Source organism: Eublepharis macularius, chromosome 1 (assembly GCF_028583425.1).
Source record: "Eublepharis macularius isolate TG4126 chromosome 1, MPM_Emac_v1.0, whole genome shotgun sequence".
NCBI classification, from domain to species: Eukaryota; Metazoa; Chordata; class Lepidosauria; order Squamata; family Eublepharidae; genus Eublepharis; species Eublepharis macularius.
The window spans coordinates 228,791,476-229,015,490 of record NC_072790.1 but is presented as its reverse complement, the minus strand read 5'-3'; the positions used below and the strand labels follow the sequence as shown (position 1 = coordinate 229,015,490).

The 224,015-nt window shown below is 45.7% G+C and overlaps 3 protein-coding genes across 8 annotated transcripts; 1 reads left to right on the top strand and 2 right to left on the bottom strand.

Moving 5' to 3' along the window:
• Window positions 1-10,461: 10,461 nt before the first annotated feature.
• Window positions 10,462-15,815, top strand: RXFP4 (relaxin family peptide/INSL5 receptor 4). 2 transcript variants are annotated; one of them, XM_055000898.1, is made up of 2 exons: window positions 10,462-11,613; window positions 14,480-15,815. In XM_055000898.1, exons 1-2 carry the CDS (start codon window positions 10,855-10,857, stop codon window positions 14,522-14,524), a joined length of 804 nt encoding a protein of 267 aa, XP_054856873.1. In that variant the 5' UTR covers window positions 10,462-10,854; the 3' UTR covers window positions 14,525-15,815. The 2 variants fall into 2 exon arrangements, with proteins under 2 accessions (XP_054856873.1, XP_054856863.1); XM_055000888.1 differs by lacking the exon at window positions 14,480-15,815 and having other exon boundaries at window positions 10,462-12,149.
• A 12,826-nt stretch (window positions 15,816-28,641) lies between these two features.
• Window positions 28,642-44,149, bottom strand: LOC129325319 (tyrosine-protein kinase Fer-like). The gene is made up of 10 exons (XM_054972992.1): window positions 44,135-44,149; window positions 41,086-41,298; window positions 37,979-38,107; window positions 36,938-36,991; window positions 36,383-36,501; window positions 35,165-35,259; window positions 33,393-33,516; window positions 30,442-30,599; window positions 29,960-30,082; window positions 28,642-28,784 (listed from the first exon to the last, which is right to left on the bottom strand). The coding sequence occupies exons 1-10, from the start codon at window positions 44,147-44,149 to the stop codon at window positions 28,642-28,644; spliced, it is 1,173 nt and encodes a 390-aa protein (XP_054828967.1).
• Window positions 44,150-48,575: 4,426 nt separating this feature from the next.
• Window positions 48,576-211,777, bottom strand: ARHGEF2 (Rho/Rac guanine nucleotide exchange factor 2). 5 transcript variants are annotated; one of them, XM_054991393.1, is made up of 26 exons: window positions 211,462-211,777; window positions 196,896-197,070; window positions 194,976-195,078; window positions 192,311-192,350; window positions 187,726-187,858; window positions 101,336-101,483; window positions 75,657-75,724; window positions 71,228-71,291; window positions 69,317-69,446; window positions 68,193-68,302; window positions 67,562-67,708; window positions 66,752-67,002; window positions 64,520-64,645; window positions 64,125-64,242; window positions 63,665-63,916; window positions 61,751-61,827; window positions 59,861-60,030; window positions 58,924-58,991; window positions 58,643-58,837; window positions 57,437-57,541; window positions 57,041-57,108; window positions 56,121-56,162; window positions 55,937-55,987; window positions 53,200-53,622; window positions 52,531-52,723; window positions 48,576-51,063 (listed from the first exon to the last, which is right to left on the bottom strand). In XM_054991393.1, exons 1-26 carry the CDS (start codon window positions 211,743-211,745, stop codon window positions 50,978-50,980), a joined length of 3,627 nt encoding a protein of 1,208 aa, XP_054847368.1. In that variant the 5' UTR covers window positions 211,746-211,777; the 3' UTR covers window positions 48,576-50,977. The 5 variants fall into 5 exon arrangements, with proteins under 5 accessions (XP_054847368.1, XP_054847395.1, XP_054847403.1 ...); XM_054991420.1 differs by lacking the exons at window positions 187,726-187,858; window positions 192,311-192,350; window positions 194,976-195,078; window positions 196,896-197,070; window positions 211,462-211,777 and adding exons at window positions 135,919-136,012; window positions 137,607-137,830; XM_054991428.1 differs by lacking the exons at window positions 187,726-187,858; window positions 192,311-192,350; window positions 194,976-195,078; window positions 196,896-197,070; window positions 211,462-211,777 and adding an exon at window positions 137,607-137,830.
• Window positions 211,778-224,015: the final 12,238 nt, after the last annotated feature.

Below are 224,015 nucleotides of genomic sequence, written 5' to 3'. Positions count from 1 at the left end.
GGGAAAACTACCTTGTCCTCTTGATAGGATCAAAATAAGATTCTGCAGAGGGGGCGAAAGGGCAGGCTGCCTACTGCGTGGTACCTTAGCGTCCATGAGCAGGTATTGGCTTGCTGGAACACTAAAGAGATGTAATTTCCAGAGACCCTGGGGAGGGGGCTGAACAATGAAGAGTAATAACACTAGCAGCTCATGTTAGGAATTTTGCACAAATCAAGTTTTAACAAGGAATTCACCCCCAAAGGCAAAAACTGGAGACAGTGATTTAGCAGGGGCAGAGGCCAGAAATTAGGAATTTTCCCAGTTAAATAAGAGCATGTGCGATATTCTATTCATATGTCATCATTACCCACACCTTCTTTGTCCTTGCACCCAGTCCTATTTTAAGCTTATTCCTCGCATGCAGCAGGATGACCTGCAATGATAGAATAGACTGTACCTGTTTGAGGGAAATCATATTTTGTGAATGCTCCCATGTGGAAAATTCTCCTAGAAGTTGAAAACTAGCACCCCAAGGAGGAGACTAGAACCTTTCTCCCTATTTTCCTAGGTTTCTATTTGCAGATGTTTTTCGTACATTGGAGCATTTTAAAATGCCTTTCCATCTGTAGCGGTGCAGTCTACTCTACCACCTCAAAATTCTGCTACCTCATTTGGCTGCATGGGTAGACCAGGCCTTTGTGATACGCTGGCTTTGTAAAAAGAGAGGCACTTGTTAAGGTTGTTTGGAAGTCATGCCCTTTCAAGAAAACCCATCCCCTTAATCCCAACTGTGTGTGCTCTGCATATGCTCAGAGGCACTGTCTCCTTGCCTTCATATGTTTCAGGGCCAAATTCAATCATGAAAAACTGGTTCCAGGGTTGGATTCGGATAAGTAGGGTTGGCAGTTTGTTTTTGTTGTGTATGGCAGTTCTCTAGTACTTTAAAAATCTGCCCGAGCTGGTTTTCCCTGGCGTGCAAAGATGGAGGAATGAACATGTGAAGCTGTCTTCTTTGAGTCAGACCTTTGGTTTGTCAGCTCAGAGCAGAACCACAAGTGACAAAAGGCACAGATTGGACACTTGTCAGCTTCCCTCAAGGTTTGATGGGAAATGTAGGCATCCTGGTCTCGCAGCTTGGCTCTCTGACTGCTGTCCAATGGACTTTTCAACTGTCACTTGTCCAACATTCCGCCAAGCTGCCTACATTTCCCGCCAAAACTTGAGGGAAGCTGACAAGCGTCCAATCTGTGCCTTTTGTCACTTGTGGTTCTGCTCTCAGTATTGTCTACTCTAGCGGGCAGCAGTTCTCACTGAAGCTGCCTCGTACTGAATCCATCAAAGTCAATACGGTCTGCTCAGACCGGCAGCAGCTCTCCAGGGTCTCAGGAACAGGTCTTTCACATCACCTACTGCTTGGTCTTTTTAACTGGAGATGCATCTGCAGCAGGGATTGAACCTGGGACCTTCTGCGTGCAAAGCATGTGCTCTGCCACTAAGCCATGGGCCCTTCCCACATTCTTTACCTGCCAAATTTCTGTCTGACAGATTGTTGTTAAAGGACAACAGTGGGCAGGACACATTGCCTCTGTAGCAGCTGTCAGACAGGCACAAGTTCAACAGGCACAACCACCCCACCGCTGAATCTCTGTGCAAGAAAAAGCCTTGTCTGCTGAATTTCTGCCTAACACATAGCTGTTAAAGTCAAGGAGCCACTGCTAGGGGGAAAGAGCCGGCCTTCATATAAGATGATCGGTGCAGAGTTTGTGGGAAATCTATTGGCTGTCTCTGCTGTTAGGAAAGATCTAGAGGGGAGAGTCTCCAATAAAGCACTCATTATAGGAAGTATCAGCAGGGCCTTCAGAGGGGCTGTGTTTGTCACCCAGAGCTGGCTGAAGAGGTCAGCATTTGCACTCAGGACTCACTGCCCATGGAGCTCCCAAGAAGGGTAATGTGAGACAATCCCCAGTTTTCATAGTCTGTATCTTCTGAATTAAGGGGGAGATCATCGGAGAGCCTTACCCAAGGATCCCTCCAAAATCCTGTAACCTGCACTGCTGCTACACATCAGGCACGGAGAGGTTGAAAGCAGCAGGCAGAGTGTATATTTTGTGCAAAGATAAGACAGCGAGCAGGGAAAGCCAGACTCATTACAGGACATAATGTACAGTCTGAGGCACTTGTACATATACAAGCAGAGTGTGAACGAAGGAAAAGAATCATTCCTATAAGGCAGGAGATCTACTACCTTACATTAGATCTCCAGAGAGAGAGAGAGATCCTGCACCTCAGGGTTGCCAGAAAGACAAAAAGAACCATGTTCCTTTAATAGAACTTAATGGGATGTTATTTTAATTTACCTCCATGCCCGGAAACACTTATGCAGCCCATTTTCACATACTAAGACTTTTTAAAAAGGGACAAAATATTTTCTCCAAGGCTGTTGGCAGCTGAAGCGAAAGCAGAGGATTCTCAGGCATCTGAATTAATGCAGCTCACACTATTTAAAATTCTTTTGCTTTTCCAGAGAAATCGCAACACCCACTGGAGACAAGTTCCGACTCCTGGCCAGAAAGTACCGGAGGTGGCTGGGAAGAGAACTCTGCATCTGTAGCATCTCAGCCAGCAGGCAAATCTTTCAGCAGTTTGCCTTGTGCATGAAAAGGCATCAGTCTATTCCCTGCTGCCAGCAGCCTTTGGAAGGGGGATTTATTCAGGGGTCATCTTGTAGAAAAAGAGCTGGAGGAACTCATTAGCATAACTCATTAGCATATGCCATGCCCCTTGCCATCACTGGAAGTGTGCCATTAGCATAATTCCCCCTGACATCACCTATCCTGGCTGTTTTGGACCTAATCCTGGCCATTCAGGGCCGAAATTGGACCCAAAATGGCAAAAAGGGACTGAAAATGGCCGAAAAGGGGCCCAAAATGGTCAGGATCGGGCTGCTGCTGAGCGGGAGAGTGATCCACCACCCGTCAGAGGCCCGATCCTGGCCATTTCAGCCCCAATCCAGGCCAAAATGGGCCCAAAATGGCTGAGTCAGATGGGTGGGGCTACCTGTCATGTGACCTCTTGGGGGAACTGCTGGAACTGCGTTCCTGCGCATTCCCCCTCAATATGAGCCCTGGATGTATTCATCCCCTTGCTTGTTGCTCTGCCTGTGACCAACCCATCAGCTGCTTTTCAACCCACAGGGAACTGTGAGGTTTAAGACCACACGTGCCTAGATAGAAGCTCCTGCTGTGCATGTTGTTGGATGTTGAAACTGGTTGTTTTTTTTAAGACCATCCTCCCAAGCAGGCAAAAGACCATCAGGGCTTACCTTCCCAGCCGCCTCGCCTCCATTTTTTCCTCACAATAACCCTGTGAGGTAGTTTTAGGCTAAGAGAGAGTGACTAGCCACAGGTCACCCAGTGGACTTCCCTTCTGGAGTAGGGAATCAAACTCACGCCACGCTGGTCGATGCAAAGCAGATGCAGAGGCTGGGAGCCTCTATCAGATGTGTAGGGAGAAAAGCTGCACCACCCAGGCTTCCCACTTCCACATAACTGTTAAAGGGATGGACATCAAAGCTGCCTTATTCCAAATCAAATTCCATTGGGAGTATCCCAATGGCAAAAACAAGACCAGTCCTCCTAAGGTATTTTACAGACTGAAGATCTCTAATCCTGCATCCCGTTTTCCACAGTGGCCAGACACAGGCCCCCAGGCAGCCTTCAAGCAGGGCACCCTCCCCGCTCTTTCTTTATTTGCTCATTTTATTTAAAACGTTTATTAGCTACTTTTCTACTTTACAGAAACAAGATGGCTTACAATGTAAATAACTCCATAAACATAAAAAATACATAAAACGACAATTTTAAAACCACAATTTAAACGACCTATAAGTAAAAACTGATTAATTGAATGCTGTCCTGAATAAAACTGTCTTCTGCTGCCTCCTAAGAGTGAGGGGGTCGGGCACACCTCCCTGGGGAGGGCATTCCATAATCTTGGGGTGCTACAAAAAAGGCCCTTTCTCATATAACAATCAGACAAGCTCCTTTGGTCAATGGGGCATTCAGGAGGGCCTCTCCCTGTGATCTTAATTCCTGGCCAGGAACATATGAGAGAAGACAATCCTTTAGATATCCTGGTCCCAAGCCATATAGGGCAGTAAAGGACAAAGCCTACACCTTGGCAGTGTATTTGCAGTAGTATCAGGGTCACATGCTCCCAGTAGCTGATCCTGACCAATAGCCTAGTTGCAACTAGGGTTGACAGATCTTGATACCCTCCCACAGAGAGGGTGAGGGACCTGGCATTTACCTCATGCTGGCAGCCTGGATGTCTTTCGCAGGTGCTCTCCAGCGCCTATGCAATGAAGTCACTCCTGGAAGTGATGTCATTGTGCTGGCCACAGGAGCACTCCTGCACACCATGCGGGGCCGATTCTGCCCATTTAGGGCCCCAATCGGCCCCAAATGAAGTGTGGGAGCCCTCCCACAGCCGGTGCAACAATGTCAATTCCAGGAGTGATGTTGTCGTGCCTGCTGGGAGGGCCCACACAGCATGCGTTCCTGGGGTGCCTGCCAGTGGCAAACCCCTGGGAGATTTTCCTGCCACCAGCAGGCACCTGGGAACTCTAGTTGAAGCACACTCTTCAAGGATAGCTCCGAGTAGAGCATATTGCAATATTCCAGTCTAGATACAACTAAGGCATGGATCACCGTGGCTGCTTGAGCCAGGAATCCATATACCTGATGCACCACCCAACACATCAAAAGCACTCTCAACCACCACAGACACCTGGCTTTCTAAGGTGACTGCTCTATCGAGCAGCATGCCTAGGCTATGAACCTGACTTTTCAAGGGAAGTATGACCCCATCCAAGACAGGAAAAATCACAAGATCAAGCCCACCCCTGGCCAAACTGGCATTCATGCATGCTGCTTTAGGCCAAGTGCGGCTGTTATGAGATGAGAATAATTAGGATGAAGCTCTGAGGCAACTGTACTCTAGGGTCAAGGTTTAGGATTATATTGGACTGAAACACCTCAGGGTCCTCTATAGTTGCCTGGAACCTTTCTAAACCAGCCCCTCCCTCACATTAACCTCACTTTATCTTTGAATCACCAACAGCCCACATTCATGAGGAGAGGTGACATAAGTTTATGACAAAGCGTTTGTAGTATACAAACTGCATGTCACCCTAGGTCTCTTCTGTAGGCACTTATATAACAATATTGGATGTCCTAATGAGGTAAATTTAGTACCCCTTTTTCTATATATTCGAATAGACAGATAACACAGGTGAAGGCAAACAACACTTTAACAGAAAACAACAAAGTATTCAGCAGTATTAGGCGCGGACTATTTCAGTTTATAACAGTAAAGCAATTGTCCACTGCGACGCGGCAATTACGCCTTTCACCCATGAAACTGAATACTTTGTAGCTGAGTCCAATTAAAGTAAATAAACACAGAGGAGAAATTCTTGCTTCCTTTCCTCAGAAAGTTAACCTCAGTTTAGGAGGTTTTACTGAACCTGATTACAAAAACCCAAATGTAGGTTTCCCCTTGCACCTCAGTGCCTGGCTCTCACAAACTGCCCAGGTAGATTTGGTGCTTCTAGATTTTACCAGGGTACTTATTATCACCTAAAAATAAGCTTTCTCCTCTAAGCCCACTCACCCTACTCAATTGATGATGATGATAACCAGGGCTTTCTTTGTGGAAAAAGAGGTGGTGGAACTCAGTGGGTTGCCCTCGGCGAAAATGGTCACATGGCTGGTGGCCCCGCCCCCTGATCTCCAGACAGAGGGGAGTTGAGATTGCCCTCTGTGCCGCTCGGCCATGTGACCATTTTCAAGAGGTTCCGGAACTCCATTCCCCCGTGTTCCAGCTGAAAAAAAGCCCTGACGATGACGATGCCCTGATCTGGATAGCCCAGGTGAGCCTGATCTTGTCAGATCTCAGAAGGTAAGCAGGATCAGCCTTGGTTAATAATTGGATGGGAGACCTCCAACGAAGACCAGGGTTGCAGAGGCAGGCAATGGCAAGCCATCTCTGTTAGTCACTTGCCATGAAAACGCTGCCAGGGGTTGCCATGTCAGCTATGACTTGAGGGTATTTTCCACCACCACCACCAATATAATAATAATCCTGGCTAATCTAACGCTCTTAATCAGAGACTCCAAGTCCGTATCTGAGGAAAAAGGTTTATTCTTGTCCTGTACAGTCCTGTAATGAAGGCTTCCACCAAACAGCGATCATTTTACAAAATGTGCAAACAAATGTTCAGGGCAGCATTTTTATAAAAGGGGTCAGAAAGAACTGCAGGATAACAGAATAGCCTCAGGAGGATGCTTTAATAATGAAATAGGCTTGTAGTCTGTTGCAATGTTTATAGTGCAGTCCTAAAACCACTGATTTCAGTTGGCTTAGACTGGAGTAACTCTGTTTAGGATTGCACTGTGTGTGTGTATCACCTTGCTTTTACTGCAACGTCTTCTATACTTTTGTAACCTCCATTCTTCATAATGGTATGTCATGACTCTGCTGCCTTAGTTTTGTGTTTGCATTGTTTCCTAATTTTCTGTAATCTGTTGCATTGTTACTGGATGACTGGTGCCATCTGATCCCCCCCGCCCCCCCCCCCCGTATTTTGTAATCCACTTTGAGTCTTTGTGAGAAAGGCCAGCTCTATATGACATAAACAAATAACCACGCCAACATTCTAGCTTTCCAAAATGTCACTTAGAGAAGAATCTACCCCCTTTGAAGGCTCTCCTATGTTCCCTTTTCATGGCAAGGACGTAATTAATAGTACCTAGTAAATAACATCCTATTAAGTCTCTGTTAAAGTTGTAGGACTTTTTCCCCCCTCCAGGCAGTTGGCCCCTAGCTGGAAGAAAGGAAGAAGAGGGGTTGACACTTGAGATCAAGGGTGGCCCTAAATGTTAATAAACTCGGGGCACAACACAGACAGAAGTTCTCCTGTACTATCCTCATTGAGCATTTATGCCTATTTTTCATTCGTTTCACTGAGGTTTATGCAGAAGAACGTGCCCCATCCCACCAGGATCAGGCCTCTTGGGTCAGATCTGTCTGTCTCCCAACATTAACAGCATTCAGACTCTGCCATCTGAAGCATTTCCTTCAAATTTCTCCCAGTAGTTCCTTCTCTGGCTAAAAGTCCAAAAAGAACTTGACCAGTAGACCCTATTGTTTACTAATACCACCACTTGCCACTAGAGGGCAGCTGCTGCTCATACCAAAGTCCTAATGTGGCCGGAGTTTTTTTAAAAAGTACTTTTAAGATTTTGGGAATATTAAATTGCAATCATGGAGAGATTCGTTTAATTGTGCATTGTTTGTAGAAAATGGAAATTAAATTATATTGTTTGTTAGGCACTGTGGGTAGTAAGGATTATTTTCTATTGTCTGTGTTTGTATATGTATTTTGGTTTTATATATATAACTGTGTTTATATACCGTTTTTCTAGACAGATTAGAGCTCCACTCAGAGTGGAGAACAAAGTCATTGTTATTATTATTCCCACAATACAGTGGGGAAGCTGGGGCTGGGAGGAGAAGCTTAGCCAAGGCAGCCTGCTGAGCTCATGGCAGTCGTGGGATTTGAACTATATGTGATATTTAAATGGATTTGTATATTATGATTTAAAATATAATTGAAATCTATTAAAATAACTTGGTAAAAAATAGCCATTTTTGTTATTGTCAGTTCTCAGCTGCCTCTTTTCACCATGTCTGCTTCGTTCATCTGAACAGGGTCTTCCGCAGGTACCACCTTGCAAATAGGCAAAATTAACAACTGTCTGCACATGGGCTTCTCTGTTGTGGCCCCCACTTTGTGGAATGGCCTACCTGATAAGGTTGGAAGGGCTCCCACTCTCCTGGCTTTCCACAAACTATGCGCAACTGAATTATTCAGGGGGGCTTTCTACACAGGTAGGAGAGCTGTATTGTATCAAAATGGTTCAGAGAGATCCTTTGGAAAAGGGGTTGGGACTGCAGACTATACTACTGTGTACTGACTGTTGCTGTAACCCATTGCATTGTTTATGGGATATTCCAACTTTAGTTCACATTGACTTACACTATGTAAACTGGTTGAATCTCATTGACAAAGGAAGACTATAAATAACATAAATAAGAATAAAATAAATAATAGAAAAATTCCCACCAGAAAGAATAAGCAGCCTAGAGCAGAGGGACCAATTAATCAAACCTGCATTATGCCGCACTATATGCATGCAGATTGGGCTACCAGCCAATGTTATAAACCTGATAAATAAATTGTATGTTAGCCACAGAAACCTAATTAAAGGATTCCGTGTTTGGGTTAGAAGTGTTTATCGTTTAGCAGTGGAAGCGTGATTACAGGTAATTGTGAGCTGGTTCTGCTGGCTGGTGTGTGTGTGCAGGAGAGAAAATAACAAAGCATACACTTGCTTATATTTAGAAAGGAAACAAGAGTTCTTTACTGTAGGAAAGGAGGAGAGACAGATCCTAGCTACCTAACTACTATCAAAGGATACCTACATATCAAAGGATAGTCAGAACAGTAAACAGAGTGCCCTGACTTTTCTGTCTTTCTGACTCTTTCATTGTCCCTCTCTGAAAGCTGAAGAAAGGGACAGTGCAGAATCCTCCTCTTTCAACAACCAGGAAGCAGGCTTGCTACCTGCTTGTCCTTGGCACAAAACCTGGGAAAAATCAAACTAGACAGCACTGAGAGAAAGAGACCAAGTGGGGTTAAACCGCCCCCTCCCTCCAATACACACATACCAAGCTTCTGATCCCATGCCAACCTGAAGTACTGGGATGATTATGGACCCTGGCTTTGTCCCCGTGACCACTGCTCTGCAGGGTTTGTGCATGAGTGTAAAAGTGGGAAAGGGCCATTTTTGCATTTTCAAGTGGAAGCAGGCAAAAAAAAAGCCCTGTCCCTTTATTAGAGGTCTAAAGTGCAGAAATAGCTGAAACTATTTATTTATTTATTTATTTATTTATTTATTTTCGATTTTTATTCTGCCCTCCCTGCACAAGGAGGTCCAGGGTGAATTACATCAAATAAAAACATTGATAATAATTTACACCTTAAAAACAGTTAAAATCAACAAACAGCACAAAAATACAAAAGTACCTCATGGAACTGAGGTCAATAACACCCCATGAAGCCTCTTGTTCCAGGGAGAAGACATTTTTTCTCCAGGCAGTTGGCCTGGGAGAGCCACAGAAGGGCAAAGCGAGAGCTGAAGCGTTCTTGAGGGGCGGCTGCTCTCTTCAGGGGAGCTGATGTAGGATCAGAATTGAGCTGCCTGTTTCTAGGAGTTCCCGCTGGCTTCCGGTAGGCTCTGCTTGCACATTTGTAAGTAAACCAAAACTCACACGTCCAGTGTGTCAGTGCTCTTCCACCCAAACCCCACTGCTGCTGTCTAGGGTTGCCAACCTCCAGGAGGTGTTTGGAGATCTGCCCTGAAGAAAAGAGTTGCACTGGAGGGTGACCTGTGTGGCATTATCCTCTGCCGAGGTCCCTCCCCTCTGTAAACCCCACCTTCTCCAGGCTTCACCCTTCAGATCTCCAGGAATTTCCCATCCTGGAGCTGGCAACCCTACTACGGCCCCCAAATGCTCCCCACTTGGCAAAGCTGGAAAACATAATGCCAGCATGGAGATACATATTGGGACACATTCCGACGATCAAATTTCTGATTTTCCAGCAGCCGCAGAAAAGCCATGGCAACAGAATACAATCGGACCAGGGTGTGAATGCTAAATTGACCAATTGATACCCATGAAAAGCCGTGGGTACCCTGTTTTTCTGTGCTTAAGTATGTAGAAACAGCAACAGGATTAAATCTTTTTAAAGAGATTGGTGCTAGGGTTTAAACCTGCCTGAAAATATCAACCTCTCTTCTTTAGAGGTCTCTTCTCTAAATCCCAACTCGTGCATTGGCAACAGAAAGGCACTCTGCACAGACTCAGAGTCATTATCTCAGGATGCTTATTTCACACATTCTAGGCATGAATTTGGTCATCAAAGCAAGACTGAGGGATACTCCCGGTTGCAATTTAAGCCTTGAGAAGCAACATCTCCTAAAGCCAGCCACACACGCAGACCCTCTTCAGGAACAAGAGCGTCTTCCCAAAATGCAACAGCAGAGTCCAAAGTCTGGCCATCTTGTGCCAGTGTCAAATTCAAAGTTCTCTCTGTCTCTGCTTTGCTTGAAAAAGAAACCTCAGCGCTGCAATCAAAGATAAGAATGACAGCACAAGAGTTCAAACAGCCACGCAGAGAGGGAGCAGGAGTTTATACACAACACACACACCCTCCACACACACATGCACACAAGAAACTCAACCCTGCCCCACTATAATTGCTATGGGTTGTCCTTGATCTTCCAACTGGGAGTGGTTAGAATGTTGGGTCTGCAAAAGGAAGCCTCTTCTTTTTATCAAAGGCAGAAAGGAGCGAGCACCAGCCGGGACATAGAGGCTGTTGCTGAAGACAGATGGAGACGCAGAGTGGCCAAAGAATTCACCAGATCCTGGGGGAAAGACTGAAGGATCAGGCCAGTCAACAGCTTGTGGTCTTCATCTGCCAAGACCGGATGGGACGAAATGGTCCTAAGAGGCTGAACTTGGATTTTGCAAAGCAAACATTTGTATGCTTTTTACCGGAGCAAACTGTTCTTAGCTGATTGGAATTGGACTGCATGTTGTTTTCAACTTGGGCTGCGCTGCAGTGGCTTGGAGTATTGTTGGGCAGCATCATCCGGAGTTATAACCCTCATCATCTCCTCCATCTGAGCTGCACCATCGTCAAGCCTGCACCTTTCAACGGATCCCTTTGCTTTGTCAAAGATGGGGAGTGGATTTCAAGGGCACGAGGGGACCAACATTTCCGTGCAGCATAACGAGTTCTTATGGGGAGGTTCTGACGAAGCTGTCTTTATATCATCGGATGCGTCATTTGGGATGAGAGTATTCATCACTTTTGTCTACTCGGTGGTCTGCCTGCTGGGACTGCTGGGGAACGGTCTTGTAATGTACTTGATTAGGGCCCAGAAGGGCAGGTCCACTCCCATCATTAATATTTTTATCTTTGGCTTAGCGGTGGCTGACTTCCAGTTCTCGTTGATGCTTCCCTTCTGGGCTGTGGAGACCGCCCTGGATTTCATTTGGCCCTTTGGCAAAGTGATGTGCAAGATCATCCCTTCTCTCACCATAATCAGCATCTACGCCAATGTCTCATTGCTCACGGCCTTGAGCGTGACCCGCTACTGGACTTTGGCGTCTGCTCTGAAGGCTGGTTCTGCGATGACCCCTCGCCAGGCTAAATGGATCACTGTGGCTCTCTGGGCCTTGGCATTGGGGGCTACTGTGCCCACTGTAATGTTCATAACCGTGCAGGATATCGCTGGAGTAAAAGTTTGCCTTTTCAAGTTCCCCACGGAATATGGTTTGGGCATCTACCGTCTCCATCGGGTGGTGTTCACCTTTGTGATACCTTTGGGAATCATCTCAGCCTCCTACCTCCTTCTCCTAAGACTCCTCAAGACCTACCAAGGCAACGGCAGCTATTCCAAACGGCAGAAGCAAGTCACCACCACCATCCGGCTGGTAGTGAGCTCTTTCTTTATCTGTTGGTTTCCTAATCATGTGGCCACCATCTGGGGGGTTCTGGTCAAATTTCATTTACTGCCCATCGACGAGGCCTTTTACTTTCTCCACAACTACATCTTTCCACTCACAACCTGCTTGGCCCACGCAAGCAGCTGCCTCAACCCTGTCCTTTACTGCCTGATGCGGAATGAGTTCCGGAAAGCCATGAAGGAAACTTTTTGGAAGTTCTCCAAAGTAGTGTCTTCTTACTGGAATTCCTCCACTCATAAGATAGAGGAGGAGGCCGTGTCAGTTGTTATGCCTTTGAACCTTTCTAAAAATCCCTCCAGAAAACCAAGTGGGGACAAGGAGAACTGTACTTTCTCCACCTTCTTGGATCTAAAAGTCAAGGAACCAAAACTGTGCACCAAGGCACAACTGATGCCCAGAGCAGAATTGCCCCATGACCCTGAAATTCAGGGAGCTTCATGAGAGGCCGCCACAGCCAAAGTTTCTGTACCCTGAGGAAAAGTTGTTTGGTATTAGACCCAGGGCTTTTTTTTCAGCAGGAACGCGCTGGAACAGAGTTCCGGAACCTCTTGAAAATGGTCACATGGCTGGTGGCCCCACCCCTGATCTCCAGACAGAGGGGGGTTTAGATTGCCCTCTGCGCCACGACACAGAGGGCAATGTAAACTCCCCTCTGTCTGGAGATCAGGGGGCGGGGCCACCAGCCATGTGACCATTTTCTCCGAGGGCAAACCACTGAGTTCCACCACCTCTTTTCCCAGAAAAAAAGCCCTGATTAGACCTCTTCCAGCCCTAAGGCCTACTGCTGTAGAACCAGCTGGGCCCGAGGGCTGCCAGGGTCGAATGTCTTTTTGATGTTTTGTCATATATCAGGTAATAACAAGAATCCCTGAACATAGGCAATGGGGGGGGGTGCCCCCTTTGGCCACCTCTACAAGACTTAGCCAGTATTAATGTGAAGGTATTCAGACCCGTAGATGTGATTGTTAGACAGGCCTACAACTCTATTCTAAGTCTGTTTAGAATTATATTCTTGAACTGGATGTCTAGATTTTATTATTTGTTGCATGTATTTTTTTCCCATTGAAGAAATCAAAGCAGAGTAGATGGAAGGGGGCAGGGGGGGGGGCTGTCCTAGGAGGTCTCCCACTAGACCCAGAAATGCTTAGATTTAGCAAGGTATTGTGTACCTGTAGATTGCCAGGCTGCCAAGGTATCCTCATCAGCAGCCAGATTAATGATTATATCAATGCCTTATTCTTTAATATGCAATGCTAGAGAGTCCTTGATTGACTGATATAACTTTTTTTGCTCACACAATGCATCTAACAGTGCGATCATATGCCCAGTTACTTCAGTCTATTCCCATTGAATTAATGGGTTTGACTGGAGTAACCCTGTATAGAATTGCCAAGTGAATCTTTCTATTATTAATCAACTGGGCCTTGAGGGTGATTCTTCCTTCACCCAACCCTCTTTTCAAACAGAGGCAGAAAAATACCCATTTAGTGCAATGTCACCCCCAAATGACCTGAGCTGGAGCAAGTATAACATCAGCTTCTCCTGAGAACTATAACTTGATTTCATGGAAGTAAGGTTCCATTCTCTTCAGTAAAGAATACCCCTAAATAAAATTATGCACAGGTTTGCAGAGGTTTTGTAGTTTTTGGACTGGTGGTGGGTGGGTAGGTTCAAATCTCCGCTTAGTCACGAAACTCAGCAGATGGCCCTAAGCCAGTTGCTCCCTTTTAGCATCACAATGTTTTTGTGCAGAAGGATGAGACATCCAGAGTTCTTTCTCTGGAGGAAGTAGAAGTGCTATAGATAGCTCTACATTGTTGTTTAGATATTTATATTCCAATTTTCTCCTCAGTAGGGATCTAAAGCAACTTACAAAATCATTTTCCCTCCTCCATTTTGTTCTTACAACAACAACCCTGTGAGGTAGTTTAGGCTGAGGGAGGGAGTGGCCCAAAGTTATCCATCAAACTTCCATTACATAGTGGAGAATTCAAACCTGGGCCTTCCAGATCCTAGTTTGACACTCTAACTACTATACCCTGTTGGCTCTGTGCATGTTCCTTTCCGATTTCCCTTAAGATACGTGCTTTCCAAAGCCTTGATGCCTTCTTATCACTGTAAATCATTAATGTAGTTATGATTTCCTTCTTCAGAAAGTAAAAACACAGTAGAGAACCCTACATGTGTTTCTTTCCAATTTCCCTCAAGAGCCCTGCTCTCCAAAGCCTTAATTTTCTGTATTGATTTTGAATCCTGACTGAATAACCTATCACAACAATCCTGCAGTGTAGGCATAAACAATCCTATAATGGAGGGACAGAAATTGCAATCATCCAAGCACACACAGTCACACCCTGAGGCTGAACGGAGGTCCAACTTTAACTTAAGAAACTACCAGGCTGAGTCATTCGATTGGTTTATCTTTGGTTCAGACTGTCTCTTCTTACTGATGGTGGTTCTCGGTTCTCAGAGCCGAGCTACAAGAGACGAATTACATGAGGACATGCACATGAAGGGAGTCTCAGTGTTAGCCAGGAAGCTGAGTTTTAAAAGAGATCAGAAGGCTTTGTCAATTTCCCCTCCCTACAGAGCCAGGTAGATCCCTCCTCAGAGGGTTTGCTAATTTCCTCTTTGCCTTGGGAAGGCTCTGTCAGTTTCACCTCCCCTTCTAGGAGGCTAAGAGGAAATTAACAAACCCTCTGAGCAGAGATCTCCCTGGCTCTGTAGAGAGGGGAAATTGACAAAGCCTTCTGATCTCTTTTAAAACTCAGCTTCCCGGCTAACATTGCGACTCCCTTAACATGCATGTCCTTGTGTGATTTGTCTCTTGCAGTTTAGCTCTCAGAGAAAGCCCTTTCCAAGGCCTGCATGGCCATGATCCCTGAACTACACAGCAGAACACCTCTGTCCTGTGATACAAATCTTATGGACCCCTCCAGATTGCTTTTCTTGATAAAAATATGAGACTCGGTGGACCAGTGGTTTCAGTGATGCAGGTTTCAGAGTCTGGGGGAGAGGAGAGGAGACGACCACAGACTCCATCGCTATTGTTTCTTCATTTGGAAGATGAAGACCAACACAGTGACTACAACAGGCTGCCAGTATTTAACTCCAGTTCCCCCTGAAAATCACGGGCTCCTTAATGTGTGGGTCTGTGCTCATCTGTACTCTGAAGACTGCAAAACTTTGAACTGTAGCCTAGTGGAAGGAAAGTGGATGTGGTGGGAACTTCTGCTAATCACAGCAGCAAAAACCTGCCTGACCTTCAAAGTTTATGGCCTGTTTTGAACTATGTTTTATTGGCCTGCACAGAGTATCATAATAATCTCTGGCAAAGGGTCATTTAGTATCTTTGAGGGGTGTGTGATAATCATAACTCTGAATATCAAGACAGAATGTACCATAGATATGGATTATGCACTCACGATTAAATTTATGGGACTCGATGAGAATCCAAGAGACCTAGTTCACTATTACGGCCCGTATCCTATGTTAGCCCAGAGGGTCAACTTACTGGGTAACTAGAGTTCATTATGTTCATCCTTAAGACTGAACCTCTTATGTTTCAAATAGATGTTAGAAATGTGAACAACAGGATGGGACATTTTATCATTTGTGGCAGACTTGTAACAAAGCGAAAAAGTTTTGGAAACAAATACATCTAATTATTCAGAAGAGCTTAAAGATTAATGTTTAAATGAAGCTGGAGGCCTTTTTTGTTGGGTTTGATAGATAAATAGCTGGAAGCTATATGTAGCATACATTTTTGTATATGATAACAGCAGCAAGATTATTATATGCCCCCAAAATGGAAAGCTACAACATTACCTACAGTAGAAGAGTGGCTGGAGAAAATGATGGACGATGCCAAGATGACTGACGTTTCTGATCAGGGAAAAGACAGTAAATAAATATTTGATTATCTGGAAGCCCCTTATAGACTTTTTGCAAGAAACAGAAAGAGATGAACTAAATGATCTGAGCGTTTGAAGATTAGGGAGAGGGGAAAATGCATAGATGGAATGGAAAAGTAGCTACTTATGGTTATTTTATCTATTGTTATCTATTCCTATTTATATATGTATATTCTTATCTCCTCTCTTTCATTTTTCTTTTTGTATGTTTTACAATTCATTCTAAAATTTCAATAAAACTCTATTTGAAAAAAAGACTGAACCTCTTTGGGGAGAGTGAAGAACAGGTAGCCAAGGGCCCCATCGTTTTTTGGTCCACATTCCTACAGCCCCCACTCGTGGATGGATGTGGAAGAGGCCTCTCCACACCTTGAAAGTGCATATCAACAGGTCAAAAGTTGTCTGTCAAGTTGTTCAGCTTAGGTGTTGGCAGATTCTCCTCCTCAAGGTATGAGGAGGCTGGTGATCACACAGTGTCCTTGAGGGGCGGTCATTGAGTTGTTGGAAGGGTGAATTTGTCCTTCTCCTGGCAGGATATTTCTCTCTTTCCCATCGTGATATCCATACTAAAGACCACCCAATGAAATAGGTGGGCAGGGCCCTCGATTCAGGGCAGGCAAAGGACATCATAAAATTATGGACTTTGATGCCTCAAGATACCACAATGAAGTTAGATTTAAAAAAAAAAAGAACTGGAGAAATTCATACAGGAGGAAGCCCTATCAACTGTTCTTAGCTATGACACTATATGGAACTTCCAGTCCAAGGCAGGACACCTCTAAAATCCAGATGATATGGGCAGACAACAAAGGAAGGTTACCGCCTTCCTTCATGTCCAACTTGTGAGTCTCCTGGAGGCACCTGGGTGGGCCCTGTAGGGTTGCCAGCCACCGCTTGAGAAATCCCTGGAGATTTGGGGGTGGTGCCTGGGAAGTAGGGATCCCAGACCCCCGGTGGGAGTGGGGGATTCCCCGTCCCTGCTCACCCCCACCCCACCCCCACTTACCTAACCAGCAGGGCGGCACGCACCTTCCCTGCGGGCTCCCCCACGGTGCTGATAGCTCCCATGCACAGGAGCCACTGGGATCGGGCCCGTTTTGGCCCAGATCGGGGTCGCTGCAGAGCACAGGAGTGCTCCTGCAATCCGCAGTGCCTGAAAACTGGCCCGATCTGTGGCAAAACGGGCTCGTTTTTGGGCGCTGTTGAGTGCAGGAGAGCTCCTGCGCTCCGCAGCGCCCGAAAACAGGCCCATTCTGCCACGGATTGGGCCCGTTTTGAAGCACTGCAGAGCGCAGGAGCACTCCTGCACTCCTCAGCACCTCAAAAATGGGCCCGTTTCAGCACAGATTGGGCCTGTTTTGAGCCCCTGCAGAGCCTGGATGTGCTCCCAGGGGCTGCGCGATGACATCACTTCTGAAGTGATGTCATTGCGACTGTGGGGGCGCGCGCGCACCCCCTCTCTCCCAAGGTAAGTGCCAGGCCCCTATCCCCAGCCCAGAGGTTGAGGGGGCCTGGCAACCCTACTGGAGAGGATCAAATTTGGGGAGGGGAAGGGAACTCAGTGGGGCTGTAATGTCAGTCTAGGTCTTCCATTTCTTCTTTAATTCTATGCTGTATCAGAGTCTGCCTTCCAATGAGGCCACTTCCTCTAGGGGCAACTGATCTCTGTTGGCTGGCGATCAGCAGTAATTCAGGGAAAACTTCAGGTCTCACCTGGATGTTGATAACTCTAGGCCGCTGTCAAAAACAGGATGTTGGGCCAGATAAACCATGAATCTGATCTAGCAGGGCTCTTCTTACAAGATGGTGGCTGGTCTTTGTTACAATGAGGGGTTGCAATTTGGGGGACTTTCATGGTGGAAAATTCTGGCAAGTTGCAGTCAACTTATGGTGACCCCATAGGGTTTTCAATGTAAAACGTTCAGAGGTGGTTTGCCATTGCCTGCCTAATGTCTTGGTTGTCTCTCTTCCGAGTTCTAATCAGGGCCACCCCTGTTAGTTTCCGTGATATGACAAGATTGGGAGAGCTAGGGCAATCCAGGTCAGATGAGGACTTTCATAGGGCCCTGTAATGACCCTGGTCTGATCAGTTTTACTATTCAAAGAACAGGGCGTGCAGAAAAGCAATAAGAGGGGTCAGCCAAGAGATTCCCTCGTAATTAATTGGTAATCTGCTTCGGGGACTGGGCAGTTAAGAGAGGTCCCGAAGGAGGCAACCATGAATAAGATCCATCACAGGAGAAATTATGCTCATAAGCCCTGAACAAACGCAATAAATTTAGCTCCATGTTTCCTGTTTAGAGAAATGAAATCATTATGGGAGTCAAATGAGGGGCACAGATGTTTTGGAAGAAAGCTACAGGGTCATTTTTCCACAGGCTATATTCTCCTTCTGATAAGTTCCACTTCTCCTTGCCCAGCGAGGCTTATTTGAAACACAACACTGTCTGAGGAAAAAGCATTTTTCTGTGGGACTTTGACTTCACGCAATGTATCAATTAAACGGCGTTGCTCCCCGTGCACATAGCTATGCAGCGTGTAGCTGCTTCACACAGATAGCCACCCAGTTTAAACGAGATGCCATGTGAGGGCAAAGTCCCACAGGAAAATGTTTTTGCTAGGCAAGCTAAGCAAGGCACAGTTTAGGATTTCAGACTTTGAGAAGACTCTCTATAAAAATTATAATTTTGGGGCCTTTTGACATCATTTAATGCCTCAGTGTATCTTAATCTGGCCCTGGCTTTTGCCACAGCCAGAATCACGTTTAAATCAGGCCCAAGACAGCAAATGTGGAACCTTTTATAATTAAAGAGCCAAACAATGTCAAAATTCACCGCAAGAAATCAACAAAGAACCAGTATAAGAAAGCTCATTTGCATAAATGGAAATATACAGCTTAACATTACTGATAATTGACATGTTGATTAATAATCCACACAGTTTCCACTTTCCAAATACTGGTTGTTGTGAGTCTTTCATTAGGAAATGACATATGAGAAGTGTCACAGTAAGTAATACAATCACATAGATGCACCCTGCACAATTGTTTTAGTGCACTGGTATAAATCTACACATGGTTTGGACTTGGATTACTAGCAATTGTTCACCTCTATCGTTTCCTTTTCTATCTTGAAGAAGCCCATAAAAACCTTTGCCAGCCACTCCCTTCACATATTGGTTATTCTAGCATTCCAGAGATCCCTCCAATGTATCTTAATATAAAGGTTTTTGAAGGGCCATATTTGATTCCATACTGGGCCACATTTGGCTCTGGAGCTATAGGCTACAACCCCCCCAACTCCACACCTTCTGGTTCCTAGCCAGTAAATACAAGTAAAAGAACAAGACCAGGGGCTGTGTGTTGATCACTTGTGTAACTCATCTGTCCAGATTGAGTCCACCTTAATCTCCCCTTCAAAGAGCTATTATATACATCTGATCTTCTATAGGACAATGGACAAACTATGTAAGATACAACAGACTTTTCAAAAAGTGTACTTAGTTCAGAAGGAAGTTGCTCGTTGGAGCATGCCCCAGAGAATATATCTCCCCATTTTTAAAATAGTTTAACTGCCTGCTGGTTTATTTCTGTGCACAGTTTGATGTTCTTGTCAGGCAGGCAAGCCAGCCTGCCTGCCATACCTGTAAATGTATTTCTACTGGGGAGATGGGTAGTGGGGTAGCTGTCCCCCTTCTCTGTATCTTGCTTTGCTTGGGCCAAGTGGTGTATCAGTGCAGCTGGAGTGGCGTGGGAACAGACCTTGGGAATTTCAGCATCTCTTTCAGGACTTTCACGCCAACTTGAACTGGCTCTTGTTTGGACTGGGGGGAGGGGACTGGAGGTATGACCTCTCGGGGAAGACTTGGCTTTGGCATTCCAGGCAATGACTCTGTACTCGTGCACTACTAGGGGGCATTATCTAATCAAGATCTTTAATTCATACAACCATGGCTGATGAAGTGGAGAGTCTGAGAGAATCCTCCAGCCAGGCCTGACAGTGCTGGCCTTTCGCTTTAAAGACCTCTGTGGCCTGAGACCAGAACATCGACTCACTCTGTTAATAGCTTGGTGATATCTTCTGCAGAGCTCCTGTTTTGTGTTTCTCCACCAACCAAGGTAATGCTGCTGGCAACTACAGACAGGCCTTCTCTATGGCAGTCAGGGCCGGCGTGCCCCTTGAGGCTGGGCCAGCAGCCACCTTGAGCGCTAAGGCACTGAGGAGGCGCTGGAGGGGGCGCCGGTGGTGGGGGTGCGCACCACGGAGCTCAATTGCCCCATGCTGCCACTGTTACCGCTGGCACACAGCAGAGGGCCAGGTCCATGGAAGGTGGCCGGGGCGGTGCACAGAGCAACTGAGCCAGAGGGAGGATGCACGCGCGCCGCCCCAGCTGCCTGCCCCACCTGGCCGGCGGCTGCTGCACTCAGCCAGGAGCACATGCTGGCGGCGGCAGCGTGGGGCAGCTGACCAGGCAGCATCGCAGCCCTCCCACTCAGTTGCTCTGTGCTGCCACCACTGCCGCTGCTGCCAGCACTCAGCTGCGGGCCAGGCACAGCAGGCAGCCAGGGCGGCATGGGGCAACTGAACAGGAGGGCTGGGAGGCCACCCGTGCACTGCCCTGTCCCGCAAGATGACATCACATGCAGTGATGTCATCATGCAGTCCAGGTGACACCCCTGAAGCTGCCTCAGGCACCAGAAATGCTGGTGCCGGCCCTGATGGTAGTACTGCTAATTTGGCAATCCCTGACCACAGTAAGAGTTGCCAACTGCCTTTAGAAAAAACCATTCTGTTTCTTTACTAGGCCTCTTGCGATGTTATTTAATAGAGGATGTAATTTGCTTCCATGCCATGAAACACTTCAGTAGCCCACTTATTAAAGGGACATTTTATTTCTTGGCCTGTTCGCAACTCTACCTACAGTTAGGTTTAAAGCAACTGTTCTGTTTTAAATTTTGTCCATCTCCTTTCTGAATAATATACATGTGTTGGTCTCTAATCGCTTAAATGTTTATGCTGAGCAGTTCATTTCTTTGTATTTTAATGGACATAATTTTTCATATTATGAGCTGTGAAAGAGCAGATTAAAATGCTTTTAAATTAAATAACGGCATCTCTGTTGTGCTGTGCCTTTGAGACGCTGGGCATTTTGTGATTATTGCACCAGTGATGCCAAACGTCTTAATAAACAGTCACCAATGGATTTTATTAAAATGTTATTTAGGAAATAAACAGCCTAGATAACTGAGGCAAGTTCAAATTGCCCCAAGGAGACCACGCAAGAGAAAAATAGGTGTTAAGTAGTTACCTGAATAAGAGAGAAAAGATGAAAAGGTCAAAAATGTTAATGTCTGGAGAGACCCCAGGAAAAGTGGGCCAGTGGTTAAGAACTTCTCCACTATCTTGGTACCATAAGGAACTCTGTACATCCTCTGAAGAACCTGCTACAACATAGTGTAGTGGTTAGAGTGTTGGACCCGGATCTTGGGGCCAAGCTACACATGACGAATGACACTTGAACGGCAAGTGTATTTCTCCCTGTTCACTTGCCCTCCACTCAATCCACTTGCCGTTCAAGTGTCATTCGTCATGTGTAGCTTGGCCCTTGGAGACCCAGATTCGAATCCCCGTTCGTTAAGGGAAGCTCACTGGGTGACCTTGGGCCAGCCACAAATTCTCATCCTATCCTACCTCACAGGGTGGTTATGAGGATAAAGTGGAGAAGATGAGAATTAAGTTCCCATTGGGAAATAAACGTGGGGTATAAATAAAGTTAATAGAAATGGCCCTTTCCCCCTTTCAGAAAAACATAAGCATGCAACAGGACCGAGGCTTCATTCAGCTTGTTTAATTTACACCGAATCACAACACTAATGAGGAAAGCAAACATCATTTGGTATCCTTTGCGAGACGGGGTAACCAGAACATTACTCAATATTCCTAATAACGCGCATCTGTTTTGACCCGGCAGCACCTAATCCAATTAAGTCTGCAACAGCCTGTATTCCATTTTAAGATGCTATAAACTTACAGGCTTTCTCTCTTCCCTTTCCCTTTAATGTGTATATTGAACTTGTGCTCTGTTTTCATTGATCCTAATAAAAACTGTTTTTTATTTTGAATATATCTGTGGACCAACATATTGTCTACTATGGAGAGGCAGTACATCTGGATGGTGTATTTCCCTCTGCGTCTCCTGGGCGATGACGAGTTCTACAGTCCCCCCTACAGAGTCACTGACTGGAGAGGGAGCTCCCTGTAGGTTTACAAAGAGTTCAGATCTAAGCAGTTATACCTCTTAAAGTCCACTGGAGTCCATGTGAAAGTTATGTAAGACCTAAATTGTCCACACTCAACTGCCAACCAGCCTAACCCAATTAGCACCAAATTGCTCCCTGCAATGGAAAGTAACTTGGCTATTCTAATTGCCTGTTTTCCCCTTCTCTTTTTAATTATTTGATGTTGAGTTTAATTTCCTCTTTTCCTCCCTCTGACGGACGTGGAAAATGATGCCCTTATCTTTGCCATCTCCAGGGATCGCTCTTCTCAATTCCACTCTGTGTGTCTGTGTAGTTTTTCTCTTCAGTACAAACACACTCCAGCCATCTTCTCTCCAACTTCTTTAAAAAAACATCAGTTTATGACCAGAATTATGATGTTCCTCCCATCTCTTTGGCAGAAACCTGAGCTCAAGTCTCTTGGCTTAGAGCCAAACTAGATTATCCGTCGGACAGTTAAGTCAGTCAGACTGCAGTTCAGACTGGAAGCAAATTTCCGAAGCACTGCAGGGGACGCATGAGCAGCCCCTCCTCCCCCATGGGCCAAATAATCACCGGGTGTTTCCATCCCTCTCTATCCAAACTGGGCTCCTGCTGTACTTGGGGAATTAGCTCCTGGCCTGAGTTCCAGTCTGACTAATTTGAATGAGAGATGGATCAGGGGAAACTTGGGGGGGTGGGGGGCATTCACATCTAGAATGGCTCCTAGAGGGCTATAAAATAACAACAACATTTGATTTATATACTGCCCTTCAGGACAACTTAGCGCTGATTCAGAGTGGTTTACAAAGTGTGTTATTATTCTCCTCACGACAATCACCCTGTGAGGTGGGTGGGGATGAGAGAGCTCTGAGAGAGCTGTGGCTGACCTAAGGTCACCCAGCTGGCTTCAAGCGGAGGAGTGGGGAATCAAACCCAGCTTTCCAGATTAGAGTCCTGCCACCACTACACCAAAGTGACTCAAAACTTGTTTGGACCAGTTCACAGATCAGCACCTTAATGGCTGTTAGACATGATGGCTAAATAAAGCCTCCATGTTTGAAGGCAGAATTCTTCAGAGTGGCAATAGATGGGGGATGGGTGGGAGCAGCAGTGGAAGGCTCTTTGCTTCCAGCAGCCTTCTCAGGAGCATCTGTAGGAAGAAACAGGATGTTGGCCAACCTTAGCAGGGCTCATTTCAAGGGGGAATGCGCAGGAACGCAGTTCCGGCAGTTCCCCAAAGAGGTCATATGTCAGGTGGCCCCACCCACCTGACTCTTGGCCATTTTGGGCCTGTTTTGGCCTGGATTGGGGCCGAAACAGCCCGGATCGGGCCTCTGACAGGTGGTGGATCACTCTCCCACTCAGCAGCAGCCTGATCCTGGCCCCTTTTCGGCCATTTTCAGGCCCTTTTTGCCATTTTGGGCCCAATTTCGGCCCTGAATGGCCAGGATTGGGTCCAAAACAGCCAGGATAGGTGATGTCAGGGGGTGTGGCATATGCAATCCAGTTATGCTAATGACACACTTCTGGTGACAGCAAGGGGCGTGGCATATGCAAATGAGTTATGTTAATACGTTACGCTAATGAATTCCTCCAGCTTTTTTCTACGAAATGACTCCTGAAACTTAGGGTTAGGGTTCTTATGCAGTGTCGTCAGAGAAAGATCTGTCCCCAAACAAGAGATGCTTTAACAGGAGATGCCTGAAATCTTCTGTGTGCTAAATAAATGCTCTCCCGCTGAACTATGCTGTCCTTTTCCTGTGGTAGGACAGCCATTGTATGTTTGCGTCCCTTGTCCTGCCTCTCTTGCCACTATTAATTTGTCTTAATTTGGTTGTTTCATCATCTGATTGCAAATACAGGTACCCTTCACAGCTTGCACTAGCAGAGACCTTTATTCAACTTCAATTTTATTTTCCCTTGAACATTGGGCTCAGCACTATATAAGAGGGGCACGTGGCAGACCCTGGCACATAGTAGGCACATGCCCATAAGAGTGTGCAGCACATTGCTTTCATTACACATTGCCGAAGGCCTATAGCTCTTGCTTGTCCTGCAGGGTTATAAAAGCCAAGAAAGTATTTGTTCCTTATGTTTATGATACCCTAGAAATATGGATGCGTCCCACAATCTGTTAGCAATGCATGTCAGCAGCTGCAGAGTGTGGAATAGTAAGCTGCGCACTGCGTGACACGTCAGTGCTCATTAGCCTGCATCGCTGTGCATGTGTACTGCAAAGGAGAACCATTCCCCGCTGAGAGATTTAGCGTGTAGACTTTAGGGAGCCAGCTAAATCCTGAAGAACGACAACTTTAGCAACACCTCCTAATAACACTTTCCTCCAAAGTCAAAAATAGGGATAAGGAATTGCCAGGAGAATGGGCTTATCCTAAGTAAATAGTTGCAGCACAAAGCTCAGCTGGGCATAGGTATTCGGATGTCATGTTAAGCTAACATTAAGTGCATGTTGAGATGGAACCAGGGGCAAATCCACACTACCTATTTGATTCTGCGATTTTTTTGCAAGCAGTGCGCTATTTGCGCAGATACTCACACACTTTCCCATTCCACGTGTGCCCCGCCATCACCGCGCCACTATTGCGCCTTCCCTCCAAACCACGTGATATTCACGGAAATCTGTTTTCTTCCCTTTTTTTTAACAGTGCATAATGGTCAGTATACCGGTAAACCAACCCTAGTGAGCAGCGGTTTGCGCGGGAAAAGAAACGGTCACCAGAGCATGCGCATGTCGCATGGGGACCGTTTCCCTATTGAGTTCCCCAATTTTCAAGAGTGTGAGGTGCTAAGCTGAGCAATCCTGTATTTCCAACAACGGTCGTCTCCAGTGAACGGCAGGTGCGGGAAACAAATTCAAGATATCGGTATATCGGATAATTGACCCCTTTTTTTTAAAAAAAGGGAAGTGACGTGCACCGTCAATTCTGACGGCAGAGGATGGAACCGCCCATGGTAACGCTGTACTTGGTGGCGTGTGGAGAACTGATTGCGCCATGAAGACGCACCGGAAGGGTGGATGTGAGGATGCAGAGCCTGGTAGTGGAATAAAGGCGATTGCCACGACAGCGCAAGATAAGCGGAAGATGAGTGAGTGTGGATTTGCCCCGGGATTGTTCTCATTCTTGTCCCCTCTCTCCTCCCTTCTCATGCAGAGTGCAATTAACAAATCTTGATTTAAAACAAACTCTGGACATCTCCAGTATGTGAATGCAGTAGAATGGCTTAGTCAGAGTTAGTTCTCACTCCCAGCTGGAATTCTAAACCATGATTTAATCCAGGCATAGACTCTCAGTTTGTGCGGGGGGCGGGAGGAACCTAAACCCAGTTAACTTGGCTTGTCTTCATACTGGAAATGAGCAGAGTTTGCTTTAAAGACAGGCTGCGTCTACAATAGGCCTCCCCCTTGGAAGGAACAGACTATGTCGCACTGTTTAGGGGAACATCTGCATGATGTTGATCTCCTTCCAATCATGAAGGAAACTATACAAGATGCCTGGGCGCGTGTCGGGTCCTGCAAGGTTCCCTGGGTAGTGTAGTCTTACAAAGAACTGCCAATCGATGCGATTATCTGCCAAGAAGAAGGGCAGTGGGAGGGATTCTCTCTCTGTCTCTCGCAAAAAGCCTCCGTTTGGGGTTTTCCTCTAGGAGCTCAGGGGCCACTATGTGATTCTTCACCAAGGAGAAGAGTGGTGGTGGTGGGAGGGATTCTCTCTCTCTTGCAAAAATCCACCTTAGATTTCCTGCCTCCTGTTGTCAGGTTAGCCTTTTCCCATAAGGATATATCCCCCCAAAATTTAGAATTGCCCATTTCTTCATTACAACAATTGATGTTAACAGGGAGAAACTGGGACTCAATTATTGTTTTAATTTCTTCCATACAGTTAAACGAACAGTCACATAATCAAAATCACACTTCCATCTACATTGTTGAAACCAGAGAAGATACTTTTTTTACCAATGCCTGTTTCAATAGCTTTCAAATTCTTATCAGGCAAAGATCATTTTATCATATCATTTAACTTGCTTGCCTGATAATAGTATTTTATATTGGAAACACTCAACCCTCAATTCTGTATCCTTTGATACAAAATGTTTACTGCAACCCTTGGGGTTTTATCTTTCTAAATAAAAAGAAGAACCATCTTCTGCCAGGCTTTTATTATCTCAGACTTTACTGTCATTTTTAAAAATTCTGGGTAGCACAGACATTTTTATAGTTGCAGTTTTGCCTTATCAAGAAAGAGGATGTTTCCTCCAGAACTTCAAACGTGTCTCCATTTCTGAAACACATTTTTATGATTAAATTCTCTTCTTTTAGACATAACTTCCTGTACCCAAATGCCCAGATATCTAATAGACTGAAAACTCCAAAATATACCAGAGATCCAGGCCTTTTCGGCCCCAATCCAGGACGAAATGGGCCCAAAATGGCCGAGTCAGGTGGGCGGGGCCACCTGACATGTGACCTCTTTGGGGAACTGCCGGAACTGCGTTCCTGCGCGTTCCCCCTCAAAATGAGCCCTGTTTCCGCCCATTCCTATGCAGCTTGCTGCTGCTTCAACAGCAGCCCAGAATTCATTTATCGCACTCTACTTGAGAAAGGATGGTGAAGGAGGAAGCCCATGTGTGACTGCAGCAGGTCCATGCACAACATTGGCGTAACGTGGCATCTGAATGAAGTCTGAGTGAAGTTTTTTTTAAAAACAGACTGCTGTGCTACTATGGAAAAGAACAGCTCAATGAGGAAGGAAGAAAGCCGTACAGTGTGCAAACAAGAGATGTTGCCAAAGTTCATGGATGGCTCATTCCATGGTCGAAATGCAAATTGTTCCAGCTTAAATAATGCCCAGCTGTGCTGCAAATCAAGCCCCATTTCCCCAGGAACGTCTTCTACTCATGATGGTAAATGAGGAATGCTCTACGCTTTGCAAAGTGCATGTGTCACCCATGTGGATGCTCAATGAGACAGAGAGGCCCTGTATGCATACAAGCAGACACACACACGTTTCCTTCCCCATTATCAGAAACTCTTGCATGTTCAGGGTTCTTGATTGTGCAGAAAGGTGCCTCCATGCATACAATTCTGTTTGTGTAGGACCAATGCATTCCTTCCAAAGAACGAGCAATGGTTGGGGACAGAGCTTCTTGCTGCAGTCCTGCACTCCCATGCTTATTTATTCTCTCCCACCAGAATGACATCTGATAGCCCATTATGTGACCTGCCCATTATGCTGCAGCCTGGATTGAACTATAACTTTGGAATGAGCACATTCTTTAATGTTAACCCCTTATTCTCAATGAAACTTATTAAGAAAACTGCATGATCAAACAACCTTTTATTTTTTTACAATGAGTATAGCACACTGTAGATGTTATGTTCACACAAACTGGGGACATTGACCGCCAATTACATGTTTCAGGATCACATGGTCCCTATGATGCAATCATTATGTGAGGTCCACATGTTGTATGAATTGTGCAATGCATGTGTTTTTTTAATGCATGCACAGCTTCTATACATACAAACGAAGAGATCTGGTTTGGAACTTGAACATGCACAAGAAATACACACATTTGCCCAATTTACTTGACCTGGGGACCTCACATAGTGAGTGCATTGAAGGGATTGCATACTCCCAATATGCAAGGTTGGCAGACCTCCAGTTTGTGTGGACACAGAAGTCTTGTTTTCTCTGTTTTGGTCAATTCTCTTCTTTGTTTCTGGCACACATTTTATGTGACAATTATCCTTCAACTAAAACTGCCTCTTGTTCCTTAGTATGTGGAGTAGTGATAGTGGAGCTGAATTTGCAAATAGCTGGTGCTGTGGAATGAGTGAAAACAAGCTCCAGTTCCCACAGGACAATACAATAATGTGCACATACACAACACCACTGGCACACACAAACCAACAGCTGTGGAAGAAAATTCTCATTAAACAGACAAATCTTTTCTGAATGCTTGTTGAGAAAGCGTGTATACCAAGTAGATTCTGAATTGAGCCAAGTAGGAGTCGCCCAGCTTTATGTCGGGAGATGCAATGTTAGCCAGGAAGGGTAGTTTAAAAAGAAAGAGCTGGCGGCAGGGCAAAGGCTTTGCTATTCACTGGAGCTGTGTGAAGGGGCTGTGAAATGCCAAAAGGGAAACTTCAGCCCATTATAACCTCTTCAGGTCCAAGCCCAGCTCTGGAAGGCAGGCAGTTCCAGCCCATTTCCATTCCTCACTGCCCTCTGGTTGCGATCCCCCAGCTTTAGACTGGAGAGATGAAATGGACAGAACCTTGCAGGTGGCAAAGATGAAATTAACAAACCCTCTGAGGAGCCATCTCCACCGGCTGTCTTTTTAAATTATGCTTCCTGGCTAACATTGTGTCTCCCTACACTTGATGAACATGCTCTGAAGCATCTCAGCTATACTGGGATGCTGGAAAGAGACTTCAATTTGACTTGAAAGCCACATGGGGACAAGGATCCCATACTTTTTCTTGAGGCAGCAATGCATTGGGGGGAAGGTGGTGCCAATGAATAGGCCATGCAATATTCCAGGGTATGTTAGGCAGTGGCACACCTTTCTGGGCACATGCAGTTGTGTATGTTCTGACAGTTGCAACATTTCAAGGAATTCTGAAGCATTTGCTGAACACACTGGGAAAAACTTGAATAACAAAGGTAGTAACAGAAGGCCACCCTAACCCAGAGAAAAACAACCACTCAGGGTTGCACCATAGAAAGGAAAGCAACAGATGGCTTCAGAGAGATTTATTGGGAGGGCATATGTTATCATAGGTACATCTTGAGTTAAACATCATTCAGAATCCCAGTGAAGCTGCAACATCTCCTTGTAGATGGCAGAGAATGTAGGGCGCCCGTGGGGGTCACGATCCCAGCACCGCTGCATCAGATCATAGACATCTGTAGGACAACGCTTTGGGGCTCGCATCCGAAAGCCTGCCAGGGGAAAGAGGTAGAAACGGGTGAGACAAGTCAAAGGACAGACATCTTGAGTGTCAAGGCATGGTGTCCTGTAGAACTTAAGACTCCGAGATACTTTAAGTCCCTAGAGAGCTACTCTTGGGTTCCCAACCTCCTGGTGGGGTCTGGAGTTCTCACAGAATTATAGAGATCAGTCCCCCTGGAGGAAATCACAGCTTCAAAGGGTGGAGTCTATGGCAGCTCATCTCTGTTGAGCTCCCTTCCCAAACTCTACGCTCTTTAGGGACCGTCCCCAAATCTCCAGGAATTCATGGAGGAGAATTTTGGAAATTCATTTTGATCCCTGTAATTCATTTTGTTACCAGTTCACAGCCAGAAAGCCTTATTTCTCTTATTTTATTCACTGAAATAGTTCTGTGGCAATCACCCCCAAACATCCTGCCGCTCCTCCAGGGCTCTGAATGAATTCTTATGATTTTTGCCTCAAGCAAATCCAAGTGATGGTCAGTCAGTCAGAGTCCATGGAGCTCCACTGGATGGGAAGGGGATGAGTCGGCCTCAGTTAAGAAGGAGGAAGAGAAAGGTAAGTTTTTCCTGCCTTCCTAAGGACTGCTAGAGAAGGTGCCAGTTGTGCCTTATGGGGATTGGGAGGTGACATCATCTCCTCCAAACCCCACCCAGAAGCGGCATCACATTCTCCAAGATGCTCTAGGAATTTCCACAGTCTCTATAGTCTTTACCATAGAGATTGGGGGAAATCCTACAGCACCACAGAGGTTGTGACATCATATCCCCTGAAACTCCACCTTCTCCAAGGCGTCACCTCCCCAAATCTCCTGGCATTTGCCAGTACAGGGCTGGCAATCCTGTCTGATTCTGTGTAAGGCAGCCTCATGCCAGTTCTGAGAAAGCGTATCATGGTAGTGGACTGTGTTGTGTTGCCGACAGGAAGTTTCAATTCAGTTCCTGAATCTCAGGTATTAAAGAACATTATTTGCAGAGACCCTGGAGAGATGCTGCCAGTTAGAGCAGGCAGTTTGGGGCTAGATTGATTGATGGCCTCAGTGTAAGTTTTTTTTTATAAGACTGCAAGATTTAGGGGAGGGGGGATGTGAAATGGTGGTGATGAAGGGATTAGTTATAACGTTATCAATCACTTTCCACACAAACCCATCTCTTCTTCTCTTTACCTCTTTCCACCTGGCTGATCACTTGCTGATTAGACATTCCGGGATAAGGGGTGCTTCCTAAACTGAAGATCTCCCACAAGAGAATGCCATAACTCCAGACATCACTCTCTGTGGAATACCGGCCTGCAGAAGTAAATCAAATCAAGGATGGAGGGAGAGAATTGTGTAACACAAGGCTGATGTAGTAATCCACACAGGAATTTATTTACATTTAAAGATATACACAAATACAGGCATGCTGACCTGTCAGCAGTATGTATTTCCTATGGCTCCAGGCCAGGTCAGTCTTAAGCTAAGCAGCTGTTAGCTCCCTCTTATATAGTGGGCTAAAAAAAGATGCAATTCCCCCTCCAGTCTCCAGAGGGCAGCACATTTAGAGATGGCTGTTTAGGTGTTCCAAACCAACCAAGTTTCCATCACTGCCCGTACCATGGCCACCCTTTCTTGACAAGCTTAGAAGTAACAGCCTGAGATGCCCTGACCGTATTTCAAAGCCTCTGGTGCTGTCCATTTGATCGGGATGTGCTTGAGGCCTTCCTTGGATGAGTAGACGCCATTCTCCTCCTGCCGGGACATACCAAAGTCACTGATCTTGAGGATGCTGCCTTCCCCCACAAGGCAGTTCCGAGCAGCCAGATCTCTGTCAAAGGGTTAGAAAGCAGATCTGGTGTAAGAACAAATTGCCATCAAGCCTTCAGTCCTTAAGTTTTTCTCAGCTAGAGTTGCCAGGTCCCTTGAGTCCCCCGGCGGGGGACTGGGAACCTGGCACTCACCCTCTGCAGTCTTTGGTGTCTCTTGTCTCCACATGCGCGTGCGCCAGTGTGCATGATGACATCACATCCCGGAACTGACGTTATCATGCGGGTCAAAGGGCAGCCCGGCGTATGCTCCTGTGATCGCCAAAGGGCTGAATCATCCCCCTGTGGGCCCAATTTGACCCGAACGGGCCCATTGTGTGGTGTAGGGGGTGTGCCTGGGGGCACGCCCCAGCGGGGGATTGGCAGCCCTACAAATTAGCCATCTTCTCCAGGGGAACTGATGTCTGTTGGCTGGAGATCAGTTGTAATTCCGGGAGATCTCCAGCCACCACCTGGAGGCTGGCAACCCTATTCTCATTTCTCAACTCTGGTTTAGGCTGTAGGTCTTTTGCAGGCCCAGTTCTGGCCTGCTTTGGGAAAGAATGTGCTGGCTGTTCTCAAGAAGATCCCTTCAGTTCACCACTCCTAATCAGGCGGCAGGCCTCCGTAAGTTTCTCATACTAGCAATGCCAATGAGCAAACTGAGCCCTGATTGGCTCCTAGTTGATGGGCTAACCGCACCAGGCCTGAAAAGATGGCTTCCTGGTACACTGAACACCTGTCTGTTCACTAATATTCACCGATATGTGAGAGAGGACTCTTTTTGTGTGCCTCCTAGCAGCACAATGCCCGGAGTGGAGTGGCATGAGATTTGGTTCTTTTCCTCAGCCTTCTGGTGCGAACTTTGCAAACCAAGAAGCCATGTCAGAGAAGCAAGATAGCCAGCTTAAAGTATTTTAGACAGATAGCCAGCAATAGAAAGTGTTTGTTTTCTTGCTTGCCTATTGCCTGATTTAAAGAATGATTACAGCATTGCAAACACTCTCTGTAACCTGTACTTAATAAACCCATCTACATTTTATTTGCCTGTGTCAAGAGTTACTGGCTGCACGTAAGCTCTCCCTCAGAATGAACCTGGAGGCTGAAAAACCTTAAACAAAAGAGAACAGGACCCTGTCCAGCTCCTAGAGGTCTTGGAGTGGCTGTGATCAGCGCCCAGGAACGGGAGGTGAGGGTCTCTGGTCTTCTTGACACCTGGGTATGAAGAAGCAGGTTGAAGAAATGGGGGCCCAGGAGTCTAGGCAGTGGGGGCCGTGGGGGGGGGGTTGTCACTAGGCTAAAGAAATCTGGATATCACCTGCATGCCTACTGCAGAGTAAGTTCAATTGAATTCAGTGGATCTTACTACAGAGTAAAGGTGCACAGGATTGGACTATAATTGTGATAGCTTGGCAGAGTGTTCCATCCTAAGCATAGTTACGCATTTGTAAGTGGGCTTAGAAGGGTGTAACCGTGTTTAGGATTGCATTGCTATTTACTTAATTAAATGTACAACCATTTGCATATTAGAAAAAAAGCAAGAATTCTTTAAAAAATCTCCTTGAATTTGACTAAAGAAAAAAAAATCCTTTTTTGATGCATTACACCCGGCAACAACTTAGAAGAGGCATTCCCACCTACTTCTTATACAGAGAGGAATGTCTTTTCTAAGATGCTTCCTCCTGTGATACATGTGGATATTCTCTAAGAAGAGGAATTCACCTTTCAGTCTCTCACTCAGAAGGGAATGCTCTTGTAAGATGCTACCTGTTGTGATGTGTGAGAATATGGTTTAAAAAGAGGCGCTCACTTTGGTCCCTCTCACACAGGAAGGAATGCCTCTTGTAAGGTGCCACCTGCTGTAATTTGTGTATTGTCTAAGAAAAGGTATTTCTCCCTGTTCTCATTAATAGAGGAAATGCCTTTTCTAATATGATACTTGCCACCTAGATAACCATCTTGGGGTGGGGGGTGGTATTTTAAATGCTCTTTTTTTGGCAAGGCAGCCTGAAACTTGTTCCAGGAGAAAGGGTGGAAGTGGGGGGTATTTTGAAGATTTCACTGCTCCCTAATATTGAGATGTGTTGGGGAGAAGCCTGCCTACGGAATCTTCCTATGTCAGGATTAGGAGGAAAGCTAGAGTCAATTATCCTCTGTCAATTATCCAACTCAAGCTCCACCTCTTGCTCTGGCTGTTAAGTTGAAAAGGGGGGTGGAAATTGAGTGCTGGTTTCTTTTTTCATGGGAAATTTGAATAAGAGGGAGGGAAGGAGGCTGTGAAGGGGGAGGATGGGGGGGACATTGCTTCGGAACACCTGACAGTGTTGGGAATGTTGGTTGGGAAACACTGCCCTACAGCATTCTCAGTGATGGATAACTGTTGGCTGAAAACGGCATGAGTAGGTTTGCCAGATCCCTCGTAGTAATTAGTGGGGGGGGGGTTGGTTATGTGTGGGTGGTGGGCACTCACCTATTGCATGTGCATGCACCAGCCCTGTACTGATGTCACTTCCAGTTCAACCCAGTACAACCCTGAAGCAACACCAAGGCTAATTCCTAAAGAATTGGCCTCAGTGCGTCGCCATCACTTCCAGGTTGTGCTGAAAGTGACATTGGCCAGGGACGCAGGCACGTTCACACACATTTCCCCAGCCTCGTCAGGTTCCTGCCAATGCTGGACAATCTCTGGGCAGCCTGCCTTCTCCCGCTGATTGCCAGTGATCAGCGGGCAGAGGTGACAATTGGCAGGAACCTAGTAAGCTTACGTATGAGAAATGCTGTGAGTTAAGAATGTTTGTATCTTGCCAGCTCTGTACCTGTGGATGCAGTAATGGCTTTCCAGATAGGCCATGCCTGCTGCAGCTTGAATTGCAAAGCGGATGAGATCTTGCACCCAGAGCCGGCTCCCCTCCTGATGCAGGAAGGACAAGAAATCCCCACCTGGAGAAGGGGAGGAGAGAGAAAACATAAAACACAGGTGATTCAATACATTCAAACTTCCTCCTCCCAATGATTACCATTATTACCTTGGAGAATTTTTCTCCATTCTGAACATATTAACTTGCTTAAGACAGGGTCAGACTACTGGCCCATCTAGTGCGGTCTTCTCTGACTGGCAGTTGCTCTGTCTCACTACTGAGGATATCAGGAAGAGTCTGGCAGGGAAAAAGTTCTTTGCCATCCTCTGTGAAGATGGCTACTGGCTGATAAAACTGGATAAACAATCAGCAGAAGTGTGCACCTGTTTGGGGGGACTGCTAGAGCATCCCAGCAATGTGTGACATCACTTCCGATTATGTGACCAGAAGTGACATCATGGCACCATATCACCTTGTCCCCAGAAGCTACTCAGTGAAAATTCCCACTGAACAGGAATTTGAATACATATGTCCTGAAAAATGTCCATAGACAGATTTGCCAGGACCCGGGATTCCAAAACCTGAGGCTCATGAGACATCCCCGGTGATGTTATATTGAATAGCACAAATAATGGTACTCCTTCCACACACGGCTAGGAATTGCACCACATGGCATCTATTACTGGCCAAAATCATGTGGCTTTGAATAGGGGGATTATTTACCCACACATATACAAAAAAACTATGGAAAGTAACTGTGCTAAATGTACAATGTAGTTCAGCTGTACAAGGAAAACAAAAAGGAACACCCTCAAGGAATGCAAAAACAAAGAACAAAAGGACAAGAAGGTAAATCAAAAATAGTGTTTTGTAAACTACGAATGGTAAACATTATCTGAACTGATGAGATGAGAACAATCTGTAACAAGCATACAATTATAAACAAATATGTTCAATAGACCAATAACAAATGTATAAATACACAGGAAAGAAGTAGAAACCAATTGACAATGTAAATGTATATTGTATACCAAGAAGTGTACCAAAAGATGTAATGTGTTTTAACTCTTTTTGTATGCTTTTTTAATGCACTCTACATTTATACTGTCAATTGGTTTCTGCTTTATTCATGTGTATTTATATATTTGTGATTGGTATATTGAACATTGTTTAATAATTGTAAGCTTGTTAACACATTATTCTCATCGGCCGTTTTCACACGCCTGTAAACCCACTGGAAAAGCATGTAAAACTCACAGAAAGATGGCGTTCATAGTGTAATTTCCCATCATGATCCCATTTAATGTTGCTATGACATTAGAAATCACGCCATTATACAACATCATGATGGGAACTTGTGCTATGATGATGCCGTCGTGCTGTGAATTTTGTGAGATTTTCCGGAGTTACAGGCATGTGAAAATGGCCGTCTTGTGGGATCAGGTGGTGTTTGCAATTTCTAATGTACAATAAACTTCTGCTAATCTGCTAATGCCAGATTATTGCTTCCCATTTCGTTGTACATGTGCTGTAGTTACCACAAGCAGGCCTGCATGGAAGTTTTAGAAGAAGCCGTTGGGTGTGTGGCCTTGAGATATCAACCTGTTGCCTGAAGAATGTGTCTGAAAGTCCAAAGCCTGAGACCCTCAGCAACAATACCCTTGCATTACACAGGCCCATAACGTCTGGGCTGACCACACCTGCCACTCTTGTGTGGACCTGCCTCTTACCAGACACCAGCTCCATGATTATGAGGATGGGCTGTTTCCGTGCACAGATGCCAATGATGCGGACAATATTTGGGTGGTGGTATTGCCTCAGAATCCTAGAAGAATAGATCAGAAGGTTGAGTGTGTTGGCAGGCTATTGAGTATCACACCAGGTCTGTGGGGGCCACCTTTGAAATCCAAACCTTTTGAGTTTCAGCAGGGGTCATTTCGTAGAAAAAGAGCTGGAGGAACTCATTAGCATAACTCATTAGCATATGCCACACCCCTTGCCATCACCAGAAGTATGTCATTAGCATAACTGATTTGCATATACCACACCCCTTGACATCACCTATCCTGGCTCTTTTGGACCCAATCCTGGCCATTCAGGGCCAAAATTCGGCCCAAAATGGCAAAAAGGGGGTTGAAAATGGCCCAAAAGGGCCCAAAATGGTCAGGATCAGTCCGCTGCTGAGTGGGAGAGTGATCCACAACCCGTCAGAGGCCCAATCTGGGCCGTTTCGGCCCCAATCCAGGCTGAAACGGGCCCAAAGTGGCCAAGGGTCAGGTGGGTGGGGCCACCTGACATGTGACCTCTTTGGGGAACTGCCAGAACTGCATTCCGGTGCGTTCCCCCTCAAAATGAGCCCTGAGTTTCAGGATCCTCCCCTGTCTCTGTTGTTGACCGCAGTATAAAAGAAAAGCCGCCAATGAGGCGTTGGTTTAGAAGCTGACAGCTGTACATGCGCTGCAGACTTGTAGCTTTGTATTATGTTCCTGTACCATCACACGTAAGAAATAATGTTTGATTTTGTGAAACATGGAAATCTGCCAAAAAAGATTTGGGTCATATTTTACGTCGTGTGTACACATGCAATTTATTTATTTAAAATATTTACATCCTGCCTTTTCTGCCCATGGTTGCTTACAAACTTGACCACAAGGCCAAGAAACAGACGTACAAACAGGATACAAAAATACATTATAAAATCCACAGGCTCCAACAGAGCAACGCACAACACAGTGATCCCCTGCAGGAGAAAATTCCTGTTCAGCATAAAACAAAGAACCGCTCTAAATTTAACAAGGCATCCTCCAACACGTGCACACACACAGAGAGGACAAAATAGAGCCAGGGATTTGCCGTGGTAGAGACCAGAAAAATACTGTCCTTGCTAAATAGGGACACCAGGTGTGTGTGTGTGTGTGTGTGATTTTGCTGTCCATCTGTCTTCTGACCTGGCTTCCATGAGAAACTTCTCCTTTGTCTCTGGAGCAAGGTGTTCCCTGCAGGTCTTCACAGCCACTGGGGTGTTATCATAGGACAGGCGGCCACTGTATACTTCCCCGAAATTTCCCTAGGGGTAGGGATAAAAGAACGAATAAATCAGAAATACGGTTGACATCTAAGGGTTGGTAAATTCCTGGAGATTTGGGGGTGGAGCTTGGGGAGGGCTAGTTTTGGGGAGGGAAGGGACCTCAGTGGGGTATATGGCCCCACTGTAGTCCATCCTCCAAAGCAGCTGTTTTCTCCAGGGGAACTGATTTCTGTTCTTTGGACATCAGTTATAATTTTGGGAGATCTCCAGCCTCCACCTGAATTTAATTTCTGGAGATTCAAGAAACTTTAACTTCTGGAGATACCCTATTGAATGACCACGTTGGTGAATAACGTTTTAATGAGAGATCCTCAAAGAGCAAGAAACAGGGCCAAAGAGGGATGGCAGAAGGGGGCTGATAGAGAGGCTGTCTTGGAAAGCAGAGGAGGAGCACTTGGAACTTGCTGCCACTTACACTGCCCAGTAATTCACCCAAAATCACATCATCGTGGCTAAGGTCCCACTTTGCCTACGGAAAGAAAAGAAAAGTGTCTGTGATCTTAAGAGGAGTCAAATTGCCCATCTGTTCTGGTGTCTAGGGTTGCCAACTTCAGCCTGGGAAATTCCTGGCAATTGGGGGGCAATGCCTTGGTAGGATGAGGTTTCAGGAAGAGAGACACCTCATAATGCCTTAAAGGGCACTTTCCAAAGCTTCTATTTTCTCCGGGGAAACTGATCTCTGGGGTCTAGAGATCAGTTCCAGGAGAACTCCACATCTCACCTGGAAATTGGCAACCCTACCAGTGTCCCTTTTCCCACAGTGGCTGACCAGATGTCCAGAAGGAGCTCTGAGGCTTATCTATATATTTGTATCATTATATATGATGGGTCTGTTGGGGAAACCCATGCGTCTCCCAAGGAATCCACAGGTTTCCCCAAATAGTGCCCTGGGACTAACTGGTAGGATCACCATTCTTCTGTGGGTGGGTCCCAGTATTCTCCTAGAATACTGAGAAACAGAGAAACAGAAAAGAGGGACAAAAATATTTTCAGTAAATCAAGTAAATAAAATAAGGCAACTGTTCTAAAAGATGACTAGGATCGCCAGCATTTGGCAATCCCAGGAGTCTGGCAGGAGTGGGGCTTGCTGTAATGGTGATCTTCTAATGTTGCAACATCGCTTTCAGCAACATAGCTAGAACTGATTTCCCTGCATTGCAGGATGCTGTAGGATTCACCCAAAACTTTATGGTAAAACCACAGAGTTTTGAGTGAATCCTAGAATGTCCCGCAATGTGGTGCCATCATGTCTGGCTACTTAGCCACAAGTGCTGTCACGGCATCAGAAGATTGCTGTTTTGCCTCTTCATTTCCCCCCTGCTGTCCCATTGAGTACTATTGAGACGGGTGGGGCAGTACCGGTAGGGATTCCCCCACTAGCAGAGGGAAAATGGCAACTCTAACACACACAGATACTCAGTATTTAGCATTATGAGAGTCGAGCCTTCTGACTTACCCGTACAACAGGATTGCCCAAGAGTACAGGGGATCTTGCTGTGAGCCCCTGGTGTGATTTTAAGTGGTGGTGAATCAGCTGAGAGATGCTGGAGAAACTGGGGCCAGTTGGCTCAAAGTGGTATCTGCCCTGCAGAGAAGAATGCCCCAAATTAGTAACAGAGAGTAAAGAGACTAGGATAATTCTTATGGGAGGTGCTTCAAGAGCTGGACCCAAACCAGAGTGGAACCATCTGGCACTGCTATAAAAAAGCAAACAAGATGAACCAGGAATATAGAAGAGAAAGAAGCAAAGGTGAATTAGGAGTCAACTTTGGAGAAATTAACAGTCTCTTGATGGAAGATATAAACTGATAATGGTACCATGGAGATGTTTATGCTATCAAGAGAGGCAGAGAGCAGCAAAAGATGTTGCCACACTCCCAGGGCAGCACGTGTAAGCACCGGGAAACCTACCCTCCCAGCAGGAGGGGAGGGGGACCTGGCAACCCTACAGAGGGTGGGAGTGGGGGATCCCCGAACCTTCTGGAGGAACAGCAACCATGCGGGGTGGTGAGGCTAAATTAACAAAATTTCAAGGGTCTGGGTCAGCTGGGCCTTCTCATGGATTCAGGCAGATTATGAGATTTGCTTTCATATGATGTTTGGATTGGATCTGGGTGGTAAGAGGAGACGCTTATTAGACTTTCTGTTGGTAAGCTAATTATTTCTTAAAAAACAGAAATGTCCTTGATGTCACTTCTTCCCTTTTGGGTAAAACCGTCTGGCAATTCCTAGCGCTACCATAGCTACGTCTCTTCTGGGTACCCGAAAGGGATTGAAATCACATCAAGGACACTGCTGTTTTTAAAGAAAGAATTAGCTTACCAACAGAATGTCTAACAAGCCTATCCTCTTACCACCCAGATCCAATCCATAGTGAGAAATCAATACCTTAGTGGCAGCGCCGGATCTAGGGTTGCCTGCGCCCGGGGCAACCCTAGGCTGACCATCTCACGCGTATGCGCGCACTCCCCGCGCTGCGTGATGATGTCACTTCGGTGACATCATCGCACAGGGCGGAACGGCGGAGGCAGCGTGAGGGGCTGGGAAGCCGCCCGCGCCGTTCGCCGCCTCGCAGGCGAATGGGGTGGGCGGCCTCGCAGCTCCCTGTGCTGCTTTCGCCTGCCCCGCAGGACAGGGGGCGGCCGGCTTGCCACGCACCCCCTGCCCTGCAGGTCAGGCAAAAGGCAGCGTGGCCACCCACGCCATTCGCCTGCCCCACAGGACAGGGGGCGGCCAGCCGCCCCCTGCGGGGCAGGCGAATGGCACGGCCGCCCCCTGTCCTGCGGGGCAGGCGAAAGGCAGCGTGGGGGGCTGCAAGGCTGCCAGCACTGCTGCTTGTGCTCTCTGGCTGCTGGTACCCTGGTGGCACTGGGGGCAGACTACCCCCCTGCCCCCCCTATATCCGGCCCTGCTTAGTGGTGGAAGAATGAAAGTACCCCCTTCAGTTTGTGGGTCTACTATAAACACAGGATGCTTTGGATGAAACTAGACGTGCAGGTTTTTAAATAGCTGGGGCTGTGAGAATTCTGTGCATGTGGAGCATTAAAAAAAGGGGGACCCCCTCTCTTGCTCTTTTAACCCAGAAAATGGCTTGAGGGGAAAGGGAGGAGCTCCCCCTTGCCTAGGGTTGCCAGTCTCCAGGTGGTGGCTGGAGATCTCCCAGAATTACAACTGATTTCCAGGCCACAGAGATCAGTTCCCCTGGAGAAATTGGTTGCTTTGGAGCTTGGACTCTATGGCGTTATATCCTGTGGAGGTCCTCCCCTTCCCAAACCCCACCCTCTCTAGGCTCCACCCCCCCAAATCTCCAGGAATTTGCCAACCATGAGCTGGCAACCCTACCGCCTTGGAGGCATTCTGAGGCTATTTGGGCTCTCCTTTGTTTTTTAACATTAGTTCCCCAAACCTGTTCTGTGGCTGCAGGGAACTCAGACCCAAACCTTTAAAAACCTGCATGTCTAGCTTGACCCTCTGTTAGGCCTGTTTAAATTACTGTCAGCTAGCCCCCTTGAACTAGGGTTCCCAGCACAGCCTAGAGACAAGGTTGCCAGATCCCTATACCCTTCCGCCGGGGAGGGGGAGGGGGACTTGGCACTTACCTTGTGCCAGTGGCGAGGTCTCCTTTGCGTTTGCACTCATTCTGGCGCCTGAGTGATGACATCACTTCCGGAAGTGATGTCATCACACTGGCCACGGGAGCGCTTTCTGCGTTCCGTGTGGGGCCAATTCAGGCCCATTTGGGGCCCAAATCAGCCCCCCAAAGAAGCGTGGGGATGCTCCCATGGCTGGCACGATGACATCACTTCCAGAAGTGATGTCGCCATGCCTGTTAGGAGTGCGCATGCGCAGCACATATTATGAGGTGCCTGCTGGTGGCAGGAAACCTCCAGGAAATTGCCACTCCTGCCAACCACTGGTGGGTTGACGGGCAAGGTGGCAAACTTCCAGGAGTTTGCCCATCATTGGCGGGCACCTGGGAACCCTACCTAGAGAGATGCTTGGAGATGGTGCTTGCTGGATGGTGGAGTCTGAGGATGACATGATGACAATTCTTGGTGACACTTTAGGAATCTCCCCTAATCTCAATGACCACAGAGCCTGGGTCATAAGGATCAATATGGTGGTCATTTTTAGTTCCACTCCTCTATTTCTCGAGCGTTGGAGATTGAAGCTGGGGGCAGAGAAGTCCCTTCCAGACTTGGGGAATTTGGAAGCTGAACTTGATTAGAAAGGTTTGATGGAGACTATTGCCACATTTGTAACGGGCTCATCAGCCAATAAACTGATATTAGCAGGAGGGTTTTTTTAAAATTATGGAGTTTTAAGCCCTCTGTAGTAAACTATATTCTTCCCTCTTTAGAAAAAATAGTGAGTGGAAGAAGGTTGAGACCCTCCCAAAAGGAACAGGCTTGGCTTAATTCTTCCAGTCAACCTGTTGAGAAGACACACATTCTACACTGAATGCCTTCTCCTCATCCCAGACGAACCGGTCTTATTTTTGTTATTACCAGACACTTGGTGCCATCTTGAACATCAGAAACTCAAGTCCAAAGCATTCCTTACCTTCAAACACTGGATGATAAAATGCTTGCATTGTCCTCCACTCATCACTGACAGGACGTATCCTCCAGGCTGGCCTTGGCTCCCCCTCACCAAGAAGTCTCCTTCTCTGGACAGCAGGGCCTGCGTTTCTTGCCTGGTGAGGGAACCATGGAACCAGTCCTGCTGGGAAAGGGGTCTTTGTGCCACTGGGATCAAGGGCATTGGAGGAGGCAGCTGGCAAGAGGAGACAGGAGCCGCCGTGAAGCTTTCCTGCCAGCTGCACCTTGGGCCATTTGTTTCCTCAAAACATTTTTGAGGGGAAAGAACTTTGCAAAAATGGGTTCTTTCTGGTTCTTCTTTTAAGCCACAACGGTAGGTAAGGGGGGGTTGCCAACTCCTGGTTGGGAAATTTCTGGAGATTTGGGGGTGGAGCACAGGGAGGTTGGGATTTGGAGAGGGAAAAGACCTCAGCAGAGTATAAAGCCATAGATGCCACCCTTTGAAGCGGCCATTTCCCCCCAGGGAAACTGATCTCTGTAGTCTGGAGATCAGCTATAATTCTGGGAGATCTCCAGGCCCTACCTGGAGGTTGGCAACCCCTGGGTAAAGGCAAGCTACTTGGTTGGTGTGTGTGTGTGGGGGGGAATATGGGTTACTGCAAAATTGCCTTTATTTGTTGAGAGTGGAATAGCAAACAGCCCCTCCCAATGGACAGTGCCACCCTGTACTTTGTATACAAGGCAGCTACCCAGTTCCCCAGCCTTGCCAAGCCAAGCTGAAAAAACGTCTCAGTTTTGTTTCTCCTTTGCGCAAATCAATATTTCTGTGCCATTTTCTGTTTCCCCTTTAAAACTAATGGTTTTTTTTCAGAATTATTTTTGTGATATTTTGATACATGAATGTCATATAAACAGTGCAAATATGGCACAAAAGACAGAAACGAATCAGAAACAGCAGCAATGAAAATGGGCAGCGATGACATATGAAGTGACAGCGCAGGAAACCAAAAATAAATGGAATGATGCATCGATACATTCGCTCTGTAAAGCAGATCTCCTGGCATGTTTTCATACTCTTGCTTTGCCTTCTCCTGAGCAGCCTCCTTGGAAGGGAATTCCCAGGCATGGTTGATCCAAGAGGGAGAATAGAATTTACTCACTATTTGAGGAGGTTGCCTATTGTGTTTCTGCACGAGTCATTGCCCCGGGATGGCTTCCTTCGAATCAAGAAGCATGTTCAGATTATGTAGAAAGCCCAGGGCATGGTCTCAACCGGAGGCTATTAATCCTTCCTTACATGAGACTGGCTGCTCGGGTACAAACCCGCCCCACTGCTTTTGGGCAGAGGCCTGATCTACGTGCCCCGTTTTCAGGCGTGGCTTTAGATGCCTGCAACGGACAGGGCCTTTGCTGTGACAATGCACCTCTGTAATTCTCTCTGTCCATTTTCATGGAGCCCACTCTTCTGAGCTTTTGTTTTCCCAAGTGTCAGGCAAATGATGCCACCGTGCAAGAATTACTGAGAAAATGTATGCAAGAGCTTAGGACGCTCTGGAAATGTTAGACGGTATTTTAAACTAAGATTTGTAAGGTTTTAGTGCCACTTTTCCTCCAAGGAATTCAAGGACTTCTCCCCCCTTTATCTTCATCTGGCCCCCCATATGAGTTACAGTTGAATTAAAAGGTCTGCTTTCCCTCTTTTTTTCGCCACCCTTAATGTATTGTTGGCAGGGGTGGCTGTAAGTTCACTATCTAGGGGTGGTGTAATGTATTATGTTTTATTGTTGTGACCCGCCCTGAGCCTGCTTGCAGGCAGGGCGGGATAGAAGTCTAACTAATAAATAAATAAATTCACAACAATCCTGTCAGGTAAGTCAGGCTAATATCCCTTCCCAGGGCTTTTTTTCTGGGAAAAGAGGTGGTGGAACTCAGTGGCGGAACTCAGGACCGCACAATGTCATCACGTTTAAATTGCCCTCGGAGAAAATGGTCACATGGTTGGCGGCCCTGCCCCCTGATCTCCAGACAGAGGGGAGTTTAGATTGCCCTCCGCACGGGGGCGGGGCCACCAGCCATGTGACCATTTTCAAGAGGTTCCGGAACTCTGTTCCACCATGTTCCAGCTGAAAAAAAGCCCTGTCCCTTCCTGAATGTTCCTTCCGTTCTTCAGCTCAGACCATCACCCTATTTTCTACGTAACTGTTGGAGAGCTGAGTTTACAAACAGGCCTGCTTCCATCTGAGAATGGAACTGCACAGGAGGCAGCTACAGAGAGAGAGAGACTGGAGCGGGGAATGGCCGTTTCCCTCTTTCCCCTTGTTTTCTTTCATCTTATTTTCTTGCCAAAAATTGCCACCCCCAAGCTGTTTTCTCCTTTATGGAACTCTTGCTTTAACAAAGACCTTACATAAAAATAAATAAATTCACAGTCATTTGGGAAAAAGTTGTCTGAACTGAATCCGTCTCAAACCATTCTTCCCCCTCAAAATACAGCAGTGCCACCGGGTGGCAGCTCTTATTGAGTCCATCCCACATGCTAAATAGCACTGCAAACGATAAACTATTTTTGGTGGGGGGAGTTATCCAAATAGCTGTGGATTTATTAATTTATTAAGGAGCTTTGACAGTTCCCAGGATTCTTGGTTGGAAGCCATCACGGTGAAACTGGCTTAAAACCCATGCAAAGGCTTCATGTGTAGATACACTCCTAAAGAAAATAACATTGCCTTTGAATCATATATTTGCACTATACCCGGATTGGCCTGATGGGACGTATCCTGTCAAGGTTCTCACTCCAAGCATGTTCCTGACGGGTGTGCAGACACTCCATCTATAATTTAAAAAAAAAAATCTGCTGCCAGAGATGAAAGCCCAGTTGGGACAGTACAGATGGTAGACAATGAATTATTATGACCTCAGAGATATTTGACATCACTGGGTCACATGATGCACTGCTTCATTTAAAGGAACATGATGTCAGTAGAGAATTAATTCCCATTTAACTCCTCTCCCCTACAAAGTGTGGCTGTTGTCACACGCCCATAACCTCCGGAAAACCATACAAAACTCACAGCACGAAGCGTCATCCTACCTCGATTTCACATCATGATCCCGTTTAATGGCACGATATCTGATGTCATCGCGCCATTAAATGGGATTGTGACGGGAAATCGGGCTAGGAAGACACTTCGTGCTGTGAATTTTGCGTGATTTTCTGGAAGGTTACAGGGACATGTGAAAACGGCCTGTTTCTCTCTAAAACTCTTGCCATTAGAACCAGTGCAAGGCATAGTGGCCTGATTTGTTTGGTGGCGCCTGGATTTTTATGCTGTTTGTATTCATATGTATTAATATTGGATTTTATGCTACTTGAAATAATGTTTTATTCTATTTTAACAATATCTTCTGTTGGAAGCTGCCCTGATACCACTTGCGGGAAGGGCAGGGCATGATTCGAATTAATTAATTAAATAAATAAATAAAATTTTTGGTTTTGTTCGTTTGATGCATGGTTACCCAATGTCCTCCAAGGAGCACTATGTGGTGTACATCATTCGCCCCTCTTTTATTTTATCCTCACAACACCCCTTGTGAGGGAGGCTAGCATTTATAGAGCACATCCTTTACATAACTAACCTTGCTGTGATCCTCACAACAGCCTATATAAATAAAAATTTTCCCCAAGTCTTCGAACTGCTTCAATAGACATGATCTTACAACATCCCTGTGAGGCAGACAGGTGTATTTTTATTCCCATTCTGCAGCTCTGTGGGTGGGGGGTGGGGGAAGAGACTTGCCTAAGGCCATATAATGAGTTCGTAGCAAAGGCAAAATATGATCCAGGAACACCCCAAGTCACAGCCTTGTCTCATAGTTACTAAGTCATACCAGCTTGGTAGACAGACTCATTTTTGCATGCTTCTCCTTTGCACTTTGTTAACTGGGCTTTGTTTTCACCATAGCCTGTAAAGTAGAAACAGATTAGGTTTTTTTTTTTAAAGTGTTACTATCTCAAACATCTTGTAGTAATGAGTTCCAAAGGTTAGTGATATGTTGTGTGAACAAGTCTTTCCTTTATTTATATCAGCTACCAACTCAATGACTCTGAATTATTGAACATCGACAGAGAATAGTTCTCTATTTGCTCTTTGGATACCTTCCATGCCCTTCTTACAAACTCCCATCATATCATTTCCCAACAATCCCTCCTCAGCTTAACCCCCCCCAACTATTTATGCCTTTTTTTGCAAAAATTATTCCCCCATCCCATAATTTGTCTTGCCCTGGGTATATTTGCAAGGTTGTTTTGAGGGGAGGTGAAGGGACAAAGTACATTTCGTGCTGTAAGAGAGTTCCAGACAGGTTTATTGTAATAATAATCACACATTTTAGAATTAAGGAAAATTTAATTCAGTGTTTCCCAATCTTTTCTCCATGGAGGAACCCATAAATTAATTGTTCAAATCCCAAGGAACCTCTACCTATAAAAATATTTACAGGTCAGAAAAACTTGATGGCAAGCACAGCTCAATTCTATTACTGCCAAATTATTGTCAAGAACATTTATTTGTACAGAGCTGTTTATTTGTATAAAGAACATTTATTTGTGTGCGTGGGTGTATAATGGTGTATCAGCTTATATATAAGGTTTGGAACTTTTCAAGCTATTTCATATTATTTATGATATCCTGAGGAACCCCAGGGTTGGGAAACGCTGGTCTAATTACATTCTCTGTGGACTTTGGCAGAGTAGCATCCTACAGAGGACTTGCCTGTTCTTTAGGAGTTTCTAGAATCTACCCACCATATAATTTAGTGCAATGTACAAAATGTCCACATATGATTTATCCTGACACTTTGAATCAGGGGTCATTTCGTAGAAAAAGAGCTGGAGGAACTCATTAGCATAGGCAACGCCCCTTGACATCACTAGAAATGTATCATTAGCATAACTGATTTGCATATGCCACACCCCCTGACATCACCTATCCTGGCTGTTTTGGACCCAATCCTGGCCATTCAGGGCCGAAATTGGGCCCAAAATGGCAAAAAGTTACTGAAAATGTCCAAAAAGGGGACCAAAATGGTCAGGATCGGGCCGCTGCTGAGCAGGAGAGTGATCCACCACCCATCAGAGGCTTGATCTGGGCCGTTTCGGCCCCAATCCAGGCCAAAAAGGGCTAAAATGGCAGAGAGTCAGGTGAGTGGGGCCACCTGACATGTGACCCCTTTGGGGAACTACTGGAACTGCGTTCCTGCGCGTCCCCCCTCGAAATAAGCCCTGCTTTGAATTATGAGTCTTGCAACTTCTGACTTACCTGTACAACAGGATTGTACAAGCGCTTATCTTGACCTGGCTTATAGAGATCTGGACTACTGAAAAAGTATTATTGATACCAACGTATCTTTGGTAGTCCTTCCTGTTCTATTTGATTGAGGAAGTGGGACCTACTCACTCCATGAGTATCTATAGCCAAATTTGTGTTTATTCAGTGCTAGGTCAGGCATTTTATTATTTATAACATATAGGTATGTATAAAACAAAGACAGACCGCCGAGGAAGGCTTCACAGCTAAAACATCTTTGGTTACATGTGTAATGATGTGTGTAACAGTACATGGCCATTTTTAAAGTTGTCTCTTAATGTATACACCTCTGTGTACAGGTGCAATTGTTCAATAATTTCTACACTTGATTATTGTGTTAATCATACAGTTTTAATTCTTGGAATTTTATTAAGGGCATTGGTGTTGGCACTTGTATGTAAAAGGGTTTTTTTTTGGTTTTTTCTTCAGCCTTTTTGGTTATGCAGTTCTCTTCGGGTTGAAGTTTTTCCTTCCCCTTTCTTTTTTATTTGCTGAACATTCATTGCTAATAGGTGGTGTGTTTTGCATTTGACAGTCAGCACAGCTTAGTTGTTTTGTGTGGTTTAAGGGCGTAATCAATATTAAAAATAAACACTGACAGCTGGCTATTGTTGCTATTTCATATTTGTTGCTTACTGGGAGATGGCAGCTATTTCAAAGCCGCGGCATTTCACCTTTTATGGTTCAAAAAATTCAAAAGGAATGTTTTAATTCAAAAACTTTTCCTTTATAAACAAACAGCATCACTGAATATGTTATTAATTTATATTTATTAAGAACATTTTTTACCCCTACATTTCCCGTAAGAGAGTCAAGACAGCAACAGAAAAAAAATCTTTCTGAAATGCTTTAGACGTCTCTGTACTACTACAGACTGTGGAGAAATGGACTGTTCCACCTTGAACTGAAGGGAAGAGATAACAAGACCAGCTACATTAATAATTCCCTGTAAGCAGAAAACTAGAATGTGAATAGCTAGTCTAGAACTTTTCTACATTTTTTTGCAGATAGTTTTAATACAGGGAAATATTAACAAAAATGGATCAACTCTTTATCACCGCCACAACCTGCCACTTCACTAACACCTCATTCCGCTGTGTATTTCTAAAATTTCTTTATACCCCACCTTTCTCTACGAGACCCAAAGCGACTTGAGACCATCCCGCCTCTCCTCCGTTTTATCCTCACAACCACCTTGTGTCCTCCTCTATATTCTGTAGGCCGGTCACATGTGATTTGGGGGGATTCCCACCCCACTCTAGGTGTTTTATGCCCAGATTGACTGCAGGGAGATGTTCTATGAGGCCTGCCTTGTTTCCTTTCTGGGACTTAAAGCAGTAACATGGGAGGCATCTTTCATCAAGGTAATTGCATGTGAGGGGGAGAAATTACACCATGCCTTCCTCAGCAGTGTGGCCCCAAATCCACACTGTCCCCTCTATTACATATCTGGGGATCTAAACACAGAGCCCAGGGCCCAACACCACATATTTATTTAATTTGACTTGTATCCTGCCCTCCCCAGGAATGGGGTCAAGTTTCATGGGTACCTCACAAGAGAAATCAGCAGCTCCTCTGTTGTGCTCTGTCATCCAAGAGGGATAGTTTGCCGGCTCTACACCATGAGACGAGAATCGGGGCAGCCTCTGAAATCCTCATGTTCGCATCCACTTCTTTCAAGCTAGAATAAACAGCCTCCTCTTTCCCCATGTTCAAAAAGACTCATAGGTATTAAATCTCTTAATCTCAGTGTTAATAGGTAATTGTGGTGTAGCTCAATTTAATGTCACTTTCCGACTTCGATGTCCCATCCTTCCCATTTATGCTGTCAAGATTCTGAGATGGGTTCACATTTTATGAGCAGTGGAGCTGCATCTGGGATTCCCTCATATTGAATAGGTGCAGCCTGGACTGCAATCGGAAATCCCAGCACATCTTTACTTCCTCCCTTGGGTTGGTGGCCTTCCCACATACGAATGGGGTGGGCTGGGAGTCAATGCTGCACAGGCTGAATTACTAGCCTTAGCAAATACACCCCTTTATTGTGGCAAAATCGTTTCCATTCTTCTGTCCTGTTTGTCATAATCCTCCAGTTTTTTCTTGCCTTCCAAAGCCAAGTGGACACACTCTTGCTTTTGATTTTTTTAATTAACTTTTTTCTTTCCATTTACAGTTAAATCAACAAAAAACAATAAACCATTTTCCTCTTCATTATATATATATATATATAATATATATATAAAAATCAGTGTTGATCATTAATTTAAAAAAGAGTTCTTTGTAGCTCTCTTTCTCTTCTTTAACATTTTCTGTTAAGAGATGTTATTCATCAGCACAGCAGGATCTCTTCTTAAATTACACTTTTAATAAAAAAAATGTCCCTCTCTTTAGGGAGGCGTGGCTCTTAAAATAAACAACAGCAACAACAAATACCCAATTTCCCACCCCCCCAGATGAATATCTATTTCCATCAGAAAAATATTATTTGAGGTGGGAGCAGCATTTTTATATATCAAAACATCCGTTGTCCAAAATGGGCTTTTCCCACACATTTATACACATCTCATTCCGAATTGTGAGGAAACATGCAATGAGACATGCTGAAGAGGGCTTGTTTGTTTCTTTATTGGTATAAAACGGGAAGATCTTTCAAATTAGACTCACACTTGGTAAAACATTTGCCCAACATGAATGGCCTCTGGAGCTAACCTGCAATTGGTCCGTCACAAATGGACCAAGGGGACCTTCTCAGGTGCAAGGCCCACTGAACGTGATGAGCTGTCCCCCACGCCGCATTTCAACAAGGCACATGCAGGACATGTCCCGAGTGAGCATGGCAGTTGTTGTCCACGTTTCAAAAAATCCGAAATCCCAGTCTAACGTTCTTTTAAAATCAACAATACAGAACCAAGAAAAACTCTGAACGGCCGTTTGCCTGCCATGGCCCAGATACTCCAGTTCTCATCTTTAAGCTTGGCTTAAAATAGTCAATTTTCACAAAGGAGGTCCAGATGGAGCCTTCCAGTCACCATTTTACATTTTATTTGGCTGTTCTGTCAGCCATGGAAAAGAGGCTCACCGGTTGCTCTTTCCACCAACTGATGGTCCTGCAGGTACTTCCACCACCCCCTTCTCCTGGCCAGTTTCTTGTCATTCTAGCAACTTGATGTCAAAGCTCTGGGAAGCTGTCATTGCAGCAACGACCCACTAGGGGGAAGCATTTGCCATGCATTTCACTAATCCCAAGAGCACATGGCGGTTGAAATGCCAACTAAAAGTTGCAATCCCACAATGCAAAGCAGATGCTTGGCATTGCCTTGCAGTAACACACCACTCTCCTCGAGTTTAAAGTTTCATTCCTGGACCTTCCCAAATTTTGTCTCCATCGGATGCATTTTGATTTTGGGTTATAAAGGCAATTCAGAGTTCTCGCTATATTGCTAAAGGAACTTTCAGGGTCAGGTGGGTGTGAATGATGGTCTCTGGAATCCAGACTTAAACCTGTTTTAACTGTGGAGAGTTCACTCTTGAAACATAACCAGTCTTGTGACCTCAACTTTCCTTGAAAGGGGAAAAACCGGCATTAAACTGTTACGGAACCAACTGAAAAATCTGTAAAGTAGGCATGATCTTAAAGAGAGGTTAAAATTGGGAGGTTTGTGATTGCTCTCCTTCTGTTACACGGGGAACAAAGTTCCTCCCCAGAGGAGTGAATTGCTTTCCAAGTAGCAAATTTTTCTCTCACTGCAAAGGTGTATCAGAATGTCTTATGCAGACCATCGAAAGGAATACAAAATTTCAAAGCTGGACCAGACCCCTCAGTTAAACTATTCAGACCAGCAGTGGAACAGCTTACAGGGTTTGACCCCTCCCTCAAACACGCTGGGCTCTGCCTCTGCTCCATAGTGTTGGCACAAGTATAGTGTAAGAATTCTATAACCCGAAGTCACATGGCTCACCTTGGCTCACAGATTTCCACCTTAATCTGTTTAAGTGGGAGGGGTTTATCAGGAAAATTAAGACGTTCTTTTCTGCCCTGTGTATTCCCAGGGTCCCAAAGGAAAAGCAAAGAATAATCATAATAATTTAAATGCATCCTTCACAAGGAGGGGGCAGCTTCCTCCTGTCTCCCCCCTCCCCCCAATAAATAAATTAAACTGCTTGGAAGTGGGGCAGGGAGGTGGGTGGATTATAAGAGGCAACAATAGGCATCTGTGATCCCAGTCTGAATTGGGAAGAAAACCTGCAGGGTAACAACAAGAAAAACAACAACAACAGATCCCCAAATCCATCGTCCATCAATGAGGCATTATAAAGTGGTCTGGGGGGGGGGTGCTGTGGCTCAGTTCCCTGTCCCTTCCCCCACTCTCAGGACGTGGTTTTCCACTAACCCACTCCCACCCACCCAAAGTTAGTCTGGTGTGGTCTTTCCAGGTCCCTGAAGCTCCACGGAGTCATTTTGATTGGCGACAAGATGGTCTTTGGCGGGGGTGATCCCTGCCCGATGGCTTTAGGAAGATACGCGGATGATCCCCTCTAACCCCAAATCTAACTATACGAGGGGCCGCTATCTCCAACATTCAGCTCCTGGCTGCTCTCAACTTCTTCTGGAATGTCCTGCATCTTCAGGAAATCTGAAAATTAAACATTGTTGATTTGGATTCAGGTTCTTTTCCTGCATAGAGAAATGCTGCCAACAACACACGAGAAAAAAAAAATTATGATGGAATGCAAAACATAAGGGGGAACAAAACATAAATCTCCTAGCAGAAGCCATCAAGAAGCCTGCTTGAAGATCTTTCCCGCATAGCCTAGCAGTATTTCTTACATTCTGGATGTTCACACCAGAATGACAATTCAGGTGTATCTGAACATTTGGTTGAATGTTCAGTCTTCAAAAATAAAGTTTCGTATTTTAATATTGTTAAATAGACAAACTATATGCCTTACATTTAGGCCAAACCCAACAGTGGCCGTTTCCAGATGGCTTACCTGCACCTGGTACGTCATGCCACGTTGCGGGGAAAACGTGAAATATCGCGTTTTCTCGTGCGAGTTTTGCGCACGAGATATTTCACGTTTTCCCCGCAACGTGGCACGACGTATCGGGTGCAGGAAAGCCATCTGGAAACAGCCAGTATCTCTGAACTGGACTAACACTGGGGAAAGAAACTGAAACATGGGGAAAACAGGAATTTAGATTTTTGCAAGAAAATATTGGGAGATTGTGCTTGAAATATTTCATTTCAACTCTCTCTGATACAATGTTTTACATTTACATTTTCCAAATGAGAGCTGTGTAAAACCTCTCTATAAAGCAATGCTCAAGACTTGAAGAATGCAGTCAGATTTAAACACATCAGGCCCCTCTGCTTGTTTTCAGGAGAAATTCAGGGCTCTGCTAAAGAGAAAAAGTACAGTCATGTCCGGGATGCTAGACAAACCTTGGCTGAGTGCTTTCTTAACCCCAGCTTTATTGTGGGGTTAATAATAACAACATTGAGTTTGATCACCGCTCTGAGTGGGGCACTAGAAGAAGTGTATATAAGCACAGTTCTTCTTATTGTTATTATTAGTCTTAAAAAGTTTTTTTCATTTAAAAGTTTTTTCATTGTGCGCTCAAAATTTTGACAAGGGAGATGGGGGCAGTGCTTAAATTCTAAAGGGAGGGGGCAGAGGCTGTGCTTGAGAAGGAGCCCTCTCATTTGCCCCAGAAGGCACCTCTGTGCTCTTTAATTCTAAGTATGCAGGGACAGGTTGCAGCTGCTCAATGCGTGGCACTCAGCAAATGCTCAAAGCGACTATATATTACTTTCTGTCTGTAGAAGGGGTGTGGCCAAAGTTGGAAAGCTGGAGACAACGTGGCTCAATGGGCTGGGCTGCAAATCCAAGAGCAAAAAGTACTGCAAGAGATTTTATCTCCTTTCACCCCTGGCTGGATGCTGCTCACCCCAGCACAAACTTAGGCTTGACTGCCGTAAAATAAGAAGCAAGTCCCTGTTTCCTGTGGTAGTGAGTTAAATTCGATCTAAGGATCCTGAAAGAGTTCCCTTAGGGTTGCTTGCGTAAGATGGCTTTGGCAGCCTCCAAAGAAAACCCACCTCGCGGGCTGGAAGGAGGAGGAGTCTGTTGGATGTCTACACCTTCCTCCTCCGACAGCACCTCCAAGTCTTGGTCAGTGTCCTGGAGCCTACTGGATATGCCGTGATAGCCAATCTCGTCCCGCTGGCAATTGACAAAGGTCCGCTGGAACGAGAGGCAGCTGGGGGAGAGGGGGTCACCTCCTCGGCTCTGCTGTTGGGGAGAAGATGAGGGAGAATGAAGGCGAGAGTCTAGGTTTAGTTTTGGAACAATGGATTTGTGTCAAGAAGGCACTGTCTCTGCACAAAAAAGGTGGGTTTTCCATACATGTGTCTCTCAGGAGGAGCAGGATACCCTTGCCTTACCCACAAAGAACAGGTTGCTGGCAAAAGCCAAGAGAACAAAGTGGAAACTAGCAGGCTTCTGGCAGAGTTCCTGTAATGCTCAAGCACATCCCAGGTAAACTGCCAGCACCAACCTTCAGCTTCATAAAGGCATGATGATCCCCTGGTTGCAGGACAGTGCCGAAGAAACGCTAACTGCCCTATAGGAAGCTGAAGAAACTGGACCCAGCTGGAGGAGTTGGCCATCCCCCACCGCCTGGGGCGGCTAACCTTTCCCAGACCCTTGTAGCATGGCTCCTAAAACATCAGCTGGATTTTCCTCCCAGCCCAAAGTGAGGGCCTTACCTGAGGTGGAGTGAAGCTTTGGTACAGAGCATCGCCCGCGGGTAAGCTGCGTCTCCGGGGCTCTGCCCCCTTCCTCGCCCATACGGCTTCCACAACTGCCCCGGGCTGCCGCATGGTCACTGCCTGCTTGCGGGTCTCCTCCACCTCCCGCTCCAGCCGAGCTCTCTCCTGCTCGCTCTCCCGCAGCCGCAGCTCCAGAGCCGTGGCCTCCTGAGCCTTCTCCTGGCAGAGTTGCCGGCAGCGGCTCAGCTCCTCTTGCAACAGGGCATGTTGCTTCTGCAGCAATGAGAAGTCAGTGGCCTGCTTGTCTGCTGTGGAGGTAGGGGCTTCCTTGCGTGAATTGGTGCGGATCAGCCTCTCCCGCCGTTCGCCTGCCTCCTGCAACTGGAGCTCCAGAAGGGTATCCTGATGTGCCACAGCTGCCTGAAGGACAGGAAAGACGACCCATTAGGGTGAAGTTGCACAATCAGTATTTATCAGTTCTATTTCTTGACTAGGCTGTTCAGAGAGACCCTTCCAGATCCTTGCAAGCTAGCTTGCTGTTGCAAGTCAATTTCCTGTTACTCCATTAACTCATTTCTGATTGCTGCTCTCCATCTTAGGATACTTTATGAACTGGATTCAATTTTATAATATCTGTGTGATACTTCAGGGGCTGCTACCATTGTAGAGAATGCTATGGGGAAGTTTTAGGCAAAACCCCCAATTATTTGTCAAACAAGCTCAACACAGTATACATCCAACTGGTGCACATGTGTATTATGTGCTGTCAAGTCGCTTCCAATTTATGGCAATCCTATGAATGAAAGACCCTAAGATGAAACATTCAACTGGTTAAAAAAAGCATAAAACATCTCAGAAGAAAACTGCACAAAAACCAGAACCAAAGAGCTATTGCCAATGCAACTTAACCCTAATAGTCATAGCTCTAGCAAAAATATTTTCACCAGCCACTGAAAATGCAGTAAGGTCAGGATCACAGAGGTCTCTTCAGCGGAGAAGGTTTCATAACGGAGGCATGGCAACCAAGAATGTTCTATTCCCGTCTGTCTTTCTGTAGTAGGACTTCTAGGGATTAGCATGTGGCTTAAACATGCAGCTCCTTGGATTTGCACACGTCAGTATCTCCACTCCATTCTCTCCCAGTCTGGTTGGTGTTCTGATGTTCGTTTCTAAGGCTCAGGTTGTGTCACTAGAGGCTGCCACGCTGCTGTCTGCTTCAGTATTAGGTTTTGGCATAAATGAAGAGAGAAGAGAGAGACACTCTCTCTCCAGCAGCAGGTGAAGATTTTTCTGCTGTGGGATAATCTCCGCTTCTCTGTGCCCTCACACATGTACCTGTTCCCAATATGGAATTATCCCAGGAACATGTTAGGATTTTAAAAGCACCCCCCCTCCCCGGACACCTGACTTGTTTATTGATTTAAATGCTCGTTCTGTACTTCACTTTAAAAAGAAAACTTGGACCGTTGCTTTGAGTGAAAGGCAAGGGGAAGAGTAGCTTGGTAAGGCCAAGCTACTGCGCTGCTGGTTTCTGCTGGAAACTGGTTCTCCTGGGCTTGCTTCAGCTTGGAACTGAGTTTGCCTTTTCACAAAGGGGTGAGTACGGATCCACAGCTAGCTCGCTGTGTAGGTCTATCTTCCCTCAAAGAGAAGGGTTTTGTATCAGAGTCCAATGTTGTCAACAGAATCTATACAGCCTCATTTAGGGACAGCATCAGAATTAGGGGTGTGCATACACACACCCACAAAATCCAAGTGATCTGAATCTGAGTTTCAGGGGTACCCAAAAAATGTGGTATCCTCGAAATCCGTGCCAGATCCTCTAATGTGGTTAGAGAATCCCAAATTTATCCAGCCATTATTCCCTATAGGGAATCAAGCAAACTCCACCAAATTCGCAGGGAACCTACTCCTTCGTGTCCCCTAAAGATCCCCCTCCCCAAGATTCAGGATGATTGGACCCCAAGGTCCAGTTCTGTGGGCCCCTGAGCAAGCTGCCCCTAGCCACTCTTCATTTGTTTCCTGTGGGGGAAACATTTCCATGGCTTTCTAGGCAAAGGGAAATCTTAAGCAAAGGCAGCCCCTGGCCAAAAGCCAATCCCAAATACAAGCCTCATTCCCATGCAAGCGGAACCCACAAATCCCAATAAAACTGAAGTGAAGGAGGGGAATCAACATCCAACCTGAGAATCCCAATGCACAACCAGAGAATCCCAATTCAACCGAGCTGAAGTGGGGGGGGGGGGGCGGGGGTTGAGGCTCGCCAGAGCCACAGCATTTTAAAGGCAGCCAGCAGTGGCTTGAAGGGCTCTTTTGGAGCGTGGGTGGAGGTGGAGGGGAGGAATGGGGATCTGCCTGCTGCCTCCTGCCCCCTGCCAGCCTTGTGCCACTCCCCTGCTGCAGGGCGGAGCTTTGCCTCCACGTTGCTGCTCTCTCACCCTCTGATGTTCTGCCTCTGCTCTGGCTGCCTGCAACTGAGTTATCTGGCCCAGCAGAGTGCAGTTCCCTGGATCTCATCTGGGATTCTCTCATGTGGTCTGGCATAGCCAGATTATACCATAAATCCAGCTGTGAAGCCAAATCACGAATCCTGGCATAAATATGGCTATAAAGCCGTATCACCCCATATCACCCCTTCCCACTTATATGTGCGCACAGAGACTTGTCAGATATAGATCTGAACTTAGGATCCTTCACATCGGATCATGGGAACCATGGTTGAAACCACACTCACCTGCAAGCCGTGCAGCAGAGAATACAGAGACCTGAGCCGTTGCAACACCTCCTGGTGGGGTGGAAGGAAAGTGCAATCAGTCCAACAGGATCATACAATTCCTCAGCTGCCACCAGGGCTCTTCCTCTCATGGAACGCCTGCTTTTTTCCATTCCAGGTCTCATCCTGCAACCCCACCACTTACCTCCTGTGGTACTTTATGTTGTAGCTGGTTTCCATTCCCATCCTACAGGAACACAATGCAATTGCATTAGATGTGCTACTTACAGAAAAACAGACTGAAACATCACAGAGACCAGGCTGACCCTCAAGTCTACATGCGATAGTGAACAAATCATCTCCTAAGGAACTATGTAGGAGTCCAGGCAATCAGGATCAGTAACTACTTCTCTGTTCTGAAGGTGAAAGGTGTCACTGAGAGATTTGTCCAGAGCTGACCAGTGGTGCCCCAGAACAGCGGAAGAGCCATGGGTCAGTTGCAAAGCATCTGCTGTCCATGTACAAGGTTCCAGGTTCAATCCCGGCATCTTTACCCTTTGAAATGGAGTAGCAGATGAGCAGCAGATGGCGTAGCAGTCTCTCTGTTCGAGACCCTGGACCAGCTGCTGTCAGGCAGAGTAAACAACACTGACCGTGAGAAAAAGGGGTCTGGTGCAGTGTAAGGCAGTTTCATGCATTCAACTGCTAATAGGCCAGGACAGAGATGGCTAAGAAACAATGGACTATCCATTTAGTATCCTAGAATCTGTCTCTTTAAGAAGCTGACATTTTCTGCAAGCCATGATAGCTCAATGGAACTTCCATGTCCAGAGGGAGTGTACCTCTGAACATCTGATGCTGGGTTGTTGATGGTAGTATTCCCAACTGATGCTGGGAACCTGCAGTTGCTGACACAACGTGTCCTGCTAGACCACCTCCCAAGCCCTTCGTCTTCCAGGGGCCTCTGTCCATGTGCAAGAGCTTCTTGCTCTCCACTGGAGCTCAAGTCAGCGTCTTCCTTACCAGTCCAGTACTCAAACTTCAACAACTAGGCTTCTGCATGGAAATGGAAAAAGAGGGTGAAGATCAAATGCCTTCACCCCACCTCCCCTGCTAAAGACTTACACGTTGGTTTGATTCGGATTCAACCCTGTTGAATTCAAGGGAGCCATTAATGCTTCCAGTCTCCCCATCTGTAAGAGAGAGAGAGAGAGAGAGAGAAGCTGAAAGACAGAATCCTTTTCCAAACTACTTTGTTCCCACCCTGATTTCTGTCTGCTAACACCTCCCCATAAAGACTACTTCACTTTATTCAGCAAAGAAATAATATATTGCAACAGAGCCAGAGATAATTCACTTATTAAGCAACTTATCTGGTGCAAAAAGAATTCCTTGGTATAGTTCAGCAGGCAGCTGCCAGCTCAGAAAGAGCTTAGGGGAGAGGTGGGGGGGTTGTCTTGCAAAGGAGACTCTCTGCACATAGGGGAAGAAGGTTACTTCATTCTGGGAGCATATACATACTTATGGTGTTGTTGGAGTTTGGGCTGGAACAGCCATTTGGATCATGAGTGTGGTTTTGGTCTCGATCCCAGCTGGGTCCCATGAACAAATCCTTCAGAAACTCCACTGGGAATGCATTTGTCAGTGATGAAAGAAGAGGAGGGAGGAGAGAGATGCACATTTATCATTAGAGCTTTGTTTAAAGAAATCTTAAGTTGATTCATTGTATGAGTTTTCATTGATGCAACAGTTACACCTGCATGAAGTTATACCTGAGTAACGTCATACTTTACAAGAAAATAATGTTTCTAGATGAAGAGTGTATGCGTTACAGAAGGTGCCCTCAGAGAAGAGGTATTCCCTCCTGGGTGGGAGGAGGAGGGGAGACTTGTAAGCCCAAGTTCATTGGAGGAAGGACAGGGTAAAAATGTAGTGGAAGAGACATCTTGCTATAGATATGTAACCACTTGAACAAGCAATAAGTAATTTAAACTGCTGTTTAATTAAAAAAAAAGTTTTTTCAGCGGCTAAGTATTACAACCCTATGCAAATATATATATACATATACCCATATATTTGTCCTAGTAGAATCTTATTACATGAATTGTCAGTTCCCAATACAGATATGAGAGAGAGCAAAAGAGTAAGATGAGAAACACACACACACACAACACACAGCTTTCTCCAAGGAGGCCCCCCTGCTTTTATATTCACAACCCTGTGAGGTAGGCCAGTCGTCCTCTTTCAGCGCCCAGAGATCCAAGGCTCCATCCTACTCTCTAAACTGTTCACATTCTAGTGTGAGGAACAGAGCTCAAGAGGACTGTGAATGCAGGAGGAGGTTTACGAAGCCCTGGGTCATTGGAAGAAGGGCCAGCTGCCTCTCAGCAGTGGCCCTTTACTGTGTACCACAGGGAAACATCCAAATGTTACACTGTGCACCTCCTTAAGGCCACGGCAGAGGCCAACCTTAAACCCCAATTGCTGCGCAGCAAGCACATGGCGTCAGAGTCATGATCCTACAGTCCTTGCCTTGACACTGGTGAGGTCCTAACTCCGGCTCTCTCCTCTTTCTGTCACATGCTATAATGAATATATTCCTCTTCTAATCGGCACACACACACACACACACGCACCCCGGGCCACTCCTCCTTCCTTCCTTCCTTCTGAAGGGGCAAGGTATTTGGGGAGGGAGCCTGTCAAAGCTGATTACTGTCGACTTAGTACCTTCTTTGATGGCCTCCTGGATCAGCTTCTCACCATGGGGGGTATCTGATGACTCGGTGCGGAAAAGAGTGCGGGAGTTCACGCAGGGTAGGGGGCCATCCACACCACCACTCTGAAGGGTCAGGATGTCGGCGAAGAGACCCACTTTTTCCTCGAGGAGTTCTGCAATTGCATGGTCCTGCTTCTGAATCTTATCTGTGTGGAGGAGAGCAAAATTGCTAGAGGGATGTTGATCAGATGTGCCTCTTTCCTGGTGTGCTTGTGACCAAGTTTTGTCCTACCTTTCAGCTTCCTCAGAGAGGCTTCGTTCTCCGTCTCAATGAGTGGAAAATCGGCCCGGTCAGGGCACCTGAAAGGAGCAGACAAAGAAAAAAAATCTGGTTAAGAATAAAAGAACGGCCCTGTTGGGTGAGACCATAGATCCATCTAGTCCAGCATTTTGCTTCCAACAGCAGTGGAACAGCTGAAAGCCCACAGGCCAGGCACAAAAGCAACAGCCCTCCCACGCTGCTGCCCACCCACAACTGATGCATTTAAAAATGCCACAAGAGTCCAATGCTGATCAGGCCCACAGCATGGCCCCCCCATTCCTTTTCTAAGTGCCGAAACAGCCAGTGGGGGGTGCACTTTAACACTTGATAAGGTGCACAGGGGGAATAAGAACACCTCAGAACATTGCACTGCAGGCCCCATCAGGATCGGGCCCTTGTGGCATTTTTAAATGACTTTAAAATGGCAGCAGCATCCTCATGGTGGCTGCAAAGACGCCGTCACATCTAGCTTGGCCCAAACTTAAAGGCAGCAGACCTGGGAAAGATCACAAGACAGGACAAACCAACAATCTGACTGCAGTATAAGGGACCATTACAAGTTCATATTCCCTATCGCTGAATTTGTTTCTTACAGATGCTGTGCCGATCACATCTAACATATTGCAGTCTCTTTTCTTGATAATCACAGACAGTTTAGATCCCAGTAGGGCTCAGAGTTTGGAGAGGTCTCCAAGGTTCTGATCCACACACGCTTTTTTTTTTTTTTTAAATGATGTTTTGAAAGCACTTCTGGCTTGAGGCATCTAAAACGCAGGGAGACAATCCAGGGAGAAGCAATGCTAACCCTTTACAAGCGATATTTCCTGGATCTGTGCCCTGCCGGTGACAGACTGAGACCGCAGGAGTGGCAGCTGCACAACCTGCTCCAAGCAGCCACAATACTCACAGCTTGACGGTCTGCTGGATGAGCTTCATCCAGGTGTTGCGGTCATCACGAGAGGCGGTGTGCACCTCATACATTTCTGGTGGGGCAGCACTGATGAGGAACATGCCTTTCTCCTGGTTGGCGATATCTCGGACAATCAGGTTTTGGAGTGAGATCACAGCGGGCTTGTCCTGAGCCAGGGAAACAAATTTAGATGAAAATCTCCTTTGCCACCCTCTGACCCTCATGGGGGCTGGGTTGGCAGTCTAAAGACAAGAGGGCAAGGTCTTGTTCTCTGCTGCTCCGGAGAGCAACGCCAGGGCCACTTTCCCCCTCCACTTCCCTGTCTCTGCTGGGATCTTTCCCAAACCAGCTTTGCCATGATGTCTTTGGAAGGACTGCAGCAAAGTTGGGGGGGGGGCACCCCGGATAGGAAATTCTGGACCAGTCCCACCCATAATGCTGCCATTTTCCCTGCCTCCACAGCAGCCATTTCCTCCCACAGCCAACAGAGGGGTTTGGGTGTTTTTTTTTTAAAGTCAGCAATAGACAATTGTTGGAGAATTATGACGTTAAAACCATCTATCTGCCAGGTTCTCTGTTTTTTTGTGTTTTTTTTACACGTAAGTCTCTAGCCCTTTTCGCTGCAGAGATAGGCCTTCCCACATTACCTCCACAAAGAAAGGTACTAAATATTTCCTTAAAAAAAAAAATGAAAATTGGCAATTCGGAGAACCTGACAGATTGTTACAATGTTATAATGCTATAACAATAGGTCAATTACCAATTTATAGAAAACCTGAACCCACCCACTCCCCAGTCAGCATTGCCCTAGTCTAGATGTCCTGCCCTCGACAAGGGGTTGGACCAGGTGGACTATAAGGCCCCCTCCAACTCGATGAGGTAGTGACCTGGGAAGCAGTCAGACCATCAGGTAGATGAGTGGCTGTGGCTTGGACTGAGGAACTAGGTCAGAAAATTAGAATATTTAGAAATGGGAGACTCGCAAAGACTTGATTTATTTATTTGATTTATTCTCCACAATGGTGCTCCAAAGCAGCTTATATCGTTCTCCTTGCCAACATATCCTCACAACAACCCTGAACGGTAGGTTAGGTTGAGAGTGTATGACTGGATCAAAGTCACCCAGTGAGCTTCCACCCCAGAGTGATTTTACCCTGGGTCTCCCCTGCTTTGAAACTCTGACAACTATACTACACAAGCTTTTAGGGGCTGGGTGCTGCTGCTGAATAGTAGCAAGCAGTCGGGCCTGGGTGACGCATGCAAGTCATGTGATATCAATCAAGTCACCATGGGGTTGCTTCTAGGCCTGGCCCCAATGAGTCTTCCCTCAAAGGCCAAAGAAGTCCTGCAAAGTACCCTGCCCCCTCTCCCTGCCTTTTACTGATAGAAATCAAGGCTGGACTACTGTTTGAACTGTTATGGTTGCCTAGCAATAGCTATTGAGGGAATCTGCTTAAAAGTATGTACTCCTTTTATTATTTTAAGTTTTTAACCCCTCATTTTTTTTTTAAGATTTCAGATTTTTCTGCAAACCTGGGCATTTTTTAGGTGTGTAGGAAGATCTGTGTTGTCCATTCATGGCTCCAGTCTCCAGGTTTAAGTATCCAAATCCACTTGGCTATTAGTACATAAGATGGGACCAGGTAGAACCTTATTGCCTTGTGTCATTTGATCTCTGCTAAGCTGATGGGTATAATAACACCTTCTGACTGTTCACAATGACAGAGCTCAAATATAATATATTAGCAGGCCAATGGGTCCCTCTTCTTGCTATTTCGATGGCAGTGGATAGAGCCAGGTGCCTCATTGCCACTGCAAGAGCAATTGGCTTTATGTCCCTGCTACATGACATCAGCTCAGAGTCACAGCAAGCCAAAAGCCACTCACCAGAGTGGGGAAGGTGTATTTCTGATCCTTCTCCTGCAGGAAGATGAGAACATCAGTCATCAGGAGAACCAGGACATCTGAAAGGGAAAGGGTGTCATGTCTGAGCCCCATCCATGCCAATTTTGATTCTGTTCTGCTGAACACAATGTATCTTGCTATAGCTCAATATCACTTTGCTAGTGTCATAACTATTCCTTTCTCAGGCTTTCACAGGTGTTTATCTGTTGGACTGTAACAGCTTCCAGTATTTATGACCTTGTGCTCATTCCCAGACAGTGCTGTGTCTTGCTTCCTAGTAACTCAACGTGATATCACAAACATGGGAAACGTTCTCACACCAAGAGAGCGCCAAAGTATTATTTACGGTTGGGAGGGGGGAGAAAGGAGTAAACTAGAATGTTAAAAGAGAAGTTTCTCTCACATGATGTTATTCCTATCAACTTCTACTCATACTGCTTAGATGGCTACCTTGCTTCTAAGTAGTCCTATGGACCTGTATATGGAAATGATCTGATTTCTGAATAAAAGCCATTTGACCCAGCACTTGTGTCTTGCTGCAATGGTCCAGAGACCTCTCTGCTGTATCCTGTCATCCACAGCCTGACAGAGGGGAGACAGGGTGCCAATGAAAGGTAAGGAATGGTGATTTTTGAAAGGCAGTTACTCTCAGGCATTTAAGAAGTGAGATAAAATGAACCAGGAGGCCTCAAAAGAAGGGGCATTGTTAGTTCAGTCTGGTTCCAGAATTTGTTCACTGTCAGAATTTGGCATTCTGGAGATCTCAAGCTTTCACTTTTCTTTAACAGCATGTTTCTAGACCTCACTCCTCAGGGTTGCAAAGACAGACTGTGAAATCCCAGTAAGTACATAGGGTTTCAGTGCCTTTCAAAACTCTGCGTCTCTACAACTGAACTGAAAGCAGCTCAGCAGCTGTGCACTTGGGGGATTAGAGAAATCTCCCAATGTTGCTGCCTGCCTGGGACTATAAAAACAGGAAGAGCGTATGCATCCAGCACCCACAATATGTGGACTTGTGAACTGGCTGTGTGTAGCTGGGCAAGTCATAAATGTTGGTTGGGCAGGCTGGGCTACTAAAAGCAGAGTCGTAGAGTCTGCTGTGCTAATATACTTGTTCTGGGAGAATCTCAAGTAGCAAAGCTGGGAAGGGCTCTCAGGAACCAATTCCTGTTTGGAGCAGTCTGTACAGGGGTAGGCAGACTAGTGGTTTGATCCATCATAAGGCAATGTTATATGTTCATAATGCACTAAAGAGGGGCTGTGGGTGCTAGGGCATAAGCTCTGCATGGAGAAGGCTCTAGGTTCAATATACAGTTAGAAGGATCTTAGCAGTGCTGGAAAAGGGCTGTCAAGCCCTGGATAACTGCTGTCAGTCAGCGTTGAGGGGTTCCAGACTTCACCCTTTGGTCTGCCCAGCCCATAGTGGCTTGTGGGGGGCCATGGGCTTCAGAATTAAGAGGGGAGAAGATTCAGGGGCATCTTCTTGCTCCTCTCTCTGGCCTTCTCTTTTGCTTACAGAGTTGAGAAACAGATCCTCTCCTCCTCCTTAGCCTGCTTCCCAGTCCCATTTGAGGGCAGCTTGGCAAGCCACGCATGATCCTTGCTGCCCATGACATCTCAAGAGAGGTCAGGAGTGGCTTCACCATGGCCACATACTGCCTTTTCTGCCCTCCCTGCCCTCCCAGCCACCCCAGGATGCTGCAGCTGAGCAGTTCAAGTGGTTGTAGCTTTTAAAGGGAAGTGGTTTCATGTCCTGCAGGTCCCTCCCCCAAATAAGCCCAGGGATTCTCCCACTCCCAGACAATTGTATGATCAGAACCAGAGTCACCCTTTTGTATACAATTTTGCCATCAGAGGGCTGCAAAGCACTGTGCTGACACATTGGGCTACACCTACCTTTGAATCGCCCAGCGGCAGTTTTCCAGAGCATGGAGCCATCGTGTACCAGCTTGCGTCGCTGCAGCTCCTCGCTGCAGAAAGAGCCCCGCTCCCAGGGCAGGACGGCCTTGGCACGCCCATCCACTCGCAAGTAGATCTCCTGCAGCCGAGCATTCTTCTCATAATCATGCACCTCTTGGTCGATCGTGGAAAGTAATTCTTTGACCTGTGCCAAGGCTGTGCTCAGATCCCGCTGATCCACTTCGTTACCTGCGGAGGTCGGAAGCCCAAGTCCACAAACTTGGATCCACCAGAACAGGCATGTTTCCTCCTGATGGATCTACCATCTTCAATCCCATTTATCCACCCTACTGAGGAGACTTGGCTCCTAGATCCAGAAGTTAACCAACAAGAGGCCCCAACTGCTTTCCATGCACCATGCTTCTCTTTGTTGAAAGCCTACCCCAGTCATTCATACCTTTAGAGTTTTGCAGGATTCGGTCAATAAGTCCAGGGTATTTTGTGATGCGCTGGGTGACCAGAAGGATGCACTCTTGCACACCATGACGCCGTAACACCGACAACCGTGTCAGCCTCTGGGGAGACAGGCAAAAGGTTTAGGCTCTAGAACAGGCTGGCTACATGTCAGTTTTCCGCCCGATGGTTTCCAAAGACAGGGCTTCAACTACTCCTTTGGCACAACATAGTAGGAGCCCAGGACCCATACCCGCACTGTTGGACAGCTGTAGTCACCAGCCTGGGGACTCCTGCCACGCTCCATTTTTTCTTTTGATTTCCACAGCTCAATGATCCATGGAGGCTGATGAGTTTTAATGGCACGGAATTGGGGAATGGAGGGAAGAAACTCCTTACTCGAATGAACTGCTGGAATCTCTTGTCCCGGGTGAAGAGCTCTTTGTAAGCCTTCACTGCCTTGCTGTGGCGGCTGCAGAACTCTGAGTACGCTTTCTTCATCTGCTCAGCACTGGGGCCTGAAAACTGAAAAGCAGGAGGTACGGGTGTGAGGTCATACCTTGCTGCCGGGGGTGAGGAGCTATGCAAATTCACACCCTAATACCCAAGACCTGCTGCCCTCCCCTCACCTACTTGTCCATCCTTGCCCCTCCATGCCGACCTATGACTAGAGATTCTAGTGGTGATTTGAAACTGGCAGGCCAGACTAAACCTGATGTGGGCAGCCACGTCTCTATGTGGCTGCCCTGTTCACGTACAAAAGCAAACATGTGCCTCGCTCTCTCTCTCTCCTGCTTTCTGTGTATAGAGTGTGTGGGAGATGGGAGTTAAAGGCTCACCCCTCCCCTGCTATACCTCATTGTGCTCTGTTGCTTCAAGCACTTTTCCCTCTAGCCCACTTCACTTCAGGGCACGGAAGAAAAATACTTCCAACAATAAAACACAGTGAAGTGGCAGTACAGGGGGGAGGCTTTTACTCCCTTTGCAAACACACACACACACACGCAAGCATTGGTGAAGTCACATGAGCGAGCATGAAGGGATTTGCTGGTGCCAGGCTCTCATGGCCCTTTCTTTTAGGCCCAGAGGGTAATGCCGACTGCCAGTTTGGGGTCAGGGTGAGGATCCTGGAGGGTTTTTTGCCTTCCTCTGGACATAGAGCAAGGGTCACTGGGGGAGGGCAGAAGTAGCTGTGAATTTCCTGCACTGTGCAGTGGGATTGACTAGATGACCCTTACGATCCCCCTTCTAGCTCTACGTTTCTATGATGAAATATACAGAGTTGTGAAGTTTGGCCCACTTGGCTCACCATGTTAAGCTTGGCCCTCAGTTCTCTTTACTTGTCTCTCTTCTCTTAAACGACAGCCTTTGGCTTCCCCGCTCGGTCCTCACACCCTGCTAAATTGATGCCTAACTACATGCACAAGCATTTCCTCACATTCACTCCCTTCATACCTGTGTCTCAATCCCATCCTCTACTCTCTTTCTATTGCCAAGCTGCAAACTGAGTGCTTCTTGAAGCACAGAAAGGGCTTGTTTGACTTCTGAACCTAAGAAGCTGCCTAATGCCAAAGCACAGCATTAGTCCAATTAGCTCAGTACTGCCTACTCAGAATGGCAGGGCCTCTGGAAGAAAAGTCTTTCCTAAAACCTGAATGCCTATAGCTGAGCATGCCAGGAACCTTCTGCTTTCCCCCCTCTCAGGCCTCTGGCTGGCAAGTGTAGCTCCTACGATGTAGTGACCCTGCTTGGGGGTTCAGACTGCCTGAGTGCCCACTTGCTTGCCACCCATTCAACCTCTACATTTTCAAGTTGTTCCATTACACAAGCCTCCAATATTCTCTGTCCAGACTACTGGACCACCTAGCTTAGTAAGCGTCTTCTCTGATAGGCAGCAGAGGGGTCTTTCCCAACACCTGTTACTTGAGATCCTATGAGATATCAGGAACTGAACCTGGGTGCAAAAGATGAGCTGTGGAATTCCCTAAGTAATGATATGAAACTGCCTTATACCAAGTGAGACTATTAACTTGTTAAGACTTCCTGAGTCTCAACCTTCCTTCCGGTTCTTCCCCGGCTCCCATCTAGGCCTTGTTTCTGCCTGGACTTAACATTCTTTCATATGCCTGGTTGGACAGCACTATAGGCCTACGGTGTCTGAAGGACCACCTGCTCCCATCTGAACCTCCCCATTCTCTGAGATCATCTTCAGAGGGTCTGTTCTGTGTGCTTCTGCTTCCTGAAGTTAGGCGAGTAGTAATGTCGGAAAAGGCACTTCCGGCAGTGGGAATCCCAATTGTGGCTTCCCATTAGACAATCTCCTGCTGCCAATCTGATTGGTATCCAGGCGACAAGTTAAAAGTTCTTTCATTATTTCCAGTTTTTAATGCCTGTCTCTGTTATTCACTATCCAACTACTGCTGTTTTAATTGTACAGATGTTAATGGCAGTCACTGATTTTCTCGCTATTTGATCAGTTTGACCAGAGTGATTTTTATGCTTCATTTGTCATTACCTACCATGAAAGTTTAAAAGTAAGGCTGGACTCAAATATTTTAACTGAGTAAATAATGAACAAGTAACCGAGCCCTTGGCTTGGCTAGACAAATGGTGGTGGCAATGGTGGTTCACCTGCTGCACAAGGATGTCTCCTAGTCGGTTGATAACAAAGTTCTTGTTGCTGTTGGTGGCCAACGACTCCTTGCGGCGCTCTAGGAGCTGCATGAGGAAGCGGTCATGGATCTCGCTGAGTTCATCCACACAGGGAAACATGTTCTGCACCGTGGTTGGGTCTATCTGGAGGTCTTCCAACATACCCTTCCGGAAGAGGTTGGTCATGATCCTCAGCGTCTGCACGTGGTGAAGCTCTGTCTGAATTAACTCTGAAGGAGGAAGGAGTGGAAAGAAGAAGGAAACTGAGATTTACCTCCTACAGAACCTGCTTGGAATTGAGGAAACTGAGGCCACTTCAAAAGGGAGAAAGGGAAACTATTGGGACTGTTCTACATTTGATGTTGGCTGTTCACTGTGCTTGGTTATGTATGCATTAGTTTCATTGTATGATATATATGATTTGTCCCAAAGATCCACTTTATAAGGTTTTAAACCCAAAATGCATGCTGTGGAGGGGGTAAAGAACATGTGGGCACCTCCAACCTGTATCACTCTGGTAACATGTAGCTCAAAAAATATGTGCCCAAGCTGCACTAACACTTCTGTGCTCCCCTCTGCATGCAATCAGCAGCCAATGAAGTGGAGCAGAAGTGAGTGGGGAAATACTATTGCAATGCTTTCAAATCATGTGGTTTTTCAACTTCATGTTGCCAGGGAGACTCACGTTGCCATTGCCCTATAATTTGTGATTTGGCCTTAGTTCATTGTGAGAGTTCAATAGTTTTGGGGAGGTAGGTGGGAGAGGGGGTCTTGAACACAATTGCTCACCATAGATGACATCTTGCCGTTTCATAACCTCCTTCTTGTGCTGCTGCAAGAAGTTATTGTCCACTGCCAGGCTCCAGGAATCGGCCTCAAAGTCCTTCTCGCCTGTCTCAAATTCACTCATCAGCTGGTTGTAGATGACTTCGGCTCCTGGATCAAGAGGGAGAAAAATTAAGGTGGTGAAGAAGAGCACAGAAGGACAAAAGCCAAACAAAACTTGTTTGTGTGTGTGGAAAACTGATCTACATCAGTCCCTATGGCAAAGGTGCATTAGGAGCCATCAATATACAACACAATCACAAACAATCACTGGAGTCTTGATCTCTCAGACCTCCATATCTTAGGCTAAATCCATGACATATTGTCTCTGGCTTCCATTCCCTTCCTTTTAGTCCAGGAACCCAGCAAACCTTGATTAGTTAACAGTAATCTGCACACACGGCTGGTCCAACCAAAAAAACCAATCAGGCAAAACAGTCCACCTCCCCATCTAGTTTTTGCCATGCAATATTCGAGCAGCCTACTTTTGCTTTTAATGGGAAACATATAATGGGGTGTGCGCGCACATACATGCGCAAGAAGAATTACTGGCATGAGATTTCATTTAAGCCACAACCTCCCTTCCCTATCTCACCTTCATCAATGAGTGATTCTACTGAGAGTGTTCGATTGCGCATGTTAAGGGAATCAGTGGACTGGGACAGGATTCTCCTGATGCCCAAAGGAGACTCATCGTTGAAAGTCCTGGGTGAGAAGAAAAATTGACCATATGAATCTATGAAAGTGACCTTCTGCTGACCAGACCGTTAAGTCTATCTGACTCATTTATCACTAGCAGATGGTCTCAGGCATCTCAGGTTGAGAGAGGACCTTCTTAACAGCAGCTGCCTGAGATGCTTTAACAAAAAAGGCCAAGGACTGCACACGGGATCCTAGGAGCAATATCATCATCATCATCAATCAGACTGGTATTGCATCTTTCTGCTATGGAGAGTTATACAGAAATCGTTTTCCCCCATACAACCACCCTGTGAGGTAGGTCAGTCTGTGAAAGTTTGTGCCTGGTGAGCTTTATGGGCATGCAAAGATCTGAATCCAGATCTCCTTACATTACACAGTGAAACCAGAGCTATGCTCGTAACGTGTATATGCTCAGACAACAACAGATATTGACTGAGTACACCCATTACATGTTATTGAAATTCTACTCTCCTTATATTTTTAACTCTGCAATAGCTTTCCCTTGTAGTGGAAAAAACTAAGAGGTGTACCCTCTTTATGGGTTCATTAGAAAAATAGAACTGTCCTTCCGTCTGTCCTCAGCAGTTCAAAGTGAGCCTCACCACTGTGTGGAACAGCAGGCTGTGCACTGATCAGAGCTTTAGTATTCATGAGCACGCACTGACATGCTGTGCTCTAGAAGAGAGATGCATCTAACCATCCACTTAACTTCCAGAACTGAGGGGAAGGAGCTGAATCCTGAAAGATGATAATGCAAACAAATAATGCTAACAAAATTTGAATACGGCTTCTCCAAAAGTCAAAAATAAACACTGCAATTTGCCAGGGACAAGTTCCAGAAAACAGAGCCTGCTGGAGTATGTATCCTGGGGTAAATAGGGCCAGCTGGAATATGCATCTCTGTTCCAAGTCTGACACTACACCATGGCTCTCGTTTACAAAAGAGAGTCCATGTTTTGAGAGAGTCCCAAACAAGGCTGTTCTTCCTCCCATCTCTTTATCATTCTGTTAACTTACCCTGCAATATTGGTGGTGGAGACGCTTTTGGAAAGGGACAAAGTGGGGCGGCCTCGGCGGGATCCCAGCAGGGTCTGACGGAAGCTTTCTGAGGGGTAAATGGCAGAACTGGGGCGCTCCCTAATGGTTGCTGAAGATTTAAAAACAATGAGACCACAAGAGCTGCAATAAGGATGGCAAAACAGACTTTCATCCTTCTGCGCAATATTTGTGAACCCCAAGCAGTAAAAAAAAATCTGGTTTTTAACCAAGAGAAAAGCTGGAGTTCAAGACTCTCTGGAAGCCACATAAGAACCTTGCTAGATGAAGTCATAAATCCATCTAATCTAGCATCCTGTTTCTTGCACTGGCAAACCAAACACTTACCAGCAAGCAATGCATACAAATGAAAGCCCCCGCCCCCTAAGTTCGCCCCAGTACGTGGAATTCAGAGATACACTGCCTTTGAACATAGAGGCTCTGAACAGTGGCTAATAGCTACTGGTAGACTCATCTGCTTTTAGGAATTTCTCTTGTCATCTAAGTCAATAGCTGTAAGCACAGCTTGTGGTAGCAAATTCCATCAATTATGAGTAAAGTACTTTCACATCCCCTCTCCAAACATAAAAACCTTCCCCCAAGCCTCAGAAACATGATTAGGGAAGAGAGGCAATCTGCATACACTCAGAAGATCCTGTTACTGCACACATTTCCAGATCTCAAGAAAACAGTGTCTGGGGCTGAGCTTTAGCATGGGGCGACTCAGACTGACAGGGAAACTACACAAGGCACCTGGGCACATGTTCTTCACGTGTCAGGTCCCAGAAGGTGTAGTATGACAAAGAACACTCAGTGTGATTCTCTGCTTGGGAGAAGAGCCATGGGAAGGATTCTCTCTCTTTCAAAAAGCCACACAAGCTCAGGTTTTCCTCTGGGAGCTTGGTGGGCGGTGGGGGGGGGGGGAGATAACAAGAGACAGGAAATCCAAGGTGGCTTTTTGGAAGAGAGAGAGAGAATCCACAATGCGATTCTCCACCAGGGAGAAGAGACATGGGAGGGATTTGTTGCTTTTGGAGGAGGGGGAGAAAGAGGTAGGGGGGGGGGAATATCTCTCTGCTTGTTCCAAAATAGTAGAGTCCAGTAGCACCTTTAAGACTAATCCACTTGAAAGCTTATGCTACAATAAAGTTGGTTAGTCTTAAAGGTGCTACTGGACTCTTTACTATTTTGCAACTACAGTCGAACACAGCTAACTCCTCTGGATCTGCTTGCTCCAAGGCAACCTGGCCCGCTGCTGCTGCTCCCAGGGCAGAGGAAAGAGTCTTGCTGGCTTGGGGTTTAAAAGGAAGCAGAAAGGGAGGGGAGGGGAGGGGAGTGAAAAACCAAGTAAACAAGGCCCAGAGACAGTGAAGCAGAGAATCAGCCACTTCCCGGGGGAAGCAGGGGAGGGAAAAGGGACTGGCAATGGGCAATGGAGACTCCTCCCCTGGCTAGCTGTGGATGCTCCTTCTCCTTCTCCTCCTCTTGGGTGCAAAGGAGACACGGTGCATCAGGGAGAGGAGCTGGCTCTGCGGGCCGCATCCTGTGCACACTTGAGGGAATCCCTCCACCGCTCTTCTCCCCAGCAAAGAATCGCATCGAGCTGCTGTCCTTTGTAATACTACACTTTCCAGGTACACTTGCATGCCCCGACATGTTAGAGAACACGTGCCCAGCGTCTTGTGTAGTTTGGCCCTGAGTTTTGTCCTCGTAGCCAGGAAGTGGATCTAAAACTATCATCTCCACGTGCTTCTTGTTGCCTTTGCCTCAACACCGCTGCCTCTGTTAACGAAGTCGATTGCATTCACAGAGGAAAACGGTTCCCTGCAGCTGGCTCCTGCTGCCCTTCTCTCTGGAATCACTTTAACCCACACGGGATACCGCTCCACTCACTTTTGTTCCTCAGGGACACCGACTGCAGTGCTGTATTGTTCTTGAGCAAAGCTGCCTTTTGCTGCTGCAAGGCAAGGGGCGGGGGAGACAAAAGCAATCAGCTGGGTTATTTCCAGTAAGCTCAACACAGGCGGGGAAAGGGTTTGACGGCTCGGAAGCATCTTCAGGCTGCTTTCCAACTGGTTCCTTTAGAACAAGGATGGCAGTACCAGGGAAAGAGGAGGGCCACGGCCACAGTGGGACTTCCACTTGACCAAGAGCTGTGGAATGCCCACATCTCACCCACACTGTGAATCCACAGGCTATGCACGCTCTCTCCCCATCTTGTCCATCAGCGGAAGAGCACCTTCTTTGCATGCAGAAGGCCCCAGGCTCAACCTTGGCATTTTCGTTCTAATAAGATTTGTTTGTTGGTTGGTTGGTTTAAAATTTCTATTCCGCCCTCCCCGCGAGTGGGCTCAGGGCGGATAACAACTTATTAAAATACAATAAAAATTCATCTGCATTAAAACATCATTAAAACAGCAGTGTATTAATACACACATAATACACATTGAAGGTGGAAAGCCTTCACAGGGAGGGTTAAGATTTTATACACCCCTTTTTTCAGGCCAGCAGAGGCCCAGCCTCAGCCATATGCCTGGCAGAACGACTCTGTTTTGCAGGCCTGGTGGAAGGATAGTAAGTCCTGCCGGGCCCTGATCTCAGCAGACAGAGTGTTCCACCAGGTGGGAGCCAGGACCGAAAAGGCCCTGGCTCTAGTCAAGGCTCGGCGGGCCTCCTTGGGGCCAGGGACCACCAACAGTTGTTTGTCCCCTGATTGGAGTGTCCTCCAGGGAATATATGGGGAAAGACAGTCCCGTAGATATGCTTGTCCCAGTCCGCACAGGGCCTTATAAGTCAATACCAGAACCTTGAATCTGATCCAGTACTCCGATGGCAAACAATGCAGCTCACGTAAGATCGGTGTTATACGTGCCTTATTTCGCACTCTCATAATAACACGCGCCACTGTATTTTGTACTAGCTGTAATCTCCGAGTCAGGCTTAAGGGCAGCCCCGCATAGAGCGAGTTACAGTAATCTAGCCTAGAGATGACAGTTGTTTGGATCACTGTAGTTAAGATCAGAAGTAACTGGAGTTGGGAAAGCCCTATCTCTGGATGAGGGCTGTCCTCAGTCTGAGTGGATAATAATGACCAAGATGGTTGTCTGGCTCAGTATCCAGAATATGGAATTGGTATTCCATTCCTGACACATCAGTTAAAAGGGTCTGGGAAAGATCCTTCTCTGTACGCGCCACTGGCAGTCTGGATCAGTAATACTGAGCTGAAGAGGAGGCTGTGCCTCAGTGTTAAAGCCCTTGTTTGCAGGCAGAAGGTCCCAGATTCAAACCCTGGCATCTTCCATTGAAAGTCTGGAGGGGAGGGAGAATGTATGTAACAAAGATCAGCTTGTATAAACTGAGTACAGGCACAGCTGCAGTTCAGATTGGGGCCACATGGAAAGGAAAGCAGGGGATTAACCCTTCAAACCATGGTTTGTTGCACTAATAGAAACTGGGCTACCCAGACTGTTATTAGTAGTTTTAAGGAATGCTAATTACAGCGTGGGAAGCCCAGTATCAGTTACTGAAAATGAGTGGGGCTTGATGGGTTAAACCCAATCTTCCTTTTCCACATGGCTTCAGTGCAAATTGGAGGCCAAACTGTGGCACAGAGAACTTTTTACTGACAAGAGTACGCTATATCTGTTTTAGCCCTTGGGTAACTGATATCGGGGAAAGATTTCTTTGTTTGTTTATGAAGTAACTTGATACAAGGTGGCTTCATACATCCAATGTCCACTGTATACTCTCTGAGGCAGGGACTGTCTGTCCTAAGCTTTGCTAAGCACCTGACATTAGAGAGACAAGGATTGTACATACTTTTCTGCTAGCCACATTCAGATGTTGCACCAAAGAGAGCCAGATCCTGTCATCTGAACATATTTTGCAAAAGCAGCAAAGTATCTTTTACAGGGGCATTCCTTTTGCAGAATTCATGCTGCTGCTTCAAATACACATGGGATTAGGATACATATTTGATTGTGTTTGTTACAGTAACTGTGAGAGTGGAACCACAAGTGACAAAAGGCACAGGTTGGACACTTGTCAGCTTCTCTCAAGTTTTGATGGGAAATGTAGGCATCCTGATCTTGCACCTTGGCTCTCTGACTGCTGTCCAATGGACTTTTTAACTGTCACTTGTCCAACATTCCGCCAAGCTGCCTACATTTCCCATCAAAACTTGAGGGAAGCTGACAAGTGTCTAACCTGTGTCAGGCGTCACTTGTGGTTCCGCTCTGACTCTTTGAAAAAGAAACACATTGAAACCAGGATACCTTGGATCCAGACGACCTGTGAACAAAGGATCAATCACAGCCGCTTATAGGACTTTCCATTTAAATCTTTATGAAATTATCAGTGGACTGTCTGGTACAACAAGGATAGAGTGTATATGGATCTTTGAAAATTATCATTCTATATGTATGATGGATTAAATAGCAACTTGATTCATGGATTAGTGCAATATGGATGCTTTGAATGTGTTATGAATATACCAGCACTTTGTTAAATAGTTATATGTGCAATATGTTGGAAACAAACCGTACAATTTGTATCGTGATCAGCATTTAAGCACTAGCGCTTTATTACTTGTAAAATACATAATCAATTTGATACTATACAAATACAAACGGTTTACTTAGCATATGGCTCTTTAAGAAGTTTATTCCTTGTTAGTACAAAGATGAAATACTGAATTATACTCGATCATTCAGAAGTCTTTGTTCATGATATATGAATATGCTACTGCATAATATTGACTATACATTATATTAAATACCAAATACTTGTTATAGAAATTGCATTTACTTTTGGTGTTGACTGTTACACTTAGTAGGATTTCGCACATTCTTTTTGCATTGTCAAACCACACGTGGCACTGAAGCTTCAGCCCCTAATGCAGGAATTCTCAGCCAGGCCCTTTAGATTTCTATCCCTACACATGTGGTTTTATTATTTTTAGATTATTGTATCCAGTTTTTCTCCCCAACAAGAATCCAAAGTGTACACTGTTCTCCCCTTCTCCATTTTATCTCTAAAACAAAACCCCTGTGAGGTGGCTTAGGCTGAGATAGGAAGACTGGCCCAAAGTCCCCCAGCATGCTTCTATGATTGAGAGCCAAACTACAAGAGACGTCCAACATGTGTTCTTCATGTGTCGGGTCCCACAAGGTTCCCTGGGAGAGGTAGTGTTACAAAGAACAGCAACTCAATAAAATTCTCTGCTAATGAATCTCTCTCTCTCTCTCTCTCTCTCTCTCAAAAAGCCACTCAGCTCGGGTTTTCCTCCAGGAGCTGGCAGGGGGGAATGTAACAGGAGACAGGAAAAAAGACGAGGCTTCTTTTGTGTGTGTGTGTGTGTGTGTGTGTGTGTGTGTGTGTGTGTGTGTGTGAGAGAGAGAGAGAGAGAGAGAGAGAGAGAGAGAGAGAGAGAGAGAGAGAGAAAATCCCTCCCACTGAGATTCTCACTTCATTGTGATTGTCTATCCTTCCTTCTCTCCTTCTCTCCTCCTTTCCATCTCCTCTCCCATTCCCTTTTCCTCTCGTGTTTTTTAATGTTAAGTTCATCACAGGACCAATGAATCGCTGGTTTGAAAGCAACAAGGGGAAGTTTATTCTTTTTGCAGAGACCCCATGCAAGTGAAATGGACTGACCTTCATCAATTTCACCTCCTAGCTAATAGGAGGCTGGTCAATTTCACCCCAGCTAGGAGGTGAAATGGACACAGGTCAGTCAATTTCACTTGCACAAGGCTCTCTGCAAAAAGAATAAAAAGGGACATTCCCCTTGATGCTTTCAAACCAGTGATTCATTGAGTGGCTGATCCTGCAAGACTACACTTCCCAGGGAACCTTGCAGGACCCAACATGCACCTGCACGTATCGTGTAGTTTTCCTTTGAGTGGACATTCAAACCTGGGTCTCCCAGTTCCTAGCCCAGCAACCAAACCTCTACATCATACTGTCTCTTGAGCTGTGGCCTTTTATTTAAAAGAATGAAAGTGGAGATCTTCAGCACACCATCTTCTACGACCAAATCCACCCATTCCATTTAAAGTGCTTTTCAGCCCTTCTCTTGCTGTTGCTACTGACACGTGTGAAAATGTACTTGAATTAGGTCTCTGAATTGATCTACAGCCATGCAAAAATGGATTTACAATCCCATTGCCACTCTGCTATGCTTTCCAAGGGATGTGTGATTTCATTCTAGCACACTGGCACAGTTGATGCTAACCAGTGTGGTGCTGACAGCTCTCACCCTCTTCTCTCCCCACATGTCTCCTCTTGCTTTTGCCAAGGAGAATTCCCATCACCCCCTACTCACCTTCTGCTTGACTTTGGTACAATTTGGTAAGGTATCCTTGCAGCGGTTGTGGATGGTGACATTGCAGTCTGAAAAAGGAAAAGCAGAGGCAATGTGAGAAGAGAATCAAGTAATTCAGACCCCCAAATGTGTTTACTCGTTAGAATCGGACACCCTGTGTCCTACAGTCTCTTCAAACCTGAGCCAGGTTTATGACCTTGGACTTGTCTTCAGTCCTACATGAGGCCCAGACAGTGGCCTGCATGAACAGAGAAATCATCCTAGTAGACCTGTTTGTCTATTTAAAACACTCACCTTTTAAAAAATGTATATGCTATCTTTCTGCCCCAATGGGACATTCAAGGTAGAGTGTAATATGTAAAAAACAGAAGAGCACAAAACCACAAAATTATATTAAATAACCGAACAATTAAAGAGATGCCATAAAAACCACCTGCAAAACCGATATTAATGAAATACATTTTAAAACATAAATTACAAGAATTATATCCCATCTTCCTGTCCCTCAAGGATACTTCCCAGGGTGGCTCACAAGGATATCAACAAGATAACAAATAACAAGGTAAAACTATGAGTCATCAATAAGAAAGATAATTATCAGAGGTTAAAAGGAGTACTTCAAACTGGGCTCAGACACAAACAGAAGTGCCAACATATTGGAAGACGGGAGCACAGGGCAATCACAGTCTAGTACAGGAAGAGCAGACTTGGCTGTTGATGGGCCCACATCTAATATCAAGCAGTGTGGTGATACCAAGTGGGCCTCCAACAAAAAATGAAAGTGCAGAGTCAGCAAACTGCCTTTATCAAGAAAGCCCTCTCTGGTATCACCACCCACCGTATCTCAGACAGTTAGAAGGTGGGGAAGGGAAAGAAAATGGGACCTCAGATGACAACACCAGTGAGCCTGGGGGGAGGGCATACGGAAAGAGGTGTTCTTTAAGATATCGCAGCTCTGATCATCATATGGCTTCCAGGGTCAACTCTACTACTGGGCTGAGACACATACTCAAGATGACACAGTACTGGAGAATCATATGTGAGGTCTTAGTTAGCATTCTAGCCGCTGAGTTTTGAGCTACCAGAAGTTTCTAAACATGCTTCAAAGGCCACCCCATACAGAGCACATCAAAGCCTATCCTGGAATCTTTTGCCTATACCACAGGCCAGGTGCTGTGTTTACTGAAGGAGGACATATGTTGCCTGAGAAAAGCCCCAGTTCCAACAATCCTTGGTATCTCTATTTAGAGAATCTCAAATAGCAAGTGCCTGGGGAAAGCCCCTTCGCTGCCTGAGACCTGCAATAGCTGCTGCTTGTCATAGTATACAATAGTGGGCTAAACAGAACAATTGTCTGAGACAGTAGAAGGTTATTTCATATGAATTTAACATTATGGAAGGGACTATTACTCAAATATGCACATGCTTTGCATACAAAATGCCCTAAAGACAATCTTCAACATCTGCAGTTGAGGATATGAGGCACTGGGGAAGCCCTCTCTCTACCTGAGCCCTTGCAAAGCCACTGTGAGTTAGAATGGCAATGCTGTGCTAGATGGAGTGATGGTTTCATTTGGCATATAAATGAATAATGTTGGGAGGAGATGCAGCACTGGGATAGAACACCTGGTTTTCACACAGAAGATCCCAGGATCAACATCTCTATCATTTATATCTCTGGTAACAGTCATTGGGAAAGATTTTTGCCTGAAACTTTGAATAACGACTGCAAGTACTGAGTTAGACTGGCCAATAGTATAAAGGCACCTTCATACATTTCCATGGCAGCCATGCAATGGCTTTTCGCCAGCTGTGGAAAGAACTCCCCCAAGGAACCAAGTTTGCAAGCCATTGTTGCCAGGCACAGTATGCATTGATGGCACAGTAGAAATAAACAACAGGCAGGTTGGCTGCTTAAGACACAATGCGCTGCCTTCTGGCTCCTTTGATCTCTGTAAATCTCTGTGAATCAAAGATGCCTGCCTCTCTCAACCAGGCACCCATCATCACCACCCGAGATGAATGAAGGTCACATCCTGGCCATTTGGCTGCCACAGCCGGCAACTCGCCCACTGCCTGGCAGAGCTGGTATGCCAAGCTTCTGGCCAAAAGGAATTTCTCAGGAAGCACACAGTGATCAGTCCTGCATACTACAATCTGTTCTTTTGCTAATCTGCCCGGATGGAGAGGGAAATTGGGGGGGAAGGGGGTGTTAGCTGTAGGTATAACTGGATATGACAAATATTAAAGGATGTCACTTTTTCTTCCACGATGTTTACAGGATCACAAAAATGAGTGGAACCAAAAGCCCACGGGCAGAAGCATGGCACTGAGCCACCCCCACTCTCTCTAGCTCGCTCACACACACACACAGAGGTGCAAGTATAATCCAGACGAGTGTGCCGCAAGCACAGAAGCAACACCACTATGATAAAGATCCCTGCAGAATAAACCTTTCCAAACTATCCACACAAGGTTTAACTGATTGTGTGTGAAAACTCTTGGATAAAGGCCGTTTCCACACTACTCACCTACACCCAGAACGGGACGCAATGTCACGAAAAAAACGCGGAAGATACTGTCTTCTCGAGAGAGTTTTGCGTGACATTGCACAAAACTTGCGCAAGAAGACGCTATCTTCCGCATTTTTTTCGCGATGGTGCACCCTGTTCCGAATGAAGGTGAGTAGTGTGGAAATGGCCAAAGATTAACTCCATGTAGGAAAGCCTTAGTGAGTTAAGCTATTTCTTTAGCGTTTTCAAGTAGGGGGAGGCAACAAGAGGTACAGGAGCTCAATCTGATCTCATTCTAACACAGACCAAAATCCAAGGGAATCCCCCACACATACACATGCATCTCATCTACTTCATCCTACACAAGAGACAGAGACAAAGGATTCATTAACCATGTTCTCCGATGCACAAGCAGCTATGGAGAACTTTGGTCATTCTCTTATTGTGCACTTTAAGGGTCAACTACTCCCAACATGAGATAACCCTGATTGGATGCCCCATTCTCTTTAATCTTCCTTAAAAGCAGCTTCAAGAGCATTGAGGTAAGAATGTGGATCATGTTTATGTTATCCCTGGGCGGACGTGGATCAGCGTCCCTCCCCCGTGCCATTTCCTGGATAGAATTTGCACCCTTCCCGAGCAGCCATTAGCACCATAATGAGACCATAAGGCAAAAAAGAAAGGTTGCTGGACTCCTTTCAGTTGCGCAGGAGCCCTGATTTCTGTGTTAAGCACCACCACCACCCCATCCTTCAGCAGCTTGCATCCAAACCAGGCCTCTTTCATCACTGCTTTGATGAGAATGAAAGACATTTGGTGATCTGTGACGCAGATCTCCGGTGTCTTGTCTAGCTGAGCCCACAGCAACCAGTTCAGAGACTGAAACAGCAAAAGAGCTCTTCCTGGCCAACATGAAGAACAACAGAGGTTTGGCACATGAAGGCAACAGCCCTTCTCTCGTTTGCCTCCAGCTCTGATGTTCGCAAGTCGAATCAATGACACTTCTAGTCCAAGGATCTCAGGTAGTAGGTGTAGAGAAAGACTTTTCTCTGGCCGCAGCCCTGAAAAGCAGATGCCAGTAGACAATCTTGTGCTAGATGGACCAAGGGTCATGTGTTCAAAGCCACTGAAGCCAGCAGACATTGTCCTCCCACCTTCTCTCATAGTAGTTGTTGGCCACTGCCTGGGACAGGACTCAATGGACCTCTGGTTTGATACAGCAAGGCACCTCTTACGTTCTTATGCCTCCCCCTCCAATTTCTCCTCTATAGGCTTCATGGCTTGTTAAAAAACAGAAGGATGAGGAAAAAGAGATTTGATCTGGGTAGGATTCCCTGCAGGAAACTGAAGATTTTCCAGGTAGGCAGAGTTATCCATTCAAGTGTCCACAAGTCCCTGGCCAACCTGCCAGTGTTGGTGACAAAGCTGTGCTGCCTGCCAAATGGTCAGCATAACCCAACAAGGCACATGGCACAGCTCCTGAACAGCATGCCATGTCCAAGAGCTCTGCCTCCATGTACCATCTGGAGAATACTAGGCAGCTTTTCAAAAGATTGATCAAAACCTCTGGTGTCAGCTGCTGGGGCTGTGATGCTCTGTCTCCATCAGTTCATTTGCTCATGGCATACAGGCAACAGAAAATAATTATTTTGAATTTGAATGTCAGCATTGACATACTCGCTCAGACCACGGGTTCTATCATTCTGTCTCCAATCGTAGTCAACCAACTTTCTGCAAAAATTCCTTGGCAACTATAGCTTTGTTGAGAAAGATGATAGTTCTTTAAAGAAATCCTTACTGTACACAGTTGTCAAGGTCCCTTACATAAGGATCAGAAAGTTAGTGATGAAATCGAACCAAGTTTGAAGAGCTGGACGATAACAAGCATGCATTCTAAATGTGGCAGAACTGGTTCTGCATTAGGGGTGATTCCTGACCAAATTTGCCCCTGAATTTTGGAGTTCTGAATTACCTGATCTTATTTCCAAAGGGGAATCAATGCACTGGAAATGCTCTGTTGCTCCATTATATTTCCAAATTTTAAGACAAAATATTGGGCTTACAAGATTTACCCCAACTTTTAGTGCCTTCAGTTTATTTGTGGGGACACCAAGAGGTCCTGATCACCCATGGAACCAGGCAAGTCATGTGATTTGTTTCCTTGTAATGTTTGGGCTGGGTCTGGTAGAGTATGTGCATGGGGGGGGGGATATCTTTGCCTGGGGCCAGCCTTGGTTCTTGATGGCCCTGTCCGTTTATGGCTTATCACCTCCTCCATATTACAGATGTGCATATGTACATTAAGAAAATGATTTGCAACAAAGCAAATCGTGATCATATGGGCTCCTTAAGTCCCTCGTTGTGCAGTGTTTTATCAACATACAAGAGCACATGTACACATCACTTGAACACTGCACAGAAAATCGTATGTATTAATCTTATGCACTCTCACACCAAGATTGTTTATCAGTGTGCGTCCTGTGTATACTTTGGTAATGGGGTGGCAGGAGATCATGCAAATGAACTGTAAAAACAGTAAGATGTCTCAACATGCACAAATTCCAGGAAATTTTAGAAATCTTAATTAAAGCTGAGTTAAAGGAGAGTGGAACACAGCACAGAGTGAAATTCCAGAACAACAAAGAAATGGAAAACAGGAAAACTGTCCTTCCGCAATACTAAGGTACTTTATTTTCAGGGCACAGAACAGTGTGTTCAAACCAAATCACTTCTCCCACACTTAAGAGTATATGTCATACTAACTTATGATGCTGCCTTCTAGCTATTGTTCCATGTAGCTCAGTATTGTCTACTTTGACTGGCCGTAGCTCTCCAAGGCAGGGTTGCCATCTCTGGGTTGAAAAATTCCTGGAGCTTTTGGGGGTGGAGCCTGGAGAAGCTGGGATTTAGGGGAGGAGAGGGACCTCAGCAGGGTATAATACCATAGAGTCCACATTTCAAAGCAGCCATTTTCTCCAGAGGACCTGATCTGTGTCCTGGAGTTGTAATTCTGGGAGATCTCCAGCTACCACCTAGAGATTGGCAACTCAACTCCAAGGTGACTGAAGCTCGTTTTAATTGGATATGGAGAGTGAATCTTCTGCAAAGCACAAGCACTGAGCTATGGTGCATTCTACAGGCAAATCTGCTGCTCCTATTTAAAGAAGCTTGAAGCTCATTTAAACAGCCATGGTTCCCAGCAGGGAATTCTGGGAATGGTAGTTCTACAGAGAGGAGTGAGGGATCACTAACAGAATTCTTAGGTTGGCACTAGCTGACTTACAGTGAAATCCTAAACAGAGTTACTCCAGTTTAAGCCCACTGAAATTAATGGACTTAGACTGGAGTAACTGACAAAGAATAAGTAACAGCCACCAACAATAGGAACCTGGCATCTCATTCCTCAATAAATGGTGGTCAAATGTGATGTTATTATATTGCAAATTATCCCATCCCTGAAAGTGGCAATCAATAAAATGAAGCAGAGTTGGGGCCAGCCCAGGAAATCCCAGCCTAAGAATCTTCTGCTCCTTAACCCCTTCATCAAACTACAATTCCCAGGACTCCTTGGGCAAAGACATGACACATTTCAGATCACTTCCGAACTGACTGAAGTTTTTAGTTAAAGACGAGAAAGCAACTAACATAAAGGGAGCCAAGCCAAGCTGTTCCCTCTGGATCAGAAGATCAAGATCCTCTGTGATCTATGCCAGAGGGGCTGGAAATCCAAAGGCTCTTTTTAAAAAATTCATACTTTTCCCCCCTATGTGTGTCAGTGAGAAAGAGACTCATAAATTACTTTTTCATACTCCTTCATTTGCTGTGTCTGGCTATATTAAAGGAACTATATCAAGTCTGCAAGTCTGACTCACACAGAACATCCAAGAACGCATGGGTGGGAGGAGGCGATGTGAACAGGAAGTGAATTTAACTGGCAGGGACAGTCATTTCAATGTTATGTCTGTACTTGGCAGGGGGTGGGGAACACAGTATTTTAATGTGTGGGATTTTTAAGGAAAAAGAATCAGTCTGTATTCACACCTGGAGGTCAGGTGCATTCAAGGTGGGTGTAAAGCTATAGGACCCTGCTAATCGCTGGGGGCCAACATATCACCAGGTGGGGAGATTTGTACGTCAAAAGTACAAATGGAAAATCAATGATCTTCTCATAACCAGCAGGAACTTCTGTAACCCTACAGCTGAGTCAAAATGCCCATGTGCATTTTAGTAGTTCTTAATTGTTAAGCATCAGAAACATGTAATTTGAATAAGAACTGTTATTTTAAAGTCCGGAATCTTTTATTCCCTTATAATGAACACCCATCTTAAATAAATAACAACTGTATTTAGACATGCTTTACCCGTTTTAAGATCCCTGCCATGCTTACAGTCCTAGTAACTAAAAGGAGAACTTTTTCAGAATCGTTTAAAAATATAGGCGTGAGCTTTAAAAAAATCTTCATGGGGAATATTGGGTGGGTGGAAGTGGGTAGGCCTGGTGGGTGTGTATTAGAGCAGCAGCTGCCTCCAATTTATAGACGTTTTCTTGTTCTAAAAGGAAGCTCTAACCCTTCAAACAAAAACGCTACAAATTAAAAAGGCTGTCCTTTGAAAAAATCTTACGGAGGAAGCAGCAATGCTCTGGGTGAGGGAGTGTACCCACTACCGATGGGTCTGAAATAGGAGCAGCTAGGGATCCTTGCAAAGACACTCCTGATTAAAAATTTTATTTATTTTGAAAATTTACAGCTTGCTTTTCAAGCAATTTGTACACTTGCGATATGCATAAAAATTGTATCCGCATGACCAATTAACAGAAAAATAAAATCAGTCAGCAGATGAACCTGGTGCCCCTCCCCCCACCGGTTATTGAGGATTTAGAGGGGAAATGTCTCTTTAAAACACTCTTAAAGGAACCAACGTTTTTGCTCTGGTAGGCCACGGCCAGAAGCTGGTTCTATAGTCAAGGGGGACTATCCTTCATCTTACAACAAGATGCGGAATCCCCAAAGATCATCAGAGACAGAGTGAAAGAACTCCTTCCCAGGAGGAGGCATAAAGCACAAGACTGTTTTTTAATCTCCAGGCACCAAAGCCCTCCATCCCTTCCAGGAACTCCTGCCTTCCAGGTTGAGGAAGTCAGTATGGTCCCAAGAGTGGAGGTTCGGCAAGAGTTCAAAGAGGTTGTCAATATACACAGCAATGTCTTTGATGCCAGATTATAGAGGGATTTCTAGACAATAGTAGCCAGAGACACACAAGGCCTTGTTAATACACAGTGGGGAGCAAAAAGGTCTCACATCTCACTCCCAGTCTGGACTCTTCTCACAGCTTTTTAAGCAAGCCTTGGGGTTTCCAGCAACTATTTTTCCTGGCTGGGTTCCTGTGCTTTTAAACAAACAAGACATTCTACTGATACCTCCTAATTTCTTCATCTGCATAGCAGGCAGAGATTCAACACAAAAGGGATTGAAATTATAAGAAATGGTGAATTTCTGCCTGTACAGCTGTTAAAGAGGAGGTGTTTTTGCCAAGGAAGAAAGGGGAAAGCCCTTGCTATGATCCTGTGCCCCCTTTAAAGGATGCTTATTCTAAAGATCTACCCTCCTTCACCAAATCCACAAAAGAGCAACAAAGCGCAACAACTAATTCAGACATATCAGCTAGGAGCCACAGACAAGGAGGTGAAGTCATACTTCAACTGTGAAAGAGGAAAAATGTTGTTTTATGAGATTGCTGAGACCAATTCTAGGTTCTCATGCACTGCTCCAAGCAGCAGAAGGGACGTGAGAAACCCGTGGATTTGTTCTCACTTAAGAGGGCCAAAGCATGGAAAAAATCTCTCACAATTCCATAGCCTAATCAACCTTCATGCAATTGCTTCATTTCTGGAGTGAGATCAGGGTGCTTAAGAAACTAAATTATGAATCAGGGTCGTCCCTACTTCAAATCGCACCCAACCACAAACCCACTTGCTGCTAGTCTTGCAGCCTCAACTCCCTCATTAATAACCTGGAGACGACAGCCTGGGCCAGCCTGGGGTTTTCTTGGGGTGGAAGTTTCTGAACAAATGAAGAATACTGCAGTGGGCTCCCCCATTCCCACCACTGACTAAGGAGAAAGTGAATCCCGTATTCAACATTTCACACATTTAAAAAGGTGCAACACCCCAGTTCTCAAGCCAAGAATTAGTGCCTGAGTCACTTACTTTCCAGTTACACATTGCCGAAGAGCTTGATATGTTGCATTCATTTACTTTGCCACAGTTCAACCTACACTAGGGTTGCTAGTCCCCTGCTGAGGGCGGGGGATCCCCTGCTCACACCCTCCACCCTCCACCCCCCGCCCCTGCATACCTGGCTGGCGGGGGAGGCACAGGAATCCCGGAGGCGCCCTCCCAGGCAGTGCAGTGTGCTCCCGCAGGCCCGATTCACCCCAATCTTGCCTGAATTGGGCCAATTCGGGCCTGAATTGGGCTAAATCAGGCTGCTGTGGAGCAGGGGAGCACTCCTGCACTTTGTGGCAGCCCAATCCAGCTCCGAATCATCCCAGATCGGGCCTGAATCAGCCTGGATTGGGCCCAATCAAGGCCTGAATCGGGCCCAATTTGGGCCCCCCAGCGGAGTCCCAGGGCAGCCACAGCCCATGCAATGACATTACTTCCTGGAAGTGACATGAGCATGCATGCGCGAGGAACAACAGACCAGGTAGGTGTCGGGTCCCCCACCTCCCACCGGAAGAGCAGGGGGACCTGGCAACCATATCCTATACTGATTTAACACACACACCAGGACATTTCAGGTCAGGGGAAAAGGAAAGGGGCAGGAAAGGCTGAAGATCCTCCTCTCCCCGTGCCATGGTTCCAATCTGAATTGGGCCCCTGTAGCTCTTGGGCCATTTGTTCCCTGGAGCTGCCATCTAGGTGCAGGGAATGCAATTTGGATTGGGGGGACTCAGACCTGACTCATTAAAAAATCGTATGTATAGTTTAGCCCTTGAAGATTTTAAATTTCCAGAGACACTGGGGTAAGAATCTTGAAGAATGTTAATGCTAGTAATTTGCACTAACACGGTGTTAACAAGGCATCCCACAAAAGAACGAACAGGGACAGAGTGTTTTATCAGAAACAGGTTTCAGAAATAGAACTGTCCCTAGTAAAAAGGAGCAGCGTTGCATGCAGAGTTTCATAATTTTCAACCGTCCTTAATAAACATGAAATTCTGCACCCTTCCAAAACAACAAGAATATATTGCTTTGTATATTGCTCTTACATAGTTATTTATTTATTTATTTATTTAATCACATTTCTAGACCACCCTCCCTGTCAGACGGGCTCAGGGCGGTTTAACAACAGCTTAAAACAGTAAAAACATTATAAAAACATTAAAACATCATATCAAAACAATTAAAATTGGCGGGTATAAAATATTAAAATACAGCATTGTCCTGCATGGGTGGTGGAAGGTCTTCAGTGGTATGGCTGGCGAGAGGACAGCCTAGCCCCCACCAAATGCCCAGCAGAAAGATAACAAATCCTGCCGGGCCCTAGTTTCCTCAGACAGAGAGTTCCACCAGGTCAGAGCCAGAACTGAGAAGGCCCTGGCTCTGGTAGAGGCCAGGCGGACCTCCCTGGGGCCAGGGACCATCAGCAAGTTCTTAGTGGCTGATCGAAGCGACCTCCGGGGAACATATGGGGAGAGGCGGTCCTGGAGGTATGCTGGGCCCAGTCCGTATAGGGCTTTATAGGTCAACACCAAAACCTTGAACCGGACCCGGTACTCAACCAGTAACCAGTGCAGCTGACAGAGGATAGGTGTTATATGAGCTATGATTGGTGCTCTGGCAACCACCCGTGCAGCTGCATTCTGAACCAGCTGCAGTTTCTGGATCAAGCCCAAGGGAAGCCCTGCATAGAGTGAGTTGCAGTAGTCTAATCTGGAGGTGACCATTGCCTGGATCATCGTTGTAAGGTCATGGGTCGATAGGTAGGGGACAAGTTGTTGAGCCTATCTTAGATAGAAGAAAGCTCAAGAGTGCCTGAAAGCGGTATGTCCTTTGATCTGCCAATTGCTCTTAGGTATGATGGCATAAACCAGGTGCATGCCACCACATTTTATGAGTTTAACTCCGATGACTATACAGTCAGAGGCTGACCCCCAACTTTGGAAGAGCTCTTAAGCAAAAGGAAAATCCAGGAAAATGGGTCAGCACAAGATAAGAGTGCAGAATGCAGTTCAGCAGTTGAATCAAACAATGTCCTGAGAGCCTGCAGTGCTGTCCATTTCCACAAATACAAGCAGCGCCTATCCACCTCCAGCTCAAGATGAAAGCAGGGGAACCTGGCAGAGTTCCAAATCTGACTACCGTCCAAAAATAACAGATAGCCCAGGGAAGGGATGCAGAGAGTAGGATACTAAAAGTTTTGCCTATACAAGTCCCAGGTTCAAAACAAAGATGTAAGTGGAAATAAATTCTCAAGCCCCCAACTCCTCCCCTTCTCTCCAGGCTGATTCAGCATTGCGCTTTTAATTTCTTCAAAGAAACAAAGCAGATGCAACATGGTTGCTTTTATGTTTTCATATCCATATTTTAGCTTTTGTTTTAATGGGTTTTGTTCGGTTTTAATGGTTTTTAAGATGTGTTTTTCATCTGTTAGCCGCCTTGATGGCCCAGATGAGGGTGGAAAGGTATAATTTGTGGGGCAAAATTTTTGTAAATAAGTAATTTTGTAAATAAATAATTAATTACAAAGTACTTCTGAGCACATGCAGAGTATCTTTCTCTCAACAAGGAGCAACTGCAGCCTAATGCCATGCAGAATGTTCATATTAATTTATTTATTTGCAGTTACATTCTGCCTTTTGTCCACAGGTAGATAGGGTTCCCAAGAGGACTCCCTCCCAGGCGCTGACCAGAGTCTTCCAAATGCCTGTCATTTAAAACAAAAAACCAGCAAGGCCTGCCTCGACAAAATTCTGAGAATGCAGACCAAAAAAGACTTGACATTTTTAAGGCTTATACATCAACAGTGCTGTTCGAGCAACACCATTAAAGTATGCTGGTAGCCTATACTTACGGACATTCAGAGCTGGTTTATGACCACCTTCCAGTTAAAGGACCTCAAAGAGCAAAAGGCTGGCAAAGGGCTGTGGCTCAGACAGTTGCCAGTTCAAGCAGAGGACTAGATGGCGACAGAAGGATGCTCCTTACCAAAGAAGACTGCCTCAGTGCCAAATGATGGAGCAACCATGTCTCTCCCTCACAGGTACAGAGAGATGAGCAGGTAGGTCTAATTTCAGTGCCAGAAAGGGGATCGGTCAAGGGAGCTAAACGCTCAGGCCTCTCCTTGTTCACTGACCCATACTCCATCACTTGCAAGTGCTTTTCTTTCACCCAGCTTCCAATATTATGATTGCTGGGGCGCAAAGAGCTTCAAGTGACGGACAGCAAGGAGGTAAGAATGCAAATGAGGAAGTTCGGCTTATCTTGCTCACTTCTGGAAGAGACAATTACTCTCTCTCACACACACACACACGCCCCACTTCATACACAAATGGGGAAGACCGGTGACAAGCGACCAAGCATGGCAGCCCGATCACATCTAGTTTTGCACGCAGCAGAAATGTTTTAATTTGAATGACTGAATGCTGTGAGGGAAGGAGAGACAGGGCTGAATATGATGCATGGATTCAACGGCCCACCAATTTTAATTTCCAGCCCTCTAGGTTTTTCTCTCCCCTCTCCATCTGTCTTCTCACTGTCACATTTCTAACGCTGTTGGGCACAGTTGAGGGAAAAATGTCCATTTTTCATTAGCTAATTTTAAAATAGATATATTTACAAGGTATTTTCATGCTGCTAATCGGTAACAGGGAAGGACTTCCGTGAGATCTCTCACACCCTGCAAATTCCAGGCCTGCCTCCAACTCTCAGGGAGGAGGCCAGGAAGAAAAACACCAAATGGCCGCTTGTTCACACGACCATCTGCTCGGCCAGAACCCCTTGCCAAGTGCTCAGCCCACATGGAACGGGCAGTCTCTGCAGGAAGCAGGAGAAAGAGATTGGAGAGGGGCTTTTCGTGGCACCTGCATGGAAAGAGGCCTAAACCCAGTTGTGTGAAGAATAGCTGCGCTAGCTCCTTGGTGACAAAGCAGCACTCTCCTTCCTTGTTGTTGCTTCTCCTTTTTTGCAAGGTTGAGTGCAGGTGTTGGCCCTGCACGCTCCTCAAAAGATCCTGTTTGTTTAGTACAATTAAACTGGTCCAATTTCAGCACTGCCTCAGGCAAGTGTGGAATTACATATGAATGAATAACTGGTGGCACATTAGCCTCATCCGGATGCCACCTAAATGTTCCTGGCTTCTGCCAAATCCTTCCCTTGTGCCAGGCAGCATCATTGTTAAGGCAGCAAATCATGACGGAAATGTGAATCTGGCTGAGGCAAAAGCACTTTCTTAGGGGCCTTTGCACTTGGGCCTCATTGAAACTGGGCAAAGCAGCCAGTGGGCACGTGTGGCTGGGGAAAAGCCCAGCTTAAACGTGAGGCAGTGTGAATGCCAAGTTCAATGGATGAACGCTTTTTCCTCATCCATTTAAAATCAGGACTCATTTCCCAGGAGAATGCCTCCCAGTGTGACATAACAAGGGGTGGCATGGGAGGAAATGCTGCTTCTTACCTTTCTGGGACATGATGGCTTGATTGATGGGACACTGGCTTGCAAACGAGCAAGCAGCATGCAATTCTTTCCTGCCCCCTCCTCCAACTGCTCTTTATCATAGCAGAAGGGGAAAGCATGACACAGCACTGCTTCTTAATTTGCAGGCATTACTATGTCAACTTTTTGAGCACTGGTGTGTGACTTTTCTGTAGTCAAACTTCTACAGGAAGAGAGGCAGTGACATAATGGCCAAGAGAGACACAGCCACCAAGAAACTTGGCCAGGAAAAGTCCAGCCATCCAGACTCAGGCAGCTGACCATCTCTGATACCACACACACATGACCATAGGATGTTTGCTTGTTTGTAAGAGAGCTGCTTTTGGAAGACCAGCACCACAATCAGGTCCCTGGTGCTGCAAGCTGCCAGGCAGATGCAACTGGCTTGCTCTTGGAAACCAGATCAAAGGCAGCTGCCCTATGCGGTTTGGGGCCAAGATTGCAGGCCAGAGGCTGCTGGGATTGGGCCGGGGGGGGGGGGAAGCAAGCAACAAGAAAATTGAGGCACTTCCAGATCACCAAGGGAGGACATGAAAACAATGCCAGCCCCCACTGCTCACAGTTTTGTCCTTAATCCCAACATCTGTCCTTGCAGATGGAAAGTCCAGACCATGAGCTGGACCAGGATCATTCTAAGACTGCAGCTGCTCTGAAGCTTTGCTTTGCTGGGAGAGGAGGCTGGTGCAAAAACAGGAGAGGGCTCAGAAATAGATTGGGAGCAATGAGTCAGAAGGACATCCAGGTCCACCCCCTTGACTACCTACACACAAAGCTTCCACGGAACAAACCTATGCAATGCAAGCAATAATGTAAGAATTGTTCAGAGAGGTGGAGGTGGCATTAAGAGGGAATCATCACCTGGGGGTGCAGGCTCATCCCACTTGTTTCAGGTTGCACAAGTTTCTGTACTGCTTCAAATACTTGCAAAGCCCATTTGGCCAAAGGCAAAGGGAAACAAGAAACAAAACTGGATACTTTTTCCAATTTGTACAAGAGAAGGTGGGGAAGAGAGGATGCCACCTCCTCCCAGAATAACTGAATTGACCAGAGTGGTTGTGATCCAGCCCAGCCTGCACAGTAAGTGGCTGGAGGGGACTTTGGTGCCAAGGTATGGTTGCAGAATATTTGAAAATAAGCAAACACCTGAACAAAGAGATGAAACTTTTCTAAAACAAAGCATAACTAATTAACACGACATCTTTAACAATTTGGAAAGTACCTAGTAGGAGCATAAGCAGATGATACCCAGTAGCATAGTCTATAGTCCTTGTCCCTTGCTATTTATGGTACAGCCCTATTACCTGAATAGAAAACCCTCATGAATAGTTCAGTTTTGTATAGTTTGTGGAAAGCCAGAGAGCTTTCTTGACATCCTCAGGCAGGCCATTCTATAAGATGGGGGTGACCACAGAGAAAGTGTGTGTGCGGGCAGCAGTTGATTTCGCTCAACTGCAGCACAGTATCCGCAGATGTTCAGATGAGCGAAGCTCCTATAGCAGAACGTAGGGAGAAAGGCAGTTGCACAGATGAGGAGTCAAGGCCATGAAAGGCTTTGTATGTGAGAGTGAAAACCTTGAACTGAGCCTGGTAACTGATGAGTAGCCAATGGAGTGACTGCAGAATTGAAGTAATATGCATGCTCCATCTAACTCCTAAAAGTAAATGAACTGCAGCACTTTGCACCATCTGGAGTCTCCAAGTTAACTTTGAAGAGAGACCTATTTAGAGTGTCTCATGTCTGAAGAAGGGAGCTCTGACTCTCAAAAGCTTACAGTCAAAAAAAATCTTGGTCTCTAAGGTGTCATTGGACTCGAATCCTGCTGTTTTACTACAGGCCAACATGACTACTCATCTAAACTATGTAGAGTGCATTACAGTAGTCTAATCTCAATGTTACCACGACATGAATCCAAGTGTCCAGATTGGACATGTCAAAACAGGGTCATCATCCAGGCTAGTCTGAGTTTGGAGAAGGTCTTGTTTGCAGTTGTAGTTATTTGCTTCTAGCAGCAGTGCTGGATCCAGTATAACTCCTCAGTTCTTAACTGAGTCACCCAGGGTCAACTGAACCCCATCAAACCCTGAAAGCACAATGTCCTTCAAGATCTCCGCCTTTCCAACCAGTATCCATTTTGCCTGGGTTCAATTTCAATTTGTTTGCTTTCAGCCATTTGACCAGGCATTGCTGTTACTCCCTACCTGCACTTACTTTCCTTCCAGGGTGCCTGCATAAATACATACCAGGACCCCCCACAGCCCAGAAACCCTGTTTTTCCTCTTCCTTCTCCCCCTTTTGTAAGGAACAGTACAGCACAGTTTGGGAATGGTGCACGACAGTAAGCAACTGCAGGGAATAGCTTTTAAAAAATAAAGGAGAAGGATGGTGGACTATACTACTGTGAAATATATGTTGCAGTAAGTATGATCCTATTGCCATGTTTAACTGCTTATGCTTTGTTTTAGCTCTGTACCAGTTTTCTGCTTGTTTTCCAGTTTCTGCAGTCCATACCCTACCTACTGCATTGCTTATTGAATGTCCCAGCCGACTGACTTTAAGTAATCCGCCTGGTGTCTCAGTGAGAAAGGCAGACTACAAATAACGTAAATAAATTCCCTGCAGCTTCTGTGTAGCTGCAGGAATCCTGGACTAAATGCGTTAAAAACTTAAATATGTAGCTGTAGACTGGCCTATGGCATGGATAACTGTGGCAAGGTCATGTTTTTGCAGAAGGGCCTGTAATCAGTGGACTGACAAGCGCAGGCTATTTCCCCTGGCACATGCCAGCAGCTAGTCATCCCCAATGGGGCAACCTCTCCCTCTGTATAGTGTGTTTCCTGGTCAGAAATAAAATGGTTGATGACTGCAGGGAAGGGGGAGATGGACTGCCATGACCTCATTAAAGTGAGATTTTTAGGTAGCCTCTTCTTGATACTTTATTCTCCGTTGCTCTGAAATTATCGTGTTGCTGTTAGTTTATCTGATGGTGATATTAGAAATTTATGCCGCTGTCTGCACTATTATATTGCTCCCAGCCAAAGAAACTCTGGATGACATGTTGGATCAAACATTTTGGCTGTTAAATGCCAGTTTGGTGACCAGAAAAGTAACTATAATGTAGGACCTGATTTTAGATGAATAGGTCCAACCTGGTATGCATTACTGAGTCCTGGCTTGATGAGGGGGTTAGGCTATCACAACTTTGTCTATCACATCTCTCAGTTCAGCAACAGGCTAGGCTCAGAGGAGGGGTGCTGCCTTAATCTATCCATTCTTCTTCTGCCCTGTTAGACAGTCTTTGACCTTTTGGGGCCTGTATCTGCTTTTGGGAAGTTGAGACAGATTGGAGATTCTATTGATGTACACATCCACCTCGCTGCCTGATACTCTTCCTTTCTAAGCAAACTGATTTCAGCATCGGTGTGGGAGATTCCCAGACTGATCATTCTGGAGGATTCCATCATCCACACCGAGGTATTGGTTGTCAGGTGCAGCTCAGGATTTCATGGTCACCATGACAACCATGGGGTGCCTCAGGTAACATGTGTTCCCACGCATATAGCTGGTAATACTCTCACCTTAGTATTCTGTGTGCAGGGCATGAGTCATTTCGTCTGGGGGTGGAGAAGATTAATATATCTCCAGCTGCAGAACTGGTGGGCCTCTGAAACTGGGAGGTCATATATGATACTGACACAGTTGCTTTTAAGTATCGTCTCCCTCCTACACAGTCTGGCCTGATTTGAGAGCATATTCTGTGTCAGTAAGAGCAGCAAAGAATACTTCTCTGCCACCACTGTATCCACACAATATTTGGTGCCAACTAACAATAGTTCCTTCCTGCAGAGAGTGTGGACTCAACAACTCCAAATTCTTGAATTAGATCAAGTATCTAAATACTTTCCACTCTGGATTCATACCAGGACATTGTACAGAAAGTGCCTTGGTCCAATCACTTTCTTAATTTCTCACCCTACAGAGAGCTGCTGTAGCACAGTGGTTAAGTGGTTCGGCTGTGAACCAGCACTCTATTGGTTCGAATCCCACTACTGCCATGAGCTCAGTAGGTGGCCTTGGGTCAGCCACTCCTCTCAGCCCCTGCTCCCCAGCTGTATTGTGGGGATAATAATAACACTAACTTGTTCACCGCTCTGGGTGAGGCACTAATCTGTCTAGAAGAGTGGTATTTAAGTGCAGTTGTTGTTGTTATTAATGGTCTATGCCAGTCAACTGACAAGGGCAGTGTGTCCCTGCTGCTTTTCCTGGACCTCTTTGTGACCTTCAATATTATTGTCTTTGGTATCCTCCTAGACCACCTTGCCTGGAAGATCATTGCTGCACTGGCTTCTCTCCTTCCTCAAAAGCAAGCATCAGAAGATGGTACTGAGAGCCTTTTGCTTGGCTTTTTGGCCATTGGCCTTCAAGGTATTGCAAAGATCTGTTTGGTTCCCCCATGCTTTTTAACTTCTATGTGAAGCCAGAGACAGACCATCTGGAGACTGGGAATGTCATGTTATTACTATGTTGATGATATAGAGCACTATACTTAAACAAATGCCTAAAGACAGTGAATGACTGGATGAGGTTTAATAAATTGAATTTTAATCCTGACAAGATGGAAGTACTGTCTGCAGGGAATCAATATGGCAACAGGTGCTTCACCTGTTGTAGATGGTTTTACATTCTTCCAGAATGGTCAGGCTTGCAGCTTGGGGTGCTTTCGGTCACTGCACTGCCATTGGGCCAGACAGGTGTTGGTAGTTGCTCAGAGGGCCTTTTACCAGTTAAAGCTAGTTTATCAGCTGCTGCTGTTCCTGCAGAAAGCTGATCTGGCTACAACCACTAAAATCTGGATTAGATTACTGTAACATACTCTGAGTGGGGAGGTCCTTGAAGACTACGCAGAAAATTCGGTCAATGCAAAATATGGCTGCAAGGGTCCTTACTAAGGTGTACTGAAATGACCATACAAAGCCAGTGCTTCCAATATGTTTCCCAGCTCAATTTACAAACAGGTTTTGAACTTTGAAACCCCAAGTGGCTTGGGATCTGGAGTATCTTGAGTCTGAGGAGTCTGGTTTGATCAGGGGAGATAAGATAGAAAGGTGTGAAGTACATCATAAAAATAAGTATCTGAAGGACCTCCTCCACCTATATCAACCTGCCTGGGCTCAAAGATCCTTGTATGGTACCTTGGTCTCCTGGGGAGACCTTTTGGCAACTGCTTTCAATTGCTGAACTCCCTCTCCCTAGAAGTTAGGTTGGTGCTGGCCATGCAGGTCTTCCAACTCAAAGTGAAGACCTTTATTTACCAAAAGATTTTTGAATCAGGTTGATAATGGGATGATGTTTGCTAAGGATTATTCCTCTGTACTTTTCAGAAGTTTTTATGGTATTTGATGTCAGTTGTATAATGAAATCATTAGTGTTTATTTGTCATGGACCAACTTGAGAAGCTTTGGGAGGAAATGCAGTCAGGGCACTGCTGGGAGGAGAGGGAAAGGAAGTGAGAAAACAATTCGTAATAACCCGAATCCTGAAGTGGCAAGCCGCTTCGGGATTAGGGTGTATAGATCACTTCAGTATACTCTGTAAAGATTCGGAGCACACTGAAGCTTTAAACTTGCCGCCTCGCCGCCCTGTAGGTCCCCCCACCCCCAATGGTTGAAGAAAGCTTGCAAGAGAGTTAACTTTCAAACCCCACACCACTTGCATCAGCTGACAGGGTGAGAGGCTCCCCCCTCAGCTGAAGCAAGCAGCATGGGGCTTGAAAGTGCCCATTTTCGTGACCAGAAGCTTTCTGAAGCGATCTAAATAGCTTCGGAAAGCTTTGATTTGGTATTTCTGATTCAGGCCAGCAATGCTGGGCCCGATTCGGGAATCCCAAATCTTTCCAAATGCGGCCTGAGTTGGAGGGGGGGGGGGGTCCGAATTGGAATCCCGAATCACACAGCCCTAATTATAACTCCTTCCCCTTCCTCAGTCCAGCCCCTTGAGTATTCCTTCACACAGAGTACCACAACCTCAGGAATCATTTTTCTAAGGTTAAGAAAGGGCTGCAGGAATAGAGAGGGATGCTAGAAAATCAGTGTTCCATGCTTGGACGGTTGGATAACTGGCCACTTTGACCAATATAACCATGATTCAACATGGATGCCTTATACTGCTTTATTCCTTAGCAGCAAAACAGACACGATGGAGCTTTCGGATCTCCAGTAATCTGAAAACAGTGAATTGTATGCACAGTCATGATTGAAATTGGCAGTATGCAGAAAGGGAAGAGGGGATTTAATCATTCAAGATCCATTTGGTTTCACTAACTGAAGGTGAATTTCCTGCACGTTATTAGCATTTTAAAGGAAGAGGGAAAGACAGTTTTTAAAAGGGACTTCTACTTTCTCCTTCAACATTTTCAACAGCAGCACAAAAATGGCTCTGCATTAGATCATTCCGGGTAGTAAAACCAAGCCAGGGCTGAAAGGTTAAATCCCCCTCTTCCTTCCCACTCAGCTCCAGTTTACTTTTTACTATGTGACAGAAGTCATGTGCAGGAGTGAACACATGGTAGACAGTTTGGTGTGCAATCAAATCTCATTTCAAGCAGGGTGAGACGATTCTTGACTATAGCAAGTTGATAACATTGATACTAGAGCCTTGGAAAAACATTTGCATGAGACTGATTTTGCAATGTTGCAGAAAAAAGGACTGATGTAGGAAGGGCAAAGCTGACTGGTGTTCCCCCACCCCAGCACAATTAAGCAAATGTTTCTCTCCTATCTCTAATGCTTCCAGGGGAGAGGGGGAAGGCAGCACACAAAATGCAATGATATCTCATCTAATCGTATTAGTTATCTTATATTATTTCCACCAGCTGGGGCGTTTAAAACTTCCTGCTACTGATATGCTAAAATGTCCATAAGATAGTGAGTTATATAATGATAATGGGTTTGTCCTCTTACAGCAGTGGGACTAGATGCATCTTCAGCTCCCTGAAGACGCTGCAAATCAAGTATTCAAACATGGGCCCATTTCCACACTACTCACCTTCATCCAGAACGGGGCACAATGTCACGAAAAAAATAGGAAAGATAGCATCTTCTCGTGTGAGTTTGGCGCGACATCGCACAAAACTCACACAAGAAGATGCTATCTTCTGCGTTTTTTCCTGCGACGTTGCGCCCCGTTCCGGATGAAGGTGAGTAGTGTGGAAACAGCCGTGGGAAGGTTTCTTCTGTCTAGTTTGAAGCGAGGTGCTTAAGATCTTAGGGGAATAGAAGAGCAGAGTACTAGATTCACTGCCCCCTCCCTTTAGGGTATTTTGGATCTAAGGCTTTCTGGAACCATTTACAGTCAGAGTAGTCAGTGCTGAGCAGACAAATGGTTTTATTTTGGAAAAGAAAACTTCACATATGCATTCTTACAGCAGCTGGATGGTCCTTTTCAGCAAATATGGTTGCTTGCTAATAGAAAGGAATGATCAGTTGATGTTTCCTCAAGAGGAATTGTTCTCCTGCATTTATCTGCTCTTTAAAGCAACAGGTCTGTAGTTTGGGGTACTCTTGGACACAGACCTACTGCTGGATAAGCAAGTGGAAACTGTGACTAGGAGTGCTTTTACCAGCTTCAACTGGTGAGCCATAATATACAAAGGGTATTGATAGGTAGATGGCTACTCCTGTATCTAGTCAGAACCAACACATAAGTAGAGATATACTCACAGGAGTATATAAATTAGTTTATAGACCTAACAGTTCCATGTGCTCATGCTACACATTACTTATACTGGACGACCCGTTATTTACAAAACAAAGTACAATAATTCCACAAGATCAAAAGTTCAACGTTCTTGCAACTTAAAGCAACAGTGTCCCAAAGTATATTCACTTCCTCCTCTTCTCCGGAGGTATTCCTCAGCGTAGTGTTTGAATGCGGTATTATCCAAATGATTATTATTGCCCAATCTGGCTGCCGGCTGTGAACGCTCAGATTTCGTTCACTTGCTTCCTCGGGGGCACTACATACCAGCGAAATACATACATATACATATGCATATCACCCAAAAGTTAAATTACACAAAAAAATCAAGTATTTACTTGATCATACCGACCTGCTGCATTCCTGTATTTTCTAAAGTAAGAAGAAGGACACTAGTGGCTGCATGTATTTTCGCGCAGTTGTTAAAAGGCACCACTTTTGGGTGATATGCATATGTATATGTATGTATTTCAGCGGTATGTAGTGCCCCCGAGGAAGCAAGTGAACGAAATCTGAGCGTTCACAGCTGGCAGCCAGATTGGGCAATAACAATCATTTGGATAATACCGCATTCAAACACTACGCTGAGGAATACCTCCGGAGAAGAGGAGGAAGTGAATATACTTTGGGACACTGTTGCTTTAAGTTGCAAGAACGTTGAACTTTTGATCTTGTGGAATTATTGTACTTTGTTTTGTAAATAACGGGTCGTCCAGTATAAGTAATGTGTAGCATGAGCACATGGAACTGTTAGGTCTATAAACTAATTGATATACTCCTGTGAGTGTATCTCTACTTATGTGTTGGTTCAACTGGTGAGCCACCTGTTGCCTTTCCTCGACAGAAAATGTCTGGACACTGTGGTGTATGCCCTGGTTACATCTAGATTAGATTACTACAATGCGCTCTGTGTAGGACTGCCTTTGTAAAGCGTTTGGAAACTTCAACTGTAGTGGAGAGAGTCAGTGTGGGATCTGGGGGACCCTGGTTTGAATCCCTACTGTGCCATGGAAGCACACTGGGTGACTTTAGGCCCATCACGAACTCTCAGCCTATCCTACTTCACAGGGCTTGTTGTGAGGGGAAAAAACGTGAAAAGGAGAATGAAGTAAACCACTTTGAAGGAGAAAGTAAAGTAAAATAAAATAAACTGGAGCAGGATTTTGTTTGGAATGAGTGGTAAGGACTATATCATTCCTGCCTTGGCCCATTTACATGGGCTCCCAATCTGTTTCCCAGCACAATTCAAGGTGTTCAGGTTGACCTTTAAAGGCTTATAGGGCTTGAGACCATCATACCTGGAGGACCACCTAATCCCTTACAAACCTACTTAGCCACTGCAGTCACCTCCCAAGGCTCTTCTCTGGGTGCTCCTGCCTTCTGAGATTAGGCAGGTAGAAACCTGAGGGAGGGCCTTCTCTGTAATGGCTCCAAAATTCTGGAACTATCTCCCCAGGGACACTTGTCTGTCCCCTTCTGTTGCCATTTTCTGCCAGCAGGTAAAGACTTTTTTGTTCCATTTGGCATTCACGCAGTGATCCCTCCTTACTGCCCTATGTTTTCATTACTTCCATTGGTTTCATATGAGTGTTTTAACTCTGGCTTTAATTGTTTTAAATGATGCGTTTTTGTTGGTTTTAATGGTTTTTAAGATGTGGTTTTATTATGTATGTTTTTAATCTGTTAGCCGTCTTGGTGGCCAAATGAGGGAAGAAATATAAATCTTGTAAATAATAAATAAATACACCTACTAGGGTGAGTTCTGAAACTAGAGCTCTGCATACCTGATGTGTTTGGGAAGGATTGGAGCTGCAGTTTTGAATATGGCAGAAAGAGAGAAAGAGTTTTTGAGTTGTGAGTGCAGCTGGATGGGAAGTAGCTTGTGGGAGATCCGCTTCACTGCTTTGGAAACTGACGCAAGATCAATGGTTTTACAGCCTGCTGTAGGAGATTATTTGCTTCTATTATGCATGGTATATCTATATATTTGTAAATAAAGCAAATATTATAATGGTGCCTTAAGTCTCCAGTGCTCTCTCGCTGAAAGGAAACTCAGCGCTGTAAGCATTACCTCTGAATTTCTCATTCCTCATAAAAGAGGGGAGTTGATGAGAATATGCCCTATGAACTCTAGCTTCTTTATTGAAGAAGACGGCTAAGAATTGCATTCATAAAGGTCTGGCTTATGGAACTATCAGACTCCAGAATCTGCTGGGAGACTTACAGTAAATTCTAAACAGAGCTGCGCCCTTCTAAACCCACTGACTTCCAATAGGTTCTGTGCTTAGAATTGCACACTTGGTGAGGCCAGGCAGACTGGCAAAACACACCACAGGAGCAGCATCCCCAAAAAGAAGGATCCCACCCCCCAGGGTATAACAAGTGCAAGGGACAACTTCTTTCTTCAAAGGTGTACAACCCGCTGTGTTTCAAATAATTCGCTTGAAACAGGGGAATGCAAAATAATCTTGTCAAATAGATCTAAAAGGAGGTACAGCTATTTCACTCTTACAATAATCACTGTGACTGAAAATACAACTAGATCAGATGTCACAGTCAAATCAGGAGCCCCTACCCTTGGACTACTCACTGAATTCAGTTCCATTCCAAGGGACTTGAAAAGAGCAGTATGACCAAGTTAGACAGATACTTGATCTTAGCAGTAAGAGATGGTCCTGTAAGTGCCAGATTCCCTTTCTGAACCCAAAAGCTGTGTGCATTTCTGATCTCTCAGATGTGATCCAGGCAGTTACAGAACCCTCCCTAAGGAACAGGAACTGTATTATTTTCCCACAGTCCCTGCAGACAATAGGTAGAAAATGGATAAAAGCTGGATAACTGGGCATAGCCAGAGCATATGCTTAAGAGGCACATCCTGTAAACTACATCATCAGCAATTAGACACTGTACTTAGTCCTTTTCTGTAAAGGCACTGTGGTGTCCAACATACCCTAAACATAATTTTTTGCTGAATAAGTCGCAGTTTAAGATCCACAGAAGTATATTATTAAGGCCTTATCCCATTGCTTTGGCAAACTGGGCTAACTCCTTATTCCATTCATTTCTAAGATTCTGCATATCGTATTTATTAATCAACATCAAATGTTATAAACAAATATTGTAGGTTTTGTTTTTTGCATAGATTCAATGAGAGTTTTCAAAAGTGGGGGAGACTCTGAGACACTCAAAGCTGCAGGGTGATACTTGGACAGCAACAAATGTCATTGTTGTAAATGTTGCTACTCAGCAATATTAACACTCATACTGATTTTGTATTAAAATCAATCTTTGAGGATGTTTATGTACTTTTAAATTACCTTCCTGTATCCTAGAACCTAACTGATGGTCAGCGAAAGTGGACCCTCTCTTACTGTAGCTAAATGACGTGTATTACAACACTGGAGAGGCAAATGTCCATTTCCCATAATTCAATGGAAAGAAGACCTTACAACTTTCATCTATATTTGAACTTATGGCATACAGACGGCAACTACAGATGTACCTCCTTTTAGATATTTGCAAACTTTTTATGAATGCTAATGGGTAGATTTCTCACCATTGTCATATGTTTATTTCTATTATGTATGAGGCTTATTCTTATCTTTTTTTAAAAAAATAAAAAATTTAAATTCTATGGAATTTAAATTCTATGGAAGATCTTCAAAATTCTATGGAAAATCTTCAGATCAAGTCACCAGGACTGAGGAAGCAGTGAACCCTAAAAGGAATAGAACGCTAGGAATCCACTCAGCCCTATAATCACTATCAGTGGCTATTGCAGGGCTTAAGGATCCATCAGTGGATTGCAGCCAATCAGCTTCTCCATTTGTGGAAAAGAGAGGAAGGAGTCCCTTTGATTAGTAAAAAAAACTGCTGAGAATCGTTAAGACCTTCCTGGAGAAAAGCCGTTTGGGATGCAAGAAGGAGAACTGGGAAACGTTGGGTGAAAAAGCTGGCTGGATCCAATCCAGTGATTACTACAAGAATGTACTGGCAGCAGCTCTTTGTATATAGAAGTTAACACAGTTATTTTGCATTCCCTTGATGAAGACCAAATTGCTTGAAATGCATGGGGTTCTATACGCTGGAATAATGACTGTCTCCTTCATCTGTTATATCTGTTTTTCTTTTAGGCAGAGCGGTTGTCCTTGTAGTGTTTCATTGGTCCTGCGTGCCCACAGTAAAGGAAAGAACCTTTCTCCACAATATTATTGGTGGAAAGGAGCAAACAAACAAAACCACCTTAGAAAATGCTAGTTGACAATGCAGTGTTTCAAAAGAAATTTTTAAAATCTCGAAAGATCTACACTACCAAACCAGCCCCAGATGCAGAAGTTGCTGGCTATGGTACTGGAACCCATAAGTAAAAAGCATGCTGCCCTGCAGAATGATGCCCAGAAAGCAAATGGCTTGGATGGCTCATGCAAGTGAGCCAAGGTGCATGCTGATAAAGTGCCCCCCCTTCTCCAGGGTCACTGTCAATTTGGCCTGGGAGAAATTCTTACCCAACCCTCAAATGCGGCAAATGTCTCTTAACATAAGAAAAACGTTAAATTATGAGAGAAATCTAAGTGGGTATTCTTTATGTATCCTTTCCCAGGAAGTGGCAGCTTATAATATCCCTGACTTGAGTGCTGGTGGAGGGGAAGCATCCCTGCCCCACACCCCTCTCAAGTTCAAACACAACTTGATACTCACTGGGACAACTCAAAGCCTCTTTGGCTGTGATGCTCTTGTTACACGCGAAACACATGGTCATGCCCGAAACTGTGATGGATGTGAAGAGGTGCCCATTGGTGTAGCGGGCATCTTTTTCTTTCTCCTTCATCCTTTCTTTCTCTTTGTTCTGCATGGAAAGAAAGGGACAGAGAAAGAGAGATCAGTCAATATCATTGCCAGAAAGTCCCTCTCTAGAAATGATCCTCCATACTCAGGCCAGGTCTAAGGAGAAAGAGCTTGCACTGAAGAAGATTCTCCTGCTCTTTTCATTCACCCACCTCCCCCAGAAGATCTGTAATTAGAATATGCCCCACAGTTGCTCTTCTGTAAGCCTTTGCATATCCAAAGGGTGGAGGACCACATAGACAAATGCATGTTAGAATGGTAACAAACGGCTTGTCGCTCAGGGATGGAGCAGATGTTGTGTGTGCCAAAGCTCCAAGGTTCAATTCCTGGAACCTCCAGTTAAAGAATTTCAGGGAGCAGGTTTGAGGGAAAACTTCCTTTGCCTGCACCTCTGAAAACTGGAGATTTAATTTGGTGAGAAGTTTTACAAAATAATTCCCCAAATCACAAATCCTATTGATAATGTAAGGCGACTGTGTTAAACATCAACATGCTAAGATGCTTTACAGCATTCAGAAATGGAAAGAATGGCATCTGTTCAAAAATGAACTCAAACACTTGGAAGCCAAGGGAATCTGTTAGCTGCTTCTGCCCACCATCCTAAATGGTATATAGAAGTGCATCTCAACTCCTTCAGCAAGCCAGCTCCTTCACTACCCTTCTGTAACACAAAAATAACATCTTTCATGCTGGCCATGTGCTAGCAGGAAACTCCTCGAACCAGGAACACAGCAGCTCTGTCCCCAGTATTTTCATGCAGGGAATTAGTTGCTGTGTTCAGAACTGCAGGGAATGTTAAAAGAATCTCAGCGCTACACAATTGTAACACTCTGAAGGTCAAACTAGACAAGACACTGGAAGATATGTGAACTGAATAATATTTGAATAATAAATTAGTAATAAACAGCAGCTGCATCCCCCCTCCCCTCCATTCAGATCTGGACTGCAAGAGGAAGGGAGAGGAGTTAACTCTTCCTCCTCCCAAGTCATTTTCCCAACTTCAAACAGCTCCTTAGAGCAACTGTTTGTCTCACAGGGGGAAATAACAGGTTACCTTTATGCTGCTTACAGGTTTCTTCCAATGGGGCAAACCTTTCGAGGCTGGGAAAATGGCACAGAGTTAGAGTGAAATTCCCTTCCTGTACACTGCCACATTAATACAAATGAGGTGTTATTTAGTTAAAAGGCACCTGGGATCCATTCACAGATCTTCTAATATCTCATTTAGTTTGACGCTGAAAGTTTACCTAGCTCAGCCCTCTACCCAGAGCAGCAATACCCTCACAATACTGACCAACCCATGCAACACCGGACAGCATGCACACCAAGTTCTTGTGCAATGCCAAAAGGTGCCCATTGAGTGAATCGTTCCAGATGGCTCAAGTGAGTGAACTAAGCCACATATACATACATTATTCAGTCCCTGTGTACGAAATGTATCCACCCACCCAATCATACCTTGAGAAAAATTACTTGGGGACAACTCCATGCCACCAACCTCTTCAATGCCTGGAGAAAGACATTTGCTCTCTTTATGCTAGGAAATGCCCCCCCCCATAACAAACATCATGTTACACCCTACCAAGAACATAACATATTGGTTAATCCAGCCTGGGTCCTCTTCACGCACCTTTCCAACATTCGCTCTCCGGTACGACTGCCGCCCATTCCAGTTCACCCCTGCTACAGGGGGATCCCGACAGCAGCTTCCTGAAACTCCAAGCCTGAGCTGCCTCTCGTACACTGTAGGGTAACTCATTGTGTCTTTGGACCGGATGCTAGAGAATTACCTAAATGCCCCTCGACTCTTTTCCAGTAACACCACTGAGTACAGAAAAAAAAAAACCCAGCATGCAGACCAACTTGGCTCTGGAAAGCCCAGACTGAAAAGATGCAAAGGAGGAGGAGGAAGAGGAGGTGGGGATTTTTTTTAAAAAAAGACACCCATGCAGTTCATCTCTTGTACCTCTCTGCTTCCAATAACCATGACAACCGTGTGTCTGACTGAGAAATTCCACTCCCACCCCCATCACACGTGCTTAGCTGCACTGTCCTTAGCATCCAACAGCCAAAAGAGAACGGTCTTCTTTTCTCATGCCTCCGTTGAGGGCAGGGATTACCCCCATCGTGGAGGGGATCACATAAAAATGACTATCAGAAGTGGGCTTCAGTCAGAGAGACTCAGCGAGAGCGGAAACATAATGGAGGGTGGGGAGGATGGGAATCTCCAGTCAAGCTCCCTTGCCTCCAATCTGCTTGTAACAAACAAACCCCTTCTTCATAGGTGATCCCACTTCCATAACATTCCCAGTGAGGCATGCCGCCAGAATTAGGTGGATGTATTAGAGGCTGTAACAAGAAATATTTAAAAAGCACCTGGGTTAGTTTTGCAAAGCGTTTGCCTTTCGTCTTCCCAAGCCTACAGAGAGGTTGAACTGGCTTACAAAGTGCTTGGGGATTGGACCGTGCAAGTTCAGCTCTTGTTCAACCTTAATTGCAGTTGGAAGTTTTTGTTTGGTTTTAAAGGGAAGTGGCTGCGTCGGGGATTTCAGAGTCTCAGTTGGGACGGTCAGGTTCTGAGGCCGAGAGGCAGCCTTATAAGCAAGTAGGCACTGTGCAGGCATCCAGATCTCAGAGCCCTCTTCAGGCAAGGAAGGGAACAAGCGTGTGAAACATCAGCTCCTATGACTGGCAAGCTGTGTGAATCCGCTGGACTGGCCAGGCCCAGTATAAATACTAGGATCTTCATCTCCCTACAGGCTAAAGTGCAAACCTCCAGCTCCAACGGTTTAGAGAGTCTGTTTGAGTTGTGAAATTAGGTAGACTCCGCAAAGACTGTGTCTGATGTCAAATTTCAAAACTGGGGCAGGGAGGATCAACCTGAAAAGCAGGTCCATTAGCAGCCCTCTACCCCCTGAACTGTGGTCCCTTGGAACCATTGCAGGGAACTGTGGCATGGGGATGTGAGTGGGTTAAGTATTCGGCAAACCTTGTGATCAGATTAGGGTACGGCAAGGCAGGTTGTCATGACAGCCTCTTTTGAGAAAGAGGAAGCGAGACAGGGACTTCCTGTTGCCCAAGATCTGAGCAATAACGCAATAAGAGGCCCAGCTATTTTTGACTAGAGAGTGTTACATGTCTTGGCAACTGAGAGGGAGGAGAGGCCGCATTTCTCAAGAAAGTGAGCATCAGAGTGGTGTTAGCACAGAACAGTCCTTGGCAGGGCTGCCGTAGCAAAACCAAAAATTCACATCCAAAGAGCAGGCGCATACTACAGAGGCACTACAGAGGTGCAAGAAGCACAGTGAATTGTTTGGGGGCACTCCCATTAGTGCCCCAAACAATTCACCAACACAAAACTTGGCTTCCCGTTTCTACTAAACCAGTAGGTATTCAGACTCTCTTACTTTGGAGAATACTTTCCCTATAGACTTCTTTGCTGTTGTGTGTGTGTCACAAATAGGGTTGCCAGGTCCAGGTTGGAAAAATCCTGGCGATGAGGGAGGGGGAGTATGTGGAGAGAGTGGGGTTTGGGGAGGGGAGTTGCCTCAGTGGAGTATAATGCCATAGAGTTCGCCCTTGAGAGCAGCCATTTTCTCTAGGGGAACTGGTCTTTGTTGCCTGGAGAGTTGTAATTCTGGGAGATCGCCAGCTACCACCTGGAGACTAGCCATCCTAGTCACAAAGGATTGTAGGCAGGAGCGGCGCCAGGGTTTCTGGTGCTTGCGGCTGGCCGGCCAGCTGTGCACGCACGCGCACGTCTGCACGCACGCAAACCAGCCTGCGTGATGACGTCATGTCTGACGTCATCACAGGTGTGTGCACGAGCCAGCCTAATTACTGTGGCGGGTGGCTGGGATGGCATGCGGGTGGCCTCCCAGCTCTCCTGCTCGGTTGCCCTGCACCGCCCCAGATGCCTGCCCACGGCTGCTGTGCCCAGCCGGGGGCGTGTGCTGGCGGCGGCAGCAGTGCAGGGCAGGAGGGCTGGGAGGCTGCAGCTCCGTGGTGCGTACTCCCACCCCCAGCGCCTCCTCCGGCACCCCCTGAAGCAACCGCCTACCTGGCCTCAATGGGTGCGCCGGCCCTGATTGTAGGTAATGTTTTGAGGAGTATACTTGCTTCCTGTGCATGCTGCCCAAGGTCATGGGGCCTGACAGTCATGCATGAACTAAGTGTGCATCCTGGAACTTACCCCAACTCTCTCTCCCCCCCACCTCTCACACACACACACAGAGAGCAAGGGCAGGGAGGATGATTTGGACAGTCATTCTTGTCAGGCCCCTGATAGTCTTCCAAGGAAGACCAAGCTTCCTCGGAACACAGTCTGAAAACTGTTGGGCTATCTCCCACACAGGGGCAGGATTTGTGGTTTCTGCATTTCTGGCATGGCTGCAGTTAAAGCAACAGGGCTTCCATGTAGCAAGTTTTCCCAAGATTTCCCTGTTCCATCCCCCCCAAAGTGGCCACCACCACCCCTCCTTGGCCACCAATGCTTTTGCAATTTTAAAAAAATTAGCTCTAGTATATCATTCTATTGATATTCTATTGTATCGATAGGTGAAGGAGTTTCTTTGAAATCCCAGATTTCATTTTTTTAAGTCAGTCTCTGCCTTTCCCCTTATACCTCTGCAAGGGAAGGAGCTAGGGACTTACTTTTTTTAAACAAAGGCAGTTGGGACTTCAGAGAAAATGGTACAATAATATATTGATAAAATGATATTCTAGTGCTGATTTTTTTTTAAAAAAATCCTCCAGTGGTGGGAGGAGGAAATGGCTGTTATGTGGATAGGGTCAGGGAAAATGGCTGCCACATGGGCGAGAAAATCCAAATTTTCTCACCCACACAGCAGCCATCCAGGATTTACTGCAATATTTCCCTAAATTCTGAAGCAAAACAGGTTTGCAAAAGATTGGAGAAAAGCCCTGCAGATGCCTGAATGCACCATGATGTTGTGGGGAAACAGGGGGGAAAAACCCACTTCCCCAAAGCATTCAGTTTGGGGCAGATAACCTATGTGGAAAACACCACAAACTGGGAAACTTTTCCCATGCTGCTGTGAATGTCCATGAAGAAATGTTTCCAGTAGTGGAAAATGTCAGATTGGTGATGTCTGTTGCCAGGTCTCTGGGGATCGACACTGAAACTCAGGGGGGAAAGCCTGTGAACTGTGGGTGGATCCTGGTGAACTATGGGCAGAGTCTAGTGGTAGTTACTGGGGTAGAAAACACCTGGAAGGGTTAAGGAAGAGTCTGCCTGGGTCTGGTTCTCCAGGGGTAGAAACTGATGAGACATGCAGTGGGGGTGCACAATGAATAGCAAAAGCCCTCAAACTAAGCCAAAAAATTGCACCATTCAACCATCAAAAGTCCTTCCCACGACATGTAAAAATGCACAAACTGGGCTTAAGCAATTAGCCAACATATCTCAAAGGCTACTTGTCACCTCTTCTGCATTATTTCACATCATCAAACAGCATCTTCTATGCTACAGCATCAATCTGCAAGTTTAGACAGCAAGGGCAAGTAGGAAGGCCATCAAGGTGACTTCCTTGACAGCTGTTGAACCTGCTCAGCTACGTGCTTCCCAGAACCTGAGCCAAAGCTTTTCCTCACATCAGAAGACTTTAAAATAAGAATCTGTGTAGAAAGTACCTAAGATACTCAAGCTGGGGACCCAGGCACCTTACATTCCACTGGCCTGCTATCCACTTCCTTGGTCACTACCCATGCAGGATGACGTGCTAACCCTTGGTCAGCAGCTGTCAAGTAGCCAGTGGGAGTTCACCTGGCTTTAGCCCACTTCCAACTTGGCTCCTCAGTTTGAGGAAGGAGACAGAAACTGCTGTCAAATTCAACGGCAACTGTATCCTGCGCTAGCTTGCTTCACTTCCGCCAGCCTTTATATTTGGTGGCTATTGGCCTCCTGCTTGCCAGCGTGACTGGCCTTGACTTTGCCTTACTACTTCTTTATCCAAATATGTATAAAGTTGCAATCGACCCAAGCCTTGGGGATACATCCTACACGAAACTTCGAACTTAGGCACTGCTAATATGGTTCCAAAGAAGCTCTGGGGCTGTTGTAGAAAAGATACCAAGTTATGTATCCTCTGTCAGCCAAGGTCACCCAGACAAATAGATCTTTTGTTCTCCATCGACAGCCTGTGAGACCTCTGCATTGATAGGAGCAAGCCTGTCTGTCCCTCGCAGCAGAGAGGAACTAGGTCTCCAGAGCAGTAAAAGAAGGGACCTCGGGCGAACAAATATGTTATTTTGTGCTGTCTGGACTGCAGCCAGAAGGCAGCGGCAGTTGCGGAATCAACGGACAGAGGAAGCTGGCGGGACAAATATTAAAAAAAACAAGCACCACTCCCTTTCCTACTGCAGTGTTTGAAACCAACGTTATTAGAGGATCATTAGGGCAAATTCATAGAAAATAGGAATATTTTGAGGATTTACACAGTACTTTTGATCTACAAGTTTTTGCCCATAGGAGTTACGAATCCCTCCTTTACCTGGGAAGGAGAGGCAGGGGTGAAGAGAAGAATGTGAGAAGAAAGTGGATCGCTCAAAGATGGGCTGATTTCAGGTTTTAGGACCATTGTATCAAGATACGGTCAGGTGGGGCATTCTGGCTTCCTCATTCTCTTCCTCTCCTCCAACCCCCCCCCCAACAAGTCCATGTGAGCATGCAGGGATTGCTTCTACAAGGAGCAGCTACCCAGGCTTTCCCTCTCCCTCTAGACAGCAACAGCTATAGAAGCCCCCTCCCCAAAGGAATGGCAAACAGGTCCTGCCACACAGAGAAAGATGAATGCATGGGCAGTAGTGGCTGGGTGCCGTTGTCCTTTGCTCATTTACCTGGTCGTGTGAACACCAATAATGCCTGCCTGGAGCTGCTACTCACAGCCATCCACTCACCCTTCTCAGGGCGCTGGTGACTACCAATCCCTTTGAGGGGGCCCTCCTGCTGCCACCACGGAAAACAGGGGGAGGCTGAAGCAAGCACAATGCAGATGAGAAAGTGGCAGCAAGCAGTTGCCACTGCCTTGCCTTCAAGGCTGGAGTAGGAGATGCAATGAGCAATCATCACAGAGAGTGGCAGCGTGCATGTGAAAGAGAAAGACCCAGTTCTTTCTGAGGTAGCCCAATCCAATGCAACTGCCTCTGCCACCCACAGGAAAGGGGCAGAAGGTGACGTTGTACAACGGCAGGCCAGGGATTGGCAATGGGCCCTCCTGGGGCACCAGCAGCATTCCATAGTTGCTGACCCCAAAGCCATGCTACAAATACACAGCATAGCTGAAGACCTTCCGGAATGGTTGATTCAGTAAAACTGCCCCCAAATGCTAAGATGAACATTGGCCGGTTCAAGTTTCATGGAAGTCCAATATAGCTGACCAGATGACTGAGGCTGCAGCATGCCCCAAACAGAGAGTGGGCACACAGCAGAAAGGTGTTTGTAATTCTTTCCCTTCCTACACTCCATCTTATCCTCACTATGAGAATGTATAATACAGCTGCCTGATAGGCACAGGTACATGTTGTTAAAATTGTCAAGCTCTTTTTAAAAAAATGAAAATAATATAACTGTTTTCAAAAGTGCTTGCAGACGACTCAGGCTGGTGAGCCAAATCACACATTGTAGAGAAGGCAAACCCTCCACTCTATACACTCCACTCCCCACAATATAGCTCATTATTCCTAGTCCACTTAATTGTATGTCTGAATGTACATACAGATGTGAAATCCTGTCGTGGCCACCAATATGGTGATCATCTTGATGCTGACCAAAGATCCCTTACCAATGTTTCCAAAAAACAAATATTAAGGCTGAGCACCACTTTGCGTCAACCTGTAGGCTTCCCCAGTTTGCAGACCTGTTACTGCCACACAGAAAGAAGCAACACAGAGACAAGGTCTTTAGGGAATGAAACCTGATTGCAGCAGCAGACTAGAAAATATTTTTTTAAGCAACAGCAGAAATTTGGGCTTCATTGCATGAGACCCCCTTAATTCTCTTCTCTAGGCCCCACCCCAGACCTTCCAAGATTTTACAATCTGCTTTAAATTGGGACAAGCAGTTGGAAGCTTCTTATGCAAAAACCCCTACAAAGCTGAAGAGTAACTGAAATCCACACATGTTCTTCCCCTGTTCATCCCAGCAATGGTTTGTGTCACTAATTTCCAGTCCAACAAAGGCCTGGTCAATACCTTGCTCCATCATTCCACCCTACTTTGGCTATAGATATTGCCTCCAAGAACTCACATTTCAGGATTGTGATCATATTGCACATGTGTAGAGGTGACAGATGCTCAGCAGGCAGCAGTTGGCTGGTTGGACCCGGAGGATGGAAGATACCAGCAAGGAAAGACAACATATTTCATTGCACATACATATATAGGTTGGTGTAAGAGTGGAAAAGCTTTTGAGTGACACAGAATTCTTCATCAAGCAAAATGGAAAGATAGCACAACTGAAAAGTCTTTAATTGATAAGTGTTCAATGTGTACAGGTCCTGCAGACTTGCAGTCTTGAGATGCTCCTACACTTTGGGGAATAGTGGTCTTTTGGGATTGTTTTGGGGGTACCAATGAAGCTGCACTGAAGTTGTGACCAGGGATCCTTTGGGCAGCAAACAGACCTTTTCACTTGACAGCCATATCAGCCGAATCAACCCTGGCGATCAATGGGCTGACAGATGTCGCAGCCAGATCGCCCTCACGTCCACATGCATATGCATGCAGTTATACCTGTATTCTTGTATTTTTTTGTTTTTTAATGAACGATTTTGGATTGTGAAGGCCTATGGCCACAAACAATAAATTCGCACTTCACTTCACTTGACCGGCACTGACACAACAAACAACCTAATAATAAATTAAGTTTAAGTGTATTCAACTGAAGATACATTCTTATGTTCGACCCCACCTCCATCTCTTCCTCTTCCCCTTGTTATCTCCCTTAAAGCAAAGTTTTAGACTATAAGGTCTTAGGGGGCCATGCACAGGATTGACTGTGACAGCCATAGTCTCAGTTTTCATCCACTCTAACTTTCCCCCACCACCTTCTTATCTGATCTGTGTCTAGGAGGAAGAGGAGAAGGAGGGGTTGTATGCACATTGCCCCTATTTGCCACAACCCCTGCTTGGTTTGTGTGTTTCGAGGAAGGGAAGAATAGACCAGTTGGTTGGCAGTTTGCCCAGTATACAACGATAGATTTAACAGACACAAATCTGCAGAGCATGGAGTAAAGGCTGAAGATGTGACCCACTTTTTGGAAAGGATACTGAAGCTCTAATCTTGGCATGGAGGGGACGATGGGAAAGAGTCAGTTAGTGAGAAAAGTAGCAACTTGCAAGGACGTTTTGTAATTCCAAAAATATTTCACTAGACTGGGATTTTGTGTGTGCATAGGATGTACATCTACCATAGTGGAGGCATTCTGTTCCTTAGAAACATTCTCAGAGCCCTGTTGGATCCAACCATCTATTGCCGCATTCTTAACAATGCCCAACCAAGGCTGCTTCCACACAGGGATCTCTCCTGCCATATGCCCTTGCATTTTTTAGAAGCTTCCATTTTTGAGGAGGTTCCAATGAGAGCTTCCCATTTTTAGGTTTTTTTAATTAGTATTTTCCCATTTGCAACTTTGTTTGAACAAACTAGCACTAACACTTTTACATTCCATAAATATGTCAAATAGCTCAATTTTATATGTGAAAAATGTTGTGTTCTTAAAGCAGTGTTCTTAAAGTTGTAAAATAAATTTAGGTTTAATAAGAATGTAAGTATTGAAAATACTTTTCGATTTCTCTCAACGTTTCAGTGTTTAAAAAAGGCAATTGCTTCCCAAGGTTTCAATTTATCTGAAAATCTGACATTCCTCTAATTCTACACAGGACATTAGAGTGTTGATAGGCAATAGTCTGGTGTAGTGGTTAAGAGCAGCAGGACTCTAATCTGGAGAACCAGGTTTGATTCCCCACTCCTCCACTTGAAGCCAGCTGGGTGGCCTTGGGCTAGTCACAGCTCTTCTACAGCTCTCTTAGCCCCACCCACCTCACAGGATGATTGTTGTGGGGATAATAATAACATACTTTGTAAACCGCTCTGAGTGGGTGTGAAGTTGTCCTGAAGGGTGGTACATAAATCGTATGTTGTTATTGCTATTATTATTATAGTGCCTTTTTTAAAAAAGGCAATGCAAGGCAATTAAAGAGAAACATCACTGTTTGCAGTACATACAGTCACTGTACTTTCACCTCTGGTCAAACAGACCTGGTAGGTTTTTGTATCACTGCAGAAAACCTGCAGAGCCTGTTTGACCAGGGTAGCAGCAGGAAGAAGAAAAATATATTTAGATCATAGGAAGAAAATCGCTTTCCAATCTCTTTCAGTTCTTTTTAAAACTATTTCCAGCTCTTGGTTCACACTGAAGTATCTGATGGACTATTCTGAATTGTTTTTGACTCAACACCCTCTTGAACAGGCACCTCACTATTAATTCTCCAGGAGATTTGGTCTAATCTTGAGGGCAGAAGAGGGAATTAGTAGGTAGAAACTACTGCAATGTCAGAGTGCAGGATCTGTGACATCATCACAGAGACACACAAAATATAGATGATTTCCATACTACCAACGAAACTGCCCTTAGTTTAAAATCTCCTAATTGTGCAGCCAGCTGACCAGAAGCATTCAAGGAGACTGCTCGTTTAGATAATGGAACCGGCAGCCAGTTGGCCCGTCCCAGTTGTTTCGACGCCCTGTCCTTTCTCCTCCTGTAAAAGCTTTGTCCCTCCTTCAAGGGAGAAGTGGCCATTTAAGTTCCCAGTTGGCCACTAGAGCAAACAAAGCCAAGCCTTAGTAAATCTGCTTAGTACTGCAGGGGCCACTCAGCCTGGCTTACTTCTGGGCCATTTTGACTTCTCCGTCCGTGGCTGCCCTCCTTCAAGTCTAATGAAAACTGGAAGTCTTCGGAAGTATGGACCATTAATCACTAGGTGCTTATAGAGCCTAAAGGTAAAGGTGCAAGCACCGAGTCGGAGTCGCATCATGATATTTTCTTGGCAGCCTTTTGTTATGGGGTGGTTTGCCATTGCCTTCCCCAGTTACCTACACTTTACCCCCAGGAAACTGGGTACTCATTTTACTGACCTCGGAAGGATGGAAGGCTGAGTCAACCTTGAGCCGGCTACTTGAACCCGGCTTCCGCCAGGATCAAACTCAGGCCGTGAACAGAGCTTGGGATGCAGTACTGCAGCCATACTACTCTGTGCCATGGGGGCTCTTTTTACTTGCTTATAGTGCATGCCAAAAATATTAGTAAGAGTCCCGCTGATTTGCTTTAAGAACAAAAGCAGCTCAGCAACCCTTAGAGATTTCACAAGTAAAGCATTTGTGAAGAAAGTTAGTGGAAGGGGAAGCTAGAAGATAAACGCTGTTACCTTTCATGAGCTTAAAACTCTCCCACCTTAAATTCAGACCTGCACTGGAGGTTTGGTACGGATGAACACAAGGGAAAGGAGGAGGGACGGAAAACTACCAGGCACTGGCAACCCAAAAGCCTTTAACAAAAGCATAAAACGGAGACAATCTGATCAATCAAATCAGCCCTAAAAAGGACTCAAAGGCCAGCTGACACAGCCCCTTTCCAAACGCCAGGGCCATCAACCCACCAGCGCCTCTCCACTCAATCTCAGCCATCATAATCCAGACTATAGAAAGAGAACATGGTTAAGCTAAATCAATGGTCTATCCAAGAATCTTCAGAGAAAATGAACTGAAACACTACAGAGCCTCTCTGGCCTCTAGTTCTCATTGAAGCAGTTGACTTGTCACTTCAGATTACATTATGGGATATTCCTCAATACCAACACCCCCCACCCCCTGCCCAACATCGAAAATTAGCACAAACAGGATACTGCTTTCTACTTGACCAAACAGTTTTCTGTGCACAGGCAAACGACTGTATGAAGGAGCATTCATTCACATAGGGGTTAAGTGGTTGCATTGTGAATCAGTGCTGCTATTTCGAATCACATTAACTGCTATGAGCTCAGCAGGTGGCTTTGGGTAAGCCACTCCTCTCAGCCCCAGTTCCCCAGCTATACTGTGGGGATAATAATAACACTGACTTTGTTCATCACTCTGAGTGGGGCACTAATCTGTCTAGAAGAGCAGTATACAAACACAGTTATTATTATAAAGATTATGGCCTGGATATGGGTTTAGCACCTCAGTGAGAATGAGGCTTCAGCTGCTCCTGCTTGTAAAAATGAGAGCATAATCCCCCTTTGTGTGTGTGTTTTTTGCCCATCAGAATTTAGGTTTCAGGAATTGCTGCTGCAGTTTCTACTAGACAAACTTTCCCACTTTCATATGCAAGCAGAGCTGAGCGGAAGAGACAACTTTGGTAGGTCCAGTTTCTGCCATAGTTGTGGGATGATGGGACAAACAGAGCGCACAGCGCCTGCATCCTCTCAGAGACATTCCTATTAAAGGCACAGGACCTCCATTCCACATCCAGACGGCTGCAGACGGGCCTTTTAAGTGGTTTCCTAAAGGCTGTGGAACAATCTTCCTTAAGAGATTCACTTATTTACTTCTTTTTTTTGTAAGACAACTCAAGTATATGGAGAGGTGAGGGAAAACATTTTTTGAATAATAATAATAATGAACAATCCTACAACTTCTCATGGCAGGGAGCTAGAAAGTTGCTTGAATTTTGAACTAGAGCATTATCTTTTCACCTGCAGGGAGAAAAGCAATGGGGGGACACACACAAATGCCTCTTGGCAGAGTCAAATTCCCAACTCTCCCCTAGCTGGAGATGGCTTCTGTGCCATTGGGTGATTACTCCTCTGTGCTTCCCTTCCTCAGCTTGGACTCCAATAAAAAAAGCACACATCTGCTTATCAACATCATACTCCAACTCCACTCATTAATCAAGGTGATCAAGCACCTCAGAGGCCATGGCATCCATGCTAGAATGGTTAAGGAAATGCAGCAAAAGCCACAGCTTACATACATATACAGAGAGCAAGAGAGAGAGGGATTATCTAAATATTTAAAATGTTTCTATACCACTTACAAACTAAAGTCCTCAAGGCGGTCCAGAATGCTAAGCACGGTACTGTGTGTAAAGTGCTGTCAAGTTGCAGCCATTTTATGGTGACCCTTCATGAGTTTTCAAGATGAGACAAACAGAGGAGGTCTCCCGTTGCCTGCCTCTGCATAGAGATCCTGTACTTCCTTAGTACAGGGCCAACCCTGCTTAGCTTCTGAGAACTGAGGAGGCTGTGCAAGCCTGGACCACCTGGGTCAAGCATTTACTTATTTATTTCATTTCCCCTCTTTCTCATTGAGGCCCAAGGCAGATTACAGTTTTGCATAGTTTGTGGAAAGCCAGGGAGCTTTCCTGATCTCCTCAGGCAGGCCATTCCATAAGGTGGGGGCTACCACAGAGAAAGCACCTGTATGGGCAGAGCCAGTTTGGTGTAGGGTTAAGAGCGCAGGACTCTAATCTGGAGAGCCGGGTTTGATTCCCCACTCCTCCACTTGAAGCCAGCTGGGTGACCTTGGGTCAGTCATAGCTTCTAGGAGCTCTCTCAGCCCCACCCACCTCACAGAGTCTTTTGTTGTGGGGATAATAATGACATATTTTGTAACCCACTCTGAGTGGGCATTAAGTTGTCCCGAAGAGCGGTATATAAATCGAATGCTATTATTATTAATACAATAAAAAATCATCAATATTCAACTGTAAAACACACAAGCAGAAAATAGTCATCTAAAATAATAAACTATGAACAGCAGCAATTAAATCAATATGAAAGGAACCTTTAAGAGCGACTAAAGCCCCCAATGAAGCACAAGACAAAACACTAGAAAGCGCTGACGATCACCAGAGGCCCAGGGCAGCAGGAACATCATCACCCAGTGCTTAAGAGGGGAAGCGTAAGTAACTTTCTGCAGGGAGGGCATTCCATATATAAAATTTATTTATTCACTTATCCATTATTAAAATATTTATATCCCACTTTTCCTTTAAGTTCAAGGAGGCTTGTTGCTCAAATGCCACCACAGAAAAGCCCTGCCTCTTGTGGCCACTCATTTCATCTCAGATGATGGGAACAGACAGAACAGGTTTTTAGAGGATGGATCTACTATCCTGAGACAGGTTCATAAAGGAGGAGGAGGTCCTCATGGTATCTGAGCCCAGGAACATTTGGGGCAGCTACTGAAGTCCTTTGTTCCTGCTCTGTAACAATTAAAGTTTCTGAACATTCTTCAAAGGTAGCTCCATTCGGAGTACACTGCAGTAACCCAATCTGGATGGGATCACAGTTGTGCTTGTCATATGCATACTAGGACTGCTAACCTCCAGGTGGTGGCTGGAGATCTCCCAAACCGATCTCCAGGCCACAGAGACTAGTTCCCCTGGGGAAAATGGCTGTTTTGGAGGGTGGACTTCTATGGCACTATACCCTGCTCAGATCTCTTCCTTCCTCAGACCCTGCTCTCTCCAGGATCCCCACCCCCCACCCCCAAATCTCCAGGAATTTCCCAACCTGGAGCTGGCACAGCCACTCTAGAGCACTGTCATGCTTACAGAAAGGCACACCACTGCACACACTGGGCCAAGTCAGGCCATTACTGGAAGTGCCAACCTGAAACTGCCATGCATATTGGTTTCCGTTCTTCAACCTCAGGCACAGCAAACTGATGTATGTATTTGAGTGCTGAAGGAAACAGACATATGTCCCAAGTTCCCTCAAGACTCTACAACCCATACTTGTACAGAATCATACAAACATTTCCATGATGGCTGTTCCTCACTGTTTGTCAGGTACTCTGAAATTCACTGAACATGTGTCCTAGGATTGCCAGCCTCCAGGTGGTGGCCGGAGATCTCCTGGAATTACAACTGATCTCCAGGCAATGGAGATCAGTTCCCCTAGAGAAAGTGGCTGCTTTGGAGGGTGGACTCTATTGCTTCATATCCTACTGAGGCCCCTTCCCTTCCCAAACCCTATCCAGGCTCCACCTCCCAAATCTCCAGGAATTTCCCAGTCCAGAGCTGGCAACCCTATGTCCAGACAGATACAGTTCTACTGACTCATAGATTTCACACAGTCACAAAATTAAACATATTCACTACCTTCTGTAGCCTAGGGCTGCCAACCTCCAGATGTGGCCTGGAGCTCTCCCAGTATTACAACTGATCTCCAGACTAAACAAACAGATCAGTTCCCCTGAAGAAAATGGCTTCTTTGGAGGGTGGAATCTACGGCATTATACCCCATTGAGGTCTGCCTCTAAAATAGGAATTTCCCAGCCGGGAGTTGGCAACCACACTGTAGACTCATTGCTCTAACTATGCTGCTCAAATAGCCAGAGCCCCTGCATTCCAAGACATAGCTTCTTTCCAAACAGTTATTCTGGAATTGCCAGTACAAGTAGTTGAGTTCCAAATGAAACCCAGTTACTCATCCATATTGAAGCTCAGTTACTCATCCATATTGCTTTCTTCTAGGATAGTCTGTTCTCTGTCCTTCACTACACAATGGAAGACAGGAAAAGGAATTGGCTCCAGAATACAATAGCAGCTTAATGTTTCCGGCTTCAGCCCAAGCTACCATTTGGGACATTAGCCAAGCAGATTTAAAAATTACAAAAAAAACGAGAAAGAGAACTGGATGGGAAGGCCTCAGAGCTTGAAGAAGGGGGATGGCTACAGCTTTGGGAATTTGGGACAGTATTTCAGACTTTCCCAGAGTCCAAACATCTGGAGTGTTTCTGTTAACAAAGATTGCTGGCAGTCAACAATGGCAAACAAAGGCTGGCACAGAGGTTGCCCTACTGCAAGGCAGAGGATTTTGAGCATAGAAGCCCTCCTGGTTTGAGATGTCTAAGAGTTTTAAACCTCATTTCCCAGCAAAAGAGAAATCTAAGTTCTTCTAGCTACATTTGCTCTTACCATTCTGTCTCCCTTCCCCTTCCCGTCTTTTGTCACCTCCCCTATAGCTGAAAGTCAGGTTGTAATCTCCCTGCAGCAGGGGCTGGTGTTATTCTGTAAAGCCCCATGCACATTGATGGTGCTATATACATAATGCTAAATAAAAACAGCATTCACATAAATAATAAGTAGTACTGGATGTCCCTGGTGCAGGTTCAGTTTGGTGTACTGGTTGGACTAGGATCTCGGTGACCCTAGTTGGTGACCTTGGGCCAGTCACTCTTTCACCCTAACCTACCTCACAGGGTTGTTGTGAGGTTCAAATGGAGGAAGGGAGAACGATGTTGTAAACTAGGTATCCACTGGGGAGAAAAGTGAGGTATGAATATCATAAAAAAGAGGCTTTGCTAGGTAGCCTTAGGCATACCACTTCCTCTCCCCTATATGCAACATGAGAACTATGGTACAAGCCTATTTTACAGGGTTGTTATAAAGGTTAGTAACATAAAGAATATACAGAACACTTGGGGAAATTGCTCTGTATAATGAGCTGAATATAAAACCGACACTAAAGTGCTGTTACCTTCATTACGTAATACTGAATCAAGGTATTTCCTCACTTTGTGAGCCAATCCTAACCTGAGCGAAGCCTGGCTATGAATGGAAACTGTGAAATGCATCACAGGAAGGAGATTTTGTAGCTTCTGCCACTAGCCTTGGGCAGGCTGCCCTCCAACGCAGAGTCTGCTCAAGGCAGCCTGAGAACAAAGACCCCTTTTCTGACGCAAGGTGCCTTTTCCTTCCATCAGCTTGGTAGAAACAGGAGAAAGCCAGAAAGAGGAAAACACCGAAAGCACAAATGGCTTCATTCAAGAGAAGCTTGGGGAGGGGGATCAATGAGCACCTTTTCCCTAACAGGGCTTCTGACAAAGGGCGGCAGGGGGTGGGGGGGAGGAATGCTGCAGGATGCCCAGTCCTCTAGTTGGGAGCAAATGTACCCACAGTGCATTCATACAAGCACTACAGAAGATCACACCTTTGTACAGAAGAGTTCATTCATCTCCACTTGCTACCGCTGCTTAGTGTGCCGTCTGTATTAGAATCCTCACCTCATCTTCAAATGCATATAATGGGGAAAGGGGAGGAAGGAAGAGAAACCCACCAATGAACCATCCTGACTATGAACAGAGTGGAGCGCCAGGAGGATCCAAAAATTCAAAAGATAGCCCCACCATGACATAAGGCAGGGGCCGGATGCCGTTGGAAGACAGATGTGAACCACAAAGCACAATCCGGTTTACTTCAATGAAGCTCATGCAGGAAAACGTCCCAGTTCACTGTGCCCCCATGGTAGGTAGTGGGGATTGCTCTTTGGAGTTCTCCGACGGGGCCTCAACATGTCTCAGACTGCCTCTGCTTAATCTTGAGTCTGCACCCTACCACAGTCTTTCCTGCCCAAACTACTGGAAGTGGCGCTCCTGCTGTAAGGTTCACTGTTTTTAAAACCCTCTTTAGGGCTTGCGTTCATGAGGCAAGAACCACAAAACTCTTATCAACCTCTGAATTCTTTTTGCCCATTTGAAGGGTGACCAATCAGAAACTGGTGATGAAAAGAATACCTGATAAAAAAATATTAGGAGGCCATAAGAAAGGATGCATCCTCGAGAACTCAGCACCCCCCCTCCCCATATCACCAGACTGCGATCGGCTTCCCCTGCCTTCTGAACCCATATCCAGTTTTGTTAACAAACAATAGGAAATAGCTGTCTCCATGACGCCCTACTGGCCAGCTTCGTGCTACGGTATTTGGCTGGCCATCACTAGGGACGGAACCTAGCGCCCTGTGAGTCCTTGATCAGACCCAGAATGGAAGTTCCACTCAGTGGATGGGCACTGATAGCACGACAGAAGAAAGAGCAATCTTTGGTAGAAAAGGAAGGGAGGGGGGAGGTTTAGGAAAACACGAGAAGAAGTTGACACAAAGATAAACAAATATACTTATATTACCCTGCCCGAACAGATCAGCTTCTTCTGCGATATCCCAAGAGAACAAAGGACGGCTGGATCGATTCGGCTGTTGGCAGCTTTGACGCATGAATTAAATGGCACACGGCAGCTCCCTTGTCCCGTTTCCCTCACTCCCCCCCCGCCCACGCACAAGTGCACAAGGCCACCGTCTCCCTCTGATCTCCGTGAACAGAAAACAATGATAAGAACACACAGGATCTGTTCCCCAAACCACAATGAATCTGTGGATTACTACTGGAGAAAGGACACGGCAGCTGGTGGGGGGAGTCAGCTGGGAAGGGGCGCTTGGAGAGGGGAGTAGGAGTTGGCAGTATTCCAAAGGCCTGGGGTCATTCATTCTCAGAGCAGCTCAAACGAATTGTGGGAGGGAAAGGAAAGATAAAATAAGACCTACATCCCACCCACCCCCATTGGAACAGTCATAAAACCTCTGTGGGCAACACTTAAATTAGGCTATGGGGTTGTACCTTGCCCGGTTTTAGTACCAGGATTATCCATTGTACTGAATACTCTACAAAGTAGGGAGTCCCCAATCAAACTGAGAGCCCCCTCTTATGATATAAGTATCTGAGTGTTCTTGCACATGAAAGGGACCCTAATGTTCCTGCCAAAGGTTTACAGAACTGCGGCATAAACAAAAGAGAGGTGGCAACTTTTTCCAGATATAGCAACAACACTTAACATTCCAGCTATCACACCTGAAAGGGGGGCAGAATCCTCTCTCAAAACTCATCTCAAAAGTGGGACATGAAACAGCCAGGGCTGAACATGACTTGACTAGGCATATGAGGGCACCTATGACCATCTTGGTGTATTTGAATGACCCCAAAAGATAGTTCAGTATGAGGACTCTCCTCTCAATATTTTAATCCTATCCTATGTCCAAAAAATGTTCACCTCTGATCATGAGCAGTGCATTCTTCTCCCACCAAAGCAAGCGACACATTTTTTGATTTGAAATCACTTACAACATAAGATCAGCATTTGAACTCTATTTATGGACCATGGCTACCAATATTGCGGTTGCAGTTTTTTGTGTAGGCTGGTCAAGGCTTACTTTGTATGATGGCCCATTTTCAATTCTGGGACTCAGGCTTTAGAAGCTGTGGAACAATAAAGACGTAAGTGCCTGTGAGAGTGTGCAGAGTGCAATTCCCTTACCCAAGCCATGGCTTGAAGGCATATTGATTGATGGCTGCCTAAGAACCAGATGCACACACCACTTTGAGTTCCATTAAAGAAAGGTGAGATATAAATAAAATAAAACAGCACCAGCACCTCTCTTCAGAAACAAAGTACAGCAGATAATAAGAAGTCTTCTGAAACTGGGAAACCCAAGTTCCAATCTACATGCAGTCCTTGCAGCCTTACTGCCCCTTCCATAAACGACAGCAAACTGGCTTATGCTAAAAAATTCCCACTCCTCACTCCATCAGATGCAATGGAAGTCCCATGCTTGGAACATAATGCTAGGCAGAAAGGGTCCCAGTTTGGATTGGGATCATTGCATGCAAGCAGAAAGGGCTTAATCCTTCCCTCCAATACCTAATGGCACTATTTACCTTGCTGGGAAAATTTACAAATACTGACGGACTTAATTGTTATTTATAGAACCCTATTTATAGACCTGCTTTTCTCACTGAGACTCAAGGTGGATTATAAAGCATGATCAATGGCCAAGATATTCAAACAGACTATAATAGGTTATACATTCAAAATTGAAAACAAGCAGAAGATTACACACAGGTTTCCCCAGTGGGGTAAAAAGTGTCTCCCAAGTAGGGATCCCACGTCCTCCCACTGGGAGGGTAAAGGAACTTGGCAACCCTACTCCCAAAGGCCATATCAAGTCAGGAAAATGGGTCCTGACCTGAATTAGGCGCACATTTGCCTGTGGATGAAATGTGGAACATGGAACTCCCAGAACATGAAGACTTTGTAATGTGTATGAATTGGCTTTCACGGGGTTGTTTGAGGACAAAACAGGGATTCTCTTCGCAGGCTGGATTAAGCCAACATTCAGCCCCTTTCAAACTCCCATGGACCAGTTCACACATGCAGAATCATTGTTCATTGACTGCAACATTCAAAGCGGCCGTTGGCATGGGCGAGAATGAGCTCTCACATTAAATACTAGATGGGACTGAGCTATAACCATGCACCAACCTCAGGCATTACTTTTTTCAGGGAAATTACATTCATACATTTCAATGGATTTACAGTTATACATTCAGCTGTGGGCGATCCAGGAACATACATGAACTTGTGAACTGAACCTACAATTGCCCCTTAATTTAAACACAGATGCTGAGTACCACTGTTGGAAGAGACGGGCACAATGCTTGTCCCTCTCCCATGGGAATTGTTCAATCTCACTTTCAAAAACACAGCCTTCCCTGAAACATCTGCCTAATCGGCTGCCACACTTGGCATCAGGGAGGGTCTCGGAGCTGTTGGCAGAGCTGCCTGCGAAAGCTGCCAACTGCAGAGGGCATGGCTGGCCCCTCGGAGAAACAAGTCCACCAGCCTGATGGAAACCCTCTGACTCCTCCCCTCCCCTTTTTCCTCTCACAGCACCAGCTGGAGTCTGGGGAGCCTCCCACCATCTAACAAAAACAAGACTGGCGCTTTCGAGATACCAAGGCCTCATTTCATCATGCCAGCTATTGCTTCATAAGATGCTGGTGGGGAGGAGGACGGGAAAGGGACAGGGCTAAAATTTTCAAACTGAGAGTAGCAAAGGCTGAAAGATGATTGGAAATTATAGTTTCCAGTGTAGGGGCTGGCTTTGGTCAGAACTCAGCACATGCACAGAAGCGTTCTTGCCACCAAATCAGTTCTCAGGGCTGGATTAACAAGGTGTGCCTTGGGAATAAAATGAGTGTCCCTCACCAAACTACAGGGCACAACTAAAAGTAAACCCACCATCTTATTTTTATCTCTCACACACCTCAACCATGGCATTAAAATGATCACCATTATGCCAAAGAAAGGAAAACACAAAGTGCAAGTATTCCCAGCAACTGCTTCTCCAATCTCTTTCTCACTGGCAAGGAAGAAGATTCTTGCCAACTCACTCACTGCAGTGTTGGGAAACTTTAACGTTCTAATTTGCCGTGTGATTGTACACAACTGTGGCCTCCGCCACCCCAGATAAAGGCATGGCAAAGCGTAAACATCAAATGGCACGGTCTTAAGCATGTTTATGCACTGAGCTCCATCGTATCTATTTGCTTGTATTTAGGATTGTGTTTAGGATTGCAAGTTTAACCTAGAATGACTGGGTTCAAGTTGTACCCATGCCAAGGCCTTCTCTGGCTTTGAGCAAGTCACCCTGGCTCTCAGACTCTCTCTGTATGAGAGACGCTTCAGCGCGTGTTCATCAAGTGTAGGCAGACGCAATGTTAGCCGAGAAGCGTAGTTTAAAAAAACAGAGCCTGTAGAAATAGCTCCTCAGGGGGTTTAAGTTCATCTTTGCCTCCCCAAAGGCTCTATCAATTTCACCTCTGCAGTCTAAAACCGTGTGGGATCGCAAGCAGAAGGCAGCGAGGAATGGAAATGGGCTAGAGCTACTTTCCAGAGCCAGGCTTGGACCTGGAGAACTTACGATGGGCTGAAGTTTCCCTCCTGGCATTTCACAGCCCCTTCGCACGGCTCCATTGTAAAGCCTTTGCCCTGCTGCCAGCTCTGTCTTTTTAAACTACTCTTCCCAGCTAACATTGCCTCTCCCATCACGTGTTCTTCATATGTCAGATGTCTCGTGTAGAGAGACTCTCAGCCTCAGTCCTCCACCGGCACAGTGGGAATGGCCTGCCACACTGGGCCATTAAGAGGACTAACAAAAGTTTGCAAGTCCTATGAAGTAGTTCACACCTTTACAGCTAGCTTAGCTATGGGGGAGGGGCCATGGTTCTACGGGCTTCCATTTTACCCTGTTTTAAAAGATATCTGCATCAAGCCTTTTCGTGGGTAACAAATGTCAGTATATTGATTTGTGACCGTTTCTTGTCGTAAATAGGATGCTTGTTAGGAAGGACATTGGAGTTTTAGATCTGGTTTTATTTCACAACTGCAATCAAGACACAAACTTATAAAAGAAATCATACTATCACGCAGAAGTGCTCATAAACCTCCACATATGGCAAGAACTCCAACACAAATTCCTCCCCCAACTCCTATGTGTTGGTAATTAAGGGGTTAAGAGGGGGAGGAAGCGGTTATAAACAGTGGCTGTTCCCTTTCCTCTGCTGTTTCATTTCACAAGGTTACCCCAAGGATTTTTTTTCCTTTACGTAAAAAAATCCACACAGTGCATAGCTCTGTTCTGGGAAGGTGAACTCCCCCCCCCCCGCCCCCAAGCCACACACTCAATTGCTCTTGATTAAATTCTGCTTTGACTGGGAGGGCATAAAGAGACACATTAATTCTAGCAAAAAAGAACAACTTTGCACTGGTGTCCTTAGGGAAAAGACACACAAAACTCCCAAGAGTTTTTGAAATACCCAGAAACTAGACTTCAGGAGCATCCTTTTAAAAGCTAAACTATTTCGACCCAAATACACAAAAGCAGAACCCGCACTTGGAAGTTTCAGACTGAACACAAGAGACTTCGCCAGATGCCACGTGCTGGAGCCCTTGGAGGGGGGAGGGGACCGCCACGGGACTTTACGGTGTGGAAAGACAATTGCATCTTTTTTTCAGGGGTCCTTTGGGGTTAAAAAAGACTTCGCTATTGCCTTGCAACAAACAAAGAGATAGTAGTTAAGTCCAGACAAGGGATGGCTCCATTTAGCATGAAAGCATTGTCTAACTTTTGTTCCTGGGAACACTTCTTCTTTACTGTTACAGAAGGTGAGGGGGAAACCACTATTTAAAAGAGCACAGAGAGCAAGCAAGAGGATATGTACATACAAGTCTAGGGTATGAAGATTTCAAATACAAGGGACACGCTTGAGCTTTGAGGTCTGTTCCATAGAGTCGCAGCTCAGTTGTGAGCATGCTAACCTACGGGATATCCTTTTATGATGCATCTACAGAAGGTTGATTGTTCGGGGAATAAGGGGCAGACCTTTAAAATAAAGGGACATCTGGCAGGCCTAGATCTCAGATCAGAAAGAGGGTGGGGAAAGGGATGATTTTTGAAAAAGGCAAAATTATGGGTTTCTATCAGTGCCAGGAGAAAATGCACAAGGGCCACGAGAACAGGTCATTATATTCTTATTTTGGCTGCAATCCAAGGCAAGATAGGCGTATTTGGAACTCAATGAAAGCCACCAGACTTTATTTTTATGTAAAATGTGTTCAGGATTTAGCTATGGAGGTCTCAGCAACCTGTGAAGATTTACAAATCGAACTCAAATCAGATTAAAAGGAAAACGTGGACTCGTGTTTGTATCTCATACTGATTGTTTAAAAACTTGGCTCTCACGACGTCAGACTCTTTCCAAACCCTGGCAAAAACCTTGCTCAAGTAGAAACAACAGATTGTAAAGAAAGACTTTTTAAAAACGATCAGCTTCCGTATCTCAGATAGACCCCCCCCACCCACCCACCCCACACAATGCTACGTACACACAAACTTCCCCAATAGCCCACTTGCCTCTAATGCTGAGAAAGTTTACAAATGACTGGCGGTTAATGTTGCAGCCAGGGAAAATCATAGGACCACAGCCATTACGCAAATACTTTTGAACCCCGTTCTATGGAAAATGTATAAAACCACATTGCACAATACAGCTGTTGGTTGCCCCACACATGTGGCCCCAAACCCAATGCCACAATAAACCAAATATCTCCAAAGTCACCCAAAGACTTTGGGGTTTTCTTGCCAAAACATTGTCACAGGTTTTCAAGATCCTCACATACACATGCCCGTCAACAGAAATCTAGACACGGCACGGTTAAACACTCTAGTCCCAAAGTCTCGTTCTTCCCATGACTAACCTTCAAAGCGATCTCTTTGGTACGATCAATCCTAGATCTGGTCAGTGATTCTATCCGAGACATAATCCAACGTTGAACCCAACTGACTCCCAATCGATATGACTGGGTCTCCCACTGCCTTGATTGCTAGAGGATGTTTTGGGCATGAAAAGCAATTGAAAAAAATCAAAACGGAAAAGGGATAAGAAGAGCAGCGAGAGAGCTGGATGAACGAAGTTCTGTTTGGACCAAAAAAGAAGGGAGAGAAAAAACGTTTTGCCACACAGACACGCTTCAGGCTAACTCTGCTTCGCACATCCAGCTCACAGCACAGGAAGTTAACTCGCTGAAGTCAAAAACTGTTCTTGGGCAGTTCAAATTGCTTTGCTCCTCCTCTCAAGACAAAGGGGGAGGAGGGGGACTCACTGATGCTTTGGTTTGACATCACCTTAAAAAGGATGCTGGAATGGGCAGTTCAGTGGCAAAGGAGGAGCAAATTGAAGCAGAAAGAAGACCCAGCGTGTCTACAGCACCTCCAGATGTCCCCAGCTGGGGGGATTATGTGCAGTTCTAGCCTTCCTGACACCTGCAATCCAGCTGCATAAGATGCTCCTGACTGCACAAGTCAATAAAAAGAGCACCAGCTGAAGTCATGCAGCCCATGTGGCTGGCTTCCCACAGACATCTCACTGGGCAAATGGAGAAAGGCAACTTCTTCCAAGAACCTTGACTTTGCTCATCATATGTCACAGCCAAGTCAGAACTCAACATTGGAGTTTAGCCCCCCTGCCCTCTTCCTCAGCTCAGTGCCACAGGAGCGTTTCAGATCTTCAGTGGGTGCAGAGTAGCGATGGGCAAACACTTGAAACACCATGCAGGGGCCAGCAGACTGCAGCATCCTCTAAGAACAGGATTCAACTGTTTCTGGTGACATATGGTGGCACAGTCATATGACCAAGTGGGCCAAGATTAGCCCAAGGCATAAAGTCTGTGCCTCACTAAATAACATCGGACACAATGCACCCACTGTGCTCTTGCAAAGCTCGTTTATTTCAATAAAGCCTGTGCAGGAGAACTTCCTAAAGAATTGTGCCCTACTCATCATCAGATCGGTATCTCTGGTATTCTGCTGCCCTTGATGGCAGAGATATGTATGAAACTGCAAGATCCACTGAGTGTTTAATCCACATCAGGGTTGCCTCACTGGAGGAGGGTGTGTGTGTGTTAACGCTTTTCCTCCACGCAAATTTCCAAACACAATACCCCTGTCATCACCCTGTTGCTGTTTGCCCACAGATATAGATATAGGTACCTATATGCTTCCTTTCATCTTGCAAAGCAAAAAACAGATCAGAGGGTACAGAAATATGGAACAAGGAGAAAGGGTTGCCTCCTCTGTACCAGAGCACAGATTCTCCCCCTTCCACAGATTTTAACTTTTAAAAGAACCACAAGCACTCCTGTTCATGTACAGCTGGGCTCTAAGGGGACTGCTGAACCTTACCTCATAGCAGGGCTGTCAGCCTAGGCTGGTAACGGGCAAAGGTGCAGTGCAAGTCAGGCTCCAGGGCACACTTAAGGAGCACAACCAAAATCCTAAAGCAACTCTTTGCAGAAGCGTAGTACAGCACCAAACTGGTAGCCAGGGCCGGCACGCCCATAGAGGACAGGTAGGCGGTGGCCTCAGGCGCGAGGGCACTGGAGAGGCGCCGGAGGGGGTGTCGGGGGCGGAGGCGCGTGCCACGGAGCTGGCGTGGCTGGCCTGCAGCTGCTGCAGACAGACAGCCCCGTGCTGCTGCCGCCGCCACTGCCACACAACCCAGCTGGGCGCAGCAGCCACAAGCTGCTGCCTCCACCCGCCACCCCAGCCATCAGCCGGCGAATGCCCCCGGCTTGAGCTGTGCGATGACGTCATCGTGCGATGACGTCATCGTGCGATAATGTCATCGTGCAGTCCGGGGGAGGGGTTGCCGCAGGCGCCAGAAACCCTGGCGTCGGCAGTGCTGGTAGCTTATAAACTACCATTCAATGTAGCACAGCTTGAGCTTGCACTGACAACAATATACCTCAGCAGATACACAACACTGACTAGACCCAGATTCCCCAACATGGTGCCCATGGGCACCGTGACACTTCTCAGTACTTCGCTTGGCACCCACTGAGCTCTTCAGGTGCTGTTTGGAGTCATTGTAACTCAGGGTTTGTTACTGGCTTCCCTTATTCAAATGAAAGTTTCCCATAGGAGGATGAGGAGAAGAGGTAAGCACCTGGGTTTTCCTTAGCCAATGTGTGGTTCCTTTCCTCTTCAAGAACCGTCCGAGGAGGTGTAAAGAGGAACATATTGTTCAGCTCCACCTCTTGAGGCAGTCATTTTGTGTTTGGCTCTGCCTCCTATGGAAGCCATTTTGGGGTGGCACTCATCACCCTCTCTCAAAATTCCAGAGGATCCAGTAGCCTCAAAAAGGTTGGGAGCAGGGTTGCCAGCTCCAGGTTGGGAAATTCCTGGAGGTTGGGGGGAGGTGGCGCTTGGAGAGAGTGGGGTTTGAGGATCGGAGAGATCTGTGCAAGGTATAACACCATAGTATCCACTCTCCAAAGCTGCCATTTTCTCCAAGAGAACTTATCTCTGTGGTGTGGAGATCACAATTCCAGGAGATCGCCAGCCACCACCTGGAGGTTGGCAACCCCAGTTGGGAAACTCTAAACTGTTGGTGTGGTGATCTTCAGCCTTTCCAGAGCCAGGACCAAACTTTAAAAAAAAAACCCTCCAAGTGGCAGCATGTGATCCAGCAAGCATGCAACAGGAAGCCACAAGGCATTACAACCATGCAACGGGAAGAGGCGAAACCGTAAAAACAGGGTTTCTCACCTGTAACTGTTGATCGTCGAGTCTCTTCTGTGCAGACACACATTGGGACTGCGCAGGCGCAGGCCAGCCGCGGAAAAGATTTTTCTAGCTTTTAGAGATGTGAAGGGGACGTTCGGATCCACCGCGCATGCGCGTCGGTGTTCCCGCCAATTTTGAATGCATATATATCCGAACGTCCCCGGCATTCCCTCAGTTCACCTGAGCCGCCGGAGAAACTAAGTTAACGAAACACTCACAGCGGGGCAGGCGGGAGGGAATGTGTGTCTGCACAGAAGAGACTCGACGATCAACAGTTACAGGTGAGAAACCCTGTTTATCGTCTTCGTCCTTCTGTGCAGCCCCACATTGGGAGAGTAACTAGCATCTCACCAATGGGGGCGGGTGTGAGTGTCTACTTGAACAAGGACTGCAGGACAGCTGTGCCAACAGCTGATTCACGCCGTGCATTCACATCCACAGAATAGTGTTTGATGAAAGTGTCTGCAGTGGACCATGTCGCAGCTTGGCAGACGTCCTGGAGCGGCACTCCTCGCAGGAAGGCAGCAGAAGCAGCTTGCGCTCGAGTGGAATGTGCGGTAACCAACAAGGGACACTGGACTCCAGCATGCTGATAGCAAAGTTTAATCGTAGACACAATCCAGCGAGAGATGGACTGGGCAGAAGCAGGTGAGCCCTTGCGAGGGCCAGAGTAACACACAAACAGGACAGGAGATTTCCTGAAACATTTGGTGCGGTGCAAATAAAACAATAAAGCACGCTTTACATCCAATGTGTGTAGAGCTCGTTCCCCTGGGGATGAGGGTGTTGGAAAAAAGGAAGGGAGGAACACCTTTTGCTGTAGGTGAAATCTTGAGACTACCTTGGGCAGAAACTCCATGCTAGTGTGGAGCATGACAGTACCAGGGAAAAACTGCAGGAAGGGAGGGTCACACCGCAGGGCAGACAGCTCCCCAACACGCCTAGAGGACGTGATTGCCACCAGGAAAGCCACCTTCTGAGTGAGCAAAGGTAGGGGACAAGAAGATAGAGGCTCAAAGGGCTGGAGCATCAGTTGGGAGAGAACCAGGGAGAGACTCCATTGTGGAATAGGATGGGCCCTAGGAGGGAAGGTCTTGAACAGGCCCTTCAGGAACTGCTTGGAAAGCCAGTGAGTAAAAACTGTCTTCCCATCAATCTGCTCATGGAAGGCAGAGATTGCAGCCATGTGGACCTTAACACTGGAAAACGCAAGGCCCTGGGAGCAGAGTTCCAGGAGGTAGTCCAGGATGACAGGAAGCGGGCAATTAAAGGGAGAAACCCCCTTCAGGGCCAACCACCGGGAAAAACGTGACCACTTCCTCTGATAGGACAACCTGGTGGACGGTTTCCGGGCATTCAAGATCACCCCAAGCACTCCAGAAGAGAGGCTCACTCCCGGTTGCCCAGAAGCCAGGCAGTCAGATTCAGTACAGCCACATCGTGATGCCACACCCCGTCCCTGGTTAAGAGGTCCGGGGCGTGAGGCAGGGGGAGGCATCGCCCCTGGGACAGGGAAAGTAAAAGGGGGAACCAATCCTGGCGAGGCCACCGAGGGGCAACGAGGATACAGTGGGTTCGGAAGGCCCTGATCCTGGAAAGAACCTTGTACAGGAACGGGAAGGGCGGGAAGGCATAAAAGAGCCCTGGGGACCAAGGTATTTGGAAGGCATCCCCTAGGGAGTGGCGGCCAATGCCGGCCCGGGAGCAGAACAGCGGGGCCTGTTTGTTGCGGGCAGTGGCGAAGAGGTCGACCAAAGGCGTGCCCCATGAGCGGAAAACCTGGTCGAGGTAAACCCTGTTTAGGGACCACTCGTGCTGAGGCAGAAACACCCTGCTCAGTGCATCCGCCGAGGTGTTGAGATCCCCGGCAATGTGCACGGCTCTGGGAAGGACATTGTTGACCATGGCCCAATTCCATAGAGTCGTTGCCTCCTTGCAGAGCTTGAGCGAGACCGTTCCTCCCTGCTTGTTGAGGTAGTAGCAGGCCGTGGTATTGTCCGACAGGACCTGAACCCTCCTGTTCCGAATGGCATCTGCAAAAGAAGCGAGGGAGTAACGGATCGCCCTAAGCTCAAGAAGGTTGATATGCATGGATGCCTCAGACGGGGACCAGATGCCCTGAGCCGAAAGCTGTCCACAGCGCCCTCCCCATCCCAAGTTGGAGGCATCGGTATAAACTGTGACCTCAGCTAGGAAGGGGCCGAAAGGACAACCTTCAGACAGGTTTCCAGGGACAGTCCACCAGGCCAGAGAGCGCAGCACCACCCTGGGGATGGAAAACCTCTGGTGCTGACCCATGGCGAGGGGGCTGTACCTCCGGACAAACCAGTTTTGCAGAGGCCTCATACGCAGGCGTGCAAAGAAAACCACCCCTGTGGAGGAGGCCATAAGGCCCAACAGTGTCTGAATCAAAAGGGCCGTCTGGTACCGGCAATGCATAAAATGCCGGGCTAAAGCGGAAAGCCTGGCCAACCGGTCTGGGGGCAGGTAGGCTCTGCCCAGCAGGGAATCGAAATGGACCCCAATAAACCTAATGGCCATGCCCGGGGCCAGGATAGACTTATCCCCATTAACCACCAAGCCCAACCTAGCCAGCACGGACAAAGTGAGGGCAATATGGGCCTGGAGAGAGTCAGGCGAGGGTCCCACCAGGAGCCAGTCATCCAGGTACGGGTAGATAAAGCAACCCTGGGACCGCAGGTATGCCACTACGGTGGCCATGCACTTCGTGAATACCCTGGGCGCAGAGGCCAGCCCAAAGGGCAATACGGTATATTCATACACAGAATTCCCATACACAAACTGCAGGTATTTCCTGTGGCCCTCAAATATAGAAATGTGGAAGTAGGCATCCTTCAAGTCTAGAATGGCTAGCCAGACGCCCACCTCCAGGAGCTCCATGACCCATGCCAGGGTTAGCATTCGAAACTTTTCAACCTTCAAATAACCGTTGAGGCCTCTAAGGTCTAAGATGGGCCGGGAACCTCCACCCTTTTTATCCACAAGGAAGTATCTGGAGTAAAATCCCCATGGGGAAGTAGAGACATTGACCACCCAGACAGCACCTTTGTTAACCAACTCCATAACATTATTGTGTAACACAACATCACAACAGGTAGAACAACGGGGAGGGAGAGAGAGAGGAGGTGCAGCTGTAAACATTAACTTGTAACCATGGGCCACAATGGACAGGACCCAAGTGTCAGAAGTAACACGTTGCCAACAGGGCAAAAAAGGCCGAAGCCTGTCCAGAAACTGGGCAGCAGAGGAAGTGTCCTCGGAGGCCAACAGGGGAGCGTTCAGGCTTAGTCAGAAGACCGAGGGCTTCTGCACCGAGGTCGAAGGCTTGGGTGAAGAGGGCTGTTGCCTGCCCTTGGACCGGCCGGAGCGCCTGGAAGAGTGACGCTGCTGGGCTGAATAGGATTGGTGACCGTAGGACTGGCCCGAGAAGAAGCGCCCTTGACGCTGCTGGTAAGGCTGGTAAGGGGTCTGGTAGGATCGGAACCGACCATAACGATACCTCGGACCCGACGACTGAGCTGAGGGGGCGACTCCGAGGGACTTGGCCGTCTGCTGATTCTTTTTCATCAGGGAGAGGGACTCATCCGTCTTCTCCGAGAAGAGCTGGGGCCCCTCGAATGGGAAATCCTCCACTTTCGCCTTCTTCTCTGGCGGCAGGGCAGTGGACCGGAGCCAGGCGTGTCGACGCAGGACCACCGAAGTCGCCATCGAGCGCGCCGCGGAATCGGCAGCATCCTTGCCTGCTGTCATCTGCTGTTTTGACAGCCGTATGGCCTCTGCCTGAAGGGCCTTCACCAAGTGGCGGCGATCCTCGGGGAGATCGGAAAGGTAAGAGGACAGCCGTTTCCAGAGGAACAGATTGTAGGACCCCATTATGGCCTGGAAGTTGGCAATACGGAATCCCAAAGACGCGGACGAGTAGACTTTCCTGCCCATGCCATCCAGCTTTCTGCCTTCTCGGTCCGCCGGGGCCGACGATGAACCGGAACGGAACCGAGCCTGACCTTCCTCAGCCACGATGGATGAGGGTTTCGGATGACTGAAGAGGTACGGGCAATCATCCTGTTTTAAACAGTAGTACCTCTCTACCTTCTTTGCCGTCGCGGACACGGACGCCGGTGTTTGCCAGAGCGCGAGAGCGCTGTCAACAAAATCCTCCACAGGGGGAAACGCCACCGACGCGGGGGACCCGGAATACAGTGCCTCCAGCAGCTTACTCTTGGGCTTGGAGGTCGTGGAGGAGACGTCTATCTCCAGCGCGGCGGCCATCCGCATCATTTGCTCGGAGAACAGCCTGTAGTCGTCATTCGGGGACGACGAACGGGGCCCACCTACGGTGTCATCCGGGGAAGGATCAGAGGCCGCGTCCGAAGAGCACTCTGACGGGGACGCCAGACCTTCCTCATCCTCGGAATCTGAAAACTCCGGCGAGGTTTGCGTCGGAACCGAAGACCGGTGAGCGGTCGGGACCGACGGACAAGCCGCAGGAACCGACGGTCGCAGAGGCAAGCCAGGAGGAGGAGGAGCGGATGCCGGGAGCCCGACAGGCTGAGCCGGAACGGAAACCATCGGAACCGAAGGATGCTGCAGGAAGGGCAGCGACTGCTGGAACCACGCCACAAAATCCTGCCAGGAGGTCATGTTCCCAATCCCCGCGACAGGCTGACAAGGAGGCAGAGGAGCAGGCACCGGGGCAGGCCAGCGAAGAGGCATCGGAACCGACGAGGTAGACGGCAATGGAACGGAGGCCTCCGAAGGCGCCGGGGTGGAAGGCAGGGAACGTTCGAATGCCTGGAACGGTTCCGTGAAAGACGGGAACGGCACGAATTCCTCGGGAACCGACGGAGGAGGCGTGCAAGGAGGAGACGGGGTGTGGAGACTCACCACATCGTCAGGGATCAGGACCGGTCCAGATGGAGTACCAGGTTGCACAGTCGGAGCCGGGGATAAAGTACGGCCCTTGGCCCTCGATTTCGTCTTGGCCTTCTTGGGCTGGGGTTCCGAAGCAGCCTCTGCGGCCGAAGGCTTGGAGGAGGACTTCGGCTTGGATGCGGAACGCTTCTTGGCCTTCCGGTCGGAAGGACGATCCCCGGAACCGGAGTCAGGTCGGGCCTCCGGAACGGGTTGCCCCGTCGGTTCCGTGGGGAGCTGCTCTGGCGACTTACGAGACGGCGCCGGCGACGGAGCGGCGGAGCGGGGTCTATCTCCCGAAGAGCCCGATGGCTTGGGGGGGAGAAGGTTAGCATCCCACAAGAAGGCACGGAGCCTGGCCTGCCGATCACTCCTTGCCTTCGGAGTGAAGGACATACAGATGGAGCAGCGCTCGACAACATGCCCCTCGCCCAGGCAGATGAGGCAGAGCTCATGGCCGTCCGAGTGCGTCATTTTAGTGCCGCACTTAAGACACTTCTTAAACAAAGAAGTTTGGGACATAACGAACGGTATCTCCCACCGACAAGGGGAAGAAATACCGACTAGAAGATCACGATCCAAAAACTCCGAAGAGACGCTGAGAGAATAAACGCTAGACAATAGAACCTTTTCGTACGGCGGCGAAAAAGGAACTGAGGGAATGCCGGGGACGTTCGGATATATATGCATTCAAAATTGGCGGGAACACCGACGCGCATGCGCGGTGGATCCGAACGTCCCCTTCACATCTCTAAAAGCTAGAAAAATCTTTTCCGCGGCTGGCCTGCGCCTGCGCAGTCCCAATGTGGGGCTGCACAGAAGGACGAAGACGATCTTACGTATCTGTCTAGGCCAGAAATTCCACTTTGGAGTGACCTCTCCTTTTCCTGCTGCTCCTCTCAGCATGGATGCTGAGAGACGCAGGGCATCCCTATGTGGGTGCAGTAGCAGCAGGTCCTGCCAAAAAGCAGCAAATAAGGCAGCTCTCTCTACAGGACCCACCTGGCGGTGCTGGCCCATGGACTGAAGATCACTGTCTTAGCGCACATAAGGAGAAGAACCTGGGACCTGACCCACACAAGCAGCAGAATGAGGCAAGTGTCAAGATGCTAGAATGCACTGTGTCAAAATTTAGGTGGGAGATGTCAGTTTTTAAAACCTCTCTTCTGGTATAAAACTAGTACAACCAAGTGCAGTCTTAGAGAGAACATTTTTCTCCAGTGCTATAGCTTTGTACTTGCAGGGAACTTTTTATATGGGGAACATGTGAAAATGGCATCTCTCTCCTTCTGTCCTGGGATCCTGTCTGTTCTATGGAGGTTAGGATTTGACCATCTAATTCTGCTGCAACTTTGGGAAAGTCCCAACTCCCAACATCTTTCACTAGAAGGGGTTCAATTAACCCCCCTGGTCTCAGTACAGGAAAACTGCTTCAGGTCTTCATGCTTGGTTTTGAGATGACCTTTGCTCTCTTTGATGATAGTCAAGTCCTACCTCAACAGGCAAATATGGTTGCCCTTCAAAAGGCAAATGGAGAAGAGGCGCATAAAAACCTTCTAGCACAGAGGCCCTGGAGTCATTGCTGGCCAGCAGGAGCTTTTCATCCATTCCTCAAACTGGTTAACAACTTGGCAGGAGCATTGGCCCCTGGGTCTGTAGCATCAGCTGGACTGGTCCAACCCACTGCAGATAAAAAGAGGGATACCAAGGATCGTTACCTGGCCTCTAGTAACCATTGCTCTGCTCTATCTTCTGCAGGGCTTTTTTTTCAGCTGGAATGTGGTGGAACGGAGTTCCAGCACCTCTTGAAAATAGTCATATGGCCGGTGACACTGGGGCAGAGGGCAATCTAAACTCCCCTCTGTCTGGAGATCAGGGGTCAGGGCCACTGGCCATGTGACCATTTTTGCTGAGGGCGATTTAAACTTTAAAAAACTCCCCCTTTGTTCCAGCTGACTCAAAGTGACGTCATTGTGCGGTCCTGAGTTCCACCACTGAGTTCCACCACCTCTTTTCCAAGAAAAAAAGCCCTGATCTTCTGTATGCTTTATTCACTTATTTGGTGGCCTGCCTCCTGCTGATTTAGATCTACAGGTTGATTTGAGTACAGGCATTGTAGAAAAAACACAATCGTTCTACAATAGGCTGTCAACAATTCGACATGTACTTCAGCAGCTACAGGGCATACAAGCTGTGCACTGTATTGCTCCTAGGTGCTCATGAATACTCAATGATGTGTATGTGTGCTTGACCTAAGATGCATCCATGGCCCCAATTCAGAGGTTTAACTTCCAAAGACTCTGGGGAGGAAGCTGGACCCTGAAGAATCACAAGGCTAGCCAGTCATCCTAAAAGCATCTTCCAAAGACACAAATTGGGGCAGTGATTTAACAACAGCAAGTACTAGGGGAGAAAAGGAATGCATTGCTGGTTTAAAAGGGACAATTCAAGCATATGCAGAAATTACTTTTAAACCACCATAAAAAATCTGGCAGGAAAAAACAGAGCATGAGGCAAGAGAGAGTTTTCATCTTTATGAAGTTCTGGAGAGAGACACTTACTGAAGGAACTTTGCCCTTGGCAAATAAACAGATAAATACAGAGGCCATAGAGATTTCTTTTGTTTACTTTTCTCTCACACACACTCAGGCTTGTATAGGGATAGATATTCTTTGGGATAAAAATAATACTGAATATTCAGAGCTTACCCCCAAATTTGGAGCGTTCATGTTAGGTTATGTCCCACCATACAGCACTCCAAGCTCGAGGGTGGGGGGAAAGGCCTAAGAAACGGCAGCTCAGCTGGACAAAGAAGAAAGAATCAAATCACAGACACGCCCATGGTAACTAAGGAGCAGGAAGAAGACATGGCTAGCACTCGCTTTCTCAGGAAAGACTTGCTCTGGAGTAGGGTAAGAGAGTCCAGACGTGGGCATGGCTGGGAGGAAGTGATTAAAAGGCAGAGGCAGAAGGAAGGGCCAGTATGCTGGTACTTACATAACGCCTGAGAGAAGGGCAATCCACAAGGGCTGGAATCTCCACAGCCTAAGAGCAAAGGCATTCCTGGCCAGGAGAGATGGATAACCATAGACTGCTCCAATGCACACAATGGGAGTATAGCTACCTTAGGGCGTAACCCTGCAGTAAGCATGCAGTCACTGCAACTCAGGGTTGCCAGCCTCTAGCTGGGACCTGGAGATCTCCCGGAATCCTGACTGATCTCACAGATTTCTAGTTGCCCTTTGTCTTAAAGTCCCCCCCCCTTTGTTCCAGAACTGCAGAGTCCCCAAAAACCATAATGGAATTCTCCTTAATTTCATTTATATTGTATATTGCTTGTGATGGTGACGGATCTAACAGCAATTGACAATGTTGGTGCAGTAGCACAGAATGTTCACAAACACTCCGATGGCTTAGTAAATAAAGCTGTCAGAATGATTTCAGTGCAGCTTTCAGAGAGAAGGGGCAGTCTGTTTGACTGAGATTAAAATCTCAGGGGGTGGGATGAGGAATCAGAAGGTGTTACAATAAGCTATAAAGGCAAGGTGGCTGAAGGAAGGACAAAATAAAGGCAGGGGCCTGAGGGAAGGAAACTTGAGAAAAGGAGCAGATGAAACAGCATTTTCACACATATTGAGAAACCACTGTGTATCACTGTGGGAATGAGCCTTAGAGGGCAGAGAACAAACCACGGTTTTTGAATGGGATAAACCATAGTTTGCCATGGATAGGGAAGTAATTTCCGAACACATGTGAAAGGAGGAAGGAGTATGCAAGGCAGAACATTTTCGGTGTTTGTTGTTATATGTGAATGCAGCCATTGCCTTAAACTAGTCATTTTTTTAAAACTGGAGTCTTCTAGTAATTATTAATATAATGTCATTTTACAGGACAACATAAGAGCAAAGCAAAACAAAAACACAGAGGACAGAGCCACTGCCCCAAGGAGCTCACCGTTTACTCTAAGATAGCAGGAAGGAAACAGAAGACATTAAAATCAATATAGCAACACAATGCCTCAGTTACTGGGCCTGGATGTTACAAATATGAGTTTCAACTTCTGAAATAACTGGCAGAATAAAATTTAAAAAATAATTAATAATAAAGAGGTCCACCTGCTTGAGTGTTTCTCATCTTATCGCTCCATTTTGGAAGGTGTGATGAAATACCAAAATGTCTCTGAGCATGAGCAGAGTACTTTTCTCCTTTCTGGTCAGCCCCTCTCCCTCCATCCCCAACTCTCAGGGTCAGAATTTGCAGGCATGCTAGAAATTAACACATTTCCCTCCCCTTGCCCTGATCTTTTCAGTAGCTCTTTTTTTGCTATCCTTCTCATGCTCGTGGCCACAAAACCATATTGTTTTGAGGTAAGGGGACATTAAAAAAAAAAACTTACCCAATATCACAATGTAAGCTGAGAAGATCGCTTAGGAAGCAAAGCAAGGGTTCCCAGTTCTCAGACTCTCTGCTAACCCCAAATCCAAAAGGCACACAAACTGCTGTGCTAACTAAACGGAATTATTTTTTCTGTCGCAGCAACTGGACGGCTCCCTCCAACGGGTCTGCTGGAGTGAAGACTGAGAACAAAATGTCACCATGCAGTTCCAGAGCCTTCCTCTGCTTCAGTGCATTTTACTGCTGCATGAGTGGGAAATTCCTTTTCCTTGACCTTCCAGGTTATTCATTGACTTAGGTGAACTAAGTTGGAGCAGCTGCAGGAGCCTGGTTAAAAACAGGACACGCCAATAAAGCACACAACTTCTCCTCCCTGCCGCCTCCAAGCACACACACATATACCAGAATACTTAAATCAACAGAACTTACGAGGAAAGCCTGGAGTGTTTGGGGCTGTTCATTTTGGGGGAAGGGTGATTACAGGGAGCTATGAAAGAAGTTTATAAAGCCATACATTGTGAGGAAAATAAAAGAGACTTTCTACAGCACAGTCATCTATAGAGGAGAGGTCTCATACACAAAAGCTTATGCTGGAATAAACTTTGTTAGTGTTTAAGGAGCCACTGGCCTTATATTACATTTTTGCTATGATAGATGTAACATGGCTACTCCTCTGGGAAGGATCATTTCCCCCCCTCTCTCTCATACGACTAAAACGCTAGCAGATCCAGTGGAATTGATGGGAAAGGCAGACAAAATAAAGTACTTCTTAACATAGCTCTTGAATCTCGCTATTCTACTTCTTCACAGAATTCACTGCTGTAAGGTGTGATGATGGCTGCTGTGTTGGACAGATCTATCATCAGCTATTAGCTATGACAGCTAAATAGAACCTCCATGTTCAGAAGCAATATACCTCTGAGAACTGGTTGCTGGATGGGTGCAGCAACAAGGACGGTTTTGGCCTCTGGGCCTGATTTTGATGATTTTCAGAGGCATCTGGCTGGCCACTATTGGAAAAATGATCTGGACTTGGACCTTTTGGTCTCATCCAGCAGGCTGTCTTATCCCCACCACTGCCTTAAAGCCCTTGAGCCAGTCACTCTCTCACAGCCTAACCTGCCTCACAGGGTTTTTGTAGGGATAAAAGGGGAGAGTAGAGAACTATATACTTTGCCCTGAGCTCCTTGGAGGAAACAGAGAAGAAAAATGAAATAAATACACTGTGTTAACAGCTGATGGTGGTACTAGGCACACAATCAGATTTACATTGGTGATATATTTATCTGCGTGCGCACACGCACACACTCAAATAACCTACAGAGGAAGATGGCTAGAATTTATCAGAATCAGCACTTATAGAGATAAAGGCAGGGCACTTTCACACACAATGCTGTGGTCATTATTTAAATTTCATGCATCTCCATGGTGATTATCTGATCCGGACTCGCCCCTAATAAGGGTTGCTCTGCACACTAGCAGATCAGTTGAACCGGATAACAGAGAATCTCAAACAACGATTGAGATGCTAGTCAGAAAATATGTTCCGGTGAAAGCTACTCCCAACTGCTATCAGGATTTGCATTTTCCAAAGGCGCCTGGAACTGTAAGCTCCTGGGTTCCCAGTCTTGTCCCGGGGGAGATAAAATGCTGTGCTCCAGGATACTGCTGCAAAAAAGGCAAACCCCATTCACATAGGTCCCACAGGTGTTCATACAGAGTGCAGGGAGACACACAATACACCTCCCTAACATAACCTTTTTAGTACACTAGCCCTCCCCATCCCTACATATATGCATAGCACCATCATCTTAATGGGTATGTTGCTAGGTGGTTGTTGTGGGTTTTCCGGGCTGTATTGCCGTGGTCTTGGCATTGTAGTTCCTGACGTTTCGCCAGCAGCTGTGGCTGGCTTCTTCAGAGGTGTAGCACCAAAAGACAGAGATCTCTCAGTGTCACAGTGATACTGTGAGATCTCTGTCTTTTGGTGCTACACCTCTGAAGATGCCAGCCACAGCTGCTGGCGAAACGTCAGGAACTACAATGCCAAGACCACGGCAATACAGCCCAGAAAACCCACAACAACCATCGTTCTCCGGCCGTGAAAGCCTTCGACGGTATGTTGCTAATTATTAATAATAAAGCACAAATCATAACAGGCCAGGCTGTATAAGTTTCTAATTTGCCAACACAAGTTGGGCAATAATTGGCTGATATATTTTGCAAATTGCACTTAGGTAAAATTATATCTGTTGATGGCCTCTCCCCATATGTGCCCCAGAGGATGCTTAGATCTAGTGAAAAACAATGATTAATGGTCCCTGGCCCCAAGGAGGCCCACCTAGTGTCGACAAGAGCCAGGGCCTTTTCGGTCCTGGCTTCAACCTGGTGGAGCGCTCTGTCTAATGAGACCAGGGCCTGGCAGGATCTGTTATCATTCCGCTGGGCCTGTAAGACAGAGCTGTTCCGCCAGGTGTATGGTTGATGCTGGGTCAGGCCCCTGCCAGTTGAATAGGGTAGAACAGAGCCCTCCCTATTAAAACATCTACCTCCAAAGAAACTTTAGTGACAGTAGAAATGGTTCAACTGGATTAATTTAGTGCTGCACTGTATTTGTATTTTATATATTTATATTGTATTTATTGTGTTTTTAATTGTAAATTTTAATGTGCATAAATGTAATCTGCCCTGAGCCTGCTAATGTGGGGAGGGTGGAATAGAAATCGAAACAAATAAATAAAAATAAATAAATAAATAAAAATTAAATTTAAGGCACTACTGGAGAGAACAGATACTGAAGGGGGGACAGTCATTAAAAGAAAAAGGACACCAACCACCACCACAAAGAGGGCACGGACTTCAAAGGGGTTTGAGAGCTCTCAGGCTTACTATAGGAATGATTGATAAACAGAAGAGAAGTCATGGCCAATTTTGCCTGTGGGAGGAAAAGGAAGAAGAGAGACAGGCCTCCCTTTTGTCAAACTATCTGCCCACACTAATGTAGTATTTGCCTGGTTGGGGGTGGAGGAAGAAGAAAGGGAATTGAACTCTTGTGTTCACATAATTAAATCCTGGAGGTGAAAGAGACATTTAGGGTTAAAGCAAATGTGCTTTGTGCTCTAAGAGTCCCATGTTTGCAGTTTTCTGTGCTATTAAAAACTCAGTTTTAAGGCACAGAAGCCCAATTTGGATTCTCTGTATTGAATTCTTGCTAATGCTATGTCTTTGTACACTTGTATTCATTTACCCTATGGCATTATTTATGAAAATGTCCTTGATACTGATTATACTAAGATCACACTATGTAATCCGCCTTGAGTCTCAGTGAGAAAGGCAGACTATAAATGACATAAACAAACAAACAAATAAAAATTTGAATTGGGACTGCAGTGCACAGGCAGAGGGAATATAAAATTTATTAAAATATTAATATCCCTCCTTTTGTCTTTGCTCAAGGTGGCTTCCGCCTTACACTGTTTTCCGGACTTGAAACAACCCCGAGGAAGTGCTATCTCCTTGGGGTCACTTCAGGTCAGGAAAATAATGGGGTGAGGAGGCTTAAAGCCCCCTCCTCTCGTGCCATGTTTCCAATCTGAAATGGGTCTCTGTATACAAACCGATCACAGTCCTGGGCACCCCCTATACCTGGGGGAGAAGGGGTGCAGCAGGACCACAACCATAAAGAAGGCAGCAGCTCAGATGCAGCAGAGCCAAGGACAGAGCTAGTCAGACCTGCAAGAATAAGAGAGGAGCTCAAAGGAGGAAGGACAACCAGTACTAGCTTCCTATGGAGTAAAGGTAAAAGCCTCCTAGAAAGAAAGGGCCTGCTCAGGAGTAAAAACAAGGAAGCAGGAACTGGGAGTGACCAGGGGGGGAGAGATAAAAGTCCCAGCTGATACAGGAGAGGTATAGGAGGCAGCTGGCTGAAATACGGGAATGAGCTGCGAGTAAACAGGCTTGGAGCCTTTGCATGATAGAGTGTACCTGGATTCCTATATACTCATCAGGTGACATTCTTGGCACAGAGAGAAGCCAGGAGGAGCTTTCCCCACCTGATCCAGGTGGACTGACTCTCCTGCAGAAAAGGTGCAAGAGCCAGGACAGGAGTTTAATGAGCTGGGGGAAGGACTCAGTGAACAAGTGGAGGTTATGAGAGGGGAACTGGCAGAGCTACTGGGTGGCAGCTAACCACTGCAGCTAGCATGGTAAAGGAGAAAAGTAATTAAAGTGCCACTGGCATGTTGACTTGTCTTTGGCACAGTAGGGAAAAGATGGCATCTCCACGGGAGGGATGAGGCCCCTGGCTTTGGGGCCTTCACACAAAGAATTCAGGCACACGTTTGGCTCAAATCTCACCTCTGCAAGGAAAAAAACTCTTTAACAGGCAGGCTCACACAGACCAAGACCAAAGTCATCACCAACCTTCTTGCCTTGTCATGAATTGATTCAGAAATTCAGTAACGAGTGCATTTAAAACTGCCTCTTATGTGCACCAAAAGCAGGAGGAGGGCTGAAAAGCACTTGAAGCAGGACTTGTGAACTGACCTTATTCACATAGAGATATAACATATCCTATGAAGTGCCTCCATAGGAAGGTACCATGGAGGCAGAGTAACTGCAGTGCATAAAGAAGGTCACAGGTTCAGTCCCTGGCATCTTCTGTTAAAGGATCTCATGCATCAAGTATTAGGAAAGATCTTTTTCTGTCTGAGACTTTGAAGAGATGTTGCTCAGAAAAGACTACACTAGATGGATCAGTGTGTGCTAACTCATCATAAGAAAGCTTTATGCATTCATTTTTAAAAGCTGCATTCAAAACATATTTTAAACTTACACCCGCAAACCTCTCCATTCTGGCTTAGATCAGAAAGAACTATCACCACCCCTTTAGTCTCATACACTAAATAAAATGTAGTAGGATCACACTAAAACATGGCATTAGGAGACCTACTGACAGATGTCCTATGGGTTTTTATAGAGTAAATAGCGGGCACGTGAGGCCCTCATTTGCATAGGAGCTGGGGGAAGGGTATTTAATCCTCCCCCCTTGTACTGTTGTCTTGACCTCAATTCCCACCACCCAGCTGCTGTTTGCAGAAAAAAAAATTAGTTTTTCAGACGTACACCCCTACAGTTTTCAGCACTATTTTGGCAAATGAGGGTAGTGCCTGCGGAGTTTGGTAGAGATTTGACATCACTTCCAGGTAACACTCTAAGAATGTCCCCTAACCTCTATGGTAACACTATAGAGACATGGGGAAATTCCTAGACTATAGAGGCCATTTTCCTATCCTCCAAATCTCCAAGAATATCAAAATTGCTCATTCTGGCCGACTGAGGATTCCATTTCACATGTTTTGTTCCCACTTTATAGACACACGTTTAAGATGCATAGATATGGCTTAATTCTTTAAAAACCTTATGTTCTTTAATGCCCTATCCCAAAGGTTCTCAAACAAGGAATCATGACTCTCTCACAAGTGAGTTGTGATAATAGAAGGGAGGGGGTAAAAGAAGGTGAACTGACAGAGGAGACTTGATGGCAAATTTGGGTTTGCCTCTGCAAAATGGGTGAGATTCCCCTGTCACTCAATAACAACAGGTTTTTATGATCACCAAAAATGAAAAATAAAAGTTTATTGTCGAAGGCTTTCACGGCCAGAGAACGATGGTTGTTGTGGATTTTCCGGGCTGTATATGTCAGGTCCAGTGTATATCTAAACTGTACTGACTCCATTTTCTAATGCTTCTAGTGTTTGAGTGTTCTCTTCCCAGGTGCACCAGTTCCCAGGCAGCATTCCCACCGGAGGAGACTGTTTTGTCTAACACCGTTCCACCAAGCATTGGCCTTGAAGGAGAGCAGCTTCCCAGGACTGAGAGATGTTGTTTTGAGAACTGTGGGGGGAGGCTGATCCAGATGGGTATTGTTACTCTGTATCTTATGCTTGCTCTTCATTGGTAACAATGATCATGTACCATCCTGATTCTCCTATTCAGGACAGTGGACTATAATGGACCTTTTCTGCAGTAAAGTTTCCTTTTCCAAACAATGGACTTGTGTTTGCTTCTAAAGGGAACCCTGTAGTGAGTGCCTTATTTAGCCACAGTCTGACATTTTGTTACCAATCATGCCTGAGTCGGGCCCAGCGGAATCCAAGGTTGTCCCGGACAGGGATCCTTTGTTTGATCCGTATGCGTCTCCCGACAGTCAACCAGTGCAAGCTCAAGTCTCCCAGGAACCGAGATCAACCGGGACCGGAGCCTCCACTCCTACCCCGCCTCTCATCGACCTCGGTGCTGAAGGGACAAGGCCGACGGCGGCCGCTCTTCCCTTGGTCTCCTTACCCACCCCGTCAGAGTGGGGAGCCAGACCCCGAGAAACGAGAGAGCGCCGGGCTGGGGGACTACATCCACGATTTTCGATGGACGGGCGCCGAAGCCTAGAAACTGTCCCTGAGCTAGATAGCAGCCAACCATGGCGATATTGGAACAGGACGACCGAACAAACGGAGGGGGACATATCCCACCGCGGCGCCCTGAGTTGGGATTATTCGGAACTTGCTCCGTGGAAAGAGTCAACGGAAGTTCCTGAACAGAGTTGGGTGCAGATGCAAAGTCGCACCCATGCTGTAGATTCCGGCATCTCGGCAGTGACGGGCCTGGCCAAGGGAATTCTAGCAGCGAGATCGCGAGTCGATCAAGGAGACCCTCCGCCCTGGGGCCCATTTTCCCCGGTGAGTGCAGCGAACGGAGGTTCTATGATGGAGCAACCGGGGCCAAGTCGAATGCAACAGTTAGAAGCTAGACTGATGGACATGGAAGAAAGTTTGGCTCATGCCATTCATCTAATCTCAGCAATGGGGGCAGGAGAGAGACTATCACCTGAAGAGATGGCGGTGCAGATAGCTACCCTCCAAAGTGTTATCTCCTATCCGGTGGAGGTAGTTCAGCAACAGCCGGCACCCACGGGAGAGGAGGAAGCCTGCCCTGGAGAATCGGGAGAACAGCCCGCGGAATTTCCCAGATTAGACGAAATTCCACCTAGAGGGGATACCCCGGCTGAGCCACCTGGGGAAACTCCGACTGAACCTCCCAAATCGGACGGGGATCTACCACCGGAGGAGACTCCAGCGGAGACCCCCACTGAGAGGCCTACGGAAGGGGAAGAAAAGCCAATCGAGACACCGGTGATACCCCCTCATACTTCTCCGATAACGGTTCGGCCGGATCAATCGGAAGAGCGCCCGGCCCCGCCTGAGGAGGAATCACCACGACAACCGCTAGAAGTTGTCCCCATCCTGCAAACTCCAGGGGACGGTCTACCGGCGCCACAAGACCAGCCTTTGCCTCCCAGAATAACGACGCCTGGAGGGGCAAGCCCGCGCGGCTTACCACCCATCCGGCCTTCGCCGCTGCGGCCCCTCCCGCTCCGACCCCAGCTCACACCTTTGCAGCAGCCGATCCGTTGGCCACAGGATCAGCCCGTATTACCACCTCCGAATCAACCGGGAGGGCCTACACCACTACGACCCCACCAACCCCCCCCTCAGCGGCCGCTCCTCACTCAACCACACCGGCCTCCTCCACCTCGACAGCTACTGCCGACGCCCCCCGTGTTACCAGCCAGACCAAGATTGCAGCCACCTGCTCGGCCACTACTGCAGCCTCCGGCCCAACCTAGGCCACCTCCGGCCCAACCGAGACCTCCCCCTCCAGCCCAGCCCCGGCTGCCTCTGCCAGCACAGCCGGTGTTGCCGCCGCCAATACAACCCGCGCCGTTGCCCCAGCCGGGGCCCCAGTTACCTCCCCTCGCACCTCAAGCGCCACTAATGCTTCCGATGGACTTCTACCCAGCACCGGCTCCGAGACAAGATCTCCCGATGGGCTGGGTGAAACTGGAAGCCACTTTTGATGGGGATCCCTCCAAACTAGGATTTTTCCTGGTGCAAGTCGTGCAATTTTTCAACCGGTGGGGACACCTCTTCGGCAGCGAGGCCAGTCAAATTGAGCACCTCGGCTCCCGCTTGCAAGGCAAAGCAGCTGACTGGTACGTAGGCTTATATAACATCGGGGCTCCCGAACTCAATACTCTCCAGGGGTTGGTAGATGCTATCCGAGCACAATACGAAGACCCCTTAGAGGAAACCCGGGCCCGAACAGAATTGCAAGCCATTAAACAGGGCAGTATGTCGGCAAGGGACTATATTACAAAATTCCGGCAACTAGCTGCCAAATGCCCTAGGTGTGAAGAGTCCACCAAAATTATCCTGTTCAAGCAAGGGCTAAACCCGAGGCTTCTGGACAGAGCCCTCATGCAGGACAATCCCCCGACGTTGTTAGGCTGGATCCAGCTAGCCTGTGAAGTCGAAAACCGCATTTTGGAAGTCCGTTTGGTTGAACAACAACAACAAACGGGACAAAGGAAACCCTTAACTTTGCAGAAGGGAGGACGAGGAGCTGGATACGCCACCCGTGGAGCGAGAGATGCTAGATGGCAACAAGGGCTGTGTTTGCAATGCGGACAACCCGGTCACTTTGCAGCGCAATGCCCCTACCGGCCTGTGCAAAGACCCCCGCTTCAAATAAGGCGTCCAACCCTTGCTCCATTTCCAAATCTCCAACGCCCGGTACCCGCGCCACGAGCGAGCAGAGGTCGGGGAGCTTCCCAACGACCTGCCGCGGAAAGGGGACTGGAAGCGGAAGAAGTTATGGAATACGACCCCGCTTCCCCCAATACCGAGGAAAATCCCGAAAGCCCCCAGTCGGGAAACGAAATGGATCTGTCGTAAAGGGACCCAACCGACAGATCCATCGCAAGCCCGTCCCTGCACGGAACCGGCCGCCTGGGTCCATCTTATTCATGCCAGTGACTCTAATTAACCCTGAGAGAAAAATGCACATCCGAGTGCAAGCCCTTATCGACTCGGGCTGTTCGAGAGACATTATCGCCCCAGCCCTAGTCAATGGACTAGTCTTACCAACTCGAGAATTACAAAATCCAGTAATCTTTGAACAGATGGATGGCACCAATATGAACCCTGTTACCACTGAGACCATCCCCGTGATCACAGGCATGGGACAACATTGGGAGAAGAGGTCTTTTGTCATCAGCTCCACTGCCAAATACCCGTTAATTCTAGGCAGCAAGTGGCTATGTGATCACAATCCCTACATAGACTGGGCCCAAGGATGCATCACTTTCAGTCATGCCAACTGCAAAACCCACCGTTGGAACCAAAACTGGGGCATTAATCCAACTCACACTGAAAAGGCCCTCCTTACTCAAGAAGAAATCAACCAAATACCCGAACCGTATTGGCCTTTCCTAAACGCTTTTTCTGAGGAGGAGGCTGATACTCTACCCCCGCACCGACGAACAGACTGTGCGGTGGAAATTTTACCCGGAGCCTCACTGCCCAAAGGACGACTCTATCCCATGAGTCTCCATGAACGAGAAGAGCTCCGGAAATTCATCGACACCAACCTCCGACGAGGGTTCATCCGCCCAGCCAACAGCCCCCACGCCGCTCCGGTTCTCTTCGTGAAAAAGAAGGATGGGGGACTACGACTGTGCACGGACTTTCGGGGACTTAATGCAGTGTCCACCAACAACGCCTATCCTATACCACTCATCCGAGACCTTCTCAACGTCGTGGCCCAAGGTAAGATCTTTACAAAATTAGACTTAAAAGATGCTTACTTCCATGTCCGTATCAAGGCAGGGGATGAGTGGAAAACCGCATTTAATACCCCCCTCGGACAATATGAATACCTAGTTATGCCTTTTGGATTGACGGGAGCCCCGTCTGTATTCATGTCCATGATAAACGAAGTTCTGCACGAATTTCTATACAAAGGGGTGGTGGTGTACCTTGATGATGTCTTAATTTACTCGGACACAGAGGAAGAACATGTTCAAATGGTACAAAAGGTCCTGGCCACCTTGCTGAATAACAAACTGCCCATCAAACTGTCCAAATGTGAATTCCATAAAACCGAACTCACTTACCTCGGGTATTGTATCTCCCAAGAAGGTCTGAAAATGGATCCAGCCAAAATACAGGCGATCCAGGACTGGCAGAAACCCACCACCCGTAAAGAACTACAATCCTTCCTGGGTTTTGCCAACTTCTATAGAGACTTCATAGCAAATTTCGCCCAAATCACGCTCCCTTTAACAGACTTGCTGAAAACCAAAGATAAAGGGGACCAAGCTAAAAAACCCTCTGCCAAACTGCAATGGACCCCCGATTGCCAAACGGCCTTCGATTGTCTAAAAAAGCAATTTGTAACAGAACCCATCCTCTCCCACCCCAACGAACAATCCCCTTTCATAGTACAGGTTGACGCCAGCGATACGGCGATAGGGGGGGTTTTACTGCAGAAGGGGGAGGATGGTAGGCTGCGGCCGTGTGCTTTCTTGTCTAGAAAATTTTCGGAGGCGGAAAGGAATTGGAATGTGTGGGAGAAGGAGGCCTTTGCAGTAAAAGCGGCCCTTACTAACTGGAGACATTGGCTGGAGGGGGCGCGATACCCTTTCGAGGTCTGGACGGATCATAAAAATCTAGAGGCCCTCCGAAGCCCACGCAGACTGAATGCCAAGCAATTGCGATGGGCGGAATTCTTTTCCAAATTCAACTTCACTCTAAATTATCTCCCGGGCAAAACTAACTTTTTGGCAGACGCCCTATCGCGCATGCCCCAACATAAGAGCAAACGGGAGGAGACTGTCGACACTGTCTTCTCGCCTACGCAACTTGGGGGCGTGGTGACTACTCGCAGCCGTGCCAAGCAGCCCCTCCCGGCTAACCAAGAGTGGAAATCGAAACTCAAAACTGAGGTAGAGAAGGAGGGGGATAGGGCTCCGCGAAGCAAACTGACCCAATCCCCACAAGGGGATTGGTTAGCCGGGAGCAAGTTTTATGTCCCAGACAGCCTCCGACTGGAAGTTTTGCAGCGCTGTCATGATGCTCCCACTGCTGGACATTATGGGTATCTGAAAACTTTGCACCTAATCCAAAGACAATTCTGGTGGCCGGGCATGCGCAAAGACATTTCCCAATACGTTAGTTCCTGTCCTATTTGCCTCAGCGCCAAAACCAGAAAAGGGAAGCCTCCGGGTCTCCTGCAACCATTGGAAACGCCAAACAGACCCTGGGAAATAATATCTATGGACTTTATCACTGATCTACCTATCTCAAAAGGACATAATTGCATTTTAGTGGTGGTAGATCTGTTCTCCAAACAAGCTCATTTTATCCCCTGTACTACTATACCCTCCGCTCGAAAACTAGCAGATTTGTTTCTAAAACACATCGTAAAATTACATTCTTTTCCGTCCAAGGTGATTTCGGATCGCGGCGGACAGTTCGTTGCCAACTTCTGGCGGGAGCTTTTGAAAATGTTGAATATTGAACAAGGCATCAGTTCAAGCCACCACCCACAAACCGACGGGCAATCCGAAAAAACAAACCAAATATTAGAACAGTTTCTTCGTTGCTACATTAATTTTCAACAAGATAATTGGGTGGACCTTCTCCCTCTGGCCGAGTTCTCATATAACAACAGTGTACACGCTTCAACGGGGGAGGCCCCCTTCAAAATTGTCTACGGGACTCACTTCAATCCCTTCCCGTTGGACGCCCCCCCTCTCCATTCCTCTAAATTGCCAGATGTATCTTCGTGGTGGGGGGAGGCGGCGCAGCAATGGACTCTTATTAAGAAGCACCTTGACAAAGCCAAACTGGATTACAAAAAATACGCAGACCGCCATCGTGCGGCCGAATGGGAATTACAACCCGGAGATCATGTGTATATTTCCACAAAAAATCTAAAACTTGCTCAGACCAGCCGCAAACTCGCTCTGAAATTCCTAGGACCTTTTCCTGTGCGCAAGATAATAAATAAAGTGACTGTTGCTGTAACTTTGCCCAAGAACCTGCGCCATGTGCATGACACGTTCCATGTCAGTCTTCTAAAGAAAGCTCCCACCGACAACAAATGGCACGTCAAAGCTCCACCCATTCCAACTTTGATTGACGACCAAATACACTATGAGGTACAGCAAATCTTGGACTCTAAACTCAAACGAAATCAGCTTTTTTACCTCATTAGATGGAAGGACTTTGATTCTGGTTACGATGAATGGGTGAACTCTGCACATGTTCATGCTCCTAGACTAACCAAAGCTTTTCATACTCGCTATCCATATAAGCCAGGGGGGGATCTGTTTTAAGGGGGGCAGAATGTCAGGTCCAGTGTATATCTAAACTGTACTGACTCCATTTTCTAATGCTTCTAGTGTTTGAGTGTTCTCTTCCCAGGTGCACCAGTTCCCAGGCAGCATTCCCACCGGAGGAGACTGTTTTGTCTAACACCGTTCCACCAAGCATTGGCCTTGAAGGAGAGCAGCTTCCCAGGACTGAGAGATGTTGTTTTGAGAACTGTGGGGGGAGGCTGATCCAGATGGGTATTGTTACTCTGTATCTTATGCTTGCTCTTCATTGGTAACAATGATCATGTACCATCCTGATTCTCCTATTCAGGACAGTGGACTATAATGGACCTTTTCTGCAGTAAAGTTTCCTTTTCCAAACAATGGACTTGTGTTTGCTTCTAAAGGGAACCCTGTAGTGAGTGCCTTATTTAGCCACAGTCTGACAGTATAGCCGTGGTCTTGGCATTGTAGTTCCTGACATTTCGCCAGCAGCTGTGGCTGGCATCTTCAGAGGTGTAGCACCAAAAGACAGAGATCTCTCAGTGACACTGAGAGATCTCTGTCTTTTGGTGCTACACCTCTGACACTGAGAGATCTCTGTCTTTTGGTGCTACACCTCTGACACTGAGAGATCTCTGTCTTTTGGTGCTACACCTCTGAAGATGCCAGCCACAGCTGCTGGCGAAACGTCAGGAACTACAATGCCAAGACCACGGCTATACAGCCCGGAAAATCCACAACAACCAAAATAAAAGTTTGTTCAGTATTCACTTATATGAGCTTGGGGGGAGGCAAAGTAGTAATTATTTTGAAAGTGAGTCCTGTCAAGTAAATTTAGTAGTAGGTTCCACTTCAAAGTGTTGAGACGCACCACCGCGCCACCCTACCGCATTGTAAGGTTTGTCGTCTTCTACTCTTTCCGGTCATGTTTATGAGGGGAAATAGGGAATTAAAGAGTAATTAAGCCATGCTAATAGATTTCATGTATGTGTCAACTGAGTCCCAAAGTATTCCAAGAGAAACTGAATCCAGGTATCTACTTCTGAACTTGGCTGCAGAGTGAGGATAAAAACATTTGCACAATGGGGCCATATACAAACAGAGCAAATGTTTCTAAAAACCTTGGGACGCCCTTAAATTTGCAGGAAAATCTTGCTAGAAAAAAGATGAAGCACAAAAGTTTTAAAAAGCGAAGATCTCAGAAGATTAACTCATACGATCTTGGCAACCATTTTGGATTGCCTAGGCAACGAAAGGCAACATCAGCTGCCATAGTTCCATTTTGAAACTCAAGGTGAGCAGGCTGGAAGAGAAGGAATGGGCAGGCAATTTTGCTGCTTGACAATTCTCCTAACTTTGTAAACCTAGGCCTGCTCTATGAGAGTACATGGAAAGTGTAAATGATGGGTGGGTTGCATTAAGCTTGATGCTATAGCATAGTGATTAAGTGTTTGGAGTGCAATTCAGCACTCTGCTGGTTTGAATCCCACTACTGCTGTGAGCTCAGCAGGTGGCCTTGGACAAGCCACTCCTCTCAGCCCAGCTCCCCAGCTGTATTGTGGAGATAATGATAACGCTGACTTTCTCCACTGCTCTGAGTGAGGCACTAATTTGTCTAGAAGAGTGTTATATAAGTGCAGTTGTTTTGGTTGTTGTTATAAATCACTTGTTCCGGATTTAGACAAATCTCAAAGTATCAGCAATCGAACAAGCAACCCCCCAGTGTGGATCATTTAAGAAGTCCCATGTCTTTCGTCCTTATGTTATTTCCGTGTTACTTAATATCAGGCCCTCCCGTTCAGCTCTGCATAGATTTTTAACAAGTGCTTATCCTTTGCCTTGAATTAATAAAAACAAAATAATCAAAGCCACATTTTAAAAGTGGCCTCAAGCTGCTCATGCAGAAAGAAAACACTGATGGGCAGGAATGAAGAGCCATTTCAGGAAAAGCCTGGCTAGTAATCAATTTCTGAAAAGTTTAGTGCTTTCTAAAAAAAAGACCTCTAAGCTCTGGGAAACTTTTTTCCCAAATAAAGCTAGCGAGAAGGCCCACTTGAGGATCAAAAAACCCAATTCCTCCCCATCTCCCCACTTAATTCTTCTACCCTTAAGTATCTGGCATTCCCTTTTGCCAATAAGCAAGAAAAGCATAGCAATCATCACCCAAAATTTAAAGGAGATGCTAAAGATGTACTTGTGGAAAGAGCTATATTTATCCTGGAGGAACATTGCAGTGAAAAACACCCACAGGCATTCTGTTAGATCTTGAGAGGCCAGAGATGCAGTCCCTGGCTGCAGATACAGATTACAGGGAGCAATTCTGAAGTTGGGCTTTGAGGCCTGGCAGGAATTCCATTCCAATACCAGGAGCCAGTCTGGAAAAATGCAACACAATAATAAAAAGAGTGCTTTGGAGAAAATGCAGAGTGCTTCCGCCACCAATTAAACGCAACAGTCCATATATTTGGGGTTATATGTCCCGTCTACTGAATCTTAATCCCAGAACATATATTCATGACAGGGTTCAGCCTAGGAGCATTATGAAGTGATTATCAAGAAGAGAGTGCCCCCAAGTATGTGCAGAAAACCTTTCTGCTCACCAATAAGTACTTAGAATCCAATACCCACATACTGGGGTAAATTAGAGAGCTTCCTTGCCAGAAAAATTCTTGTAGGATTTATTCTGCTTTGGGAATAACCAGGGCTCATTTTGAGGGGGAACACGCAGGAACGCAGTTCCAGCAGTTCCCCAAAGAGGTCACATGTCAGGTGGCCCCGCCCACCTGACTCTTGGTCATTTTGGACCCGTTTCAGCCTGGATTGGGGCCGAAACGGCCTAGATTGGGTCTCTGATGGGTGGTGGATCACTCTCCCACTCAGCCGTGGCCCCATCCTGACCATTTTGGGCCCCTTTCGGCCATTTTCAGCCCCTTTTTTGCCATTTTGGGTCCAATTTCGGCCCTGAATGGCTAGGATTAGGTTCAAAACAGCCAGGATAGGTGGTGTCAGGGGGTGTGGCATATGCAAATCAGCTATGCTAATGACACTTCCAGTGATGGCAAGGGTCATGACATATGCTAATGAGCTATGCTAATGAGTTCCTCCAGCTTTTTTTCTATGAAATGACCCCTGGGAATAAGCAAGGTTCATTCTTTAAATATGTAAAATAAACAGTAAGTCAAAAAGACCTTTGTATCCAATGAGTTCCAAGATCTTAGAGCAGGACTTCCAGACAAGAGAGTGTAGTCTCTGAGTTTTGTCTCAGAAAAGCTCTTTCTATAAATCCAGCACCCTTTGGTGTCACCCCAGCCTCAACATGATCGCTGCCTTCACAAGATTTGCTTAGAACATGGTCTGCTGTTTCCGTATCTACAATAAGTACACCTTTATAATATACCAAAGCCCAAGAGTTCTCAAGTTTTGCTAAAGGGGCAAACTAAACGTGACCATCCATTTTAAAATGTGGTGACTCACAGCATAAGAGCTCCTTCTGCCCTTTTTCAAGTGCCAAAACAGCAGTGGCATGGGGGTACACACCCTGCAGCTGTTTTGACACTTTAAAAGGGGTGAGAGAGCTTCTTGCATGCCACAAGCACAATCAGGATCAGGCCCTCACAGCATTTTATTTATTTATGTCATTTATAGTCCGCCTTTCTCACTGAGACTCAAGGTGGATTACACAGTATGACATTAGTACAATCAGTATCCAGTACGTTTCAATACAGTATCAAGGACATTTCCACAGAGTAAATAGATACAAGTTTAAAAGACAGCATCAGCAAGAATCCAGTACAGAATAGAAAAAAATACTGAAATAGAACATAATTCTAGGACTGACATTAGACAACATGGAGCACAGCTGGTACATAGAAGTACATATTTAAAGCAACAGATAATATGCAAGGCAATATAGTGATGAAGTCTATGGTCCCTAACTCATTAGCGAAGCATCTGAGACCCCATCCCTACAATACAGACCTCCCATTTTAAATGGAGATGACACCCTACTGGTAGCCGTGAGGACACCACCACGTTTAGTTTGGCCCAAAGGCTCTTCTGTGTCTGTAGTATGCCAAATTAATTTATATATGCTAATAGCCTGTCATTCACCAAATTAAAAGCTGTGATGGTAGGGATTTTGTTGTTGTTGTTGTTGTTAACTATAGAAAATAATTGCCTGATAATATGCTATTGCACTTCAAACTTATTCCTCAGCATCCACAGAGTGTGAAATGAAGGCTATGCACTGCATGATGTTTCAGGCTACATTATAGGGGGAACTTAACTCAGTCTATGGTTAAGCTAAAATATGCAAGAACCTAGTCTACTGTCTGCATTTGTATGTTACATATAACAAGGATTAATTTTTAGACTCAACTCCTTTACTTTGCTTGTGTCACAAGGGACATGAGAGGAGCTAGGCACACATGCAAACTCAGCAACAAGCTGAGTTTTTACTTACTTGTAGTTGACTTTGCCATCTGAATGCAGATTGTATTCATGCGTGTGGATTTATTAATTTATTAAAATATCTTTATCCATTTTCCAGCACAGATGTATATCAATGTATACTCGAGAGTAGGAAGGTGCATCAAGTCTCTATTGAAAAGAGTGCAGTCTAGAGATCCTGAGGAAGGGGGTAAATCAGGTGACAATGCTGGAAACTCGTACTAACAGCATTTTAATAAGGAATCTCCCGAAGGCAAAGAAATGGGGGCAATAATTTAGCAGGGAGAGGGGACCCAAAATCAAGGATGAACCTTAATAAATAGTGGCAGTTGAACTTGATGTGTCCTTGGCCGTTTCCACACTACTCACCTTCATCCGGAATGTTGCAGAACGTTGCGGAAAAAACGCGGAAGATAGTGTCTTCTCGTGTGAGTTCTGTGCGATGTCCGGATGAAGGTGAGTAGTGTGGAAACAGCTTCATTTATGGCCCACCTTTCTCTCTGGCCGAATCCACACTACCATCGTTCTCGCAGCAGTTTTTCACTTCCGCAGCGCCATTCCTTCATCTGTTCACATGCATCATCTCCGAAGCCGTCATTAATTCGGCATGGCGTCGCTACAGCCCATTGCACTTTCGCCGCGGGTTATCTTTTGACAAATAACTGCCCTCCGTTGAATTCCGAGCCTCTCTTGACCCGCCTCCCAATTAAGGAGTAATTCTCCGCCTTTGTCCCCACCCCTTTTTAAAAAAAATACAAGAGTACCGTGTCAATATGGCGACATCTCATCATATTAATCTCATTTTAAAAAAGCAGGCAGACCTCAAATATCAGAGGAACAATTTCATATGTTAATTCAATTTATATATTTGGGGGGGGCATCCACATGATACTGAAATCATGACTCATGTTACACCCCGACATGGACTGTGCCGACGAGTTAGGCACAGATGTCAATTTTCCAAAGACAAAATGAAGCTCTGCTGTGGGATGCTGCTGTAGGTGATCCTGACCGCTCACCCATTCCCGGATGATTTCAACCAGCATGCAGGCTGTGATGTTCCGAGTGCTCATCGTAAGTGTCTCGGGTGATTTTTTAAAATATATTATATAAATGGTGTCGTACCATTGAACCAGGATGCTTACTCGTCGATATAGCGTCAATTTGTCCTTTTATAAAAAAAAAAAACCGCGGGGCCGTTCGGGTTTTTCCCGCCCCTTTACCCATCTTTTTGAAAGGGGATGTGATCAACGGATTGTGCAGGAGAAGCGCTATTCAAAGGGTGATGTGGACAAACAAGCGAAGAACGCGCAATGACAGATGGAGCAATCATTGCACAAGAAAAGCGGGAGCTAAGGTAGTGTGGAATCGGCCTCTGAGACTCAAGGTGGATTACAATACAAAATATAAAAAGCCATTCAGTCAGATAGCAAAGGACTCTGATAAACAATGCAAATGAAAAACTGTCTAAGGTATGACATACCATAATGTCATGCCTTTTTCTAGTGCAGAACAAAACACTTTTTCTAGTTCAGAACAAAAACTTGCACATCATGTTTTGCTACGGTCCAAATGATAAGAAACAAATGATGAGCACCTTTAGAATAAAATTGGCAGGAACAGGAAAAACCACGCCCACCGCATCATTCCCATTCAATAGCCCCACTTTTAGAAATTATTATTTAAATTGAAAAGAGTGGCTGCCTGAATTCCAGGCTCAGTTTATTTGGTCTGCAAGCAGGGCCGGCTCTTCCGTAGAGGCAGTGCTGGCAGCTGCCTCAGGTGCTTCTTTCCAAAGGAGGCGCTGTGTGCCGGCCCTGGCCCCACCTCTGACAACACCTCAGCCCAACCCCGCACCAGCACAGCAGCGAACGACGGGCCCCACAGGCCGCACGGTGCAGAAGCAACCAGGCTGTGCCTGTTGATTCGTGCCGTGCTTTTGCACTCCCCAGCCCTCCCCAGCCAGCACCAGCATGGCAGCACTGCAGCCGCCAATCCCCTCCCTGGCCCTCCACGTGGTGTCTGTGTACACACCGGAGCCCCACCCTGCCATGCTCTCACTGGCGCACAGGAGGCCGTGTGTCCTGGTGCATGCACGGCGGAGGCTTGCAGCCGCAGCCCTGCTCCAAGCAGAAGTGCGCGCTGGCCTCTTGTGCTGAGCAGCAGCATAAGGCGCCATGGTCGGGCAGGGAAAGGCTGCAGGTGAACTGGAGCTGCAAGAGATGCAACCTGCCCGCATTGTGGGTCCTGGCGTGGGGATCAGGTACAGCACAGTGTGCGCGTATTTAGAAATCTTATTATCTGTCTGTTTTGCAGCCCAGGGTTGAACTAGCAGAATGATTCTGCTCCTGATGTAACAAACAGCTTGTAAAGCATTCTGGAAACTCCCATTCACATTCAGTGTACCGGTGGAACAATGCAAGAAGAATGGGATTTCCATCCTTCCTTCATATTTTCCGTTGCATTCCCGCTGTACAAAAGGATGAATGTGCTAAAAAACAAATTTCAGCCATGTAGAATGACACCTTAATGTCACCCTGGATAGATGCAGAGGAGTTAGCCATGTTAGTCTGTAGTAGCAAAATCAAAAAGAGTCCAGTAGCACCTCTCTTGGTGATTCACAGCAAAAGAAGAATCCAGGCAAAGTAAATTTCCAAGAACAGTTTTAAGAAAACACACACACATTGCTGACATCCTCCTCCTCCAGTTCTAATCTCCTGACATCCCCATTTTCATCCTGCCAGGGGAAAAAAGGCATGCAATTGGAAGGTGTGTGTGTGTTTAATACAGGGTTTCCACTTCTATGTTGTGTTTGGGCAACCTTCTCTATTTATAGTGTTTAAGTCATGGTGGGTGACAAGATGCTGCTCCCCCAGTTTGCTCAAAGGAGAGACAGGCAGATCTTTTAAAACCTGGACTTTCCTAAAGCTTTGGTTGCCAACAGCCAGGAGGCAGTAGCAGAGTATAAATTAGTGCTGTCCCTGCCAAACCATTCTGTTCCTTGTGCCATTTATGCTTCTGCAAATTCCTGCCACCGTCCAAGAGATCAAAGTGCTTGGACAGACCACTGTCAGTTCATATTCAACCTTTCTCACTTGGCCTCACCTTCCTCACAGGGTTGTTGTTGGGAGGATAAAAATCTAAAATGAGGAAGAGAGAACCTTGCATGCCATTCTGAGTTCCTTGGAGGAAGAACAGGCTGGCATGGTGCTAGGAAGTAGGCCTAAGCAATCCAAACATTTCAGACTGTCCGTCAGCCTTGGGGGCTGTTGCATAGCCCTGCTCCCTTCTGGGCTTGATGAGAGTTCGAAGGCCCCAGCCAGCCTCTGACCCATCCTTGCAGTCCCTGATCAGGGCTACTGAGAGGAGGAGACTAGAGGTGGTTTTTTGGTTTTGCTGTAAGCTGTTTGGCAAAAGAACTGGAGCAATATCATCTCTACAAGAAGCAAGTTCAAAAGAGTGGAAGAACATGGGAAGAGTTCTGTCTTTACATGAGATGAGTAATGCCCATTTAGAAACCTAAAAGACCAAGGATTACCTTGTGCGCTGTAGGTGTGATGTGGGTTTTCAACAAGTTTTAAAAAATGCGACTGACATTGCAAAGGAGCTAGAAATAATACCAGAATTTGAGACAGAAGTTAGGAAAAAAAGAGAACGAAACGGCAGTTTGGGTATGAGGCCCTAGACGAGACACCACAAGATCCAAAGGAGAAATTTAAAGTAGATTTCTATTATGCTGTCTTAGACATAGCCATACAGTCTGTTGAAGAGAGATTCCAACAGCTACAAGAATTTAATTCCCTATTTGGCTTCCTGTATGATATATTACAGTATCAACCAAAAAAACTACTGAAGATTTAAGGCCTGCAAGAATTTGGAAACATCATTGACAGACAATGGAAACAAAGATATTGATGCTGACGACCTGTGTGATGAACTTGGAGCAATCGCCCGAAGACTTCCAGGGTATATGACACCAAAAGAACTACTTCTCTTCCTACTGAAACAACAAACCCTGAATAGCTTTCCTAATGTTTCTGTTGCTCTGAGGATCCTTCTTACACTTCCAGTGTCAGTGGCAAGCGGTGAACGCAAAACTCGAACTTATAAAGACATATCTGCGACTGCGCTCCACAATGCTGCAAGAGAGGCTAGTTGGTTTGGCAACTATCTCAATTGAACACACTGAAGCATCAGCACTTGACCTGAAGGAATTGGTGAGAACATTTGCAAGAGAAAAGGCATGCAAAGTAAGATTTTGACATACCTGAAATGAAAACATGCAAAAGACAAAATTTTGACATCACAGTTCTCAGCTTTATTCAAAGTTATTTGTGATTTGTTTTCCGTTTCCTGTTTGAGAAAGAAAAACTATTTATTCTCACACTTGTTTAAAAATTTAAATTTAGGAATAAAAATTAAATTAAAAATGTTAAAAGTTTCAAATTTTGTGATTTTCATTTTCCCTACATTTTTTCTGTTTTTTAAAATTGATTAGCGGGGGGGGGGGGCAAGTAGGTATCTCGCCTCAGGCGCCAGAAACCCCGGCACCGGCCCTGTCTGCAAGTATTCCTAACAAATAATTTTAAAACTAAGACAGTTTTATCATCCCTTTATACACTTATCACATCACAATGCCAAGTGGTTACAGAATCAAAAAGAGTCCAGTAGCACCTTTAAGACTAACCGATTTTATTGTAGCATAAGCTTTCGAGAATCAAGTCTGTATCAGGCATCTGACGAAGAGAACTGTGATTCTCGAAAGCTTATGCTACAATAAAATTGGTTAGTCTTAAAGGTGCTACTGGACTCTTTTTGATTTTGCTACCACAGACTAACACGGCTAACTCCTCTGCGTCTATGAAGTGGTTACAGAGTATCCCAGGCAGCTGCTTTCCTTCCTGCTCAACCTGATGCTTTAGCTCTTGTCTTTATTTTATTTTCCCTGCTCTTGTCAAATAAAGAGCAGAGGCCATTGCTCTCCTTCTTTTCAGTGGACCTTTTTTAATTATCTCCCACTTCCTGCTTAGGTGGAAGCCAGCGGTGCAAGCAATTAATTCCAAAGAGCTTTAACTGGTGCTTAAACAGCCCCTGCTGTCTTGATTGAAATACATCTTCCCCCCAGCCCTTACATGGGACCCCTCCTCTTCCCTCACAGATACTCCTTTCTTTTTCACAATGGTTCCGTGGCTTCCTCCTCTCCAGAAATCATTAGTCCATCTCATTTAAAAAGCAGTAGCCAGGGTGTGGGAGGAAAGGATATGGGGAAAGAAAATGAAGCTGAACAGAAGTTAAGCTCAGCTAGAGCTCCCCTGTATACTACTGACCCTATTTTTAAATGCCAGAGTACAGCACGTGAAGTCATTGTAAAGGACAAATTACTCTACACATTACTCTACACATGCACAGAGTGTTTTTTCTCCACATCTCATCTTTACTTAGTGGTCTTGAGCCCACAGTACAAGAGGCATTTTTCAGTACAAAGCTTGCATAATAAAATCACAGTAAAACCCAGAGGTAAAAGTATATCATATAAACAAAAATAACCAACAAATCAACCATCAAAGACAACACTAAAGAAATGCCAGCGGAAGCCAAGTTTATATCAATTGCCCTTTCCATTGAAGCTCAAATACTTTGTGGGGAATAGATCAAGATGGGTTAGTCTGTCTGTAGCAACAGAAAAGAGCAAGAGTCCAGTTAGCACCTATAAGACTAACAAAATTTGTGGCAGGGTATGTGCTTTCATGAATCATAGATCACTTCTTCAGAAGCTCACACCCTACCACAAATTTTGTCTTATAGGTGCTAACTGGACTCTTGCTCTTTTCTACTTTATGGGGAATGCATTCATTTATTTGTGTGTAAATTGTGGCCCAGGCATAGTAAAGGAACTGCGTTTAAAAACTATTTCTGGTTACCTATAACTTACAAATGCAGACAATGAACTAGGGTACTTGCCCATCTTAGCTTAACCATGGACTGAGTTAACGATGCAGTCTGAAACACCGTGCAATGCCTTCATTTCTCATGCTGTGGACGCTGAGGAATAGCCTGAAGTGCAACAGCATTTTATCAAGCAGTTATCTCCTTCAGTTATCAACAAAAAAAATCCCCACCATGTAGGCTTTTAATTTGGTAGATAATAAATAGGCTATGGTTGCATAAATTATTAAGGCATAATGTGCTACCTATCTAAAGACCTGCTTGAGGCAGCTCACATAGTAAAAACAATACAATAAAATAGGAAAAACAAAAAATGCATACAATTATCAGTATTAAAACAAGGAAACAGGAAACGTAAAAAATACATTCTACAGCCTGATATCTATAAAACAGTATGCAGGCTAGAAGCAGACCATAAAAACAACTTAAAGAGATGAAACCCCTCCATTAAAAGCCTGTATAAAATTAATACTTTGTCCTGGGACTTAAGTAAGGTAGGTTCCAGATATCCTTAGTGGGGACAGTATTATTTAGGGCTTTTTCAGTTGTGGCACCCCACCTCTCTCTAGCGGCCCACCCACCTCACAGTAGGCAGAGGATCCAGACAGCAGAGCTTGGGAAGAGGACCTTAACTGGCAGGCTGACAACACAGGAGGAAGGGCCGTCCTTAGACCTGTTCCCAGTCCTATTCGAAGTCTTTTAGGGCTTTCAAGAGAAGTTCTTTAAATTGTGCTTAGAAACAAATGGCAGCCTGCGCGGATTGTTCAGCACAGGGAGAACTGAATCCCTGCATCCAGCCCCCAACAACCGCGTGGCTGTGGCATTGGTCAGATCATCTGAAGTTTCTGAACAGTTCTCAAAGGCAGAACAGGAAATTCCTGCTGCCTTTCTAAAACCAAGAGGGAAGGTGCCAGACGTGACTCATGGGGACAGGTTTCCCCCAATCTAGTACTTTTACCAAAAAGGTACTATCATACGTTGTCACCCATCAAATCTCTGGTGCACAAAGCAACGTACTTTGTTTTTTATTTACAGTTTTGATGGATCTACTTATTGCAAAAAGTTACTGGAGATTTTAGGGTCGGAGCTTGAGGAAGGACCTCAGCAAGGTATAACAAGTTTACCTACAAAGCAGTCATTTTCTCCAGGAGTTGATCTCTGCAGTCTGAAGATCTGGTGTAATTCCAGGAGATTTCCAGGACCCACCTGGAGTTTGTCAACCTATCTATAGACTCTTCTCCAAGAGTTCAGAGTGGCATAAATGGCTCTCCTGTTCTCCATTTCCTCTTCACAACAATACTTTGAGGTAGGTTAGCCTAAGAGATGGCAACTAACTGGAAGACATGCACTGAGCATCAGTAGAGAGGTTGCCAAACTCCAGGTGAGCCTGGGAGTTCTCCCAGCATTATAACTGATCTCCAGACCATATGGATCAGTTTCCCTGGGGGAAATGGTTGCTTGGAGGGTGGACTTTATGGGATCACATCCTTGCTGAGCTCCTTCCACTCCCTAAACCCCACCTTTTCCAGGCTCAACCCCCCCAAACTCTAGGAATTTCTCAACCCAGAGTTGGCAACCCTACCTAGTAAGCATCACAACCCATGTCACTTCAGCTCAAAACTCGTTTCACTGTTCTACTGTTTGCAATTACTTCTGTATCTAGGGAAAACCCTCAAAGTCAGCTATGAATCTCTTAAACACTTAAAGGGTATGCACAGCAAGGTAAAATATGAAGAGCAGGCAGAAGCCCGAAGTGAACCCAAAAGAAAAGTGTTAGTACAGCCTTTCTTAATAAGCAGCATATAACCTTCAAGCTGAGAGAGAAAGCCAGCATGCTTCTGCATGTAAGATACTGAAAAGCTAAAGGGAAAAAAAAATCTTACTTTAGGCCCCAAAAGCACTGAATGAAAATTAAAGGAAAAGCAAAGAAATGCCACCCACAACAAGCAAGACGTGCAAAAGCCTGGAAATTGCAATGTGAGGACAAAGAGAAGTGGGCAAGACAAAAGGTGCCATGTACTCAGGGTGGAATGGAAAATAAAACCTTTCCCTGGGTAGAGAGAGGGAGCAAAATGGGGTTTTTTCCCCCTCCCTCTCCCAACCCAAAGAAAGCAAAGCTGGATGCATCAAGAGAGCAGGCAGCTGCTGCAGAAATGAAAGAAAAGGAACAGTTTCCTAAACTACATAAAATCAGCCACGGCAAAGAGGACACGTTTCAGTGGGACAGGTCAGCCAGCCCTAAAAAAAGTAAGAGGATAACAACAACAGCAGGAATAGTAAGGGACCTAGTGCCAAAATCAACAGCGAAAACTCCAGACTAAAATTACCTTTACTGGTCCCTCCAATATTTCCCGGAGGAAAAGAGGAGCACGCTCGTATGCTCTATTACCAAAGACCCTATCAATCCCTCCGCTACTTCCAAAGGTTGTACTTCTCCTACTCTGTGAAACTGGTTTACTTTGCAGTAGCACAGTCCTATATCAATTTAAAAGGCAAGAAGAAGATTTTATTTATTCATATATATTTATTTTATTAAAGAGCTTTTATGATGGGGTTTGATGGGGTTCAATTGACCCTGGCTGATTCAGTTAAGAGCCTAAGGGTTATACAAGATCCAGCACTGCTGCTAGAGAAGCAAGTAAATGCTGTTGCTAAAAAGGCCTTCTCACAACTCAAAACTAGCCTGGTAGAAGGCCCCTTACCTTGACACAGCTGAGGTGGCCACTTGGATTCATGGCACAGTAGCATCAAGACTAGACTACTGTAAGGCACTCTGCAGAGGTCTCCCCTCAAAGGTGACTCGGAGACTCCAGCTGGTACAGAACACTGCAGCTCATTTACTCTCGAGCATGCATATCACTCATATTCTGCAGTCACTCCACTGGCTTCCCATCAGTTACCAGGCTCAATTCAAGGTCAGGACTATCACATTCAAAGCCCTTCATATCTGTACAACCGCCTCTCCCCCTGTGTTCTGCCACAGCGGCTTCACTCATCTGGACAGGGCCTTCTGCAGATACCACTCTGAAGTTGGGCGAAATCAACAGCTGCCTGCACACAGGCTTCCTCTGTGGTAGCTCCCACCTTGTGGAATGGCCTGCCTGATGAGGTTTGGAGAGCTCCCACTCTCCAAGCCTTCTACAAACTATGCAGAACTGAATTATTCAAGAGAGCCTTTCAAAAACAAAATCCAGCTGCTGGAGGCTGGAGGCTGCTGAATTGGAATTCATATGCAAATTTGACTGTGTCAAGCTGGGACTGAATAGAGACTATGAATGGTTATCACATTACCACAGGTAACAGATTCTCTTTACAGAGGCGTGATCTGGGGGAGCCCAGTGACGCCTGGTGTGGGCTTTCGGGGACCACAGTTCTCTTTGTCAGATGCAACTGGCAGGAAGAGCTGTGGTTACCGAAGGCTTATACTACATAGGAATTGGATACCTTCACTGCTACAAACTGACTGCACACCAAAAGGAGATGTTTACATTTCCAAGCAAAGGAATGTTTTGATTGCCTCTATGCTAATTGCATTCTGTCTTCTTGTGATTTATGCCCCCTTCCTTCTCTCTCTTTCCCCCTCCTCTTCTGTATCTGCCCAGTTTTGATCAGGCATCTGATGAAGAGAACTTGATTCTCGAAAGCTTATGCTTATAATAAAATTGGTTAGTCTTAAAGGTGCTACTGGACTCTTTTTGATTTTGCTACTACAGACTAACACGGCTAACTCCTCTGGTTCTATTGCAATAGTAATAGTAATAATAGTAATGGGCCATTTCCACACAGCTTACCTTCTTCCAGAAAACAGCGTCTTCTCGCGCGATTTCATGCTCTTAACCACTACCCCAAACTGGCTCTCAGTTTGGTTGCCAGTCCCCCGCTCCCACTCTCCAGCCCTGACCCCATTTACCTGGCCAGCAGGGGAAAAGGCAGGGGAACCCACCTCCTGGGGCACACTCCTGGGTGGCGTGACACATTCTTGGGCGCTGCAGTGGGCCGATTTCAGCACAAAATTGCACCTTCCCAGCACTGCTCTCACGGTCCGCAGCGGGCCGATTTCGGCCCCAAAATTGGCCCACTGTGGAGTGCAGAAGCACTCTAGGGCCCATCGTGCTGCCCTGGGAGCGCTCCCACACTTTGCAACACGCCAATTTTGGCCCCAAACAGGCAAAAAATGGCCTGCTGCAGAGTGCGGGAGCACTCCCAGGGGTAGCACGTGGCCTGTGCAATGACGTCACTTCCAGGAAGTGATGTCCTTTCCTATAAGTGATGTGATCGCGTAGCCCCAGGAGTGGGTGCACGTTTTGCACACGCCCAAGGGCATCTGTGCAATGAGTGCCAGGTCTCCCACCTCCCGCCTGGAAGGTAAGGGTACCTGGCAACCCTGCCTTCTACCCAGATTATAGGGCTATGTCATAAGAAGTAGCTCAGTGAGATGCGTTAGTAGAGGCAAAGACTATACACTACTCTGTTGGGCACTGTCTGCTGACTGATGTAGACATGCACATTGCTAAACTTGCCATGTAAATTAGTTAATCTTGGTTTCAGAAAGATTGTTTGGCTTTATGCTTTTCTCAAACTTTTCTGCTTCTATACCTCTTTCACTGAATGTCCAAACTGCTATTCATTGTTTGTATTTTGCTCAGTGAATGTCCTAGCTGTTGATTATACCGTTTTTTTCACTTGCACTGCGTAATCCGCCTTGAATCTCAGTGAAAAAGGTGGAATATAAATAAATAATAATAATCCTGCCTTTCTCCCAAAAGAGATGCGATAGCTTACCAAAGGCAAGAATCAGATCACAATATGATACATAAAACTCAAAAATAGCACATAAACACATATCGCACAATCAAGATCAGCTATCTCATCAACTATCCTGCAAAATCTGTGAACACAGATTAGCCCTCAAGCCCCTTCCAAAGTTCTACTTTGTAGAGTTTTCTAAAAGTCAGAGGACTGGGAACTTGTGTTATGTGATCTGGTGGAGTGTTCCAGCCCACCCCAAAAAGGCTCAGGTTAGGCAGTGGCAGACTGAACCACCCCCCCAAGGGAAGGGTATGTTTTTCTAGTATAATTGCCCACTAATATGATCAACAGTTCAAAATAGACCTCAGCTGCTGCAGGGTGTGCACTGCCTGATGCCTCAAACCTAAAGCATATGTGATTCTGGGAGTCCTCGAACAAGCTTACAAGCATTTTTTTTTAAAATTTATAGAGCAGGTGTGACAGGACTCAGTATAGATCATAACTGTGGCACAGGGGAGAAGGGGTTAAGACTGCACCTCCTGCGCTTTTTTTCTGAGCTGGTATGTTCACACAGGGCTGCTATTTCTTCCATAGGGGTAAAGATACATGTCTGGAACCTGATTGTGCACCCCAGTGGCAAACGGCAGCTCCTCCGTGGAGCTGTTTTAGGTAGGGAGAATGGCACAAGATGAAAGGCTTTTTAAAAAGCCCTCTGGCCTGTGTGGCCATGGTCCAGACCCAAATTGGGGTCCTATGGGCCTGCTTTTAAAAAGGAAAATCATTTGGGAACTCCTTTCCAAAACTCCCAGCATCAAATCTGTTTTGGTCCTTACTGCTCAAACACGTATGTTTACCTGTATTTATACGACAGAGACAGGAAGCATCGCTCACTCAGAGATTTGACTTTGGTTTCAAACAGAACGTGGCTAATTGATGAAGGTGATGGGTCAAGATTTTGCTTCCCTCATCCACAGAAACATAGAGGGGGAAGAGAACCCAAAGGTCATCTTGTTCAATCCCCTGCACAATGCAGGAAATTCACAGGTATCTCCCCCTCTCACTCCCCGCCCCCATGACCCCTGCTGTATACCCAGAGGAAGGTAAAAAAAAAAACCCTCCAGGATCCCTGGCCAATCTGTCCTGGGAGAAAAATTCATCCTGACCCCAAAGTGGTGACTGGCATTTCCATGGGCATATAAGAAAACGCCACAAAAGCCTAGCACTGGTTCATCATTTCCTGTAAAACTAGCCCCACACTGCCTTAATTTCCATATGAACACACATGGATCCCCTCACAAGGCCTTAGTCAGCGTGCTCAAGGTTGCACCGCGTGTCCCATAATTTTACTAATCTTTCTGAGAAGGCACTTTTATCATTTTCCCAATGCAAAAGGTGAAGTACTCCTTTTTCCTTTGAAACTACACCTTTCCAATAATGTCAGAAGATAAACTTTATGCTCAGAAGCAGGACTTCCAAAAGCCACCATGCCCCCTCCATAAAGATTCCCTCTGCAGCCCGTTCACACCACTCATACCCAACCAAAGATGCGTGTGAAAACATGGCACATGACTCGCCCACTTCACAGGCCCCCAGGGTGACAGCCCCCCCCGTAATTCTGCTCCTCTCTAGTCCATCTCCTGCTGGCAGCCCTGCTCAAAAGCTCACTGAAGCATAAGAATCTTGTTAATCATGAACCGTGTCAGTGCCCAGAAACAATCCAGCTCTTTCGGAGGTCTACAAACAGTGAATAAAATCCCCCTTTTCCTGTTTGCATTTCAAGCATTGATCATCACTGTCTCCACAGATCCGGATTGAAGAGAAGGGATTAGATACCATGATGTCATCATTTTATAAATTCCCATCATTTTAAAATTGAGTTGGGTTTCCTACACGGGCAGCACGGGCAAGTCGGCATCCATGGTCCAGGAGCAAAGCTTTCCAATGCCAGTCACGCGGTGCCTCTGCTGGGTGACTTTTTTAACCCTTTTAATTGGGTCTCAAGGTATAGGATAGATACAGCTGAGCATCTGGACCTTGTAACCCTGCACTGGGAGGGGAAAGGGATAGACCTTTTTTGTGTTCTACCCTCTGTGGGAACTTGTTTGCTGCTGACTCCTAAAGCCACACCCACCCAGCTGTTGCTGCCGCTGGCAGCCGTTGCAAACCGCTGAGATTACAATCTGGCTGGAAGAGGGGTGGGGGGAAGCATTAATCCTCTTGATCTCTCTTAACAGGTGCTCCATAGCGGCACCATTAGCAATGGAGAAAGGATCATTTCTTTCTACTGGGCTGCTCTATTCTCCCCACCCCTCCGCTCAGTCCTACTCACACCAGTAACTGCTTGGTTTGTTGTGTGGGTCAGTGCCAGGTTAAATCCACTTCAAAGAACATCTCATCCAGAGCATCTGAACAGAAAACATCTGGGAATTGGCATAGGAGGGGGAAGGGTCAGGGACCAGTGCAGGTAATTAGATCTCAGCCCTGGAACCTGTTTTCGATGGAGGCATACCAAACAGAAGTGCCTCTTGCAAGAAAATAAGGAGAGCCCAGCTAGGTTGGGCCAAAGGTCCAGCTGCTGCAGCACTGTCTTTCCAAAAGAGGCTAGCCACATGCCTCTGCACAGCCCACAAGCAAGGATCAAAGTGATAACCCCCTCCTGTTGTTTGCCCCCAACATCTGGTACCCTGCCTCTGAACAGGGATGTCCCGCTTATTTTAGCATGGCTAGGAGGGGCTAACAGAACTAACCTGCATGAAGGGACAACCCCATCCACTCTATTCCTCACCCCCACCACCAAGGTTGGGGAAGGGAGTCAATGCTGTTTATAGCCAGCTTCACTAAATGACAGGCTTTGCAAGAGGAAACTAGCCCAAGCCTGGCCAGCCCAAGCTTCCCCTTTGACCCATAGGGAATTTTTCTGCCAGAATGAAACTTCCTACCTGCTTTTGTGATTGTGAGCAAAACACGGGGCTTTCTCTCATTATCAATGACCTTATCGGGCTCGTTCAGGGGCTCTTCCTGAGACAGGCAGGCCCTCTGGAACAACAAGCAGGCAGGGGATTTTTCTGACAAGCAGGATGGAAGCCGGAAGGGACTGAGGGTTTGACAGCAGGGTGCTGTCTCTCCTGATGGCTTGCTGTTCTCCTCCCCCATTTTAAAAGGCTAGATGATGTGCAGTCTATCACAGCAGGGGATGAAAACTCAGCATCCAAAGGCAGACAGAAAAGCTAATACAGCAGCTGGAATCTTCAAGGTACTGGGGATTCACTGGTTACTGTAGTAGAAGTCATGCTTAGAAGCATTGCCTCCCTGCAGTACTACGGAGGACTCACAGTTCTGTGGCCTTCTGCATTCAATGGCATCTACAGATAGCAAGGTTGGGGAAAGAACCTTTGTTTGAAATTTTAAAAAGCCACGGGTTCAGAAGTGGAGCACAACCTTTGCATATAGATGGACCCAGCTTCAATCTAAATGATCTCAAGTAGCAGGTGCTTAGTAAAGCTCTTCTCTGACCGAGACCCCAGAGAGCTACTTCCAGGCAGAACATACCAAACTGATCTGGTCTGACCCTCCTGAAAAGCAACTTCAAATGCTCATGGAAATGCTTTAATATAGTGGTACTTAAAAGTGGCTGCTGTAATAAGAAATTCATTCTTTGCTGATGTACAGCCCAGACCCCAGGCAATGGCTATGCAGGAGCTGCAAACATCAGGTGATGAGCTCAGCACAAATCTCTTAAATGTTATGGCAGCAACATGCATAAGAGCTCTTCAGAGGTTCTGTGTGCAAACTGTACCACACATGAAGCTGAATCACGCCATCGGTTCATCAAGCTGAGTATTCTCTTTTAAGATGGGCAGAGGGTCTCTAGGGGCTCAGGCAGAGGTCTTTCACATCACCTACTACCTCATCCTTTTTCACTGGAGGTGCTGGGGAATTGAACCTGGGACCTTCTGCACGCCAAGCAGAGGCTCTTCCACTGGGCCACAGCCCCTTCCCTTTGAAAAAGGGAACTGGATTTAAAAAGGGCTTCTCTCTACTTTGCTTTGACACTTGACAGTGTCATTTCTTTAAGACCACCCACTGATCTCAGCTCTCCATCACCTACATCTGATTTTGGAAGAAGGAAGAGCTTAAAAAGCTTCTGCTTTCTTCAGATGACATTTTCATAGTGCCGGGGTAGGTAAAGAGAAACCAAAAGGTGTCCTGATCCATTCCCCTTGTAATGCCACCATTCGATTAGTGACCAATTAACCGATTCTCGTAGGGTGCACTTATTTAACTGCATGCAAGTATCTCCATGCACTTACCTGCAGAATGTAGGGAAGGGCTGTGGCTCAATGGGAAAGGCACATTTCTCTATATAAGAGTAATCAGAGTAGACCATACAGGCCTAGGCAGACCAATAAGATATGATTTAGGGCAAGATAGTTTCACATGTTGATTGGTGCTGGGTTAGAGTTGGGGGAGGTGGCAGAGTACATTTAGAAGGGCTTGGGCCTGTCAGCTTCAGTGCCCCCCTCTTTGCTAGCTAAATGCTAGAGCTAAGGTCTGTGGGTATTTAATTGCTTAACTTGTAGTCGGTGATTTCACAGGCACTACCCAACAGATGCCAGTGTCCAATATTTCACACAGCAGCACTCCAAACTGCAAAGCCTCTGAAAAAGAAGTTATTTCCTTGATGGAAACCATCTGGATTGCATACAAGAAACAAACAAATAGCAACTGAAAGGCCCAAAAGCCAAGGTGGAAACAAACAATGGGCTTTCCCATCTTTATGGCATGGCTTGGCAAAGGCTGGATCCCAGACACCCATATTTAGCCACAACACTCCTTCCATTGCACCCTGTGGTGTCTAAGAAAAATGAAAAGTTGCCTTATACTGAATCAGATCATCCAAATAGCCCAGAGGTTCCTACTTAGACAGATGTCAACGGCTCTTCAAGATCTTTTGCAGCTTTTATAAACTGGAGATGCTGGACTTTGATGTTGGGATCTTTTACAAGCACGAACAGGAGCTCTACCACCTTTTAGCAGGAGATGCTAAATATTAAACCTGGGACTTCTGTGATGCCGTGAATGTGATATATCACTGAGCCATGGACCATCCTCAGGAGAAAATGTTGCTAAGGGACAAGCCCTGCTTCCTTCTCAAACCGGAGTGCTGTAAAACCCACAGCCTCACAGGCTTTAAACCTAGCAAAGGCATGAAGTCAAAAATACATTTTAAAATTATTATCCCTATATCATGTTCCTACATGGGACTCCCATTGGTCTCCCATCTAGATTATTTACAAGATCCTCTCATGCTTCAGTAATGCTGCATCATCTGGTGTTCACAGAGCGTTCCCTGAGTCCCTGGAAAAAGCACTTCTGCCCTTTGGCCTCCTCTATTTAACCCTTCTTGCATGAGACCTCTGCAGCATGGAATGCAATTCAGTTGAGATTTTTTTCTCCTTTTGTCCACCCAGTTATGCCTAGTGTTTAACAGACACATTCCAGAGGGGCAGCCATGTCAGTCTGTTGCAATGAAAACAACAAAGTCGTATAGCCCCTTATCTGCTGGCCTTTAAGGTGCCCACAAGGCTGTTTTTCTGATTAATAGACATTAGTCATTCTGTCTATTTGTGGCATTTCCCCTTCCATCTGCTCTTTTTCTTCTTTTGCTTAGCTGAAAACAGAGGAGAGGAAACCATTGTCACATGGTGAGCTGCTGCTCTCTGTACATATACCACACGAGTGTTTGGAAAGAAATGCCAGGCACTCCCCTGCACTTCTTGCATATGTTCCAATGGACCTATTGATCAGTAACATTTTCTATTTTCTGGTCACTTACTGTCCTATTTTTGTCCCTCTTATTGCCTCTTAAGGATTAACATTCTGTTAGTTAAGGATTGCTAGCATGGTCATTCTTCATCAACATTCAGCTTCTTCCCGAAGATGTCTAAACATTAAACCTCTGAATGTGGGTGAATCTGGTTTCCACAACACATCCGTGTAAATGCCTCTGCCCTCCAGTGCACGGCTTGCATTTCTGCAGCTGTCAGAATCTGTTTGGAACCATTTTTTCCCCTGGTATGTCTTTAACCTAAAGAAAAGGCATTTTGGCCTTTTAATCACTGGAACACAGGATATTGCAGGGTTAATGAATATAGCAGAAGGATTGTTAGGTGCATTTAACTGTGTAACGGTGGGAAGGAGTGGGGCTTACAGGGATCCTTGGAAACAAGAATACGAGTTTCATAAACCTGTTGCTATTTTCATCTCTGAAATGCTGTAAGCTTACGTTCCTGCCTGGAAAATATGGAGACAGAACTGAAATTCCTTGGATTAAATGGGAGGGAAAGAAGAAATCTCTTCACTGAGAGTACATTTGCTTGAAATCCATCAACTTCCCACTGGGCATTTCCTCTGATCGCTTTTGCCCTTAAATATATGACTAGTCTTAATTCTATAGCAAAGAAATAGCTCAGTTCTCCAGGAAGTGGTGGGTGTGAGTCAGCAAAGACTACTTCCGATGTACTGAGTCAGGATTGAGCTGGAACGTCTGCATCAGGATGCTTGAAAGTGACGCTGGAGAAAGGAAAAACCATCACAGCTCAACCGACTGTGAATGCAGCAGCTAACCTCTTTTTAGTACTAAACAAGCCACAAACTCGATTCACGAAGGCAAGAGGGACAGAAGGGCAGAACAATGTAATGGCTTCTGACCGGAGAGACTGACATCTCCACTCAGCCCTGAGGAACAACTGGGCAACTCTCTGAGTCTCAGCGCTGTGCCTCCACAACAGGAATTATGGTAACTGATTTTATAAGGTTGTAGCAAGGAGAAATAAAATGTGAACTGCAAGCTTTTTGGACAGAATGGAAATGAGTTGCCCAGGCTATGCTATAGTTCCTGTTTTTATTGCTTTATTTCAAATAATACAATGGCCCAACAGTATTGGACAACATAAACCACAGAATTGTTCCACCCTCGCCTTGAAGCCACAGCAGCCAGAAAGTTTGCCCCAGCCAGCATTACTCCAAAGGACTGGGACCTGCATACCTACAGGACCACCTCTCCCACTATGTCCCCCGCAAGGTCTTGCGTTCTGCAGACAAGCAACTTCTGGTGGTCCATGGCCCGAGGGACATTCGGCTGGTCTGGTAGAACGCTCTCCTATTGGAGAGCTGGGCCCTGTGGGACCTTTTACAGTTCCACAGGACCTGCAAGACAGGGATGTTCCTCCGGGCCTTTGACCCACTTTTTGTCCCCCCTTCTGACCACCAAACCTTCCTTTTCCAGCCACCCTGGAGTTACATCATGGTGGTGGCCATGGTTTATGGTGACCTTGCAGTAGCCTGATTTGTCTGGTAGCGTCTGAATTTTATGCTATTTAGATTAATGTGTTAATAATGTTTTTATTGTATTTTAACAGTATATTTTGTTGGAAGCCACCCTGAGTCCGCTTGCAGGAAGGGCAGGGTATAGGTTGAAAACAAACAAATAGATATCAGCTAGCAAAAAAGCTGGGGAAGTAGAAGTACCTGAAGCAATCATTGGTTGAATCCAGAGATCTCTCAAAGGGGCCACCAGCATGCACTCAAAGGAAAAGTATTTAACCTAGCCAGAAGAAAATCTCTTCAATAATTAGGGACATTCAGTCCATAAAAGTAATATGGTAAGGTAGAAGGAGGCACAATCCCCCAAAATAATGTAGAGCATGATCTATGAGCCCTAGCAAGGGCCAACTGATTATCTATCAAGATGTCCTTTCAGACTAAGGCCAATAGATATCAGAAACGCAGGGGGCAATTCCTGTTTTTAGAACAGGTACCTACCAGACAACATCTTACTATATAATTGAGTAAGCGTGTTTCAGACGACTCACTTTATACCCTGGTGCACCACCAGAGGGCATTGCTGCAGAGGAAAGCCCAGGTAACTCACCATATCACTCCAGAAAACATGTCACGATGGGAAGCCCAGGCAGTGAACAGGAGCGGAGCAGGTGGCAATGCCTTTCCCACAGTTTAACGCGCTGGCATTAGGTGCGAAGCAGGTGGCAATGCCCACCCACCCCCACCTTAACCCAGCTGCTATTCAGAGCGGAGCAGGTGGCAATGGCCACCCCCTTCAGCCAGCTGGTATTACGAGTGGAGCAGGTGGCAATGCACACCACCACCTTAACACAGCTGGAATTAGGAGCTGAGCAGGTGGTAATGCCTGCCGCCACCTTAAACCAGCTGGTATTAGGAGCGGAGCAGGTAGCAATGCCTGCCCCCTGCATTAACCCAGCTGATATTAGGAGCGGAGCAGGTGGCAATGCTCACCTCCCTTCAGCAAGCAGCTGTTAGGAGTGGAGCAGGTGGCAATGCCCGCCCCCTGAATTAACCCAGCTGATATTAGGAGCAGAGCAGGTGGCAATGCCCATTCTCTACCTTAATGCAGCTGGTATTAGGAGTGAAGCAAGTAGCAACACCCACCACCACCTTAACCCAGCTTGTGTTAGTACCAGAGCAGGTGGCAATGCCCGTCCCCTTCAGCCAGCTGGTATTTGGAGTGGACAAGGTACAAGAGAAGTGGACATCCACCCAGGGAAATTAAGAAAAATATTTCTATATATTGAGGCAAAAAGCTCAAAGGTTTATACAGTAGGTGTGCTCAACAATTTTCATAAATATCGCGCATTCATATGTACAAAACAGTCATAAGTCAAAATTCAACAGTCAAAGTCAAACTAGAGACTGCATGCCCTATTCCAAATCCTTTTAAGAACAGGGAAGGTGCTCCAGGTCCAAGGAGAGGAGAAGGTAAGTATAATTCAGTGAGAGTAATTGTAGCAGTTCTTATTCCTTTCTTGTAGGTGTCTTCCAAGATGTTACACTGAGAATCCAACACGGAGATAGCCCTAGCTGGGGCCGGCTAAACGGCAGATTTCGTCATAGAGACTTCCTCAGGGGCTTTGGAGGATCTCCTCGCTCAGTGCTTTCAGATGACGCGGATGCCTTCAATCACACGTCATTCTCTGGGTTCCAAGAAATGAAAGCCAGTATTAGGCTCCGTGGCTTGCTCTGCTGCTTTTCAAGATACCTGGGAAATGAGGAGAGAAGGTACCTGCTCTGGCTTCTTGGGAGCAGGAGAGTAGCAGGCATTAAGAGAAGGGTGACCTCAGGCAACCTCTGTTGAGCTGCCAAAGAATGGTTATCAAAGAAAGGGGTTTTTCTGCGCTGGCACCTCATCTGGGCAACTCCTTCCCCAGAGGTTGCCTGGTGCCTGCCTGTTTTTATGTGTCACATGAAAACTTTCCTTCCAGGCTTTTTTGTCAAATCCCACCACACCCCTCCTACACAATGGCTCTTCTGGCTTTAGATCTTGTTCTATTGCTTTCTCAATAACTTTTAAATGATTTTAAGGTTCCTTAGGGTCATGTCAGTAGCCAATTGTTTTAGTGTTGGTTATTTATAATGCGTAGTTCTATTACAAGTTGGATGCCTGATGTGCTGAGAGTATGGAGCAAAAAATGGCAGTGCTAGCAACTCATACTAACAATTTTAAGAAGGCAAAAATAGGGAGAGTGCTTTAGCAGGGAGAAAGTCCAGAAAACAGGGGCTGACTATAGTAAACAGAGACATTTGGAGTGCCTGAGTCCTTAATGGCAGGATTTGAATCCAGAGGCACCTTAGACACAACCAGATTTTCAGGGTGTAAGCTTTTGAGAGACAAAGCTCCCTTCTTCAGATACCAGAAGGCTCTGACTCTTGAAAGCTTATACCCTGAAAATCTTGTTGGTCTTTAAGGTGCCACTAGGCTCAAATCCTGCTCTTCTACTGCAGGCCAACGTGGTTCCTACTTAGGTCTTTACAGTTTATTTGACCCTTCAGATTCTAATATTCCATTGTTACTTTTTATCTTCAGCACTGACCATTTTATTTTGTTGTTTGCTTTAATACACTTTTGTTGTATGGAAGCTTTTCAGGTGGCGCACACATGAATACACAAAGCTGCCGTCTACTGAACGAGGCCAGATTGAATCAGTCTGGTAGCAGCTCTTCAGGGTCTTGGGGAGAGGTCTTTCCCATCACCTACCACTTGATCATTCTAACTGGAGGTGGTGGAGACTGCATCTCAAGCAGGTCCTCCCCAGCGACTGCTAGGTTTTCTACATAAATCACTAACATTTTATAGATCAGCTGTATTATAGTCTAAGGGGAAAGCTGCTGATTGGATTGTCCTGCTTGAAGTGATTCGGCCTTGCAACATTTGAAATCAGCACACAGTACATTTGAAGTGGCAAAACAGCATTTTGGAACTTCTTTTTCCAAAGGTGTCGCCTTTCTATTCCTGTCATCACAGCCCTTACTTGAAGGAACAGCTTGCGTTCTAAAATGGGAACTCTGTGCAATTGTTTTCTTTTTCATAAGTCACGGGAAGAACTTTGCTCCAAACTGCTCAGACAATTTTAAGTTGCTATTAGCAAAAAAAAGCCAAAAGGAAAGGGACACAACAACAAGGCAGTCATGTGAGCCCCCAGGGAAAGTTGTGGGGGGGGGGGTTGAGAATGGACTTAAAAGGCAAATTTGCTTACTGGGCCTTCTGTTTAGGATTATTACTTCTGCAAGGGCAGTCCGAGAGTTTTGAAACCCGAGATAGACAACCCTAGTAGACACCCAATGATAAATATGGAATATCATCCAGCTAGAAGTTTTCCTGTACAAGCATTAGCAACATGCACTATACAACTGTTCTCCAAAGCAAGTTAATTTAAATGGAACTTGCTCAGGAAAGCATTTTCTATGAGACAACCTGCCACTCACCCACTACCTAAGACAGGTGCTTCACTTTCCCTGGTGGGCTGTCAGCCTCTGTCATTCTGCCATATGGATTACCACCAGTGACGCCGATTGAACATGCAAGTGCAGCATATACTGTGTCAAAGAAAAACATTTTCAAATGCTACACCGAGGAAAGCACGTAAGAGCTGAATGAATCTGCTTATCCATTCATTCCTTTTCCTCCAAACTATGTAGGGCAGAGAGAAAAAAGTTTGTGTTCCTGACTGCCACAAATCATTCTTAGCTCATTCCCACCTGTCTTCTAAACCAGAAGTCCAGAGCTCCCAGCATTTTTAAAAAGTTTAAATATCAGGTGCATGGGGCCTGATTCAACTGCAAGTCCTGGGTTCAGATGTTCCAGTGTCTCATCTGATTTGCCCAAAAGATTACAAAAAGTACATTGCCCACCTACTCAAGCTTATCTTCACTGATTCAGAGGCAGCTTACCTCCTTTTTTTGCCAAGATTCCTTTTTTTCTGACTTTCTACAGCTGATAACTGTTTTCCTGTTATTCAGTGCCGACACATAGCATACACGTGGCCCTGCCCAAAGATGGCCAGATACATTTAGGCTCAGATAGGGTTATGCTCAATCAGAGCACCTTGGACTGCAGGTTTCAGGCATTCTGTTTCTGAATGCACCACTTTCTCTAGCAACCTACCATATGAGGCAAAGGACTAGACTGAAAAAAAGGTCTTCCCCCAAAATCACTTTGGAGACAAGTTGGTGCAGTGCTGTAGCTTCCTTATTATTAGGAGCTAGGAGGGGCATGCATATTACACTCATTCTGCAGTCACCAAACTCAATTCACGCCATTGACTCTCATATACAAAGTCCTTTATGGCCTTGGACCCTCATATCTGCAAGACGACCTTTCTACCTATATTCCGCCTCGAAAATTTTGCTTATCTGAACAGGGCCATCTACAGCTGCCATTCTGCAAATGGCCAGGATCAACAACTACCTGTACATGTTTCTTTGTTGTAGTGCCCCGCCCCCCCCCCCCGCCCATGGAACAGTGTGCCTGAAGAGGTCAGGAAGGCTCCCACGCTCCTGGCATCGCTAACTGTGTAAAACAATGATCAGGAGCGCATTTTTATAAAGGAAATAGGGCTACATCATACCATATTGGTACAGGAAAATGTGTCATTTTTCTTCTTATGTAATAACGTGTTCTGCGTTGTGTAAGAAGTCATGTTTAAAACGTATGCTTTCAGATGACAGCTTTGTTTCATATTCTGCAATCCTATTCATTGTTTATTAGACATACCAGCCTACTGATGGCTTTGATTTACGTTATTTAATCCACTTTGAATCTCAGTGAAAAAGCCAGACTATAAATAACAAATAAAAATAAATAAAAAAATAAATCCCCAGCTAACAGGCAAATAGCTGGTATAGCTGTGTATCTGTATTGTGTTAAAGGAAATGGGAAGATTATCAGGAGAACACAGGATGGCATACATCCCTCCTCCACTTTAATCCCAACCCTGTAAGGTAAGTTAGGCTGAGAGAGAGTAGCTTGCCCAAGGAAAGGCAGTGAACTTCATGGCTGAGCAGATCTCCTTGATCCCAATCCAACACTCAACTCACTACACCACACTATATTTTCATTTCAAGTCAAGAGAATATAAGAACACCACAATAAGCCAGCCCTAAAACCACGTCAGCAAGAGAAACGTAGCTGTTATAGCTAGAGAACCAGCTTCAAGACACACACAAAAATCCCCAAACGTCTTGAGAAATGTCCAAGATGATCAGCTGACAAGCAATTGCCATGTCCAGCCAAGCTTTCTTCTACCTTTAGTCTTCAAAATTAACATTCTTCTAAAAGCAGTTAGCAGCTGGGTTTGGATGAGAGCGGCAACATTCAAAGGCAATTAAGACCTGGCGGAAAGAAAGCATATACTGCTCCTTGCCACAGACATGAAGTGGGTCAGACAAACTCTCAAAATTCTCTCTCTCACACACACACACACACACATGCATGTGCACGCACACACAAACAGCATCTAAACCACACCAAAACAAGCGCACACTGAATCCTACCTCATTTATTCCTCCACTTCATTTATAGTCTTCTATAGGTAATATGAAATGTACTTCCCAGTTTGCAGAGACCCACTTTTGCAATAACTATCAACCAGAAGAGCCACATTTACTGCCATCCCGTGTATGACGACTGCACTTCAGAGAAGCTCACTGCTTATCCATTCCTTTGGTGGTGTTAGTTTCTAAGCGGAAACCACCTGCCGAGCACAAGCCTTGCTCACTTTCCTGAAACATGGGGGACAGTGCTCAGAACAGCCACAGGTGGCATGTGGAAGAGTCACATGTGGCTCCTGAAATACTATCACTGATCTAAGCAGAAGAGCATAAAGCCAAAAAAAGCCTCTCCCTATGTGTTTTGGGGCATGTCTCAGGGAAATGGTGGTTTGACTAAAGAGGACTGCAAGCAGAATTTGGCCTCCAGACCAGCAGCTAACCACCATTCCAAGGGCTGATCAGAGCCTACAACTTAAGGCTCTTATCAAACTCAATCATTTTGTTCTGCTTATGGGTTCCAAGCAGTGCCGCCAGAAATACTTCTGCTTGGTGGAAACTATGATGTCATCTTCTAATATGCACACACAAAAAATTAGGGACACTCCAGTTCTTACACCAAGGATACTTGCCTAAGCTCCCATTTCCATCTTTACACATTGCTGAAGACTCTACTCCACACTGATTTGATGTAAAATATGTTATTCTCAATTGATTTAAAAGCCAAAAGGCTTTTTTTTTTGCTGGATAAAACAATAATTGTCTCATAGTTATCAATCATCAGTTCAAAGTAGGCCTCAGGAGCTTTATGGCATGAAATGGTTGCGTGTACATTGCACTCACATGCATTGATGTGTGCCTGGCACAAATACAAGATGCATCCACTTACCTACTCAGAGATTTAACTCTGGAGATGCTGGAGACGGAACTGAGCCGAGAAGAAAGACAACGGTAGCAACTCACTCATAAAACCTGAATAAGGCATCCCCAAAAGGCCAAATATATACACAAAATATGGACAATTATTTACTTGATATAGGGACCAGAAAAGAGGGTAAAAAGAGAATCTGAGTATATGTGATATGCATGAGTTCTTCAGCAAATGGGTCACCCCCAATAGCTTGGAGAAGCTCATATGACCCTCCCCAACTTAACTGGTATAAAAACAGCTTCTGCTCAGATTTCTACATGTTGCATCATCTTTCTGGTTTAACACTAAAGCACTGACCCAGAAGAATGGAAGCCACCTGTGCAAAGGCATCATTTCTGAACTCCCGATCTATTTATTTGGCCTGCTTTAAAGGCAGGCAAAGAGTCTGATGCAATTCTTGCACAAAGCAGGCCGTGTCCTCCCAGTCTGGCTGGAAACAGCTGGACACTGTTTCTCTTCCCTTCTAACCCAAATCAGCTGGAACGGGCTTTAAAGCTGGAGACAGAATGAAATCCACTCCTAATAACAATTTCATAACAGTCCCAGATTTCCTGAAAGGAACCGTGCGCTGCAGAGGAAAGGGCTAAGGAATTCACACTTTCTCTAAGACAATAATGGCTGTAACACACATAAACATGCCTTTTCAAAATTAAGGCGAAAAAACAACAAAAGAGGATCTTTATATAAGAAGGTATTCCAATTGCGCCCCGCCTCTCCCCGCCCCCCGCAAACTCCAGTGAATTCTAGACTGATTGTTTTGCTGGCTGAGCTTCCCTTTAAGCTGGGTTTACGGCAGGCCAGCATAAGACATTTTTATGTCCAATGCAAAAAATACCAGCACTTACCCGCACAATTAAGCTAAAAATACGGGGCACAGTTATTCTTAGTATATTTATGTTTAAACATTGTAGTTATTTGCCATCCATTTGTAGAAGGGATCCCATGGTACTGAGATGTCTTCTTCTATTTGCCCTTTCATTGCGACGTTGCGCAAAACTCGCACGAGAAAATGTGGTATTTCGTGTTTTCCGCGCGACGTTTCAGGATGGGGAGGGCCGTCTGGAATCGGCCCAGGTCTGCTGTCATCACAGCTTGTTTGATTGCAGCAAGGAAAGAGAACAGAATCTAGGCTAAGCTGAGGTTTCCCTTCCTGCTACAGGTATCTAAGCCTGGGCACAACCAGCGGCGTCAGCCTTTCGATACCAACAATTGCACCTTAGCACTTAGCCCTGAGTGAGCCACCCAAGGGCATCCAGGCCTGTTCCAGGATGGAGGACTTGTACCGTATATTGCTTTTTGTTGTTTAAATTGTATTTTTGTGTTTCTTTGTAAACCGTTTGGCGTGTCTTGTGGGGAAAAAAATGGACAGAGATTCTTAAATAAACAGAGTAAGACACATGGTCAGTGGCTACAGTGATAGGGCTCTGCAGAACCCAAGCAGCTGCCAGCTATGCCGTTGTATATACACATCTTTTCCCAATATTTTCATTGACAAATGTGTTTGTCAACACCCAAAATTTCACAGCAAAGCCTGTCCTCCAATACACATTACTGGAGGTTCTATTCTATAGCATATTCATTTGCACTGGTGTAGCCTGTCCTGTGCTGTTTCAAAAGCCAAGGATTTTGTCCTTTCACTTAAAGATATACAACAAAAATATAAAGCCGTCCAACAACCTGTTATCAGGAGTTCAAAATAGACATCAGCAGCTTTAGGGAGTGAAATGGACAGCTGAGCGCAGCATGGTATCTTAGGGTTCATGAGCACAACATCGACGTTCATATGCCCTAGATACGATGCAACTAGCCATTATCTTCGAGACTAGAGATACTGGAAAGGAAGATGAACCTTGAATACTCACACAAGCCTGGCAGCACACAGTAATAATTTTATAGAAGGCTTCCCCCAAAAAATATTGACAAAAGGTGACAGCAATCCACCAAGATGGACTGCCCCAGTAAATAGGGACAGTTGGGCCTTTTGTACATGGTCTTTTTGTGAATCAAGTTTGGAAGGGTACTGTCAGTTCTGAGCAAGAACAACACTGAGCCAAACTAGAAATTTGAATCTAATTCTTTATGCTGGTTTTTTTAAAACAAACAAACAAACAAATAATTATTCATTTCCCTCTTTCCAGATTTAGAAGCCCAGCCAAGCATGTAATTGCAAGGAAATGCCTTTTTCTAAGACTCTGCTGCAGTGCAAAGGGGCAAGAAGGGTGAACAATTATACTTCAAGGAAATCCCAGGCAGAGTTTAACCATGTTAACAGCTGGCTGCTAATCTGTATATTTGCCTCCTTATGGAGGGGGGGAGGGGGTGGGCAAGGAGAGAGATTAGACTAGGGATCTTGAGCTAAACTACTTCTGTGTCCATAAGGATAATAATGTCGGGTCATAGCCAGCAGTTTCTAGGCCGTCTTTCCCTTGTGCATTTCAGGAAAACAGAAGCACCCTGAAAAAATTGACAAGAAAGGAGGTCATGGTAAAAGCATCTTGACATGACTGACCCACTGTTCCAAAATTTATTTTTGGAAACTCAGGCTGCAGCCTGGCAACAATTATATCACAAAATGGATGTTAAAAACTATTAACTCTTCTATAGCAGGGTTAAAGGGCCGCAGCTCCAGCCTGCTGAGATTCCAGTCTTCTTCTACCTCATCAGAAACAAACATGGGGGGTGGGTGGGTTTGAGAGCAACACCTAGAGAGGGATAAAGAATGAAAAGGGGGGTGTAGAGTCTCGGTGACAGCTGAAAGGGTTGCAGGCTATTTTGTGAAAGAAAAGAGCTGGCTAATCCATCATCTGCCCTATCCCAAGAGCTGGCCAAACACTTATCAGCTTTTAAACGGGGGAAATCCAAACAAGACCTCTCCACCACACACACAGGGCACAATCCACCAGGATTTTCTCTTGCATGAGCCTCACCTAAATGAACTGACACTACTGTTCTCTTGTGCTACTCCCATTCATTTTGATGGGGTTTGCAGAGGAAAACATCTCAGTGGTTTATCTATGGTATCTATTACCTATATATCAGCCATTATGGCCAAACAGCAACTCCAAGTTCAGACACAGTGTACCACGTGCTGGGGACAAATAGCAGGACAAAATCTACTTTCATGCCCTGCATAAAGGCTTTCTGGAAAGACATTTTGCTGGCCACTATTGGGAACAGGATGCTGGACTAGATGGGCCTTTGGTCCCTCTCTTCTTTGATTCTTAGAACTGCTACTTCAGCTTGTCCCATGACAGGGTATTCCACTAGATGTAAATTAGTAAGTGAAACCTCATTTCTCTGGCTCTTAATCCGTGCAAAAGGTCTTCCTTTTACGGAAAAGAAGAACAGAGCTGCCTCCAGATCCATGGGTAAGCCAAAGTAGTCATTTCAGCTAAAGAAAGCCCAGGGTGGTGTCTGCAGTTATTAGATAAACAAAGCACTGGTCCAGAGTGAGGCAGGAAAAGACCATGGCTTCCTCTGACCTCACTGTCCCAGCAGCTGCCTTATAAGATAGAGCAGGCCTGCTTTCTTTTGTTTTTAGAGACCAAGAAAAGCCAAGCAAAAGGTGGCATGAGGCCAGAGACATCTGAGTGGCACAAGGGCAAGCCTCTCTGGTGCAGGCCTGGCTGATTCCAGAATCACTTTTCAAGTCAACTCTCTCGCAGCTACCAATTGCAGGGTTCAGTCTGGACCACATGACCTCTGTTCTGGGAATTCCAGGTGTTTAAATGCTCTGGTTACTTGTTAGGGGAGGTAAAAGAACTCATTTACATGAAGAGTTCTTCATGTAACTATATCCAATCTTTGGAATCAGAAGAAATCTGAGCCAGAAACCTCCCAGTCTCTAAACATGAACATATAGAATTGCTTTTTACTGAGACAGACCACTGGCCTATTGTCTTTTCTGACTGGAAATGTCCCTCCAAGCCCTTATTTTCCCACCCATGATACCCAAGATCACTTTGGTTGGAGAGGCCAGAGAGTAAAATTGGGAGATTTTGCATGTAAAGGAGGTGCTCTACCACTAAGCTATGGGCTCCTTGCCAGATAGTGCCTCTTGTGGCACTGAAAAGAGGAAGAAAGGGCAGTATCCTTATGGCACCACTGCAGGCAGCCCATTGGTTCCCTCCTGACTAGGCCTGGCTATAATACTTCTAGGTCAGGCCTTGGTTACCGCCAGACTCTGCCTTGGCTTGTGTGCCTCCCTGGTCTGTCCAGTCCCTCTCTTGTCCCTCTTCCTCGTTCCATGTCAAGAAACTTTCCTATCCACCTACCTGACCACCCCCTTCGACCAAGTCCTGCTGCAGAACAATTGCTCAGTCAGTGCTTGAATTGTTAATGAATCATGACCAAATCAAAACACCTCATATCTTGACTTGAACTCTGAGGGAAGAAATACAGCTACACACATACACAATTAAATATGACATGAAAATTAAATGTCCCATCAACTCTGAAACACTGTTCACCTTAGCTTGACCTTGAAACTAGTTAGTAACTATATCCAATCTTTGGGAATTCTGATGTCTAGCTTCTATCAGACCTTTTATTACCAGATTGGTTGTTAAAGCCCATTAGAGTGCAGGCCTCCATTTTGGTTGCTTGCTTAGAACTATGCTGACTTCCTGGTTTTTACAAATTCTGATAGATATTAGGGAATTATGTTTTCAAATTGTATATACTTATATGTTTCATGTTTTAATGGTTGTAAAATGTGCACTTAAATTTTTATGGTAAATGTACTGGCTAAGTGCTGTAATAAAGAATACTACTACTTATTACCAGATTCTAATGGCTGACGGTCCACTTTGTAGTGGATATCACTACAAAACGGCTGCCATCGAGACTGGGACCAGTCATAAAATGTTGGGAGATTCCAAACGAGGCATCACCCTAGGATTGCAGCAGCTGTTTCCAAATGGCCACCCGCTGCAACACAAAGTTGATGCCCTGAGGCAGATGAAAGGTAGCATTAGCTTTTCATTTTGGGAAAGATCTATTTTGGGGAAGAGGGGATAATGTTCCAGGAAGCACAGCAGAGGGTGTCATGCTGCCCACAAGCACCATCTTTGTCATCAGTGGATCAGATAGGGTTGAAAACTCTGGGTTGGGAAATTCCTGGAGATTTGGGGGGGGGGGGTGAAGCCTAGGGAGGGTGGGTCTTGGGAAGGAGAGAGATCTCAGCCAAGTATAATTGTGTAGATTCCACCCTCCAAAGCAGCCATTATCTCCAGGGCAACTGATCCCTGTTGCCTGGAGATCAGTTGCAGTTCCAGGAGATCTCCAGCTACTACCCAGAGGCTGGGAACCCTAGGGCCAGAGGGAGATAAAACTTGTAACTGTGAGCCCCGACTCCTCCCTCCACCTTTGCTACAGGTTCACTGGACAGCTCAGTTAATCATGTGTAAAATGTGCATAAAGAAGGCCAAAGATATGCACTACACAGTCTTGGTGGTTCTTTTATTGACATTTGTTTTCTTGACCAAAAACCCACCTTGCATTTCAGTAGAGGACTGAGGAAGGGAGAAATAAGGAACTGCTTAACCCTTTTCCTTTCTGATAATTTTTTTTGCTGGAAATTATACCATCCTTAGTTGCTTTTTGCCCCTTTAGGCACACAAATCTTTTACCCTGCAGACAGAAAAACAACTGGGAGTTAATTTTAGACCAGAAAGCAACAGAAGGGAAAGGGTTAAGCAGTTTCACTCCCCACTCCTTCCACTGAAATTCACAGACTCATATGGTTGTATTTAACAGGCAGCTTCGGCCCTCAGCGACTTGAACTTACAGGACCCTTGCGGGTAGGTGGATGGGTGGGGAACCCAATAAAGTTAGTAAAGAGGGTTACAAATTAAAAGCACTGCAGTATTTCTAGAAGTGGTAGATTTTTAGCTCATCTTCACTATTAGGAAACAGCACCATCTCCTGATGAATTCCTTTGTGACATCACATTCCTTGTTAACATTTTACAAAACCTTCTAATTTTAGCCAATTCAGGGCTACCTCATACATGATGGGACCGTCTTGTTCCTGTTCAGGTGCCAGATGTTTCTGCATTGATCTCGAAAGACAAAGGCCAAATTCATATGTGTCACTTAGCTGCTTTCCACACTGATGGCACACACATGCAAAAACAGAAACGCAGTTCTAAATGCACAAGGAACAATTTTCTGGCGTAAAAACAGAGGAGCAGCTTTAAATGTATTTGTTTCTGAATCAATTGATGGCCATGCAAGAAGACTGTTTTACAATCATGTTCCAGTCTTATGTTTTACAATGCATGCACAACCTCAGTCAAAATATTTATTTATTTATTTATTTATTCAATTTATATACCGCCCATCCCAGGGGCTCTGGGCGGTGAACAGTTAAAATTGATAAAAACAAAACTAAAATCAATATACAAATAATAAAACAAATTAACAAGGTGCAGTGGTGGGGAGAACCTTCCCCACCCCAAAGGTGGGAGGCCGACATGGCACCGCCCCCTTCAATCACCAAATGCCTGGCGGAACAGCTCTGTCTTACAGGCCCGGCGGAACGATAATATGTCCCGCTGGGCCCGGGTTTCCATTGACAGAGCGTTCCACCAGGCTGGGGCCAGGACTGAAAAAGCCCTGGCCCTGGTTGAAGCAAGGCGGGCTTCCTTAGGGCCGGGGACCACAAGTAAATATTTATTCGCTGATCGGAGCGATCTCCGGGGAACGTACAGGGAGAGGCGGTCCCGAAGATATGCCGGTCCCAACCCACTCAGGGCTTTAAAGGTAAGAACCAACACTTTGAACCTGATTCGGAATTCAACTGGAAGCCAGTGCAGCTGGCGCAGGACAGGTGTGATGTGTGACTGGTAAGGTATACCAGTCAGGACCCGTGCCGCCGCATTCTGGACCAGTTGTAGTTTCCGGATCAGGCCCAGGGGTAGCCCAGCGTAGAGTGAGTTACAGTAATCTAGCCTGGAGGTGACCGTTGCATGGATCACTGTAGCCAGGTCCTGGGGCGTCAGGTAGGGGGCAAGTTGCTTGATCTGACGAAGATGGAAAAATGCAGACTTGGCAACCGCCGTGACCTGGGCCTCCATCGATAGGGAGGCATCCAGGAGCACACCCAGACTCTTTACCACTGGCAAATAGCAACTGTTCTTTCTTTTATCAGCCTTCCAAGTCCCATCAAGTCTCCCGACATCATCAGCTTTACCCTCATAATTCTTCAATATACATTTAGAAAACAATACATCCACTTAAAAAGCATTAGCTGGAGTTGTCAAAAACGTTAACATACAGGTGGATGACAGACTTAATTCAAACCAGTGTTCTCATTATGAGAGGAAAAGTAGCAGGTCCTTAAGGAAATCTACAAGTCCCACCACCTGAGCCCCACCAATTTAGCTCCCCCTGAAGCTTTTTCAAAACAGCAGCTTAAGAGATCTATCACAACAGGTAGCAAAGCCAGGCCCTACCTGACCCTCTGAGGTCCAAAACCTTGGGTCCTTCGATACCTTAAAACAAGGTATCAACCAAATGAACCTATGAGATTTTCTCTAGATGTCACAAAGCGCACAGTGCTGCTGCCCTCCAGGTCTCTTTACTTCTTGTCTCCCTTTTAATGTCTAGATAAACACAATACGTGGAGTGACCTCGTCCTCCATATGTCGCCCTGCTCCTACAAGCAACAACCCAAAGTGTCAGCATGACAACATGTCACATACCATAGATGTTGCAGGGAAGAGGGCTCAAAGTCTTACAGATTGGTAGAAGTACAATGTTTCATGTAACATACACTTAAACTCCCGGAAGTACTGACGAAAGCAAAAATAATTCAAAAGAAAGGCACAGAATTAAAGCAAAACAAAAAGATGATAATACTCAGTATCTGTACAGCACTTGTAAAGCAATTCATACACAGCATCCTATTGTACTGCATACAACAGCCCTGGGAGGTAGACCATATTAATATCCTCATATTGCAAAGACTGAGGCTGAGAAGTCTGCCTAGAGTTCATTGTCATAACTGCAACAATACACCAACTGTCAAACAAAACGTTTCTGAGCTTTGGCATTCCAGTGCTGAACAGCAAGGGACAATTCTCTGTGAATTAGCTGGATTTCTGCCTAGCTTCATTTAATGTATTTAAGTTATCAACTGCATCTTTTGTCATATTCCAGATTCACTTACACCAAATCAAACAGAGTAGGCATGTTGTTAACTTTCATCTCAGCCATACCGATATAACGAATTTTGCAAATAATTGTTACACATCAGGCACATCTAGGCAGTGCTCCCCCCCCACCCCACAAAAAAGACAAGTGGCCCCTTGGGGGCCTAAGCTTACCTGCCCAAAGAGGTGCTGGTACTGGGGAAAGAAGAGCTGGTACTGCATACCAGAGCTTACCACCAGAACAAAGCCCTGCTCTAGGAATCAGTTGCCATATCAGTATTCAGCACCATAGGGCTTGAACCAGGGGTCCTGAGGAATTAGGCACGGACTACCTATTTGCAGGTCCACTGGCCAAGACTTCAGGAGGGAGTATCAGAAATAAATGTATCTGCAATTCGCTGGGCTGGTAAATCTGGAAGCCCCTTTGATGAATTCATTACAGTTGTTGAAATGATAATAAGCAATGATCCAAAAAGCTATTTTAAGAAGGAATTACCAGTGTGTAATGAACAGTTACAGAAGTGTTGGGAAAGTTGCTAAAATGAAGAAGCATGACAGTTTACAGGAAGGAGAGAAATAAGTTAATGTGTTTGAGAAGAACTGAGTGCTGTTCGTTAATTTTTGGAATTTATATAAAGTGTCTGATGAAAGGAATGCACTGCCACAGTTGTAGACCTCAAAACATTAATTAGGGGACTAGGATTTCAGGTACAAATCAATGCCTTTGAGCTCATAATAAACAATGAATAAGGAAGTGACAAAGAGGTCCAGCTGAACGGTGCAGCACAATATGAAAAACTCCAAGGTCCTACCTTTGACTTCCCCGTCATCTTTTTAAAGAAGCTAAGGGTCCTCCCCAGGGTGGTCCCCTCCCTTTGCGGGTGCACCTGGTCCTCGGCCTCCCCCGTGGTGGCGTCCAGCCGCCCGCAGCTCCCGGCACTAAAGCTGAAAGCATGGAGGGAACAGAAGAGTAAGAAGGATGGGTGGTAGGAAAACAAGCGTGGGCGCCCGCGCACACACACACACCAACCAAAGCCAAACAATCCCCTTTTTTGTTGTTATTGTTTCTAGGCCAGGAAATAGGGAGGGGCCGATTCCCTTGACGGCCCTGGTGACCTCAGAGAGTGGCTGCTCCTGTTCCCAGCTGGGGAGATGAAGCACAGAAGCATCTCTGTTTGCTTAAGCTACAAAAGCAGTCAGCAATTGGGGGTGGAGGGAAAAGAGTTGCAAGTCAGTTGGAACGTGGAAAGGATTTCAGGACTTCACTCTTCCTCACCACATAGGTCCCCACTCCCCTCCTCTTGGAGCCCCTTCTGTTCCCATTGTGTTTATGTTATCCATCTGGCTCACAATTTATAATCATTGTTACACCATCTCTTATTACTAATATAGTTCTATCAAGGTACCCTATATATTTGGACATTTTGAGTATTATACTAAACATGAACATAACATGCCACTGGTTCCCAGGTAAATCCTCATTTAGTACAAACCCTTTACCCAGTATCAATGAATGATAACACCTTTAATAACCTCCAATTCCAAGAAGGCATTGCAGTGGAGCAGGAAGACAATACAATCCGTGAAAACTTTTTAAAAAAATAAATGGCAGTAGCACTGCAAATCCACAATGTTTACATTTCTGCGTGCAGGTTAGTCAATTTGTTTAATATGGCATAAAAATAATGTATATTAAATGTTGCTTTTGCATTTGTGAATTGGGAATCAGCTCAGCTATGCTGTATGAGCCTTTTATCCCCTTCTAGATTTCTTGTTTTGCATTTCTCAGTGCATGCAGCTCTGCTGATATCAAAGGATCAAAGCAGGTAGATTAAATACTGTTCTTATTGGAGTGAATCAATTGAACAGCTGGGTGAGCAGGAAGTGCAGGGATGGTAGTGATGGATTGTTTTTTCTGCCTTCTGTTTCCCATGGCCGTCCTCTGTGACCTCCAAAAGACACTGGGGCTGGAGGGACAGTGTCACAGGAGGACATCTGTGGACAAAAACCATGAGATTTGTGCAGCGGGAGGTACAGCAATGAGAAATGAAAAATCAGTCAAATTTGCCTAAATTCTCCCATCATCAAATGAATTACAGCACAGCAAGTTTTCGGTGTCACCTGATTCCCTGCCCTCACTGCAGCCCTACCTGTTCAGACCCTGTAGTTTTTTGATCATGGGGATCCCACAACCCACAGCAATGCCTTTTGGGGTGTTAAATAGTAAAGAGTCCAGTAGCACCTTTAAGACTAATCAACTTTATTGTGGCATAAGCTTTTGAGAACCAAAGCTCTCTTTGTCAGATGCATCTGATAAAGAGAGCTGTGGTTCTCGAAAGCTTATGCCACAATAAAGTTGGTTAGTCTTAAAGGTGCTACTGGACTCTTTACTATTTTGCAAGTAAAGACTAACATGGCTAACCCCTCTCGATTTTTGGGTGTTGTGAAGGGTTACCATGGAAAGAAGAAGGGAAGGAGGAGATCCACCACTGCAAACCCCTTCCTGCTTGCACAGCCATAACCACCAATTATATCCCATCTTTCTTCGTCTTTCAAATAATGATAATTCGGTGACAGAGAAACGACTTTTCTTCTTGGTTTGTTCCTTTGTGTGTTTCAGAGCTCCAGTGTGATTCTGAAAGGAATTCCAGGATGTTTCCTAAATCACTTGAAAGTGTCCTAGGAACAGGTACGGCTGGAACAATGTTCTCCATCCCTTAAAGGAATGCCGACAAATGCCCCCAACTGTCCCTACTGCCTTAGTTGTGGTTTACTGAAAGGCAGTGAGCAGCCAAGGAGCTGATAAAGACCAGCCTTTACAAAGACCACAGCAAGGCAGGCAGACTTCCTAAAGAAGCTGAGCTATGAAATAGCAACAGTTCCCCTGCTGCCACTCAAGCCACGTAATGAAGATGGAAATCAAAACTGGCAGGGCAGTGATGGAGAAGAAAAGAGACTTTGCCCAATAAATGGAGAGGGAGAGAGGTTGTAATTTGAACCCCTGGAAAGGAGGCAGAGAAGGATGTTAGGACTCCTTGGGTTTACAGGGTAATCCCCGACCTCTCTAACAAACCCCCGTGTTGTCGGTAGGTTACTATGCTCTTTCCAAATTAAAACAAAAGTATATGCTTTTTTTAAGAGAAAAGTTTTATATAATTTTATGTATTTATTTATTTCCCAGGATAGAATATGGGTCAAGTTGCTACAAAGCTTTCCCCCCTTCAATATTGCCCTCACAGCATCCTTGTAAGGTAGGACAGAGCATGTCTATAGTCAGTCCACAAATTGGTGAGGTTCAAAATAAGAACCCATACGGTCCAAAAGGTATTTCCTAACTTTTTAAAAAAGGAAAACATTTCCTGGGATAGAATATTAAAGGGCCCACAGGGAGCCTTATTCTATTAACACATATCATGTGAAGCAGAACTGTCTCCTCTGACTTGCTGAAGAATATCTTTCCCAAAATCTGCTGCCTGAAACCCTGGGGGCCTTTTGCATACCTTACCACAGTGCTAATGGTGCCTTCCTAAATGAAACAATTCCCACAAATGTACTGGGATGTAGTACTAGGCTGCATAAGTCAAACTACAGGTCTTCCTATCCCAGTGCTTCTACTTTTCCCATCACTGATCCTTGAAATCTTTTTATTAATTAATGATGAGAGCATTTATCCCATATGTGGAAAAACGTCCTCATTTGTGGCTCCCGCCGCCATATTTCAAGGTTTGAGGTTTGCAAACCGACACACAGTCTTTTAAAATACTTTTTCTGACAACTGGAGCTAAATGGAAAGGGGGATAGGGAAGGAGTTCCTTGCTACCAGACCACTGCCCATTCCAAGAATCACCCTGCCTAACACCCAGCAGTCAAAGATTTACAAATGCGAATGGCTCTCCCAGCTAGAGACAATAAACTGGCCAGATTACACCTTAGCTAGAATTGGATGTGTTGAAGGTGAGGGGCTGCAGAGGGGGTGGGAAGGCACAGTTCAGAGGCAGCAGGAAGGCTGTGCAAGATGGCAGGGCTTCCCGCAGCTGCTGTGGGGCCTTGGAAGGGCCCAAAGCCTCACTGCTAGAGCCCTTTGTATTTCTTCTCACAACGGGCTCTATTGCTAGTCTTGTATAACAGCCGGTACTACATGGAGCAGACAAAGGGCAGGCAGCTCAGACTAAGTTTTTAAGGTAATAATCATAATGTTCGATTTATATTCTTACAGATACTGCAAAAACTTACAGTCTCTCTACATGAGACATCTGATACATGAGGAACACGTGTTGGGAAATGCAATGGTAGCCGGGAAGGATAGATTAAAAAGACAGAGCCAGGGCCAGGGCAAAGGCTTTGCTATACACTGGAAGGCAGCTCCAGTTCATTTCCATTCCTTGCTGTCCTCAAGTTGTGATCTCATGCAGTATTAGACAGGAGAGGTGAAATTGACAGAGCATTCTGGGAGGCAAAGATGAAATTAACAAGCCCTCTGAGGAACAATCTCAGCAGATCTGTCTTTATAAACTATGCTTTCCGGCTAACATTGCATCTCCCTACACTTGATGAACACACGCCGAGGCATCTCATGTAGAGAAACTCTAAGATAAATAGCCTGCCTTAGATTAAGATGGGCTTGGGCATGTCGGAGAGAGGGTCAGAGGACTGCATGTTTATACTTTTTCTTTGCATTCCTTGCTCCATCTATTACTGCGCAGCGTGCGGACATTTTCTTTTAAATAAATTATTTTTGTATTATAAAAGCAGAGAGTCATTCTGCGTTTAGACTTACACACAGACTTGACATTTTATCCACTCTGTACTAACTAGCCCTCATCATATGCCTTATGAATGCAAAGTGATGCAAAGTGATGACCCAACACACCAACTTTTAACTGCAGCAGCTACATATTGTACATGATCACCCCCTTAGACGGGCAGCTCCAGTTAGCCAGCCAAAGCTTGAAAGTTATTGAGTGCCTGATGGTATATGTTTGGTGTATGGGCCTGCCATAGGCTACCCTCACTCCATAAAATTGACCATTTTCTTTTAAAGAGAGAAAGCAGCTTCTGTATCTTCTTCCCCCTGCCTCTCTCCTTTCTCACAAAAGAATTGCCAGAAGAACTAGTGCTGCTCAAACGGGAGGGGGATGAAAGGTTTTCCTGGGAACCAATATTCACAAAAGATGATACGGTGGAGAGGATTAGCCTTAGTGATCATTAATGGCAGGAGTTTCCTCCACCCCACCCCCCTCTATTGTGGAAAGGTCAAACAACACATCTGGGAAGATGCAAAATCTTCCTTACAAGTGCAGCTGTATTCAAGCTCACTTCCAGGGAAATGACTTAATTCCAGACTGGCCCAACTGAAAGCTCTTTGCAAGCAAACAAAATGTAAGAACTGCTACTTACCCATTGGCTAGGCTCACTGCATCAGAGTAAAGGGAGATTTCTGACAAGAGAAGAGGACAGAGAGTTAGAGAGTTGGCAAAAAAGTGCCAAAACAAAAATAAGTGAAAGTTCTCAGTGGGCTGTCCTCCGGCAAGATTTTTCTAGGAGTAACAAACTTTTTCAAATGACCTTAAAAGGATCTTCACCTAAACTGGAAAATTCTATCAGCCCCAGGCCTTTTTATTACCTAGCCAAGCATCTGTTCCAACTGTCCCTATTTACCTGGGGCAAGTTGATTTTATCTTCTGTTTACTTACACCTGCTGCTTCGTGTTAGTTTAGTGCAGAAGAGCATGTTGCAGTGTGTAAACTAATATAATATACAGCAGGCAGTGAACAGCCTTCTAGTGGAACATGTCTCTAGAGAAGGAGGTATGCCTCTGGCGGTGATGTTTGGCATGCGGACAGGGATATTATAAGAACACAAGAGTGATCGCAGTTTCATTTGTAAAATGCTGGCAGGCAGGAGTGCTCCAACTGACTTCTTCGGTGGAAATGAAAAACATGCCGCCATGGGTTAGCCATCTAGCAGGACAACAACATCTATGGTATCATTCAAGAGAAACAAACCATGTTTTTGATTGATTGATTAAATTTCTAGCCCACTCTCCTCGTGAGCAGGTTCAGGGCAGTTCACAACATCTCAATCACATAAATACAAGAATATAAATACATAAGTAGATAAAACAACACAATAAATACATCATAGAATCCAGTATAAATACAAAAAATTACAAAATATAAAATTTCTCCAAGATATGGCAGTCATTATACAATCTAGTAATAACCCACAGTCACTATGGGTAGACATAGGGAGATCTGCCAAGATCCAATCAGCAGGAGCAAAGAAATCAACAACCACAACAGGAAGGCCCACAAGAAAGTTCACCTGTGCCTCAACCATTACCATGGCCTGGCAGAACATCTCTGTTTTACAGACCCCGTGGAACTGTAACAAGTCCCTCAGGGCCCAAGTTTCTAAGGAGAGAGCATTCCACCATGTCAGTGCCAGAGCTGAAAAGGCTCTGTCTGGCCCTGGTTGAGGCCAGACAAACATCCTTGGGGCCGGGAATCACCACTGCTGAGTGCAGTGCCCACTGGGGAACATATGGTGAGAGCCGATCCCAGAGATATGTTGGTCCAGTCCACTGAGGGCTTTAAAGGTTAGAACCAGAACTTTGAACCTGATCTGGAATTCAACTGGGAGCCAATGCAGCTGGCATAGCACAGGTTGTGTGTGTGCCCTGACCAGGGTCCCCATAAGGATATGCACCGCTGCATTCTAGACCAATTGTAGTTTCCAGATCAATCTTAAGGGCAGCCCTGGGTAGAGCGAGTTACAGTAATTGAATCTGGAGGTGACCATTGCATGGATCACTGTTGCTAAGTCGCAGGCAGAGAGATAGGGGGCAAGTTGCCAGATGTGATGAAGACAGAAAAATGATCTGGCAACTGCTGTGATTTGGGCCTCCATTGAGAAGGAGGCATTAGATTGAGGACCTTATAAACTTATCAACATTTGAACATACTGCATACAGATGGCAGTTGCGTATGGACTTATTGTTAGATATTTAGAAACCTTTTATAGAAGCCTATGTATAGATTTGCTAATAGTGTTTTTGTAACCAGCATTGGGGGGTTATTGGTCTTTCTTTGTTTTGTTTTTTTCATCCTGCACTAATAAATAATTAATTTTTTTAAAGGTCATGCTTCTGAAGAAAATCTGAGTATGGCTGGCCCACTTACTACATGTACCTAGGCAACTGCCTAGGAAGCCAGTCTATGCCTGAGATAGAGGGGCACCAAGCCAGCCTTCCTGTGGCATCGTGGGATCATCCACAGACTGCAGCAACACCAAGCAATACTGCAGGTACACTGATTCACTCAGGTGGTGGGCCGCTGGGGCCCTCCCTCATCACCAGGTCCGGGAGAAGTGGTGGTGTGGTAAGCAGTAGCCCTGGGCAATGCCACATACATGCACACTGAAAGTAGGCAGGGCTTTCCAGAGAGGATGACCTGAGTGGGGGCAGTTTCCTTATGATGCAGGGGGAAGGGCAGGATGAAGTCATTCACTTAAGTCACCAAAAAATCCTTGGGCTGGCCCTGAATCCGAGCAGTTGGGAAATGCATATACCAAAATTAAGGTCAAAATCTGCATCCTGAGTGGCAACCAGAAACTAACTACCAGCTAGCAATGGAATTCATTGATCAAAGAGAACACACTGTCTTCTTTCTCTATTTTCCCGCTTGTCTGTGGATATCTCTTATGTACTAAGAAAGGTTCCAGAAATGTGTATGTTCACCATTAATGGCTCCCATCACACTAGAAATGTTCGTGAATATAAATCTCCCTTGGAACTCAAGCTCACTAGCCACAGGCATAATCTGGCAAATTCTGAAGTTTTTCAGGCCCTTAAAACACACACTCCACACACTGACAGCAGCATGCCCCAACTAGCCACATTTACAGAAGCATATGCTTCAGTTTCTTTCATATTTTAGAAGAGACAAGAATATTCAGAATGATTCCTCCAAAGCCAAGAGCCTTCCAAATTCTGTCCAGCTCAACCACTGCGTGGTAAAAACTTCTTCACCAGGGAGCTTACCCGAACAATCTCCCCACTCACCATCTGCATCTGGGTAGCTGTCGATGCCACTCATAGAAATAGACTTGGACATACAGACAGCATTTGAGGATGCCCGATACACTTGCAACCTCTTGGAATGTTCCTGGAAAAAAAAGACAAAACAGTTAATACCATGCAGCCATCAGTTCTGGCCAAACAACCTGTCATCTGGGGAGGCAAATGAGATGACTACTTGGGTATGATGCGGTGTGTCCCCCAGGTCAAGACTCTACTGGGCACTTGCCTGCAAAAATAGAGATAATATAAAACCAGGTTTCCAGTTCCTGAGTTATCCCAGATTTGCAGAAACATAGACCTTAGTCTGTCTGGCCCTCCATTTAAGGATGTTTTCATCTGCCTATTAGATATACAATGATAATAATAACAATAATATAGATAGGGTAGATGTACTGAAGCCGCAAGCAACAGATTCCACAAAACCAGCCAGTGGGCTGATGGCTGGGAGGACTTTTGAGCCGCAGAATAATCTGTTCATCATTATGACTTCATGAAGCCGAGACATAGCACTGAAAATAAGGTGAATAGAGCTAATACATCCTGGCTAAAACTGAACGCTGCATACAAAGTGAAAACACAGGGAATATGAACAAGAAATAAATACCAGGTGAAAAATAAGAGTATGTCCAGGAGACTAAATTGAACCAGGACTCAGTTCCTGAATCTGGATATTAATGCACTGGCACAGATACCTGCAGGTTAAAGGTGCAGCAAAATGATATATGTAAGATCTGTGATCAAATCTTTCAATGTATTTTTAAGGTTAAAAAGCAACAGTGGGGAAGGGCTTATCCCTTCCCCAATAAAAACCGGTTCCCATCCCAAGCTGATATTATCCAAGTAAGGGTGAGGGAGAACAATACAGGAGTCTATCTTTTTTCTCCTATAGGGCTAATAAAAGCTCGTGTGGTCTGTATGTGAAAATATTTGTGCTGGTTGAAACTGCCAGCAAGTCACAAGTGACTTATGGCATATGGCAACCCGGTAGGGTATTCAAGACAAGAGGCTGCCTCTGTGCAGCAGACCTTCTTGGCAGTATCCCATCCACATACTAATAAGTGCCGAATCTGATGAGATTGGGCTAACCCAGGCCATCCAGGCTATTTGTACTGGGGACGGGGAGTGCTGCGGCGAGAGGGGTAAACCCTCCCTCTGTCTACATCAGAGCCCCAATCAAAATCAGGACCTCCACTATCCTCACCTCTCTTCTGGGGCTACTTTTCAGCCTTAAAACAATGGATGTAGGAGATCCAATTATTAGCCTAGCTGTACTTTAAGTGAAGGGGAGAAAGGCTCGAAGCAAGTGCAACTGGCACTTCTCTCTACTGAAATATCAAGGGGGGTGGATGTTTTCCTCTACCTGAAGATACTCTGGCACCCGCCAACAAGAAAACACTACAGCTAATGAAAGACCTGAGCAGCCCAGTCACTGGCCCCCTAACAAGCAGCTGTGGGGTGTTCCCTCCCGCCTTTCCTGGCAAAAAGAACTCTGCTCCAAGTGCCAGTTGCCCTATGTCTGCAGAGATGACACGAAGATAATTCTGGCCTTTGTCACTGGCTAGAGGATAAAAGGCTCCTAGGTAGTAGCTAAACCATCACTATCCCAGCAAGAACCCCAAGCAAGCGGAAAATCAGCCTGGCCCCCCTCTGGTTCTAAATGCCAACAAGTGACCCACCAATGTTGTTCTGGCATCCTGAAACTGATCTCCCTCCTCTATCTCTCCCTTCCATTCCCCCTCGCATGTATTGTCCTTTACTTTGTAAGCCTATGTCTTATTTCTGTTAATGTGCCGCTCCTGCAACCAGTGCTGTGTATTGGATTTTGACTGCCAAGAAATGATCTGGGAGACAAAGCTTGTTTGAAAAAAAATGGAAGAAAACAATATGTAAATGAACAAATACCTGATCCACCTCCAGGTCATCATCCTCTTCATCCTGGGAGAGAAGAGACTCCATCTCATTATTGCTCCGGATGATGGGAATTCGGCGGGGGTCCTTTCTGCACTGAGCATGCCTGTCCATCTGCCCCGTAGAGGAGGAGTCGATCTCGTCGGAGGCTAATCCTTTCAAACTCATGCTGAAAAGGAAGCTAAGAGATCAGCCACTGAGAACTTTCCTCATTATTATTTCTTCATTGGACCCAAACTTGAATTCACACACATATAAACTCCCAATTATGGAAGTCTCTCCAAAGTCCAAGTCTGGACATCTTCCAGAAGCATTAGAATGGTGATGGTAATCATAACTTCTAAACAGGAGTCACAACAGGTTCTTCACTCATAGTACGATCCCAGCTTCAGAACTTGCCCAAATACAAATCAGCAAAACAAACACCAGTTTCACCCATCAAACACCAGTTCCCCTCAAAAGGTGGTCTATTTTTTAAAAAAGTGAACTTTGAAAGAGACTTACAGTATTGTTCTGGTGCATATTGAATCAGCGAATCATTTATTATGGTTGAAGACCAGTAGAATAAACATATATTTGTTCAGTGCTAACTGATGTAAGATTTCTATATTTTATGTTGAGAACAGGGAAAATAGTATAAAGCTCCTTTGCAAGCAAGGCTGGAAAACTATAGTTTGGTCCCACTACAGAAAACATGAGAATCACTGGTTTAGTCATTCAAATGGAACTGCTCTGAAAACACACAGATAAACAAACAGGTACAGAACAGGTTTCTACGGAGTTCACCAAAGGAAGGAAAATGGTGCATTTGGACAAAAAATAGTGAGGACACTTCCAGACCTTCTCCACTGCTCTGCAATGACTGTGACTGACTTAATCCACAAGCAGCGAAATCCTAAACAGAGTTACTCCCGTCTAAGCCCATTGACTAGGTTGGGCTGGCCTGGAAAACTCGGGGTTACGATGGCAAGGGATGGGCAACTGTCAATAAAGTTTTAGTTTTCCAAAAAAATTATATATTTTTCTGGGTTTTAGTTGGAATTGCTGATGGCTTTAATTCTCCTTTAGGAATGGATATCCATGGACTATTAAGAATATGGTTTCAATGCAGAAATAAATTAAGTCTGCATCACCAATAGATGCTTATTATGATACTACTACAAGAAATAAATCAATCATGTGAATTATGAATATATGGATGGACAAGCATGGAAAAATAAAAACATGACAAGAAATTCAAACTCAAGGGAAAAACATTCCATGATTTGATGTACCATCAAGCGCTGTCCAAGCTTAAAGAACAACTATCTAAAGTAGGTGTCGATTAAGAGAAAAACAATGTTCGAACAACTAATCAGTGGAGATCTAAAACATCTGTTATGAAAGTATATTAAATTCTATTGCAATATGAAACAGAATCAGAACAAGTAAAAAACTGTATGATAAAATGGATACAAAATTTTGAAGAAAATATTTCTCTGAGCCAATGGAAAATTTATTAACTAAAGAAATTAAATGTACAGACTATCAAATGTTAAGAGAGAATTGGTATAAAATGTTCTTATATGGTACGTTACTCCTAAAGAAACTGCAAAAACTAACAAGGACTATAGTGGAAAGTTTTGGAAATGTCAATGTATAGATGCAATATGTGGTGGACTTACAAGAAGGCAAGAAGATATTAGATAAAAATATATGAAGAGATGCAAAAGATCTTAAAGCTCCACTTTGTGCTGGACCCTAAAATACTACAGAAGTACACAGTGAACTTTTTAAATATATGGTGATGGCAGCAAGAGTAGTATATGCAATGAATCTTTTCCAGATGAGACTGAATGGATGAGCAGATTGTACATATATGCATCAACGGCTAAATTAACGTCTTATATACACAACAGACCAATTTCAGAATTTCAGGAAAAATGGAAAGTTATTTTTGATTATGTAGCTGAAATTTAAGAAAAACTAAAAAAAAAATTATTAGTAAAATAGACCAATTGTTAAATCAGTAATCTAAATTGTAGAATTTAAAATGCTGAATACAATGTTAAATGCTGAATATAAAATGTTAAATATAATGTATATTTTGTTGAAGGCTTTCACGGCCAGAGAACGATGGTTGTTGTAGATTTTCCGGGCGGTAGAGCCGTGGTCTTGGCATTGTAGTTCCTGACGTTTCGCCAGCAGCTGTGACTGGCATCTTCAGAGGTGTAGCACCAAAAGACAGATCTCTCAGTGTCATGTAATGTGAGAGACTGAGAGATCTCTGTCTTTCAGTGCTACACCTCTGAAGATGCCAGTCACAGCTGCTGGCGAAACGTCAGGAACTACAATGCCAAGACCACAGCGATACAGCCCGGAAAATCCACAACAACCACAGTGTATATTACTATAAATAAGTTATTACTTATAAATTACTATAAATAAGTTATTACTATAAATAAATACGCACCTGACCTGTTACCAAACATGTTCATTATTCGTGGCCCTTTAAAGATCCCTTTAAACTATCAGCCCCTGCCACCTGCCAGCTGATAGTTTAAAGGCCCCTTTCCTGCCACTTGCTGCTGCTGCCAGGTGCAAGAGGGGTGGATTCTCCCCATCCCCCTGGCACTGGGAGAGCCGCCACCGCCAGGCTGCTGCGGCCCAGTGTGAAGGGGGCAAGGAGATTCTCCCCGTCCCTCTGGCACAGGGAGAGCCGGCACCGCTCGGCTGCTGCAGCCCAGTGCGAAATGGGCAGGGAGATTCTCCATGGGATCCATGGGTCCCTCCCTTTCCTGTCATTTTCTTTTCGCATTGGAAAAAACTGGACTGTCTGCTGGAAGCTACTTTGAGGAGTTAACTTACAGTCAGAATGAAAGCCAGGAGTTCAGAGTTCAGTCCATGCTTATGTTGCCAGGGGAATTGACTGAAAGGCGCCAGACTGTCTGGCTTGACGAACGGCTGACGAACGCAACAAACGAGGCTTGCCATGACCACTGGTTTGTTTAGAATGGGGCCTCGCGAACAGCTTGGGCTGTTCGTGGCTTTTTTTTTTGTTCGTATTGCTGTTCGTGCCCATCTCTAGTTGTGAGCAGAGCTTGGGCTGCAGTACTGCAGCTTACCACTCTGTGCCATGGGGCTCCTTACCACCCACAGAGAAGACCAAAAAAAAAAAAAAAAGGCTAGGGATGCACGTACAGGAGAAGCCACAATTCCACTTGGTCCAAATTGCTTACTGTCTGAGTTGCAGCTTAGCAACACTATTCAAATACCTTGTTAACCCCTCCATCCCCATCTCCCATGTGCAAGGTTGGCAACTAGCCAAGAAAAAAAAAACATTCCAGCTACATGCATCTACTACTGCATGCATGAAGTTCTTCCATAGTCACCTATCTCAGGCCGAGCCAAAGGCAACAAAGGAAAGTCTTAAAGGTGCCACTTGATTTCTATTTTGCATTATTACAACAGACTTAACATAGCTACTCGTTTGAAAAGTTAACGGTTGTCCAGGTGTGGGGATGAATCCAACCAACTTTTCTGCTGATGGAAAAGAAAGATCCCCTTTGATCACCCCAAAAGGTTATGGTTGACAACGTCATGTGAGACTGGGGCTATGCTAAGCTGGGGAGTTGTGTCAAATTGATTGGAAAAGCTGGTTGGATCTACCCTTTTGGTTAGGTTCTGGGCAAGTTACCCACCTCCTTTTTAGGAATTAGCTGGTCTGAATTCTCAGCTTTTTAAAAAAGCCTCTAATCCTTGAATTTCCAGAGACAGGAGTTTAATGAGAAACAGCCCTGGTCCCACTTTCTGTTGTTCTAATCAATGAGGGAGTAGACTGACAGCTATAATTGACATGCTTGTTGCAGCTGTCCCTGATACCAAATTACGTATAAGCAAATCCTGGCATAAGCAAACAGTCCATTAAAAAGAAGCCCTTGGTTGGGCAGAAGAAAAGCTGAAGGAAAATGAGGAGAGAACATGGCAGCCAAGCAACATGGCAGTGTGGAACATGGTCAGTGTTCTCACACCAACCTTCTTTCGCCCCCAATGCTAGAACCCAAATGCAAGCTTAGCCCACCACACATGCCAACGAGAGTCACAAGAGTAAAGAGAAAACTTATTGCTGTTCCCTCCACTCCTTGACTCAGTGGATCTGCCTGGCTCCTCTCTCACCCAAGAACCAGAATATTTGGAACCAAAAGTTTGCAGCCCTACCTGTGCTATTATAGAACATAATTTCTCTATCTTGTGTTGAAACAACAGGGATCCTACTTCTCTATCGAAAGCACATACAAAATGGTAGGACTATCAGATTTAGTCAGTTCGATTGATCAAATGAAGACCTTAAGAAAATGCCCCCTCCCCAGTTCACCATGCAGTACACTCTCCCCTCTCACAAAAGAGAATGCCTCTTCTAATATGGCACCTGCTGTAATGTGCGTTAGCACCATTTAAAAAGAGACATTCCCAGGCCAGGATCCAGACATTTTTTTTAATCTGGGTCCAGTAGAAAATTGTAACATGCCCCCGCCCCCGTCTCTGATCCCACCTCATACATTTTCTTTCAAGATTCTCATGAAACTATTTTCCATTTTATTTCTAAAACATCGTGAACAGACCAGATCTAGATAATGGACTTACAGCCCAGGCCAGGGCCTTCCCATCCAGATCCATTCCTTCTGCTTCATGGGTGGTCCCTGGACACACACACCCCTTCTCTCTTACAAACTGGATATGCATTTACATGATTCCATCTCTCACACTTAAGAAGAAATGTGGCTTCTGAGATGCATATCACTGCAGAGCAGAAGGTGTCATGTACATCCTTTACTCATCCCCTTTTAATCTCATGCAGATTTAACAAAGCTGTTTTTTGCTTGGATAACAGTTTTAACAAAATAAAAAATGAGGCCTGGTTTCTAGGGGGGGGGGAACCTTTCATGGGCTTCCTGCCTTTGTATTCTGTGAACCTAAGTTATCCTAGCAGACAATGTGCTGCCCCCTGGAGTTTCAAACCCAGAGCTCCAACCACAGGACTTTTTTCTTGTTCCCTCCCATGGCACAAACCCAGCAACAAAATGGACAAGGCTTGCGGAACCAACTAAAGTTACTCACTTGTTAAAAACACGATGCCCGCCAACAGCCTGACAGATCCTGTCTGTGCCTATTGTGGCTCTGGCTTCTTGCAGCTTCCTAAGCCTAAAGAAACTTTAACCGGTACACTTCCTTCTCTGAGCTCCCCCACCCCATGCACCCCCATTCCATTGCATTTGCAGAAGTGGAGAGAGTGGTTTGGGTTTCTCTAAGTTTCCAAGCAACTCCTCTGCTGTGAAGAGGGGAGGAGGGAGCAAAACGCCAATGATTCTATTCTCTGTTTTTGAAACAGAGCTACAATCCCAAATGAACTTCAGTCTAAAAAAATGGTGCCTGTAATGCTCATCCCACATTGTCGTCGTCATCATCAATATAGCCAATTCTCAGTGTGGCCAGGGCTATTTTGGCCTCCTAATTCACCCCTATTCCCCTCCTTGCAGCCTTAGAGGGAGAATTCAAGGGGGCCAAGCCCAGCAGTAACCACTGAGTAACTTACTACCAGGTGGGTCTGTGGTGTTGGCTACCAGATGACATAATGCCGCATAATTCTCCTGGGCCCAGTGGCAGCCTCGGAACAACTTGTGTGACTTGGCCAGGTCTGGTAGGAGCCATCGCATACTCACCTGAGTAACTTACTACCACATAAGTTTTTCAAATTGCCCAGACTTTTCCCATGAAAAGGCTGGGAGGGACAGAGGAAGAGGGAAAGCTGAGACACAATGTGGTGTAGCAGCAGCTAGAGTATCAGACTAGGATCTGAGCACCAGGTTCAAATCCTCACTTTGCCATGGAATCCTGGGAGATAGGATTCCCAGGTGCCCGCGAGTGAGAGGCAAACTCCTAGCAGTTTGCCTTTTATGATGCTGACCACAGGCAGTAGGCAGGCGGTAGCAAGCCTCCGCACAATTGCCTACCCCCCAGTGGGCAACTCAGGCAAACTCGGAGGGTGTGCACTCCCAGTGGGTTGCAACGTCACTTCTGGAAGTGATGTCGTCACACCAGCTGCAGGAGTGCTCCAGTGCTTTGTGTGGGGCTGATTTTTGCCCCCAAAGGCCAATTCTCAAAGATTTGATCCCATGGAAAGCATGGAAGCAGTCCCGCAGCCAGCACGTTATCACTTCCAGAAGTGACATCATTGCACAGAGGCTGGGCGCACGCAAAGAAAAAAAACACTGGTATATACCAGGCACCCCCTGCTCCCACTTGTTGTCAGGAAGACCTGGCAACCCTATTGGGAGACCTTAACCCAATCATTGTCTCTTAGTCTAATCTACCTCATAGGGTTGTTGTGAGGATAAAATGGAGGAGAGGAAAATGATGTAAGCTGTTTTGGGTCCCCACTGGAGAGAAAGGTGGGGTATAAAGGAAGTAAATAAATAAAGCTGGAGACTTGGGGAGGGGGGGGGGGGAGAAAAGAAAGGTTGGTTGGTGAGTGGAAAGGAGAGAAGGAAGCAAAAGGAGGGAAGAGTCTACGGAGGCTATCAAGAGGAGAGAAAGAAGAAATAGTGTAGGGAAGGGGATACAGGGAAAATGACCCTTTCAAGTCCTTGTGGGCTCCCCGCTTCTTATTACGTATTCCTCACCTCTTTTCAACCTCTTTTCATGAAGCCTAATTCAATTAAGGAATTTTGTTCTCACAAGATGGTGGTGATGGATGCTAACTTAAATAGCCTTTACATAGGAATGGGCCTGTCAACTGCTGTTCACTCTGATGGCTAACTAGTGTGGTGTAGTGGTTAGGGCGTCACACTAGGAATTAGAAGACCCATGTTCCAATTCCATGGATGTTTTGCTGGGTGACCTTGGCCCAGTCACATACTCTCAGCCTAACCTTCCTCACAGGGTTATTGTGAGGATAAAATGAAGGTGAGGACAACAATGTATGCTGTTTTGGGTCCCTACCGGGGGAAAAGGCAGGGCATAAGCAAACAAATGGAATTTCCATTTTCAGAGCAGTTCAGAAAGCCAGTTGCTGAGGGATAAGCAGTAGGGGCAGTTACCTCAAAGCCCTGACAGAGGGATTCTCGGGGACATTTAGAAGATCACTGAGGGAAATGGGATGCTGGGCTAAATAGTTTTTCAGTCTGAGCCAGCAAGATTCTTCTTACATTCTTATCACCAAAATATGGAATATAGGGTAATAGCTCACATTGGGTGCTATGGGACAGGTTGGGGTTCAAGCTGCTGGGGTGGGTGGGGGGCCTCCCCTAAGTCCTTTTACCATGTAGCCAGGCGTCCAGCAAGTAGGGCGCTCTCCCTCCAAATACATCCTCAACCACATTGAGAAACATGCTGAGAAAACCTATTGCTACCAGCAGATGGCGGCCTATGACTCAAATCAAAACCAAAACTCAGGAGCCAGACAAGGGCCGTTTCCACACTACTTACCTTCATCCAAAATACTGCATAACATTGTGAAAAAAAACACGGAAGATAGCGTCTTCTCGCACGACTTTTGCGCGATGTTGCGCAAAACTCACACGAGAAGACACTATCTTCCGCGATTTTTTCGCAATATTCCGCGGCATTCCGAATGAAGGTAAGTAGTGTGGAAACAACCCTGAATTTGGTTCAGCCCTAGAATAACTTATATTAAATGCCAAATTTAATTTTGGAAACACAGGGAAATCTCTTAATGGGGGTATCCAGAATAAATGTGCTCTGGAACAGTGACCTCTCAACATCTACAATATCCAAATTTACTTTGCCACATCACAAGGTCAGGCTGAGAAAGCTTCCAACTTTTACATCACCTTGGAGTAGTTGACTTTCACATGCTAGGAGTGGAAAACAAGAGCCTCTAAACATGTGTAGAACACCAGTTCCTAGAGAACTAGAATCACAGTTCTTCAAATACAGAGGGAGAGACCAATACAGTAGCAAAGAAGGCATAGGAAATAGCCAAACTCTCTCACATCTCTATCTTCTCTCAGTCTTGCAAGTTTCAACCAGCTCCCCAAGTCTAATTCTAATTTCTTGTTAGTCTTGACAGTTGCCTATTCACCTAGAGTGAACAGCAGTTGCCCCAAGTGAGCACTACTCAACAACAGACCCAACCCTGAAAACACTGCTATGCTTAATAAAGTATTTAGCTTAAAATAAAACCCATCCTGAAGATCCATAGCAGAACTTAGATTACAGTTTGTGGCCTGTAGGAAAACACATGGGTCAGGGAACAATCCTGATAAATAAGACTGTGAGGTCTAGTTTGGCCCGCATTCTTGCTTGTCTTTTGGCCCCTGGCTCCTCCAGATTAGAAGCAAGTTAGTATCATGCTAACTCTCAATGATGAAATAATGGAATAAAGCCAAGTCCCTTAATCCTGGCAGGAAAAATTCTGACATAAAATATACTGCTGAAAAACTGACATAAATCATAAAACCAAAATTTATTTATTTTATTTATTTATTTTATTCAACTTATACCCTGCCCTTCCCGCAAGCGGGCTCAGGGCGGCTTCCAACAAATATACTGTTAAAATACAATTAAAACCTTATTAACGCATTAACACATTAAAATTCAGGCGCCATCAGACAGATCGGCTACTGCAAAATCATCATAAGCCCCGGCACCACCATGATGTAACTCAAGGACAGCTGCAAAAGGAGGGTGCAAAAGGAGGGTGCAAAATGAAGTCCTGTTTTACACTTTGACTGACATTTGGTCATTAAGGGGCAACAAGTCTTGGATATCAAAAAAAGAACTATGCAGCACATAATTCAGCACAGCAGGGCTGAAATTGAGGGTATTTCTGCAAGGGTTATCTGCCTCGGGCTTGATGCTTTGGGGAAGTAGTCCCCCCATCCTCCACTTCTTCACAGGATTGTGGTACATTTGTGCACCTCCCAGGGTTTCCCCAGCTTTTCTCCAATTTTTCTGAAACCTGATTTGCTCCAAAATTTTGGGGCAAATCTCAGTAAAGCCTAGGTTGCTTTGTCACAGCCTAGGATGCTTTTGTCACAGCACCACAGCACAAGGATCTTCACTGTATAACTGAAAGTTAGCTGTGAGTATGCAAAAAAAAAATTAACAATACGCTCATTTTAAAAGGCATCCTGTTAAAACAGAGCTTCTGCCTAAAATGTTGAAAAGTTGCTATTAGAGTTATGCATAATCTCCCTCCTTGACATTTTGTGGTTTGTTCCACCTCCTGTGGCAGCCATTTTGTGTCCAAATTTATCCTGTGACAGAATTCCAAAGGTGCTTGCAAGCTCAAAAACTTTGGGAGCATCTGGGTTACAGATCTTCAAAATGAAAGCTGGGAACTCAGAGAACCATGCGTATTTTAGTATAATGGTATATAGGTCTAGGTAAAAAAAGGTAAAGGTAGTCCCCTGTGCAAGCACTGAGTCATTACTGACCCATGGGGGGACGTCGCATCAGGACAGTTTCTTGGCAGACTTTTTACGGGGTGGTTTGCCATTGCCTTCCCCAGTCATCTACACTTTATCCCCAGGAAACTGGGTACTCATTTTCCCCATGTGGAAGACACCTGAATCACAAAATGGGAAAAGAAAAGCCATCCTCAGCGCAGAAGCAGGAGCAGTGGGTGGAAGGTACCACAGAAGATAAGCAGAGCAGAGAAAACGCAAATATACCCGTTAAAAATATGAATTTCATCAGGGTTCATTTCGAGGGTGAATGCACAGGAACGCAGTTCCGGCAGTTCCCCAAAGAGGTCACATGTCAGGTGGCCCCACCCACCTGACTCTCAGCCATTTTGGGCCTGTTTTGGCCTGAATAGGGGCCCAAAATGGCCTGGATCGGGCCTCTGACGGGTGGTGGATCACTCTCCTGCTCATCAGAGGCCCGATCCTGACCATTTTGGGCCCCTTTTCAGCCCCTTTTTGCCATTTTGGGCCCCTTTTCAGCCCCTTTTTGCCATTTTAGGCCCAATTTTGGCCCTGAATGGCCAGGAATGGGTCCAAAACCTCCAGAATAGGTGATGTCAGGGGGTGTGGCATATGTAAATCAGTTATACTGATGACACTCTTCCAGTGATGGCAAGAGACATGGCATATGCTAATGAGTTATGCTAATGAGTTCCTCAAGCTCTTTTTCTATGAAATGACCCCTGGATTTCATATATGAAGGTCCAAACTATGTACGGCATGTAATTATTTATGTCTTTCCTGATTTTTAATCAAAAGCTTTAAGAGAAATAACAGAGGAAAGAAGAGCTTAACCCTCTAGCCATTCTTCTGTTCAAAATCTCTCCTCTTTCCTTGTGTTTTCCCCTATAGGGGAAAAGGCACAAATATGAATCTCTTTTCTATCTAATCAATCGGTCTCTGGTTCTTGTTTCATAGCTTTGAAGAATCAGTGTCCCTATTTTTGCTTTTAGGTGATGCCAAACTTTTGTTAATATGAATTGTTCACTTTGTTTATTCTTCAGGGTCTGGCTCCTTTTCCAGAATCTCTAAAATTTAATTTTATGAATAGGTCAGTGAATGCACTTTACCTTTAGTGCATATACATTTAAATGCTTGTACATGAACACTACAGTACCATAGCCTGCTATTTCATGTGCTGCCAAGGCTAATTTGGAACTTTTGAGAACAGACTATAGGACAATTGTGTTTTTCTAGCATATCTTTAGCCTAAATTTTAGGCCCTAAAAAATCAAGCATCTTGGAATTTTTTTTAACAGTGCAAGTCAGGCTATTAAATTAAATAAAAAATTCAGGCACCTGTAGAGACTTGAACAATGTGTATTACGAACACATCCCTGCTTCCAGCTGTGAAATGTCGAAATTATTATCAGAACAGCAACAGGGCAAAGTGCAAAGCCGTTCCTTCTCTACATCCCAGCTGTTCCTTCACTTGAACTCACAGCCTCCCAAGGCTGTTCTGAGGTTTCTTAACATCTTTACGTTTTAGAAACATATTTGCAAAGTGACAACCAGAATATCAACATTTAATGTTTGCATGGAGTGAACGCGCCAGTATGTAACACGCTCAGTCCAGCCTATTTCACTTTTTTTTTTAGTTAGGTCAGCCCCTGAAATGGATACACGCCTTGGAACGGATTTCCATGAGAGCTGATCTCCAGCATCATGCACCACAGACGCAGCCTCTCCCCCTCCCGCCAACACAGACTGAACCACATTCAATTTAGTTTTCAAGAAGCAAAAGGACCACTGAACATGGGAACTAGCCAGTCTACCGATGAAGCCTCATCAGTTTGGAAAAGTGCCTGCTACCCAAACCTTTGTCCAGCAACCATAAATCAAGAAGGCTGCTGAAGAGCAATGATAAAAAGGAGGAACACACACAGTTCAGGATAAAAGGAAGGCAAAAAGGGCAGAGGAAATGAAAAATTGCACAGAAAACAGCAAGCCGTCCCACCTCCAGCAAAATTTACTTTATCTTACAGCGCTCAGGCAGGACTGGACTAGAGAGATTAGAACTATGCTCAGAGCCTCTGCAAATACGTGAGAACCTCAGGACAATCTTCGCTAGAGTTTCTTGCTTTGGAAGACCAGAGCATTCGCTTTACATGCAGAAGGTCCCAGTTTCAGTTCCCTAGCATCTCCAGTTAAAAGGATAAAGTAGTAGGTGATGCGAGAGACACCCACCTGAGACACTGGAGAGCTGCTGCCAGTCAGAATAGTCACTACTGACGTTGAATGGCCAACAGTCTGAATCAGTATGACAGCCTCATGCATACATGATTTATGGAAGCTTTGTGATAATTTGGTTAATCCTATGTATGTAATGATGAGCTACCACCAAGAAGGAATCAGATCAGACTGGAACTTCCAAGACCGAGGCCTCTTGTTCCAGCCTACAATGCTGCAAGATCCCCAGCATTGCCATATGACAGCCATGCTGATTCTGTGGGCCTGGGCAGATCGTGAGGGGGAGGGCAGAAGGGGCTGCATCGGTGCTTGGATTTTGTGGCCCTGCTTACATGCCCAGGGTGGTGCCGATTGCCACCTTGAGGTTGTTGGGGATTTGCAAGTGTTTCCATTTCAGTCATGAAAGAGTGCTACTTAATTAGTAAACTTACTTTGCATGTAACCATTAGGGCTTCCAGTAAAGATTCCTGCAGTAGAAAGGGGAGTCTCTAAGCGTAACAAAGTAGAATTCGCATTTTCTATTGGGCAACTTGTTTATTGGGGGGGGGGGGCAATTAAGTGATGCTATGTTCTGAAGTTTTATTGCTCTTTGTTCAGTTGCTGTTTCTCTCTCTTTCAATTACCTTTCTAGCAAAATGTAGTCTATTCACATTTATTATTTTCTTCCAAAGTAACCCTATTTTTTATCCTCTTAGTAAAGTATTTTTACAGAGCTGCACTGGAATCTGTGTCAATTCTCATTACTTCCAATGTGCAAATTTTGTATAATCTCTGCTAATTTCTTACAGAGGTCGGGTGGCAGTTTTCCACCGGCTAGTTTGAGTAGGGATCCTGGAGGTGTTTTGCCATCTTCTGGGCATGGAGCAGGGGGTCACCGGGGCAGTTGGGGGTGGGATTTGTAAATTTCCTGCATTGTGCAGGGGGTTGGACTAGATGACCCTAGAGGTACCTTCCGATTCTATGATCTTTTCACATGAAATATAGGCTACTTCCACACAGTTCTGAGTTGCTGCTGAAAATGCAGAGATATCTGCAGGAGCTATGAAGCATTCCACATATGTCAGTTTTCCCCACACTTTCCTTGCCTCAGCCCCCTGCGGCTGTCATTCCCTCACCACTACCAGAGGGTTTTGGAAAGGCTTTATTTTAAAAAATCAATTGGTAGATCACTATTGAGCAATAACATTGTAACCATCGGTTGCCACAGTCTACTAGCTCTTCTGAATTCTAATTTTCATTACAAAAAAAAAATTAAAGTCTGTACAACAAAAAAGAGTTAGAGAGACTAAAAAATGAAAGCTGGGAATTCGGAGGTGCTAAGGCAAGAAATATAAGTGCCAATATGGGTAGGACCACTAAAAAATGTGCATCTTCGGGTCTACGTGCTATTCAAAGGCACTTTCCTAAAGACTGTATCAAACCAGGTTTGGGAAAAATTAGGGCAAAGGAGGGGGGAATTTAGAACCCGATTTTTACAGGACAATGTTTTGTGGATTTTTGGAGGGGCTGGCTCCACTTCGGATGTCAAAGCAGAGGAAAACCTCAATTTGGAAGCTGAAGCTTTTCAGGGCACGGAGGTTAAAAAACCTCAATCCCATCAAATCTCTGTTAAGGGGACAGGGCATTTAATCTCCAGGTTGTTGACAACCCTACTAGTAATTTCCATTCATGTAATAGTTTCCTTCATGCGTGCACATTTTGTCTCTCTCTGCTTTGCCTCTCCTCCTTCACTGTCTGATGCCCTTCAAATACGACAGTTCCGACATCCTTACTTTCTTCTTTTGAAAAACTACAAAAAATTCTTATTGCCCTTCTCTTTTAAACTTTTTGCTCAGTTCTGACACATCTCTTCCTCTCCTTTGTCCTGATTTAAACTGAAAGCTTTCAAGAAAAGGGAATGTAATTTTTTTTATTACTATACAGTGCCAAGTGTCCCAATCACTGACCAGAGAAGGAGCTTTGTAGTCATGCCACATTCATCCCAGGAAGAGTATCAACAAAAGTATTTAAATTCTGTCAAAAACTCACCTCTTTCACGGACTAAAAGAGGGGCAGGCTTAGAAAAAAACCCATTTCCTATAATAAGAATAACTTCATAAATTTCCCCTCACCCACCCACACTGTTAAATGCACTTCACCGCCAACTACACATTGTATTCATGTGTTCTGCAATGGCTTGGCTTGCCCTTCGCTTATTTAAAATATCATACTTATTTTGGATGAAAACAGGGCTTTTTTTCTGGGAAAAGAGGTGGTGGAACTCAGTGGGTTGCCCTCAGAGAAAATGGTCACATGGCTGGTGGCCCCGCCCCCTGATCTCCAGACAGAGGGGAGTTGAGACTGCCCTGCGTGCCGCCGAGCGGCGTGGAGGGCAATCTCAACTCCCGTCTGTCTGGAGATCAGGGGCGGGGCCACCAGCCATGTGACCATTTTCAAGAGGTTCCAGAACTCCATTCCCCCGCGTTCCCCCTGAAAAAAAGCCCTGGATGAAAATATTCTAAAAAAATGTAATTGTCCTCTAATATATTAAAAATATGTTCAGATGTGAGTATGTGTGAAATAGCAGGCTATCCTTTAGTGTTCATGCACCCTCATTAAAACGAGATGTGCACTGAAGACAAGATGCCTCCATTCCCCTTAACTCTTCCTCTTAGCTGAACCCCCATGAATAACAAAATTAGCAACTCACCCTATCAAAATATTAAACAAGGTAGCTCCAAAAGGAAAAAAAAGGAACAAAATTAGGAAACGGATTTATTGTGTCACTCCATGACACAACACTAGCACAACGCACTGTTTAGCATCCCTAAATGGAAGCAAATCCTCCATTATAACAGGCAAGCAGATATTCACAAGCCTGCTATGTGTGTGACATATTTAGATTATTATGTTTATATATTTACCTCCGCTGATCAAAATCCGGATCATCAAGCACTTTCCCAGGCTCCCAGCTGTGCCTTCGGAAGGAGTCATGGGCATGTGCAGAATTCCTCAAGTTACCTGACCTGCGCATCTGCACATTCAGGAATTGGCAGTCATCCTCTTCTTCCACATCCACAGTCTCCCAGTCTTCAACTGCAGATGAGCATGATTCTATGGCTGACAAACAGCGGTGTTTCTGGACCAGAGGGGAGTGTGGAGTGCTATCATATGGACCCAGGAAGAGTTCGGAGGCTGAGCCGTTCATTCCTTGAGCAGGGTGTAGGGCCAAAAAGCAGAAACAGCTCTGTTGGAAATGAAATAGGAGTAAAATAGGGTTAAAAATATAAGATTCACCTTGTAAATAATTATACCCTATTCTACCTAGGGCATTTTCTGCATGGGCAATATATTCCTCTCTTCAGTTTGGAGTAGTGGTTAAGTGCAGCAGGACTCTAATCTGGAAAACCAGGTTTGATTCCCCACTCCTTTGCTTGAAGCCAGCTGAGTGACCTTGGGTCAGTCACAGCTCTCTCAGAGCTCTCTCAGCCCCACCCACTGCACAGGATGACTGTTGTGAGGATAATAATAGCACTCTTTGTAAACGACTCTGAGAGGCCATTAAATTGTCCTAAAGGGCAGTATTTTTATTATTTCGAGTGTTCGCTCTTCAAGGATCAGATTCGTCTTGCCACCTACCTCCCCACAGGCCGCTTTTAATCCCAGTGTGGGCGCCATCTTGTTTTGTTTGTATCACTGTGAAATAAAAAGGGTTATGTGGTGAGGTGTGGACATCATTGCTTCATTGTTGGCAACACTAGTGCCATCACATCACCACCATCCCTTTTTAAAAAATTTTGTGTATGCTCAATTACATTATTACATTATGACATTACAGTGTTATGGCAATGAACGGTGACCAGCTCTAAGGCATTAGCAGTGGGAAAAAAACAAAAAAGAAAGAAACTGAAGCAAATGGAAATGCAACATGGCGCATATGCAGTATTGGCACAGAGTAACCCCAAACACAGAACTTTTTACCCAAAAAGCATAGATAGTTAATCTTTGAAAACCTAGAAGAGATCCATATAATCACAATGCAAATCAAGCCAGTCATATTGTTTTGACATGCTTTTTTAAAAAGAAAATGTAATGACGTTATAACATCATAATGTTGTTATTTCATTGTGTCAGCTTGCCCCCCTGGTGGAGGCCTCTGACTCCCAGCTCTGGGTCAGGCCGGGCAGGGCTCTCCCATTTGGACTGGGAGCGGGGGAGGAAGTGGGTCATAAATCCTAAATAAAAATGTCTACTCAGAGCATGGATGTCATGTATTAGGGATTTTTTTTTTTTAGCCAAGCATAATGACGTTATAACAACATTTTAAAGTGCGTCTTGGGAAAGGAGGGGGATAAGGGGAAGCAGAACTGAGAGAAAGATGACCAATCAGTGAGAAGTGGCGTACAGGGCAGAGGAGGGTAGAACACAGGGAAGAGTGGGGGGAAGGAAAATTTTGAACAATTAAAAAAGCTGACTCAAAAAGGCAACAAGAAAAACGTCAGGGAATGAGTGCATGCAGAAAAAACCGTGCTAATATCTGAAGGGGAAATTAAGTGTATGGAATTCAGAAGCAATCATGAAGCAGTACGGGGCCAGAACTGGCAAAACAGTCCATGCTGAAAAGGCCTATGTTACCTACTTGTGGCTGAAAAGATGTAAAATGAACCAACTTTGTACACTTTCCCTGGAGACTACTGTTCCTCACCACGGGTAACTAAGCTTATGAACAAACTCAAATAAAACATGCCAGACAGACTGCAAAGGAAAGAGATTTCTAGATGCCACAAATTTGACTGGGTTACCTTACAGTCCAGTGAAACAGCAGCCAAACTAAATGTTACACATTTTCCCCTGGGTTGCCTTCAGATAAGTGTTTGGAGTTCTGTACTTCCCAGGCAGTAGGCCTGGGGATCTCCTGAAATGACAAGTGATCTCCAGACGACAGAGATCAATTACCCTGAGAAAATGGATGCTTTAGAGGATGGAGTGAAGAGCACTATACCCTGCTGAAGTCCTCCTCTCCCTGAACCATGCCCTCAGCAGACTCCACCCCCACACCTCCAGGGATTTCCCAATCCAGATTTGCAACCCTACCCACAGGCCCAATTCTGATCCAATTTGAGGTGCATGGCTAGAAAAATTTAGATATTCACCCATTCTGCACACTAAGGTTGCCACCCTCCATCCAGCTGGCGGCTGGATATTTCCCGGAATGACAACTGATCTCTGGGTAGAGTTGCCAACCTCCAGCTTGTGCCTGGCGAGCTCTCAGAATTACAAGTGATCTCCAGACAACAGAGATCAGATCCCCTAAAGAAAAATGGCTACTTCGAAGAGTGACCTCTGAGGCATTCTTCATCACTGAGCTTCCTCTCTCACCCTAGGCTCCACCCCTCAAATCTCCATGAATTTCCCAAATCAAATTTGGCAACCCTATCTCCAGGCTACAGAGACCAGTTCCCCTGGAGAAAATGGCTGCTTTGGAGGGTGGACTTTATGGTTATATACCCCACTGAGGTCCCTCCCCTCCCCAAACCTCAGCTTCCCCAGGCTCAACCCCCAAAATTTCCAGGAATTTCCCAACCTTGAGTTGGCAACTCTACTGCCTGCAGTTTTCCCTCAGGAGTCATTGATTTGTCCTCTTAATGTGTAGTCCCTCAGTATCCATGGAGTTCCTAACAGGGCAATAGCACTCCATGGGGCCATTTGAAGTGAGGTCAGGAAAACATTGTGAGTAGGAAGGTGTAAACCCCCTCTTCCTGCACACTTTGTCCTAATATGAATCAGGCCTCCACGCATCTGGGAAGTACAGAACTCCAGAACACATCTTTGAAGCCAACCTGGGGACATTCCTAGGGAATGTAACACGTAATTAGGTCTTAGTTTTTAAAAAGCAGCTATTTGGTCCCTGTTTGGTCCGTTAACTGGTCCAGATACTCACTTTTAAAAAGAAGAGCTAAATTTCTAATCCTTATAGATCAAGTAAGCAAAATGTGCAGGCAATACTCCACCCAGTCATTCGGTGAGGGGAAAATCTATTCCTTGGCATTCCAATAAAGCAATAAACTTTGGCAAATAAATAACAGCCAGCTTGGTGTAGTGGTTAAGAGCGCGGGTCCTCTAATCTGGAGAGCCGGGTTTGATTCCCCACTCCTCCACTTGAAGCCAGCTGGGGGACCTTGGGCTCCTCATGGCTCTCTGGAGCTCTCTCAGCCCCACCCACCTCACAGGGTGTTTTGTTGTGGGGATAATGATAACATACTTTGTAAACCGCTCTGAGTGAGCATTAAATTGCTTTGAAGGGCGGTATACAAATCGAATGCTGTTGTTGCTGTTATTAAGACATACAATGAGATCCTGCTATGTTTCTTGTGTGTATTGGCCAATAAAAAGACCAATCCCCCTCTTTTATTCAGAGATGTGCTTTTGCTCTTCTAAGAACCTTAGCAGTGAGTACAGCAGTGTGTTCTAAAGTGTTTCTGCAGCTCAGACTTATTTTTACAGCCATTTTACACCCTTTGGTGATTGTCCAAGTTATTCTATTTTTTTCAGGCCAATATCAGCCCTATCACAGCATGCTTACTTCCCCTCCACCCTCCTTTTAACCCCCCATGTCAGGAGCAGAGACAGAGCAATTTGTGGCAGCTGCAACAATTAGTGTGCTTTTTGTATAATTAGCAAACCACTCACTCAGGCTAGACCCACTACCTTTTTTCTTTTAAAACAAAACGAAAACCTCTCTCTTAACAGAAAATAAAGTAAAACCAAAACCAAGCAATCACCATTAAAAAGTGAGAAGGCCAGAAAAGCCTATCAAGTGTGAGATTTCTCAACTCCAGAGCATTATACCAGGCCTTGCTTGGTACTGCTCACTAGGCCTCAAGTCAGGAAACTCAACTGGCTGAGGTAAAATTAGAATTCCCCCCAAAATCTCAGCAGAGTCAGGTCTGGTTTACAAACGAGTCCATCTCCCACCCCAAAAGAAGAACGCTAACAAAATGGCCAGAATTGCTATACCAAGATGGCCTGACTGCAGGATCGCATGTTAATACCTAGCAGTTTGCCAGTCAGAGCCCTCACCTGCCGCACAGCACAGAAATTCAAATTAAGAGAAAGCTGATGTTCTGCTTGACACACAATTGTTCAAGGCATTGAACAAGGAGTGACAACTCCGAATGAAGGATGCCATTCCTCCCAGCACAGGAAACTATGCTCATGTACTTTCCACAACATTCAAGCAGAGCTGAGGGAAAGCAACAGTTGGCAACTGCGTGGAAGCAGAGGAGAGCAGATCAGGGTGGGTTGCTAGGCCACTACCAACTGTTCTTCCAACAATAAGGAGAATTTTTGAAAAGGGGAGAAAAAATTCACACAATTTGAAGTTGGCTAAGGTCAGCCCCCCTAAACAGAAATATTCTAGCTCTGTCCAGGAAGAAAAGCAAAAATACGCCTCAGTCCTTGTCACAGAGGCCTCATTAAACTAGCAAGGCTTTGGTATATTTTAGCCTGAGGAATGTTGACAGACTAAGGGAAGAAGGGGGGTGGAGGATATAAAAGACATCAGTGTAAGGTAAGTGCACCTCCTCAAGCACTACCTTCCTTCCTTATTAAACTTCAAAGCATTTCAGCAGAAGTGGGGTCTGTCTCCAGGGGCAGATGCCTCAGCGTCTGAACAGCCCACTACAGTCATATTAAAGAGCCAGTATGTTTGGTTAGCTTGTACACCTCAGCAAGGAGATTTATCATGTCAAATTCTGCACTGAATAGGCAAACCTCAGAATGGAACTTGGCGGGGGGGCTAGAAATCAAATAAATAAATAATAACAACTTTCAGGTTCTGTTGCCAGGTCCAGATTGGGAAATTCCTGGAGATTTGGGAGGTGAAGCTTGGAATGAGTGAAGTTTGGGGAGGGGCCTCAATAGGATATAATGCCATAGAGGCTTCCCTCCAAAGCAGCCATTTTCTCTGTGGCCTGGAGATCACTTGTAATTCCAGGAGATTTCCTGCCACCACCTGGAGGTTAGCAACCCTATCTGTAACACCAAACATTTGCTCCTATCTTTAGATAATAAACGTGTAACAGACAGTTCTCAACATTCTGTGACATAATATCATGATCAAGAAACAGGGAAAATCTTTAACCCTTTCCCAAGTGATACCCTCTCGAATTGTCACCATCCCCTAGGGGGGGCCTGAGCTTCTCCAGGAATTACAATTGACCTCTATAATACAGAGATCACTTCCCTGGGAGGAAATGGGAGCTTGAGAGGGCAAATGCTGTCATCACATCCACACTGGATTCCCATTCCTCCCTTTCTGCCCTCCTCAGGCATCGACCCCAAATTTCCAGAAATTTCCCCAAGCCAGAGTTGGAAACCCTACCCTATCCTGACTGCACCCCTTTGTTGCCATTCATTCGATAAGAGTTATGCTTCAGAAGGCAAAACTTGCCCCCACTCCTGACAGCGGATGGCTCAGCTGTCACTAACAAGTAAGGTTACCAGGTTTTCTTACCCTCCTGGCAGGGAGATTGGAGACCTGGCACTTACCTCTCTGGCGGAGCAGTGTGCGCGCACAGAAGTGATGTCATTGTGCAGGCCACATGCTGGGAGCGTGCCTGCACTCCACAAGGGGCAGAATCGGGCCCAATTCAGAATCGAACCACTGCAGAGCGTGGCGCTCCACAGTGGCCCAATTTGGCCCAAATCTGGCCTAGATCCAACCGCTGCGGAGCATGGGTGGCACGTTCCCCTCGCCAGGAGGTACAGTGGTGAGGGGAACTACAGTAACAAGTCCCTCACTGGATGAAGACTGCTCCAGCCTCCATGAAGGCTTACAATATTACAGAGTGGGGTGGGGGGTGCTTAGTGAAATAGCCTAGCTCTGTCCAGGAATCCCATCAATTTTCTTTCCTTGTAGTAAGATAATCTCTGGGGGGGGGGGCATCATTGTAAAGGTTAGGGAACAGAGGGGGGCTTTCACTTGAACCCTACACTTATGATGCTTATTTTCACTCAAGTTCTCATGTCCAAATACTGAGCTTTCCAGAATTCCAAAATTCAGCATACCCTAGCAACACAGTGAGATCCCGTTCCAGAGACAGACAATCAGACCATCATGAGCCAGCCAGAAAAGTGCAGCTGGCGAGCAAACTCAGGTTACAACTTGATCACACAAGCAACTGGTACACCTTGTTTCTCTTTTTTCCCTAGAGCTAACAGAACAGTAAAAGAGAGATCTCGGATTCATTACAGGAGCCCATTACTTTCTCCTGCTGAATGCCTCCAGTGTTTCTGAAGTGCTAACATTTTGTGGTTAGACCAGTTATTAAAACAGTTACACCTGTAACCAACTTTCTCTATAGGGTCTCTATGTACTTGTACTGTGCCTTGAAAAAAAATTATGTGGGAACAAAAGCTGGTTTTTAGGATGTGCTCAATTGAGCAAATTAAGAAATTCTGATATAGTTGTTACTATTTTGCATAACTTATTATGGAATCTCACTGTTACATTAGTATTACAAGTCATATACGAAATACCTGTTGAAATCTTAGAAGCCAATAAACTGGATTTTCAGTGGTGCGGAAAAAATGGGAGGAAAGGAAGGGAATTACTCTCTCACAACACTGTGAACTGACAGATGTGTAACAGGTTCAGGACAGTCACAAAGTAATATTATAGTGCATAGCATGACTACAGAAAATAGACATTGTGAACAGCAATACTATAAATAGTTGTAAGCTGTTTTGTGTGTTTTGTTTAAAATTTTGAAAATTTAACATTTGTAAAAGTATCATCATGTATCATGTAAGTTATCAATTAAAAAAAGGGAAAAAACGACAGTCACAGAGAAGCATTTTTTCACATAATGACAAATAACTCTACTGATGTATTGATGTCCCACTTGCTTAGAAGGTTTAAAACGGGGGACTAGAAAAATTAATGTAGGACAAGTCAATCAATACTGGTTATTTGGTATGAAGTTTTAAATAGAACCTCCATGTTCAGAGGCAAAATACCTCTGAATGTCAAATACTGGGCACAAATAGCAGGGGAAGAATGTTGCCTTCATACTATCCTTGTGGGCACAACTAGAAGACAGAAAAGATTTTGCAAAATAATGCAGGTACACTTTGTTACAAGCATCATTTGTTCATTAGCCCATCTTGGTAAAAAGATTTTTCAGCCGAGTATGAAAACCACTGCTGCAAATCAGGCCCCCAACCATGCTTAATCACTAGGGCACATCTAGACAATACTTTTCTGTACGGGTATGCTTTCATTTTAATCAGTCCCACAGCATCTGAAGCAAACTACTTCTTTTAAAAAAGAGATCCCAAAAGGGGCTTGGATCCGTACCACAGGGGAAGGAAAGGCTCCTGCCTCCCCTTCAGTGCAGTTTTCTTGTGTGAAGACTGTGCATGGCGGGGGTATTTCACTAACCACCCCCCTGAGACACATAAGAAAGCTGCACTGGGGGGAGGCAGGAGTGTTTCCTTCCCCCATGACATTGATCCAAGCCCCTTTGGGCTCTCCTGTGTTTTTTAAAAAGCAGTTCCTCTCAGCTGCCGTGTGAATGCGGGGAGCAGGTTAAAATGCGTGTGTGATTGTGCAGAAAAGTATTCTCTGTGGGTGCCCTCAGTCTAAAAAGGAATGAAGCTTAGGCCATGTGCTTTTAGCCTGCCTTCTGCATCTAACCACTTCTCCACTTGGAGAGGTTTTTTCCCCCCAAGAAAAACCTTTGTTAAGCCAGCCATAGCACAAGATCTGTGTGCAGGCAGAGGCGCTCATCATAAAGCCTTGTTCAAACATTCCTTTGACTTTGATCTTGCTCTTAAAGGGCTTTCAAACCAGCCAGGGTCAGATTGGGATCATGGTGGCAAAAGAACAATGTCTCCAACCATTACCCATCTGGATCTGGGAATGGGGCATGAGGGGGAGAGAGGAATGAGTCAAAACCTGAAGAGCTCTGTTCCAAATATTACAAAATTCTCAAAACACAGCAAGCACATCTAAGGAAGTGCATGCACATTGCACAAGCATTAACTACTTACTTCCCTGCCTCCCCTTCCCACACTTGCAGAAATGTATTTCTATTCGTGGCAGTACAAAATGACAAGCTTTCTCCAACTATGTTTCTAGCCCTCATGGCTGACTGCAGAGATCTTTGGTCTATTCAGCCCAGCAGCTGATCTTTGGTCTGACAGCCAGCAACTATCAGGCTAAAGTTTTTTTTCTACATCCAGGGGTTTGGAACTGGCTGTTGCTCCTGTTTATGCCTAAAGTGCTTTTAGTTTCTCATGTAAATTTCAACTCAGTTCCCCAAGCTGTAACTTTTGGAGAAGTGGCATATGAATCTCTTATATAAACAAATAATGAATGGTAAAGGAAGTTCTGTGGTATCTGAAGATACATGAAGTGTCTTGTCACTTGGCAGATATGTATACAGGGCCACAGAGAAGGATAAAAGAAAGAAAAGAACTTTGGGTCAAACGGCAATAAAATAGAAGCAATATACAATCTAATTAGGGCTCAATAGGGCTTATGAGTTCCTAGCACACTACAGGAGTCGACTTAGCTTAGCAAAGCAGGGAAGTTTGTGTGTGGCCACCATTACTGCTGTTATAAGTGGTCACCGTAGTTCCCTTGCATGTATTTGAGCTTTGCATAGAAATGAACATTGTACATGTCTGTTGTCTTGTGACTCCACTGTTTACAATGGGGGTTTTTGTGCCCATGAGTTACCAGTTTAGTGTAGTGGTTAAGGGCAGCAGGACTCTAATCTGGAGAACTGGATTTGATTTCCCACTCCTCCACTTGAAGTCAGCTAGGTGACCTTGGGTCAGTCACAGCTCTTTCAGAGCTCTCTCAGCCCCACCCACCTCACAGGGTGATTGCTGTTGTCGGGATAATAATAACATACTTTGTAAACCACTCTGAGTGGTTGTTAAGTTGTCCTGAAGGGCAATATATAAACTGAATGTTATATACTGCTGGCAGGCAGGCATAAGAGACCAGACAGGCCGAGACAACTAGGATTGCCAACCACCAGGTGTGGCCTGGAGATCTCCCAGAATTACAACTCATCTCCAGATGACAGAGATCACTTTCCCTGGAGAAAATGGCTGCTTTGGAGAGTGGACTCCATGGCATTATACCCGGCAGAGCTTCCTCCTCTGCTCTCCCCAGGCTCCGCACCCAAAATCGCCCGGAAGTTCCCAACCCAGAGCTATCAATCCTAAAAATGACCGCTTGGGGTTACGTTAGGGGAAGATGAAGCTGATCAGAAAAAGTGACTTCAACCCCCTCCCCTCTAGATCCGAAGCCTGAGAAATATCCTCTCTGACTGGCAGCTCTCCAGGGTGTCAGGCAGACGTTTTTCACGTCACACGCTACCCAGTAACTTGAACTGGTGGAGCTGAGGATTGAACCCAGGACCTTCTGCATACAAAGCAGATGCTGCAGCCATGTTCCCTCCCACTCATCCCTTGCAGCCACTGCCCCGCAATTAGCCATTACCCTCCCTTCAACCTCTGCGGTCTCCCTCACTGTAAAGGCAAGGACCGGGCTTTTTTTGCTTCTGTACAACACCAGGCACACCGATGATGCTAGCTAAATAATAAAATCTTCCAGGCGAGAGGGTTCTGTTTCTGGGCAGACCCGAACCCCCAAGCCTCTCGTTCAGCACTGCTTACCTCTGGCACTTGCCTTTGCCCCCTGCTCTGCTTCCCTCCCCGTCAGCACCTTCAGTAGAACACCAGGTTATGCTTGTCACTGCAATTCCACCCTTCCTGGGGATTTCTGGAGACTGAAAAGGGAAAAGGATGAGCTCAGCTTCTTTTCCTGTTTCGCTTATTTTCCAGGCACCGGCAGATGATAGGAATTTTCCTCCTTTATCTCCTGCAGCTTCAGCACTGAATTGTCCAGACGGTCAGTTGGCCAATTTTATAAATATAGAGGATGACCAGGTCATGAAGGCAAAGATGGAACACATGTTGTTTGAAGAGATCCTCTTGGTTTTATTTTGGGTTCTCAGTTGGAAGGAAGTGCGGCAGAACAGCTAGAAAACCAAGGAAGAGCCATTAGAAACTAGTCTTGGACCACCCCTCCTTCTTCCACTGCCTTCAACGTATCTCAGCTTCCCACTCTCCCAATCCACTTCTCCTTCAAGTGTCTCCTCAAGAGCCACTTCTTTTACAATGCCTTTTTCTCAACCACCTCAGCAATTGAAGTCCCATATCTAAGTTCAAGAAAGGGGACATGAAGCAAGACAAACAAGGAATAAAGCACACACAGGCAGTGCAGAAACTTTTATTAGAACCAATTTTTTTAAATCTCAAAGCTTTCAAATTGCCAATAATTATTTTTCTGACTAGATGTTCAGTATGGGGGGGGGGGGAAGAAGGGAAGGGAAAGATGTTTCTAGGCATGTTCGAAAAGCTCCCAATGTTTGAATTTGGTAAGAACCTTATAGACCAAGCTACATGTGGCAGCATGCATGGGGACAGCCCCATGGCCACTGCTGCAATTTTAAAGAGATTTTAAAATGCCACAAGGGCCCGATCTGGCCTGTAGTGCAGCAGGCTGAGGCACTCAATCCCCTCCCACTATGCCTTTCCAACTGCCAAGAGAGGCAATTTGGTGTAGAGGTTAAGAGCGTGGGACTAATTCCCCACTCCTCCACTTGAAGCCAGCTGGGTGACCTTGAGTCAGTCACTCACAGTCCTTTCAGAGCTCTCTCAGCTCCACCCACCTCACAGGGTGATTGTTGTTGTGGGGATAATAACAACATACTTTGTAAACCGCTCTGAGTGGGTGTTGTCGTCCTGAAGGGCGGTATATAAATCAAATGTTATTATTATGTTATTCAAAGAGGCACACTCTCCCCCGACAGCTGTTCCAGCACTTGAAAAGGTGCACGGGGTGTATGTGTGGCAAGAACGCCTCAGCCTGCCATGCTACCTCATGGCATTTTTAAATCACTTTAAAATGGTGGGAACGTCCTCAGGGCAGACCTAGTTTGGCCCTAAGATGCAAGATGGAGACTGTTACACACACTTGATAGGTGAGAGGAGAGAGCGAAGGTTGCACCAAAGGCTACTGGGACATCAAAGCAGCATCTAGATTCTTGACTGAACAATCCAGTGTATCCTTGGCTTCCCGACCCATAAGCCTTAGGGATCCCAGTGCCCACAGGTGGTGGGCAATCTCCCAGTGGTTTATCTGCTTGCCAGCAACAGGTGAGAGGTTTTTGGCTGCCCGGAGATTGCCTGCCACTGGCACGTACCCCAGGAACATACACTACCCCTTGATCCGTGCAATGATGTCACTTCCCGGAAGTGATGTCATCACACAAGACAGGAGTGCGCATGCAAACAGAGACCCAGGACACACAGTGCAGTAAATGCCAGGCCCGTGATCTCCCGCCAGGGGAGTCGGGGGACCTCGCAATCCTAGCACCACTCAAAGCACGGAGCATGCTGTGGCCAGTGTGATGATGTCACTTTACGTCATCACATAAGCCCAGAAGCCCAAGCCCAAGATGGAGACTCCCGGGAAGGAAAAGGTAAGTGCTAGGTCCTCCACTGGGAGGGTATAGGAACCTGGCAACCCTTGGTATAATGCCATAGACCCCATCCTCAAAACTGCCATTTCCTCCAGGGAACTGATCTCTGTAGTCTGGAAATAAGTAGTAATTCCAAACAGGCCTACTATGTGCCTGCTTATGGGGGGACAGGGTGATCTCACAAGAATTCAGTCTATTGCCTGCTGCCACTCCGAGAAGCACTGCGGCAAAAATTAAAGAGGAAAATAGGCTCCGGCCTAGTTGACAGCAAGTCACTTCCAGGCACAATCAGGAAGCGATCATCACCAGAAACCATAGAGTGTTACCACAGAGTTGTAACGATTCCTAAAAATAAAATAGCCAGGTTCTTATACCCTCCTGGTGGGAGGAGGCAACCCAGTACTTACTGGGAGGATGATCCTCATGCGCATTCAAAGCGCATGCATGTTCCTGGTGCAAACACAATTATGTCACTTCAGGAACTGGCACCTGTGAAGCACAAGAGCATGCCCACCGCTGGCACAATGATGTCACTCAAGGAAGTGATGTTCTCAAGCCCTACCAGGAGTGCACTGGGCAGTTTGTCCCCTCCCACCAATAGCCAGCATCAGCAGGCAACAAAGCAAACAGCCAGAAGACTGTCCACCATAGGCAGGCAAATGGGAATCTATAAAGCTACCACTGTCACTTCCAGGTTTTACCTGGAAGTGGCATATTAACATTGGAGCAGGGTTCTCAGGTCCCATACTCTTCTGGTGGGAGGGGCAACAATGTGTCCAGAGCAACAATGTCACTTCCGGAAGTGCCTCGCCTTATGCTGTTGACGTTGCTGTGCCCATCAGGAGTGTGCCCACCACACATGTTCTTGGAGTGTCCATCAGAGGTGAGTGATTGCCGAGCAGCCTGAAACC

Excerpts from the sequence above, each read along its gene's own strand:
- ARHGEF2 (XM_054991393.1), bottom strand. The coding sequence starts at position 211,745 with ATGAACGGCTCAGCCTCCGAACTCTTCCTGGGTCCATATGATAGCACT. Across the intron at positions 61,828-63,664 it reads TGCCGCTGGGCGATTCAAAG|ATGTCCTGGTTCTCCTGATG; the intron begins GTAGGTGTAGCC and ends TTTCCCTTTCAG. Across the intron at positions 58,838-58,923 it reads CTCTCTGAGGAAGCTGAAAG|ATAAGATTCAGAAGCAGGAC; the intron begins GTAGGACAAAAC and ends TCCTCCACACAG.
- LOC129325319 (XM_054972992.1), bottom strand. Across the intron at positions 36,992-37,978 it reads TGGGCAATCCTGTTGTACGG|GCAAAGTGGGACCTTAGCCA; the intron begins GTAAGTCAGAAG and ends TTCTTTCCGTAG. Across the intron at positions 36,502-36,937 it reads TGGGTGAATTACTGGGCAGT|GGAAATTTCGGGGAAGTATA; the intron begins GTAAGTGGCAGC and ends CCCTACCCCTAG.
- RXFP4 (XM_055000888.1), top strand. The coding sequence starts at position 10,855 with ATGGGGAGTGGATTTCAAGGGCACGAGGGGACCAACATTTCCGTGCAG.